This window comes from Hyla sarda, chromosome 9 (genome assembly GCF_029499605.1).
Source record: "Hyla sarda isolate aHylSar1 chromosome 9, aHylSar1.hap1, whole genome shotgun sequence".
Lineage (NCBI taxonomy): Eukaryota > Metazoa > Chordata > Amphibia > Anura > Hylidae > Hyla > Hyla sarda.
The window spans coordinates 31,189,225-31,477,582 of NC_079197.1; the positions used below are offsets into that span (position 1 = coordinate 31,189,225).

The 288,358-nt window shown below is 44.2% G+C and overlaps 1 protein-coding gene and 2 long non-coding RNA genes across 15 annotated transcripts; 1 reads left to right on the plus strand and 2 right to left on the minus strand.

Annotated features, from left to right (window-relative positions):
• Positions 1 to 8,898: 8,898 nt before the first annotated feature.
• On the minus strand, positions 8,899 to 159,500 carry LOC130291184 (uncharacterized). Of its 12 annotated transcripts, none has more exons than XM_056539686.1 (10): positions 159,469 to 159,500; positions 115,018 to 115,067; positions 114,711 to 114,872; positions 109,759 to 109,816; positions 39,191 to 39,408; positions 33,978 to 34,102; positions 29,000 to 29,085; positions 13,913 to 14,080; positions 10,420 to 10,579; positions 8,899 to 9,659 (listed from the first exon to the last, which is right to left on the minus strand). In XM_056539686.1, the coding sequence occupies exons 5-10, from the start codon at positions 39,200 to 39,202 to the stop codon at positions 9,110 to 9,112; spliced, it is 1,101 nt and encodes a 366-aa protein (XP_056395661.1). In that variant the 5' UTR covers positions 39,203 to 39,408; positions 109,759 to 109,816; positions 114,711 to 114,872; positions 115,018 to 115,067; positions 159,469 to 159,500; the 3' UTR covers positions 8,899 to 9,109. The 12 variants fall into 12 exon arrangements, with proteins under 12 accessions (XP_056395661.1, XP_056395660.1, XP_056395662.1 ...); XM_056539685.1 differs by lacking the exon at positions 159,469 to 159,500 and adding an exon at positions 117,888 to 117,939; XM_056539687.1 differs by lacking the exons at positions 109,759 to 109,816; positions 114,711 to 114,872; positions 115,018 to 115,067; positions 159,469 to 159,500 and adding exons at positions 39,546 to 39,671; positions 79,864 to 80,053; positions 100,469 to 100,599.
• A 4,624-nt stretch (positions 159,501 to 164,124) lies between these two features.
• Positions 164,125 to 164,891, minus strand: LOC130291502 (uncharacterized). Its single transcript, XR_008847951.1, has 2 exons — positions 164,465 to 164,891; positions 164,125 to 164,379 (listed from the first exon to the last, which is right to left on the minus strand). It is a non-coding gene; the product is annotated as an uncharacterized LOC130291502 (long non-coding RNA).
• Positions 164,892 to 190,304: 25,413 nt separating this feature from the next.
• Positions 190,305 to 279,185, plus strand: LOC130291354 (uncharacterized). Of its 2 annotated transcripts, none has more exons than XR_008847900.1 (4): positions 190,305 to 190,383; positions 250,681 to 250,775; positions 251,496 to 251,558; positions 278,951 to 279,185. It is a non-coding gene; the product is annotated as an uncharacterized LOC130291354 (long non-coding RNA). The 2 variants fall into 2 exon arrangements; XR_008847901.1 differs by lacking the exon at positions 190,305 to 190,383 and adding an exon at positions 241,196 to 241,222.
• Positions 279,186 to 288,358: the final 9,173 nt, after the last annotated feature.

Sequence of the window (288,358 nt, forward strand, 5' to 3'; positions counted from 1 at the left end):
TGTATCTGTGTACTGGGATCCCTGCACCCACCATCCATATATACAGGTTCAGACAATGTAGTGCCAGCAATGATTCAGATTATCTTCACTTATGGATTGATTGTGGCATTAGTTTTGGTGCAGGTAATTTTAGCTTTAGGGTACGTTCCCACACGGCGTATTTTGCTGCGTATTTGCTGCGTATTTGCTGCGTATTTGGTGCTGCGTATTTTCCTACCCATTGACTTCAACAGAGAAAATAAAATACGCAGCAGCAAATATGCAGCAAATACGCAGCAAATACGCCGTGTGGGAATGTACCCTTAGGGTACATTCCCACACGGCATATTTGCTGCGTATTTGCTGCTGCGTATTTTATTTTCTCTGTTGAAGTCAATGGGTAGGAAAATACGCAGCACCAAATACGCAGCAAATACGCAGCAAAATACGCCGTGTGGGAACGTACCCTTAGGCCCTATTCCTACATCGGAATTCCGTTTCGAATTCTGCATGCAGATTCCGCTGCAGCAGATTGCTGTTGCATTCACCGGGATTCTGCTGCACTGTGCACATGGCAGAATTTCCGTTCCAGATGTTTCCAGCACGGAAATTCTGAATTCCATGTCCACAGGAAAAATTAACCTGTTCATTCTTTCTGCGGACTCCGCCTGGAATGCATAGCTGTCTATGAGCCGCATTGTTGTGCACAGAGATCTTCAGTGCAGACATTCCGTAGTGTGAACATAGCCTTAGTTTTCATGCAGGTGATTTTTGTCCCTGAAGTAATTTCCTTAAAGGGGTACTCATTTGTTTTTCTTTAAATCAGCTGGTGCCAGAAAGTTAAACAGATTTGTAAATTACTTCTATTAAAACATCTTAATCCCTCCAGTACTTATCAGCTGCTGTGTACTACAGAGGAAGTTCTTTCCTTTTTGAATTTCCTTTCTGTCTGACCACAGTGCTCTCTGTGTCGGGAACAGTCCAGAGCAGGAGAGGTTTGCTATGGGGATTTGTTTCTACTCACAGTTCCTAAAATGAACAGAGGTGTCAGCAGAGAGCACTGTGGTCAGACAGAAAGGACAGCCAAAAAGAAAAGAACTTCCTGTGGAGCATACAGCAGCCTGTAAGTACTGGAAGGATAAAGATTTTTTAATAGAAGTAATTTACAAATCTGTTTAACTTTCTGGCACCAGTTGATAAAAAAAACTGTTTTCCAGTGGAGTACCCCTTTAATGAGATTTTCTGTTCAGTGTTTTAGATCTCAGGCAGAGCTGGCTTATTACGTCCCTGCTTACAATGAGTGTAGGCCTGGCAAGCAGTCCTTAGCCAGGCTTCAAAGAGAGTCTGGAAAGCATCAAGTAAATGTGCCTGTAACACACAGGGAGCCCCCTCTGCTAAATGTCACTTCTTGCTTAGAGCAGTATGACAGCATTCACCGCTGGTCCGCCGGGGGCAGCTGCCCTGGACCTGCTAACTAAAAGGCCATTTTCTTACAGGGCTTGTTAAAGAGAGATTTGTCCTGGGCAAAGCTCCGTCATGCTGAGGACATGAATGAAATTAGTGTTCCCAGTCACTTACTATTCAATCTTTCTGCTGCCCTAGGTCTCCCTTCCCACCACAGTAGAGGCTCAGGATACCAGGGCAGGGGCATATGTCCTGGCACTGCCAATCTCCTGTCAATAGCAGCTGACATCTATTCTGCCCTAGCCTTAAGTTCACATGAAAAAGCTGCTGCAGTCACTATAGAGACTTCATATTGATAGGATTTTCCGGCCTGCATGAGGTTCTCATTGTAGTCAGGTGCTTTACGATTTATGCTTGAAGCAGCACATAACACCGCCATGTAGTTTCCCTATCCAGGCTCCCTCTGTACTGGAATCAATAGAGATAATTAGAAAGAACTGCACCAACAGGGAGGTCACATCTGAGATGGAGTAACTTAAAATATACAGAAAGGGGATATTAAAAAATAACATATGTACCTAAGCACATAAGGTACTGTTCAGATGATAAAGAGCTCAGGCATGGTGTGGTGATACAGGAAATTCAATTTATAGGATGAGATCACCCAACATGAGGCATGGGTCTCGTACCTAGAATTTCTAGGTTTAACTGTTAAATAGGTGCTGTCACTGGAAAACCCCTGAGGAAGCTAGATAGTGTGGTGTCCCGGTACCGTATCCTATCCGGTACCTGCGTGTGTGGGTCCCCTTAGCCAGAGTCCCTAGGACCTAGGGGTTCCCATTGTCTAGTTCACCCCTGGTCACCTCTGATCCAGATAGTTATTGCGCTAATAGTTTATTTAGGAAGCATGTACATATGATATCAATGTCTATAAATAGTTAATTACCTGTCTATAGCGTAGCAGGATCTTCGGGTCACGTGGTCAGGTGAACTGTATGGTATTTTTGCTTAAGGACCTTTGGAGGTCCCTGTGACGTAGTCAATCCCATCACACTGTGTAACAGTGAATGACAGATGTTCGGACCAATCAGATTCACCCCGCCCCTGCCCATATAAGGGAGCGGCGGCCATTGTTCGCTCTCTTGTTCCTGGGCTGTCAAACGAGCAGGATCTGTGCAGCTGTCTATCGCAGTGAGTTAGGCCTGAGCCTTGCGGCAACGGCTGATATATTCAGGATCGCGAGTGTATCAATCCCTAAGCACTCTGCAGGATCACCGGACCTTATCTATCCCTAAATCCGGACAGATCTGCCATAATTACCCTAAATTCAGAGACTTTAATTTAATTCAAGGTCCGCAACAATTGTCAGTCATTGAGATATATAGAGACTGTTTGTCTGAGACTGTTATTGTTCATTGGATGTACCGCAATCATCTAAGTAAAGTTCTTCAAGTTAAAGTTTAACTACTTTGTGGATCTTCAGTCCTTTTCTTACATGCACCTATCGTTACTGGGAAGGGCGGCGATAGGCCGGAGAATTACCTCAGCATACTAGCCCTCAGCCTGGCATCATGAACTATAGGGTTAACATTAACCCCTCATTTACCGAAACAATACCCCCACTACCAACACCCCCCAAGAGCTACCACAATAGCAAAACATGTGTTGGGATATTGGTGCAATTGGGTATTTTCCATTATTTATTTTGATACTGTATAATTTTTGTACCTGTCCTTGTACCTTATGCATGGGGCATCCTATAATATATACCATTCTGGTATTTTGTTGCAACTCCTATCTGTTTATGCTGGAGCCATATGTACGCTATGTATTATTCCATGGTTTAGCCACCCCTCTTGTGGTACCCATCATATGGATGTAATTTTACTGCCATTTTATTGTTTATGTTAGATACATTGTTTTTAATTTGATGGATTCAGAAAGATTTATTTAACTTTATTTCTGTTTTCTTTGATTGTTAGAATATTATAGGCAATGAAGTGTGGTATTTAGATGACCATTGGCCCAATTGTATATAAGTCATATATAAGTGGTATATATGTCATAGAGACAAGAGAAAGGTTTTGACTGGTCTGTATCTAGGTGTTCTGACCCTGACCAATCGTGTGTTCTCTCCCACTGTGCCACATGACCAAAACAGACTCCCAATTTAGGTGTAAAAGACCATCTCAGTGGTGTGATCAGAGAGTGGGGAGATAAGATCTCAGCTGCATTCCTCTCTCCCCGCTCGATCTAGCAATAGGTCGGGTGAGGTAAGTATGCATGGTTTTGTTGTTTTATTACTTGGCTAGAGTGGACAGTGGTTCTCAGGAGCATTTCTGACTTTGGAGGACATGTCCTGTCTCACATTACATATACAAGCCTCAGATTTGAATGAGCAAAGTGTAATGCTTAAAGGGGTTCTCCGGCGCTAAGACATCTTATCCCCTATCCAAAGGATAGGGGATAAGATGCCTGATCGCCGGGGTCCCGCCGCTGGGGACCCCCGTGATCTTCCACGCCGCACCTCGTTAGAATCAGTCCCCGGAGCGTGTTCGCTCCAGGTCTGATTACTGGCGATCACGGGGACGGAGCATAATGACATCACGGCTCTGCCCCTGTGTGACGTCATGCTCTGCCCCCTCAATGCAAGCCTCCTCCACCCCCTCAATAGACTTGCATTGAGGGGGCGGAGCGTGACGTCACACGGAGGCGGAGCCATGACGTCACTATGCTCCATCCTCGTGGTCGAGATGGACTCGGCCTGAGGACCTCCAGCGGTTCCGGAAGCCACTAAAGGTGAGTGCATGGTAGATCCCGGGGTTCCCCAGCGACAGGACCCCCGCAATCTGACATCTTATCCCCTATCCTTTGGATAGGGGATAAGATGTCTAGGGGCGGAGGACCCCTTTAATTTCGCCTATGGTGGCACTGCAGGAAAATTATATTCTTCCTGCTTGGATTCTGCACATCAAACAGATGATGGTCCCAACAGAATAACCGTCCTAACAGGTAATGTGGAAAAGAAAAGATAGAGAGCGGATGTTTTGTCTGTGCTGTTCTAAATGAATCAGGCCAATTGCTTTTTTGAATGTCTGTATTAAAATTATACTTAAAAATGATACATCAAACACATACAAAGACAAACCTGGATTGGAATGACAGACGTTTCACGCCGTATGGTGCTCTAGAGCCACGGGCAGATCACACAACTGTCTGAGATGTTCTTGATACGTATCCAAAAAGTAGAAAAAGTGCAGGAAGATACAAACAGCACACGCCCATGGACTGGATTGGAATTACAGCCGTTTCGCGCCATGCGGCGCGAAACGGCTGTAATTCCAATCCAGTCCATGAGCGTTTGCTGTTTTGTATCATCTTGCACTTTTTTTTAACTTTTTGGATACTTATAATAAACAATTCCGTTTTATTCCACACAGAGGGTGAGTGCCATTAACTTATTCTGCTGTCTACCGAGAATTGTTCTGCACTGATTTATTTCATAGAGCGACACCCACGATGTATCTGTGTACTAGGATCCCTGCACCCAACATCCATATACACAGGTTCAGACGATGTAGTGCCAGCAATGATTCACCTTACTTCACTTATGGATTGATTTATGTTGGAGCCATATGTACACTATGTATTATTCCATGATTTAGAATGTTTTTCTTATTTTAGACTGGACTTATCCTTTAAAGGAGTAGTCCAGTGGCGACCCAGTGGTGAACAACTTATCCCCTATCCAAAGGATATAGGGGATAAGTTGCAGATCGGGGGGGGGGGGGGGGGGGGGTCCGACCGCTGGGGCCCCCTGCGATCTCCTATACGGAGCCCCGACAGACCGCGGGAAGGGGGCGTGTCGACCTCCGCACGAAGCGGCGGCCGACACGCCCCCTCAATACAACTCTATGGCAGAGCCGAAGCGCTGCCTTCGGCAATCTCCGGCTCTGCCATAGAGATGTATTGAGGGGGCGTGTCGGCCGCCGCTTCGTGCGGGGGTCGACACCCGCTATCTGGCCGGAGAGCTTGGCCCCCGTACAGAGAGATCGCAGGGGGCCCCAGCGGTCGGACCCCCCGCAATCTCAAACTTATCCCCTATCCTTAGGATAGGGGATAAGTTTTTCACCACTGGACTACTCCTTTAAGTTCCAGTCAAGTACCTTTCCATAAAGGACGAGTAAAATAGGGCAGTTCCTTTGTTGTTGGGGTGTACGAGTCTGGAAACACATAGATAAACAGCAGCTATTGTACCAGATAATTATTTTTCAAACTTAGAAGCCTTCATCTTTGAAGAGACTTTGAAGAGTTATACTTACTTCCTAAGTGACTGCTCGGAGGCGATACATTTACTGCAATATAAACAGTCTGACAGAATTACAAGACGCAGATCAGAGGCGGAGGCCATCTTACTCACCTGCTTTCATTACCCTGTGATTTTGTGATTAATAGGTGTCTAATTTATAGTTACGGTAACATACACAACCCACTATGGGTTCAACAGCTATTGACTTTGACTGGGAGACTGAGCTTCACAACATGTTTCTTCAAGACTAATATGTTGTTCCTTTTAATAGGACTATAGATCACATGTCCATTTTAGTAAATTAAAAAGGGTGATTGTAATATCTAGTCGTCCTTTCATTCTAGGGCTACACAGCCAATTTGGTTGGGAATTAGCAAGTCTAACACATATTGAGCAACCCCCCCAAAAATTGTGGGATTTGTCTGTGATTCGCAGTTGTGTGACTATTTTAGATTAGTTTTTTTTTAACAGGCAAATGACAAAACTGCAGTTAAGTTGGAAGACGATCCCAGTCGCATACAATTTCCAGGGTATGATGGGAGTTGTTTGTAGCAAAAAAAAAAAATGGACTTTTGCCAACAGTTGTGTCACAAATGCATTACATGCCACAACTTGAGTGCATTGGCAATCATTAAAGGAGTACTCCACCCCTAGACATCTTATTCCTTATCCAGAGGATAGTGGATACGATGTCTGATCGCGGTTGTCCGGCCGCTAGAAATTACCCACCTCTGCGAACTCCGTTTTGGCACCCTGGGGTTCCGAACATATATGGCGTGATGTCACGACACGGCCGCCCATAATGTTCAGAACGCCGGATGTCTGCGCGGGGTCCCAGCTGCCAAACCTGCGCGATCAGACATCTTATCCCCTGTCCTTTGGATAGGGTATAAGATGCCTAGGGGATAAGATGTCTAGGGGTGGATTACCAATCAAAGCTTCATACAATTCATACATTTCCAGGAGGAACAGAAAAATGGCACAACACAGTTCTAATTTAAAAAAAAATGCTCCAGAATTGCTATTTCGTGAATAATAGTCATTTTTACTATTTATTCAGTATACCTTGAACAAAACAGTTTTGGTAGAACCAAAATCCCAGTCTGCCGGCTACCGCAATTCCATCTCTTTAGGACTTTTTTTCCCCAACCCAAATACATGATTGTTCTAACCAGTAAACTGCATATGGACAATGACTAACACACAAACTAGGTCCATGACATAGGTATAACTAGAGGCCCAGGCCAAATTTTAGACCTACATTCCCACCGACATTGCTAGGGGACACAGAGAGACATTATGGATCATTATGGGGCAGATTCAGTTGAAGGTTGTGGCAGCAAAGGGCAATTGCTAGGTTGGGAATGGCCAAGAGCCCATTTGGTCCCAGGCCCTCCCAGCCAATGGCCCCATAGCTGCTGTCTGGCCCGCCTCCATTGGAGATATGGCACCGGTTAGTGAAAATTGTGATAGAATATTGGATCATATATCAACTGCTTACTCCAAACCTCTATATGAGCCATCCTGAAAGACAAGGCCTAAACTATAAATATTTTTAATTTACTGTACCAACATTTGTATTGTTATAATTCATGTCATACATGTTCATAATAAATGTTCAGTTGTTTTAGCTTTTGTCTTCACTTTTCATGGAAATATATTATTTAATTGTTATACAAATGTATGAATAAAAATACATTCTAAGTTTTATATATAAATATCCTGAACAATTTCTGTAAAAGCATTTATCTATGAAGGACATTGTCAACCTGATGAAGGGAGATTTCACCCCTGAAACGCGTCATTGGATTTTATTTACTTGTTTACTTGTATATAAAGAACATTCTTCTGTTATCCATATAAACATGGGTTTCCCTTTGGAATTGCAGCGCCTGATACAAGGGTCATTTTGCTACCACATATCAGTTCCGCTACAGGATATTCCTTTACCTCTATATCCCATCTATGCATATGCATTTTAGGCATATTTTGCCTAATATTTTATGAGACCGCTGTGGCATTGGACATCAATAATGCAAGATAACATATATATGGGAAACTATAGCTTTGAGTGGAGTTCACACTTAAATAGATGTTATTTAATTAAACTTTTGACCAGATATAGAGACAGGTTAAAAGTTTTGAGAGGAATTGCTGAATACCTCTCTCCCCATTTCACTGCTTTCCCTGTCTCACGGGAGTAGGTAGATTCTATAGTAAGTCTATGGAGCCTGTCTCCTATAGAATACGAGGAGCCAAGGTTTTCTCCCGATTTTTTTCTAGTTGTTTGGATAGTCTAAACACCCTAGCCCCAATTGGCCAAAACTTTTGACATGTTTCTATGAGATGTTAAAAGTTTTGTCAAATGACAGGAATGCTTAAACCTTAGACACCATCCTGACCATTAAAGGGGTAATATCAACTGGTTCCAGAAAGTTAAACAGATTTGTAAATTACTTCTATTAAAAAATCTTCCAATAATAATCAGCTGCTGAAGTTGAGTTGTTGTTTTCTGTCTGGCAACGGTGCTCTCTGCTGACATCTCTGCTTGTCTCGGGAACTGCACAGAGTAGAAGAGGTTTGCTATGGGGATTTGCTTCTAAACTGGGCAGTTCCCGAGACACGTGTCATCAGAGAGCACTTAGACAGAAAAGAACAACTCACCTTCAGCAGCTCATAAGTACTGAAAGGATTAAGATTTTTTAATAGAAGTAATTTACAAATATGTTTAACTTTCTAGAGCCAGTTGATATATAAACAAAAGTTTTTTCCTGGATAACCTCATTAAGGATTTAGGGCAGTGTTTCCCAACCAGGAATCCTCCAGCTGTTGCAAAACTACAACTCCCAGCATGCCCGGACAGCCTTTGGCTGTCCGGGCATGCTGGAAGTTGTAGTTATGCAACAGCTGGAGCCACCATGGTTGGGAACTAGAGATGAGCGAACTTACAGTAAATTCGATTCGTCACGAACTTCTCGGCTTGGCAGTTGATGACTTTCCTGCATAAATTAGTTCAGCTATCCGGTGCTCCGGTGGGCTGGAAAAGGTGCATACAGTCCTATGAGACTCTTTCCTAGGAATTTATCCACCTTTTCCAGCCCACCAGAGCACCTGAAGGCTGAGCTAATTTACGCAGGAAAAGTCATCAACTGCCGAGCCGAGAAGTTCGTGACGAATCGAATTTACTGTAAGTTCGCTCGTCTCTATTGGGAACCACTGATTTAAGGGTTAAGAATCAACTTCTCCTACTGACTCCCTTTGCAGAGAAAGTGGGGGTCATCATATTCATAGGCAGGTGGGCCTCAAAGCTATGTAAAAATATGTGGGAAGAAAACTAAATGTTATGTTACTGTGTACGGACATTATGTAACCTATGACCTATATCATAGCATTATAGGACTTGGCTATATGGTATTATTAAATATATGTCTGCCGCTTCTCAAAATCTAAAATGTCTGGCTCACTTTGACATCTTGAATTTTGCTCTTCGTTCATTTCGTGCTCCCTTTTGATTGTGAGGAAGGATTCTATCTTGTCCAGACCTCGGCGCTGATGTAACAAGTAGGATCCTTTGGGTTTCTCATCACGTAACCTTAGGGTGCTGACGTTGAGTCCGTACTCTGAGTTTTCCGTTATCTTGTCCGAGTGATAAGAGCCCAGTCTGTAGCCTAAATTACTTACTGGCCTTTGGATGGGATTCCTCATGTTATTGTTCTCGCCTAGTAAGACCCTTTGTCTCGTGTTATCTGTTAGAGACCCCCTATTGAGGGATGCATGTAGAGAATCCCTGCCCCCACAGAACTGGACGGAGAGATTAGCCGTGGAGAGAGCTTCTTTACATGGAACACGTGTCCATTTCTCTGTTACACGTCGGGACGAATGCGGAACCAGGGGCTTTAGTGGCTCAACTTTTACAGCATTTTTGGAAATTTTTGAGTCTTTTTTGTCAGGGGCTTCATTCTTTTTTCTGTAAAATAATGTATTATAGATTAGCAAAATAAATATCTATATAGGAATCATGAACTTTTAAAAAGTGTCACAAGAAATGCCTTAATCCTTCCGCGACTTAAAGCAGAATTTTAGCAAAACTTAGCTTATCCCTTATCCACCGTAATGCACATACTTGACCGACACTGCTTGAAAAAGACAATCAATTGGGACCCTGGATTGGGGTCTAAGGTGGCAAAATCCCTTTAAAGGAGTACTCCTCCCCCAGTCATCTTATCTCCTATCCTAAGGAACCCCCGCCACTGGGCACCCCTGTTATCTCCTGCACGCCACCCTAGCATTCTGAAGTTTTTGTTCCGAACGCAGGGTTCGGGGGCATGGTCGTGACGCCACGACCCCTCCATTCATGTCTATGGGAGGGGGCGTGAGTGCCACCATGCCTCCTCCCATAGACATGAATGGAGGGGTCATGGCGTCACGACCATGCCCCCGAACCCTGCGTTTTGAACAAAAACTTCAGAATGGCGGGGTGGCATGCAGGAGATTCCCAGCGGAGGGACCCCTGCGGTCAGATATCTTATCCCCTATCATTTGTATAGGGGATAAGATGTCTAGGGGCAAAGTACCCCAATTTTCACTTCTAGTGGATGAAGATTTAATCGTATTTTGAATTGTATTTAACTGAATCGTATAAAAGTTATTTTAATGACAGTAGAGCTAAACTCTTTAAGGGAAACCAAAAATAACATTACTGTAGCTCTACGGACTTAGCAACGTACCTGGCTGTGTTTGTTTCCTCCTCTTCATAAGATGCAGTGGGGATATAGAGGTGCAATGTGCTGGACCCAAATTTTTGCACAGGAGATAATGTCTGTAAGTTGAGATGAGATGGAGCTGGCATTGCAGCCTTGTTGTTGTGGACAGTGATGGCGGGCTTACCTGGGAAGAAATGTGGTAGTTCTTCAGTTTAGTCTCTAGTTCAGAAAGCAATGAACCGAACAATAGAATTTGGGGATGATTGTAAGTCTGGTGTTAAGGCTTGTGGGTCCATTTATGTCTACTAAAAGAATACCAGATTACTGAGCTTCTTGTTTCTGTTTCATAGTTCCATAGTAGATATCAAAGGTTAGGCCGTTGTTACATACTGCGCTCCATCGGTTAGCACCGTCTGTGAGCCTAGTAGCCCCGTGTCCCCGGGCACCGGCGGGGCTGGGATTCACATTAGGGACGCGCCCGCATGCGAATCCCGGCCCATCACTTACCCACGTCCACTCCTGCTGCTGCTTCGTCTCAGCCTCGGCGCGCGGAGCTTTGCCGCGCCAGAGCTTTGAAATTTAAAGGGCCAGTGCGCCCATAATTAGTAAGTGCACCTGAACACTACATTATAAATCCCTGCACCTCCCACACATCCCTGAGGGATCTTCAGTGCTCATTGCCTAAGAGAAAGCGTTCCCATTGCCTGTTTTGCCTACCCGTGTTACCAGTCTACGTTTTTTGACTACGAACCTTTGCTGCCTGTCTTGACCTTCTGCTACGTTGACTACGCCTCTGTCTCATCCTCCTGTACCTCGCCTTGCCCAGTAACTGTGGGGTCGAGCCGTATCGCGGGTAGCGACCTGGCGCAGCAAATCCATCCTGCCTTGCGGCGGGCTCTGGTGAAGACCAGCGGCACCTTAGACTCCGCTCCTTGATTCGGTCGGAGTCATCAGCCACACAGGTGGAGGATCCACTACCTGCTCCGCATCCAGGTACGTGACAGCCATCAGGATAGGCCATCAATGTCTCATAGGTGGGGTACCCATACCTGCATCTCTGCCAACCTATTGTTCTACAGAGCCGCCGCTCAAGCATATACACAATAAATGGTGATGGAAGCAGAGGACCTCATTTAATGTGTAGTAGTGGGACTGGGTTACTGCAGTGCAGCGCACATCAAAGTGAAGAGCTGAGGAGACGATATAAGTGTAAAGTCCTGGAGCTAAAGCTCAAAAAGTCCAAGGTTAGAGGCAGGATTTAACTTCTATATACCAGCGCTGAGAGGGTGAGAAAATAGTGGTACTTTTATCATCATGATAAAAGTATCTCTATTTTTTAACCCTCTCAGCTCTGGTATATGTTTATTTATTGATTTTACTAGTACTCTGGTACACATCTATGGTAGACAGGGACCCATAGTATATAGCTGGCAGCAGTAAGGGTATACAAAAATCACATAACTAGTGCAGTTTACACCCACAGACAAGGAAGTGCCAAGATCGTGTAACACTTTATAGGATATCACTTCTGTTTATTATTTGCAAACAATCCTTTCATATGGACAGAATATTAGTACAGTGGTCCCTCAACATACGATGGTAATCCGTTCCAAATGGACCATCGTTTGTTGAAACCATCGTATGTTGAGGGATCCGTGCAATATAAAGTATAGGACAGTGGTCTACAAGCTGCTGACCTCCAGATGTTGCAAAACTACAACACCCTGCATGCCCGGACAGCCGTTGGCTGTCCGGGCATGCTGGGAGTTGTAGTTTTGCAACATCTGGAGGTCCGCAGGTTGAAGACCATTGGTATTGGAGGTTATACTCACGTGTCCCCGCCGCTCCGGACCGTCACCGCTCGTCACCGCTGCCCTGGATGTCGCCTTCCATCGCTGTCGCCGCATCCCCAGGGTGTCCCCGACGCTCCGGCAAGGCCTCTGCTTCCCCGGCATCCTCGCTCTCCGTCGCCGCCATCACGTCGCTAAGCACGCCGGGACGGCGTGCACAGCGACGTGATGACGATGGAGAGCGCAGTCGATGCAGGGGATCCCGAAGAGGACGCGCCGGAGCCCCTAGGACAGGTAAGTGATCGTCAGCGGACCACACGGGGCACCGTAAACCGCTATCCAGTGGCAGCTGAAGCAGTCTGCGCTGCCAGATAGCCGTTTATACGATGGCCCTGACATACAAAAGCATCGTATGTTGATGCTGCCTTCAACATGCGATGACCTCTGAGAGGCCATCGCATGTTGAAATGATCGTATGTCGGGGCCATCATAGGTCGGGGGGTCACTGTATGTGTTTATTTTAGCACTCCCTGCACTGCTTAGTACTACCTTCAAGCCATGGTTGCTATCTAGTATACATTGTTGGGTGGTAACTGTTTTGGCTCTTTTTTTTTTTTTTTTTAAACATTAATTAAACATTTTTTTTCTTTAGTAAGAGGTAAAGGGATATCAGTAAACAGCAGTACCACATATTTGATACTATCTTGTCTGGTTTGGGAGGGGAAGAATTCATTCCTGAGCAGTCCAACTAGACTCTAGTTTCCTACAATTCTATTGGTGCGGCATTCATATTAATAGACATTGCTGGTCCCATCTGGTCAACATCTTTTCATGTGCAGTATTAGGGAATATACGGATATTATATTGGGATATATCCTTATTTGAACCAACTTCTGTTAGGTAGGGCGTGCAGATGGAGCTAAAGTCCTGGCGGATTTTATTTGAATGTGCGCCATGTAGTACTGTGTGTAATTTCTGCACTGCTGTCCCTTTCAAGGAAATAGGACAACCCTGAAGTGCCTCAGACCGCCACTTGTAATAGTACAGCGACTGCAAAAACAAACCAAGGTAAACATTTAAAGGGTACCTCTCATCAAATAAACTTTTGATATATTTTAGATTCATGAATGTTGAATAACTTTCCAATAGCATGTTAATGAAAAATATGCTTCTTTCTATTGTATTTTTCCCGATCAGTCCTGTCAGCAAGCATTTCTGACTCATGCTGGAGTCCTAAACACTCAGAGCTGCCAGCCTGCTTTGTGCACAGCCAAACAGGCTGTGAACAAAGCAGGCTGGCAGCTCTGAGTGTTCTCCTTTGTGAACAAAGCAGACTGGCAGCTCATAGTGTTTAGGACTCCAGCATGAGTCTGAAATGCTTGCTGCCAGGACTGGTAGGGAGACCCCTAGTGGTAATTTCTTCAAAGTGGAAAATTAAATAGAAAGAAGCATATTTTTTAATAACATGCAATTGTAAAGTTATTCTGCATACATTAATCTATAATATATCAAAAGTTTTTTTGATGAGAAGTACCCTTTAAAGGGGTTGTCCCACCTCATTACTTCTGGGTTTTACGGCCGCCTCCTGCCTGTATGTAGCAGCAGGAAGTGGTAGGAAAAGCCGAAAGCAGCCGAAGCAGGAAAGATACAAATTTTGCATAACTCCCTTTGACTTTTAATAGAAGTTGCAAATGCATAAATATTATAAAGACCACAAACCCACCTACCTGTTGTCAAAGGATGAACACCAGCATTGTATGACGGACAGAATTCCCCAATCTCATTTTTTCCGACAGTCACGTGGATCTTTTGGCGGATACTGTACTGTGAGGCAGAGGACGCCCTCTCTTGGTTTTTGGATTTCTCTTGCAGGTTACAGGTTGCACCTTCTACTGCTAAAATGTGAGGTATACAGAGTGAAGTCTCAGAATCCACTACCCCTTACAAAGATGCAGTTGTGTAAGCTTTCTATATGTAGCTGAGCTAGACAAATAGGTGTCAAATCGGTGTTGTATTAGTACACAGAACTGTACTAGTGTAGATTGGGGTCTTTTAGGTCTTCATATTTGCTTTCAACACAAAACAATTGGAGATTTTGAGTTAAAGGGAACCTGTCATGTTGTATGTGATGTATAACATGTTATATGAGCTTGAATAGAGAGACCTGCTCTGTAGAAGTGACTTCCATGCTGGAGGACTCAAGCTGTCCTAGTATTACACCTAGTAATAATGCCTTTCTGGCTGCAGCCTTTACAGTATCTACCATAGTAACCCATTTTTTTCATTGCACTGATGCATCTAAAGTGAAGCAGCTTTGAAAAAATGCTTAAAGGGAAGCTGTCTCATTGTCCATTCTGCAGGCATCATGTTAGAGATCAGTAGGAGCTGAGCAGATTGATATATATTGTTGTTTTATTAGTTTCAGGATAACATGTAATTTATTCATGAAAATCTCTGCTCATTCTGGGCTAAGTAGTCAAGTGGGCGGTCCTACTTAGTGATTGACAGCTCATTGTGTGCACACTTATACATAGATAGCTGTCAATCATTGAATAGGACCACCCACGAAACAACCTAGCTTAGAATGATCAGAGATTTACATTAATAATGACAATTTATCCTGAAACTTTTTCCATAACACTATATATCAATCCACTTGGCTCCTCCTGCTCTATTACATAATGGTAGATAGTCTTATAGACATAAGCTGCTGCCAGATATGCAGTATTACTAGTTGTTATGCTGAAATAGCTTGAGTCCAGAGCAGGAGCCACTTCTAAGGTGTCCAGAACAGGATTATGAACAGACATGGTTTAATGTACGTAATGATTGGGACATAACCATTCCAGGGTACTCTTTATACAGAAGAGACAGAGAGGGCAAGAAAGGAGGAGGAGTGACCCTGTATGTGAAATATAGCATTAAATCTAACCTAATACAAGTTAGTGAGGCAAACATAGAGTCAGTTTGGGTTACGTTGCAGTTTGGTAATAATGAAGTAATTCATGTAGGTGTGATATATAGACCACCTGGCCAAGTTAAAGAATTAGATGATCTACTAGTTGATGAAATAGTTAAAATGACAATGAAAGGAGAAGTTATCATTATGGGAGACTTCAATCTTCCGTTTATAAACTGGAAAACCACAATAGCCAGTTCTGCCAGAAATACAGATATTCTAAATTCCTACTGGGATTATCTCTACAACAAGTGGTAGAGGAGCCAACCCGGAGGGAGGCCATTTTGGATTTGGCATTCACAAATGGGGATTTGGTATATGATGTTATTGTTGGCGAAAACTTGGGATCTAGTGATCACCAGTCAGTGTGGTTTATTATAAGAACAGTGAAGGAGTCACACCACACAAAAACAAAAGTTTTAGATTTTAGAAAAACAGAATTTTCAAAAATGAGATTAGTCATAAATGAATCCCTATCAGACTGGAACGGATTACATGGAGTCCAGGAAAAATGAGACCACTTAAAAGACGCATTATTGAAGGCAACAGAAAATTGCATTAGACTTGTCAGTAAAAGCAGAAAAAGGAAAAGACCACTGTGGTAGACAGCAGAAGTGGCCGAAGTCATAAAAAACGAAAAGCTAGCATTTAGCATTTTAAGACCACCCAGAGAAATGAAGATAGGGAAATCTACAAGATTAGACAGAAAGAGGCCAAGCAAGTTATAAGAACTTCTAAAGCGCAGGCAGAAGAAAAACTAGCTCAGTCTGTGAAAAAAGGAGATACCGTATATACTCAAGTATAAGCCGACCCGAATATAAGCCGAGGCCCCTAATTCAAAATCCCAGGAAAAGTTATTGACTCGAGTATAAGCCTAAGGTGGGAAATACATCATCCCCCTGTCATCATCCAGACCCTCGTCATTAACACCCTCATCATCATCACCACCTGTCATCATCACCCCTTCATCATCCCCTTGTCATCATCCCACACCCCCCCTTCATCATCCTCTTGTCATCATCCCACACCCCCCCTTCATCATCCCCTTGTCATCATCCCGCACCCCCCCTTCATCATCCCCTTGTCATCATCCCAAACCCCCTTCATCATCCCCTTGTCATCATCCCCTTCATCATCCCCTTGTCATCATCCCCACCCCCCTTCATCATCCCCTTGTCATCATCCCACCCCCCCTTCATCATCCCCTTGTCATTATCCCACCCCCCCTTCATCATCCCCTTGTCATCATCCCACACCCCCCCCTTCATCATCACCACATGTCATCAGCCCCCCCCCCTTCATCGTCACCGCTTGTCAATGTCTGATACAGTGGTCTTCAACCTGCGAACCATCGGCCATCGGCTGTCCTGGCTTGCTGGGAGTTGTAGTTTTGAAACCTCTGGAGGTCCGCAGGTTGAAGACTACTGCGGCCTTCGACATCATCCAGCCCCCTCTCACCCCCTTTAGTTCTGAACTCACCTCCGCTAGGTGGGACGTTAGGGTGCGCTGGTCTGGTGCTGAAGGACTGTCCGGTGGGGAGGTCGTCCGGTGGGATAGTGGTTCCGGGCTGCCATCTTCACCGGGGGGCCTCTTCTCCGCGCTTCGGGCCCGGAATAGAGGCGTTGCCTTGACGACGACGCAGAGGGACGTTGGTAATGAACGCACCTCTGCGTCGTCATCAAGGCAACGTGACTATTCCTGGGCCGGGCCCGAAGCGCGGAGAAGAGGCCCCCCTGGTGAAGATGGCAGCCCGGAACCACTATCCCACCGGACGACCTCCCCACCGGACAGTCCTGCAGCACCGGACCAGCGCACCCTAATGTCCCGCCGAGCGGAGGTGAGTACAGAACTAAAGGGGGTGAGAGGCGGGGGGGGGCTGGATGATGTTGAAGGCCGCAGTGGTATTCAACCTGCGGACCTCCAGAGGTTTCAAAACTACAACTCCCAGCAAGCCCAGACAGCCGATGGCTGCCCGGGCTTGCTGGGATTTGTAGTTTTGAAACATCTGGTGGTGCGCAGGTTGAAATCACTGAGGGCGGAGAGTTCACTCGAGTATAAGCTGAGGGGGGTGTTTTCAGCACGAAAAATCGTGCTGAAAAACTCGGCTTATACTCGAGTATATACGGTAAGACATTCTTCGGATATATAAATGAAAAAAGGAAATTAAAACAAGGAATAACTAAATTAAAAACAAAGGAAGGAAGGTATGTAGAAGAGAATAAAGGGCTAGCTGACTGCCTTAATGAATACTTCTGTTCAGTTTTTACAGAAGAAAAAGAAGGAATAGGACCTCCATTAGAGAGGAAAACTAAGGAATCGTCTGATGCATGTATCTTTACAGAGGAAGCGGTTCTATGTTTGCTGTCTAAAGTGAAGACAAATAAGTCACAGCCTGATGGGATACACCCAAAATTATTAAAAGAGCTTAGTGGTGAGCTAGCAAAACCGTTAGTAGATTTATTTAACCAATCACTGGTAACAGGATATCCCGGAAGATAGGAAATTAGCTAATGTCGTGCCCATTCACAAGAAAGGTAGTAAAGAGGAATCAAGCAACTGTAGGCCAGTAAGTCTGACATCAATAGTGGGAAAATTTATGGAAACCCTACTAAAGGATAGGATTGTGGAACATGTAAAATCCCATGGTTTGCAAGATGAAAAACAACATGGGTTTACTTCAGGGAGATCATGTCAAACAAATATTATTGATTGTGGCGTGCTGGAGTGGGATCCATGGCAAATTACATAGTTGATGCAGAGTCTGGTTTTAATCCATAAAGGGCATAAATCACCTATTATTCCTAAATGGTTTGGAATAATGTGCTTTAGCCCCCTTTAGGCATCACATAGTTAGATTCCCCCCTTTAGACAGCACATAGATACCCCCATATTAGGCAGGACATAGTTAGAGCCTCCCTTTAGGCAGCACATAGATACCCCCATATTAGGCAGGACATAGTTAGAGCCTCCCTTTAGGCAGCACATAAGATTCTCCCATATTAGGCAGCACATAGTTAGAGCTCCCCCTTGAGGCAGCACATAGTGGGATTTGAACCCAAGGCCCCAGCACTGCAAGGCAGCTGTGCTAACCTCTGAGCCACCATGCTCCCCTTAGCATACATCTAATATCCACTGTTGCTAAAATGGACAGAGATGTCAGCAGAGAGTACCAGAAAAATTAAGCATGTACACATGCCTGAAAAATTTGGTATTGTTGCAGCCGCTTCAGTAGCAGCGGCCAGAAAAATTGCAGTACCATAACAAGTTCAGCAGCAGAGGCCAGAAAAATTAGGCATGTACACATGGATGAAAAATTGGGTATTGTTGCAGCCGCCAGAAAAATTTCAGCGCCAGAAAAAGTGCAGCAGCAGAGGCCAGAAAAATTAGGCATGTACACCTGGCTGGAAAATTTGGTATTGTCGCAGCTGTAGCAGCGGCCATAAAAATTACAGCACCATAACAAGTGCAGCAGCAGAGGCCAGAAAAATTAGGCATGTATACATGGATGAAAAATTTGGTATTGTCGCAGCCGCTGTAGCAGCGGCCTGAAAAATTTCTGTTTGTTTTGTCAGGCAGAAAGTGCCCTAAAACATTGCAGCTTGAACCCTAGTTGGTGGCAGATAAGTCACGCAAGTCATCCGGCATTCAGAGTTCAAATACAGCAGCGTGTGGACCATTTTTAGCCCAAGGCAGCTCATCTGATCAGGCCTCGTTCAGTCAAATGTATCGCCCAGTGTCAGTCCCTTCGGGATCCATCCCTCATTCATCTTAATAAAGGTGAGGTAATCCAGACTTTTTTGACCAAGGTGACTCCTCTTCTCAGTGACAATACCTCCTGCTGCACTGAAGGTCCTTTCTGACAGGACACTTGAAGCGGGACAGGCCAGAAGTTCGAGCGCAAATTGGGATAGCTCAGGCCACAGGTCAAGCCCGCACACCCAGTAGTCAAGGGGTTCATCGCTCCTCAGAGTGTCGATATCTGCGGTTAAGGCCAGGTAGTCTTCTACCTGTCGGTCAAGTCGTTCTCTGATGGTGGACCCCGAAGGGCTGTGGCAATGCATAGGACTTAAAAAGCTCCGCATGCCCTCCATCAACAGCATGTCTGTAAAGCATCCTATCCTTGCTGGCGTGTTCGTGGGAGGAGGAGGAGGATTACTTTCACCTCTTCCCCTGTTAGATCCCTGTTGTGCTGTGACATGACCCTTATACGCTGTGTACAGCATACTTCTTAATTTATTTTGGACCTGCTTAATCTTTTCCGCCTTGCTGTAATGCGTTAACATGTCAGGCACTTTATGTTTATACCGGGGGTTTAGTAGCGTGGACACCCAGTTCAGGTCGTTCTCCTTCATCCTTTTTATACGAGGGTCCCTCAACAGGCACGACAGCAGGAAAGACCCCATTTGCACAAGGATGGATGCCGAGCTACTCATGTCCCGTTCCTCGTCCTCAGTGATGTCAGGGAAGGTATAATCTTCTTCCCCCCAGCCACGTACAACACCACGGGAACCAGATAGGTGACAAGGAGCACCCTGGGATGCCTGCTGTGGTTGGTCTTCCTCCTCCTCTTCAAAGCCACATTCAACCTCTGACTCCTCTTCCTCACAATCCTCTTCCAGCGTTGCCACAGGTCCAGCATTGATGCTGATAAGGCTGTTTCTGGTGGTGATGGTGTCCACAACTCTTCCTCTTCACGCTCATCTACTGCCTGATCCAGCACTCTTCGCAGGGCACGCTCCAGGAAGAAAACAAATGGTATGATGTCGCTGATGGTGCCTTCGGTGCGACTGACCAGGTTTGTCACCTCCTCAAAAGGACGCATGAGCCTACAGGCATTGTGCATGAGCCTCCAGTAACGTGGCAAAAATATTCCCAGCTCCGCAGATGATGTCCTAGCACCCCGGTCATACAAATATTCATTGACGGCTCTTTCTTGTTGGAGCAGGTGGTCGAACATTAGGAGTGTTGAATTCCAATGTGTTGGGCTGTTGCAAATCAAGCGCCTCACTGGCATGTTGTTTTGCCACTGGATATCTGACAAGTACGCCATGGCCGTGTAGGAATGCCTGAAATGGCAACACACCTTCCAGGACATCCTGTAAGCCTGGGTACTTGAGCACAAAGCGTTGTACAATCAGATTACACACATGTGCCATGCACGGCACGTGTCAACTTGCCCAACCTCAATGCCGCCAACAAATTTGTTTCGTTGTCACAAACCACCTTGCCAATCTCCAGTTGGTGCGGAGTCAGCCACTGGTCCATATGTGCGTTCACGTCCGACAGGAGCGCTGGTGCGGTGTGACTCTCCGCTTTGAGGCAAGTCAACCCCAAGATGGTGTGACACTGCCGTATCCGGGATGTGGAATAGCACCTGGGAAGCTGGGGGGGGGGGGGGGTGCCGGTGATGGGGAGCAAGACGCAGCAGTGGAAGAGGACTTGGCCGAGGATGTTAAGGAAGAGGATGGAGTATGAGGAGTAGAGGAGGTGGCAGCAGGCCTGCTTGCAAGTCGTGGCGGTGTCACCAACTCCTCTGCAGAGCCACGCATTCCATGCTTGCTTGGCAGCCGTCACCACGTTTACCCAATGCGCAGTGTAGGTGATATATCTGCCCTGACCATGCTTTGCAGACCAGGTATCAGTGGTCAGATGGATCCTTGCCCCTACACTGTGTGCCAGACATGCCATAATTTCCTTTTGCACAATGGAGTAAAGGTAGGGGATTGCATTTTGTGCATTAAAATTTAGTCCGGGTACCTTCCACTGAGGTGTCCCAATGGCTACAAATTTTTTAAAGGCCTCAGACTCCACCAGCTTGTATGGTAAAAGCTGGCGGGCTAGCAGTTCCGACAAGCCAGCTGTCAGACACCGGGCTAGGGGGTGACTTTGAGACATTGTCTTCTTGCGCTCAAACATCTCCTTAACATACACCTGACTGAGGGCAGATGAGCAGGAACTGCTCAAGGTGAGAGACGGAAAGGCGGATGGTTGAGAGGGGACAAGGAGGGCAGCAGTGGTTGACCTGGCTGAAGATGCTGGACCAGGAGGAGGATGGCGGCTTTGACTTCGTCCTTCTAGAGGAGGAGAAGGACGGTGCGTCAAGGTTCCCAACGGAAGCTGTAGTAGATTGGGTGTCTTGTGATAGCCAGTCAACTAAGTCCTCAGAACTTTGGGGGTTCAGGGTACGTGGCCTCTGAACACTGGTCATTCTAGGGCCAAAGGGAATCCCAGCACCACGACGGCCCCTGCGGGGTGGCCTTCCTCTGCCTGTCATTTTTTTGTTTAAATTTGCACAACTGTCACACCTAATGTGATTTGCACTAGGGTGACACAATTTGCCCTGCAGGCAAAAAAACTGGCAACTGTGACGTGAACTGACAGTGACGACTGATTTTATTTAACAGCCAAAAAAGGTATTTTTTGATTTATTTGCACAACTGTCACACCTAATGTGATTTGCACTGGTGTGACAATGAGCAAAAAAGCTTGCCAGCGGAGTTCTCCTTTTATGCAGTGGTCCCCAACCAGGGTGCCTCCAGCTGTTACAAAACACACGGACTGATATATTTCAGCCCTTTGAATACTGTAGTAGTTAGTTGCTTTAAAGAAAAGATGCTTGTCAGCGGAGTTCCCCTTTTAAGCAGTGGTCCCCAACCAGGGTGGCTCCAGCTCTTGCAAAACACACTGACTGATATCTTTCAGCCCTTTGAATATTGTAGTAGTTAGTTGCTTGAAGGAACTTAAGTTTGATTCTGGAGTACCCCTTTTAACCAGTGGTTCCCTCCCAACCAGGGTGCCTCCAGCTGTTGCAAGACACACGGACTGATATCTTTCAGCCCTAAAAAGGGCTTTTTTGGGTGCTGTCCTTAAAGCAGATGTTACACTAGTGCTTTAAAAGTAAACTGGACCCTGAATACACCACCTAGCAGCAACCTAGCTATCGCTTTCCCTATACAGCAGGAGCAGCTTCTCTGACCCTCCACTTCCTAAGACTGCAGCATGCTGAATGAGGGTAAAATGGCGTCCGTGCAAGAGGTAGGAGGGTCTAAAAGGGAGGGACTGCTGCTAATTGGCTGTAATGTGTCTGCTGACTCTGACTCACAGGGTCAAAGTTTACTGCAATGTTAAAGTATATGGGGCGGATCGAACTTCACATATGTTGCGAACGTGAACATGCTAAATTCGCTGGGAACTGTTCGCCGGCGAACAATTCGCGACATCTCTACTCTAGAGAAGTGGTTCTTAACCTTGTTGGAGGTACTGAACCCCACCAGTTTCATATGCGCATTCACCAAAACCCTCTTAATTGGAAAAATAAAAAAATTTAAAATTCAAAACATATGAGGTATATATTTAAGTATATATTTATTCATAGGTGCACAAAATGAACAAAACCATTAAGAAGAAAGAACAAGACCATGAAAACATGATTTTCACACAAAAACATAATGAATATTTACTGCAAATCAGTGTGACTTCTGCTGTTGTCTTTCAGAGACCAGTTCAGAAATGTGCAGCTTTACCTTGGCAAGTGCCACTCTCATGTCATTTTCGCAACAATGGCAGTGTTCCCCCACATTAGGCAGACAGTTCCCCCACATTAGGCAGACAGTTCCCCCACATTAGGCAGACAGTTCCCCCACATTAGGCAGACAGTTCCCCCACATAAAGCAGGCAGTGTTCCCCACATTAGACAGGCAGTGTTCCCCCACATTAGGCAGGCAGTGTTCCCCCACATAAAGCAGGCAGTGTTCCCCCACATAAAGCAGTGTTCCCCCACATTAGGCAGGCAGTGTTCCCCCCACATTAGGCAGGCAGTGTTCCCCCACATTAGACAGGCAGTGTTCCCCCACATTAGGCAGGCAGTGTTCCCCCACATAAAGCAGGCAGTGTTCCCCCACAGAAAGCAGGCAGTGTTCCCCCACATTAGGCAGGCAGTGTTCCCCCACATTAGGCAGGCAGTGTTCCCCCACATTAGGCAGGAAGTGTTCCCCCACATTAGGCAGGAAGTGTTCCCCCACATTAGGCAGACAGTTCCCCCACATTAGGCAGACAGTTCCCCCACATTAGGCAGGCAGTGTTCCCCCACATAAAGCAGGCAGTGTTCCCCCACATTAGGCAGGCAGTGTTCCCCCACATAAAGCAGGCAGTGTTCCCCCACATTAGGCAGGCAGTGTTCCCTCACATTAGCAGTGCTGGGAGTTGTAGTTTTGCAACATCTGGAGGTCCACAGGTTGAAGACCACTGATGTAGGTAGTGTTCCCCCGCAGACATACAGCCTCCAGCCATATACAGTGTATGGCTGGAGGCTGTATGCCTGTGTACTGCCCACTTCAGTGCTCCGACCACTGCTCTGGCTATAGCAGTAGGTCTCGGGACCGGTGGTCGGAGCACCGAAGATGACGTGCTGCTGGTCACTTACCAAGCTGGCCAGCGTGCGTCTTCCTCCTTCTCTATCCTCCGGTCCTCAGTGCCTTCATTTCCATGGGGGCATGACGTCCCGGCGTGCGCTTTGTCCCGGCGGCCCTGCGTTTTTAAACTTAACGTGGGGCCGCAGGGAGTAAATAGTGATGGGGGGGGGAATTGCCCCGTCGCTACAGGACGGGCAAACACTGGCTCTGCTTGGGGCCCCAAGCAATTGCTTGGTTTTCCTATCCTGTTGCGACCTCCCCCGCCGAACCCCTGGGACTGGCTCTCCCAACCCCTGGGGTTCGATCGAACCCAGGTTAAGAATCACTGCTCTAGAGAGAGTTCAGAGAAGATACTAAACTAGTACATGGATTGCAGGATAAAACTTACCAGAAAAGATTAAAGGACCTTAACATGTATAGCTTGGAAGAAAGTAGAGACAGAGGGGATATTATAGAGACTTTTAAATACATAAAGGGAATCAACACAGTAAAGAAGGAGAGCATAATGTATTTAAAAGAAGACAAACTACCACAAGAGGACATCCTTTTAAATTAGAGGGGCAAAGGTTTAAAAGTAATATCAGGAGAGAGTAGTGGGTGCATGGAATAGCCTTCCTGCAGAAGTGGTCGCTGCAAATACAGTGAAGGAGTTTAAGCATGCATGGGATAGGCATAAGGCTATCCTTCATATAAGATAGGGCCAGGGACAATTGATGGGATTCAGATTATTGGGCAGACTAGATGGGCCAAATGGTTTTGATCTGCCAAAACATTCTATATGCCAATGTTTCTATGTTTACCTGATGTTTATATTGCAGGGTTTATAAACAGGGATTGTCTTCATGAGACTATCCTTTAAAGTGTACCTGTCATTAGCAAAAACGTTTTATATAATGTAGAAAATAACATTATATGTATATTGTAATATACATTGGTTAAACAATGTGTATATATTTGTCCCTGCAGCTATTGCCTGTGTGTCTCTGTAAAGAGACCAAATACAGGAAGTGTGGGTGGACAAGCGGGGCTCTGTACACTGAGGACAAGCAGGGCCCTGTACATTGATGACAAGCAGGGCTCTGTGCACTGAGGACAAGCAGGGCTCTGTACACAGAGGACAAGCAGGACTCTGTACACTGAAGACAAGCAGGGCTCTGTACACTGAGGACAAGCAGGGCTTTGTACACTGAGGACAAGCGGGGCTCTGTACACTGAGGACAAGCAGGGCTCTGTACACTGAGGACAAGCAGGGCCCTGTACATTGATGACAAGCAGGGCTCTGTGCACTGAGGACAAGCAGGGCTCTGTACACCGAGGACAAGCAGGGCTCTGTACACCGAGGATAAGCAGGGCTCTGTACACCGAGGACAAGCAGGGCTCTGTGCACCGAGGACAAGCAGGGCTCTGTGCACCGAGGACAAGCAGGGCTCTGTACACCGAGGACAAGCAGGGCTCTGTACACTGAGGACAAGCAGGGCTCTGTACACTGAGGACAAGCAGGGCTCTGCACACTGAGGACAAGCAGGGCTCTGCACACTGAGGACAAGCAGGGCTCTGTACACTGAGGACAAGCAGGGCCCTGTACACTGAGGACAAGCAGGGCTCTGTGCACTGAGGACAAGCAGGGCTCTGTGCACTGAGGACAAGCAGGGCTCTGTACACTGAAGACAAACAGGCAATAGCTTCAGGGATAGTGTTGAGCGGCATAGGCCATATTCGAATTCGCGAATATTTGCGAATATATGAACGAATATTCGTCATATATTCGCTAAATTCGCATATTCGCGTTTTATTTTCGTATATGCGAAAAGTCGCGTATGCGAAAATTTGCATATACAAAAATCAGCTCAAGCGAAAATTCGCATATGCGAAAATTAGCATATGCACATTTTCGCATATGCGAAAATTTGCACGCCAGTCTCGCGCAGTAGTATTAGAGCCTTCTTTACACCACACAAGCTGGAAGCAGAGAGGGATGATCACTGTGATGTGTACTGTGATTAAAAATAAATAAAAAATAAATAGAAAAAAAGAATATTTGTAATTACGAATATATAGTGCTATATTCGCGAATATTCGCGAATTCGCGCATATGCGATATTCGCGAATAAAATTCGCATTGCGAATATTCGCGAGCAACACTATTCAGGGACAGCATTTTTTTACTAAATAAACTACACATTTTTTAACCAACGTATATACACATAATGGTATTCTCTACATTATATAATGTTTTTGCAAACGACAGGTACACTTTACTGCCCTTGTGAACATAAAGATGATCATGCCTGCATGCCTATGGAGGTATATAAAGGCTTTATATTGTAGGTTAGGCTTTGTATGAATTGGTGCATGTTTAATTGGATGCCCTAATACAGAGGTATCCCCATAATGCAGTGCTGAAACACCATGTGGTGGCATGTGGAGGGACTTCATGTACTGCCATACAGGCTTTGGGTAGTGGCTTTGCCATTTGCATGAGTCTTTACATTTAGTGCTCATTTTGGGTTATAAGTACTGGGCACACAGATATAGTGTAATGATCCCCTTTCAAGTAGAGACTTTTCACCAATGGTTATAATTTCAAACAACACTAAAGGCTTGTTACCATGAAGGGGGGTGTCTCAGTCTGTAATATAGAGAGGGCTGAGGAAAAACGTTTTAAAGCGTAATGTGACTCTAAAGGGGGGGGGGGTTGATTTCCTGACTGTGGGAAATGTGCCACTCAAAGGCTTTAAGGGATAACCACAATTACTATTAGAGGAAAGTAAAAGTTTTTGTGGGATGAAATGTTTGGTCTCTTTTTCTGGGCCGCGATCCCAAATCTGAACACTAGAGGAAAGATGTTTCCATCAGTCACTGTGAGAAAGTGGAACCGGCTCAAACAGAAGGTTTAACAAAGCGAACACTGAATAAATGTCATCGCCCAAGAGGACTGTGCGCACAGAGCAAACCTACAGGACTGTAATGTATCATGACAGTGGGTGATTGGACGCTCGGGGATGTTTGCTAGTTCATCATCTGGCTTTAATCGTTCCATTCATGGCAATGTAAGTGGTGAGCCACAAGGTTCATTTACTAGGGTAGCAGCTAATGCACTAAACTATTAGAATAACACGACCGATATAAGGATTAGGGAATAATCCTTTAAACAAAAAACAACATTACAGTAACATGAATTATAATAAGCTTATTTGTTCAGGTGTATTGCACTTGTATTTAGTGAGCTCATGACATTGAAGGCATCAGTTCCCCAAAGTCCCAGAAAAGGTTCTCAGAGGTCTATTCAGAGGGCTTTTTTTATATACTTGTAGGCACTTACGTAAAGCGGACCTGCATATAAAATAAGGTCATGTCTGTATAGATCTTCTGACCCTTACATACCTCTCATTAGTTTATTGACCCCTCCAGTGCCGAGATAACAGATGAAAATATATGTAAATGAGGCTTCAGAGTCCACTGGGCGTTCCTCTTAGTTGTTAGAACCCAACACAGTCCGGCCCTTTCACCAGTTTGTCACTACCCGTGCTGGTCTCCTCTTCTCCCGGTAACCCTTGCCACACCCCTGTAATCCATCATCTGAGGGAAACGCCCACTAGGCTCCAAAAGTTATTTTGCATATCTATTTAAATTCAGTTTTCTCGGTCAATTAACTAATGAAAGGTATGTACGGATTCAGGGTCAAAACCCTATACAGCCATGCCCATACTTTATACCCTAAAAACCTGCTGACAGGTGGGTTTTAAGATATTTTGGTACAGATGCCAAACAAGCAGGGGTGGGTCATATTGCCCTTACAGAAGGGACCCGGCTCTCAGTAGGGAGCATGTGCTGCAGACGGCACGTGCTCCAATAATTTCTATGGAAGCGCCAAAGAGACCCGAGTACAGCACTTCGGCATCTCCGATGCTTCCATAGAAATGAATGGAGCATGTGCTGTCTACCGGTAGACGACACGCCCTCCGTTGGGGGTCCCAGCGGTCAGACTCACTGCCATGAGCTACTTATCCCCTATCCTGTGGAGGGAAGTTTTGGCTGGTGCAACTTAGAGCATTAAAAAAAATTATCATACAATATATGGTTAGTAACACAAAACTCTGTTTTTAGCCTAATTGTTTGCAGTCAGGCAAACAGTGGGTTCACCCATCAGCAGAATCCTTTAAGGATTCCAACTAACCCCAGCAACAGGGGGCAGTAGAGAGATCATTCTCTAGACTCACCACAGCAGGTATTGATTGGATTCACAATATCATAGTAATTTAGGTCAATGTTAAAGGGCCACTCCAGTGAAAAGTTATATTCCCCTACAAGTATACGTATGGTGATTTAAAATGCCTTCTCTGCTCTTCCCTCATACCGGATTCTCCGATTTCCCGATGGGGTGCCACTTTCAGTCCCTGTGCTACAAAGCATTACCAGCTGATTCACACTGGGGTTTGTGGGTGGACTCAGGGTCACGTTCTTAATGTAACTTAATAAGACTTGCTGAGTATCTGATTACTCTGAGGTCCCATGTGAACCGCAATGCAGTGGTACCAGAGCTGGCATTCCATTGGAAAAATGGAGTGTCCCATTAAGGAGGGAACCAGAGCAGACATTTACCACCACCATGGTTATGTTTGGATGGTGATATATTATTTTGGCTGGAGTGTTGCTTTAAAGGGGTACTCCGGCCCTGAGACATCTTATCCCCTATTCAAAGGATAGGGGATAAGATGTCTCACCGCGGGGGTCCCGCCGCTGGGGAAGCCCACAATCTTATATTCACCACCCACCTGTTTGAGCTGCACGCCGCGGTGCCATCTCACAAACAGCCGGGTGGCGACCACTGGTCGCCACCAGGCTGTTTGTGAGATGGCACCTCGGCGTGCAGCTCCAACAGGTGGGTGGTGAATACAAGATTGCGGGGGTACCCAGCGGCAGGACCCCCGTGGTGAAACATCTTATCCCCTATCCTTTGCATACGGGATAAGATGTCTCAGGGCCGGAGTACCCCTTTAACTTTTATTATTAAAATCAAGTCTTTGATTTAAACCTAGAAGGAGGAAGAAATAATGCCAAAAACCACAAGGCAAAACAACATGTGGTTTTTGAGAGAATTATAGAGTTTCTGCTATGTATTTTGGTGTGTCTTGTACAGGTGAAACAAGTAGTTTTTAAAAAAGCACTTCTAAAATTGGAATGTTCAAGAGGTCTGTTCATATTGTGTCCATATTGTGTCCAACCTATTCCAAAGTCAGCGAATTAGGCTGCAATACCAGACATGGATCATTGACATGAGCAGCACTATTTACAAGAAATTAGCACCTCAACATAATGGCTTTTACCCTATAAAGACATTTAATGGAAAAAAAATTATATATAAATAAATAAATATATAAATATATATATATATATATATATATATATATATATATATATATATATATATATACACAATCTACCTGCCAGCTCCACATGTTTTTCTTTTTTCAAGACATCTGCCGCTTTTCTTCCATTGTTTGGTGGACCTTTTTGTGGCTGAATATCTCTTCAACAAAAGTAAAACATATGTGTTATTTTCTGCTATTTAATAGTAAACTACCTTCCCATGTTTAAAAAAAAACAGTTTATCCAAATACTATATGGAGTAGAGCATTTTACATGGGACAATTTATGGCCAAAAGGGCTGATTATTGCCCACATGAATGACCTAGCGGTCAGTGTTTGCTCATTTGACAACTGATCGAGTACCCTAAAAAGCGTCTTTAGTGAGCAACACATGTTCCCATGTAAATATTTGATGTGGTGTCGGTAATAATGGATGTCAATGGCTGCACAATCCAGCGATCGTTTCTGTGGCCTGTCACTGACAAGAATTGGGCTAATGGTCTGCCCATGTAAAAGGAGCTCAACTTCCCTTCTAAATGACAGCCAATCCCATTGCAAGATATTTGCAACATTTCTAATACAAAGGGACAAATCTGAAGCCTAGACTGACCAGGTACACAGATGTGGATACTGGAATTAATATTTTTAGAGTACAACAAAAAAGCTACAATGGGATAACTCCAACCATTTTAGCTATCGCCATGATATAAAAGCCCCACACCCTCCTTCCCCTGTTTAGTCTTAATTTATTTTAAAGACCGCTCCCTGTCTGTCTCCAGGTTGGGTGTGGTTCTGCAGCTCAGTTCCATTGAAGTGAAAGGAGCCACAACTTACAATGGCCTCAACATACAATAGTTTCAACATACAATGGTCTTTTCTGGACTGGAATCTGCGAAGCGTGTCAATGGCTGGAAGAACCGACCAATCAGAATGGGCATTTCACTGGTAAAACTCCTGTATTACTGAAGTGCATGCACTGACTGGTGTCTGGTAGCGCCCCCTACAGTACAGGGAGGTATTACATGTTCTGTACTCTTTACCTGTGCCAGGGTTAGCTGTTCCTTTGGACACCAGGTGAGGGTCCATTTTACTATTTTTAGTACATTGCGTGTTCTGTACAGGACCCTGAAGAAGTTTCTGTCCTCTACATAGACCAGTGCTTCCCAAAGAGGGGGCCTCCAGCTGTTGCAAAACTACAACTCCCATCATGCCCGGACAGCCGGAGGCTGTCCGGGCATGCTGGGAGTTGTAGTTTTGCAACAGCTAGAGGCACTCTCTTTGAGAAACACTGAAATAGACAGTGATTACAGCTCCCAGCAGATCTTTCTTACTTTTATATGTAAGAATTTGCTTTATCTATATTAGTTTTCTACTTATTTTTGTTTACTCCTCACTTTTTCCTATTTTTGGATGACATTTTGGGGGCTTCAGAACCAATTACCAGGTTTCCATAGAGTTATGGTCACAACATACAATGGTTTCAACATACAATGGTCGTCCTGGAACCAATTAATATTGTAACTTGAGGGACCACTGTATTTACTGTTGATTTTAAAACTTAGACACACATGTGCGATGTGCGTCTAAGTTTTAAAATCAACAGTTAGGTCTATAACAACATCTAAATCTAATAGTTGTGGACTGCAGCCGCAACATTAGTGTATGTTTATTGTGTTATAGCGTGTAGTTACATGCTCTATCACTACCTTATTGAGATATTATGGATGGGACCTAACTGTTTGAATATTTTAATAACTGGCAATTAATTAAAAGTTACGTTTTATAGAGCGTTAATGCTGTTTAGTGGATGGTAAATTTAGGGTACCAATGATCACTTTGTTATTAATTGTAAATAGTGTTTGGAAATTTACCCTCCATCCATAGGTCCATTTGTGTTGGTATAAGTTGTAATACCACACCCAAAATAGAGACAGACAGGGAGCGGTCTTTGAAAGAAAATAGGCCTGTTTTTCGATTCCTGGATAACCACCTTAAGATAAACATGGTTGTTTCCCTCCAGAAACAGTGCCATCCTAGTCTTTTGGCTGTGTATGGTTTTGCTACTCAGCCCTATTCCCTTCATTGCATTACCAAGGCAATGCCAATAGTCGGTCCTCACCACCATACTGTCACTCCTGGCCAGGGCCGGCGTTGCAATTGCCCAGGGCCCCATCCCCCAGGGGGCCCCCTGAGGGCTGATCAGTGGCGGATCCAGGGGGGGGGGGGGATCCGCCACTGAGAAGCCCACTGGGGGCCCCGTCACATTCAGGACATCCCTGTGTCCCGAAAGATCTTTTCGGACACAAGGATGTCCTGATTACCTTTCTGCGGCCCCACGTTAACTTTAAAAATGCAGGGGCCGCGGGAAGGTAGCGCATGCAGGGATGTCACTGATGTCCGTGCGTGCGCCCATAGAAACAGAGGAGCGGAGCATCGAGGAGGAGGATGCTCGCATGGTAAGTTACCTGCACATCAGCTTGGGTGCTCTGACCACCACTCCTCCGGTCCTGGGACCTACTGCTATGGCCTATAGGTCATGACCCCTGACCGGAGGAGCAGTGGTCGGAGCACTGAAGTGGGGCAGTACACAGGCATACAGCCTCCAGCCATACACTGTATATGGCTGAAGGCTGTATGTTTGTGAGGGAGCTATACTGCACCTAATGTGGGGAACTATACTGCCAACCTAATGTGGGGAACTATACTGCACCTAATGTGGGGGAACTATACTGCACCTAATGTGGGGGAATTATACGGCACCTAATGTGGGGGAACCATCCTGCACCTAATGTGGGGGAACTATACTGCACCTTATGTGGGGAACTATACTGCACCTAATGTGGGGAACTATACTGAACCTAATGTGGGGGAACTATACTGCACCTAATGTGGGGGAACTATACTGCAACTAATGTGGGGGAACTGTACTGCACCTAATGTGGGGGAACCATACTGCACCTAATGTGGGGGAACCATAATGCACCTAATGTGGAGGAACTATTATGCACCTAATGTGGGGGAACTATACTGCACCTAATGTGGGGGAACTATACTACACCTAATGTGGGGGAACTATACTGCACCAAATGTGGGGGAACTATACTGCCAACCTAATGTGGGGGCGAACTATACTGCCATCCTAATGGGGGGAACTATACTGCCAACCTAATGTGGGGGAACTACAACCTAATGTGGGGGAACTACAACCTAATGTGGGGGAACTATACTGCACCTAATGTGGGGAACTATAGTGCACCTAATGTGGGGGAACTATACTGCACCTAATGTGGGGGAACCATAATGCACCTAATGTGGGGGAACTATAATGCACCTAATGTGGGGGAACTATACTGCAATTAATGTGGGGGAACTATACTGCACCTAATGTGGGGGAACTATACTACACCTAATGTGGGGGAATTATACTGCCAACCTAATGTGGGGGGAACTATACTGCCATCCTAATGTGGGGGAACTATACTGCCAACCTAATGTGGGGGAACTACAACCTAATGTGGGGGGACTTATACTGCCAGCCTAATGTGGGGGAACTGTGCTGTCAATCTAATGTGGGGGAACTACAACCAAATGTGGGGAAACTATACTGCCAGCCTAATGTGGGGGAACTATACTGCCAGCCTAATGTGGGGGAACTACAACCTAATGTGGGGGAACGATATTGACAACCTAATGTGGGGGAACTATACTGCAAACCTAATGTGGGGGAACTATACTGCACCTAATGTGGGGGAACCATAATGCACCTAATTTGGGGGAACTATAATGCACCTAATGTGGGGGAACTATACTGAAATTAATGTGGGGGAACTATACTACACCTAATGTGGGGGAACTATACTGCACCTAATGTGGGGGAACTATACTACACCTAATGTGTGGGAACTATACTGCCAACCTAATGTGGGGGGATCTATACTGCCATCCGAATGTGGGGGAACTATACTGCCAACCTAAGGTGGGGGAACTACAACCTAATGTGGGGGGACTTATACTGCCAGCCTAATGTGGGGGAACTGTGCTGTCAATCTAATGTGGGGGAACTACAACCAAATGTGGGGGAACTATACTGCCAGCCTAATGTGGGGGAACTATACTGTCAGCCTAATGTGGGGGAACTACAACCTAATGTGGGGGGATCTATACTGCCAACCTAATGTGGGGGAACTATACTGACAACATAATGTGGGGGGGGGGGAACTATACTGCAAACCTAATGTGGGGGAACTATACTGCAAACCTAATGTGGGGGGAACTGTACAAAAATATAAAATTGTACTATTCTGATCCCTATAACTCTCATTTTTCTGTATATGGGGATGTTTGAGTGTAATTTTTTGCGCTGTGATTTGTAGTTATGTGATTTGTAGATGTTCCATGAAGCTGTTCTTATATGCTTTGTTAAAGCTCTGCTTGACCTTTCTGAACTGTATTGATCCTTCAGTGTATGACCAGAACTGCTGACCTTGAGCCTGAACTGCTTTCCATTACTTTATTGCCTGTATCTTACTCTGCTTCATATTGCCTGCTCAAGACCCATGCCTAAAACAAGACCAGCCTTTACCTGGTCCCTGGCTGCCTTGAACAGATGTGTTTTGGTCCACTGGACCAGTCACTACCCACACCAGGATCACCTATAGGGTAGTGACTTGGCGCCATCTAGCAGATAAATCCAGCTTCTGTATCCTGGAGTGAGATAAATGGTAAAAACCTAGAGGTTACTTAAAATCCTCTCCTGAGTTTGGCCCAAAGTCAAACCAGTTGGGCAGCACAGAGGGTCCACACTAGTTTTTTGTTATGACCAAAGAGAACTCATGGACAAGAGTGGCACTGTTTCTCGAAGAAAATAGCCATGTTTTTCTAATCTCATACAATACATACTGTAGGGCCCCTATTTAGACCTTGAAAAGATTAAACCATACTGAAATTGAGATTTATAATACCTAAAGAGACTTAATAATAGAGTACAAATCCATGATGACAGAGAATCAATGAGGAGTTAAAATCTATACGCTCAATAGTTCCTGCACATACCTAACTTTCTCTTTAATGGGACTCAAATGCGTTGGGGTGCGAGAGGATCCATGACGGTCTGAACTGCTAATCCAGAATATTTTTTCTTTTTGTCGGTTTCCTCTGGGATCGTCATTCCACAACTTCTATTTGTGTTATAGACAGACACAATTGATTAAATTACATCATACAATTTATCATCTTAGTCTATGTGTAACAAGATATTGAAGAATGGAACAAGACATGAAGGATTTACACTGTAAGATTACTAGTGGAAACTTCTGGGATAGTCCTGGGAAAATCCGAACGAACGAGAGCCATACCTATGTGAACCAAAAATTAGCTTTCACATTGTGGGGATTCAGCGAAAACTTGATAAAAAATAGAATCCGCATCTTTAAATCATTACCAGAGAGCAATGAAGATTGTTAGAGCCCTGGGAATATATTGCGGTGGAGCTGCCCTCCTCTGTTTTTTTGAAAGGAGGAAAGAATAACTAAATAACAGTCTTAAAGGGGTACTCCACTGGCCAGCATTCGGGACTAAATGTTCCGAGCGCTGTTTTCGTGCTGAGAGGGTTGGCCACGCCCCTCTGGACATCATGGCCATGCCCCCTTGATGCAAGTCTATGGGAGGGGGAGTACTGTGAAAAATAATGCGAATATTCGTAATTGCGAATATTTAGCACTACAGGGTGGGCCATTTATATGGATACACCTTAATAAAATGGGAATGGTTGGTGATATTAACTTCCTGTTTGTGGCTCATTAGTACATGTGAGGGGGGAAACTTTTCAAGAGGGGTGGTGACCATGGCGGCCATTTTGAAGTTGGCCATTTTGAATCCAACTTTTGTTTTTTCAATAGGAAGAGGGTCATGTGACACATCAAACTTATTGGGAATTTCACAAGAAAAACAATGATGTGCTTGGTTTTAAGTAACTTTATTCTTTCATGAGTTATTTACAATTTTCTGACCACCTATAAAATGTGTTCAATGTGCTGCCCATTGTGTTGGATTGTCAATGCAACTCTCTTCTCCCACTCTTCACACACTGAAAGCAACACCGCAGGAGAAATGCTAGCACAGGCTTCCAGTATCTGTAGTTTCAGGTGCTGCACATCTCGTATCTTCACAGCGTAGACAATTGCCTTCAGATGACCCCAAAGATAAAAGTCTAAGGGGGTCAGATCGGGAGACCTTGGGGGCCATTCAACTGGCCCATGACGACCAATTCACTTTCCAGGAAACTGTTCATCTAGGACTGCTAGGACTGACACTCAATGGGGTGGTGCACCATCTTGCTTACATTATGGGTGTCAGGTCGGAGCATTCCTTGATGAACAGTTTCCTGGAGAGTGGATTGGTCGTCGTGGGCCAGTTGAATGGCCCCCAAGGTCTCCCGATTTGACCCCCTTAGACTTTTATCTTTGGGGTCATCTGAAGGCAATTGTCTATGCTGTGAAGATACGAGATGTGCAGCACATGAAACTACGGATACTGGAAGCCTGTGCTAGCATTTCTCCTGCGGTGTTGCTATCAGTGGGAGAAGAGTGGGAGAAGAGGGTTGCATTGTCAATCCAACACAATGGGCCGCACATTGAACACATTTTATAAGTGGTCAGAAACTTGTAAATAACTCATGAAAGAATAAAGTTACGTTACAACCACATCATTGTTTTTCTTGTGAAATTACCAATAAGTTTGATGTGTCACATGACCCTCTTCCTATTGAAAAAACTAAAGATGGATTCAAAATCGCCGACTTCAAAATGGCCGCCATGGTCACCACCCATCTTGAAAATTTCCCCCCTCACATATACTAATGTGCCACAATCAGGAACTTAATATCACCGACCATTCCCATTTTATTAAGGTGTATCCATATAAATGGCCCACCCTGTATATTCGCAATATTCGCAAATTCGCAAATATGCGATATTCGTGATAAATATTCGCATTGCGAATATTCACGCCCAACACTACTGGTTTTATTGGTAATTTTGGTCTTAGTTTTTGTTAGATATGGTCCCTAACAGTATGATGGTAATATGTATGGTGATAATATTTCTCCTTGTATACTGTGCACGATATAGCAACACGTGTTTCAGTCCGAAGACCTTCCTCCGGGGGTCAGGTCGAAGGTCTTCGGACTGAAACACGTGTTGAGGTGGCGGCATCCTGGGACGTACGGCATTCAGAGAACAGTGTGGTTGGTGTTATTCCTCTGTGGATTGGTATTATCCTCCATTTGGCTAGTCTTGATCTCATTATATCCTGCATTTGCACTTTGACAAAGGACAGATTTCTGTCCGAAACGCGTCCAGTATTGCCCACCGTTGTTGATGCATTGATTTTATATCAATAAACTGAATTTGCAAGATTCTGCTGGATCATCTTTATCCTTCTTCATTACGTTGTGCACCTGATCCAGGCGGATCCGTGCAAAATCTCTGGGGCAGGGGAGCTGACTCACATTTGTGCACATTTGCACTTTTTGTCCCTTATACTTAGTATGTAACTCTGCCCACATTGCAACACTTCGTTATTTATACCATCGCGACCACTTATGTAGGCAGGTTGCATGGGCCCTCCTCTCATGATATAGCTTCATACTACTAGATCCTTTTTCCACAACGTTTATTACATTTTTAGACACTTGTGCTTACTATCTATATATGTGGAGCTATTTACACAAAATTATACGCAAAATGAATAATCTTTATTATTAAAAAATATAACATACAGTAAAATCCATATTAAAAGACAAGGAGGAATGCAACAACAGAAGGTGGCAGCCTAATGTGGATTATTCATTTTGTGTATCATTTTGTGTAAATAGCTCCATTTTTTCTTTGGGTAATTACATTTTGATTGGAGTCTATATTTATAGCCTTATAGGCCTATTTATTGCCCATCCGTTTTTTTTGCGGTACGTTATTTTATACTTTATGGGTAGCCACTACATGTGGCACTATTTAGATAATTATCCATGAATATTCCGCAGGGTGTGTAGCTTTTACGTGTTTGTCCTGTTTGTGTATTAAGTGACGTTGACTACAATGACTAAAATGATTTATAAAGTGCGACTTTTCTTTAAAAAAAGTTTGTTGCAAAGCCCCCAATTTATCGCAAATCTACATCAGCCCAGACCTGGCTTACAAAACTGGCTGTGGAGAGAATTTTAAGAAAGTCCCAATTTTTTTGTTTTGTTCGCAGGGTAAAAAGTCACAGAAAAATCGCAGAGGAGGAATCATACAAAGTAGTGTTCTGAAGTCATTTTTAATTATATTTTGCTTGCGTGCCCCAAATTTATTTTCAAAACACAATTTCTAAAGACTCACAATGATAAATGTACCTCTTTATCAGGGTTTTCCAAATAGTGTGCCTCCAGTTGTTGCAAAACTACAATTCCCAGCATGCCTGGACAGCTGAGGTTCGCAACAGCTGGAGACACACTGTTTTGAAAACCCTGCTTGATATGTTTCGGATAGATATAAACAAATCGGAAGGTTGGGTTAAGAAATTTTTCATTTAAATTAATGTTAAGAAGTGTTGTGCACTTAGGACCTGTGGACAGTTTTCATTGTTAGGGCTTGTTCACATTGCCCTTGTGCTCCGGTAAAGGGAACTCCGTCAGCTAGTCCGTAAGAACGACTGGAGTCGAGCACAGAGAAAAATATTGCACATCCTATTATTTTTCATCGCTCAACTCCTGTAAAATACCAGACACCTGATGGATTCCATTCAAGACAATAGGATTCGTCAGGACCAGTTGTGCTCTGGCCCATTTTGGGTCCTTTTGGCACAAAAAATAGAAGAGCCGAACGGACCCAAAACAGGATAGAGCACAACGACAATATGAACTTAGTCTTATGTATGAAATGGGCTAAATTGTTTATCTGTATATATAAAACTGAATGTGTGTGTATGTTCCTTCCAGCATCACGTCCAAACGGCTAAAGATATTAACATGAAACTTGGCCACATGTTACTTATATGTCAACAACAAACATAGGAAAGGTGATTTGACCCTTACTCACCCCCATTTGCCAGGGGCAGGGTTTTTGTTTCAATACCTGGTACACATATTACGGGTCGTAATATGAGGACGGGATGTGAGGTCGGGATAAGAGGTAGGGACAGGAGGTCGAGATAGGAGGATGGGATATGAGGTCGGGATAGGAGGTCGGGATAGGAGGTTGGTATAGGAGGTCGGGATAGGAGGTCGGGATACGAGGATGGGATACGAAGACGGGATACGAAGACGGGATACGAGGTTGTGAATAGGACGGGATAGGAGGACGGGATGGGAGGACGGGATGGGAGGACGGGATAGAAGGTCGGGATAGGAGGTCGGGATAGGAGGTCGGGATAGGAGGTTGGGACAGGAGGTCGGGACAGGAGGTCGGGACAGGAGGTCGAGATAGGAGGACGGGATATGGGATAGGAGGTCGGGATAGGAGGTCGGGATAGGAGGTCGGGATACAAGGTTGGGATACGAGGATGGGATACAAGGACGGGATACAAGGTTGAGATAGGAGGACGGGATAGGAGGTCGGGATAGGAGGTCGGGATGGGAGGACGGGATAGGAGGATGGGTTAGGAAGTCTGGATAGGAGGTTGAGATAGAAGGACGGGATAGGAGGATGGGATAGGAAGTCGGAATAGTAGGTCGGGATAGGAGGATGGGATAGGAGGTCGGGATAGGAGGTCGGGATAGGAGAACAGGATAGGAGGTCGGGATAGGAGGTCGGGATATGAAGACGAGATATGGGGTTGGGATATGACAATATATGAGGACGGGATATGAAGTCAAAAGCTTCCTCTGTTAATTTTCCCCCACAACAAGGATTAGGAAGGAAAAACCGGGCAACGCCGAGTACTCAGCTATTAATTGATAAAGAAAACTTTGGTATATGACAAGAGTATTGCATTTACAGGAGTCCTGGCTTAAGTTTTTAACACAATCATAGCAGAAGAAGTCAGATCCGACAATCTAAAGGACATACAGCCAATGCTATTTACATTATGTTAACATGTAAAGACATTGAGGTTATTTAGTTTATGGGGAGGGATTACATGTGAAATCTAGTAAGTCGAACAAGTTGGTCTTTTTTGTCAACTTTGTAACTATTATCAAAAAAAAGAGGCAATACATGTTCCCTCCCCGTCTATAGGAAAGCATTACCGCCAACTACCTTTATAGAACGTCCTCTATTATTATGGCTTACCTGTTCTTGCATGACATCTGCTATTGAGCCCTCCGTACCGACATATAGAAATGACAGGTGAATATTGTTTCCAGCCTCAGATATGTTCCAGCCTTTGGCTTTTCTGCATAGCTTTGCTGTCTGTATCTGGAGAGTTGGATTCTGCAGCAATTGTTATTTTGTTGTCACAGTGACAAGCCTGTTGGGCCTGCACCCCGCAGGTACTGTATATCGAAAACCTGATGGGAATTATCACAAAGACTAAACAAAAGGGTAAAGCTTTTCTGCTTGTCCAAAGAAAAACAAACACAGAACTCCGACTGACAAAGCAGGTAAATATTAACCGGACGTATATTTAGTACACATGAGATTCTACCTGGATAATGATCATAGTGACCTAAGAGTATACAGGATGGGGGTCGTATCCACACTGGAGACCTGGAGACACTGCCCTATGTGCAAGTAGCATCATACCCATGGCGTCACCTGGAGAAAAGCTATTCTGGATGAAATGAATTTGATTCAGTAACCCTTAATTACACACACACACACATATATATATATATATATATATATATATATATATATATATATACAGTGAGAAAATAAAGAGATTAATGATGGACATTTTATGTTTCTGTTTTATATTTTGATACTAGCTGAGTACCCGGCGTTGCCCGTTTTTTTCTTCCTTATCCTTGTTGGGGAGGAAAATAAACAAAGGAGGAAGCTTTTGACTTCATATCCCGTCCTCATATATTGTTGTCATATCCCAACCTCATATCCCGTCCTCATATATCAGCCTCATATCCCGTTCTTATATCCCGACCTCATATCCCGTCCTCATATGCGTCCTCATATCCCGACCTCATATCTTGACCTCCTATCCCATCCTCATATCCCATCCTCATATCTCGTCCTCATATCCCGACCTCCTATCCCGTCCTCATATCTCGACCTCATATCCCGACCTCCTATCCTGTCCTAATATTCCGTCCTCATATCTCAACCTCATATCCCATCCACATATCTTGACCTCATATCTCGTCCTCATATCCCAACCTCATATCTCATCATCATATCCCGACCTCCTATCCCGTCCTCATATCTCGACCTCACATCCCGACCTCCTATCCCGTTCTCATATCCCAACCTCCTATCCCGTCCTCATATCTCGACCTCCTATCCCGTCCTCATATCCCGACCTCCTATCCCGTCCTCATATCTCGACCTCATATCCCGACCTCCTATCCTGTCCTCATATCCCGTCCTCATATCCCAACCTCATATCTCATCATCATATCCCGACCTCCTATCCCGTCCTCCCATCTCGACCTCAAATCATTTGCATGGGATTTTAAACAAAAACCCCGACCGTCACAAATGGGGGTAGTTAAGGGTTAAATGAACTATCCTATATTTTCAGTGGACATATAAGTAACATGTGACCAAGTATTATCGAAATATCTCTAGCCGTTTGGAAGTTATGCAGTAACATATATTTCCCATTGACTTGCATGGGACTTTAAACATAAACCCCGCCTCTGGCAAATCGATTTTTTATGTTTTCTATATGAATTTAACAGAAAATAAAATCATGGCCTGCTCCAATGGATGCTGTATTATATTTCCCCCCCCACAATGTCCTGTGCAGGAGGCCTTAGTGTAACGTAACTGTGTTTCCTGAGGGAACGTGAACCTGATTGTAAGCAAAACCTTCAGGTCATCTTAGGACTTGCAGTATCTTTGTGTATATCTGCGAATGATTTTATTAGCTCTTTTAAGTATTCAGCTTATACTTAAGGTTCAGTATTCTTTCATCAGATGTGCCAAGAAGAAAAAGGATAACTGAGTTTCAAAATATTCCCATACAACCACCACATGGTGAGATGCTGCTGGGAAAAGATTTATTTTTGTTCAATGCATTACTAATAATAAGAACCCAGGAATAAGTATTCTCCATTTAAGAATCAGAAGAACAACGGATGTCATTAGTGAGGACAGGATAGGTGCATGTACGGGGACAGGTTGGGTGCCTGTAGGGTATTGTTTGGGATCACTAAGAATGAAATGTATTATTTAAAAACTTATGCTTAACTTATGGCCTTAGAATAAAATATTCCCCACTAATTTTGTTTAGGAATCCTGGTGTTTTCAATTCTTTAAAATTGATAAAATGGGCCTTGTAGGGTCATAACATAGCAGGGCCATTCACTCCTTCACTCATGCGCTCCATTTTTTCCTAAGTTTACATACGGTAATAAGTCCATAGCCCCACAAGTGCTGCGCCATTATTTAGGCTCTACCGCAAAAGTTGTCAAAATTTCATGACATCACTTCCTGCTCTGCAGCCATTGGCCGATCCTGCACCATGCAGACTTCCTGTTTCCCAGCTTCCTGCACGCACTCTGCACATAATACCATATTTTTCGCCCTATAGGATGCACCGGCATATGAGACGCACCTCATTTTAAAGGTGCAAAATCTAGAAAAAAAAGATTCTGAACCCAACAGTGATCTTCAACCTGCGGACCTCCAGATGTTGCAAAACTACAACTCCCAGCATGCCCGGACAGCCGTTGGCTGTCCGGGCATGCTGGGAGTTGTAGTTTTGCAACATCTGGAGGTCCGCAGGTTGAAGACCACTGGTAGGAGGTAGTACTCACGTGCCCCCGCCGCTCCGGACCCGTCACCGCTGCCCTGGATGTCGCTTCATCGCTGTCGCCGCGTCCCCGTGGTGTCCCCGACGCTCCGGACGTCTTCTTCCCCGGGATCCTCGCTCTCAGTTGCCGTCATCACGTCGCTACGCACTCCGCTCCTATTAGATGACGGGACGGCGTGCGCGACGACGTGATGACGTCGAAGGAGAGCACCGGCCATGCAGGGGATCCCGGCCCGGAGCAGACACCGAGGAGGCGGGTAAGGTCCCTCCCGGTGTCCTGTAAGCTGTTCGGGACGCCGCGATTTCACTGCGGCGGTCCTGAACAGCCCCACTGAGCAGCCGGGTTAGTGTCACTTTCGCTTCAGACGCGGCGGTCAGCTTTGATCGCCGCGTCTGAAGGGTTAATACAGAGCATCACAGCGATCGGTGATGTCCTGTATTAGTAGCGGGTCCCAGCCGTTGATGGCCGGATGGAACGACCCGATAGGTTTGTGTATTCGCCGTATAAGACGCACCAACTGGGGAAGAAAAAGTGCGTCTTATACGGCAAAAAATACGGTACTTGTAATCCCGGGAGCTCTCTGCTCCCTCCTAGTTACTCTCTCTGTTTTTGGTCAGAGGCAGCTAAAAGTTTACTTTTTTAACTGTTTAGGTTTATTTGTGGTTACTTTAAAGGAATATGCAACCAGTCAAACATTGGTGTATATGTGATGACATATGGGAGACTCTTTTATTTTCTAGGGCCTCATCATACAATATGAATTCGAGTAGAATACAGACATAGTGCACATCTACAATCTTGTATAATGATCTGATTGCTTCTCAGCACAATATCAAAAACTAACAGGTTGTTAGTATACATTTTTGATCAAAAAGTACAAGCCCACTCGCCACGTCAAGGCCACCTATTTAGAGTGGGTCCCTAACATCCCTAGCATAAAATGGCGTAGCACCGGGCGGCGACCACCACCGCCGCGACACAGGTGCCCACGGGGGGGGGGGGGGGAGCGACCCACTGGCAGAGCGGCCCCAATGCCTCTCAAACCAGTCTATAGGCCGCACCCGCCCGCAGACACAGCGCCACGGCAGCAACGGACGCCGCCCCGCACCACACCAGTGTGAACAAGGTCTAATGGCTCACTTACCTTGCTCTCCCAGTCAGACTGGGAGGCAGCTAGGAGTGAAATGGCCCTAGTGTGGCTAATTACCACCTATATAGGTTTGGGCTGAGGGGGTGGGGAAGAGTGCAGCACATGTTCAAAAAAAAAAAAAAAAAGGGGAAGATAGAAATCACAATATGAATTCGAGTAGAATACAGACATAGCGCACATCTACAATGCTTCAATGCTTCACCATATTATCATGAAATGTGAGGACTCTATCATAACATTTCTGGGAAAAGTCCTTGTAAATCTCTATGAGGTGATTAGTAACCATTTACATCTGCGGTTATGAACGTGATAGATATGTTTTCAATGAAAGCATTCAACAGGCACATTCCTATTATGTCACTTATGGCAGCACACGTGTAAATACCACAACACCTACCTAACGACAATCCCACATATGTCAACCATATCAGATAATGACTGACAGGGACTCTGTGATGGATGTATTTCTTAACGGTAACTAAATAATACATCCTACTAAACAGCATAAAATAGTATCTGATATTCATTCAGCATTTTATTTAGCATTTTATTTAGCATTCTTTTCCCCGTCTTTAGTGAAATGTTTATAAGCAAAGATGTTAACCGTATTGTGCCTTCGTACAGGACTGGATTTCACGATGGTGGAATGTAGGCGAGAAATATAGACACTAATAAGAACTCGATTCATATTAGCAATGGCAAAATTATTGTCACATAACCTGGTCTAAAGAAAGCCGTACACATCTCGCCCAGTCGCCCAAGATACATCAATTCTTAACTTGGAGCAAAGTTGGGAGGCTTCCATACACATTAGATGGCCGGCTGGTCCTACTAAAGACTGTAGACTCAGCAGACACATGTCCAATTGGTATGGGGTCTTTAGAATGGGTTGGTATGTCACCAACTATAGGGGTTCTACTTTTGCCTTCTCCATGTTGTACAGTTATAGATTGTAAAAATAGTATATGCTTCCATATTGTATAGTGCCTAAATACTAATTAGTGTCATACAATAGAGTTGCCTTAATGCCTTAAAGGGGTTGCCGCATAATTAAAGTTTCCATGTCATTTAGAAAAACTTGCAGGGATCTCTGTCTAGCTTCTTCGAATGACTCTTTTATAAGTCCATGGCTACCGCGAGCTTCTCTTTGCTCATTCTGACGATCGGTAAGGGTCTGTTACAACTATTGACTCTGTGACATGTCAAAAGATTTTGTAAATGAAGGTTACACTTGAAGACTTTTGCGACATCCATATATTAGGGAATAACTGTATGATTGGAGGGGGGGATGACTATTGGGACCCTCTGCAATTACGAGAATGGAAACTCAAGTCTCCCATTGGATTGGAGTGATGGCCATGCGTGCTTACTGCCACTCCATTAATTTCTTACTGTATGGCCAAGTACAGTGCCACCACCAATACTGTTATCCACTATGAGACACAATGCAAATGTGGTGTCTGGGGTGTTGCAGGGTCTGGTGGTATTAACCCTGTGGGGGTAAGGTGTTATTAACCCCTGATTTGTTGAGACACCAGGATGTGGTTGTTTTCTGTATATGGCTCTGTGACAACCAACCCAACTTAAACTTCTTTTTAAACAGTCTTTACAAATATACAGTTTCTCTAGAGGCATCCGGGATGCAGGATGCCTTGCAGGCTTGCTTGGACTTGTAGTATTGAGATTAATGCAGGCCACTGTGCTACTAATTGTATGCTTGAGTTGAGTAGTAGTCACTAGAAATTGTAGATAGAGCTTGGTAACTCACATTTTGAAGTGGCTGCTTAGGCTTTGGCCTAGATGAGATGAATTTAGTAGTATATGCTGATTGTGCTTGGCTGAAATCCAGGAGATAAGAGAGTGAGAATAGAGACTACAGCCCCTTATATACTAAGGAGGCTGGACTAAAGCCCATTGGTTGCAAAGCCTGTAGGTCCTGTACCCAGGGAACATCACATGACAGTAGATCACATGACCCAGGAAGGTCCTATACATTTGTACAACTTTATATACAATGAACAATATGCACAATACATTTACAATGCATTTATGGAAGGTGAGCAAGGGGTGAGCCCTGCAGGAGAGCCCTATGGACTGCAGGGACTCTTCCTGAGGGGACTTAGGGAGGGTACAGGACCATGTACTGTACCGGGACATCACACAAACAAATTAATACCACCATATAGTGCTCAAATAACACTGATGAACTAACAACTACACAATTATTATTATGATTAGTGGCGGTGATCTTTATTATATCGGTAGAGTTTAATCCTTATTATCCTTTGCCCACTGAATTACTCAAAGCAGGTGTTGTTTCTCATGTTATTAAAGACGTATGTTCTGGAACAGAATCAAGTGAAATTTACATTTTTATTGCCATTACAAAAGTAGTTGCTCCCTCCATGTATACTGTTATGTTGGCTATTGCACCCAGTCATAGGATTAAAGCATTCCTCAAGCCACAGACGTAATGTTGATTTCCAAGTGTAAAAAGGGATCCGTAAGATCTTGGGCAGTAAAATCCAATCTGTTACTCACATGTGCACTGGGGCTGATATTTACATCACACGCAGAAGAACTGCACATGCTTCAGATCAGACCATCTTGGGAAACGATGAGAAAGTGATGCACACAGACAAGCTCGAACAGGGACATTTTTGTATAAGATTATGTGTCCTAAGAAATATTACATTACGGTTCTTCACCTTACTGCAGGGCATTGCTAGAGTGAGTTGTGGGGATCTGCCACAGCTGTGAACTGCCCAGGGCACCAACATACCACTCTGCATAGGGTATATTTATACAAATTTAGGGTAGCAAACTGAAGCTTAGCCCTTGGTAAGAGAAAGCCTAGCTATAACCTTCTTGTTAACTAAAGCAAGGGTTTGTCCACTTGTGGTGTATAAGCTGTGGACTTTCCACACAGAATTTTTGTGTGGTAGATCGTATACATTAAAGGAGTAGTACAGTGGTGACCCAGTGGTGAACAACTTATCCCCTATCCTAAGGATAGGGGATAAGTTTGAGATCGCAGGGGGTCCGACCGCTGGGGCCCCCTTTGATCTCCTGTACGGAGCCCCGACAGCCCGCGGGATGCAACTGCAACGCCCCCTCAATACAAGTCTATGGCAGAGCCGAAGCGCTATCGGCAATCTTCGGCTCTGCCATAGACACCCGCTATCTGGCCGGAGAGCCTGGCCCCCGTACAGAGAGATCGCAGGGGGCCCCAGCGGTCGGACCCCCCGCAATCTCAAACTTATCCCCTATCCTTAGGATAGGGGATAAGTTTTTCACCACTGGACTACCCCTTTAAGACTGCAATGTAGATGCAATTTGAAACATTGCGCCTCCTGCATGCCATTCACTGAATTCAGCAGAGTATCTTCTGGGGGACACATCTCAGGACCTACTGGACGTATTTTAGTAAGTGACCCCTCGTTGGACTCCGGTTCACCCACATTATAACCCAGTGTATTGGGTTGAGTGTAGATGAACAGGCTGACAGTTTTCCTTTAACCAATTACAGACATATAAAACTCAGAAATAACTGCCGGGGATCCAAAATGGAGCCAATACAACCTGGATTACCACATGTAAAGTGCCCTACAGTACTGCACTATACTGTAGGGAGGTGCTACTAGACAGCAATTCAATGCTTGAACCTTAATAATACTGGTTATACCCCAGTGAAATGGCCACTCTGATTGGTCAGTCTTCCATCCACTGACACGAACCATGGAGCTATACCGTGTTTAGCATTGTATGTTGAGATGGTTTTAAGTTACATTGGTCCAGGAAAGACCATTGAAAATATTGTAGACTGAGGCCATTGTAACTTGAGTCGGACAACTTGAACTTCTGTTTCCCATAAACTAACAATTCTGGAGCTTGTTTTCTTCCAAAATCTGCATTGGGCTGTTCCCCTGTTATTCCTCTTGTAAATGAACTAATATATTGACACCCTTCTGCTTCCAGCTTGCCTTGTTCTACTTTATTGTCCATTGGCATTGTTGGTTGAGTAAATATCCATTTTCAGACCTTTCTCCAACCCTATTCTATAGTGTACAAACTCTGCCATCAGTCTTGTTCAGGTAGGACAATCCTCTCACTGTTTAGTAGATAGGAGACACTACTAAAGCAGATGGTTGTTATTGGTAATAAGAAGTGCTGCCATTAAAGTGAAGTCCAAATGAAAGATTAAATTAAGAAGCTGCAAACAGCAATTCCCAAATGTAATCTCAGAATTCGGCTGGGTTCACACTACGTTTTGGCTAAACAGGGACCGGATCCGGCTGGGGGGAGTGAAAACCGGGCGCTCTCAGCAGGATTCGGCCCCCATCTCATTCATTTGAATGAGCTGACCGGAGTGAGATAGTGACTCCGGTCGGCAAATTTTTTGCCCCATATCTGGTTTTGTTACCGGACCTAAAATAGCGATATACTACGGTTTTAGGTCGGTTAGAAAACTGGATACAGGGCAAAATATAACCTCATTTTTATTTATTTTTTTTAAACTTTATTTATGAATTTTCATATAACACAAACCAGTACAGTTATGCTCCCAAGAAGGGAGCACAAACAACAGAGCAACAGTAAGGTCCTCAATATACAAAGTATAAAACAAGGAATAAGAGACCACCAATACAATCATAATCATAATACACATATCAGAGTGAGATACATCTTGCATACACAATTAGCTAATCTATGACCCTAACTGGGGTCGAACAACTGTCCGTCCACTGGGACAGGGTAGCTATACGGCTATTAGAAGCCCCACACCTCTTCGCTATCAATCCCTCCAACACGAGGTTACTATGAACCTCCGCCAGAATGGCAGGAAGACTCGGCACCTCAGTCGACTTCCACCTCCGAGCAATGTGAGCCCTCACAACTGTCAGAATATGATACAAAATGGTCATATAATGCGGGGGAACTTGTTCTAAGGACAGGAATAGTAGCGCACTCTCTGGGCCCCATGAGAAGGGGCAGTCCACTAGGTTGTCCAATAACTTTTTAATTTTGGTCCAGAGAGGTGCAATCAACGGGCAAGTCCACCACACGTGTAGCAGAGTACCACTTTCCTGGTTACATCGCCAACACACCGGGGAAGTGGTAGGGTATATTTTAGCCAGACGTACCGGCGTGTAGTACCATCGGTATAGGAGCTTCCTGGAAGCCTCGAAATGGCTAACACATTTAGAATACTTTTTGTGCATGTTAAAGACAAAGCTCCACTGCTCAGCCGTGAATCTGCGTGCCAGGTCCTCCTCCCATCTGGACTTAAACGTACTGATCATTTCCCCCTCCACCTCAGTCAAAGCTACATAAGCAAGGGAGATACCCCTAGCAAAGGAGTCCCTGCACAGGAAATGATGTTCATACGCAGTGCGAGGCCGAGAGCTATCCCAAGGGAGGGAACTCAGAAAATGTCTAAGCCTCAAATATTTGTAAAAGTCTTTCTGTGATATAGAGAACATGTGTACAATATCAGTGAAAGGCATCAACCCATTAGCATCGCTAATCAATGCCACAGTGAGGATGCCCGCATCTATCCAGGGCTTAAAATCTATGTCTAAAAGATAATCTCCTATAGCAGCTAAAGGGATATCCTTCACTCTAGGTGGACAAAGACTTTTGATCCGTGCCACCTTACTCCACAACCTGATAGCAGCCGCAATAGTTGAGAAAGGAGAAGAGGGAGCAAAGGTAGGGTTAAAACGCAATGCCCAGAGAAAGTTATTAAAATTAGAGACATTAAGGACAGCAGCTTCAATATCTACCCACAGGGGGGGAACGTCCTGCCACCACCATTTTTTAAGCTGATCGAGTAGAACAGCGTGATAGTACAATTTAAGGTTGGGTACCCCTATACCCCCCTCATGCACAGGACGATACAGTATATTCGCACTAACCCTGGGGTGCTTACCATCCCAAATAAATCGTAAGAGCATTCTTTGTAGTTGTGAGAGGAAGGAGGCGGGCACTATCATCGGCAGGCATCTAAAAAAATATAAAATTTTAGGGAGCAGCATCATCTTAGCAGTGGCAACACGTCCCGCCCATGAGACAGGAAGCTTGGAGAAGTTATCAATTTCCTTGGTAAGCTGGGACCGCACAACAGCAAAATTAGAAGCAATTGTCTTATCAGGCGATGCAGTAAGGACTATGCCCAGGTAAGGAATCTGGTCAATGACCCATTGAAAGGGATATTTAGCTTGTAGCCATCTCTGTTGCTCAGTGGGTATCTGCAATGGTAAGATACACGACTTTGTGGGGTTAAAGGCATCAATAATGTCCATAACTGGGCCTAAAGAGCTTTGGGGGTTGGAGAGACTAATGATAACATCGTCGGCAAACAAGCCAATTCTGTGGTCTACTTTTCCTATTTGAATGCCCGCAATGTCTGGGGAGTCCCTGATGGATTGAGCAAGCGGCTCCATAACTAAGGTAAATATAAGAGGGGATAGGGGGCACCCCTGTCTTGTCCCATTGCTAAGTGAGAAACTATTAGAAAGGGTACCCATCGTGTAAATTCTAGCAGATGGGAGCGTATATAGAGCCATAATGGCGGATTCCAAAGAGTGGGGAAAACCAAACTTACGCAGCACACTCCGCAAATATCCCCAGTGCACCCGGTCGAACGCCTTCTCCGCATCAAGGGACAGCAAGAGAGAAGGCGTCCGATCGGAATGCGCTTTTGTGATGATGTCAAGAAAGCGTCTCGTACCATCCACCGTTTGACGACCCTTGACGAAGCCAACCTGGTCCCTGTGAATTAGGTCCGGCAAAACCCTATTCAACCTAGCAGCTAGCGCCAGGGCGTACAATTTAATATCACTATTTAGGAGAGATATTGGTCTGTAATTTAGGGTAGAGTCCAGTGGCTTACCAGGTTTAGGTATGGTAACGACCAGAGCTTCCAACATCTCTTTAGGGGGCACACCGTTCTCCTTAATATGGTTGAAGGCTCTGGTCAAAAAGGGAGCTACGGAAGGGCCAAATCGCTTATAGAATTCATTTGTAATACCATCAGGACCAGGTGACTTCAAGGGCTTGAGGGAACGCACACATTCAAGAATTTCTTCTGTGGAGAAGGGAGAGCAAAGATCAGATGCCTGGTCCGAGGACAGAGAGGGGAGGGACATAGAGGACAGAAAAGAAGAGATAACTGCTTCATCAGGCTGTGGAGTAGCAATGTCATGTTGAAGATTGTATAATTTGCTATAAAAATCTGCAAAACAATTGGCTATACTTTGAGGGTCAGTAACTATAGAACCATCAGATTTAGTAAGGAAGGGGATTCTCCCCTTATCCTGGCGTTTTTTAAGTTGTTTAGCCAGTATAGAGCCAGATCTATTACCCTGCCAATACCATGTCATTTTGAGCCTTCTCAGTGCCATCTCATAGCTGTGTAAAGAGAGGGAGTGTAGGGTAGCACTAACCTGTGAAATTTCTTCCACTAGTGATGGAGAGTACGAGGCCTTATTGCGCCTATGTAAATCTGCAAGGCGCTGTTGGAGTTCTAGCGTTTTGGTCTGGCGGACCTTCTTGTCATAGGCTGTTTGGCTAATAAAGTGGCCCCTAATTGTAGCCTTAAACGCACACCAAAGCATGGGGTCTGTAACATCACTAGTATCATTAATGCGGAAGTAGGCATCAACCGCCAATTTGGTCGCTTCAGAGTATTCAGGGTTATGGAGTATTAGTGGATTAAGTCTCCAAATATAGGTCGGGCGGGGGCTATGCGATTCTTTAATGGTTACGCTTATGGGGGAATGGTCCGACCATTCTATGGGCATAATTTGGGCCTTTGAAACCAATGATAGGAGAGAGTGGGAGGTAAGGGCGTAATCTATTCTGGTGTATATCTTATGCACATGAGAAAAGAAGGTAAAGTCCCTTTCCGTGGGGTGGGATATACGCCAAACATTATATAGGCCATTTTGGGACACACTAGTGAAGAAACCGGTGGGTTCTTTTTTCAAACTGGGCGAAGTAGAATCTACACTAGGCCACATGGTCATATTAAAATCTCCTAGCAGTAGGCAGTGGCCCCTTCTCAAGGATTCCAATTTGCGCAAGAACGCCCTGAGGAAGGTACACTGTTTCGTATTAGGCGCATACAAGGAGCCTAAGGTATATTGAACATTGTTCAGTAAGCACACAATAATTATAAAACGACCTCTATCATCTATCACAGAGTGTTGGACAGTAACCGTCAGGGTGTTCTTAAATGCAATCGCCACTCCTCCCTTCTTGTGAACAGCATGCACCTGATAGATGTGTGGATATCTCTTATTTTGGAGTCTATGGGCATCTAGGGCTAATAAATGGGATTCTTGTATACAGAGGATGTCGGCCGCCAGGCGTCCAGCCTCCCTCCACACCAGAGACCTTTTATACGGTGAGTTAAGACCACGTACATTCATAGACACAACCTTAATAACCATAATTAAAGTGTACATCAACGCAAAGCAGAACCATTAGCACAGTAAGCTGAAAAGGAGCAGGTACTCCCGTCAAATAGGATACATCTACACCTAGCATCTCGCAAGAGGAGCCTCTCATATCCAATATCAGAGAAAGCAAATGATGGAGGACCAACTGGACAGAAAACAAGTAAACAGAACGAACAACAAAGAACAGATAAAATGAGCAAGCAGTAGTAAAGACCATGTGGTAGGTCTTAATGGGGGTAAGTAAGCACATTCGACTGCAGTTAGGCCAAATGTTTAAACATTCAGGAAAAGTATCCAGAGCACTAAGAGGATAAGTAACCCACAAAATGGGGAAGGGTACTCCAGTCGCAAGCCAGTGAGTCAATTCGGACAGGCCTGTCCAAAGGCAGAGAAACAGTTCATGTCTTGCTTTTTTTCTTGCGGTGGGAAACAACCTTCCATTCCTCAGCTATCTTTGCAGCATGTGGTATGTCCAGGGACCTCTGAGCAGTCAGATCAACAGGTAAGTTCCATTCCGCACACAGTTGCAAAAGGGTCTCCGGGGAAGAGACCACATGTTTGGACCCATTATTGGTGATAATCAATTTCACAGGGAATCCCCATTTATAAGGGATCCCTTTGTCTCTGAGAGCTTTAGTCCCTGCACTGAACTCACGTCTCCTGGCTAGAGTGGCGGCAGATAGATCCGTGTAAAGTTGGAGTCCCGAATACCTATCTGGCAGGGAGGGTGAGGAGCGCGCCACCGACATCAATTGCTCCTTAATATGGTAGAAGTGAAGGCGCAAAATCACATCCCTTGGTGTAGCAGCAGGTAGGGTTTTGGGCTTAGGGAGCCTGTGGACTCTGTCCATTAGCAGATCTAGGGTGGAAGCCTGAGGCAGCAACAATGCAAAGTAATCCGTTAGGAAGCTGTTGAGGTCCTCCGTCTTCACAGACTCCGGCACCCCTCTCACCCTTAAATTGTTGCGGCGAGACCTGTCCTCCATATCCGCTATCTTGAGTTGAAGAGCGGTAACCTCATCCTCCAGGCCATTAGCTAGGTCCACTACTTCATTATGTGAAGAGGTGAGTTCCGCCATTTTGTTTTCAATATGCGATGTGCGGTGTCCAAGAGAGGAGATCTCATGCTGTATATTGGACACGGCTGCCTTAATGTCACCCTGAATGGAGGTATGTAACTCAGCGAGAAGCCCCCTCATAATAGGTTCAGTTAGGGGCGCCGACGAAGAGCTCCCATCAGGGCCTCCTGGGCCTCTAGCATGCTGGGTCCCCACTCCCAGTGACTTAGAAGAGATCGGGGAAAACGGTACCTGCGGGTCCTGCTGCACCGAGGGCGACCAACCTGTCAGGAGAGTCGGAGGAGTTGAAGGAGAAGCCTCCAGGGCGCAGCCCGTCTGAGAGGATGAAGACGCTGATGAGGCGCTTCCAGTAGCCGGAGACGCTGACCCGCACAGAGCCGCGCCATCTTGTGAGGCCTCCGCAGCAGGAAAGAACGCCGTGAGCTTCAGCGGGCTCTTTTTCCCTCGCCTCCGGGTCATCATTAGGGGCCCCGACAGATCAGGTACCGGTGGGCACAATTGCCGTAGCGATATGCTCAGGAACAACGCTGTTTAGCCGCTATTAGGCCTGGGCTGCAGCGGAGCACAAGGTTTATGCGACCGCCGCCATGCACTGCAGGTCACGCCCCCATAACCTCATTTTTTATTCATTGATTAAAGCATTTCTTTATGACATTTGTGCTTAGGTTATTCCCTATCACTTTGAGTCTGGTTTCGTTTATTCCTCTGCATCTTTTCTTCATCACCTTCCCCCACCCGCTCCCTAGTGGTGTCACAGATCTACATCTACCTTGTTACTTTGTTATGCTATTGTTATGATATTCTGCAATCCCTATTGGAATCTAAGTAGAGATGTTGTCTCTTATCTACATATATCTCTTTACACATGTATGTCATATGTTTTACTCATTTGTTACGTGCTCATCATTTTTTTCATTTGATTGTTGGTTTTATTAAAATCCATAGTAAAAATGTATTGGAAAAAAGAATAAACGATTAACACATATTTTTTAAAGCATTCTTACAGCATTTTTTTTCCTATTTTTATTGTACTAGTGACAAAATGACCCAGCAATAAAGGGGTACTCCAGTGGAATTTTTTTTTTTTAAATCAACTGGTGCCAGAAAGTTATACAGATTTGTAATTTGCTTCTATTAAAAAATCTTATTCCTTCCAGTACTTATCAGCTGTTGTATGTTCCAGAGGAGGTTTCCAGGACTTTTTCATTGATGGCCTATCTTTAGGACAGGTTATCAATATCAGATTTCCATCACTCAGCACTGTGAGGATTCATCATGAAACAATATATAGTTACATAGTTCATAAGGTCGAAAAAAGACCAGAGTCCATCAAGTTCAACCTATAACCCTAATAAGTCCCTACTGAGTTGATCCAGAGGAATCAGAATAAACCCCTAGATATACCTTCTGTCCATATAGATCTAGAATCCATAACCTGTAATGTTATTAATCTCCAAAAATGCATCCAGACCCCTTTTAAATTATTTTACAGAGTTCACCATGACCACCTCCTCCGGGAGAGAATTCCACAGTCTCACTGCTCTTACAGTAAAGAATCCCGTCTGTGCTGGTGTAGAAACCTTCTTTCCTCAAGATGTAGAGGATGCCCCCTTGTTATGGATACAGTCCTCGGTATAAATAGATCATGGGAGAGATCTCTGTACTGTCCACTGATATATTTATACATAGTTATTAGGTCTCCCCTAAATAACCCTAATTCTGATAATCTTTCTGGGTACTGTAGTCCTCCCATTCCCCGTATTACCCTGGTTGCCCGTCTTTGAACCCTCTCCAGCTCCACTATATCTTTCTTGTACACTGGTGCCCAGTACTGTACACAGTATTCTATGTGTGGTCTGACTAATGATTTGTACAGCGGTAGAATTATTTCCTTGTCATGGGCATCTATGCCACTATTGATGCCCCCCATGATTTTATTTGCCTTGGCAGCAGCTGCCCGACACTGGTCACTATATATTGTAATATATGATACTTTTTGTACCCTCAAAATTGTAAAGTGCTGCGGAATTTGTCAACACTATTTTATTATTATCATTATTATGTTTATTATTATAAAAAATAATAACAACAATAATAATAATAACAATAATAACAATAACAACAATGATAATAATTCTCCTTATTATTATTTTTCTTAATTTTTTTTTGCATTCATACAACTGAATCTATAAAGATAGCCATTTTCATGGACCTGTAGAAAAGTCCGGCCGGATATGCAGTGCATACATTTGTACAAATAAAACCTGAATAACAATACTAGTAATTTGCAACACATAGGATGGAGATTTATCAAAACCTGTCCAGAGAAAAAAATGCTGAGTTGCCCATAGCAACCAATCAGATCGCTTCTTTCATTTTTCAGAGGCCTTTTCAAAACCGAAAGAAGCGATCTGATTGGTTGCTATGGGCAACTTAGCAACTTTTCCTCTGGACAGGTTTTGATAAATCTCCCCCATAGGGAAGAGATCTGATTGGTTGCTATGGGCAACTCAGCAACCTTTCCTCTGGACAGGTTTTGATAAATCTCCCCCATAGGGAAGAGATCTGATTGGTTGCTATGGGCAACTCAGCAACTTTTCCTCTGGACAGGTTTTGATAAATCTCCCCCATAGGGAAGAGATCTGATTGGTTGCTATGGGCAACTCAGCAACATTTCCTCTGGACAGGTTTTGATAAATCTCCCCCATAGGGAAGAGATCTGATTGGTTGCTATGGGCAGCTCAGCAACTTTTCCTCTGGACAGGTTTTGATAAATCTCCCCCATAGGGAAGAGATCTGATTGGTTGCTATGGGCAACTCAGCAACTTTTCCTCTGGACAGGTTTTGATAAATCTCCCCCATAGGGAAGAGATCTGATAGGGGGAGGGGGAGGTTTATCAAAACCTGTCCAGAGGAAAAGTTGCTGAGTTGCCCATAGCAACCAATCAGATCTCTTTCATTTTTCACAGGCCTTTTCAAAAGTGAAAGAAGCGATCTGATTGGTTGCTATGGGCAACTCAGCAACTTTTCCTCTGGACAGGTTTTGATAAATCTCCCCCATAATTCTTCCCGATCTTTTTTGTAAATGAAATGTATTTCCAGTCACGCATACACACGGCAGAGCGTGAGAATGTCGATGCCTCTATGAAATACCTACAGAGCTGTAACATGTCACGCCATTTTGATGTTGTTTGAGTGATATACAGGGGGGCTGCTTATTCTGGGTCTTGTCAGTCACATGTATGACAGAAGAGGTCATATCATTACCGTACATGGAATGCTACAGATTTCTCTGTGCAGCTGAACACGGGGAAGGAATGCTGTGGTTGCTAACACACTTGTGAGGCGCCGTGCAGCTGAGACACCTGTGTAACATATGTTTCGTATTGCGGCTTATCTCACGCTTTATCTTTTTCTAAATATTTATTTAGTAATGGAATGAAATGGATACTTGCGGTTTGCAGATGGCTACGACCTGATTTAGGATATCTCCACCTCCATACATAATCTCCGATGATGGACTGTGCAGAATTACATTTTTAAATTCCTTTGCCACCAGCTTGTCCAAGAAAAGAGAGTCGGTATGCCAAGGACAGGGGCACAGCTACTGGGATGCAAACGTGATTTTACCCACATTCTGATGCCTGATGGTTCAAAGGCCAGTATGCCTCAGAAGACACCAGTATTGTCATTGGCACATAGGTAGAGGCCCTATTACAGATTGTGCATTGGGCCGGGGAGCTTTAGGTTATGGCATTGCCCAAAGTAGTGCATGACTTAAGATGTAACATATTTTTTTGCCGTATAAGACGCACTTTTTCTTCCCCAAAACTGGAGGATAAAAGTTGGTGCGTCTTATACGGCGAATACACAATAAAACCCTGTCCTATCACGGCGGTCCCCGGGACCCGCATCTAATACAGGACATCACCGATTGCGGTGATGCCCTTTATTAACCCTTCAGACGTGGCGATCAAAGCTGACCGCCACGTCGGAAGGGAAAGTGACACTAACCCGGCTGCATCGGGAGGGACCTTACCTGACTCCTCGGTGTCTGCTCCGTGCCGGGATCCCCTGCATGGCTGGCGCTCTCCTTCGTCGTCATCACGTCGTCGCGCACGCCGTCCCGTCATCCAATAGGAGCGGCGTGCGTAGCGGCGTGATGGTGGCGATGAACAGGGACTTGTAGTTTTGCAACATCTGGAGGTCCGCTGGTTGAAGATCACTGTCCTATAATTTACACTGTATTCTAGATTTTTCTCCTTTAAAATTTGGTGCGTCTTATATGCCGGAGTGTCCTATATGGCGAAAAATATGGTATACTATGGTCCCAGTGTGAAGGTTTGTTGGGAGTTGTCTAAAGAAAAAGGATCTTGGCTCTCTTCTCACTTTGATCTTTTGTTTTCAAGTCTTTGGTATCGGATGATCTTCATGAAAAGCCATCATAGTAGTAGACACCATACTATGCAATGTCATGGGTATTTGTGGGATTTCCATGGTAATTGTAGTCCTTCTTTGTAAGCAGAAATATATCAGTGAAACCATCTACAAACCATGGAATTTCATGCTAATTTGGTCATTGCTGGGTAATTCTTTCAGCATGGCCGCCTTTCATCAGTGGATTGCACTACCGGCTGGGTTCGAACAGCATAATGCCTAAACTGAGTATGTATTTATGAGAGTTAAGCTGGCCATACACATAGGATAGCTGTCTATCCCAACCCCCCTCATAAACATATATACTCTCATTGGTTCAGAGTATATATTCAATAAGGGAGAGTGACATAATATACCACCTCTGGGAATGGCTTATAGTGACATGCCCGATTCTTCCTTCCTTAACTTCAGATATCGGGTACAGGCTGGCTTTCCATAAAGTTAGTTTTGTTGATTGATACCACGAAATTTGTCAATTTTCTCCTGTACAGTGACGCACCCAACTACCGACTGTTTAGAAAACCTTAACATGGTTCCATTCTAGTCAATGTGGCTTTATTGCAGTATAACAAGTGACATCACTGTGCAGGGTAAAAAAGCGCACTGTGTGTCCTTTATATTGAGCATTGCCAGGAACCGTCCCTGCAAATCCAGAAGAGATGACATATTATAGTCAAATTATATTACTACCTATGATGGGAAAACCGATTTTAACAGAGCGATCGGGGGAGCCACAGGAGGGAAGTCAATTAAAAAGAAAAGATGAACACCGGATAACAACCCTTTTACAGCTGGTATTTGAAATGCTGTTCTTAGTTAGTTCCTTCCTTAAAGTGTCCCTGTCATTTAAAAAAACTTTTACCAAGTTTGTATCAGTTGGTTGGGTCTCACCCCCCGGCTTGCATCAATCTACGTACTGCTGCCACACAGTTTACATTGTTGCTGTAGGATGTAAATCACTGAATGCCAGAAAGTAACCGACACTTTTCCTGATCTATGGAGGTCTCAGCACCGAAACCCCGATCCATCAAAACTTTTGACATGTCTCTGTGACATGTCAAAAGTCTTTTGAAACGGCAGGTACATTTTAAAGTGTACAAATCTCTCAGGTGACCCTACATTGGTATATAATATACAAATGTTTCCAGTTCTTTCCATGACAACAAAGTTTCTTTAGGGTCCATTCACACGTACAGTATCGTGCGTATATTTGATACGTAGGATTTGATGCTGCCGATTTCAATGTAAATTAAATGACTGAAAACAGCTTCAAATATGCACAGGTGACTGTACGTGTAAATACATGCTAAGGGTAGGGTCACTTGTGCCATATTTTACTGCGTATTTGCTGCTGCATATCTTCCTACCCATTGAAGTCAATGGGTAGCAAAATCAGCTGCGTATTTTGATACCCATTGACTTCAATGGATAAAAAAATATGCAGCAACAAATACTCAGCAAAATATGCTACATGTTACCCTACCATTAGGGCTCATTCACACGGGTGGATTACCTGTGGACAATCTGCAGCGGATATTGCTACCATTGACTTCAATGAGTCCGAAGGAAAATCTGCAAATCTGCAACTTTTTTTGCTGACCCATTGAAGTCAATGGTAGCAAAATCTGCTGCGGATTTTCCACAGCAAATACGCTGCAGAAATTCTGCAGGTAATCCGGCCATGTGAACGTAACCATAGGATGTATTTACACATAACATGTTTGCTGTGGATTTTATACTGTAGATTTGAGGCTGTGTATATCAATGGAACTAAATGACTGGGCACAGCCTCATATTCGCAGCACACATGCTACGTGTAAATATTCCCTTATTAGGATTTTAGTTTTAAGCCACTGAATTACAAATTCCCAGAGGAATTCATCAGTAAACTAATGGCTGCTGTCTACTGTAACTTGTCAATAAAAAACAGACTACAGACTGCCATAAAACTGCCAATATCTGCTGACAATCTGCAAGACTGTTGTTGATAGCACTAGAACTCCCAGGCATGCTGGGAGTTGTAGCTTTGCAACAGCTGGAGACACATTGTTTGGAAAATACTGCAGTATTTAAGATAGTTAAAAGAAGCTTTAAAATCGTAGTGATCTATGAGTCCATGTCAACACTAGAGGGCGGAGTGAGGCTAATATATTCCATGTGGAGGACCATTACGATCAGCAATCACAAACCAGACACAGACTATAGGATTGGGAAATACTGTAACATCCAGATAGGAAATATTCTTCTGTTATCTTTTCCTTCTCTATAAATACCTGTTTCCTTTCAATCTTTCATCCTACTTTCCAGCAGGTCAGACATGGCAACCCCACACTTCTGCTGTTTTAGATGCAGCTGTTTGCATGTCCGTAACAACAAACTATAGGAAAACTACAGTCTAGTTCAGTGTTTCCCACCCAAGGTGCCTCCAGCTGTTGCAAAGCTACAACTCCCATCAAGTCTGGAGAGCATCAGACATACTTGGAGTTGTAGTTTTGCAACAGCTGAAGAGTCACAGATTGGGAGAATACACAATAGTATCAGTGACCTGAGTGACATCATCTCTGTTGTATTTTCTTTTTTTTCCATCTGGCTCAGGCCCTGTGACTACTTCTTGCAGCTACATCTTTCCTCTGCAGAGTCTGACTCTAAGACATCAAATGCTACTCAGTTTGTCAGCAGATCCTCATCCTCTATATGAAAACAATAATTATAACCATGCCAGGCACTGCGCCCTCTGAATGTAATACTGCCAACACTGTGCCCTCTGAATATAATACTGTCACCCATTGTGCCCCCCGAATATAATACTGCCACCCACTGTAGCCTCTGAATATAACCATGCAAGGCACTACACCCTCTGAATATAACCCTGACAGACACTGCGCATCCATGGCCCCTCACCCCTTTGCATTGATGTATAGTATATGTATGATAGATGTGTGAATGTATGATAGATTTGTGTATGTTTGAAATATGTATGTATAATATATGTGTGTATAGATGTATGATAGATGTATGTATGATAGATGTGTGTATGGATGACAAATGTGTTTATGTATGATAGATGTATGTATGATAGATGTGTGTATGATAGATGTGTATATGTATGATAGGTGTATATGTAGGATAGATGTGTGTATGATAGACATAAACACACACATCTATCATACATACACACAGATCTATACACCAGTCCTATACATGCCATCATATATACATCTATCATACATACACCCATCCATTATACATACACCAGTCATACTGTATATACATCATCATAGATGTTTCTATCATACATACACATCTATCCTACAAACATCTATCATACATACACAAATCATACACACATCTATCATACATAGTGTATACCCCTTCAGAGAGACACTCGTAGGAGCAAGATGCTCTGGCAGTAGGCACATAGGATCACTATATAATATAGGAGGGATGAATGGGCACAGGACAGGTAGTGTAATGTGTGTAAAAATTAGGGAAGAGGGCAGGTTAGGGGGCAGCACCCACCTTTCATGGGAAGAGGACAGCAGAGGCCACAACCCTGATCAGTGATGAGCACTTGGGTGAATATAACGTGTTCTGCTTATACTGTTCCCGCATTTAAAGTTTTTGTATGAGAACATGCAGATGAAGTAAAGTTTTGGAATTGAGAACATGTATACTGTTGCACAAGTGCATTTCTTTTGGATGGATTGACATTGTACTGAGGATCTGTGGAGGCACACCCAAATGTAACTTTACCCTATTCATATGTGTTATAATGATTACAGCCATCTGTGAACCTGGAATGTGGCATGGACCTAAAAACGACAAAATGCTATAAAAACATCCGTTGTTTTGTCTTACTACACATTGTGCCATCAGTGACAATTCATTTGATGTAAATTCTGCCGATGAGAGATTAAATGCTGAATAAAGAAACGTGTCGCAGAACCTCTTTAATGATTGTTACCATTGGCGCAGTCAATGGAATATTGCTGTCATACATATACTAATAGTTTTCTGTATGTTTTTGTCTACTTATTCTTTCTATGTCAAAGAAAAACCGTAAGGGTAAATTCACAGGGGGCAGACTCACTGTAGATTTTACCCGTGGATTTACCCCTTAAAACCCTATGAATGTTTTTATGAAATTATATCTAGATAAAGCTAAAATCTGCTGTATGGTAGATGTTATTAGGCTCAGTCCACACCACTTCCAGCCCAATTTAAGGACAAACTACTAGGTGGGTGTACCAGATTATTAAGCAGAGCACCATTTTCAAGCAATATGGGGAAGAAAAAGGATCTTTTTGCTGCCGAAAAGAGTAAAACAGTTTAATGCCTTGGACAAGGTATGAAAACATTAGATATTTCACGAAAACTTAAGCGTGATCATCGCACTATTAAAACATTTGTGGCTGATTCAGAGCACAGACTGGTTCGTGCAGATAAAGGAACATTGAGGAAGATTTCTGCCAGATCCATGTATTGGATCAAGAGAGCAGCTGCTAAAATACCATTACATAGCAGTAAACAGATTATTGAAGCTGATGGTGCCTCTGGAGTCCCGCGGACATCAAGGTGTCCTCCAGAGTCTTGCAACTGTGCATAAACCTATTCGGCCACCACTGACCAATGCTCACAAGCAGAAACGGCTGCATTGGGCAGAAAAATACATGAAGACTAATTTTCAAACAGTCCTGTTCACTGATGAGTGCCATGCTCCCCTGGATAGTCCAGATGGATGGAGTAGTGGATGGTTGGTGGACAGCCACCCTGTTTGAATAAGGCTGCAATGTCAGCAAGGCAGTGGTGGAGTCAGGTTTTAGTCCGGAATCATGGGAAGAGAACAGGTCAGGCCCTTTAGGGTCCCCAAAGGTATAAAGTTGCTGCAAAGTATACATCAATGGCTACTATTGGGTTAAAAGGAGAGAAAGTCATGGTGTGGCCTTCATCCTCCCCTGACCTCAGTCCTATTGAGAACCTTTGGAGCATCCTTAAGAAAAAGATCTATGAGGGTGGGAGGCAGTTTACATCCAAACAGCAGCTCTGGGAGGCTATTCTGACATCTTGCAAATACATTCAAGCAGAAACTGTCCAAAAACAAGTTCAATGGATGCAAGACTTGTGAAGCTGCTATCAAATAAGGGGTCCTATGTCAAAATGTAACGTGACCTGTTCGTTTAAAACGTTAAAATGTTGTTAAAAGTTTGATTGAAATAGCTTCTGAGTTCAGTAAATAAGCTGCAAACACAACAAATGACAATGTTCAGTTCTTTACAACCTATAAAGAGTTTTGAAACTTACTGTGCATAATAATTTGGAACAGTGCATTGTACATTTTTTATGTTTAAAAAAATCCTGTTATCATTAGGAGGTTATTTACATCAATTATTTGGCTAAATGAGAAAAATATAATTTGCATAATAATTTGAAACAGGGTATATGGGAGAGGTGAATCGCGTCTCTCCCATAGAGATGAATTAAGGGTGTGTGTGTTTCAACCAGCTGACATGTGCATTAGCAGAGCAGAGGCCAAGCCTGGGCCCCATACAGGAGATCGCGGGGGGGGGGTCCACGCGGTCGGACCCCCGCGATCAGACACTTATTCCCTATCTGCAGGACATCTTCTTTAATAGGGTATTCCAGCCATAGACATCTAATCTCCTATCCAAAGGCCGCTGGGACCCCTGCGATCGGCTGTCACGCCCCCTCCCATAGACATGAATGGAGGGGGCGTGGTGTGACGTCACGACTCCAGTCCCAGAAACACAGAGGTTTCCAAAACTGGAGCAGCACAGAATGCCAGGTGCTGCACAGACATTTTATCCTGGATCTTGGTGAAGATTATGCAAATTAAATAAAAAACTAAATAAAATCAATGTGCCAGATTTATCAAAACTCACTTCTTGCCCATAGCAACCAATCACAGCTCAGCTTTCATTTTCTTTTTTTGATTGCTCTGGTAAAATGAAAGATGAGCTCTGAGTGGTTGCTATGGGCAAATCAGGGCAAGTTTGTGTCTGATCTGGGCCAATGTGTTGGAAGATCTGCATCTGAGGATGTTGCTGCAGACTTTGACTTCCTCGCTAAGGTTAATGGGGGAAATTAAAAAGAAATCTGCAGTGTTCCTAACACCAAAATCGATGGACCCCTTTTTTGTACAACAAGAATTTTGTGCAGATTTCTTTTCTGCAGTATGTGGCTGCTACTATAAGGGCTCATTCACACCGGGCGGATTTGATTGTGAAGAAACAGGGTGTTAGTTTTAAAGGGGGGCGCTTCTCCGCAGGATGTCTTTGGCAGATTTTTGGCAACGGACATTCTGCTGCCGAAAAATCTGCCACAGAAAGCCAGCTGCAAGTTTGCCGATGTGTACAAGCCCTAAGGGTAAAGACACACAAGACTGATTTGCTGTGGACAAATTTGCATCAAATCTGTAAAAAACTCTACATAGATTTGGCAAAACACTAACCTTTCTAATATAGCTGTCACGCCCCCTCACATAGGCTTGCATTCAGGGGGCGGAGCATGATGTCACACGGGGCGGGGACGTGACGTCACAATGCTCCGGCCCCCGTGATCGCCAGTAATCAGACCCGGAGCGAACGTGCTCCGGGGACTGATTCTAAGGAAGTGCTGCGTGCAAGATCACTGGGGTCCCCAGTGGCGGGACCCCCGTGATCAGGCATCTTATCCCCTATCATTTGTATAGGGGATAAGATGTCTTAGCGCCAGAGTACCCCTTTAAACAGGTATCGCTTGGTTTGGTTGTCCTTATGCAGCTTCTACATCTGGAAGTTAAAAAGCAGCAGATTAAAGTGCATAGTCTTCAGGGACAGGATCAGGAAGCCGCTCTGCTCGAGATTTCCTGCGTTTGAAGTGTATGATTCCGAGAGCCAGCTTCGTCCCAAATGTCTTTATAAACAAGCGCTTTTCATGTGCGCCTCCTATATCTTATCTGTCATATTGCATAGTGCAGCACAGTTTTCAAATCATGATCAAAAGGATATCCCCATCTCATCTTCTGACCCCTCGACCCCCTCTGGTCTGTTTGCAGCCACTGGAGGTATAAAACCAGGAGGTATAAAGCCAATGCAGATGGGTTACGCAATTTGTGCAACTCCTAATGACTTTAAGGCTAAGTTCACACTGTGGAATTTCTGGGCAGAATTTCTGACGGAGATCGAGCCGGCGGCACTAGGACCATGCGGACTACATTGCCGTCCCCATAGATGGCAATGCATTTCTGAGCTGATCTCCTAAAAGATCCACCCAGAAATGCATTGCAGTCTATGGGGGCGGCAATGCAGTCCACGTGGTCCTAGTGCCGTCGACTCAATCTTCGGCAGAAATTTTGCTCAGAAATTCCACAGTGTGAACCTAGCCTAAGGGTCTATGCACATGGCGGAATTCCACCTCAAAATAAAGCCCAAATTCGGAAGTGTGAATGGGAGTGTGGAATTCCATAGAAGTCTGTGGGCTTTTATTTGAGGTGGAATTCCTCTTGCAAAATTCCGCAAGTGGAAATTCTGCTGTGTAAGGCTAGGTTCACACTACGGAATTTCTAGGCAGAATTTCTGCCAGAGATCAAGGTGGTGGCACTAGGACCGCACGGACTGCATTGCCGACCCCATAGATGTCAATGCATTTCTGAGCAGATCTCCCAAAATATCCACCCAAAAATGCATTGCCGTCTATGGGGACAGCAATGCAGTCCGTGCGGTCTTAGTGCCGCCGGCTAAATTTCCGGCAGAAATTCTGCCAAGAGATTCCGTACTGTGAACCTAGCCTAAATAAACTCTGACTGGAGTTGTGCAAACAACTCCGGTGGCCACAGACGGGCTGGAGGGGCTCGGGAGGTAAAAAAAAAAAAGAGATGGGAATATCCTTTTGACTAGCTTCCCACTCTGTATTTTCATGCGTCTTCCATTTGTCAAAATGTGTCCGTAAGATTGCAGAAAAATTTGGTCTGTATTTGAACATTTTCCATACGTAAGTCTATGGGGAAGTTTGTCTGGGCACACAGTATGCCAAGTGACATGTAGCTGGAAAAAATATGTTCTTTTTTTTACATAATGGGGGAAACACGCACTGCACCATATACTCTTCCCCTTTGGCACTTACCCTTGGTATCCCGGCCTTCTGGCTAGGATCAGGGGAATTTTTATAGATCCGGCCGGATGACCGGGCAGTATATCTGCACTCATCCACTTATTTATTATTTTTGTATGTCACTGTGCAACTTTGCGTGTGTTGTGTGTACACAGGATTTGTCTGGATGCGGTAGCCCTTCTGGGTGTCCCTTCTGGCGGTCTAGGGGGAGGTGTGTGTGGCCATCAGGTTCCTCACCTCCCTGCAACCCCTGGGCATCTTGGCTTCGGTCGAGATGCCATCAGTATACTGCTCCTTGGCTGATACCTTGGTTAACCCTAGGTTGAAGCCAGGTGCCTTTGTGGCCCCTTAGTAGCTTTGGACGAAAAGGGGCATCGAACCTGGATCCTTGCAGGTGCCTTTTGGCCCGGAGGTGAAGGGTCGGTTTGTTGGGGGGCCTCTCTCCTGTGGAGAAGGGCTTAGCGATAGACCGCATCCTTTGTGCACGTTTTTTTTAGTGTGACACGTTTGCACTTGTTCTTGGGTGATAGAGAGCACTCGCCTCGGCTCTTTAAAAAAAAACAAAAAAAACGGGGAAATATTCAAAACTGCCTTTTTTTGTGCAGACTGCAGATTTGGTGAAAAAGTGACGCAAGACACAATTTCAAAAGAATTTTGCTTGTTTGCACCATGACAGACAATTTTTTTTCCAGAAAAAGGGGTGTGGCTTAAATTGAGATAAATTTCCCAAAGGGGTTTTCCCATCTGGTGTTTTGACCTTCATGGCCAGAGGCTTACCTCCACTAGCAGCATGAATAATAAAAGAAAGCAGCTGCACTGCACACTTTTCCACTGATGTTTCTGCCGCAGAAATTGTCTATCATTGTCTATAGTCTCTTATTTCTGCGAAATCCGCTGGGAAATGCTCCTAGTGCTGGCACGTTCTGCTGACACCCGCAGACATTCCACCATGTGAACTTGGCCTTAAGGGATTGAGGTGGTCAGTCTAGGTGGGAGCCGGATGACTGTGGATGCCAGGCGGAGGCTCGAAACGTCACGGTCACGCCTCGCTCGTGATGTCACGGCCACACCCCCTCAATGCAAGTCAATACTGTCAGGATCCGGACTGGTATGCAGCGAGGACACTGGTGGTGGATCCTCTGTGTCAGTGGGGTGATGGCGTGGGCTATACCAGGGGAAAGGAGTCTAAGGGGTTACTGGTTTTCACCAGAGGCCGTCGCAAAGCGGGATGGACTTGCAGTGGCAGGTAACCCCCAGGTCGTTCCACCCGATAGCGACTCAACCTCAGCTGACAGCTGAGACAGGCGCGGTACACAGGGACAAGGCAAGAGCAAGGTCGGACGTAGCAGAAGGTCAGGGCAGGCAGCAAGAGTCGTAGTCAGGGGCAACAGCAGAAGGTCTGGATACACAGGCTTGGGAACACACTAAACGCTTTCACAGGGCACAAGGCAACAAGATCCGGCAAGGACAGGAAGGGGAAGTGGGTTTTTATACAAATGGCACAGGTGCAGGTACTGATTGGGCCAGGCACCAATCAATGGTGCACTGGCCCTTTAAGTCTCAGAGAGCCGGCGCGCGCGCGCCCTAGAGAGCGGGGCTGCGCGCGCCGGGACTGAACAGCCAGAGGACGGGGCAGGTGAGGAGCGCTCCAGGGAGGAGAAGGGACCTGGAGTGCTTGGCGTAACAAATACATTGAGGGGGCCTGGCCATGACATCACGAGTGGGGAGTGACTGTGATGTCCCAAGCCTCCGGAGCTGAACCTGACGCTCTAAACGAACACTGTGCAGCAGGGAGATTGCGGGGGATCCCCAGCAGCGGGAGCACCATGATCAGAAATGTTATCCCCTATCCTTTGGATAGGGGATAAGACATCAAAGGGCGGGGTACACCTTTAGAGTGCGTTCCCACCTGCGCAAAATTTATGGCAGCAGCGGGAAATACACTGCGTATCCCTTGCTCACTATACACACAGGGCTTTCCGGCGGCAGCCCTATGTGTGCAGTGAGTTTTGGAGGCGGGGCCGTGTGCCGGCGTGACTGTGACGCGCGGCTCCGCCTCCAAAACTCATTGCATACATAGGGCTGCCACCGAAAAGCCCTGTGTGTATAGTGAGCAAGGGATACGCAGCATAATTCCCGCTGCTGCCGTAAATTTTGTGCAGCGTGAAATACGCTGCGTATACGCCAGGTGGGAACACACCCTTAAGGCCCTTTTACACGTGGCAAATATCGGCTAAATGAAGGTTCCTAGCATAAAAGGGCCAGCCATCAGCTAATGAACAAGTAAGTGCTTATTCGTCATGGGGGGGGGGGGGGGGGGGTACATTGGTCCTAGCCTATATTACTCTGGCTACCCTTCCCTGAGCTGGAGTTAGGTGAAAGTTTGCAGCTATATATTATAGATTGCCTCTCAGAACCCGCATTTACTTGTGCTATATGTGCTTTTTTGCTATAGTTACAGTGGTCCCTCAACATACGATGGTAATCCGTTCCAAATGGACCATCATTTGTTGAAACCATCGCATGTTGAGGGATCCGTGCAATGTAAAGTATAGGACAGTGGTCTACAACCTGCAGACCTCCAGATGTTGCAAAACTACAACACCCAGCATGCCCGGACAGCCGTTGGCTGTCCGGGCATGCTGGGTGTTGTAGTTTTGCAACATCTGGAGGTCTGCAGGTTGTAGACCACTGTTAGAGGAAGTTGTACTCACCTGTCCCCGCCGCTCCGGATGGTCGCCGCTCGTCACAGCTGCCCTGGATGTCACCTTCCATTGCTGTTGCTGCGTCCCCTGGATGTCCCAGACGCTCCGGCAAGGCCTCTGCTTACCCGGCATCCTCGCTCTCCGTTGCCGCCATCACGTCGCTACGCACGCCGCTCCTATTGGATGACGGGACGGCGTGATGACGACGATGGAGAGCACCGCCGATGCAGGGATCCTGAAGAGGACGCGCCGGAGCCACGAGGACAGGTAAGTGATCGTCAGCGGACCACACGGGCACCGTAAACGGCTATCCAGTGGTAGCTGAAGCAGTCTGCGCTGCCGGATAGCCGTTTATGCGATGGCCCCGACATACAAAAGCATCGTATGTTGATGCTGCCTTCAACATGCGATGGCCTCTGAGAGGCCATCGTATGTTGAAATTATCATATGTCGGGGCCATCGTAGGTCGAGAGGGTCACTGTATCATTGTTTATCCTCCAGGACAAGAGAGAGGTCACTGCTGCTGATTGTTATACCGTATATACTCGAGTATAAGCCGACCCGAGTATAAGCCGAGACCCCTAATTTCAACCCAAAATCCCAGGAAAAGTTATTGACTCGAGTATAAGCCTAGGGTGGGAAATACATCATCCCCCCTGTCATCATCCAGACCCGTCATTAACATCCTCATCATCATCCCCTTTTCATCATCCCACACATCCCCCCTTCATCATCCCCTTGTCATCATCCCACACATCCCCCCTTCATCATCCCCTTGTCATCATCCCACACATCCCCCCTTCATCATCCCTTTGTCATCATCCCACACATCCCCCCTTCATCATCCCCTTGTCATCATCCCACACATCCCCCCTTCATCATCCCCTTGTCATCATCCCACACATCCCCCCTTCATCATCCCACCCCCCCCTTCATCATCCTCTTGTCATCATCCCACACCCCCCCCTTCATCATCCTCTTCTCATCATTCGCCCTCAGTGGTCTTCAACCTGCGGACCTCCAGAGGTTTCAAAACTACAACTCCCAGCAAGCCCGGGCAGCCATCGGCTGTCCGGGCTTGCTGGGAGTTGTAGTTTTGAAACCTCCGGAGGTCCGCAGGTTGAAGACCACTGCGGCCTTCGACATCATCCAGCCCCCTCTCACCCCCTTTAGTTTTGAGTACTCACCTCCGCTCGGCGCTGGTCCGGTCCTGCAGGGCTGTCCGGAGAGGAGGTGGTCCGGTGGCATAGTGGTTCCGGGCTGCTATCTTCACTGGGGGCGCCTCTTCTCCGCGCTTCCGGCCCGGAATAGAGGCGTTGCCTTTACAATGACGCAGAACTACATTGACAATGAACGCACCTCTGTGTCGTTGTCAAGGCAACGTGACTATTCTGAGGCCGGGCCCGAAGCGCTTAGAAGAGGCCTCCCCGGTGAAGATAGCAGCCCGGAACCACTTGCTGGGAGTTGTAGTTTTGAAACCTCTGGAGGTCCGCAGGTTGAAGACCACTGCGGGTGGGGGAGTTCACTCGAGTATAAGCCGAGGGGGTGTTTTCAGCACGAAAAATCGTGCTGAAAAACTCGGCTTATACTCGAGTATATACGGTAATTGATACATTATTACAAACCCTCATTGCTCCGCGTGGGTGTTTATTTTCAGCCACTATACTTTTACTATACTTTTACTGTACGTTTACCTATCATTTATTCTGCAGTCATGTAAGTGAACCGGTGCACTGGAGAACAAACCATATACCGAGTGGACGTTGTTGGGAGGGATAAAACCAAAGCCTCTACCAATTGACCGAAGGGTCATAATGAAACACGTTCTCTAATCCCGGCTCTTAGCCTAGCCAGCTCCTTGTAAGGAGAAATAATTGTAGGCATTATTAAAAGCCCTAAACCTTTTGTATCTTAAGTGCATCCCACACAAATACTGTACTTGTAACCGGACTGAAGGTCTACAGGGGAAATCTTCACTAAGCAATAAGCCTCGGTTACTGTTGTAGAAGACTTGGAATTGTATTAAGTACAGAATCCGGAGGGATTCATCTGATCTAATTTCTTGACATAAAATAAAGCTATTCCATATGGGTTGGGTTCCAAGCGAGCATTACTTTAATCTGTCCGGATTTCTGGTTGGGACTTTATAGTGAATATCCATTGTGAGGGAATAGCATTAGATTTATATATTAAAACAACATCTAAACTTCATTATTCTTGGTAACTTTCATTTATGTGTTTAAAATGATTGTGGGGCATTTACTTAAGGGGGTACTCAGTCCCTAGACATCTTATCCTCTATCCAATGGATAGGGGATATGATGTCTGATCGCGGGGGTCCCGCTGCTGGGACCTCTGCGATTTCTGTGCCGCACCCGGCGTTCATTTAGAGAACACTGGTTGCAAGCGGCAGAGGTCGTGATGTCACAGCCGTGCCCATCGTGATGTCACTCCACGCCCCCTCAATGCAAGTCTATGGGAGGGGGTGTGACAGCCGTCACACCCCCTCCCATAGGCTTGCATTGAGGGGGCATGGTATGACATCACGAGAGGTGTGGCCGCAACGTCACGACCCCTGCTGCCCGCTCCAAGCATTCGGAATAAAATGTTCCAAATGCTGGGGCAGCTGAGTACCCCCTTTAACTGGAGCTGAAGTGTGCACAGTGCGGACTGGAAGAGGAAAGTGATTGGCTTGTAGAACAGTATTGCACCTAAGGCCATGTTCACATGTAGAATTTCCATGCCGATTTCCGCACTGGGATTTGGCACGGAGATTCCGCTGCAGCAGAGTCCCCTTAAATTGAATGGGATTCTGCTGCAATGTGCACATGCTAAAATTTCCGTGCCTGATGTTTCTAGCATGGAAACTTCAATTTTCCGTGTCTACAGAAAGAATTAACACCTTCATTCTTTCTGCGGACTCCGTACAGAATGCATAGCTGTCTATGAGACGGTACATTCCCATGCAATCCTAGCGCCGGCATTAACAATGTCCCGCAGTGTCCGGAATCTCCACACGGAGATTATCCGTGCAGACATTCCGTTGTATGAACATAGCCTAAAAGTGACACTTTGGCCTCGGTGTAAGTATGTTTTGCGGGATCCGAGACAGTAGACATGACAAGACCCAAAAGGCAAAAGCCAGACCAAGACTTTAAGGTCCACCTTTGGGAGTTTTATTAAGAGGTTTATGTGCAAAACCATAGGCTAGGGAGCAACATGTGGTGGCGGATTTGGGATCAAGCCTTGTGGGGGTGTAGGGTAACTAGGGTGTTGCTGTTCAGGATAGTTAAGGGCGCTGTTAACCCTTGTCACTCATGACGCCAGGGTGAGGGTTAAATTCTGTAATTCTTGATAGGCCTATTGCCACCCTTCCTAAGAGCAATAGATGATGCAGAAATAAAGGATTGTCCTCAACCACTGTTAACTGAAAACTTGCAGGAACTTTTACTGAAGAATTTCTGTACATGCAGCAATAGTAACAGTCCAGATAACAGAGTCTCTATAGATATAGCTGAGCAGCGATTGACAGTTGGTTGGGATCAGATAAGCTCAATTTAGCTTCTTAAGAATTATATAGCAGAGATCCGCTGAATTTAAGGGAGTAATTAGGTCCAGTGATCATGCGATGAGTAGTGGGGAATTGCTTAGTCTATCCGCTATGTTAGAGGCCGAGGCCGCAAGGCTTTGGCCTAGTAAATTGTCTTGTAAGCTGCGGAGGTCCTACCTCTTCCAGAGTCAGCAATCCAAGAGAGGGATCAAGATGGCGCAGGTCCCTTATATGGGCAGGGGCCGGCCGTTTTGGATTGGTCCATAACTACTGTCAATCACCGTTACATTGCATTTTGGGTGATCACGTCATGAGAACCACCAAAGGTCCTGTAGCAAAACCATAGAGTTCTGAACCTAATCACGTGACCCGCAGGTCCTGCTATGCTTGAACAGGTAGGCAATTACATATATACATATTTATACTTATACTTATATGAACTTCTATATAGTCATTGACTAACTGAGGGGTGACAAGGGGATAACAACAGAAGAAGGACCCCTTCGTCCTAAGGACTCTGACTATGGGGACCTCTGCAAAGGTAACGTATAAAATACGGTATCGGGACACCACAAACATGTGACCAAAGCATAATCTATCTGATACAATAATATATGCTAATTTTAACCCTTCCATTCTGTATCACCTCAGTGTAGGCCATTAATGCAGTGCAATGCACAAAACAGTTTTGCAAGTAAACATTTGCGTAGTTTACAGAAAGATTTCTCACAGCTCCACAATAACTTCTTAGGGATGGAAGCTGAAACACAGGTACTATATATATATATATATATATATATATATATATATATATATATATATATATATGTATATATAGAGAGAGAGACAACATACACAAGACTGTCTGACAGATGGAGAGCAAGTTAAAGAGGTTATCTAGGATTAGAAAACCGTGCCACGTCTGTCCCCAGGTTGAGTGTAGGATTGTACTTCAGTTTTATTGAAGTGAAAGGAGCCAAGTTGTAATGCCAAACACAACCTGAGGATAGATGTGGCGCTGTTTTTGAAAGAACAAGTGAGATTTTATTATTCGGACATACTGGCACTTTAAATGGGAACGTTTCAGTATCACATTGGAAGTAATCAGAAATGTTTATGTGCAAGTATTAAAAGTTACAATTCAATTGGGTTTAGAGCTATAACTTAGAACCCCCGGTGACACGTATAATGACATTTTACTATCTGATGTAATGACAATATTATGCAAAAAAAATGTAATACTGGTTTGTACATAAGCACCATCTAGATTTAGCTCTTTTTCCAGGTATTTTTAAGGCTGGATTTACACTCAGTGTGTGGGAGATTTATCAAAACCTGTGCAAAGGAAAAGGGAAGCAATTGCCCATAGCAACCAATAAGATCGCTTTTTTCATTTTTACAAAGGCCTCTAGAAGATAAAAGAAGCAATCTGATTGGTTGTTTTGGGCAACTGCTCCCCTTTTTTCTCTGCACAGATTTTGATAAATCTCCCCCAGCATTATTTAGCATTGTTTAAATAATTCCCCCCCCCCCCCAAAAAAAAATGCTGTGGCTTAATGTTGCTTTACTATATTTTTGAAAAAACTATATAAAAAAAAACACATTCTTAATGTGCCACAAGTTATGTATGCCAGTTTTGTGGTGCAAATTGTGCAGAGAAAGTGCACAGCCCTCCAGCATGGCAGATAGTGTTTTTACATTGGACCTGAGGAAGGTGTACGTGAGCACCGAAATGCGCTGTCCATTCTATTGCCTTTAAAAAAAGTTTTGTCCTGTGCAAATGTGCTGGCCAAGATGGCTTGTACTACCAGACAGCAACACTTGTCAATACCCGTTTTTTTACTTTTCCACTCCATTCAGTTCCTTGGTAAATGTTATGGTCTAAATAAATGTTTCTACATTGTAGGTTATTATCCAGTACTGACCGTCACCACTGGTGTTGCCATCTATTCTTTACAAGGGCTGACAATGTGTATTGACTTTCAAGTGGGAGATAAGCAGATTTTATTGGCCCCGATTGAGTTACTTATTAGATTAAATATGTTTTACCTCTCCAAGCAGCGGAGCTCTCACATACCATTGATGTTCAATGAATTGTTAATTAATTCTTACATCACGAGGGACCATGGAAAGTGTCGGCAATAAGATCGGGTTACACAGGCAGCTGGAGTTTGATATTTAAAAAAAAACAAAAAAAAAACATAACCAATATTTCCAGGAAAAGGGAAGCAGACAAGGTCACACTTCCCTTAGGAGGTACCAATGTTTGCACAAGAGTTGACCTGTGAAATGCCAACATTTCAATCAACCTCAAGATACAAGAAAGCCCTGTCATTGACCTTCCATGTACATATGGGTTCCAACAAGAAAAGCATTAAAGGGGTACTCCCGTGGAAAACTTTTTAAATTTTTTTTGTTTTTTATATCAACTGGTGCCAGAAAGTTAAACAGATTTGTAAATCACTTCTATTAAAACATCTTAATCCTTCCAGTACTTTTTAGGGGCTGTATACTAAAGAGATATCCAAAAAAGAAATGCATTTCCTCTGATGTCATGACCACAGTGCTCTCTGCTGACCTCTGCTGTCCATTTTAGGAACTGTCCAGAGCAGGAGAAAATCCTCATAGCAAACATATGCTGCTCTGGACAGTTCCTAAAATGGACAGCAGAGGTCAGCAGAGAGCACTGTGGTCATGACATCAGAGGAAATGCATTTCTTTTTTGGATTTCTCTTTAGTATACAGCCCCTAAAAAGTACTAGAAGGATTAAGATTGTTTTAATAGAAGTGATTTACAAATCTGTTTAACTTTCTGGCACCAGTTGATTTTAAAAAAAAAGTTTTCCACGGGAGCAACCCTTTAACCCCTTAACGACAATGGACGTAAATGTACGTCATGGTGACGTGGTACTTAACGCACCATGACGTACATTTACGCGCCGACATGATCCGCTCCGGTGCTCGCGTCATGCCCGGCAGGCCCCGGCTGCTATCAGCAGCAAGGGACCCGCCGGTAATGGCGGACATCCGCGATCGCGCGGATGTCAGCCATTAACCCCTCCAATGCCGTGATCAATACAGATCACGGCATCTGCAGCATCGCGGTACTTTGAATGGATGATCGGATCGCCCGCAGCGATGCCGCGGGGATCCGATCATCCAGCATGGCGGCTGGAGGTCCCCTCACCTGGCTCCGGCCATCTCCCGGGGTCTTCTGCTCTGATCTGAGATCGAGCAGACCAGAGCAGAAGATCACCGATAATGCTGAGCAGTGCTGTGTCCTATACATAGCACTGCACAGTATTAGCAATCAACTGATTGCAATGAATAGTCCCCTATGGGGACATAAAAAGTGTGAAAAAAAGTAAAAAAATTTAAAATAAAAAAGTTTAAAAAATGTGAAAAATCCCCTCCCCCAATAAAAAGTAAAACGTCCGTTTTTCCCATTTTACTCTCAAAAAAGAGTAAAATAATTAATACACATATTTGGTATTGCCACGTGCGTAAAAGTCTGAACTATTAAAATATATTGTTAATCATCCCGTACGGTGAACGACGTAAACGTAAAAAAAAAAAAAAAAGTCCCAAATTGCTGCTTTTTTGTCACATTTTATTCAAAAAATAATAATTTATAAAAAATTTACAAAAAGGAAAACCTAAGAAAAAGTGATACTGATAAAAACTAAAGATCATGGTGCAAAAAATGAGCCCTCATATCGCCCCATATACGGAAAAATTAGAAAGTTATAGGTAGTCAAAATAGGGCAATCTCAAACATACTAGGACTGTTAAAATGTTTTGAGATTTTTTTAAGCGGTACAATTATAGAAAAGCATATAACACGGGTATGATTTTAATCGTATTGACCCACAGAATAAAGAAAACATGTCATTTTTACCTGAAAGTGCACAGCGTGAAAACAAAACCTTCCAAAATTTGCTAAATTGCGGTTTTCTTTTCAATTTTCCCACATAAATAATATTTGTTTGGTTACGCCGTACATTTTATGGTAACATAAGTGATGTAATTACAAAGTACAATTGGTGACGCAAAAAACAAGCCCTCATATGGGTCTGTGGATGGAAATATATGAGAGTTATGATTTTTAGAAGGCGAGGAGGAAAAAACGAAAATGCAAAAATAAAATTGGTCTGGTTCTTAAGGGGTTAAGGTAAAGTATACCATTTACCTGTCTATGTGAAAATGGATTGAATGCAAGATGAGGTGCAAAGGTCTAGTTCTTATCTACATGGATTTTAAGGTACCAATTGTAGGTTTATCCCAGTTCTAGAACTGTTTATATGATATTCGTTCTATTATGCTTGGTTATGAAATGTAGCTGGTAGGAACAGTTGTTCTATGTGTAGGGTGCTCTGGGACGTGTCAGGGTGTAAGCTTTGAAATCAAACAAATCTTTTATTTGGGGTCATAACCTTTTCTCCAAGTCTGGAATAAGTCACTCCGCACCCACCAAATAAGTTTTAATCTTTGAGAGCTGTTTAGCTGCTTTTCCTGTTGCTTTGACTTCCATATCTACCGCAGTGTCCCAAGTTGTCGTGTGGTTGTGGAAGTCCTGTTCTTAAAGGGGTACTCCACTGCCCAAGCTTTCGGAACATTTTTTTCATGACGTCGCTGTCACGTCTCTTGTGACGTCACACCACGCCCCCTCAATGCAAGTCTATGGGAGGGAGCGTGGCGGCCGCCACGCCCCCTCCCATAGACTTGCATTGAGGGGGCGTGATGTTACGCAACAAGGGGGCATGGCCGTGACGCCATGACCCCCGTCGCCCGCACCCAGCATTCTAAACGAACAACGGGTGCTGCACAGAGATCACGGGGGTCCCAGCTGCAGGACCCACGCGATCAGACATCTTATCCCCTATCCTTTGGATAGAGGATAAGATGTCTAGGGGCGGAGTACCCCTTTAAAGCCTAAATCTGTGTTTGGGGTATGGTAAGTTGACTTTCATAACTTTATCTGTGTATCACACTTCCATTATACTGAGGTGTTATAGACATGCAAGGGTTAAACATTTGCATATTCTATGGCAATATTCTAATTTAAAAAATGATGCATATTATACATATAGCTTAGCAGTATTTTAGCATTTGTTTTGTTTTCAATTGTATTTCAGCCATAACAGAATGCGCCTGTATATTTACAACATCTATAATAGTTGTATGGGATGTGCTGAACAATTTTTATTGTTTTTCGGGTTACATATATGTGTGTGTGTGTGGGCGGGGGGCGGGGGGTGGGGGGGGGGGGCGGTGTATCTGCCTCCATCTTGGCTGTGCACTCTGCCCATTCCACTGGGTGATTTTAAGTAAGGAAAGTAGCTGGTTCTTACATGCCCAGGAATTGTAGGCTTAGTGCTAACTAGAGATGAGCGAACTTACAGTAAATTCGATTCGTCACGAACTTCTCGGCTCGGCGGTTGATGACTTATCCTGCATAAATGAGTTCAGCTTTCAGGTGCTCCCGTGGGCTGGAAAAGGTGGATACAGTCCTAGGAGACTCTTTCCTAGGACTGTATCCACCTTTTCCAGCCCACCGGAGCACCTGAAAGCTGAACTAATTTATGCAGGAAAAGTCATCAACTGCTGAGCCGAGAAGTTCGTGACGAATCGAATTTACTCTAAGTTCGCTCAACTCTAGTACTAACCCAAGAGAGGCAAAATCTAAAATGTGGGGTGGTGATCTATAGGAGGTACACACCTAGTTGTTTTCTCTATAGCAGTATTACAATTTAAAACGTGTAAATTGTTTGTTATTTGTTCAGTTTTTTTTGCAGTAGAGAGGTGGTGGACAGCAGCGATAACTGCGGAGTGGAAAAGTTAAAGGGGTATTCCAGGAAAAAATAACTTTTTTATATATATCAACTGGCTCCAGAAAGTTAAACAGATTTGTAAATTACTTCTATTAAAAAAATCTTAATCCTTTCAGTACTTATGAGCTTCTGAAGTTAAGGTTGTTCTTTTCTGTCTAAGTGCTCTCTGATGACACCTGTCTCGGAAAACGCCCGGTTTAGAAGAGGTTTGCTATGGGGATTTGCTTCTAAACTGGGCGTTTCCCGAGACACGTGTCATCAGAGAGCACTTAGACAGAAAAGAACAACCTTAACTTCAGAAGCTCATAAGTACTGAAAGGATTAAGATTTTTTAATAGACGTCATTTACAAATCTGTTTAACTTTCTGGAGCCAGTTGATATATATAAAAAAGTTTTTTCCTGGAATACCCCTTTAACCTTGGATATCCCATTGACCTATTAGGGTCCATTCATATCACTGTTAGTGATGAGCGGCATAGGCCATTTTCTAATTCGCGATATTTCAGGAATATATGGACGAATATTCGTCCTATATTCGCGAAATTCGCATATTCGCTCTGTTCATTCTCTTTTTTTTTTCCATGTGAAAATTCGTAATGAAATTCACATATATCTTTCACCTAAAAGAAGGGAGGGATCAGTGTCCTCTGACTGGAAGTGCCGATATTCGCGAATATTATCATATTCGCATATATTTGCATACTTCCATATTTGCATAGTTTCATATGCGCATATATTTGCAAAAAAACAAAACAAAAACAAAAAACGTGTATTCGTCATTTCAAATATATATCTATATTCTGAATATTCGCGAAATGGCAAAGTGCTGATAATTCGCGGTAAAAATCAGCATTTCGAATATTTGCGCTCAACACTAGTCACAATTAACTGTCCTATTGATATGTCCATTGATTTTTCTTCTCCCCTTGCGTCCATGTTTCCATCAGGATTCATTGTCTCATTTTTCTGTCCTGTTAAAAAAACAGGCAAAAAAAAAACCCTGACTGGTCTTTTCTTTGTACAATGCAAGTCTATGGCAATAGTTTATATCACTTTAAAGGGGTACTCCGGTGAAAACCTTTTTTCTTTTAAATCAACTGGTGGTAGAAAGTTAAACATATTTGTAAATTACTTCTGTTAAAAAATCTTAATGCTTCCTGTACTTATTAGTTGCTGAATACTACAGAGGAAATTCTTTTCTTTTTGGAATGCTCTCTGATGACATCACGAGCACAGTTCTCTCTGCTGACATTATTATAATAATGCTTTATTTATTGCTGTCCTTAGTGGGATTTGGACCCAAGTCCCCAGCACTGCAAGGCAGCAGTGCTAACCACTGAGACACCATGCTGCCCTTAGCATACATCTGCTATGCATGGTTGCTAAAATGGACAGAGATGTCAGCAGAGAGCACTGTGCTTGTGATGTCATCAGTGTTCCAAAAAGAAAGGGATTTCCTCTGTAGCATTCAGCAGCTAATAAGTACTGGAAGGATTAAGATTTTTTAATAGAAGTAATTTACAAATATGTTTAACTTTCTGCCACCAGTGGATTTAAAAGAAAAAAGGTTTTCACCGGAGTACCCCTTTAATACATTATAGAAAAAAAAAAAAAAAAAAAAAATATATATATATATATATATATATATATATATATATAAACAAAGAACATAAAATCATGTACTTGGCTTCTGAATGGAGTGTCTAGGATGTCTTCCAGAAGCAACATCTGCAATGGCCGGTCTACTTTAATATTGAACTCCAAACAATAATATGTCATTCGCATCTTTTTTTATCAGTGCGCACTTCATTTCTGAGCTCCTGAAACGCGACCGACGATTGTTCACAAGAAAACAGATGTCGATTATTATTTCTTTCATAACTTGCCCGAGTACGATGAGGGGATGAGACTTCAGACATTAAATTTATATATCAGACATTCATCAAAGACTAACAGCAAGGAATGTGAAAACACAGAGCACTCATAGCAAGCGTAGATGACAACCGCAAATATAATTCATCCTGTGCTGGAATAATGGCCCCCGGGAGCCGCTCCTCAGTTCTACAAGGGCTTGAATACTGATCATTAAATAACAAAAAGAATAAAACATTCTAGAATTATGTTCATCATGTGAGTCTTGTAACAGAGGATAGATATGTGGCCCACCCATTATGTGGTTTATATTGGCTACATTTCAATTTGTTAATTCTATCATATACAGTGAAACCTCTTTGAGAAGACCACTTAAAATTGCCTTTGCCGTGTATACTCGAGTATAAGCCGACCCGAATATAAGCCGAGGCCCCTAATTTCACCCCAAAAACCCAGGAAAAGTTATTGACTCGACTATAAGCCTAGGGTGGGAAATACATCATCCCCCCCATGTCATCATCCAGGCCCCCGTCATTAACACCCCCGTCATCATCACCCTGTCATTTTCACCCCCATCATCATCACCCTGTCATCACCCCCCTTCATCATCACCGCCCCCTCTTCATCATCACCGCCTGTCAATCTCTTTCAGTGGTCATCAACCTGCGGACCTCCAGATGTTGCAAAACTACAACTCCCAGCATGCCCGGACAGCCATCGGCTGTCCGGGCATGCTGGGAGTTGTAGTTTTGGAACATCTGGAGGTCTGCAGGTTGAAGACCACTGCGGCCTTCGTCATCATCCAGACCCCCCCCTTTAGTTTTCTACTCACCTCCCCTCGATGGGAAGGAAGGGTGAGCTGGTCCGGGCCATCTATGCTGCAGGGACCGTCCGGTGGGGAGGGTTAGTCGTTCCGGGCTGTCCACTTTCACCGGGAGGCCCCCTCTTCTCCGCTCTGGGCCGGCCCCGGACTAGTGACGTTGCCTTGACGATGATGCACAGGGACCACATGACCTAAGGTCCTGTAAGTAACCTTTATATTATTAAATATTCTAAATATATACAATAAATTACAGATTTAGGAGGCGACTGAGGGTTATCCCACTAAGAGAATCCTAACAGCACGGAGGAACTCTGACTATGTGGACTTACGACCAAAGGTACAGGACCATGTCCAGTACCGGGACACCACATATATATATATATATATATTTTTTTTTTTTTATAATTTTTTTTCCACAGGAACTGAGTAGTCTAAATGACCGAAGTAATACTTTGAATTTGGCACTCAGGGTATGCAAATAACTACTATGTAGGTATCAGGGCAAAGACCAAGTCATAACTAGTCCCGGCTCTGTGCCTGTAATCATGGAAGTTTCTTTGCTGTCAATCACACTTGCAGAGCAGGATTTTCATACCTACACAGGATACCAACATACATATTTGCATACCCCGTGTTCTGTAATAAAAGTGTTATTTCAGGCATTGAGATCACTCAGTTCTTTGCAACAAAAGCATGGTTGGAAACACTACTACTCCTTTAATGCACTGCCCTTGCTTTTACGGCCTCAAGGTTCTCTTAAAGGGGTACTCTGGTGGAAATATTTTTTTATTTTAATCAACTGATGCCAGAAAGTTTAACAGATCTGTAAATGACTTCTATTTAAAAATCTTAATCCTTCCAGTACTTATCAGATGCTGTATGCTCCACAGGAAGGTCTTTTCTTTTTGAATTTCTTTTCTGTCTGACCACAGTGCTCTCACTCTCTGCTGACACCTCTGTCCATGTCAGGAACTGTCCAGAGCAGGAGAGGTTTGCTATGGGGATTTGCTCCTGCTCTGGACAGTTCCTGACGTGGACAGAGGTGTCAGCAGAGAGCACTGTGGTAAGAATGGAAAGAACTACACAACTTTCTCTGTAGTATACAGCAGCTGATAAGTACTGAAAGGATTAAGATTTTTTAATGAAAATTATTTACAAATCTGTTTAAAAATTTTTTTTTTTTTTACACCGGAGTACCCCTTTAAATAGGGAAAATATATTTGTCCATTGAGATATAGTACTTATCAGCTGCTGTATGCTCCACAGGAAGGTCTTTTCTTTTTTAATTTCTTTTCTGTCTGACCACAGTGCTCTCTGCTGACACCTCTGTCCACATCAGGAACTGTCCAGAGCAGGAGAGGTTTCCACCGGAGTACCCCTTTAAATAGGGAAAATATATTTGTCCATTTGAGAGGTAGAGTGTCTTAGAGGGTAGATTGTGGTGGAATCAATCACTCGCTTTCTTATGCTTGATGTTAAAAAGTTAGGGTCTATTCACACGGCTGAATTCTGCCTCAAGTTAAAACCCATAGACTTCTATGGGATTCCGCACTCCCATTCACACTTCTGAATTTCCGCTTGCGGAATCCCATTGAAGTCTATGGTCTTTAATTTGAGGAGGAATTCCGCCGTGTGAATAGACCCTTACAGTGGAACAAAAATCTGCAATCCTTGTCACTTCCAAATGGTGTAATGGCTGCCAAGGAATAGTGACAAAGATTAGTGCTTATTTTATTTGACTGACCTATCCACTTAAACTATCCCCATAAGCTAATAAAAAGGGCTGTATAGAGGCACTGGGTATATAAAACATAATTTTCGCATATGGAATGTGTTTCAACCCCTCCCATCTTTTCTGCTTTGGACAGTTCCTGATATGGATAGAGGTGTCAGCAGAGAGCACTGTGGTTAGACAGAAAAGAAATTCAAAAAGAAAACAACTTCCTGTGGAGCATACAGCAGCTGATAAGTACTGGAAGGATTAAGATTTTTAAATAGAAGAAATTTACAAATCTGTTTAACTTTCTGGCACCAGTTGATTTAGAAAAAAATGTTTTCCACTGAAGTACCCCTTTAACCTCTTAAGGACCATGGACATGTATACATGTCCAATGGCCCTTAACCGGGAATGACGTGGGCTCCTGACTCGAGCCCGCGTCATACTGGCCGGTCCCCAGCTGATTCCTGTAGCTGGGGGCCGGCGCTAATAGCCGACATGCGGCGATGGCCGCGGACGGCTATTAACCCTTTAGATCGCCGCTGTCAAAGTTGACAGCGGCGTCTAAAGGTGCCTGTATTCAGTCCCTGGTGGTCCAGTGGGGTGGATCGCCCCCCCCCCCCCCCCCCCCGCAGCGATCCACTACTGAGGTAGCCTGAGGGCTTACCTCTCCTTCCGTGTCGGCTCCGGCTCTCTGAATGATACAGCCTGGCAGGACCAGGCTTTATCATTCGAGCGCAGAGCACACAGATGAATGGGATTGTATGTAATCCCATTGATCTGTATGAGGAATCAAATGATTCTTCCTAAAATTGTATAGAGGACTAAAAGTGTAAAAAGAAAAAATTCAAAAAAGTTTAAAAACACACACATTAACCCCTTCCTTATTAAAAGTTTAAATCAACCCCTTTTCCCAAATTCCATATAAAAAATATATAAACATAATAAAAATAAACATATATGATATCGCTGCATGCGTAAATGTTCGAACTATAAAAAATATATTGTAAATTAAACCGCATGGTCAATGGCGTATGCGCGAAAAAATAGCGTATTTTTGGTCACTTTTCATACCATAAAAAAAAGGAATAAAATGCGATCAAAAAGTCCGATCAAAACAAAAATTGTATCGTTTAAAACTTCAGATCACAGCGCCAAAAATGAGCCCTCATATCACCCTGTACACGGAAAAATAAAAACGTTTCAGGGGTCAGAAAAGGACAATTTTAAATGTATTAATTTTCATGCAAGTAGTTATGATTTTTTCCAAAAGTACGACAAAATCCAACCTATATAAGTAGGGAATCATTTTAACTGTATGGACCTACAGAATAATGATAAGGTTTCATTTTTACCTAAAAATGTACGGCGTAGAAACGGAAGCCCCCAAAATTTACAAAATGGTGTTTTTTCTTCAATTTTGTCGCACAATGATTTTTTTTCCGTTTCGCCATAGATTTTTGGGTAAAATGACTGAAGTCATTACAAAGTAGAATTGGTGGCGCAAAAAATAAGCCATCATATGGATTTTTAGGTGCAAAATTGAAAGGGTTGTGATCTTTAAAAGGTAAGGAGGAAAAAACGAAAGTGCAAAAACAGAAAAACGCTTGGTCCTTAACCCCTTAAGGACCCTTGACGTACGCGTACGTCATGACACCCTGGTACTTAAGGACCCATGACATACGCGTACGTCATGGAGAATTCCGGCCCCCGCCGCGCACCGGGCAGGGAAATTGGAAAATTGGAAAATTGCTGCTGAACTTTGAAGCCCTCTGATGTCTTCCAAAAGTAAAAACATGTCAACTCGATGATGGAAACATAAAGTAGACATATTGTATATGTGAATCAAAATATAATTTATTTGGAATATTCATTGTCCTTATAAGCAGAAAGCTTCAAAGTAAAAAAAAAATGCTAAATTTTAAATTTTTTCATCAAATTTTGGAATTTTTCACCAAGAAATGATACAAGTATCGACAACATTTTACCACTAACATGAAGTAGAATATGTCACAAAAAAACAATCTCTAAATCAGAATGAAAGGTAAAAGCATCTCAGAGTTATTAATGTTTAAAGTGACAGTGGTCAAATGTGCAAAAAAAGGCCGTGTCCTACAGTGAAAATTGGATGGGTCCTTAAGGGGTTAAAGGGGTATTCCAGGCAAAACCTTTTTTTATATATATCAACTGCCTCCAGAAAGTTAAACAGATTTGTTAATTACTTCTATTAAAAAATCTTAATCCTTCCAATAGTTATTAGCTTCTGAAGTTTTCTGTCTAACTGCTCAATGATGATGTCATCAGAGAGCAGTTAGACAGAAAACAACAACTCCATTTCGGAAGCTAATAACTATTGTAAGGATTAAGATTTTTTAATAGAAGTAATTTACAAATCTGTTTAACTTTCCGGAGCCAGTTGATATATATATAAAAAAAGTTTTGGCCTGGAATACCCCTTTAAGGGGTTAATGGTGTGGGAAGATACTCTATGCTTCTTCCTTATGGTACTTCCAGACCACACAGGTTTTTTCATACTACATTGCACACAATCTGGTCCAGCATATGGATTCACGTTGTATAAGAAACAGGAGCACGTACTATGGTGAGGATAAAGTTTCAACATGCAGAGAAGGCCTTTGTCTTAGGAAGACCTTGGGGCAGTGTTTCCCAACCAGGGTGCCTCCAGCTGTTGCAAAACTACAACTCCCAGCATGCCCGGACAGCCGTTGGCTGTCCGTGCATGCTGGGAGTTGTAGTTTTGCAACAGCTGGAGGCACCCTGGTTGGGAAACACTGCCTTGGGGATATAGTGATGGATGGTCATACTGATATCTACATAGTCGCAGCTAGAGATGAGCAAACTTACAGCAAATTCGATTCGTCACGAACTTCTCGGCTCGGCAGTTGATGACTTTTCCTGCGTAAATTAGTTCAGCTTTCAGGTGCTCCAGTGGGCTGGAAAAGGTGGATACAGTCCTAGGAAAGAGTCTCCTAGGACTGTATCCACCTTTTCCAGCCCACGGGAGCACCTAAAAGCTGAACTAATTTATGCAGGAAAAGTCATCAACTGCCGAGCCGAGAAGTTCGTGACGAATCGAATTTACTGTAAGTTCGCTCATCTCTAGTCGCAGCTTTCCAAACAAAGAAGAATACTCAATTAGATCAGTCGGCGGCTCTGGATGTCATCCTCTAATGTTTTTTGACAGCAAACTGCCAAGGGACTCAATTATTTCCTTGTGCTGCCTACAGGAACAATATTCAGATGGGGAATTACCTGAATATATTTTATTACAGTTTATTACTGTACATCAAAACCAAAATAGACCAGAATGGGCGGATAAAGAACAAAACAAAAGAAGTTTAAATTAGACCCTGAAAAATAATAGATCTAATGTAGATGTTTGTGTGAAACATATAAAAAGTTTATTCAGCAGAGTCTCTCCTAGTCTACGCACTGTCTGGATCTCACTATTACAATACCAAGAATGTGCCATGATCCAATGGAGAACTAACCTTCCAGTACATAAAAGATAGAGTGATAAAAATTCTAGAGTCAAAACCTCATCTCCAGATTTCCTTCGATGGATAACAGTTGTGGTGACCACCGGTGTATATGGCAGGACCACCGGTGTTGTGGTGAGAGAGGTGGAATCTGATGTTATTAACTGTGGGGGTTGGATGGTATGAACTCCTATGTGTTCGTGACGCCAGTGGGGTTAGTAGTGAATAAAGAGTAACATAGTAACATAGTTCATAAGGTTGAAAAAAGACCAGAGTCCATCAAGTTCAACCTATAACCCTAATAAGTCCCTGTTGAGTTGATCAAGAGGAAGGCAAAAAAAAACTAAAAAAAAACTCATACTAGAGGTAAAAATTCCTTCCCGACTCCAAATATGGCATCAGAATAAATCCCTGGATCAACATTCTGTCCCTATAAATCTTATATACATAACCTGTAATGTTATGACTCTCCAAAAATGCATCCAGACCCTTTTTGAACTCTATTACAGAGTTCACCATGACCACCTCACCAGGCAGAGAATTCCACAGTCTCACTGCTCTTACTGTAAAGAATCCCCGTCTGTGCTGGTGTAGAAACCTTCTTTCCTCTAGATGTAGAGGATTCCCCCTTGTTATGGATACAGTCCTGGGTATAAATAGATCATGGGAGAGATCTCTGTACTGTCCACTGATATATTTATACATAGTTATTAGGTCGCCCCTAAGCCTTCTTTTTTCTAAACTAAATAACCCTAATTCTGATAATCTTTCTGGGTACTGTAGTCCTCCCATTCCCCGTATTACTCTGGTTGCCCGTCTTTGAACCCTCTCCACAACCAGTTATGGGTAAATGGAGGCTTTACTGAGTAGAAGACAGATGTATTTATCTTCACAGCTAAGGCCAGAATTCCCAGAGAGGTGGCCAGGACCCAGAGGACCTCGCAGCTTGCTGGCCCAATTCTTGTAATAAACCTGACTTTGTCTTGTAATTAGGCTTGACTTGACTATGTGCAGGACTTGACTAACTTCAGTGATAGCAGACATAGACTTGTAGACTTACTAGAGAGACTTGTAGCTTTTGGGGTACTCAAGATGCTGATCACTTGACTAAGGCCTCTGGTGGTTGCTGCCTCAGCAAAGACTTTGATGTTCCTCTCAGAAGAGTCTGAGGAAAGAGAGAGCTAATTATATACTGAGGGAGCTGGACTAAAGCCCATTGGTCAAGCTGTGGGTCTTAGGTTAAGCTGGTGCTCTCTGGGAGTACATGTTACAACAAATCATGTGGCTGCATAACATAGCATGTGACAGGCTTACTCACAGGTCCTCAGACCTCCACAGGTCCTACATACTATCTATACATACAGATCCTGTCTATGCATTAAAGGGATATACACACCATATAAAACAACAGGGAGACAACAGGGGGAGACCCTGCAGGGGAGCCCCCAGGTCACTGAGGGACTCAACCTGACAGGGCCTTCAGGTAGAATAGGACCATGTACTTGTACTGGGACATTACACAGTCTCAACCCTTCTTTAAAGGGGTACTCCACCCCTAGACATGGCATCCCCTATCCCCATGGCCTGACCCCCACGATCTCCTCCGCGGTACCCCAGTCATCCGGTGCATGCAGCGAACTCTGCTCCATGTCTGATGACTAATGACCACAACCGCCATGCCCACTCTATTCATGTCTATGGGAGGGGGCGTAAAGGCTGTGTACTAGTCGTCATGCCCCCTCCCATAGACATGAATGGAGAGGGCCTGGCCTGATGTCACAAATATAGAAGGCTTCCATGTTTCATCTGACCATATGACATTCTCCCAATCCTCTTCTGGATCATCCAAATGCTCTATTGCAAACTTCAGATGGGCCCGGACATGTACTGGCTTAAGCAGGGGGACACGTCTGACACTGCATGATTTGAGTCCCTTGCGGCGTAGTGTGGAAACTTGTCGTGTTTGGAGGAGAAAGAATGCTGAGTTGCATCCAAAGACCACCATACCTACTGTGAAGCATGGTGGTGGAAAGATCATGTTTTGGGGCTGTTTTTCTGCTAAGGGACCAGGACGACTGATCCGTGTAAAGGAAAGAATGAATGGGGCCATGTATAGTGAGATTTTGAGTGAAAACCTCCTTCCATCAGCAAGAGCATTGAGGATGAAATGTGGCTGGGTCTTTCAGCATGACAGTGATCCCAAAAACACCACACAGGCAACGAAGGAGTGGCTTCCTAAGAAGCATTTCAAGGTCCTGGAGTGGCCCAGCCAGTCTCCAGATCTCAACCCCATAGAAAACCTTTGGAGGGAGTTGAAAGCCTGTGTTGCCCAGTGACAGCCCCAAAATATCACTGCTCTAGAGGAGATCTGCATGGAGGAATGGGCCAAAATACCAGCAACAGTGTGTGAAAACCTTGTGAAGATTTACAGAAAATGTTTGACCTCTGTCATTGCCAACAAAGGGTATATAACAAAGTATTGAGATGAACTTTTGTTATTGACCAAATACTTATTATCCATCATAATTTGCAAATAAATTCTTTAAAAATCAGACTATGTGATTTTATGGATTTATTTTCTCATTATGTCTCTCATAGTTGAGGTATACCTACGATACACCCGTAATAGGCAAAAAAAAAAGTTACCTCACACTCAAAAACAAGTGATCCTGGGACTTGTAGTTGGAGAGAAGGAACTCCAACAGAAAATAGCCATTTCACAAGAAGAAAGCAGCAACATTATGGTGGACTCACAACGTAGTCATTTAGCCCCAAGACAAGCACAGACCCTTCCTAAGTATGTCCTTTACTGTCTAGCAGGTAACTACTAAAGTCCCCTGGTGGATAACACCTTTAACCCCTTCCTGCTATAGGACGTATGCATATGTCCCAGCACCTGACACATTCGCGCATTGGGACGTATGCATAGGTCCTGACGATCTCCTGCTCTTCTGCACGCAGCTCAGGAGTTCGGCGGTGGGACCCGGCTGTTAATCACAGCCAGGGTCCCACCACAGCTGCCGGGGCCACGATCGCGCCGATCCCAGCAGCATTAACCCCATAGATGCCGTGATCAATCCTGATCACAGCATCTATGGTGTTGACAGTGGGAGGGCGCTCCCACCGTTCACCAACGACGGCGCCACAATACGATCATGGGTCACCGTTGGTTGCTATGGCAGCAGGAGGTCAGATGATGACCTCCTGTCTGGCTGCTACGGAAGCCTGTAATATCCAGCCTCTGGCTGGATCGCACAGGCTGTAGTGTGTGCAGCTCATCAGGTCATACTATGCTCCAGTACAAATATATTGCAGAATAGTATAACCTGTAAAAAGTTTAAAAAATAAAATAATAAAAAGGTTCTTCAATAAAAGTATGAAGTGTAAAAAAAATAAATAAAATGCCCCTTTCCCAATAAAAGCCCTGTATTCTCATTAAAAAACTAAAACACAAATCATGTACATACTAGATATTGCCACGTCCATAATGGCGTCCTAAGGCGTTGTCGGGTTGTCCCAGTGCTCGGACCCCAGCAGGGGATGTTATTTTTCACCAGACAACTCCTTTAACCCCTTAAGGACGCAGGACGTAAATGTACGTCCTGGTGAGGTGGTACTTAACGCACCAGGACGTACATTTACGTCCTGTGCATAACCGTGGGCATCGGAGCGATGCCCGTGTCATGCGCGGCTGATCCCGGCTGCTGATTGCAGCCAGGGACCCGCCGGCCATTAACCCCTCAGGTGCCGGGATCAATAAAGATCCCGGCATCTGCGGCAGTGCGCGATTTAAATGAACGATCGGATCGCCCGCAGCGCTGCTGCGGGGATCCGATCATTCAGAACGCCGGACGGAGGTCCCCTCACGTTCCTCCGTCCGGCTCCCGGCGTCTCCTGCTCTGGTCTGTGATCGAGCAGACCAGTGCAGGAGATGACCGATAATACTGATCTGTTCTATGTCCTTTACATAGAACAGATCAGTATTAGCAATCATAGTATTGCTATGAATAGTCCCCTATGGGGACTATTCAAGTGTAAAAAAAATGTAAAAAAATGTAAAAGTAAAAGTAAAAAAAAAGTGAAAAATCCCCTCCCCCAATAAAAAAGTAAAACGTCCGTTTTTTCCTATTTTACCCCCAAAAAGCGTAAAAAACATTTTATAGACATATTTGGTATCGCCGCATGCGTAAATGTCCGAACTATTAAAATAAAATGTTAATCATCCCGTACGGTGAACGGCGTGAACGAAAAAAAAAAAAAGTCCAAAATTCCTACTTTTTTAATACATTTTATTAAAAAAGAAATTATAAAAAAATTATTAAAAGTTTTTTATATGCAAATGTGGCATCAAAAAAAAGTACAGATCATGGCGCAAAAAATGAGCCCCCATACCGCCGCTTATACGGAAAAATAAAAAAGTTAGAGGTCATCAAAATAAAGGGATTATAAACGTACTGTTACGCCGAGCGCTCCGGGTCCCCGCTCCTCCCCGGAGCGCTCGCTACACTCCTCTCACTGCAGCGCTCCGGGCCCGGGGCGCTGCGATACCGCCTCTGGCCGGGATGCGATTCGCGATGCGGGTAGCGCCCGCTCGCGATGCGCACCCCGGCTCCCGTACCTGACTCGCTCTCCGTCAGTTCTGTCCCGGCGCGCGCGGCCCCGCTCCCTAGGGCGCGCGCGCGCCGGGTCTCTGCGATTTAAAGGGCCACTGCGCCGCTGATTGGCGCAGTGGTTCCAATTAGTGTTTACACCTGTGCACTTCCCTATATCACCTCACTTCCCCTTCACTCCCTCGCCGGATCTTGTTGCCTTAGTGCCAGTGAAAGCGTTCCCTTGTGTGTTCCTAGCCTGTGTTCCAGACCTCCTGCCGTTGCCCCTGACTACGATCCTTGCTGCCTGCCCCGACCTTCTGCTACGTCCGACCTTGCTTCTGTCTACTCCCTTGTACCGCGCCTATCTTCAGCAGCCAGAGAGGTTGAGCCGTTGCTAGGGGATACGACCTGGTCACTACCGCCGCAGCAAGACCATCCCGCTTTGCGGCGGGCTCTGGTGAAAACCAGTAGTGACTTAGAACCGATCCTCTAGCACGGTCCACGCCAATCCCTCTCTGGCACAGAGGATCCACTACCTGCCAGCCGGCATCGTGACAGTAGATCCGGCCATGGATCCCGCTGAAGTTCCTCTGCCAGTTGTCGCTGACCTCACCACGGTGGTCGCCCAGCAGTCACAACAGATTGCGCAACAAGGCCAACAGCTGTCTCAACTGACTGTTATGCTACAACAGTTACTACCACAGCTCCAGCAACCATCTCCTCCGCCAGCTCCTGTACCTCCTCCGCAGCGAGTGGCCGCTTCTGGACTACGACTATCCTTGCCGGATAAATTTGATGGGGACTCTAAGCTTTGCCGTGGCTTCCTTTCCCAATGTTCATTACACTTGGAGATGATGTCGGACCAGTTCCCCACTGAAAGGTCTAAGGTGGCTTTCGTAGTCAGCCTGCTGTCTGGAAAAGCCCTGGCTTGGGCCACACCGCTCTGGGACCGCAATGACCCCGTCACTGCCTCTGTACACTCCTTCTTCTCGGAAATTCGAAGTGTCTTTGAGGAACCTGCCCGAGCCTCTTCTGCTGAGACTGCCCTGTTGAACCTGGTCCAGGGTAATTCTTCCGTTGGCGAGTATGCCGTACAATTCCGTACTCTTGCTTCTGAATTATCCTGGAACAATGAGGCCCTCTGCGCGACCTTTAAAAAAGGCCTATCCAGCAACATTAAAGATGTTCTGGCCGCACGAGAAATGCCTGCTAATCTTCATGAACTTATTCACCTAGCCACTCGCATTGACATGCGTTTTTCCGAAAGGCGTCAGGAGCTCCGCCAAGATATGGACTCTGTTCGCACGAGGCGTTTCTTCTCCTCGGCTCCTCTCTCCTCTGGTTCCCTGCAATCTGTTCCTGTGCCTCCCGCCGTGGAGGCTATGCAGGTCGACCGGTCTCGCCTGACATCTCAAGAGAGGACACGACGCCGCATGGAGAACCTCTGCCTGTACTGTGCTAGTACCGAACACTTCCTGAGGGATTGTCCTATCCGCCCTCCCCGCCTGGAAAGACGTACCCTGACTCCGCACAAAGGTGAGACAATCCTTGATGTCCACTCTGCTTCTCCACGTCTTACTGTGCCTGTGCGGATGTCTGCCTCTGCCTTCTCCTTCTCTTCTGTGGCCTTCTTAGACTCTGGATCTGCAGGAAATTTTATTTTGGCCTCTCTCGTCAACAGGTTCAACATCCCAGTGACCAGTCTCACCAGACCCCTTTACATCAATTGTATAAACAATGAAAGATTGGACTGTTCCATACGTTTCCGCACGGAGCCCCTTCTAATGAGCATCGGATCTCATCACGAGAGGATTGAACTTTTGGTCCTCCCCAATTGCACCTCGGAAATTCTCCTTGGACTTCCCTGGCTTCAACTTCATTCCCCAACCCTGGATTGGTCCACTGGGGAGATCAAGAGTTGGGGGCCCTCTTGTTCCAAAGACTGTCTAAAACCGGTTCCCAGTAACCCTTGCCGTAACTCTGTGCTTCCTCCAGTAACCGGTCTCCCTAAGGCCTATATGGACTTCGCGGATGTTTTCTGCAAAAAACAAGCGGAGACTCTACCTCCTCACAGGCCTTATGATTGTCCTATCGACCTCCTCCCGGGCACTACTCCACCCCGGGGCAGAATTTATCCTCTCTCTGCCCCAGAGACTCTTGCCATGTCTGAATACGTCCAGGAGAATCTAAAAAAGGGCTTTATCCGTAAATCCTCCTCTCCTGCCGGAGCCGGATTTTTCTTTGTGTCCAAAAAAGATGGCTCTCTACGTCCTTGCATTGACTACCGCGGACTTAATAAAATCACGGTTAAGAACCGCTACCCCTTACCCCTCATCTCTGAACTCTTTGATCGCCTCCAAGGTGCCCACATCTTTACTAAATTGGACTTAAGAGGCGCCTATAACCTCATCCGCATCAGAGAGGGGGATGAGTGGAAAACAGCATTTAACACCAGAGATGGACACTTTGAGTATCTGGTCATGCCCTTTGGCCTGTGCAACGCCCCTGCTGTCTTCCAAGACTTTGTTAATGAAATTTTTCGTGATCTGTTATACTCCTGTGTTGTTGTATATCTTGATGATATCCTAATTTTTTCGGCCAATCTAGAAGAACACCGCCAGCATGTCCGTATGGTTCTTCAGAGACTTCGTGACAATCAACTCTATGCTAAAATTGAGAAATGTCTGTTTGAATGCCAATCTCTTCCTTTTCTAGGATACTTGGTCTCTGGCCAGGGACTACAAATGGATCCAGATAAACTCTCTGCTGTCTTAGATTGGCCACGCCCCTCCGGACTCCGTGCCATCCAACGTTTTTTGGGGTTCGCCAATTATTACAGGCAATTTATTCCACATTTTTCTACCATTGTGGCTCCTATTGTGGCTTTAACCAAAAAAAATGCCGATCCCAAGTCTTGGCCTCCTCAAGCGGAAGACGCCTTTAAACGACTCAAGTCCGCCTTCTCTTCGGCTCCCGTGCTCTCCAGACCTGACCCATCTAAACCCTTCCTATTGGAGGTTGATGCCTCCTCAGTGGGAGCTGGAGCTGTCCTTCTACAAAAAAACTCTTCCGGGCATGCTGTTACTTGTGGGTTTTTTTCTAGGACCTTCTCTCCGGCGGAGAGGAACTACTCCATCGGGGATCGAGAGCTTCTAGCCATTAAATTAGCACTTGAGGAATGGAGGCATCTGCTGGAGGGATCAAGATTTCCAGTTATTATTTACACCGATCACAAGAACCTCTCATACCTCGAGTCTGCCCAACGGCTGAATCCTCGTCAGGCCAGGTGGTCTCTGTTCTTTGCCCGATTTAATTTTGAAATTCACTTTCGGCCTGCTGATAAGAACATTAGGGCCGATGCTCTCTCTCGTTCCTCAGATGCTTCTGAAATTGAACTCTCTCCTCAACACATCATTCCTCCTGACTGCCTGATTTCCACTTCTCCAGCCTCCATCAGGCAAACTCCACCAGGAAAGACCTTTGTTTCTCCACGCCAACGCCTCGGAATCCTCAAATGGGGTCACTCCTCCCATCTCGCAGGTCATGCGGGCATCAAGAAATCTGTGCAACTCATCTCTCGCTTCTATTGGTGGCCGACTCTAGAGACTGATGTGGTGGACTTTGTGCGAGCCTGCACTATCTGTGCCCGGGATAAGACTCCTCGCCAGAAGCCCGCTGGTTTTCTTCTTCCTCTGCCTGTTCCCGAACAACCTTGGTCTCTGATTGGTATGGATTTTATTACTGACTTACCCCCATCCCATGGCAACACTGTTATTTGGGTGGTCGTTGATCGATTCTCCAAAATGGCACATTTCATCCCTCTTCCTGGTCTTCCTTCAGCGCCTCAGTTGGCTAAACAATTTTTTGTACACATTTTTCGTCTTCACGGGTTGCCTACGCAGATCGTCTCGGATAGAGGCGTCCAATTTGTGTCTAAATTCTGGAGGGCTCTCTGTAAACAACTCAAGATTAAATTAAATTTTTCTTCTGCATACCATCCTCAATCCAATGGACAAGTAGAAAGAATTAACCAGATCTTGGGTGACTATTTACGACATTTTGTTTCCTCCCGCCAGGATGACTGGGCAGATCTTCTACCTTGGGCCGAATTCTCGTATAATTTCAGAATCTCTGAATCTTCCTCCAAATCCCCGTTTTTCGTGGTGTACGGCCGTCACCCTCTTCCCCCCCTCCCTACCCCCTTGCCCTCTGGTCTGCCCGCTGTGGATGAAATTTCTCGTGATCTCTCCATCATATGGAGAGAGACCCAAAATTCTCTCTTACAGGCTTCTTCACGCATGAAGAGATTCGCGGATAAGAAAAGAAGAGCTCCTCCCATTTTTTCCCCTGGAGACAAGGTATGGCTCTCCGCCAAATATGTCCGCTTCCGTGTCCCTAGCTATAAGTTGGGACCACGCTATCTTGGTCCTTTCAAGATTTTGCGCCAGATTAATCCTGTCTCTTACAAACTTCTTCTTCCTCCTTCTCTTCGTATTCCTAATGCCTTTCATGTTTCTCTTCTTAAACCACTTATCATTAACCGTTTCTCTCCCAAATCTGTTTCCCCCACTCCTGTCTCCGGCTCCTCGGACATCTTCTCCGTCAAGGAAATTTTGGCATCTAAAAAGGTCAGAGGGAAAACCTTCTTTTTAGTGGATTGGGAGGGTTGTGGTCCTGAAGAGAGGTCCTGGGAACCTGAGGACAATATCCTGGACAAAAGTCTGGTCCTCAGGTTCTCAGGCTCCAAGAAGAGGGGGAGACCCAAGGGGGGGGGTACTGTTACGCCGAGCGCTCCGGGTCCCCGCTCCTCCCCGGAGCGCTCGCTACACTCCTCTCACTGCAGCGCTCCGGGCCCGGGGCGCTGCGATACCGCCTCTGGCCGGGATGCGATTCGCGATGCGGGTAGCGCCCGCTCGCGATGCGCACCCCGGCTCCCGTACCTGACTCGCTCTCCGTCAGTTCTGTCCCGGCGCGCGCGGCCCCGCTCCCTAGGGCGCGCGCGCGCCGGGTCTCTGCGATTTAAAGGGCCACTGCGCCGCTGATTGGCGCAGTGGTTCCAATTAGTGTTTACACCTGTGCACTTCCCTATATCACCTCACTTCCCCTTCACTCCCTCGCCGGATCTTGTTGCCTTAGTGCCAGTGAAAGCGTTCCCTTGTGTGTTCCTAGCCTGTGTTCCAGACCTCCTGCCGTTGCCCCTGACTACGATCCTTGCTGCCTGCCCCGACCTTCTGCTACGTCCGACCTTGCTTCTGTCTACTCCCTTGTACCGCGCCTATCTTCAGCAGCCAGAGAGGTTGAGCCGTTGCTAGGGGATACGACCTGGTCACTACCGCCGCAGCAAGACCATCCCGCTTTGCGGCGGGCTCTGGTGAAAACCAGTAGTGACTTAGAACCGATCCTCTAGCACGGTCCACGCCAATCCCTCTCTGGCACAGAGGATCCACTACCTGCCAGCCGGCATCGTGACACGTACTAATTTGGTTAAAAAGTTTGTGATTTTTTTTAAGCGCAACAATAATATAAAAGTATATAATAATGGGTATCATTTTAATCGTATTGACCCTCAGAATAAAGAACACATGTCATTTTTACCATAAATTGTACGGCGTGAAAACAAAACCTCCCAAAATTAGCAAAATTGCGTTTTTCGTTTTAATTTCCCCACAAAAATAGTGTTTTTTGGTTGCGCCATACATTTTATGATATAATGAGTTATGTCATTACAAAGGACAACTGGTCGCGCAAAAAACAAGCCCTCATACTAGTCTGTGGATGAAAATATAAAAGAGTTATGATTTTTAGAAGCCGAGGAGGAAAAAATGAAAACGTAAAAATTAAATTGTCTGAGTCCTTAAGGCCAAAATGTCCTTAAAGAGTCCTTAAGGGGTTAAGGGGTTAATCACTTATCGACTATGTTACATTTACATTGCGGTGTTGAACAGAGGATAAATTATGTAAATTGTGTCGCTGAAATGCACGCTAAACGACTACGTGTCCACCTACGCAGACTGTATAGACAACACTACATCAGCTTTCATGAAGTGAATTTTAACATTAGTAAATAGAAAGGATCCATATGCTCAGTGACTTTGGCAGTAGTTATGTCCTCCTGTAGAAACTCTTTAATGTTTTTTTATGGAAGGACATTTGCTCCTTGGTGGTGAGTTTGATGCTATATACATAGAACGCAATAGGATACAAGGGCTCTAGATCGTTTGATGTTTTTTAATTTTTGCAGTAAATATTCAGTTACTACAACTACAAACTACAAAGTATTTGCTGTCACCCATGGATTTTTCCATTATTAATCCCAATTACTGAAGCAACTGTCATCCAGATGTATCCAGATTTCTTTTACTGTAAAACGTTGTGGTGTTCGAAGATTTTCAGAAAAAAAAAACAGGCTGATATTGTAAACATGAATGAGAGAAGTAATAATGTGCATTGCAGAAGTGGAAACTGCTGCACAGTGGCCCTAAAGGTATGAGGTCCCCCATGGGGCATGAGGTCCTCTAGTGTTTCTTTTTTTAGTACAACAAGCTGTTGGTAATATTGTCCATATATCCATTCCCCATGGTGATATTTAGGACATAGTCACAAAAAATCAAATGGCTAATTACTTTACGCCTTGGTGATAAGTTTAGTGGTCGGACACCATGGAAATTAAAGGGGTATTGCAGCCAAAAACATTTTATCCCCTATCCAAAGGATAGGGGATAAGATGTCTGATCGCGTTGGGCCTGCTGCTGAGACACCCCGCAATCTCCCTGCAGCACTTGACTGCGTCTCTAGTTTCAGAAATCTCCGGGTTTCCGGGACTGGGGACGTGAGGTCACGCCACGCCCCCTCCATTCATGTCTATGGGAGGGGGCGTGACGACAGTCACGCCCCCTCGCATAGACATGAATGGAGGAGGCGTGGCGTGACCTCACGTCCCCAGTCCCGGAAACCCGGAGGTTTCCAAAGCTAGAGACGCAGTTCCCGCATAGAATGCAAGTGCTGCAGGGAGATTGCGGGGGGTCTCAGCAGCAGGCCCCCCGCGATCAGACATCTTATCCCCTATCCTTTGGATAGGGATAAAATGTTTTTGCCCGGAATTTCCCTTTAAATCTGTATAAATTAAGAAAAAGTGCAAAAATGACGTTGGAAGCAGGCGCTTAGGAAATCCAGAATCAGACAGCCAAAGCATGAATATGCATACAAAAAAATCGCAGTTACCATGGAAATTAATCAGGGGAGCAGGGACACCTGTCAAAAGCAGCTTCTTGGAAAGTGCACAATGCTGATAGTGAAGCTCACTGTCAGTAGATGTAGCATGCCAGTTGTAAAGTTACAGAGGTACTCCGGTGGATTTTTTTTGCTGACTATTGTCAGAAAGTTATAAAGATTGGTAAATTACTTCTATATAAAAATCTTAATCCTTCCAGTACTTATCAGCCGCTGTATACTACAGAGGAAATTGTGTAGTTCTTTTCAGTCTGACCACAGTGCTCTCTGCTGCCACCTCTGTCTATGTCAGGAACTGTCCAGAGTAGGAGCAAATCCATATAGCAAACCTCTCCTGCTCTTGACAGTTTATGACAAGAAAAGAGGTGTCAGCAGAGAGCACTGTAGTCAGACAGAAAAGAACTACACAACTTCCTCTGTACTATACAGCAGCTAATAAATACTGTTTAACTTCCTGGCACCAGTTGATTAGAAAAAAATGGTTTTCCACCGGAGAACCCCTTTAATGCTGTCTACATCTGTATAGACAGGTCATAAAATCCACATAAATGCCAAGACCCAAGATTTCCCAGTAGAACTTTGCACTGGCAGCCCATATATGCTACGAAAATTTAGCCAAGAAATTCCCCTGTGTGGAATTGAGGTTAATTTTATGCAGAATTTGCAGTAAAAAATAAAAGGGGTATTACAGGAAAAAACTTTTTATATATCAACTGGCTCCAGAATGTTAAATTGATTTGTAAATGACTTCTATTAAAAAATCTTAATCCTTCCAATAATTATCAGCTGCTGAAGTTGAGTTTTTATTTTCTGTCTGGCAACAGTGCTCTCTGATGACATCTCTACTTGTCTCGGGAACTGCACAGAGTAGAAGAGGTTTGCTATGGGGATTTGCCTCTACTCTGGACAGTTCCCGAGACACGTGTCATCAGAGAGCACTTAGAAAGAAAAGAACAACTCAACTTCAGCAGCTCATAAGTATTAAAAGGATTTCGATTTTTTAATAGAAGTAATTTACAAATCTGTTTAACTTTCTGGAGCCAGTTCATATATAAAAAAAAAAGTTTAAAAGTTTTTTCCTGGATAACCCCTTTAACCCCTGCAATTTTAAGTCCAGTTCTTTCAGTGGAATCCAGATCTGTGTTAGAAGCTGCTATGGAATGGTATTCTGCTGCAAGAAGTTCATGGGCCCTTAAAGGGGAAGTCACCTACATCAGTCCCATAATGTCCCCTTTGCAAAGCAACTCTACCCATCTACAGCATGTCCACAACCACATGCCATATATTGACCTGGGATACCAATCATAGCTACCGAGTATGTGTCTCTGTTGCTGTAATGCATTCTTAGTGAGTTGATCAATGGGCACATGGCTTCACCTGTGCATGTGCCCAATACTGCATGGGGCATCATGGGATTTGATGTTTTTATATAGTGCTAAAACATGTCAACCTTCAGGAAGAGAAGGAGCAACGCCACAAATTGGCAAAAAAATGCATATTGTACATCTGCAAACACTATACAACAGCTGTATGATCCCTGTTTTTTTTGGGAGCCCGGAAAACGCCTTTAATATCCTCTCCTCTATTGAACTTTAACAGTAATTAATGTGAAACTGCTTCGGGGGCTTCTTGGAGGATGGCAGTCATTGTCACTACTCAATGAGCCCAAGCGCCACACATTCTACTAATCTCACATGCCTGTGGCTTTGGATACTGTTATTTCAATAAGGACTTTGAGAGCGCAGCCTTCGGATGTCTTGTGTTCCTGGTTTGGAACAATTAAGACGACTTTAGCAGACTTTGAATCATAGGAAGTTTGTCAATCTGCTTCTCATCTCATAGAATGTATGCGGTTTTCAGTGGTCTATATGTTTATACAGAGGAAATTCAGTATTTGTTTTTAATAAAGTTTGCTAACAATAAAAATGCTATGAAATCTTTCAGTATTATGATATAGAGCAAGGGAAGATGAGCAGATCATTGTGGAAAAAGATTGGCTTTTTACATAGGCTGAAGGGAGGCAGGGAACCATCTCGCTGCTCGGTGCTTGTTTGTTTAGCCCTCCTATGGCTCAATGAATTGTAAAGCTGGCTACATATTCCCTATTTACACAGAGAGATGCTGCTGAAGGCTCCACTAAGTGTTATATGTCACCCAGGGCTGAGTTTACAGCATTCACTGATCAGTACTACTCTGTAATGTCCTCCATACTACTCTGCTTCCAGGGGTGTGCTATAGAGATATATGTGGACAAGATCTCTTTTTCTGTGTGTTTAAAGCATATGAAAGACATCAGAGCAGGTAGTCTCAATGGGCTAATCAACATGTGACTATCCACTGCAGTTTTGCATGGAATCAGCATCTAGAAATAACAGGTTACCTTATGTACGATGAAACTACACTGCAGTACAGGCGGGTTTCATGTGGATTTCTCCACTGGTTGGAATGTGCATGTAGAAACCTTGTGTAAGTACACCCTATTATGTATATGGTACATTGTTGATACAATACCTAGTAGTTTTAGTATGCTACTTAATGGGGTACTCCACTGGAAGACTTTTTTTTTAATCAGCTGGTTCTAGAAAGTTAAACAGATTTGTTAAATTGCTTCTATTTAAAAATCTTAATCCTTCCAGTACTTATCAGCTGCTCTATGCTACAGAGGAAGTTCTTTTCTTTTTGAATTTTCTTTCTGTCTGACCACAGTGCTGTCTGCTGACACCTCTGTCCATGTTAGGAACTGTCCAGAGCAGGATAGGTTTGCTATGGGGATTTGCTCCTACTCTGGACAGTTCCTAAAATGGACAGATGTGTCAGCAGAGAGCACTGTGGTCAGACAGAAAGGAAATTCAAAAAGAAAAGAACTTAATGTGATGCATATAACAGCAGATACGGTAAGTACTGGAAGGACTAAGATTTTTTTTTAAATAGAATTTACAAATCGGTTTAACTTTCTGGCACCAATTGATTAAAAAATTTTTTTCCCAGCAGAGTACCCTTTTAAATCATCTGTACGTCATTCTTTACATGGACAGTCTGGGCTTGACCCTAAATAAGGTAAGGATTTGATATATCCGTTAAGAGCTCTCTGTTGTCAGTTTATCTTTGGATAGAGACGAAATGAAAGATGACACAGATGTCATCAATTTCACAGAGGAAACATTTTGCTTCCTTTAGTATTTGTGGAAGAAGTGGCAAGTATTGTGCACATAGCAGCCATGAAAATCGCTAACCTATGTTCTGTGTAATTCCCTATCAAAATGTTAGATTATTAATCTGCTCCAGAAAGAAAAGTACCGTATATACTCGAGTATAAGCCTAGTTTTTCAGCACTATTTTTCCTGCTGAAAACGCCCCCCTTGGCTTATACTCGAGTGAACTGTCAATCCCTTCTCAGTGGTCTTCAAACTGCGGACCTCCAGATGTTGCAAAACTACAACTCCCAGCATGCCCGGACAGCCATCTGCTGTCCGGGCATGCTGGGAGTTGTAGTTTTGAAACCTCTGGAGGTCCGCAGTTTGAAGACCACTGCGGCCTTCGTCATCATCCAGACCCCCCTTTAGTTTTCTACTCACCTCCCCTTGGTGGGAAGGAAGGGTGAGCTGGTCAGGGCGATCTATGCTGCAGGGACCGTCCGGTGGGGAGGGTTAGTCATTCCGGGCTGTCCATTTTCACCGGGAGGCCCTGTTCTCTGCTCCGGGCCGGGCCCCGGACTAGTTATGTTGCCTTGACGACGATGCACAGGGACACGCATGAATGTCCCTGTGCGTCGTCGTCAAGGCAACGTCACTAGTCCGGGGCAGGACCGGAGCGCGGAGAAGAGAGCCTCTTGGTGAAGATGGACAGCCCGGAACTACTAACCCTCCCCACCGGACGGTCCCTGCAGCATTGATGGCCTGGACCAGCTCACCCTTCCTTCTTACCGAGGGGAGGTGAGGAGAAAACTAAAGGGGTGGGGGGTCTGGATGATGACGAAGGCCGCAGTGGTCTTCAACCTGCGGACCTCCAGAGGTTTCAAAACTACAACTCCCAGCATGACGGGGGTCTGGATGATGACGGGGGTCTGGATGATGACATGGGGGGGATGATGTATTTACCACCCTAGGCTTATAGTCGAGTCAATAACTTTTCCTGGGTTTTTGGGAGGAAATTAGGGGCCTCGGCTTATATTTGGGTTGGCTTATACTTGAGTATATACGGTAGTGTTTTCATTCTTTGAAATGAATGAAGTTGATGAAAAGTAGAAAGCTCTAGTTAATATTGATAGCATATTTATATGCATATGGAATGATTTGGATAGGGAGAGCTATTTTGGATTGCAGAGCAATACATTGCAGGGCAACCGTAGGGAATTTGATGAACTAGTTCAATGGCTCCCCAGCTGTTATAACACTAGGTCTGCCAATAATGTGGCAGTTGTAGTTCGCTGCAGGCATCCTCCATTGTATGCATTTTTATGCTGGGGATCGCCCCTAGCAACGGACTGCAAGGTCAGGATCTGCTCCCCCAGTATAAATGCACAACTGCATTTGGGGTTGAGCACCTCCAGCCATTTGAGACCACGTTTTTTGTTGTTGTTTAAATTTATGCTTGGAGGTGTGTAAACTCCATAGTTAATGCGCCTTGAACATTTTCCAGGCAGCATTAAGGTTGCACCTGTGAGGCCATGCACCTATATCAGCCAACTTGGGTGGGGTTTGTAGCCTCTGTCCCCCCTTCCATTGTATGTGTGCTCAGTCACGCTGGAGGTAACTGGGAGCAGGCTGCATGTCGGCCTAGTGCTGCTGTAATTGCCCACTGGCCCCTGGTTTTTGCTTATCACGCACAGGTAGGTTAGCGTTTGGTCCCGTGCCATTTGAGAAACCTTGGCGTTGGTGTGCGGGCTCTGGTGTGTCCTTCATATAAGGATACACTGGCGAATGTCTCAATTTTAACATCAGTGTTGAGGGATTAGCCAATGTCATTGTATACATCTACCACAGTAGTGCACCTAAATTTCTGTATTGTATTATTCTAATTGTTACACATCCACACCGTCTATCTGGTGTAGGATTCTATTGTGGCACTTGTAGTCCACTGCAGGCATCCTCCATTGTATGCATTTTTATGCTGGGGATCGCCCCTAGCAACGGACTACAAGGGCAGGATCTGCTTCCCCAGTATAATGCACAACTACATTTGGGGTTGAGCACCTCCAGCCATTTGAGACCACGTTTTTTGTTGTAGGTCTGCCAATGTGCCAGGAGAGCCAGGCTATCTGCAGGAGACAACTGTTTCAGTTAAAGGGAACCAAACATTAGATTTTACCATATATAATGCTTGGCAACACGTTATATGTGGTAAAATCTTCATCCTCACCATCCCCGTGAGATGTTTTTTGCCCCCAGAAATGGTGAGGATATGAAGATAGAAAGTCTCCCCCACCACCCAGTAAGTAGTCCCCTGGGTGGGGAGCTATACTTACCAGGTCCCGTCACTCTGGTCTTAGTGACGCCCCCTCGGCGTGATTGACGGCCCGCATTACCGCTCTGCTCCATCTGCTTAGGCAGCTGAGCGATGATGCTGGCAGTCAGAGGGCATCACTAAGGCCGGAGAGACAGGACCTGGTATAACTTCATACCCTCACGATCCCTGGGGGCAAAAAAAGGCAGGGTGAGGATGAAGATTTTACCATATTTACAGTTATATATAGCAAAATCTAATGCTTGGTTTCCCTTGCTTTGAAATCAAGAGTTCTGCTGAATAGTAAAACACTACTGTGTTGATCCAGAGGAAGGCAAAAAACTAAAACAAAAACATGAGGCTAATGCCAAATGCCCCATGACAGAGGCGCAATTACAAATACTGTACATAGTGGTTCATTTTACGTCCATCTTGATGGTGTGCAAACTGAATCATCTAAAGTTGTTAGTAAATTATACTAAGAATTCTGGCACTCTGGGTCACGGATAACTGAGGCACACTGTGAACTGGTTTAGTTATAAATATAAAGATAATTTATTATATTCAAATAATGAGACATTGGCATAATGAGACATATCTCATCTTTGGTTCCACAAAGACTCTACTGCGTGCCCTCATCATCTGCCATGCCCTTCTCTGTGGCCCACACACTTGCACCCCTCCAATTCAGCCGTCATCTGCGCTCTCTTCGTGCCTGCTCCTCACACAACCTTCTGTGCATCCCCCATATTTTTGAATGTGTGACTCCAGCACATTGGATTCTCACCCACTGCCAAAACCTTCAAAAGAAACCTGGCAACCCATCTCCCTGTTGCCACTGCAGTACCATATGCACTGCTTCTTTCCTTATCTATTGTCTTCCTCCTCTCACCTTGTAGATTGTAAACCCTTACCGGTAGGGTCCCCATTCTCTTGTACAGTAAATTCTACCAATAGTGGACAATAGCGGTAAAAAAAAGTTTCTGCTATTGGGAGATATCCACTATTGGGGAAAAAGGTTCAGAATCTTTCCAAATGACCGAATACTGTACTGTACTCACTCCAGAGTGTAATTACCTGTAAAACATGATGAAAAGGCAATATTATAAATTGTGCACTGTAATAAGGCTTAAAAAAAAAAAAAAAAAAAAGTACAATTTAATCAGTTAATCAGTTATGTAGGAAAAGTAATGATTTATCATGCTTACACCTTCCCTTTCTCAAATAACATCCACTTTCTCCTTCAGCGTTAATCACTTTTGTGCGCAAGGGGGGGGGGGTTGCATTGGGGAGATGGGTTGTGGGTGGGGGGGCATGGTTGGCCATTGAGCTTTCAGGGTCCCTTCCCCACATCTACCCTCTTTCCTACTGTGCCATGCTTACTGCATCGCCTCTGCTCTCTCTAATGTGGCGGCTGGCTGCCCAACACCCTTTGAGTGGCAGGCAAGGGCATTTTATTGTAGTAGGGTGCAAGGTAGGGCCGTCAGAGCATGATTGTCCGCTATTGGGAAGTCAACGCATCCGCATGGATATATCCACGTCTGCTGTTAGGAGTGTCTGCTATACGGAGCGTGCAAGTACATTGTCTTATGGGATTCTGGGAAACTGTATCCGCTATTCGGAGGTGCCCGCTAAGAGAGATTTTACTGTATTTGTGTATTTCACAAGTTGTACTTAAATGCTGCTTTAAAAAAAATATATATAATCATCATCTTTACGTTGGCCAGCATTGAAATTCCCTGACCAGGATCCACTTTTATTATTTGCATATGCCCGAATAGAAGTTCCCCATGGACTATGTTCACACAAAGTTTTTTCAGCCACTTTTTGCATCAAATCGACTGCTATTTAGGCATTTCATGGTGCAAATAATGCTTAAAAAAACAGCCAATTTTTTACATTATTAAGTTCAATGGAAAAATGTCCGATAATGAACACGTTGGGGAAGATTTATCAAAACCCATGCAAAGGAAAAGTTGCCCATAGCAACCAATCAGCTCGCTTCTTTCATTTTTAACAAGGTCTCTGCAAAATGAAAGAAACAATCTGATTGGTTGCTATGGGCAACTGGGCAACTTTTCCTTTGCACAGGTTTTGATAAATCTCCTCCATTGTATCAAATAATACAATGCACATACCGTAATTGTATATAATAATACAATGGCCTTATTTACTAAGAGTGTTGTGTGGGTTTCTTCGTGGGTTTTAATTCCCTACAATTTATTTTCCACGGTATTTACTAAGGTTTCCCTACATTTTCCACTTTCCCTACACTTTGCTTTTTTTACACATGTTCTGATCTGTCTGGTTTTCCTCAGCTCAAATCCACCACATTTTATGTGGAAACCTTAGTAAATATGTTGTTTTTTTGTGAAAATGTTGGGAACACGCCCCTTTTCGGAGACCACGGACCCTTTCCCCGGTGGTCACGCCCCTTTTTCGGGTTTTCTTAGCAAAATGGAGAGTTTGTCGGGGCTTTTTTCAATTCTGGCGCAGACATAAATTCTGGCGCAGACATAAATTCTGGCGCACAACACAAAACATGTCAGGTTTGCAATAGTAAATGAGGGCCAATGTGCGCATTACTGGACATTTTTTCATTGAACTTAATGTAAAAAATTGGCTGTTTTCATAAGCATTATTTGCACCATGAAACATCCAAATAGCAGTCGATTTGATGGAAAAAGTGGCTGAAAAACTTTGTGTGAACATAGTCTATGAGGTATTTCTATCTGCGCATATGCAAATAATTAAAGGGGTTATCCAAGAAAAAACTTTTTTTTATATATCAACTGGCTCCAGAAAGTTAAATAGATTTGTAAATTACTTCTATTAAAAAAATCTTAATCCTTTCAGTACTTAGAGAATTCAGGTAAGTGAATAAAATATAACTTTTAATATATTCATTAAAATGAGTTAAACATGTATCTGTGAGCAGTGGTGGACCAATTGTAGCATTTGTCCACTCAATAACACAAACCATATACTAACTGTTAATATAGTGCCTGTAATTAACCAAGGTGTATAATACACATGTCCCAACAAACCCGACGCGTTTCCATCCCTCTTTATAGGGGGGCCTTCCTCAGGGGTTAAAGGAATACATATAGGTGAGACCATTTGTCTCCAACACCTGCAAAGAAATGTAGGCAGGGGCTGTTGATACTACACAACCCCTGCTATGGACAATATTGGCACATAAATCAGAGCGCCCCCTTTCTTGTGGGGTAAAAAGCACAGCAATCTCTGTCCGGCCGGATCCTGTGATCTTATTTAGACCTGCAAGAAAGAGGCATACAGAGCCTGTGTCAGCTCTATTTCTACAGCAAATAGCGTCCAGAACCTGGAACGGAAAAATACGTATTGTACTCACAGTTCGCCGCCTCTCTCAGTCCTCGTGCGCACCCGCAGTGGCAGGGAGCCGTACTCGGTTACCGGCTTCTAAACGCACTGGTGAGCGAGTGGCGCTGGCGTCCTATTTATCTTCCGCTTCCGAGCTGGATTACGGAGTCGAGCGGTGACCTCACTTCCGGTTGACGTGCATCACAGGAGGAGTGTACCGAGTCCCGCGATGTAGCCGGGAGGTGTGTCACCGCTCAGGATTAACTCCCTCCATCCCGGTGCGGAGATTAAAGCTATGCTACGGTGAGCTGTACATAGACATGGCTTATAGGCTAACAATACCACACATCTAGAGTAATAGTTATGGCTAAAACAAAAAGCTTCCGTGTTCCTCTGGCTAATAGACGTCAGATACGAACATAGCACGTTTGTCTCAAAAATTACAAAAAATCTTAATCATTTCAGTACTTATGAGCTTCTGAATTTAAGGTTGTTCTTTTCTGTCTAAGTGATCTCTGATGACACGTGTCTCGGGAACCGCCCAGTTTAGAAGAGGTTTGTTTTGGGGATTTGCTTCTAAACTGGGCGGTTCCCGAAACACGTGTCATCAGAGAACACTTAGACAGAAAAGAACAACCTTAACTTCAGAAGCTCATAAGTACTGAAATGATTAAGATTTTTTAATAGAAGTAATTTACAAATCTGTTTAACTTTCTGGAGCCAGTTGATATATACATAAAAAAAAGTTTTTTCCTGGATAACCCCTTTAACCCCTTAAGGACGCAGGACGTAAATGTACGTCCTGGTGAGGTGGTACTTAACGCACCAGGACGTACATTTACGTCCTAAGCATAACCGCGGGCATCGGAGCGATGCCCGTGTCATGCGCGGCTGATCCCGGCTGCTGATCGCAGCCAGGGACCCGCCGGCAATGGCTGACGCCCGCGATCTCACGGGCGTCCGCCATTAACCCCTCAGGTGCCGGGATCAATACAGATCCCGGCATCTGCGGCAGTTCGCGATTAAAATGAACGATCGGATCGCCCGCAGCGCTGCTGCGGGGATCCGATCATTCATAACGCCGCACGGAGGTCCCCTCACCTTCCTCCGTGCGGCTCCCGGCGTCTCCTGCTCTGGTCTGTGATCGAGCAGACCAGAGCAGGAGATGACCGATAATACTGATCTGTTCTATGTCCTATACATAGAACAGATCAGTATTAGCAATCATGGTATTGCTATGAATAGTCCCCTATGGGGACTATTCAAGTGTAAAAAAAAATGTAAAAAAATGTAAAAGTAAAAGTAAAAAAAAAGTGAAAAATCCCCTCCCCCAATAAAAAAGTAAAACGTCCGTTTTTTCCTATTTTACCCCCAAAAAGCGTAAAAAACATTTTTTATAGACATATTTGGTATCGCCGCGTTCGTAAATGTCCGAACTATTAAAATAAAATGTTAATGATCCCGTACGGTGAACGGCGTGAACGAAAAAAAATTTAAAAAGTCCAAAATTCCTACTTTTTTAATACATTTTATTAAAAAAAAAATTATAAAAAATGTATTAAAAGTTTTTTATATACAAATGTGGTATCAAAAAAAAGTACAGATCATGGCGCAAAAAATGAGCCCCCATACCGCCGCTTATACGGAAAAATAAAAAAGTTATAGGTCATCAAAATAAAGGGATTATAAACGTACTAATTTGGTTAAAAAGTTTGTGATTTTTTTTAAGCGCAACAATAATATAAAAGTATATAATAATGGGTATAATTTTAATCGTATTTACCCTCAGAATAAAGAACACATGTCATTTTTACCAGAAATTGTACGGCGTGAAAACAAAACCTTCCAAAATTAGCAAAATTGCGTTTTTCGTTTTAATTTCCCCACAAAAATAGTGTTTTTTGGTTGCGCCATACATTTTATGATATAATGAGTGATGTCATTACAAAGGACAACTGGTCGCGCAAAAAACAAGCCCTCATACTAGTCTGTGGATGAAAATATAAAAGAGTTATGATTTTTAGAAGGCGAGGAGGAAAAAATGAAAACGTAAAAATTAAATTGTCTGAGTCCTTAAGGCCAAAATGGGCTGAGTCCTTAAGGGGTTAAAGGGGATCCTGGTCAGGGAATTTCAATGGTAATCAATGTAAAGATGACTATTAACTTCATTTATTTTGACAGAAAAACAGCCATTTTGATTAAGAGCAGACTGAAAAAAGTGCCTTTTTATGGGGAGAAATACAGGATTAAAAACTGTGTAAAGACATTTATTGCAAATTTTTTCCCTGGTACAGTATTTACTTTAGTTTATGTTCCTACTTTTAGAGACACAATAAGTGTCCAATTGTCCAAGGCTTTAAATGTCAAGGATTTACTAGTTAAATATTTCCCTAAATAACAGAGCTATAGGTATAAGGAGCAGACAAGTATCAGTGTCAACTTAATAAAACCTCTTACAAATATTAGGATAGAAAAACAGGAATAAGGGATGAATTCAACCTACAAACCCATTTGACATTTGACCTTGAGAGGAGAACATTGTTGTATAAACAGATTTTCCCGTTCTTCCACTCATCATCTTTTGTACTGAATATAATAGAGGATTTGAACTGATGAAGTACACAGATTAAAATACCATACATACCAAAAAACGTTCGTCTTAATGTGCCCCCAATTCTCTCTACTCTGGTAGAAAAAGAATTTGCAGAACACATTTTAAAACTGCAGACTTTTTTTTTTTGCCAAAAATTAGGACTTTTTTTGAAATGTAAAATGTGGGCCCAGATAATTTTTTGTGCTAGAAGGTTTCTAGTTGTTTCTCAGAAGGCTGAAGGTGAACTTTTTAGTAAAAAAGTTTAGAATAAAGCACGGGATATGATGAGCAAAGAACAATTTGAAGATATTCTTTAAAGGAGTATTCCGGGCAAAAACATTTTATCCCCCTATCCGAAGGAAGATGTCTGATCGCGGGGGGCCCACTGCTGGGACCCCCCGCGATCTCCCTGCAGCACCCGCATTCTTTGCGCGGACTGCGTCTCTAGTTTCGGAAACCTCCGGGTTTTCCGGGACTGGGGACGTAACGTCACGCCACATCCCCTCCATTCATGTCTATGGGAGGGGGCGTGACGGCCGTCACGCCCCCTCCCATAGACATGAATGGAGGGGGTGTAGCGTGACGTCACATCCCCAGTCCCTGAAACCCAGAGGTTTCTGAAACTAGAGACGCAGTCCGCGCAAAGAATGAGGGTGCTGCAGGGAGATTGCGGGGGGTCCCAACAGTGTACCCCCCCCCCCCCCGCGATCAGACATCTTATCCCCTATCCTTTGGATAGGAGATAAAATGTTTTTGCCCGGAATACCCCTTTAAAGGGATACTTTATTGTTTGTTGCCCAGACATGTGAAAAGTTTTGATCGCTCCAGGTCTCACTCCTGAGATAGGTGTGTGCTGCTGTGAAGTTCCCCTGCTTATAACTAGTGATCGCAGCAGGTCTCAGGAGTGAGACTCAATGCGATCAAAACTTGACTCATGTCTGGGCAACATGTCAAAAGTATTTTTAATGGTGGTAACCTTTTAAAGTGAATACCCACCTTTGGATATTTTTTTTTGCTAAATATAAAACTCTGCTGACTGATTTCTATAAATACATTTTTATATGGTCAAAGCTCTAGAGCCCTGCATAGAAATAGAGGTAATAAAAAAGGGGTTGTCCAGCACTAGAACTATTTTTTAATAGGAGCAATATTGCCATTTCTGTGCAAAAAAAGTGCGACTTTAGAGCATAGACGCTGCTAGCGCACCATAGTATATGACCCCCTTAAAGAGGTTGTCCAGTTAAAGCTATCTTATCCCCTTTCCACATTATTATCCCATATCCAGTGGAAAGGGGGTAAGATAGCTTTCACTGGACAACCTCTTTAAGGTTTTTTTTAAACTTCATTGTAATGGCCTAAAAATGATATTTCTTAATTACATAGACATACATGGGAAGGTAATACTATCACTTTACTCCAGCAATCTGTTGCTTCCAGAAGCAATTGCTCCAACTCTCTCCATGTTTCATAGAAAGTCCTTGTTCTTACCCGGTAATACAAGACAATTTCCTTCTTGAACAGAAGCTGAACCTCTGACCTCTGCCCCCTGTGAAATAAGGACACTTGTGAAGGTCAAAGGGCTCCTGATAAATGTCACTTGCATATTAGGGGCAGATTTACCAGAGAACTATATAAGGCCCAACTGTTGCGACACTTTGTACAATTTTAACCCTTTAAGGACACAGCCCATTTGGGTCTTTAGGACACAGAAAAGCTTAATTTTTTTGCATTTACATTTTTCATCCCCACCCATTACGAGCCATTAAACACTTCTCAGTGTTTGGAACCAACTGTTCCGAATGTGAGAGTAGGCGCTGGGAGCTTGTGACGTCATAGCCTCGACCCCTCAATGCAAGTCTATGGGAGGGGGCGTGATGGCTGTCATGGCCCCTCCTGTAGACTTGCTATGAGGGGGTGGGGCTATGATGTCACGAGCTCCTGGCGCCTGCTCCAGCATTCGGAACAGTTTGTTCCAAACACTGATGAAACGGATAACCCCTTTAATAAAAAATAAAAAAAAAACTCTTGGTGGAAGGCTTTGGGGGATTGTTTTCATGCAGTGTACTTTACGGTAACGCGTCACGCTCCGCCCCTCAATGCAAGCCTACGGGAGGGGGCATGATAGCTATCACGCCCCCTCCCGTCGGCTTGCATTGAGGGGCAGAGCCGGCCGCCGGCCCTGTAGTCACCCGTAATCAGACCCGGAGCGAACATTACAAACTGGGGACTGATTACAAACGGGGTGCCGCGTGCATGATCCCGGGGGTCCCCAGCTGCGGGACTCCCGCGATCAGGCATCTTATCCCCTTTCCTTTGGATAGGGGATAGGATGTGTAAGCACTGGAGAACCCCTTTAAATAGTAAATCTTTTTGTACAAAATGAGAATGCTTAAAGGGGTTATCCAGGAAAAAACTTTTTTTTATATATCAACTGGCTCCAGAAAGTTTAACAGATTTGTAAATTACTATTAAAAAATCTTAATCCTTTCAGTACTTATGAGCTGTTGAAGTTGAGTTGTTCTTTTCTGTCTAAGTCCTCTCTGATGACACCTGTCTCGGGAAACGCCCAGTTTAGAAGCAAATCCCCCGTAGCAAACCTCTTCTACTCTGTGCAGTTCCCAAGACAAGCAGAGATGTCAGCAGAGAGCACTGTTGCCAGACAGAAAACAACAACTCACTTTCAGAAGCTGATAATTATTGAAAGGATTAAGATTTTTTAATAGAAGTAATTTACAAATCTGTTTAACTTTCTGGAGTCAGTTGATATAAACATTTTTTTTTTTCCTGGAATACCCCTTTAAAATTGCCCTACTCTGACCCCTTGAAAGGAGAAGTCTTATGCTAGAAAACGTATCCCCTATCCACAGGTTTTTCGGCATCATATATCTACTTTCTTATTTTTCTTCTACACGGCTGTAAGAGGGCTCATTTTTTTATGCCATGATCTGCAGTTTTTGTCAGTACCACTTTTGCATATATGTGACTTTTTGATAATTTTTTTATTTCATTTTGTTTCTCGGAAGTGCTTTGACCAAAAATAAGCACCTTTTTTTTTTTTTTTCTTTTTTTTTTTTTTACGCTTTAGCTGTTCACCATATGGGATCATTAACATTGTATTTTAATGGTTTAGACATTTTTGCATGTGGGGATACCAAATGCAGTATGTTTGTTTATTTACTTTTTTATATGGGAAATGGGTATGATTTCATTTTTATTGGGGGATGACGTGTATTTTATAAAACTTTTTCCTACTTTTTGTTCATTTTTTAAAGTTTATTTTTAGCAATCTTTTGATTGCTGTTACTGTTAAGTGCTATGCATTGGTATAGCATTGATCATTACAATCAGCAATCTACTTGTATAGTGCCGATAGCAATGAGATTGCTTTTTTAATCATTGACAAGCAATCTGATTGGTTGCTATGGGCAATTGCACCAGTCTTCCTCTACACACTTTATGAGAAATCTCCCCCACATCTTTTTTGAGACCCCACCCTGCCTATGCAGCAAAAAAAATAAATAAAAAAAATGGAGCTTCCAAAAAAAGCTTCCAAAAAAACAGGTAGATTTTATACTAGTGATTATTATCCATGTGAACATGTCCTAACAAATGCCCTAACATATATCTCAACAAATACCCTGCAGAAATAAAAAATCTATTCAGAATAAGCACAAAATTTGACTGATGATGCTGATTTTAAATCTACAGGATGTCACAACAGTGTTGCGGATACAGTGTGGATTTGTTCCAGATTATTTACTCACTTCAACAGGAAGGGCAAAATATGCAAAAAGGCTGGTTTCTCCCAATCGCATAAGGGCTCGTTCACACTACATATTTTCAGAGTGGAATTCTGCTTCAGGTTCTCCTGCGGAAAAATACGGTACAGCAGCCTCCCATTCTTTTCAATAGGTTTCTACTGCACCATTCACACTATGGAATTTCCATGTTGGTCGTTCAGCTGCTGAAATTCTGAACCACAGCCCCCACCGAAAGAATGAACGTGTCCATTCTTTTGACGGAATTAAAGGGGTATTCAGGGTTTATACATGTTATAAGATGTCTGATCGCAGGGGTCCCGCCGCTGGGGACCCCTACGATCTTGGTGCATCCCCCGGCATTCTGTGCCGGGCACTGCTTCCGAGACGGGGATGTGACGTCACGGTCACGTCCCTAGTGACGTCACCCCACGCCCCCTACATTCAGGTCCATGGAAGGGGGCATGTGCATGTATGATAAACATGGCCTGACCGTGGGTGTATTCACCCGAACTTACAGATGTCAGTTTGGACTATCAGACCTGCGATCGTGCCAAAATATGCTCTTCGGTGGGGAGCCTATATATGCAATGAAATGTATTGATGTATTTTGCTGTGGAAATACAGTGAAAACTTTACCCTTTTTTTTCTGTAGCTTGCACCCAATCTGCAAAGGAAAATGCGCAACAAACCTGCACCAAAATCACATGATTTGGTATCGATTTGCTTATGCAGATTTACCTGTGGAACTGCAAATTGGCCAGAAGATCTGGAGTATTTCAGTACCATATGGCTGCACTCACACGCTGGAATGTCCGCACAAAGGACGGCTATGCCTTCCATGCGGAGTCCGCAGATAGAATAAATGTGTTCATTCTATCTGTGGACACGGAATGTAGATTCCCACTGAATTCAACAGGACTCTGCTGCAGCGGAATCTCTGTGCCAAATTTCATTGTGGAATTCGGCATGGAAATTCCAAGGTGTGAACTTGGCCTTAGACTATGTCCGCACTGAAAATTTCTGTAAGAACATTCCACCGACAGCAAACGCCGGCCCCAGCGCTAGGACCACTTGAAAATGCGCCGTCTCATAGACTGCAATGCATTTCTGTGTGGACACAGCAGAAAGAATAGACATGTCTATTCTTTTTGCGGACTCCTGAATCGGAAATTCTGCCGTGTGCACAGCAGAATACCCTTAAAATCAATGGGACTTTGCTGCTGCGGAATCTCCGTGGGGAATTCTAATGGGGAATTCCATTGTGTGAACATACCCTTAAAGGGTAGGGAACCTGTCATCACTTTCATGCTGCCTGAACCATGAGTCATCGTTGCAGTCCCTGGTGGCTTCTTCCCACCCCATAAGACTTGATTAATAAATCTCTTCCTGTTTGGGTATAGGTAGAAATCTACCAGCCAAGGCTGGTGGGACAAGCAGAAGCTACCGAGGACCACCCCAATGACTTCTGGTTCGGGCATCATAAAAAGTCATGATAGATTTCCTATTATTGAGGAACTTGTGAAAAGGTTGCGGTGACTACTTACCAAATACATTTTTTTTTCCCAAAAACATCACCACTCCTGTCCATTGGCTGTGTTTGATATTGAACAATAGCCCCATTCAAGTGGATAGGACTGAGCTCAAATACCAGTCATTACCCATAAACAAATGTGGTCCAACAGTATGTCCCCTTTTCTAAAAAAAAATTTAAAAATCTACTTAGAGTACCTGTCACCAAACTAAACTTTTAATATATAATAATCTTTATGTTATTATAAGACACTTTGCTATTTTCTTGCTGTTAAAATTCTCAACCTTTATATGTTTTTAATGGGAGTGAAAAAAACGGTCACTAGGTGGCTCTGTTCTGTTCCTTGTGCAAGTCAAACAGTTCGTTTGGTCTCCTCCCGGCCTGGCAGGAGACCAAACTCAGGAAGTGTGTGCGGGGCATGGTGAGGCACAGCTCTCACAGGCTTCAGTGATGTCACATCTGCTGAGGAACGCCCACTTTCTCCTGCTGGGAGCTCACACAATGTGAGCAAGGGGAAAGGTATGATACACAGCTTTTTAAAGCTCAGAATTTTTTTTTTAAGGGCAGCAGGGGTGTACTCTCTAACCTATGAACAAACTTTTTACAATAATATTTTAAATTAGACATACAAAACAATTCGTCTATGGTTAGTCTAGCACAGTGGTCTCAAACTGTGACCCTCTACATGTTGCGAAACTTCAAGTCCCAGCATGCCCGGACAGCCAACGGCTGTCCGGGCATACTGGGAGTTGAAGTTTTGCAACATCTGAAGGGCCACAGTTTGAGACCACTGGCCTAGGACATCTGTCTCTGTTGTCACCGCCCATCATCTCAGTTGTCACCAGCCATTATCCCAGTAGGTGCATTGGGCAAAAAATGTCCCGTATGTTTCTAAAGGCTTTTACTGAGTTAGTACCTACACATCAGAAGTCATGTTCTTATATCACAGGGGTAACATTTGCTTTCGGTGGATTTAGGAACATTTTGAAACGTAATGGGAAATGTCTGTCTAAAATCAAAAGGACAGGAGGGGAAATATTATTAATGTGTTTTTTTCCCCCCTGCTAACCATAACAGATATACTAGGAATTGCATCATTGTAATGCGTTGTGTCACTTCCAGAAAAAAAAAAAAGTAAATTAATTCACCTTTAATCTGTGAGAAATCAATCTTATTGCTTTGGTCTGGAATTTGTCTTAAGATTGTGAATATAATAAGTTACGCCCTACAGAGCTGTATATTCAAGAGTTAAGATTTCATCTCTGGGTATTAGGTTGACCATGAAAGAAACCGGATTGTTTTTCTGGTGCCTGGAGGGACAAAATTGATGTAAAAAATAACATATCATTGGGACTTACTTTCCTAATACAGTTGATTCTTGTTTTTTTTTATTTATTATTATTATTATTATTATTTTTTTTTTTTTTTCCATTGGAATACAATGTCCAGGTTTACCTTGGTATCAGTGGAATTCAGAGGCATGGTGTACATTCTTCTTTCTGGGCCTACATGCAGATATTAAAAAGGGTTATTTAGGATTATAAAAACAGAGCTGATTTCTTCCAAAAACAACACCACCTCTGTCATCAGGTTGTGCGTGGTACTGCAACTCGATTCCATTAAAGGGGTACTCCAGTGGAAAACTATTTGTTTCAAATCAACTGGTAATATAAAGGTAAATAGATTTGTAAGTTACTTCTATTAAAAAATCTTAATCCTTCCAGTACTTATCAATTGCTGTATGCTCAAGAGGAAGTTGTGCAGTATTTTCCAGTCTGACCACAGTGCTCTCTGCTGACACCTCTGTCCATGTCAGGAACTGTCCAGAGCAGGAGAGATTTGCTATGGGAATATGCTGCTACTCTGGACAGTTCCTGACATGGACAGAGGTGTCAGCAGAGAGCACTCTGGACAGACAGAAAATAAATTCAAAAAGAAAATAACTTTCTCTGTAGTAAACAGAAGCTGATCAGTACTGGAAGGATTAAGATTTTTTAATAGAAGTAATTTACAAATCTGTTTAACTTTCTGGCACCAGTTGATTTAAAATACATTGTTTTCCCCTGGAGTACCCCTTTAAGCAAAATTCTAAATAAAGGTCAAAATGAAGTGTTCCAAAGGATAAATCATATATCTTAACAGGACATGTGACAAATACATTCATCAAATTAAGTATGTAGTTAGGGAAATTAAGCTAACATTTAATTGTAAAAAGTCTTGGTTAGTAAATATTTATGTAAATAGGAAAAGGAATTAACAGAATCAAAAATTTCCCTTAAAAACATAAAAAATTGGCATATACTAAGTTAGAAAAGCAATCAATGGAAAACAATTTAATTCAGGATAACTATAGTAAAAACTTTCATCAAAATTAACTGCAAAACAAGTAAAAAATAAAAACTAAAAAAAAGGGAAAGAAAGCAAAGATTGGAAAAGAGAGAGAGAGAGCGAGAGAGCGAAACAAACAAAACAAAATAAATTGAAAATCGAAAGTTGGTGACAAAGTAACTGGATTTTCAAAATACCCACACAACTAAAAAAACAACAACTAAACAACCCCTTTAAATAATTACATAATTACATAATTTACCTAGAATAAATAATTGGAAACTGGGGTATAACTGCCATAAGACATCTGAGGAAGAGGCAATATGTATACCTCGAAACGCGTCATGTTATATAGACTTTTTTATAAATAAATATATATTTTTCAAAAAAGAAAACTACGTATTCCAATGAATCGGTGGATTGCGCCTAATATCCTGGGGATTTTTTGCAACCGTCCACATTTCCTTCCCTTGAACAATCTTGGATGGGATTTCGATTCCGAGAAGCTGTAGCACAACTACAAAAGGGATGTATACACAACTTTCAAAGGTGGGCCGAATACCACAAGATACATGTTATCACCTGTTCATACTGTACCATGTGAGACTATTTTCTATGTAGTTTAGTTTGCATTTTTTTTTGGCAACTATTCTGAAGGATAGTAAATGTTTGCATGTTTTAGTTTCACTGGTTTCAGCTTATTAAAGAAAGTATAGAATTTCTTATGTGCCCCCAAAAAAACATGTCCCAGGGCTGTTATCTCTGCTCGATGTGATGTACGGTATGTCATTGCTCATCATTTATCCAGCTGCATCTGGATAGCAAAAATACAATGGTGATGTAATGTTTTAAGAAGGTCACCATGCTGTGTGTTCTGGTATGTGTGTTATAAATGCTTGACTTTAGTTTGCCTAATACATGTCTTGGCTCTATATGACACATCACAAGAGTTACTTTACACTGTGGATTTTCATAAAGCTTCAATTTTTTATGCAAAATATTGACAAAAGTAAGCCCACTTACTGATATAAAGCCTCTCGGGTACTGGAGCCCCAGTGTCATTGCATCCGCTCTAATGGGGGCCATCTCAGGCTGACCACATTATCCTGTCTACATCGTTAACTTAACTAAACACAGCAAGTCAAGACATCCAGTGGTTCATTGCACCTTACTCCCCTATTAAGACTACCACCACTCAGGCTTCCCTTTAGTTAAAAAGGTACTCCAGGATAGGAGATGTGTCTGATCGGGGGGGGGGGGGGGGGGGAGGGGCGGGTAATGTTCCTGTGCATGGACATGCCCACTCTATGCATCTCTATGGGAGCGCTGGAGATACATGAGTACCCCTTTAAGCTCATTTGCATCAGTGCATGAGCAGAAAAATATGTGATGTCATTGAGTAATCATTCTGTTCTTGTAAAATACATCAGCTCTCCATGCTCCGATTTCCTGGTCCGCAGGGGATGGACTTCTCTGCAGCCAATCAGGAAAGGGAGAGAGCAACAACGTGAACCAATGAGCCTGGAGGTGGGTCTCAGACTACCTTCACTAGTCACTCTAGCTATCTGTAGTCACAGATCACAGCTCTAACCTTTCTAACAAAATGTATATAGCACAGGGGTATAGCCATAAGGGGGGTGCAGAGGTAGCAACCACATTGGGGCCCTGGTGCCCAAGGAGGCCCCAAGGCACATCTGCCACAATAGAGATCAGTGTTAGAAATAGTACATGGGGCCTTGTTGCAGATTTTACATTAGTACCCTGGGAGCTACAGGTTCCACCTCTGATATAGCACCAACATATTCCTTGGCACTTTACAATTCTGGTTGCAAAATGACCAAGAAACTGTCAAGGTGAGCAAGGGGGGTCAATAGATCAGAAAAAATAGGCCTAAGAGTCTGATGGCATGGACCTCGAAGAGGTTAATAATAGAGAGGGTAAAGGAGGAATGACCCGGAAGGTGCACTGTGGGGAGAGAAATACGACAACTTCTCTACCTGCTTAGTCTGAGGTCTGGGGGACAGTCGGACTGGACAGTTGTTTTAATGGAAACCTTTCTCTTAAGAAACCTCTGACATATCCTAGGGCAGGGGCAAGAGGTGCCAAGTAATAAAAAACAGGCACAACGCTCGGCTGAATGCTGCTGCCTGTTCACTTTAGGGATTGTGGGGATCTCAGCATTGGGCTCCCAACGATCAAAACTTCTTGAGATGTTGCTAGGACATGTCAGAAGTTTCTTAAAGAGACAGGTACCCTTTAAGTATTTCAGCAATGTGTGGGTGCCACAAACTGTGGTTACACCTGAAAAGAAATGTGTGTAATGGTAAAAACAAGTAAACTTGTTATATATTTGTATATTTTTTTTTTCTGTTCCTCTTTGTAAAATCCACTTTACGTTCTTGTAAACTCTTCAATGGCTCCAGTGGTTCAATTAAGGTCAGGATTAATACATTGTTACTGTACAATGTGATTTAAGGGGGTTGTCTGTCATTTTTTGACTGCTCCCCTGCTGCTACTTTTCCAATGATATCTGGTCATCTCTGCCCACCACTTCCTGGTTTTTGTCCTGAAACAAGGAAGTTCCTGCTCAGGCAGTCCCTCTGACCACTGCAGAGACCCACCTCATCCAGCGATTGTTGTGAAGACAGTGGGCAGAAGGTAGTGGGCAGGAGGGACTGGATATAGTAGATTTTAGTGGTGGAAGTTGAAGCAGGAGAGTACAGATATTTTGTATGCTAGCTTGCCCATGTTTATGTGGTGACCCCCGGTATAAATGGCGGGACCACGGGTGTTGCGGTGTAGGTTGGCGGGATCAGATGTTATTAACCCTGGGGGTTGGATGGTATTAACGCCTATGTGTTCGTGATGCCAGTGTGGTTTTCGGGTTCCAGAACACAACAAGCCCGGATTCTCTGCTATCCCACAGGCTAGTAGTGAATAAAGAGTCCACAACCAGTTATGGGTAAATGGAGGCTTTACTGAGTAGAAGACAGGTGTTATTATCTTCACAGCTAAGGCCAGAATTCACAGAGAGGTGGCCAGGACCCAGAGGACCTTACAGCTTGCTGGACCAATATTCTTGTAATAAACTTGACTTGTAATTAGACTTGACTTGTAATTAGACTTGAATTGACTATGTCCAGGACTTGACTAGTTTCAGTGACAGCAGACATAGACTTGAGACTTACTGGAGAGACGGTAGCTTTGTGGCCTTCCAGATGCTGATCACTTGCCCTGAGTTCTCTGGTAGCCGAGCTCAGTAAGGTAGCTGGTGGTAAGTGCTAAGAGACTGAATAGAAATGGCCGCCCCTTTATATAGTGGGGGCTGGACTAAAGCCCATTGGTCAAGCTGTGGGTCATAGGTTAAGCTGGTGCTCTCTGGGAGTACATGTGACAACAAATCAGGTGACTGCATAACATGTGACAGGCTTACTCACAGGTCCTTGAGACCTCCCACAGGTCCTTTATACTATCTTTACATAGGGATCCTGTCAATGCATTAAAGTGACATAACACCATATAAAACAACAGTGAGACAACAGAGGGAGACCCTGCAGGGGAGGCCCCAGGTCACTGAGGGACTCAAACTGACAGGGCCTACAGGTAGTACAGGACAGTGTACCTGTACTGGGACATCACATTTAAATAATACATAGAAAATAAATGCAATGTTTTAAAAATAGAAAATAAACGCACAGCCCTTTAACACATTTTCTGTGCTAAAATTTTTTGTGTGCATGTAGGCCAAAAAGAATGAATTTGCTTTTATAAGCATAATAAAAGTATTTTATATTCTGATGTTGGGGATCAAAGAAATAGTATTGTCCAATTCTTTACAATTATTATAATCCTAGGGGGCAGTAGCATATTACCCACTGAATGAAATTCCCTAGGTTATTCATTTACCACTGAACAAGCACGTGTCAAACATGAATATACAGAATCCTTTGTACTAAGTATCAAGCCTGGGCCTTAATGTATACTTAATGGAAGTCTTCACTTGGCCCCACCAGATGCAATATTTCTCGGTAATAACCCGCCACTCATAGGAAACCTCATTCATCTTGCGGTGTCATCCTTAAGCGCTGTGCTCTACAAGATGTTTGTCCTGGGTTGTGAAGTACAGGAAGAGTAATGACATTTCACTGAACACAGACAATAGTGTCTTTCCCTACAAGTTCAAAGCATCATGGCTCCTCAAAGTGCCATTATGTCCACTGAGAACTAACAGCTAAGAACAACAGCGACTCTCAATAGCGCCCGAGCAAGTGCACTAAACCAGACCTCTCCATTTTATCTTTAATTAAGGACAGAAATGTCTCCGCCACTTACATGGTCATTGCATTCATTCTTTTCATTCAGACACAGTAATCTATGGCAAGTGAACCCGGAAAAGGTTTTAATGGCATTTGGGGGATTAGCTCTAGTTATACGAGCTCCCTGTAGTCCTTCAGTACCGTACACATTCCTATACGTCTAGTGTGTCTAGGGCACTAGCAACCCTGCACACTCAAGTATCACTTCACGTACCAACTTGTTTCACCAATTTCATCAATATATTACCTATTCCTTTAATGCTACATTACCTTGTTTTCTTCAATAGAACACATAGCTCAGAAGTAACAGGGGATTTTAATTTCCCCCATTTTGAGTCCCTCAGTGTTCTCCTGCAGTGTCTCCCCCTCCCAGTATTGAAGCTAGTGTTACTGTGTATAGTCAGTATAATGTTACGTACTATTTGTATAAAGGACCTTTGGAGGTATCACATGTTATGTTACCCAGAGAGCACCAGTTGACCACCTGACCTGCAGCTTGACCTATGGGCTTCTGACTCAGCCCCATTTTATAAGAGGGTCAGCCATTATAATCTGCCTCTTTCATTATTGACTCTCTTACACCATCACTCCTGCTGAGGACAGCAAAGCACAGACCTCAGATCCAGCATCCAGTACACCTTGAGGCCTCAAGCCTGCATATGTCAGTAAGTCCAGCCATCTTTGTCTACTGTCTCTACCTACAACCAAGTTAAGTTACCAGTCAAGTCAATTATAGTCAAAGTGGCTGCATAGAAGTCTGATCCAAACGTATTTCAACCCCAAGCAAGCTGCAGGGCCCTTTCCGTGTTACTGGCTGACTCTCTGGGATTCTGGCCTAGCTGTAAAGACTGTAACAACTGTCTGACCTCAGTAAAGCCTCAGTTAACCATAAACTGGTTGTAGACTCTTTTTGCCCTGCCTAACCTTGTGATAATGGGGAAATCGTTTGGATGGTTACGGATCCTCAAAAACCACTCTGGCGTCACAAACATTAGGGGTTAATAACACCTTGCCCCAGGGCTATACCATCTGCCCCATCCACCTACACCCTTCACACTTCGTGGTCACACCACAACTTTGGCATCACCACTCAGGTTCACCACACATGGCGCATGAGCCATTCCTGCTAATGGGAGTGCCATAGGTGGCCTGGCACCCATGATTTCCACAAATCTTGATATTTGCTGTATAGCATCATTATTACATTGTATTTATAGCTGATAATTAGATTACTTTATGTATGGAGATGTTATTTGTTCCTTGTATGCTGGTGTTTCATGAGCACTGTATGGTTGTACAGGGGTTGTTTTGTTTTCAAAAGTCTGAAAGGAGCCCTTTTTCTTTAATTTTACAGGTGCAAATCTGATTGTAAAGGGAATCTCATTTTGAGTCAACCCCTGGCAGAAGAAAATAAACCTCTTGAATATCAAGACTCGTTGGGAGGCACTGCGCTGAATAAGAAGATGAAAACACAGAAAACAGTAGACCCACATGGCTTCTTCTATGGGAGAAAAAAATACCAAAGCAAATACAATGTGGATTTCAAATTTTTTTTTTTTCACCGTTTTTTTTTTAACCCTGATTCTTCAATAGATATGCTTGAGTTACATGATGCGTAACATAACTCAATCCTATGACTTGTAATATGTCTATAGTTAAAGCCACTATTGTTGAAAAAAGAAACACCACAAAAAATGCATCTTGGGAGTAAAAAATCAGGGGGGCAGTTTTTTGTGTTTTTTTTTTCAAGTTGTGTGGTATCCCAGTCTTAGACCATGTTCACACAATGGAGTATCTGTTTGGAAGCCTGCTCGGATTTTCCGAGTCCCATCCTAAATACGGCTTTGCTGAAATCTGCTCGGAAATATATGGAGACGGCGCATTTCTGAGTGGTCCTAGCGCCGGCAATTTGCGGACATGAGCAGAAATTCTGCAAAATATCTGTTGTGTGATCATAATCTTAAAGGGGTATTCTAGCCAAAGACATCTTATGCCCTATCTACTGGGACCCCCCGCGATCTCCTTGCAGCACCTGCATTCTATGCAGGGATGCTGATCCAGTCTCGGAAACCTTTCAGTTTCCGAGATGTGATGTCATACCACGCCCCCGCCATTCATGTCTATGGGAGGGGGCTCGACGGCTGTCACAACCCCTCCCATAGACATGAATGGAAGGGGGCGTGGTGTGATGTCACGAGGGGGCGTGGTGTGATATCACACAGAGGTTTCCGAGACTGGAGCAGCAGCTGTGTATAGAATGCAGGTGCTGCACGGAGATCGCAGGGGGATAGGGGATAAGATGTCTTTGGCTGGAATACCCCTTTAAGGTGAAAACACAATCAGATTGCATTGCACTTTGTAACTGTGTCAAATCACTTTCTAATATCAAGTAATGGAAGAAATTCATTGTAGCATTGGAAACTGCTATGCAATTGCAATGCAACCTGATCGTGTGCTTTAACCCTTACTGGTATATCTATTTTAATGCCCTAGAGCGCAGACCTTAGATAATAAATATATGTGCAGGAAATGTCCAACTGCTACAAGATATTGAAAAAAAGTTTTAGCATAAACATACATGGTCAAATTGCCTGCAAATGCATGTTTATGTCTTTCAGACGGGCGCAGGCAGACAGGCTTATCTAGGGGAAAACAATAGCATTTAGCCAGATCATTTCCTGAGAGAGGTTGGGGAGATGAAGGTGGGGGGCTTCAGTCTAACTTCAGCTAACACATGGGAGGTGGGGACCGTAAAGAAACACAAGCCCTGCCGAGTGGAGCCGCCTAAGCCTGTGTGAAACTTTGGGATAAAGTAAATGACAGTAATTGGTTTTATCTTTATTCATTTTCACTGTTAGTTTTAGTAATTGAAAGCAAGTGTTCACTGTGGGCTGCTAAAAAGTCCTATATGCACAGTACATTCCTTAATAATTCCCCCGAGAAAGTTATCATTATGTTATTTATATGTAGTAAAAGAAGTGTAAACATACAGTACATAAAAATGTTATTATACAGATTATACAACCCAGAGTTAAAGGGTAGCTCCCACCATCCTATTTTTATTTTTCTGTCCCTGCCTATTGCCCATCTATCCCTAACCCTCTCCCTGCTTTTAATTTTTATTTTTACTATATTAAAAATGCTTTTTGTCTGCCTGGCAGTGTGCTCACTATCAGGCAGGCTTTCCCAGCAGGCACCACGTCACTGATGCCTGCTGGGGGGACTTCCGCCCTTAGTTCATCTACACAGGGTGCCTCCAGCTGTTTCATCACTACAACTTCCAGCTTGCCCTGACATCTATTGGCTGTCAGGGCATGCTGGGAGTTGTAGTATTGAAACAGCTGGATGCACCATGTGTAGATAAACTATTAGTTACATGCGGCGCTAGCCCGTCCCCTAAAGCCCGTTCCCTACATCACAACACCCCGCCCCCATTACACTTACTGCAGAGTCCGGCAGCGGGCGTGCAGGGACAGTGGCGGCGACGAGGCGGAGGCGGCGGCGGCGATGTGCAGGAGGAGTGGCCTCCCAGCCAGTGCCCAGGGAGCCAATGCGCTCGCTCCCTGCCTGTCTGATTGACAGGCAGGGAGCGAGCGCAGGCTGAATGAAAAAGGACCGATGCCCGGCCGCATCGGTCCTTTTTCAGGCGTGATGTCACGCCAGGCTGCAGCCGGCCACTAGGAGGGAGACCCCTAGTGGCCGGTTTTCAAATGTAAATTAACCAATTTTAATAAAAAAAAAAAATAATAAAAGTATATTAGAGATATGTTGTAGTACATAAGTACTACAACATATCAAAAAATAAAGTTGGTGACAGTGCCCATTTAAAGGCCCTGCACTAGAATGTTTTTTCGCTATAAAAAAATAGATATTCTGGCTTACTTACATGTTCACACGTTGCGGTTGCAGCATGTGGACAAGCAACTACATTTGTTTCTCCAATGGCTACACAATTTTGCTGGTGGTAGAACAAACCTGTACCCATACAGGGGTCCTACAGAAAACCTACAGTACTGCTTCATTCCTCGACACTCCTTTTAACCCCAGCATACCTCCCAACATCTGAATCCCCATTCACAGGACTTTTAAAGGGGTACTCCGGTGGAAACCAATTTTTTTTTCTTCAAATCAACTGGTGCCAGAAAGTTAAACAGATTTGTAAATTACTTCTATTAAAAATTCATAATCCTTCCAGTACTTGTCAGCTGCTGTATACTACAGAGGAAGTTGAGTTGTTCTTTTCTGATCACAGTGCTCTCTGCTGACACCTCTGTCCATGTCAGGAACTGTCCAGAGCAGGAGTGGTTTACTATGGGAATTTGCTCCTATCCAGGACAGTAATTAAAACTTGGAATGATGCTCTAGCTACAGTACTGCACCTCATTTATGTGGATAGACATGAGGTCATAAGGTACCCTACTGATATATTTACAGTAGCCTTAAAGCGTACCCATCAGATCAAACGAAAAAAACATTTTTTCTTATATATCCCTCAGTACCTAATCCTGACCATGTACATCTAATTTTTATGTGTCTAGCACCTTTATTTATTTTTTTATTACACTTTTAATTTAGCTCACTAGTCTGAATTCCTCTCAAAGGGAGAGGCGTGGCCTCACTGTGCAGGTCTCCGCCCCCTCCCTCAGTATGCTGTCTGCTCACATCTCCCCTAGCATTAGCAAAACTACAACTCCCAGCTTGTCCTCACTGACAGTAGCGGGACACAAGCTGACTGTGGGAGGGTTTTTCCTCCAGCTCTGAGCCCTGCACTCACAGCGGTCAATTAAGGAAGTGTGTCCATGACATAGGTGATGAGTCATGGACACAGCAGGACTAGTATGTGTCCAAGCAGGCAGGGGGGGCAGTTGTTTGACTGGCTTTTTCAGTATGAAATACTGAAAATCTCCTAATGAAAGCGATTGCAAAACCTATTCATTATACATGCTTTACAACATACCAAAAGTTTTTGTATCTGACAGTGCCCATTTAAGACTTTTCAGACTAGTGCTTTTTGGATTTTTCTTCATTGCTCTATTGGACCAGATATACAAAAGTTATAGCTACTTCACTACATATTGATTAATGATTAAGTTTTTTAAAATGTTTTATTTTGTGCAGAATTTGATACCTGGGCATTCTTAATCTCTGTTGCCCATACAGTGACGCATGTCTGATGAACCAGGCACTTCATCTTTAAGTTTCCACTTTATCTTATCTTGCACATAATCAAAACCTGCACGGTAGAACTCTTACATATTTTACATATTTTACATATACATTAAGAAGATGAACTGTGTGTCTGGCCAATGGGTTACACAGCCTATCACCCCGGCACGGCATGGAATTCCAAAAAAAACATGATGTGGATAACAGGCACCCATTTATTTTTACATTTTTTCCCCCTTAACCTATATACACATAGGTGCCTTAGTTTGTGAGTAATAGAGAATATGATGTTTAACAGAACCACCAGGCAGAGGATTTGAGGTAATAAAAAATCCATCAGGTCTGTTAAAAGAGATGATCTTGGAAAGAAAACACGCTCGATTTGGGGGAAAATGTGCAATTGCGATTCTAGAGGTGATTGTGATATAATGAAAAAAAATGGTGAAATCCCCCAAATTGTCCAATCTCCCCCATTTCATTTCCATGCCCCCATTTCACATATCCCCCACATTTCATGTCAATCCCCCAATGTCACATCTCCCCATGCCACATCCCCCCCATTTCATGTCCACACCCCCATGTCACCTCCCTTCCCCCATTGTCACATCTCCCCCATTAAAGGGGTACTCCGGTGGAAAACGTTTTTTTTTTTTTTTTAATCAACTAGTGCTAGAAAGTTAAACAGATTCGTAAATTACTTCTATTAAAAAAATCTTAATCCTTTCAGTACTTATTAGCTTCTGAATACTACAGAGGAAATTATTTTCTTTTTGGAACACAGAGCTCTCTGCTGACATCATGACCACAGTGCTCTCTGGTGACACCTCTGTCGATTTTAAGAACTGTCCAGAGTAGGAGAAAATCCCCGTAGAAAACATATGCTGCTCTGAACAGTTCCTAAAATGGACAGAGATGTCAGCAGAGAACACTGTGGTCATGATGTCCGCAGAGAGCACTGTGTTCCAAAAAGAAAACAATTTCCTCTGTAGTATTCAGCAGCTAATAAGTACTGAAAGGATTAAGATTTTTTTATAGAAGTAATTTACAAATCTGTTTAACTTTCTGGCACCAGTTGATTTAAGAAAAAAAAAAAAAAAATTTTAAAAAAAAAAGGTTTTCCAGCGGAGTACCCCTTTAACCCCTTAAGGACCAGGCCATTTTATACCTTAAGGACCGGAGCGTTTTTTGCAATTCTGACCACTGTCACTTTAAACATTAATAACTCTGGAATGCTTTTAGTTATCATTCTGATTCCGAGATTGTTTTTTCGTGACATATTCTACTTTAACTTAGTGGTAAAATTTTATGGTAACTTGCATCCTTTCTTGGTGAAAAATCCCAAAATTTGATGAAAAAAATGAAAATTTTGCATTTTTCTAACTTTGAAGCTCTCTGCTTGTAAGGAAAATGGATATTCAAAAAATATTTTTTTTGGGTTCACATATATGTCTACTTTATGTTTGCATCATAAAATTTATGAGTTTTTACTTTTGGAAGACACCAGAGGGCTTCAAAGTTCAGTAGCAATTTTGAAATTTTTCACAAAATTTTCAAACTCACTATTTTTCAGGGACCAGTTCAGTTTTGAAGTGGATTTGAAGGGTCTTCATATTAGAAATACCCCATAAAAGACCCCATTATAAAAACTACACCCCCTAAAGTATTCAAAAAAACATTCAGTAAGTGTATTAACCCTTTAGGTGTTTCACAGGAATAGCAGCAAAATGAAGGAGAAAATTCAAAATCTTCATTTTTTACACTCGCATGTTCTTGTAGACCCAATTTTTTAATTTTTGCAAGGGGTAAAAAGGAGAAAATTTTTACTGGTATTTGAAACCCAATTTCTCTCGAGTAAGCACCTACCTCATATGTCTATGTTAATTGTTCGGCGGGCGCAGTAGAGGGCTCAGAAGGGAAGGAGCGACAAATGGTTTTTGGGGGGCATGCCGCATTTAGGAAGCCCCTATGGTGCCAGGACAGCAAAAAAAAACACATGGCTACCATTTTGGAAACTAGACCCCTCAGGGAACGTAACAAGGGGTAATGTGAACCTTAATACCCTACAGGTGATTCACGACTTTTGCATATGTAAAAAAAATATATATTTTTTTTACCTAAAATGCTTGGTTTCCCAAAAATTTTACATTTTTAAAAAGGGTAATAGCAGAAAATACCCCCCAAAATTTGAAGCCCAATTTCTCCCGATACAGAAAACACCTCGCATGGGGGTGAAAAGTGCTCTGCTGGTGCACTACAGGTCTCAGAAGAGAAGGAGTCACATTTGGCTTTTTGAAAGCAAATTTTGCTCTGGGGGCATGCCGCATTTAGGAAGCCCCTATGGTGCCAGAACAGCAAAAAAAAAACACATGGCATACCATTTTGGAAACTAGACCCCTCGGGAAATGTAACAAGGGGTAACGTGAACCTTAATGCCCTACAGGTGTTTCACGACTTTTGCATATGTAAAAAAAAAAATTTTTTTTTTTACCTAAAATGCTTGTTTTCCCAAAATGTTTACATTTTTAAAAAGGGTAATAGCGGAAAATACCCCCCAAAATTTGAAGCCCAATTTCTCCCGATTCAGAAAACACCCCATATGGGGGTGAAAAGTGCTCTGCTGGCGCACTACAGGTCTCAGAAGAGAAGGAGTAACATTTGGCTTTTTGAAAGCAAATTTTGCTCTGGGGGCATGCCGCATTTAGGAAGCCCCTATGGTGCCAGAACAGCAAAAAAAAAGAAACATGGCATACCATTTTGGAAACTAGACCCCTCGGGGAACGTAACAAGGGGTAATGTGAACCTTAATACCCTTCAGGTGTTTCACGACTTTTGCATATGTAAAAAAATATATATTTTTTTTACCTAAAATGCTTGGTTTCCCAAAATTTTTACAATTTTAAAAAGGGTAATAGCAGAAAATACCCCCCAAAATTTGAAGCCCAATTTCTCCCGATTCAGAAAACACCCCATATGGGTGTGAAAAGTGCTCTGCTGGCGCACTACAGGTCTCAGAAGAGAAGGAGTCACATTTGGCTTTTTGAAAGCGAATTTTGCTCTGGGGGCATGCCGCATTTAGGAAGCCCCTATGGTGCCAGGACAGCAAAAAAAAAACACATGGCATACCATTTTGGAAACCAGACCCCTCGGGGAACGTAACAAGGGGTAATTTGAACCTTAATACCCTACAGGTGTTTCACGACTTTTGCATATGTAAAAAAATATATATATTTTTTTACCTAAAATGCTTGTTTTCCCAAAAATTTTACATTTTTTTTTACACCCAAAATTTGAAGCCCAATTTCTCCCGAGTACGGCGATACCCCATATGTGGCCCTAAACTGTTGCCTTGAAATACGACAGGGCTCCAAAGTGAGAGCGCCATGCGCATTTGAGGCCTAAATTAGGGACTTGCATAGGGGTGGACATAGGGGTATTCTACGCCAGTGATTCCCAAACAGGGTGCCTCCAGCTGTTGTAAAACTCCCAGCATGCCTGGACAGTCAACGGCTATCTGGCAATACTGGGAGTAGTTGTTTTGCAACAGCTGGAGGCTCCGTTTTGGAAACAGTGGCGTACCAGACGTTTTTCATTTTTATTGGGGAGGGGGGCTGTGTAGGGGTATGTGCATATGTAGTGTTTTTTACTTTTTATTTTATTTTGTGTTAGTGTAGTGTAGTGTTTTTAGAGTACAGTCACACGGGCGGGGGGTTCACAGTAGTTTCTCGCTGGCAGTTTGAGCTGCGGCAGAAATTTTGCCGCACCTCAAACTTGCAGCCGGATACTTACTGTAATCCTCCGCCCATGTGAGTGTACCCTGTACGTTCACATTGGGGGGGAGGGGGGAACATCCAGCTGTTGCAAAACTACAACTCCCAGCATGTACGGTCTATCAGTGCATGCTGGGAGTTGTAGTTTTGCAACAGCTGGAGGCACACTGGTTGTAAAACACCGAGTTTGGTAACAAACTCAGTGTTTTGCAACCAGTGTGCCTTCAGCTGTTGCAAAAGCTACAACCCCCAGCATGTACGGACAGCGGAAGGGCATGCTGGGTGTTGTAGTTATGCAACAGCTGGAGGCATACTACTTTGGCTGGGGATGCTGGGGATTGTAGTTATGCAACAGCTGGAGACACTGGTTTGCTACTTAACTCAGTGTGCCTTCAGCTGTTGCAAAACTACAACTCTCAGCAGTCCCCGACAGCCAACGGGCATGCTGGGAGTTGTGGTGGTCTGCCTCCTGCTGTTGCATAACTACAGCTCCCAGCATGCCCTTGTTGCATGCTGGGAGCTGTTGCTAAGCAACAGCAGGAGGCTGTCACTCACCTCCAACGATCCAGCCGCACAGGTCAGTCCCTCGTCGTCTCCGCCGCCGCCGCTGCTCCTGGGGCCCCGATCCCAACAGGGGCGCCGGGGATCGGGGTCCCCAGCACCCGGGGTGCACGTCCCGCACCCGCTCACGTCCTCCGGAAGAGGGGCGGAGCGGGTTGCGGGAGTGACACCCGCAGCAGGCGCCCTGATTGGTCGGCCGGTAATCCGGCCGACGAATCAGGGCGATCGTGAGGTGGCACCAGTGCCACCTCACCCCTGCTGGCTCTGGCTGATCGGGGCCGTCTCTGACGGCCCCGATCAGCCAATAATTCCGGGTCACCGGGTCACTGGAGACCCGATTGACCCGGAATCCGCCGCAGATCGCTGGACTGAATTGTCCAGCGATCTGCGGCCATCGCTGACATGGGGGGTCATAATGACCCCTCTGGGCGATATGCCCCGATGCCTGCTGAACGATTTCAGCAGGCATCGGGGACCGGCTCCGCTCCAGATGGTTGCGGGGGGCCGGTAAAACACATGATGTTCTCATACGTCATGTGTCCTTAAGGACTCGGAAATGGAGACGTATGAGAACGTCATGTGTCCTTAAGGGGTTAACCTCTTAAGGACCAGGCACGTATGAGTACGTCCCTGCGCCCTGGGTCTTAAGGACCAGGCACGTATGAGTACGTCGGTGGGAATTTCGCATCCCGCCGCGTGCCGGGCGGGTTGCGAAACCGGACACCTGCTGAAATTGTTCAGCAGGTGTCCTAGGCAAACGCCGAGGGGGGTCCCGGGACCCCCACATGTCGTCTATCGCCACAGATTATCCGCAAAATCGCGCGGGTGATCTGCGGTGATTCCGGCCATTCGGGTCAGTGGTGACCCGATGACCCGGAACTAGATGGTGATCGGCGGTGTACGATACACCGCCAATCACCTGCTGTTGCTGGGGAGAGGTGACAATACTGTCACCTACCCAGCAACGCTGCTATTGGCTGGCGATCGTCCAGCCAATAGTAGTGCGGCAGAGGAGGGGTTAACGGTCCCTTCCCACTGCTGCACCCGCTCTCTGTGTTCAGTCAGCGTGTGCAGCAGTGAGGAGAAGACCGGAGCCCCCTCACCAGCTTTAGAATAGGGACAGCGGATTGCAGGGACAGGTAGGGGTTAATAAAGTAAAAAAAAGTAAAAAAAAAAGTTTAAAAAAAAAGTCCCCCCCCCCAACCCCCTAATAGGTCCCCAAGGGTCTGATCCCTGACCCCGGGTCCTATTAGGGGTTGAGGGAGCTGCGTGCGCCATCCGTTTTTTGGCCACAGCTTTTTTCTTTTAATAAAAAAAATCCCCCCCATATCCCCTAATAGGTCCCCCAGGGTCCTATTAGGGTCTGATCCCTTACCCCAGGTCCTATTAGGGGTTCAGGGAGCTGCGTGCGACACCCCTTTTTTTGGGGGGCCGCAGCTTTTACACGTTTTAAAAGCACCAAGCACCAAACACTACATACTTCCCCGCCCCCCGCACACACCCCCTCCCCCCTGCCACTGCCCTCCCCCCCCCGCCACCGTAGAAAAAAGGCAATGGCCCGCCGGGCATTTTCGGCAGCGGAGGCTTACGCTTTTTTAGCCTCTGACTCCAAATCTGCCAGTGAGGACGAGGAAGATCCGACGTTTTTGTGTTCTTCCTCGCCCTCCTCATCATCTAGTAGTGATGATGAGTCCCCTGTACGGCGGCGGAGATGCTGCCAGGCGAGGCCACGCACCCCCCATGAGAGTGACCCAGTGGCCGACACTAGTACGAGTGGCAATGCCACTCGTAATAGGAGTCCGGCCCCCCAGACAAGTGCACCGGAGCCCCCTTCCGGTGACCCTGTCTGGAGCCCCCCATAGGGTTATCAGCCACTGATTCCTGAGTTTGTTGGCGACTCAGGAATCCGGATTGACACGGCTGGCTTCACTGATCTGGACTTTTTAACGTTTTTTTTCATTGACAGCCTGGTCAATCACATGGTGGAGCAAACGAACTGTCACGATTCGGCTAGCTGGATGTGGATCCTCTGTGTCAGCGAGGGATTGGCGTGGACCGTGTCGGTGGACCGGTTCTAAGATGCTACTGGTATTCACCAGAGCCCGCTGCAAAGCGGGATGGTCTTGCTGCGGTGGTAACAACTAGGTCGTATCCACTGGCAACGGCTCAACCTCGCTGACTGCTGAGAAGGCGTGGGACAGAAGGACTAGGCAGAGGCAAGGTCAGACGTAGCAGAAGGTCGGGGCAGGCGGCAAGGTTCGTAGTCAATGTGGATAGCAGAAGATCTGGAAACACAGGCTTTGGACAACACTAAACGCTTTCACTGGCACAAGGCAACAAGATCCGGCAAGGGAGTGCAGGGGAAGTGAGGTATTATAGCCAGGGAGCAGGTGGAAGCTAATTAGGCTGATTGGGCCAGGCACCAATCATTGGTGCACTGGTAATTTAAATCTAAGAGAGCTGGCTCGCGTGCGCCCTAGAGAGCGGAGCCGCGCGCGCCAGCACATGACAGCCGGGGACCGGGACGGGTAAGTGACTTGGGATGCGATTCGTGAGCGGGCGCGTCCCGCTATGCGAATCGCATCCCTGCCGGCAATGTCAGTGCTGCGCTCCCGGTCAGCGCTGCAGAGAGAGAGACGCCGTGAGCGCTCCGGGGAGGAGCAGGGACCCGGAGCGCTCGGTGTAACAGTACCCCCCCCTTAGGTCTCCCCCTCTTTTTCTCTCCTTGTCCCTTCAAAAGAGACGACAACATAGGGGACGCCTCTTCTCTTGAGTCTCCTTCTGAAAAAATAAATTCTGGGTAGCTATACCAGCGGCAGGTAGTTCAGAAGAAGTGGGAATGGGGAGGGTGGGCAGAGGGTTAAGCTTGTCACGGGGCAGAGTGTCACCAGGACGGGGGCTATGAGGAGGCACGGCACAGTCCAGATAGGCCTTGGGGAGGCAGGAGGAGACACTGAGGCCCGACAGACGGGACTGGGAGCCGATGTGAGGCATCTCTTACGGCAAACAGGGCCCCAATTCTTGATCTCCCCGGTGGTCCAGTCAAGGGTGGGAGAATGATGCTGGAGCCATGGAAGACCGAGGAGGACTTCAGAAGTGCAATTGGGAAGGACGAACAATTCAATCTTTTTGTGATGGGGTCCAATGCACATTAAGAGGGGTTCTGTGCGGTAACGCACGGTGCAGTCCAATTTAACTCCGTTGACCGAGGAAATGTAGAGCGGCTTGACGAGACGGGTCACAGGGATGCAGAACTTATTCACCAAAGAGTCCAGAATAAAATTTCCAGAGGCACCAGAGTCCAAGCAGGCCACGGCTGAGAGGAAGGAGTTGGCAGAAGGAGAAATCCGCACGGGCACCGTGAGACGTGAAGAAGCAGATTTCGTACCAAGAGACGCCACACCCACGTGAGCTGGGTGCGTGCGTGCGTTTCCCAGACGTGGAGGGCGAATAGGGCAATCCACCAAGAAGTGTTCGGTACTGGCACAGTACAGACATTAATTGTTATCCCTACGGCGAGTCCTCTCTTCATGGGTCAGGCGAGACCGATCCACTTGCATAGCCTCCTCGGCGGGAGGCACAGGGGTAGATTGCAGAGGATACTGTGAGAGAGGTGCCCAGAGATCAAGGTCTTTTTCCTGGCGGAGCTCCTGGTGTCTCTCAGAAAAACGCATGTCAATGCGGGTGGCCAAATGAATAAGTTCTTGCAGGTTGGCAGGAATCTCTTGTGCGGCCAGCACATCCTTGATGTTACTGGATAGGCCTTTTTTAAAGGTCGCGCAGAGAGCCTCGTTATTCCAAGATAATTCGGAAGCGAAAGTACGAAATCGGATGGCGTACTCGCCTACTGAAGAATTACCCTGGACCAGGTTCAGCAGGGCAGTCTCGGCAGAAGAAGCTCGGGCTGGTTCCTCGAAGACACTACGGATTTCAGCGAAGAAGGACTGGACTGTGGCTGTGGCAGGATCATTGCGGTCCCAGAGTGGTGTGGCCCAAGACAAGGCCTTTCCAGAAAGAAGGCTCACTACGAACGCCACCTTAGACCGTTCTGAAGGAAATTGGTCCGACAACATCTCCCTATGCAGGGAACATTGAGATAAGAATCCACGGCAGAGTCGGGAGTCCCCATCAAACTTGTCCGGCAGGGACAAGCGGAGGCTAGGAGCTGCCACTCGCTGCCGAGGAGGTGCAGGAGCTGGCGGAGGAGATGGTTGCTGCTGTAGCAGAGGCAGAAGTTGCTGTAACGTGGCGGTCAGCTGCGACAGCTGCTGTCCTTGTTGGGCAATTTGCTGCGATTGCTGGGCGACCACCGTGGGAAGGTCAGCGAGACTTGGCAGCGGCACCTCAGCGGGATCCATGGCCGGATCTACTGTCACGATTCGGCTAGCTGGATGTGGATCCTCTGTGTCAGCGAGGGATTGGCGTGGACCGTGTCGGTGGACCGGTTCTAAGATGCTACTGGTATTCACCAGAGCCCGCTGCAAAGCGGGATGGTCTTGCTGCGGTGGTAACAACTAGGTCGTATCCACTGGCAACGGCTCAACCTCGCTGACTGCTGAGAAGGCGTGGGACAGAAGGACTAGGCAGAGGCAAGGTCAGACGTAGCAGAAGGTCGGGGCAGGCGGCAAAGTTCGTAGTCAATGTGGATAGCAGAAGATCTGGAAACACAGGCTTTGGACAAGACTAAACGCTTTCACTGGCACAAGGCAACAAGATCCGGCAAGGAAGTGCAGGGGAAGTGAGGTATTATAGCCAGGGAGCAGGTGGAAGCTAATTAGGCTGATTGGGCCAGGCACCAATCATTGGTGCACTGGCAATTTAAATCTAAGAGAGCTGGCGCGCGCGCGCCCTAGAGAGCGGAGCCGCGCGCGCCAGCACATGACAGCCGGGGACCGGGACGGGTAAGTGACTTGGGATGCGATTCGTGAGCGGGCGCGTCCCGCTATGCGAATCGCATCCCTGCCGGCAATGTCAGTGCAGCGCTCCCGGTCAGCGCTGCAGAGAGAGAGACGCCGTGAGCGCTCCGGGGAGGAGCAGGGACCCGGAGCGCTCGGTGTAACAGTACCCCCCCCTTAGGTCTCCCCCTCTTTTTCTCTCCTTGTCCCTTCAAAAGAGACGACAACATAGGGGACGCCTCTTCTCTTGAGTCTCCTTCTGAAAAAATAAATTCTGGGTAGCTATACCAGCGGCAGGTAGTTCAGAAGAAGTGGGAATGGGGAGGGGGGGCAGAGGGTTAAGCTTGTCACGGGGCAGAGTGTCACCAGGACGGGGGCTATGAGGAGGCACGGCACAGTCCAGATAGGCCTTGGGGAGGCAGGAGGAGACACTGAGGCCCGACAGACGGGACTGGGAGCCGATGTGAGGCATCTCTTACGGCAAACAGGGCCCCAATTCTTGATCTCCCCGGTGGTCCAGTCAAGGGTGGGAGAATGATGCTGGAGCCATGGAAGACCGAGGAGGACTTCAGAAGTGCAATTGGGAAGGACGAACAATTCAATCTTTTTGTGATGGGGTCCAATGCACATTAAGAGGGGTTCTGTGCGGTAACGCACGGTGCAGTCCAATTTAACTCTGTTGACCGAGGAAATGTAGAGCGGCTTGACGAGACGGGTCACAGAACTTATTCACCAAAGAGTCCAGAATAAAATTTCCAGAGGCACCAGAGTCCAAGCAGGCCACGGCTGAGAGGAAAGAGTTGGCAGAAGGAGAAATCCGCACGGGCACCGTGAGACGTGAAGAAGCAGATTTCGTACCAAGAGACGCCACACCCACGTGAGCTGGGTGCGTGCGTGCGTTTCCCAGACGTGGAGGGCGAATAGGTCAATCCACCAAGAAGTGTTCGGTACTGGCACAGTACAGACATAAATTGTTATCCCTACGGCGAGTCCTCTCTTCATGGGTCAGGCGAGACCGATCCACTTGCATAGCCTCCTCGGCGGGAGGCACAGGGGTAGATTGCAGAGGATACTGTGAGAGAGGTGCCCAGAGATCAAGGTCTTTTTCCTGGCGGAGCTCCTGGTGTCTCTCAGAAAAACGCATGTCAATGCGGGTGGCCAAATGAATAAGTTCTTGCAGGTTGGCAGGAATCTCTTGTGCGGCCAGCACATCCTTGATGTTACTGGATAGGCCTTTTTTAAAGGTCGCGCAGAGAGCCTCGTTATTCCAAGATAATTCGGAAGCGAGAGTACGAAATCGGATGGCGTACTCGCCTACTGAAGAATTACCCTGGACCAGGTTCAGCAGGGCAGTCTCGGCAGAAGAAGCTCGGGCTGGTTCCTCGAAGACACTACGGATTTCAGCGAAGAAGGACTGGACTGTGGCTGTGGCAGGATCATTGCGGTCCCAGAGTGGTGTGGCCCAAGACAAGGCCTTTCCAGAAAGAAGGCTCACTACGAACGCCACCTTAGACCGTTCTGAAGGAAATTGGTCCGACAACATCTCCCTATGCAGGGAACATTGAGATAAGAATCCACGGCAGAGTCGGGAGTCCCCATCAAACTTGTCCGGCAGGGACAAGCGGAGGCTAGGAGCTGCCACTCGCTGCCGAGGAGGTGCAGGAGCTGGCGGAGGAGATGGTTGCTGCTGTAGCAGAGGCAGAAGTTGCTGTAACGTGGCGGTCAGCTGCGACAGCTGCTGTCCTTGTTGGGCAATTTGCTGCGATTGCTGGGCGACCACCGTGGGAAGGTCAGCGAGACTTGGCAGCGGCACCTCAGCGGGATCCATGGCCGGATCTACTGTCACGATTCGGCTAGCTGGATGTGGATCCTCTGTGTCAGCGAGGGATTGGCGTGGACCGTGTCGGTGGACCGGTTCTAAGATGCTACTGGTATTCACCAGAGCCCGCTGCAAAGCGGGATGGTCTTGCTGCGGTGGTAGCAACTAGGTCGTATCCACTGGCAACGGCTCAACCTCGCTGACTGCTGAGAAGGCGTGGGACAGAAGGACTAGGCAGAGGCAAGGTCAGACGTAGCAGAAGGTCGGGGCAGGTGGCAAGGTTCGTAGTCAATGTGGATAGCAGAAGATCTGGAAACACAGGCTTTGGACAACACTAAACGCTTTCACTGGCACAAGGCAACAAGATCCGGCAAGGGAGTGCAGGGGAAGTGAGGTATTATAGCCAGGGAGCAGGTGGAAGCTAATTAGGCTGATTGGGCCAGGCACCAATCATTGGTGCACTGGCCCTTTAAATCTTAGAGAGCTGGCGTGCGCGCGCCCTAGAAAGCGGAGCCGCGCGTGCCAGCACATGACAGCCGGGGACTGGGACGGGTAAGTGACTTGGGATGCGATTCGCGAGCGGGCGTGTCCCGCTATGCGAATCGCATCCCCGCCGGCAATGTCAGTGCAGCGCTCCCGGTCAGCGCTGCAGAGAGAGACGCCGTGAGCGCTCCGGGGAGGAGCAGGGACCCGGAGCGCTCGGCGTAACATGAACTTGTATGCCCAGCAGTTCATTGCCCACCACCCCGATTCGCTTTTGGCCAGGCCCAATGAATGGCGCGCCAATGATGCAGCGGAAATTAGGACATTTTGGGGCCTCACACTGCACATGGGCCTGGACAAAAAAAAAAGTGCTTGTCATTACTGGAGCGGGGACGTCCTCTATCAGACCCCGCTTTACAGTATGGCGATGACACGGAGGCGGTTCGAGGCCATTGGGAAATGCCTGCATTATGCAGATAATGCGGCATGTCCGCCCCGAGGTGATCCCGCCCATGACCGGCTTTACAAAGTGAGGCCGTTCATCGATCACTTTAGGGCCAAATTTTTGGAGGCCTACGTACCGCTCAGGGACCTCTCGGTAGATGAGTCTCTCATCAGTTTTAAGGGGAGACTCATCTTCCGCCAGTATATTCCCTCGAAGCGGGTGCTGTATGGCGTGAAGCTCTATAAACTTTGCGAGAGTACCTCCGGGTACACTTGCAAGTTTAGAGTGTATGAGGGACCAGATTACTGTATTGAACCCCCAGAATGTCCCCCCACTCTGGGTGTTAGCGGGAAAATCATTTGGGACCTTATGCACCCATTGCTGGATAAGGGTTACCACGTGTACGTGGACAACTTTTATATCAGCATCCCTCGGTTCAAATCCCTTTCCGCCAGATCCACGTCCGCTTGTGGGACCGTGCGGAAGAACCAGAGAGGCCTCCCTCTAAATTTTGGGGAAAACCCACATTTTAGTGAATTTTTTTTTTTTTTACATATGCAAAAGTCGTGAAACCTCTGTGGGGTATTAAGGCTTACTTTACCCCTTGTTACGTTCCTCAAGGGGTCTAGTTTCCAAAATGGTATATCATGTTTTTTTTTTTTTTTTGCTGTCCTGGCACCATAGGGGCTTCCTAAATGCGACATGTCCCCCCCATTTCAGCAAAGTTTGCAAATGTGACTCCTTCTCTTCTGAGCATTGTAGTACACCCGCAGTGGACTTGACGTCCACTTATGGGGTACCTCCATACTCAGAAGAGATGGGGTTACACATTTTGGGGGTTCTTTCCTGCTATTAACCCTTGCAAAAATGTGAAATTTGGGGGGAAACACACATTTTAGTGAAAAAAAAAATTTTTTTTTTTACATATGCAAAAGTCGTGAAACCCCTGTGGGGTAGTAATGCTCACTTTATTCCTTGTTATGTTCCTAAAGGGATCTAGTTTCCAAAATGGTATGCCAGGGGCTTCCTAAGTGCGACATGCCCCCCAAGCAAAATTTGCTCTCAAAAAGCCAAATATGACTCCTTCTCTTCTGAGCATTGTAGTTCGCTCGTAGTGCACTTCAGGCCAACTAATGGGGTACCTCCATCCTCAGAAGAGATGGGGTTACCCCATTGTCCCCTTGTCGCTCCTTTGCTTCTGAGCCCTCTACTGCGCCCGCCGAACACTTTACATAGACATATGAGGTATGTGCTTACTGGAGAGAAATTGGGCTACAAATACAAGTATACATTTTCTCATTTTACCCCTTGTAAAAATTCAAAAATTGGGTCTACAAGAACATGCAAGTGTATAAAATGAAGATTGTGAATTTTCTCCTTCACTTTGTTGCTATTCCTGTGAAACACCTAAAGGGTTAAAATGCTGACTGTCATTTTGAATACTTTGGGGGGTGCAGTTTTTATAATGGGGTCTTTTATGGGGTATTTCTAATATGAAGACCCTTCAAATCCACTTCAAACCTGAACTGGTCCCTGAAAAATAGTGAGTTTGAAAATTTTGTGAAAAATTGGAAAATTGCTGCTGAAATTTGAAGCCCTCTGGTGTCTTCCAAAAGTAAAAACTTGTAAATTTTATGATGCAAACATAAAGTAGACTTATTGGAAATGTGAATAAAAAAAATGTATTTGGAATATCCATTTTCCTTACAAGCAGAGAGCTTCAAAGTTAGAAAAATGCGAAATTTTAAATTTTTTCATCAAATTTTGGGATTTTTCACCAAGAAAGGATGCAAGTTACCACAAGAATTTACCACCATGTTAAAGTAGAATATGTCACGAAAAACAATCTCTGAATCAGAATGATAACTAAAAGCATTCCTGAGTTATTAATGTTTAAAGTGACAGTGGTCAGATGTGCAAAAAACGCTCTGGTCCTAAGGTGTAAAATGGCCTGGTCCTTAAGGGGTTAATGTTGTGCTGGGGCACAGGAGAAACATAAAAAAAAAAAAAAATGCTTACCTAGCCCAGGTCCCCCGCAGGCCCGCAGCAGATCCCGTTCTCCTCCATGCAGTCCGTTTTCTTATGGGACTTACAGGACCTTTCTGCTCAGCCAATCACAGACCTGACACATGACACTGTTGCGGCCACTGATCGGCTGAGCAGAAAAGGTCCTGGAGCCAGCTGCTTGTCGGGAGCCCAGAAAAGATTCTGGGACTGCACGGAGGAGAATGGGATCTGCGACAGACATACAGGGACTGGTGCTAGGTGCGCATCAGATTTTTCATGTTTCCCAGCACCTTTATTATTACTTATGACAGTATTTCCGAACCAGGGTACCTCCAGCTGTTGCAAAACTACAACTCCCAGCATGCCCGGACAGCCTTCGGCTGTCCGGGCATGCTGGGAGTTGTAGTTTTGCTACAGCTGGCATACCCTAGTTGGAAAACACTGACTTCTGATTTTTGGCGGCGAAGTAAGTTTCCAGGGCCAAAAGACTGGGGAAATCGGAAAGATATTTTTGCTCTTGACTACATTGTTTTTATATTTCACTTAAAGTTGCAGTAGCACCAATTATTTTAAGAAATGCATGGTTGGATACATCTAGACAATGACCCTTCCCTTTTTTTCTTAAACAACTTCAAAATGAGCCAGCTATAATAAGGTGCAAGTCTGCGCAACAGGAATTCAACTTAACCTCATGGCCTGTGTACAGTGTGAAAGCCGCCGGGCCATATGTTTTCTCAGCCACTATAATCCCGTCCCTCGGTGTAATTAGGAAGACGTAGTACCTAGTTTTATGGTGATTTAGCGATTTACACTCTTCGGCAGGGAAGACACCCCGCTGAGTAGAGCAATGACCCGGAAAGCTTTGGGCCTAGTAGAGTTACATGCGATGCTCAGTTAAACCAAGTCTTGGGCACCAGACCAGAAACCAACTAAAGAACAATCACATGGTTTAAATGTGAAATGATTTGGAAAGGCCTTTTCAATATTGTTCAGCTCAAGTACAAATTTGGCTTCCAAAGACGGAGGTTCATTCTTAATTATTTCGGCCTTCATAACAGCTCGGTAGGGGGGCAAACATTAAAATTCCCCTTGTGCAACTCCAGGATAAAATAATAGGTCTGAACTTCCAAAAAAAGACAATAAAATCACAATAAATGTTGGTTTAGTTATATTCATGATCACATTCTATACATTCTGCATTGGAATATAACTACCAGATTTTGTTGTTTGCACACTTAGGAATCCATATGAACTTATATACAGTATATGTGTCAGTTAACACTAACTCCAAATTAGGGATCGACCGATATGGGTTTTTTAGGGCCGATACCAATAATCTGTGGAGGTTAGTCGCGGTGCGGTGGGGGCGGTGCATTATCGGCATATCGGCAAGGTAATTGCCGATACCGATAATGGCCAAAATCGTGATTTTCGGCTGATAATCGGTCGATCCCTACTCCAAATCTATTACTTTCCATCTTTGTATAGATGTAGCCACTGTGAACATAAGCGTGGCAGCACTGTAGGTGCCTCTCAGCACCGGGCAGTTGTGAGTCAGACAAGTGTACACCAATGCATGCAATGTACTGCGTGCATCACTACTCACTACAGTACCTGGCCCAGCATATGTACTGTACAGTGAGGTTCTATGTATATAGTACTGTGTGCATCACCGCTCACTATATTTTGCCGGGCTAGGTGCTCTTGCATCCAGCCCAGCAAATGTGTGTGCAGTCAGTAAGGTGAGCAATGATGCTTTATCCTTCACTGTTTCCTAAATGTTGCTCATGCACCTGGCCCGGGTGAGCAGCGATGCAAACAGTGGTAAAGACATTGTTGTGCGGTGTACAGGAGAAGGGAATGCAGAGCTCAGTTGTTACAGATTCAATTCAAATACATTGTGGAATTAACTTTAAAAACTGTGAAAAAAAAAAACTGTTTGGTTTTGCCTAAAAGTCTTGCCTTTCATATCTTATAGTGTACCTGTCGTTTACAAAAACTTTTTATATAATGTAGAGATAATACCATCATATGTATACTTGTAATATTCATTACAAATGTGTATATTTTTAGGTGAAAAAAAGCTATTTTGTCCGTGTGCAGAGACAAAATACAGGAAATGAGGACAAGCAGGGGTTTGTACACTAAGGACAAGCAGGGCTCTGTGCACTGAGGACAAGCAGGGCTCTGTACACTGAGGACAAGCAGGGCTCTGTACACTGAGGACAAGCAGGGCTCTGTACACTGAGGACAAGCAGGGCTCTGTACACTGAGGACAAGCAGGGCTCTGTTCACTGAGTACAAGTGGGGCTCTGTTCACTGAGGACAAGCGGAGCTCTGTACACTGAGGACAAGCGGGGCTCTGTTCACTGAGGACAAGCAGGGCTCTGTACACTGAGGACAAGAGGGGCCCTGTGCACTGAGGACAAGCGGGGCCCTGTGCACTGAGGACAAGCGGGGCCCTGTGCACTGAGGACAAGCGGGGCCCTGTACACTGAGGACAAGCGGGGCCCTGTACACTGAGGACAAGCGGGGCCCTGTACACTGAGGACAAGCGGGGCCCTGTACACTGAGGACAAGCGGGGCCCTGTACACTGAGGACAAGCGGGGCCCTGTACACTGTGGACAAGCGGGGCGCTGTACACTGAGGACAAGCGGGGCTCTGTACACTGAGGACAAGCGGGGCTCTGTTCACTGAGTACAAGCGGGGCTCTGTTCACTGAGGACAAGCGGGGCTCTGTGCACTGAGGACAAGCGGGGCTCTGTGCACTGAGGACAAGCGGGGCCCTGTGCACTGAGGACAAGCGGGGCCCTGTGCACTGAGGACAAGCGGGGCCCTGTGCACTGAGGACAAGCGGGGCCCTGTGCACTGAGGACAAGCGGGGCCCTGTACACTGAGGACAAGCGGGGCCCTGTACACTGAGGACAAGCGGGGCCCTGTACACTGAGGACAAGCGGGGCTCTGTACACTGAGGAAAAGCAGGGCTCTGTAAACTGAGGACAAGCAGGGCTCTGTACACTGAGGACAAGCAGGGTTCTATGCAGGCCCCCCAGCTTGTCAATCAGCCTTCTGTGTGAACCGGGAGCATGTCACAGAGCCCTGCTTGTCCTTAGTGTACAGTACGCACTCTTTCTGTATTTCATCTCGGCACACAGACAATAGCTGCAGGGACAAGACAGTTTTTTTTACCCCCAAAAAATACCCATTTTTTACCAATGTGTATCACAAATATACATATAATGTTATTATCTACATTATATAAAACGTTTTTGCTAAGGGCAGGCATGCTTTAATGAAACTTGATCTGTAATAGTTGCTATCAGCAAAACTAGACATTTTTGCTTTCACGGTTTTTAGTTATAAGTTTATTTTCTTCTACAATATTAACATAAATTTCAGAAGCAAATCTTAACTAAAATCCACATTATTCAGGTTGGATATTTTGCTTCAGATTTTGATTCAGAAACACTAGGATCATTTTTCTGCTGTGGAAAATCTGCAACATATCTGCCCTGTGTGAACAACAAACATAATCGTTCTGTGATATCCCATTGACTAAGCTTTTTGAATAAAGGACGGCTATCAGCCCGAAGATTTTCTTACACGGTTCATTGACCCCTCTGTTCGTGTGCAGCAGACTGGGAAATACACACCATGTCTACAATTTTTTGCCACATAAGTGTTTAGAATATAGGGCTGCAGCTAACAATTATTTGTAAAATTCATCAGTTGGTCAATTATTGGTTCGATGAATCGATTAATCGGTTTCAAAGAAAACAGGTTTAGTGGACCAGGGATGGGTTAATGGGAAGAAGTCACATCGTGTAGCGTTAACAGGGGGAGAAGAGAGGGGACAGCACCTGAAGGGATAACAGAGGGTAAATCAGAGGAGACAGCACCTAAAAGGTTAACCTAGGAGCCTCGCTCCTAGGAGCAGTTCACAGATCTTAGTGATGGCCGCTCTCCTCCCTGCACCAGGAAGATCTGTCACTGCAGGGAGGGTGGAGAACGGAGCTTCTGGCCAGACAGGGGGGGGGCTCCTGCGATGTCAGGACCAAAGGCTTCTTGTGACCGGAGGGGCCGAGAACAAGGAGGTTGCGTCGGCTTCCAGACAGCACTCCAGGCCCTGGTCTCTGTGTTGGAGGTAGGCCGCAGATGTTGCAGACCAGCAGCATCTTCAAAAAAGCACCCAGAGGCACTGGAGGGTAAGGGGAGACAGAGGGCGACATTTCAGGGCAGACCAAGGGGCTAAAAGTAGTGAAAGTTGTAACAAGAGTAGGCATACTATTTTACTAGGCCACGCCCCCTAACAACCAGTTTATCGATAATGGAAATCGTCAACAACGATTTCCATTATCCATTTTTTTCGATTTATCGTTGCAGCCCTATTACATATGGCATCATGGCACCAAATGTACAGTGTAATGTGCCTTCTCGATAGATTTGGCGTAACAATCTGCCTTTGTCGTGTGCCATGCTTATGAAACTATTGATAAATGGTCCCCTGTGAGTCGCACAATGATGGACAAGGTGGACAGGGAAATCTTGACTGTCCCTTATGGAAGTTCTGTCTCTGAGAGGTTAAAGGGGTACTCCGCCCCGAGACATATTATCTCCTATCTAAAGGATACAGGATAACATGACTGATCGCGGGAGATCTGGCCGCTGGGACCCCTCGTGATCCCCGGGTGCACACAGCCATCACGCCACCTCCCTTAGACATGAATGGAGGGGACGTGGCGTGACATCACAAACACAGAAGTCTCAGGCTTCCATGTTCATGGACGCCACTGCGCTGGCCCGGGGATCGCAGGGGGAGGGTCCCAGCAGCCCTAACCCCCCTGATCAGGCATGGTATCCCCTATCCTTTGTATAGTGGGATAACATGACTAGGGGCGGAGTACCTCTTTAAGTGATTAACTATTTAAACAATCTTATACTGCTTACTGTTACAATTAGTTACTGCTGATACATTGATGGAAAAAAGACTGGAAAATGCAATGTCAGCAGAGTCATTCCAGTATCACACCAGCAGAATGTTGATTTCTAACCGAAACATGTTCTTCCCTGCACAAAGCAATACCTACAGCTGTGATTCCCAATCAGTGTGCCTCCAGCTGTTGCAAAACTACACCTCCAAGCATGCCCGGACAGCCAGAGGCTGTCCGGGCATGCTTGGAGTTGTAGTTTTGCAACTGCTGGAGGTACCCTGGTTGGGAATCACAAATCTACAGGCATGTGATTCTTTATCCATGATTTCTAACATGCATGTTAAATAAATATAGCCCTATAATCTCCGCTTATTTTCCTAGCAGAAGGGCGCAGTGGGCGTTGAATTACGATCACCAAAATTCCAATGCATGGATCAAGTATCTATTATTGTTTTGAGTCACCAGAAGAATCTACTCCTATCAGGGGGCGCGAGATGAAAATTACAGCGACATTCCCTTCGTCCTGGGGCGATTGGGACTTAAGAAGCTGTTCCCGGTAATAAAAACAGCCTTGAACATCAAGCGGTCAGCTTGGGATGATGACCAAGTAACAGCTGGATCTTCCTGCTATACATATTCTAGCGTAAGAGAATTATACCGCAATCTGCACAGAAGTGAATTATTTATCGCCGTCAGCAGGGCCGGTTTTAGGCTTAGCATGGCCCTAGGCAAAATCAAAAGAGGGGCCCCAAAAGTCGTAATAGTGCACTAACCAGATTTGCACATTTTTGGTCACTTCAAATACCATAAAAAATATCTAAAAAAGCTATTGAAAAGTCCCATCAAAACAAAAACGGTACCGATAAAAACTACAAATCACAGCGCAAAAAATGACCTCAGACATCCCCATATACAGAAAAATAAAAGCGTTATAGGGATCAGAATAGTACAATTGTATATTTTTGTATAGTTCCCCCACATTAGGTTGGCAGTATAGTTCCCCCACATTAGGTTGGCAGTATAGTTCCCCCATATTAGGCTGGCAGTATAGTTCCCCCACATTAGGTTGGCAGTATAGTTCCCCCACATTAGGTTGGCAGTATAGTTCCCCCACATTAGGTTGGCAGTATAGTTCCCCCACATTAGGTTGGCAGTATAGTTCCCCCCACATTAAGTTGTAGTTCCCCCACATTAGGTTGGCAGTGTGTTCCCCCACATTAGGTTGTAGTTCCCCCACATTAGGTAGACAGTATAATTCCCCCACATTAGGTTGGCAGTATAGTTCCCCCACATTAAGTTGGCAGTATGTTCCCCCACATTAGGTAGACAGTATAGTTCCCCACATTAGGTAGACAGTATAGTTCCCCCACATTAGGTTGGCAGTATTGATCCCCCACATTAGGTTGGCAGTATAGATCCCCCACATTAGGTTGGCAGTATAGTTCCCCCACATTAGTTTGCAGTTCCCCCTAATTAGGTTGGCAGTATGTTCCCCCATATTAAGTTTGCAGTATAGTCCCCCCCCCCATTAGCTTGGCAGTATAGTTCCCTCCCCCCCCCACATTAGGTTGTAGTTCCCCCACATTAGGTTGGCAGTATAGTTCCCCCACATTAGGTTGTAGTTTCCCCACATTAGGTTGTAGTTCCCCCACATTAGGTACATAGTATAGTTCCCCCACATTAGGTTGGCAGTATAGTTCCCCCACATTAGGTTGGCAGTATGTTCCCCCACACTAGGTAGACAGTATAGCTTCCCCACATTAGGTTGGTATAGATCCCCCACATTAGATTGGAAGTATGTTCCCCCACATTAGGTTGGCAATGTGTTCCCCTACATTAGGTAGGCAGTATGTTCCCCCACATTAGGTAGGCAGTATGTTCCCACACATTAGGTTGCAGTTCTCCCCCATTAGGTTGGCAGTATGTTCCCCCCATTAGGTAGGCAGTATAGTTTCCCCACATTAGGTGGTGCAGTATGTTCCCCCACATTAGGTAGGCAGTATAGTTTCCCCACATTAGGTGCAGTATGTTCCCCCACATTAGGTAGGCAGTATGTTCCCCCACATTAGGTTGCAGTCCCCCCCCCCATTAGGTAGGCAGTATGTTCCCCCACATTAGGTTGCAGTTCCCCCCCCCCCCATTAAGTTGGCAGGATGTTCCCCCACATTAGGTAGGCAGTATAGTTTCCCCACATTAGGTGCAGTATGTTCCCCCACATTAGGCTGGCAGTATAGTTCCCCAACATTAGGTTGGCAGTATGTTCCCCCACATTAGGTTGGCAGCATGTTCCCCCACATTAGGTTTCAGTTCCCCCCCATTAGGTTGGCAGTATGTTCCCACAACATTAGGTTGCAGTTCCCCCCCCCCATTAGGTTGGCAGTATGTTCCCCCACATTAGGTAGGCAGTATAGTTTCCCCACATTAGGTGCAGTATGTTCCCCCACATTGAGTCCTGATTTTGGACTTCTGCCAGGGCCATTTAAATATTTATCTTCAATTTTTTTCTATCATAAAATGATTCGATTGTTAGCATTTTCCCAAAAATGTGTAGAATATGCAAATACATAACATTTTATTACTTATGCCAATACAGTTGAACCCAGAAGTTTACATGCACTTAATAAAAATACACATATGCATGTTTTTCTCACTATCTGACATGAAATTAGACTAAACCTTAGCAGTTTTAGGACAATTAGGATTACCAAAATTATTAAGTAAAAAAAGAGACACTTTTTAAGGCATTTTGTATTACTTTCTTCAAAGTCAAAAGTTTACATACACTAGGATTACAATGCCTTTAAACAATTTTGGACAGCTCATGTGATGATGTCATGTCTTTGAAATCTTCTGGTATATTGGCAACTTCGGAGTTAATTAGAGAAACACCTTTGGATGTATTTTAATGCACACCAGAAACTCACTGCTTTTGTGTGTACAGTGGGGCAAAAAAAGTATTTAGTCAGCAAGCAATTGTGCAAGTTTTCCCACTTAAAAAGATGAGAGAGGCTTGTAATTTTCATCATAGGTATACCTCAACTATTAGAGACAAAATGAGGAAATATAATCCATAAAATCACATGTCTGATTTTTAAAGAATGTATTTGCATATTATGGTGGAAAATACATGTAAGTATTTGGTCACCTACAAACAAGCAAGATTTCTAGCTCCCACAGACCTGTGACTTCTTCTTTAAGAGTCTCCTCTGTCCTCCACTTGTTACCTGTATTAATGACACCTGTTTGAACTTGTTATCAGTATAAAAGACACCTGTCTACAACCTCAAACAGTCACACTCCAAACTCCACTATGGCCAAGACCAAAGAGCTGTCGAAGGACAACAGAAACAAAATTGTAGACCTGCACCTGGCTGGGAAGACTGAATCTGCAATAGGCAAGCAGCTTGTGAAGAAAATCAACTGTGGGAGCAATAAATGGAAGACATACAAGACCACTGATAATTTCCCTTGATCTGGGGCTCCACGCAAGATCTCACCCTGTGGTGTCAAAATGATCACAAGAACAGTGAGGAAAATTCTCAGAACCACACGGGGGGACCTAGTGAATGTCCTGCAGAGAGCTGGGACCAAAGTAACAAAGGCTACCATCAGTAACACACTACGCTGCCAGGTACTCAAATCATGCAGTGCCAGACATGTCCCCCTGCTTAAGCCAGTACATGTCCGGGTCCGTCTGAAGTTTGTTAGAGAGCATTTGGATGATCCAGAAGAGGACTGGGAGAATATGGTCAGATGAAACCAAAGTAGAACTTTTTGGAAAAAACTCAACTGGTTGTGTTTGGAGGAAGATAATTTGCAAATAAATAATTTTAAAATCAGACAATGTGATTTTATGGATTTTTTTTTCTCTCATTCTATCTCTCATAGTTGAGGTGTACATATGATGAGAATTACAGGCCTCTCTCTCATCTTTTTAAGTGGGAGAACTTACACAATTAGTGGCTGACTAAATACTTTTTCCCCACTGTAACATCATGGGAAAGTCTAAAGAAATCAGCCAAGATATAAGGAAGAGAATTGTAGACTTGCACAAGCCTGGATCATCCTTGGGTGCAATTTCCAGATACAGTAACTGCAGTTGCCTCGTTCATCTGTACAAACAATTATACTCAAGTAAAAACAAGATGGGAATGTCCATCATATTGCTTAGGAAGGAGACGAGTTCTGTGTCTCAGAGATGAACGTGCTTTGGTCCGACATGTGCATATCAACCCAAGAACAAAAGCAAAAAACCTTGTGAAGATGCTGGCAGAAGCTGGTAAGATTGTGTCATGATCCACTGTATCAACATGGGCTGAAAGGCCATTCTGTCAGGAAGAAGCCATTACTCCCAAAGAAACATATAAAAGCTAGATTAATGTTTACAAATGCACACAGGAACAAAGACCTATATTTTTGGAGATATGTCCTGTGGTCTGAGGAAACAAAAATTGAACTGTTTGGCCATAATGAACATTGTTACGTTTGGAGGAAAAAGGGAGAAGCTTGGAAGCCTAAGAACACCATCCCAACTGTGAAACACGGGGTGGCAGCATCATGTTGTGGGGTGTTTTGCTGCAGGAGTGACTGGTGCACTTCACAAAATAGATGACATCATGAGAAGATTATGTGGCAATACTGAAGCAACATCTCAAGACATCAGTCAGGAAGCTTGGGTGGAAATGGGTCTTCCAAATGGATTATGACCCGAAGCATCCTGCCAAACTGGTTACAAAGTGGCTTAAGGATAACAAAGTCAATGTTTTGGATTGGCCATCATAAAGCCCCTATCTCAATGCTATTGAAAATGTATGGGCAAAGCTGAAAAGGCAGGTTCGAGCAAGGTGACCTACAAACATGGCTCAGTTACACCAGTTCTGTCCAGAGGAATGGGCCAAAATTCCTACCAACTATTGTGAGAAGCTTGTGGAAGGATATCCAAAACAATTGACCCAAGTCATATAGTTTAAGGGCGAAACTACCAAATACTAATGAAATGTATGTAAATTTTTGACTTTGCAGAAAGTAATAAAAATGCCTTAAAATATAAATAATTTTGGTAATCCTAATTGACCTAAAACGGGATAAGGTTAATTCTGATTTCATGTCAATAGTGAGAAAAACATGCATATGTGTCTTTTTATATAGTGTATGTAAACTTCTGGTTTCAACTGTATATAGATAGTGGCAACACCTTCACCCTTCAAGTGGCATCACCTTCGCCTTCACCACACTTACAAAGCTCCGGATGGAAACATTCTGTCTGGAGCTTCCAAATGCTGTCAGCGCCAACTGAATCAGTCGGCACTCGGACCGCGTGGACATTGCCATCCCCATAGACGGCAATGTCTGCGGAAGGGACTAGGCCTTTCTTTTGGTGGTGGAGTTTTAGCGGCAGGATATCTGTCACTATAGTTCTGTATTGTGTACTACTGTATGCCAGCCATAATAGGGTTGGGAATTTCAGAATTTCAAAAAGGAAGTCTGCTGGGAAATTCCGTAGTGTAAACCCGGCCTTAGTGTTTCAATGAAAAAAGCAAGAGGGATAGTAGAAGATAATTCAGCTCATACATCACATCTGTAAAAGTGTGTCCGTTCAGCAAGAGTGGAGAGAGAAAATGTGCACATAACAGCACCTTAACACAGTGTAAAATAAAATAATATAAAATACAATGGCATTAAAATAGGGTATAAAATGTACCAGATTATTTAAATCTAATAATGTATTCCAACAGTGCACACACTGTATATATATATATATATATATATATATATATACACATATTCACAAACTAACAGGTTGTTATTGCAATCCCACTCTCCATGTCAAGGCCATCTAATCAGAGTAGGTCCCTAAACTAAAACCAACATAGCGCTGGGCAGTGACCACCATTACCTCGACACCAGGAGCACATGGGAAATGACCAACTGGCCACACAGCCCCACTTCTGCCCGACCAAGTTCCTGGCTCTGGGCCACACAGCACCACACAAGTGTGAACCAGCCAACCTGTGAGGAACCTAAAGTCGGGTCCTCTTGTGAAGATTGTTTGTTATATTCATCCTGCATAAAATCTGCAGTAAAGTTATTTCCAGTTTAATACAATTCCGGCTGTGGGCAATCCTTTATTCCTCCCTATCGTTCCTAGGACGGGTGGCGGAATGATATATATACTCAGAGGAACCCTCACCCTGGCAGCACGACAGTTAAGGGTTAATGCTACACCCTTCAACACTGCTCAGCTACACCCCTGTTCACCCTACACCCCCCAAGCTACCACATGTTTATTTGTAATATACATTGGTTAAAACATTTGTATATTTTTGGGTAAAACTTGGATATACTGTACTTAATGCCACTAGGGGTCCAGAACACTATCTTGTCCATGTAGCTATTGCCTGTGTGTCTCTGAGCAGAGATAAACATTGGAAGTGTGGGTGGACCACAAGGCTCTATACACTGAGGACAAGCAGGGCTCTGTACACCGAGAACAAGCAGGGCTCTGTACACTGAGGACAAGCAGGGCTCTGTACACTGAGGACAAGCAGGACTCTGTGCAGTGAGGACAAGCAGGGCTCTGTGCACTGAGGACAAGCATGGCTCTTTGCAGTGAGGACAAGCAGGGCTCTGTACTCTGAGAACAAGCAGGGCTCTGTACACTGAGGACAAGCGGGGCTCTGTGCACTGAGGACAAGCAGGGCTTTTTACACTGAGGACAAGTGGGGCTCTGTGCAGTGAGGACAAGCAGGGCTCTGTGCAGTGAGGACAAGCAGGGCTCTGTGCACTGAGGACAAGCATGGCTCTTTGCAGTGAGGACAAGCAGGGCTCTGTACTCTGAGAACAAGCAGGGCTCTGTACACTGAGGACAAGCGGGGCTCTGTACACTGAGGACAAGCGGGGCTCTGTACACTGAGGACCAGCGGGGCTGTGTACACTGAGGACCAGCAGGGCTCTGTGCACTAAGGACAAGCGGGGCTCTGTACACCGAGAACAAGCAGGGCTCTGTACACTGAGGACAAGCAGGGCTCTGTACACTGAGGACAAGCAGGACTCTGTGCAGTGAGGACAAGCAGGGCTCTGTGCACTGAGGACAAGCATGGCTTTTTACACTGAGGACAAGTGGGGCTCTGTACACTGAGGACAAGCAGGGCTCTGTGCACTGAGGACAAGCAAGGCTCTGTGCACTGGGGACAAGCAAGGCTCTGTGCACTAAGGACAAGCAGGGCTCTGTACACTGAGGACAAGCAGGACTCTGTGCAGTGAGGACAAGCAGGGCTCTGTGCACTGAGGACAAGCATGGCTCTTTGCAGTGAGGACAAGCAGGGCTCTGTACTCTGAGAACAAGCAGGGCTCTGTACACTGAGGACAAGCGGGGCTCTGTACACTGAGGACAAGCGGGGCTCTGTACACTGAGGACCAGCGGGGCTGTGTACACTGAGGACCAGCAGGGCTCTGTGCACTAAGGACAAGCGGGGCTCTGTACACTGAGGACAAGCAGGGCTCTGTGCACTAAGGACAAGTGGCTCTCTGAAGTGAAACTCTGTGACACACCCAATCCTACAGCAAGATGATTGACAAACTAGGAGCATGTAGAGAACCCTGATTGTTATGCCCAGGCTTCCTGAATTTTGTCCTAGTCAAGACAAGACACACAGGCAATATCTGCAATATCTGCAAAGTAGTGTTCTGAGCAGTGTAGGAAGTATAGATCATTTTTTCATGCAAAAATATACACATTTAGCCCATGTATATTACAAACATATATACTGAGATATAATCATTATACAAAAGTTTTTTTTTGCTAATAACAGTGCCCTTTAAACATTAAAGCGTACACATCAGATCCAACAAAAATTGTTTTTTAATATATCACTCAGTACCTAATCCTGACCATGTACATCTAATTTTATGTGTCTACCACCTTTATTTATTTATTTATTACACTTTTAATTTAACTTACTAGTCTGAATTCCTTTCAAAGGGAGGGGGCGTGGCCTCACTGTGCAGGTCTCCGCCTCCTCCCTCAGTATGCTGTCTGCTTACATCTCCCCTAGCATTGGCAAAACTACAACTCCCAGCTTGTCCTCACTGACAGTAGCAGTACACAAGATGACAGTGGGAGGATTTTTCTTCCAGCTGTGAGCCCTGCACTCACAGCTGTCAATCAAGGAAGTGTGTCCATGACATAGGTGATGATGCATGGACACATCAGGACTAGTATATGTCCAAGCAGGCAGGGGAGCAGTTGTTTGACTGGCTTTTTCAGTATGATATACTGAAAATTTTCTAATGAAAGCAATTGCAAAACCTATTGGTTATACATGCTTTACAACATACCAAAAGTTTTTGCATCTGACAGCGCCCATTTAATGTTGAGTTCACACTACGGGTAGTTGGACTGAATCAGTCGGTGCTAGGATCATTCTGACATGTGCATAGATATAGACATCACCATAGATATATTATGTATTTAGATGCATTTTCAAGCAGATTCCACAGAGAATCTTCAGGGAGTACTTCCTTTTCAACCTGTTTTTATTGTAGTTTGTAGTATTTTAATGAACATTGTTATTATTTTTCTTTCGCTCTGTGTTCCAGTGTAACTTGATAGACTTTAATTTTAGTATTTGTTTTCATGCTGGACATTTATTTTGTTCATATGTAGACCCCTTTTTTCGCTTATATACTTTATGGAATTTTAATTTAGTATCTAAAACAGTGGTTTCCAAACAGTGTACCTCCAGCTGTTGCAAAACTACAACTCCCAATATGCCCGGACAGCCAACTGGGTGTTGTAGTTTTGCAACAGCTGGAGGCAAGCTGGTTGGAAAACACTGGTCTAAAACAGGGTCGTTTTTTATTTCTAGTATTGTATCCAGTTGGTGATACAGCCACCAATACTCAGATGTTTGTGAATTACATCATACGTTATAATTGTCGAAATTCAGCAGCCAATTTTTACTTGGTACAGGAGTTGACCGCGGCAGAATTGCTGAGTCTAATATTTTCATATCCATATGACATGAATATTAATCTCAATCAGATTTCTTCAGTCTATCAGTCTTTCCTGTGTTTTAGTGTAAAACCTGCATATTAGTTGGATCCACATTGAGTTGCAAAACTATCTGCGTCTGATATCCAGTTCCATTCATAAGAATGGGGTTATGTTGTTGGAAAGCAAATTAAATCATGCAAGTTTTAGATTGCTGGTTGTCTGACCACTGGGTAATGGGGCCCATAGCAACCAATTACATTCCAGCTTTCCTCTTCAAAAAGCTGTAATCTTATTGGTTGCTGTGGTCAACTGCTTCCCCATTGTCTTGGGAGACTGGTGACTTCTGTATTCGACTAAAATGTGGTTGTTGTATGGGGGGGGGGGGGGCTTACTCTATGGGGGGGATGTTTAGGCTATGTTCACATTGATATGCTGGCGCTAAGACCGCATGGGAATACGCCGTCTCATAGATGGCTATGCATTCAGTTGGGATTCCATAGAAACTAAAAGGGACACTGTGGAGCTCGAAAGGGTGCAGAGACGCGCGACTAAACTAATATGGGGCATGGAACATCTTAGCTATGAGGAGTGATTAAAGGAGTTACAATTGTTTAGTCTTGAGAAGAGACGTTTAAGGGGGGATATGATAAATGTATATAAGTATATTAATGGCCCATATAAAAAATATGGAGAAAAACTGTTCCAGGTTAAACCCCCCCCCCCCCCCCACAAAGGACGAGGCGGCACTCCCTCCATCTGGAGAAGAAAAAGTGTAGTCTCAAGGGGCGACACGCCTTCTTTACCATGAGAACTGTGAACTTATGGAACACTCTACCTCAGGAACTGGTCACAGCAGGAAAAATTAACAGCTTTAAAACAGGATTAGATACATTCCTGGAACAAAATAAGATTAATGCTTATGAAGAAATATAAAATCCCATCCCTTCCCCAATATCACGCCACACCACTACCCTTCAATTCCCTGGTTGAACTTGATGGACGTATGTCTTTTTTCAACCGTACTAACTATGTAACTAATGAACAGGTTCATTCTTTCTGCGAATACGGAATTTGGAATTTCCTTGCAGGAAACGTCTGGCGCGAAAATTCCTCCATGCACACAGTGCAGCAGAATTCTATTGAATTCAATGGGACTCTGCTGCAGCGGAATTACCGTGCAGAATTACAAGCAAAATTCTGCAGGGAAATTCCGAGGTGGGAACATAACCTTACTCTATGTGGGGTCACTTCCTCTATGTGGGGGCACTGTAACTTTGTTATGAGCAGTGTTATTGTATGTGGACACAAAAGGACCCTTGTGATTATTGTGTATGCCCCTGTTTCTGTCATTTTTTCCTTTCTCAAAGTTGTATTGAAGGAAGGTAGAACAGACAGGGCTGTCATTTTTTCCTGCATGGTAGTTTTTTTTATTTTTACTTTGAATAGTCTCCATTTACATATGGATTTGTATTTATACGTTTTAGTATTTTTTTAATTATACATATGGGGACTGACATAAGTTCTAGGAAGACTTCATTTACCTTCTTACTCCATTGCACTGTGATAACCAGTCATGCTGATATGTTGCAGATTCTCTACATTGCCTATAAATGTAGAGTTGTTTAAACTTCAAAAAGCTGGATTTATAGTTTTTTTCATAAACACAGGCATTTTCCATGTGGGTAAGAAAATACAATTTTTTTTAGGGACTAAACAAGTGAATGCAGGTGTGCTGTGCAGTGCTGTTATCATGGTACCATCTGGATGCAACTCTCCAAAACATAAAAGGACATTCTGCTTTTTAGATATTTAATGCTCTTGTCTTTTTAAAAATTTCTTGAGGCCAATAAAAGGAATAATAATAAAATAATAATAATTCCCTTAATGATGAAGACTTAACACGGCGCAATGTATCATAGGCAATAACTGAATTCAGGGGATCACAAGTGTGAGGAATTGCGAGATTTTTGGAAATAAATAAGGGGTTTGGGCTACAAATTTAAAGGGACATTGTCAACTCCCTACCAGGTACTGAGCTGCAGACACCGGCAGATTACACAAATGATACTATTAGCTTGACAGATAGAGTTTTCCTTTTGCACTGCCAAGGCAGAGCAGCATGCCTTGTGCTACAGGATTGAGCTACAGGGCATGGCTTCCAGCACTGAGCCCTGTATGTCAGTTGGTGAAAGTAGGGCAGGTGGGGGAGGGAGGAGGCATGCTGTTGTGACTCAAAAAGTGAACAAAATTGTCAAGCTAAAGGAATAATTTCTATTATCTGCTTGTGACCTGTCAGTGTTCACCGTTTAGTACCTGCTATGGAGCTGACAGATTCCATTTAAAAAGGATCTTCTCTTTTGTCAAGGTTGTGTCATGACCGGGGATGGACAGGGAGAGTGAGCCCTAAACTGACCACAGGAAAACTCTCCCTGCCTACTTGCCCATCCACCCTAAACGGTGGATCAACAACTTGGAGCTGGTCCCCCCCCCCCCCCCCCCCCTGCGCTAAATTACAGTGGCATAAAAACAAATAATAAACATAGTCGGTCACAGGCCAGGAACCTAATGGGAAAACTATAAGACAACCAGATATACCAGATAGAATATAAACTAACAAACAGGGCAGAATATAGTGTATTAACAAACAGTTGATAAACCAGAATCCAGATAAACGGCAGAGATGATAAAATGAACTAGGCTAGGTTTTTTGAAAAGTATACAGTGGAATCCAAGAGATGCAGGGGATGAACGGAAGAACTGAATGCAAAAACACCAAACTAATCAGGAACATAGAACACTTCACACTGGAAAACAAACTGGACACCCACTCTACAAAAGGAATAGACAGCATAATAAAGCCAAATAGACTAGCCAGCGGGCACATTCCACCGTGTGATCAGGATGGGACCTAGTAGGAACAGAAATATAAAACACAAAACTCTTGTTAAAAATGTAAAATGTGGGGAAAAAACTGAATTTATCTGAATTTAATGAAAAGTCATCAAACACCTGTGGGGTGTTAAGACTCACTGGACCCCTTGTTACATTCATACAGTTGTGTAGTTTCCACAATAGTATGCCATGTGGGGTGTTTTTTGCTGTTCTGGCACCATAGGGGCTTCCTAAATGCGACATGCCTCCCAAAACCATTTCAGAAAAATTCACCCTCCAAAATCCCCTTGTTATTCCTTCCCTTCTGAGCCCTCTACTGCGCCCGCCGAACACTTTACATAGACATATGAGGTATTTCCTTACTCGAGAGAAATTGGTTTACAAATTTTGGGGGGATTCAAAGCATGGCTCTACAAGGACATGGGGGGGGGGGTATTTATCAATTGTGTCAGTTGAATGTTTGATTTTACCCTTTTTTTTCTACTTTGTTTATTCGTATCTGGGCCAAATTTATCATTTGGTGCACGACGATAGTAAGTTTGGCGCAAATGGTGGATTCAACAGCACACTGCGCCTTTTACATATTCTAACTTACCATAGTGATTTCTCATGTTTAAAATGTTATGGCGTTGATTTGCGCCTTTAAAAACAGCTTTGGCGCATATATGCGCCAAAAGAGCAATGGCGCAGATAGTAAATACCTTACTAAAGTTGAAATCACACATACCAATGCGTGATTGTAAGCCAGTCATAAAAGAACACAGGGGTTTAAATGCGCAAAGTTTTGGCAAAAAACCACTGCGCCAAAAAATTGCGCCAAATGTACACAAAAAAAAGGAGTAAAAACGTTAGTAAATACCCCCCATGGAGTGTAAAAAATGAAGATTTTGAATTTACTCCTCCACTTTGCTGCTATTCCTGTGAAACACCTAAAGGGTTAACAAACTTTCTGAATGTCAATTTGAATACTTTGAGAGGGTGCAGTTTCTAAAATGGGGTCATTTGTGGGGTATTTCTCACAAAAAAGGCCCCTCAAATCCACTTCAAACTTAACTGGTCTCTGAAAAATTCAGATTTTGAAATTTTTGTGAAAACTTTAAAAATTGCTGCTATAATTTGAAGTCCTCTAATGTGTTCAAAAAGTAAAAACATATCAACTGTATGATGCCGACATAAAGTAGACATCTTGTATTTGTGAATCAATACATAATTTATTTGGAATATCCATTTTCCTTACAATCAGAAAGTTGCAAAGTTAGAAAAATGCAACATTTTCTAAATTTACCACTATATTAAAGTAGAATATGTCATGAAAAAACTATATCAGAAACAGAATAAAAGGTAAAAGCATCTCAGAGTTATTAATGCATAAAGTGACAGTTGTTAGAATTGCAAAAAAGGGCTGAGTCCTTAAAGGGGTATTCCAGGAAAAAACTTTTTGATATATATCAACTGGCTCCAGAAAGTTAAACAGATTTGTAAATTACTTCTATTAAAAAATCTTAATCCTTTCAGTACTTATGAGCTTCTGAAGTTAAGGTTGTTCTTTTCTGTCTAAATCCTCTCTGATGACACCTGTCTCGGGAAACGCCCAGTTTAGAAGAGCTTTGCTATGGGGATTTGCTTCTAAACTGGGCGTTTCCCGAGACAGGTGTCATCAGAGAGGATTTAGACAGAAAAGAACAACCTTAACTTCAGAAGCTCATAAGTACTGAAAGGATTAAGATTTTTTAATAGAAGTAATTTAGTAGTGTTGAGCACAAATATTCGTAATGCAAATTTTTATCGCGAATATCATCAATTCGCGATTTCACAAATATTTAGAATATAGTGCTATATATTCGTAATGATGAATATTCGTTTTTTTTGTTTTTTTTTCACATGTGAATTTTTATGCAAAGTTTCACATGGAAAAAAAGAAGTGAATGAACATAGCGAATATGCAACTTTAGCGAGCATGGGATGAATTATCATCAATATATTCGCAAAATATTGCAAATTCGAATATGGCCCCTGCTGCTCATCACTAGTCATTAGTGTGAACTGTGCCCCAAAACCCCAATCTGTATACAGAGATTTATCCTACCTTAAAGAGGTATTCCAGGATATTTTTTTATTTGACTATGCTACAGGGGCTGTAAAGTTAGTGTAGTTCATAATATTGTGTCTGTGCCTGTGTGTGATGGTGGTCTCACAATTCTTCTGTGATTTTTGCCCCAATATTTATTTTTAAAGGGGTACTCTGCCCCTAGACATCCTATTTCCTATCCAAAGAATAAGGGATAAGATGTCTGATCACAGGGGTGCCACCGCTGGGGAACCTCGCAATCTCTGGGCCGGCAGCAGCGGCGTCCGGAAAATGGAAGCTTGGAGCTTCCCCGTTTGTGACGTCACACCATGCCCCCTCTATTCATGGCTATGGACCCTTGCGATTGAACATCTTATCCCCTATACTTTGGATAGAGGATAAGATTTTTTTGGTGGAGTACCCCTTTAACAGCATACAAAATTACTCATGTCTCGGGATTTCCCAGGTTACAGTGTGTCGAGACCTGACATCACTAGTCAGGTGATCAGAGGGAGTCTGTCCTGCTTCAATGGGTGGAGCGACTGCTGGGTGGGAGAGAGTTCATTTTGCAACAGCTGTATGCCCCCTGATTACAAAACACTGATATGTGGTGTCCCAGTATGGGATATGGTCCTACAGTCCCGTCAGGTTGAGTCCCTATATGTCCCCGGCAAATATACAGCAGTCAACAGGGTCTGTGGCGGATATTCCACAGTGGAAAATCTACTGTGAACAGGCAGCAGAGAGCCCACCCCCATTCAAACTCACTGCGAGAAACATGGTACGAGTTTGAAAACAAATCTGCTCATGTGAAGGCACCCTAAGGGAGAGTTCACACTGTGTATTTTCTGCTGCAGATTTGCTCTGGCAGATTTAGTTACCCATTGAAGTCACTAGACAGCAAAATCTGCAGCATAAATAAGGATGTGTGAACTGACCCTAAGGCTGAGCCTCTTACTTCTACAGAAGCTGCAGAGTTATAGCGGAACTGTATTTCACAAAGTAAAAGTTAAAGTACTACAACTCCCAGTGGGATCCATCTGTGCCCCCATAAGGCTCAAGGTTGGAACAGGCCGTACAGACACATTACAATGGGAGTTATAGTACTGTAGTTGTAGATCCTGAAAAAAAAATATAAAAAATAAAACCTCCTCCTTAATGTTCTTATCAGTCTGCTGCTCTGCCATCTCCCCTCCTTCCCCCTCCTTATCAGTCACAGTGTAAGTGCTTACAGGGGCTGCAGTCACTTAGTGTGGGATCAGGACGGCCAGGAGGTGGTTAATCTTCTCCCTTTGTGCTGAGTGTGCTGAGCTCCTGTGTGTGAGGGAGAAGTCTCCTCCAATCAGAGCTCAGCTGGCAGAGGGAAGGGGCGGAGTTATCTCTCTCCTCTCCATCTCTACATATCACAGCCCAGGGGGCTTAGATAAATACCAGTCATTGAATTGCTGGTATTTTTATATTAACCCCTTGGGGACTGAGCCCATTATGACCTAAGGAAGGGAGCATTTTTTGCAAATCTGACCACTGTCCCTTTAAGCATTAATAACTCTGGGATGCTTTTACTTATAAATTTGATTCTGAGAATGTTTTTTCGTGACATATTCTACTTTATGGTAGTGGTAAATTTTCGTCGATACTTGCATCATTTCTTGGTGAAAAATTAAAAAATTAGATGAAAAATTAGAAAATTTAGCATTTTTCTAACTTTGAAACTCTCTGCTTGTAAGGAAAATAGACATTCCAAATAAATTATATATTGATTCACAAATATAATATGTCTACTTTATATTTGCATCATAAAATTGACATGTTTTTACTTTTGGAAGACATCAGAGGGCTTCAAAGTATAGCCGTATTTTCCAATTTTTCACAAAAATTTTCAAAATCAGAATTTTTCAGGGACCAGTTCAGTTTTGAAGTGGATTTGAAGGGCCTTCAAATTAGAAAGACCCCACAAATGACCCAATTATAAAAACTGCACCCCTCAAAGAATCCAAAATGACATTCAGTAAGTTTGTTAACCCTTTAGGTGTTTCACAGGAATAGCAGCAAAGTGAAGGAGAAAATTCAAAATCTTCAGTTTTTGAATTTTTACAAGTGGTAATAGGAGAAAAAGCCCCCCAAAATATGTAACCCAATTTCTCTCGATTAAGGAAATACCTCATATGTGTATGTCAAGTGTTCGGCTGGTGCAGTAGAGGGCTCAGAAGGGAAGGAGCAACAATGGGATTTTGGAGAGTGAATTTTGCTGAAATGGTTTTTGGGGGGTATGTCACATTTAGAAAGCCCCTATGGTGCCAGAACAGCAGAAAACTCCACATGGCATACTATTTTGGAAACTAAACCCCTCAAGGCACGTAACAAGGGGTCCAGTGAGCCTTAACACCTCACAGGTGTTTGACGACTTTGCGTTAAAATCGGATGTGTAAATGAAAAAAAAAAATTTCACTAAAGTGCAGTTTTTTCCCCAAATTTACTATTTTTACAAAAGGTAACGGGAGAAAATGCCCCGCAAAATTTGTAACCCCATCTCTTCTGAGTATGGAAATACCCCATGTTAGAACGTAAAATGCTCTGCTGGCGCACTACAATTCTCAGAAGAGAAGTAGTGCCATTGAGCTTTTGGAAACAGAATTCGTTTGGAATGGTAGTCAGGGGCCATGTGCTTTTACAAAGCCCCCCGTGGGGCCAGAACAGTGGACCCCCCACATGTGACCCCATTTTGGAAACTACACCCCTCACAGAATTTAATAAGGGGTGCAGTGAGTATTTACACCCCACTGGCGTTTGACAGATCTTTGGAACAGTGGGCTGTGCAAATGAAAAATTAAATTTTTCATTTTCACGGACCACTGTTCCAAAAATCTGTAAGACACCTGTGGGACATAAATGCTCACTGCACCCCTTAATACATTACATGAGAGGTGTAGTTTTCAAAATGGGGTCACATGTGGGGGGGGGATCCATTGTTCTGGCACTATGGGGGCTTTGTAAACACACGTGGCCTTCAATTCCGGACAAATTTTCTCTTCAAAATCCCAATGGCGCTCCTTCTCTTCTGAGCATTGTAGTTCGCCAGCAGAGCACTTTACATCCACATATGGGGTATTTTCTTACTCAGAAGAAATGGGGTTACAAATTTTGTAGGACTTTTTTCCTATTTTCCCTTGTGAAAATGAAAAATTTAGGGTAACACGAGCATTTTAGTGAAAACATTTTTTTCATTTTCCCATCCAAATTTAATGAAAATTCGTCAACCTGTGCGGTATTAAGGCTCACTATACCCCTTGTCACGTTCCGTGAGGGGTGTAGTTTCCAAAATGGGGTCACATGTGGGTATTTATGTTTTTGCGTTTATGTCAGAACCGCTGTAAAATCAGCCACCCCTGTGCAAATCCCCAATTTAGGCCTCAAATGTACATGGTGCGCTCTCACTCCTGAGCCTTGTTGTGCGCCCGCAGAGCATTTTATGCCCACATATGGGGTATTTCTCAGGAGAAATTGTGTTACAAATTTTGGGGGTCTTTTTTTCCTCTTACTGCTTTTGAAAATAAAAAGTATGGGGCAACACCAGCATGTTAGTGTAAAATTTTTTTTTTTTACACTAATAGGCTGGTGTAGCCCCCAACTTTTCCTTTTCATAAGGGGTAAAAGGAGAAAAAGCCCCCAAAATTTGTTGTGCAATTTCTCCTGAGTACGGAAATACCCCATATGTGGCCCTAAACTGTTTCCTTGAAATATGACAGGGCTCTGAAGTGAGAGAGCGCCATGCACAATCGAGGACTAAATTACAGATTGCATAAGGGTGGACATAGGGGTATTCTACGCCAGTGATTCCCAAACAGAGTGCCTCCAGCTGTTGCTAAACTCCCAGCATTGGCTGTCCAGAAATGCTGGGAGTTGTTGTTTTGCAACAGCTGGAGGCTCCGTTTTGGAAACAATGCTGTACAATACGTTTTTCATTTTTATTGGGGGGACAGTGTAAGGGGGTTTACATGTAGTGTTTTACCCTTTATTATTTGTTAGTGTAGTGTAGTGTTTTTAGGGTACATTCGCACTGCTGTGTTATGGTGAGTTTCCCGCTAGGAGTTTGCGCTGCGGCGAAAAATTTGCCGCAGTCCAAACTTGAAGCAGGAAACTTACTGTAAACCTGCCTGTGTGAATGTACCCTGTACTTTTGCAACAGCTGGAGGCACACTGGTTGGAAAACCTTCAGTTAGGTTCTGTTACCTAACTCAGTATTTTCCAACCAGTGTGCCTCCAGCTGTTGCAAAACTACAACTCCCAGCATGTACTGACAGACTGTGCATGCTGGGAGTTGTACTTTTGCAACAGCTGGAGGCACACTGGTTGGAAAACCTTCATTTAGGTTCTGTTACCTAACTCAGTATTTTCCAACCAGTGTGCCTCCAGCTGTTGCAAAACTACAACTCCCAGCATGTACTGATCGCCGAAGGGCATGCTGGGAGATGTAGTTATGCAACAGCTGGAGGTACGCAACTACAACTCCCAGAATGCCGAGACAGCTGTTTGCTGTTTGGGCATGCTGGGATTTAGAGTTTTGCAACATCTGGAGGGCTACAGTTTATAGACCACTTAACAGTGATCTCCAAACTGTGACCCTCAAGATGTTGCAAAACTATAAATCCCAGCATGCCCAGACAGCAAAGAGCTGTTTGGGCATGCTAGGAGTTGTAGTTTTGCAATATCTGGAGGGATACAGTTTAGAGACCACTGTATAGTGGTCTCAAACTACAGTCCTCCAGCTGTTGCAAAACTACATATTCCAGCATGCCCAAACAGGTGTCTGGGCATGCTGGGAGTTGTAGTTTTGCAACATCTGGAGGGCTACAGGTTAGAGACCACTGTAGCCCTCCAGATGTTGCTAGGCAACTTACCGGCTTCCGTAGGATCCAGGGAGCCGTCCTCTTCTGCCACACGACGTTGCCGGCTCGCCGCCCACCGATCACTGTCGCCCACTGCCCCCGGATGGGTAAGTGGACTACGGCGCCGGTCCTCTGTCGTTTCCCCGTTCTGCCCCGCCTATTGTGGGTGGGCAGGACAGGGAAAACGAAAGTTAACCCCCCCCCCCGATCTGCTATTGGTGGTCGCTTCTAGACCACCAATAGAAGGGATAGGAGGGGTGGCACCCCTGCCACCTCTCTCCTATCCCTTCAGGGGGATCGTGGGTGTCTTAGACAACCGCGATCCCCTTTTATTCCAGGTCACCATAGACCTGTAATGACCCGGAATCGGCGCAAATCGCAAGTGTGAATCCACTTGCGATTTGCGCCGATCGCCGTTATGGGTGGGGGGGGGGGTGTCTGATGACCCCCCTGGGCATTTTGCGCGGGCTGCCTGCTGATCGATATCAGCAGTCACCCCGGTCCCCGCCCGGCGCACGGCGGGGACTGAAATTCCCCTATGGATACGCCCTTCGTCCTTAAGTACCAGGAACCAAAGGGCATATGCATACGCCCTGTATCAAAACCCCTGCAGGGTAAAAGTTGATCAGTTGCCCATAGCAACCAATCAGATCGCTTCTTTCATTCTTAACAAGACCTCTGTAAATTAAAATAAGTGATCTGATTGGTTGCTATGGGCAACTGGTCACCTTTTCCTCTCCACAGGTTTTGATCCCTGATTGTCTTCATATCTAGGATGAGAATCTTCTGACACAGGGAGTAGCCGACCATTTCTGGGCATAAGACATCAGAACTTGCTGGGTGCCCTACGGTTGCCTGGACAACTGTCCCCCCCAGCATCAGCCGCCTCTCCCCTCATCACATGGGGCAGATCGGGCAGTTTTGGACACTTCTGTCATCCACATTTTGCTAACATTATTTTTCACACACACAAATAAAATAAATGAGTCAAACAAGTCAAAGAACAGTTTAAACAAAGGGAACTTTATTTATTATTTACAAAAATGTTTGTGTAGGGATTTTATGTAACCTCCATCACTCACAAAGAGCGGACAGTAACTAACTCAGGACAGGAAAAACCTCCAGAGGGGAGGAAACCTGTAGGGAATCCATGGCTACTGTACTGCCCTTCCTCTGGGCATACTAAAGGAGGTTACCTCTAGAATTTGGGCCAATGTGTCCGTGTATGTGCTGCCCCACAGCCTGGAAGGTGTGCATCTAAGATAGGAAAAGAAAAGAGAGATTAGTTACATGTTTATTATAGAAATGCACATGGAACTGGACAAAAAGATGTGATACTTACCAGTCACAGGCGGGTATGAATGTGTATTCCTAGGTTCCTACAGTTTAGGCCCCTCACTGATGACAATGGGGATGACATCACATGTGTGACCTCACGGGAGTTCTATTTGAGTAGTGCAGCTTTCTGATTGGCTGAAAATCAAACAACTAGTAGTGTTGCTTTCTGATTGGCTGGAAATCCAAAAACCTTTTTAACATATTCTGCATGACTGATCTCAGGGATTTTTGTCAATTTTTATTAAAATGGCTCTACTCCCTGTGGGTGCATTATATTTGTTTCTCCTAACCAGACACTCAGTATTTGTAATATCATTTGGTGACCCTAACAGCCTGGGCCCATAGGTTTCTTACACAGATCACTGCGGCTCTGGCAGGCTCAATGGGGGAGATTCATCAAGACCTGTCCAGAGAAAAAGGTACCGAGTTGCCCATAGCAACCAATCAGATCACTTCTTTCATTTTTGAAAGGGCCTCTAAAAAATTTAAGAAGCGATCTGATTGGTTGTTATGGAAAACTCAGCAACTTCTCCTCTGGACAGGTTTTGATAAATCTCTCCCATTGAGCAGCGTTGGCTGCTGGGACGTCTGACGAGTGATGCCCCTGACGTTGCGGTGTGGAGAGGAAGAATATTATTCATCAGATGTCCCGGCAGCCAGCGCTGCTTATTGATTTAAAGTGGTTGTGGCTCCTGCTGCCAGTTCAAGATCAGGCAGCATAGGCCGAGATTGACTTACTGCATCAGTGATCCCCTGTGGCTGTCCAACAGTTGCAAAACTACAACTCCCAGCATGCCCTAACAGACGAAGGCTGTCTGGGTATACTGTGAGTTGTAGTTTTGCAACCGCTGGACAGACATCTGTCGGAAGGGGGAAAAAAAAGATAAAGCAATGTGGGCTCACACTAAACCTGATACATCGGGTTATAGTGTGGGTGTTGGTCTCATGAGCACTTGTGCCTACTGAGCGCTCACGTGGCCAGCGCCCATGAATATTCAAGTCCAGCCAGCGGGCCGCCTCCAGCGTGCAATTCAGCGCAGGAAGAAGCGGGCCTTCAGATGGACACCGCGCCGGACTACAGGTACGCATATTGGTCAAAGAGCTCGCATCGGTTCTCATGTTCATCTGCACTATAACTCTGTGTATTGGGTTTAGTGTGATTGAATGGGTGACCGTTTTCCTTTAATCCCAGTCTAAGCCTAGGAACAGACACAATTTTTGTTTGAGTTTTTTTTAGCCAAAAATAAAAAAAACACCACAAAAAACTGCCCCCTCATTTCTTTTCTCCCAAGATGCCATTGTGGTGTGCCACAGGGTGTGAAGGTGTGAGGTGTATGGGGCAGATGTTATAGCCCAGGGACAGATGTTATTAACCCCTAAATGTTAGTGACGCCAGGGCGTGGCTTTGCCGGTAACCACCCGAACGGTAGCACCACTATTCCTTGGTTAGGCAGGAAAATAAAAGTCCAAGACCAAGATAGGGTTAACGGTAGCTTTAGTGAGGTAGACAGATAGTACAGTCTTTACAGCTAGGCCAGGATCCCAGAGAGGTGACCAGTAACACAGAGGGGACCTTGCAGCTTGCTGGGACTTGCAGTGTTTGGACAGACTTTAACTCAGCCGCGCTGACTATAATAGACTTGACTATAGACTTGACTGAAGATAGTGACAGCAGACATAGACGACTTGACTTACTGACTTGTGGCTGCTGGTTAGGCTTGAGGCCTCCAGATGTGCTGGACACTGAGACATCTGGACTGAACTTGACCTTAGCAGAGAATGTGGTCCTTAACTCAAAGGTCCTTAAAGGTCCTTTATCCATAATACATCTAATATACAGATAACACAATGGGGGAGACACTGCAGGAGAGCCCCTAGGACTGTTACGCCGAGCGCTCCGGGTCCCCGCTCCTCCCCGGAGCGCTCGCTACACTCTCCTCACTGCAGCGCTCCGGTCAGATCCACTGACCCGGGGTGCTGCGATACCGCCTCCAGCCGGGATGCGATTCGCGATGCGGGTAGCGCCCGCTCGCGATGCGCACCCCGGCTCCCGTACCTGACTCGCTCTCCGTCGGTCCTGTCCCGGCGCGCGCGGCCCCGCTCCCTAGGGCGCGCGCGCGCCGGGTCTTTGCGATTTAAAGGGCCACTGCGCCGCTGATTGGCGCAGTGGTTCCAATTAGTGTGATCACCTGTGCACTTCCCTATATCACCTCACTTCCCCTGCACTTCCTTGCCGGATCTTGTTGCCATCGTGCCAGTGAAAGCGTTTCCTTGTGTGTTCCTAGCCTGTGTTCCAGACCTCCTGCCGTTGCCCCTGACTACGATCCCTGCTGCCTGCCCGGACCTTCTGCTACGTCCGACCTTGCTTCTGTCTACTCCCTTGTACCGCGCCTATCTTCAGCAGCCAGAGAGGTTGAGCCGTTGCTAGTGGATACGACCTGGTCACTACCGCCGCAGCAAGACCATCCCGCTTTGCGGCGGGCTCTGGTGAAAACCAGTAGTGACTTAGAACCGATCCACTAGCACGGTCCACGCCAATCCCTCTCTGGCACAGAGGATCCACTACCTGCCAGCCGGCATCGTGACAGTAGATCCGGCCATGGATCCCGCTGAAGTTCCTCTGCCAGTTGTCGCTGACCTCACCACGGTGGTCGCCCAGCAGTCACAACAGATAGCGCAACAAGGCCAACAGCTGTCTCAACTGACCGTTATGCTACAGCAGTTACTACCACAGCTTCAGCAATCATCTCCTCCGCCAGCTCCTGCACCTCCTCCGCAGCGAGTGGCCGCTTCTGGTCTACGACTATCCTTGCCGGATAAATTTGATGGGGACTCTAAGTTTTGCCGTGGCTTTCTTTCCCAATGTTCCCTGCACTTGGAGATGATGTCGGACCAGTTTCCCACTGAAAGGTCTAAGGTGGCTTTTGTAGTCAGCCTTCTGTCTGGAAAAGCCCTGTCTTGGGCCACACCGCTCTGGGACCGCAATGACCCCGTCACTGCCTCTGTACACTCCTTCTTCTCGGAAATTCGAAGTGTCTTTGAGGAACCTGCCCGAGCCTCTTCTGCTGAGACTGCCCTGTTGAACCTGGTCCAGGGTAATTCTTCCGTTGGCGAGTATGCCGTACAATTCCGTACTCTTGCTTCAGAATTATCCTGGAATAATGAGGCCCTCTGCGCGACCTTTAAAAAAGGCCTATCCAGCAACATTAAAGATGTTCTGGCCGCACGAGAAATCCCTGCTAATCTACATGAACTCATTCACCTAGCCACTCGCATTGACATGCGTTTTTCCGAAAGGCGTCAGGAGCTCCGCCAGGATTTGGACTCTGTTCGCACGAGGCGTTTCTTCTCCCCGGCTCCTCTCTCCTCTGGTCCCCTGCAATCTGTTCCTGTGCCTCCCGCCGTGGAGGCTATGCAGGTCGACCGGTCTCGCCTGACACCTCAAGAGAGGACACGACGCCGCATGGAGAATCTCTGCCTGTACTGTGCTAGTACCGAACACTTCCTGAAGGATTGTCCTATCCGTCCTCCTCGCCTGGAAAGACGTACGCTGACTCCGCACAAAGGTGAGACAGTCCTTGATGTCTACTCTGCTTCTCCACGTCTTACTGTGCCTGTGCGGATATCTGCCTCTGCCTTCTCCTTCTCTACCATGGCCTTCTTGGACTCCGGATCTGCAGGAAATTTTATTTTGGCCTCTCTCGTCAACAGGTTCAACATCCCGGTGACCAGTCTCGCCAGACCCCTCTACATCAATTGTGTAAACAATGAAAGATTGGACTGTACCATACGTTTCCGCACGGAGCCCCTTCTAATGTGCATCGGATCTCATCACGAGAAGATTGAACTTTTGGTCCTCCCCAATTGCACTTCTGAAATTCTCCTTGGACTTCCCTGGCTTCAACTTCATTCCCCGACCCTGGATTGGTCCACTGGGGAGATCAAGAGTTGGGGGCCCTCTTGTTCCAAGGACTGCCTAAAACCGGTTCCCAGTAACCCTTGCCGTGACTCTGTGGTTCCTCCTGTAACCGGTCTCCCTAAGGCCTATATGGACTTTGCGGATGTTTTTTGCAAAAAACAAGCTGAGACTCTACCTCCTCACAGGCCTTATGATTGTCCTATCGACCTCCTCCCGGGCACTACTCCACCCCGGGGCAGAATTTATCCTCTGTCCGCCCCAGAGACTCTTGCCATGTCTGAATACGTCCAGGAAAATTTAAAAAAGGGCTTTATCCGTAAATCCTCCTCTCCTGCCGGAGCCGGATTTTTCTTTGTGTCCAAAAAAGATGGCTCTCTACGTCCTTGCATTGACTACCGCGGTCTTAATAAAATCACGGTTAAGAACCGCTACCCCCTACCCCTCATCTCTGAACTCTTTGATCGCCTCCAAGGTGCCCACATCTTTACCAAACTGGACTTAAGAGGTGCTTATAATCTCATCCGCATCAGAGAGGGGGATGAATGGAAAACGGCATTTAACACCAGAGATGGACACTTTGAGTATCTGGTCATGCCCTTTGGCCTGTGCAACGCCCCTGCCGTCTTCCAAGACTTTGTTAATGAAATTTTTCGTGATCTTTTATACTCCTGTGTTGTTGTATATCTGGACGATATCCTGATTTTTTCTGCCAATCTAGAAGAACACCGCCAGCATGTCCGTATGGTTCTTCAGAGACTTCGTGACAATCAACTCTATGCCAAAATAGAGAAATGTCTGTTTGAATGCCAATCTCTTCCTTTCCTAGGATACTTGGTCTCTGGCCAGGGACTACAAATGGATCCAGACAAACTCTCTGCCGTCTTAGATTGGCCACGCCCCTCCGGACTCCGTGCTATCCAACGTTTTTTGGGGTTCGCCAATTATTACAGGCAATTTATTCCACATTTTTCTACCGTTGTGGCTCCTATCGTGGCTTTAACCAAAAAAAATGCCGATCCCAAGTCTTGGCCTCCTCAAGCGGAAGACGCCTTTAAACGGCTCAAGTCTGCCTTTTCTTCGGCTCCCGTGCTCTCCAGACCTGACCCATCTAAACCCTTCCTATTGGAGGTTGATGCCTCCTCAGTGGGAGCTGGAGCTGTCCTTCTACAAAAAAATTCTTCCGGGCATGCTGTTACTTGTGGGTTTTTTTCTAGGACCTTCTCTCCGGCGGAGAGGAACTACTCCATCGGGGATCGAGAGCTTCTAGCCATTAAATTAGCACTTGAGGAATGGAGGCATCTGCTGGAGGGATCAAGATTTCCAGTTATTATTTACACCGATCACAAGAACCTCTCCTACCTCCAGTCTGCCCAACGGCTGAATCCTCGCCAGGCCAGGTGGTCTCTGTTCTTTGCCCGATTTAATTTTGAAATTCACTTTCGGCCTGCCGATAAGAACATTAGGGCCGATGCTCTCTCTCGTTCCTCGGATGCTTCTGAAGTTGAACTCTCTCCGCAACACATCATTCCTCCTGACTGCCTGATTTCCACTTCTCCAGCCTCCATCAGGCAAACTCCTCCAGGAAAGACCTTTGTTTCTCCACGCCAACGCCTCGGAATCCTCAAATGGGGTCACTCCTCTCATCTCGCAGGTCATGCGGGCATCAAGAAATCTGTGCAACTCATCTCTCGCTTCTATTGGTGGCCGACTCTGGAGACGGATGTTGTGGACTTTGTGCGAGCCTGCACTATCTGTGCCCGGGATAAGACTCCTCGCCAGAAGCCCGCTGGTTTTCTTCATCCTCTGCCTGTCCCCGAACAGCCTTGGTCTCTGATTGGTATGGATTTTATTACTGACTTACCCCCTTCCCGTGGCAACACTGTTATTTGGGTGGTCGTTGATCGATTCTCCAAAATGGCACATTTCATCCCTCTTCCTGGTCTTCCTTCAGCGCCTCAGTTGGCTAAACAATTTTTTGTACACATTTTTCGTCTTCACGGGTTGCCTACGCAGATCGTCTCGGATAGAGGCGTTCAATTCGTGTCTAAATTCTGGAGGGCTCTCTGTAAACAACTCAAGATTAAATTAAATTTTTCTTCTGCATATCATCCTCAATCCAATGGACAAGTAGAAAGAATTAACCAGGTCTTGGGTGATTATTTACGACATTTTGTTTCCTCCCGCCAGGATGACTGGGCAGATCTTCTACCATGGGCCGAATTCTCGTATAACTTCAGAGTCTCTGAATCTTCCTCCAAATCCCCATTTTTCGTGGTGTACGGCCGTCACCCTCTTCCCCCCCTCCCTACCCCCTTGCCCTCTGGTCTGCCCGCTGTGGATGAAATTTCTCGTGATCTTTCCATCATATGGAGAGAGACCCAAAATTCTCTCTTACAGGCTTCATCACGCATGAAGAAGTTCGCGGATAAGAAAAGAAGAGCTCCTCCCATTTTTTCCCCTGGAGACAAGGTATGGCTCTCCGCTAAATATGTCCGCTTCCGTGTCCCTAGCTACAAGTTGGGACCACGCTATCTTGGTCCTTTCAAAATTTTGTGCCAGATTAATCCTGTCTCTTACAAACTTCTTCTTCCTCCTTCTCTTCGTATTCCTAATGCCTTTCACGTTTCTCTTCTTAAACCACTTATCATCAACCGTTTCTCTCCCAAATCTGTTCCTCCCACTCCTGTTTCCGGCTCCTCGGACATCTTCTCCGTCAAAGAGATTCTGGCATCCAAAAAGGTCAGAGGGAAAACCTTTTTTTTGGTGGATTGGGAGGAGAGATCCTGGGAACCTGAGGACAATATCCTGGACAAAAGTCTGCTCCTCAGGTTCTCAGGCTCTAAGAAGAGGGGGAGACCCAAGGGGGGGGGTACTGTTACACCGAGCGCTCCGGGTCCCCGCTCCTCCCCGGAGCGCTCGCTACACTCTCCTCACTGCAGCGCTCCGGTCAGATCCACTGACCCGGGGCGCTGCGATACCCCCTCCAGCCGGGATGCGATTCGCGATGCGGGTAGCGCCCGCTCGCGATGCGCACCCCGGCTCCCGTACCTGACTCGCTCTCCGTCGGTCCTGTCCTGGCGCGCGCGGCCCCGCTCCCTAGGGCGCGCGCGCGCCGGGTCTTTGCGATTTAAAGGGCCACTGCGCCGCTGATTGGCGCAGTGGTTCCAATTAGTGTGATCACCTGTGCACTTCCCTATATCACCTCACTTCCCCTGCACTTCCTTGCCGGATCTTGTTGCCATCGTGCCAGTGAAAGCGTTTCCTTGTGTGTTCCTAGCCTGTGTTCCAGACCTCCTGCCGTTGCCCCTGACTACGATCCCTGCTGCCTGCCCCGACCTTCTGCTACGTCCGACCTTGCTTCTGTCTACTCCCTTGTACCGCGCCTATCTTCAGCAGCCAGAGAGGTTGAGCCGTTGCTAGTGGATACGACCTGGTCACTACCGCCGCAGCAAGACCATCCCGCTTTGCGGCGGGCTCTGGTGAAAACCAGTAGTGACTTAGAACCGATCCACTAGCACGGTCCACGCCAATCCCTCTCTGGCACAGAGGATCCACTACCTGCCAGCCGGCATCGTGACAAGGACACAGAGGGACTCAACCTGACAGGGCCTAAGTACTGTATGGGACTATATCCCGTACTGGGATATCACACCATCTTTGTGGCATTTTTGCCAAAAAAACAGGGGGAGATTTATCAAAACCTGTGATGAGGAAAAGTACAGCGTGTGTTGCATTTATGTGGCGGCTTTCCGCTGGCAGAGAACACCCCCTCTGAAAAGACCAAATGACTTCCTCCAGAGCATACCACAGCTGATAAGCACTGAAAATTTCGGTGCACGATCACGGTGGGGAAGGGGGCGGGGTGCTGGGGGGATCACAGCAATGTATTCTTTGGATAGGGGATAACATGTCTAGGGGTGGAGTATCCCTTTAAGGGAATTCACTTACTCCCAGTGCTTCCTCCCACGCGGCTGCACTGCACAATAGAGCAACACAAGAAAGCCAGAGAGTGTGGAGACTACACTATACCAGGCCAGGCACATGCGGAGGAGGAATTAAGCTAATTTCTACTAATTTCATATCCAATCCCCCTCCAGTTAATGTTCAGTCAATGAACATGAAATTTGAGGATTGGCTATATAAAAAAGCTGATTGGACATGAAATACAGGGATTTCACCATTTGTTTATTATATCACAATCGCATATCAAAATCGCAATATTTTCCCCATATCGTGCAACCCTACTCTGGAGTAACCCTTTAATCTTCATTTCAATTACTAACCGAGTGCTTTTCCATCATCACTAAGGTTGGGTATTCTATCATTTTTTTGTATTTGACTATGCTCCAGCGGCTGTAAAGTTAGTGTAGTTCATAATATACCTGTGTTTGATGGTTGATCTCACAATTCTTATGTGATCTTTGTTGCAGTTTTCATTTTCAGCAGCATACAAAATTAGTGTTGTCTCAACTTTTCCCAGGTTGCAGTGCGGCCCGAAACATCACATCACTAGTCAGGTGTTGAAAGGAGCCTGTCTGCTTCAATGGGTGGCGGGACCGCTGGGTGGGAGGGAGATCATTCTTAACACAGGGATGCAGGGAATTGTAGCTCAGCTGTACTTGGGCAGTTACTATTCTCCCACTTTCCAATCCTAAATAGAAACTTTGGGGTATAATAAATTCTATATACCAATTTCCAATGTATTAATTGATGGTCTAGACTCGGGGAGATAGTTTTCATATTCCTAAATACTTTTACCCAGTTACACTTACCGTATTTATCGGCGTATAACACGCATATTTTTGGCTAAAATTTTTTGCCTAAAGTCTATCTGCGTGTTATACGCCGATAAGCCGCTGCAGTTCAATGATTTCAAGCGGGCGCTTTAAATCAATGTGCTGCAGCTGCTTTTGCAGGTCCAGAGACCTGCCGTCGCTGCCGGCTTCTCTGCCCCTCCCTATCCTGGGGTCCAGAGACTGCCGGCGCCACTGCCCCATTACCTCCCCCATCCCCCCCGGTTTTTCTGACCCCACAGAGGCCCCCAGGAAAGGCAGGGGGAGAGAGGCCGTCGCTGCCCGCTTCTCTCCCCCTGCCTTTCCTGGGGTCTAGAGCCCTGCTGCCACCACTTCTCTCCCCCTGGCTATCGGCGCCACTGCCCCATTGCCGGCGCCGTTGTCCCATTGCCTCCCCCATCCACGGTTTTATGATTACCTGTTGCCGGTGTCGGGTCCACGCTGCTTCTGGCTCCGGTCCGCAGTGCTTCTGGTTCCGGTGTGACGTCTATGCGTCGTCGCTATGCGCTGCGAGGCGCAATGACGAGTGACGCGACTGGAGCCAGAAGCATTGTGGACCCGACCCCGGCAACAGGTAATCATAAAACCGGGGATGGGGGAGGCAATGGGCCAGCGGCGCCGATAGCCAGGGGGAGAGAAGCGACACATGCACCCTCATTTTACCAAGGATATTTGGGTAAAAAAATGTTTTTACCCAAATATCCTTGGTAAAATGAGGGTGCGTGTTATAGGCTGGTCCGTGGTTGTCACGATGCCGGCTGGCAGGAGGTGGATCCTCTGTGCCAGAGAGGGATTGGCGTGGACCGTGCTAGTGGACCGGTTCTAAGTCACTACTGGTTTTCACCAGAGCCCGCCGCAAAGCGGGATGGTCTTGCTGCGGCGGTAGTGACCAGGTCGTATCCACTAGCAACGGCTCAACCTCTCTGACTGCTGAAGATAGGCGCGGTACAAGGGAGTAGACAGAAGCAAGGTCGGACGTAGCAGAAGGTCGGGGCAGGCAGCAAGGATCGTAGTCAGGGGCAACGGCAGGAGGTCTGGAACACAGGCTAGGAACACACAAGGAAACGCTTTCACTGGCACAATGGCAACAAGATCCAGCAAGGGAGTGCAGGGGAAGTGAGGTATAAATAGGGAGTGCACAGGTGAACACACTAATTAGAACCACTGCGCCAATCAGCGGCGCAGTGGCCCTTTAAATCGCAGAGACCCGGCGCGCGCGCGCCCTAGGGAGCGGGGCCGCGCGCGCCGGGACAGGACCGACGGAGAGCGAGTCAGGTACGGGAGCCGGGGTGCGCATCGCGAGCGGGCGCCACCCGCATCGCGAATCGCATCCCGGCTGGAGGCGGTATCGCAGCGCACCGGGTCAGTGGATCTGACCGGAGCGCTGCAGTAGCGAGAGTGTAGCGAGCGCTCCGGGGAGGAGCGGGGAACCGGAGCGCTCGGCGTAACAGTACCCCCCCCCTTGGGTCTCCCCCTCTTCTTAGAGCCTGAGAACCTGAGGAGCAGACTTTTGTCTAGGATATTGTCCTCAGGTTCCCAGGATCTCTCTTCAGGACCACAACCCTCCCAATCGACCAAAAAAAAAGTTTTCCCTCTGACCTTCTTGGAGGCCAGTATCTCCTTTACGGAGAAGATGTCCGAGGAGCCGGAAACAGGAGTGGGAGAAACAAGTTTGGGAGAGAAACGGTTGATGATGAGTGGTTTAAGAAGAGAAACGTGAAAGGCATTAGGAATACGAAGAGAAGGAGGAAGAAGAAGTTTGTAAGAGACAGGATTAATCTGGCACAAAATTTTGAAAGGACCAAGATAGCGTGGTCCCAATTTGTAGCTAGGGACACGGAAGCGGACATATTTAGCGGAGAGCCATACCTTGTCTCCAGGAGAAAAAATGGGGGGAGCTCTTCTTTTCTTATCAGCAAACTTCTTCATGCGTGATGAAGCCTGTAAGAGAGAATTTTGGGTCTCTTTCCATATGGTGGAAAGATCACGAGATATTTCATCCACAGCGGGCAAACCAGAGGGCAAGGGAGTAGGGAGGGGGGGAAGAGGGTGACGGCCGTACACCACGAAAAATGGGGATTTGGAGGAAGATTCAGAGACTCTGAAGTTATACGAGAATTCGGCCCATGGTAGAAGATCTGCCCAGTCATCCTGGCGGGAGGAAACAAAATGCCGTAAATAATCACCCAGGACCTGGTTAATCCTTTCTACTTGCCCATTGGATTGAGGATGATATGCAGAAGAAAAGTTTAATTTAATCTTGAGTTGTTTACAGAGAGCCCTCCAGAATTTTGACACGAATTGGACGCCTCTATCCGAGACGATCTGCGTGGGCAACCCGTGAAGACGAAAAATGTGTACAAAAAATTGTTTTGCCAACTGAGGCGCAGAAGGAAGACCAGGAAGAGGGATGAAATGTGCCATCTTGGAGAATCGATCAACGACCACCCAAACAACAGTGTTGCCACGGGATAGGGGTAAGTCTGTAATAAAGTCCATACCAATCAGAGACCAAGGCTGTTCGGGGACAGGCAGAGGATGAAGAAGACCAGCGGGCTTCTGGCGAGGAGTCTTATCCCGGGCACAGACAGTGCAGGCTCGCACAAAATCCACAACATCCGTCTCCAGAGTCGGCCACCAATAGAAACGAGAGATGAGTTGCACGGATTTCTTGATGCCCGCATGACCTGCGAGATGGGAGGAGTGACCCCATTTGAGGATTCCGAGGCGTTGGCGTGGAGAGACGAAGGTCTTCCCTGGAGGAGTTTGCCTGATGGAGGCTGGAGAAGTGGAGATCAGGCAGTCAGGAGGAATGATGTGTTGCGGAGAGAGCTCTACTTCCGAGGCATCCGAGGAACGAGAGAGAGCATCGGCCCTAATGTTCTTATCGGCAGGCCGAAAGTGAATTTCAAAATTAAATCGGGCAAATAACAGAGACCACCTGGCCTGGCGAGGATTCAGCCGTTGGGCAGACTGGAGATAGGAGAGGTTCTTGTGATCGGTGTAAATAATAACTGGAAATCTTGATCCCTCCAGCAGATGCCTCCATTCCTCAAGTGCTAATTTAATGGCTAGTAGCTCTCGATCCCCGATGGAGTAGTTCCTCTCCGCCGGAGAGAAGGTCCTAGAAAAAAAACCACAAGTAACAGCATGCCCGGAAGAATTTTTTTGTAGAAGGACTGCTCCAGCTCCTACTGAGGAGGCATCAACCTCCAATAGGAAGGGTTTAGATGGGTCAGGTCTGGAGAGCACGGGAGCCGAAGAAAAGGCAGACTTGAGCTGTTTAAAGGCGTCTTCCGCTTGAGGAGGCCATGACTTAGGATTGGCATTCTTTTTGGTTAAAGCCACGATAGGAGCCACAATGGTGGAAAAATGTGGAATAAATTGTCTGTAATAATTGGCGAACCCCAAAAAACGTTGGATAGCACGGAGTCCGGAGGGGCGTGGCCAATCTAAGACGGCAGAGAGTTTGTCTGGATCCATTTGTAGTCCCTGGCCAGAGACCAAGTATCCTAGGAAAGGAAGAGATTGACATTCAAACAGACATTTCTCCATTTTGGCATAAAGTTGATTGTCACGAAGTCTCTGAAGAACCATGCGGACATGCTGGCGGTGTTCTTCTAGGTTGGCAGAAAAAATCAGGATATCGTCCAGATATACAACAACACAGGAATATAAGAGATCACGAAAAATTTCATTAACAAAGTCTTGGAAGACGGCAGGGGCGTTGCACAGGCCAAAGGGCATGACCAGATACTCAAAGTGTCCATCTCTAGTGTTAAATGCCGTTTTCCATTCATCCCCCTCTCTGATGCGGATGAGATTATAAGCACCTCTTAAGTCCAGTTTGGTAAAGATGTGGGCACCTTGGAGGCGATCAAAGAGTTCAGAGATGAGAGGTAGGGGGTAGCGGTTCTTTACCGTGATTTTATTAAGACCGCGGTAGTCAATGCAAGGACGTAGGGAGCCATCTTTTTTGGACACAAAGAAAAATCCAGCTCCGGCAGGAGAGGAGGATTTGCGGATAAAGCCCTTTTTTAAATTTTCCTGGATGTACTCAGACATAGCAAGAGTCTCTGGGGCAGAGAGAGGATAAATTCTGCCCCGGGGTGGAGTAGTGCCCGGGAGGAGGTCAATAGGACAGTCATAAGGCCTGTGAGGAGGTAGAGTCTCAGCTTGTTTTTTGCAAAAAACATCCGCAAAGTCCATATAGGCCTTAGGGAGACCGGTTACAGGTGGAACCACAGGGTCACGGCAAGGAGTACTGGGAACCGGTTTAAGGCAGTCCTTGAAACAAGAGGGACCCCAACTCTTGATCTCCCCAGTGGACCAATCCAGGGTTGGGGAATGGTGTTGAAGCCAGGGTAGTCCAAGGAGAATTTCGGAAGTGCAATTGGGGAGGACCAAAAACTAAATTTTCTCGTGATGAGGTCCGATGCACATTAGGAGGGGCTCCGTGCGGAAACGTATGGTACAGTCCAATCTTTCATTGTTAACACAATTGATGTAGAGGGGTCTGGCGAGACTGGTCACCGGGATGTTGAACCTGTTGATGAGAGAGGCCAAAATAAAATTTCCTGCAGATCCGGAATCCAAGAAGGCCATAGTAGAGAAGGAGAAGGTAGAGGCAGATATCCGCACAGGCACAGTAAGACGTGGAGAAGCAGAGTTGACATCAAGGACTGTCTCATCTTTGTGCGGAGTCAGCGTACGTCTTTCCAGGCGGGGAGGACGGATAGGACAATCCTTCAGGAAGTGTTCGGTATCGGCACAGTACAGGCAGAGATTCTCCATGCGGCGTCGTGTCCTCTCTTGAGGTGTCAGGCGAGACCGGTCGACCTGCATAGCCTCCACGGCGGGAGGCACAGGAACGGATTGCAGGGGACCAGAGGAGAGAGGAGCCGGGGAGAAAAAACGCCTCGTGCGAACAAAGTCCATATCCTGGCGGAGCTCCTGACGCCTTTCGGAAAAACGCATGTCAATGCGAGTGGCTAGATGAATGAGTTCATGTAGGTTAGCAGGGATTTCTCGTGCGGCCAGAACATCTTTAATGTTGCTGGATAGGCCTTTTTTAAAGGTCGCGCAGAGGGCCTCATTATTCCAGGATAGTTCTGAAGCAAGAGTACGGAATTGTACGGCGTACTCGCCAACGGAAGAATTACCCTGGAACAGGTTCAACAGGGCAGTCTCAGCAGAAGAGGCTCGGGCAGGTTCCTCAAAGACACTTCGAATTTCCGAGAAGAAGGAGTGTACAGAGGCAGTGACGGGGTCATTGCGGTCCCAGAGCGGTGTGGCCCATGACAGAGCTTTTCCAGACAGAAGGCTGACTACGAAAGCCACCTTAGACCTTTCAGTAGGAAACTGGTCCGACATCATCTCCAAGTGCAGGGAACATTGAGAAAGAAAGCCACGGCAAAATTTAGAGTCCCCATCAAATTTATCCGGCAAGGATAGTCGTAGGCCTGAAACGGCCACTCGCTGCGGAGGAGGTGCAGGAGCTGGCGGAGGAGATGATTGCTGAAGCTGTGGTAGTAGCTGCTGTAGCATCACGGTCAGTTGAGACAGCTGGTGGCCTTGTTGCGCTATCTGTTGTGACTGCTGGGCGACCACCGTGGTGAGGTCGGCGACAACTGGCAGAGGAACTTCAGCGGGATCCATGGCCGGATCTACTGTCACGATGCCGGCTGGCAGGAGGTGGATCCTCTGTGCCAGAGAGGGATTGGCGTGGACCGTGCTAGTGGACCGGTTCTAAGTCACTACTGGTTTTCACCAGAGCCCGCCGCAAAGCGGGATGGTCTTGCTGCGGCGGTAGTGACCAGGTCGTATCCACTAGCAACGGCTCAACCTCTCTGACTGCTGAAGATAGGCGCGGTACAAGGGAGTAGACAGAAGCAAGGTCGGACGTAACAGAAGGTCGGGGCAGGCAGCAAGGATCGTAGTCAGGGGCAACGGCAGGAGGTCTGGAACACAGGCTAGGAACACACAAGGAAACGCTTTCACTGGCACAATGGCAACAAGATCCGGCGAGGGAGTGCAGGGGAAGTGAGGTATAAATAGGGAGTGCACAGGTGAACACACTAATTAGAACCACTGCGCCAATCAGCGGCGCAGTGGCCCTTTAAATCGCAGAGACCCGGCGCGCGCGCACCCTAGGGAGCGGGGCCGCGCGCGCCGGGACAGGACCGACGGAGAGCGAGTCAGGTACGGGAGCCGGGGTGCGCATCGCGAGTGGGCGCCACCCGCATCGCGAATCGCATCCCGGCTGGAGGCGGTATCGCAGCGCACCGGGTCAGTGGATCTGACCGGAGCGCTGCAGTAGCGAGAGTGTAGCGAGCGCTCCGGGGAGGAGCGGGGACCCGGAGCGCTCGGCGTAACAGTGGTATACCCCGATAAATACAGTATTTATCTCACCTATCTCCTGTTGCCACAGTTGAAAACACTTATGTTTTAGGCTCTTTTTATTTTTCCTTCTTACCTGATATATTTTTGCCATTACCTTCCTGCCTATTTTTCCTTCTTCTACGTTCCTTATTATTTCCGTTCCTTTTAATCAGTTTTTTCCTGTCTCTAATTGATCTAATAAAGGCAGTCTTCAAGCTCTCAAATTCTAGCCATAACCCTTTACCCAGTTTGAATTCTTCCCTCACCTCACTCCAACTTTTCATCTTCATATTTCTCCATATATCCTTAATTTTTTTACATCCTCCCTTAAACAAATTATTAATTCCCATTTTGGCCACTTTACTCAAATTTACGTTGTACCAAATTGGTGCAGTTTCTAGTATACCTTCTACTCCTATTTCTTTTTTTACATTTTTCCCATGTCTTACTAATCCCTCTAATCATCTTATTTTTTCTCCATTCCCCCTCGTTTAACTGCCCTGATTCGAGCACCTGAACTATATTTTCATATGTTCCTTTGGTGTTTTCTATGATATTTTGGAACAATCCGAATCTTCTCCATTCCACCAAATAATACATTTGACTCGCTAGAAAATATCCTTGTATATCTGGTAATTTTAATCCTCCCCTCTCTCTTTCTTGACACAAGAAGTCTATTTTTATCGACGTTCTTTTTCTTCCCCATATTAAGGCATTAAACATAGCTATTATTTTACTAAAAATACCTTTTTCGCACCATATCGGTGCATTCCAAATATGTATAGAAACTTAGGCAAAACTATTGATTTAATCATAACTATCCTATCAGCTCTTGATATTTTCACATTACTCCACACTCTAACCTTCCTTTCCATTTTTTGTATTAATGGAATGGTATTGATTTTATGATAATCTCCAATTGACCCTGATATTTGAATGCCCAGACATGTAAAGTTTTCTCCTCTCTCCAATACTTTAAGATCCTCAATAGAGCCTGTTTTCCCTTTGCCAATTGATAACAGTACAGATTTTGCCCAATTTATAAGCAAACCCGCATAAGTCCCGTATTCTCCTATTCTCTAAAGACCTCCTTGGCTATTCCAAGAAAAATAGAATGTGGTCTGCAAATAAGGCTATTGTATCCCCTCTTCCCCTTATACTGAACCCATGTATCTTCTGATCTTCTCTAATCCTGAACGCCAATGGTTCAACTACCAATGCAAATAATAAGGAGGAGAGGGGACATCCCTGCCTAGTGCAACGTGTTAACTCAAATGCTTCTGACATTTTCCCCTTTATATTTACTCTAGCTAGTGGCCCAGAGTATAAGAGTTTGACTACATCTATATATTCTTCCGGAAGACCATTTTTCTCTAATACCCCCCATAGAAATTCCCACTCCACCCTGTCAAACGCCTTGTTGGTGTCGAGAGACAGGATGGAGTGGGTCCCTTCAATACCTTCTATGTGTTGAACATTGGCCAGGGCTCTGTGTACATTATGTTTGGCCATCCTACCCGGTATAAAACCACATTGGTCCTCATGTACGAACTCACCAATTACTTTTTGCAAGCGTGTTGCAAGGGCCCGGGCTAATATCTTTACATCCGTGTTTAACAATGATATCGGACGGTATGACTCCAGATCTATTTTTTCCTTGGGTTTTAGAAGTAAAATTATCTCCACCTCCCTCATTGATTTAGGCAATACTCCTACCCTTAAAGGGGTACTCCGCCCTTAGACATCTTATTCTCTATCCAAAGGATAGGGGATAAGATGTCAGATCGCTGCGGTCCCGCTGCTGGGGAGCCCCAGGATCCCCGCTGCGGCACCCCGCTATCATTACAGCACAGAGCGAGTTCGCAGGGGACGGAGCAGCGTGACATCATGGCTCCACCCCTCGTGACATCACGGCCCGTCCCCTTAATGCAAGTCTATGGCAGGGGGCGTGCCGATGGCCACGCCCCCTCCCATAGACTTGTATTGAAAGGGGCAGAGCCGTGACGTAACGATGCTCTGGCCCCTGTATTGCCCGTCATTACGTGCAGAGCGAACCCGCTCTGTGCTGTAATGATAGCGCAGTGCTGCAGTGGGGATCCCGGGGCTCCCCAGCAGCGGGACCGCGGCGATCTGACATCTTATCCCCTATCCTTTGGATAGGGGATAAGATGTCTAGGGTCGGAGAACCCCTTTAATGAACTATTTATGGGTCTAAGTAATGCTGGCAATAAGTTTTTTTTTTTTATTTCCTATATATTTCGAAAGGGAACCCATCCCCCCCCCCCGGGGATGTGTTCCCCTTAATCCCATTTATCGCCCTAACTAGTTCATCCAAAGTTATTGGTTCACCCATTCCCTCTCTTTGTTGATCTGCTAACCTAGGTATGTTTATATTTTCTAAATAGTTTATTGTATATTCTTTTGTATACTTGGTTTCTGAGGTGTATAATTTTCTATAATATTGTACAAATTCCTCCCTAACCTTCTCCGGTTCCCGAAATATCTCTCCTGTACCACTCCTTATTTCCGATATATAGGATTTTATCTGTTGGTTTTGAATAATGTTCATTAATCTTTTATTCGCTGTTCCTGACTCCAGTATTTTTTGTTGACCTAAAAATTTTAACTTATTTTTACTTTTTTCTCTTAGATATTTATTAAATTTTTCCTGCTTATCCTTCCATATCTCATGTTTTTCCTTGTTTAGTGGGTCTAAAACATAACTGTATTCTGCTTCCTTTATCTCTGATGTAAAATTTTGCTCTTTTTTCCTAAATTCCTTCCTTTTTTTTGGACTTCGCTGCGTCCCAGAACGTCTGATCTGATGCTGTATCCCAATTAAATCGGAAGAATTCCTCCATATGATCCTCTATGCTTTTTATATCTATTAGCTCCAACCAATATGGATTTATCTTTCTCAATCCATTAGTTACTAGTTTTTGCGAGCCAACTATAATATCTAACGGTGTATGGTCTTACACGCAGCTAGTCAAGTATCTTATTTTCTCTATCTTAATACATCCCTCCTTATTTGCAAGACAGATATCAATTCTTGATAAGGTTTGGCACGTTTTGTTCCAGCAGGAGTAAATTCTTTTCCCTTGTTTTTTTATTCTCCACCAATCTAACCCCACCTCTTGGCAATATTTTAATAATGGTGAACCCCTATTTTCCCCTACAATGTGATTAACCCTAAGTCTATCTAATTCTTCCTCCATTACACAATACATATCACCCTGTATAAATATAGGACAATTATTTTTCATTCCATAATACTCAAATATCTCCTCCAAAGCTCTGTGTGAAAAACGTGGTGGGATATACACAAACACCATTATACATATTAAACCTTCTATAATATGTAATATTACGTATCTTCCATATTTATCTATTCTTTTACCAAATAATTCCCATTTTACCTTTTTGTGAATCAATACTGACACTCCTCTCGAATGTGAAGTAAAACATGAGTGATAACTATAAACCCACCAATTCTTTTTCAATACATGTGTTGTTTCATCTGTTAAATGGGTCTCTAATAATCCTACAACACCCGGTATGTGATTTTTTATAACCTCCATAACTGCTATTCTCTTTTACTTATCCCCCAACCCTCTAATGTTCCATGTCAACACCCATGTCCGTGTACCCATCTTAGTTTCTTTAGTTATTTATTACCAAGCTCCTAAAAAGGTAGTAGCAAAAGGAGCAAAAGGTGGAAAGAGGAGACAAATTTCGAGTATGGTGAGAGAGAGAAAGGAGAAAAAAAAAAAAAGAAAGAAAGAAAGAAGCCCCCCCCCTTTTCCTCCCTAATCCCCCCCCCCTTATGACTTGCCCCAAAATTGGCAAGCCTCTTGCCTTGCATGATTCCTGATGGTAAGCCCCGTTTCTATTCTACCAATATATTTTTAAGGCTCTGTTTATCCATCCATTCAGATGCTTCCCTCACTTCATTAAAGTAAAAATTCTGATCATTGTACCTGATGTGCAATCTCGCTGGGAATAGTAGTGAGAATTTTACCCCATTTTGGTGCAATCTTTTTTTAACCTCTTTATATGTAGCTCTTTTCCTCCAGTGTCTCCACTGCATAATCGGGAAAAATCATTATTCGTCTATTTTCATACATTATATCCTTTTTTCCTCTAATTATCTGTAGAAAAATATCCCTATCTCTGGCATTTAACAGCTTTGCAATAATTGCCCTTGGGCACCTTCCCTGTTGGGGAGGCTGGCTGGGTACTCTATGTGCCCTTTTTATATGGAAAAATTAGGAAAGTTTTTGATCTCCACAAAGGGATAGCATCCATTTTTGCAAGAAACTTGCTAAATCATTGCCCTCAACTCCCTCTGGAAGTCCTATAATTCTCATATTGCTCCTTCTGGAGCGGTCTTCTAAATCTGTTGTTTTTGCTTTCAGGGCTTAATTTCCACTTATTATTTTTGCTACCTGATCTTTCACAAGTTGCATTTCATTCTCTACTAAGGAAATCCTCTTTTCCATTTCAGAACACAATCTCTTTGATATTTTTTAAATCATCTTTAATTATAGTCATATCTCCCCCTATGGCTCCTACTTGATTCACCAGGGAGTCTACAGAGGAATGACATTTGTTTATTGCTCCCAAAATGGTCTCCAAGGTGGTATTTAAAGGCTCTGTAGCTGCTTCCTTACCCCCCTCCATTATTGCATCCTCTGTTACATTATATTTCGTTTGCCCTCGATATTTGGGGGTTGTCCCTGGGGAAGCGAGATATTTATCAATTTTTGCTACATTTTTATCTTTAACTGGACTAGTTGATTTTCTGGCCCTGGAACCCATATTGCACTTCTACACTCTTTCCAGCACCTTTCACAGAATACTACAATACCACTCTTGTTATATGAATGCAATTACAGCCTCCTTAACCACTGCTATTTTCCCTCCGTATACTCCCCTGCATCAGCTACCATAATCCACAGTGTTAGTTATACAGTAATGATATAGGAAATGCCAAGGGGCAACTCAGCTCACTCACCACACTGTAATGTAGTCCTGGGCTTCGTGGAGAGAGACCAGTCTGGAGCACGAACACACGGGCCGCTTCCCGTTAATGGCATGCAGAAAGAAGGTGGGAAGTTCAGCTCACTGACCAGAAAAATAAAACGTAACCTTTACTGTGGACGGTTAAAATCCATGAGGACAAAAAAAACTAAATGGTGTATAAAAACATTGCGCAATGTTTTTATACACCATTTAGTTTTTCTTGTCCTCATGGATTTTAACCGTCCACAGTAAAGGTTACGTTTTATTTTTCTGGTCCGTTAGTTATACAGTGCCTGCGCAAAACCTATATTATCCGTCATACAAAGGAAAAGTAAAGGTTTTATATTAACTTCTGTATCAAATATTATCCAGGTTTATGCATTTCTAATATATTAAGTCTCGCAGTTTACATCAAGTTATTGGAATAGTCTCCAGTTTCCAGTCTCTAATTTGGTGTTACTGCAATGCTGATCTCACTCCTTCAGGCTTGGGTTTACCCAAATCCGCTGACCATACCCTCTCGCCTTCAGGCTCAACAGAACACCAGGGCACAGCTTAATGCCGTATTTGTGCAAAATTGCTGTAACAAAAATAAACCGAAAGTTATAATTGGATCAGTCTCACCAATCTGTAGTGGTCTGTAGTGTCCCGAGTCCTACTGCCCGGCTCTCCACTGCTCAGTGTCCTGCCAACATGGGTCCTCTCCGGTCCTTTAGCGAGGCACCAGGGTTTCCCGCACGGGGCCACCGCTTCTGTCTCCGCACACTCCCGGGGTCTTCTCCCACAGCTCCTGACCTCTGCTGCAGCTTGCTTCTCTCCGCTGTGCTTCGCCTCCACGCTGCACCTCCACGCTCCACTCCGCGTCTCTGCGGTCCTACGCCAGCAGCCGTTGGGGGTCACGTGTGGCTGCACGCAACCCTGTCCTCTCCGTTGGTTTCCGCTCCGGAGCCTCCGCACACCGGGTCACTCATCCCCCGGCCTCTCCGGTCCCAGATCACCGGACCCAGCAGGCGTCCCGGGATGAAGGTGTCACCTCCCCTCCACGTACCAAGGAAAGTCCAGGGGTCCCAGCCAACACTCCATAGCCAAGCACCCGGCACCAGGTATCCAGCAGTCCTCGACAGTCACCGGGGTTAGTGTCAGGCCTTAGTGCAGCATAGCCAAGCACGGGGCTTCCACACCAGGAAGAGGAGTTATCTGCTACTTCCTCCCACCATGCTCTCCACATTTTCTATCATTGTACTATTTTTAAATCCCTTCCCGCCCCAGGACGTATTCATACATCCAAGTTGCTAGCTTTTTAGTGCAACTGGAAGTATGCTTACATCCTAGCGATCTCCTGCTCTGCGTGATGCGCTGCAGGAGTTTGACGGCGGGATCCAGCTGTAAATAACAGCCAAGGTCACGCCGCAGATGCCGAGACCAGGATCGCGCCAATCTCGGCAGCATTAACCCCATAGATGCCGTGAACAGTCCTGATCACAGAATCTATGGGGTTGACAGGAGGAAGGGGCTCATCCTATCCACCAACGGTGATCCCGCAATGGGATTGCGGGATCCCGTTGATTGCCATGGCAACAGGAGGCCAGCTGATGGCCTCCTGTCTGCCTAGTATGGCAGCCTGTGAGGTCCAGCCATAGGCTTGATCGCACAGGCTGTTAGTCAGTGTACACTGACAGTTATACTGTGCTGCAGTAAAGATGTACTGCAGCATAGTATAACAGGTAAAAAACGAAAAGTAAAAATAAAATAGTTATAAATAAATTAATAAAGTGTAAAAAAAAATAAAAAAATACCCCTTTTCCAATAAAACCATATATTGTCACCGTAAAAAAAAAAAAAAAAAAAAACAACGCCCAAAACCTATGCATAATAGGTATTGCCACGTCTGTAATGACTTGTAAAATAAATTGATTATTGTATTTATCCCGCACGGTGAACACAGTAAAAAAAAGAGTAAAAAAAAACACCAAAAGGTAGCATGAATCACAAAAAAATGGTGCCAATAAAAAGTACAGCTTCTCTTGCAAAAAATAAACCCTCACACAATGGCCTTGGCCGAAAAATAAAAAAAAGTTATGGCTGTCAGAATATGAAAACACAAAAAATGGAAAAAAAAGGATTTTGTTGAGAAAAGAGAAAAATAATATAAAAAAAGCTATATAAATTGGGTATTGCTATAACCGCACCGACCCAAAGAATTAAAATAACATAATTTTTTACCATACAGGGAATTCCATAAAAAATTTATAAATAAATAAAATGTAAAGAAATGCCAGAACTTTTTCACATTTTTCACAATATTTTGGAGTTTTTCACAAAAAATGCTGCATAAATCAACAAAGATTTACCACTAATATGAAGTACAATATATCATGAAAAAACTATCTCAGAATCGCGTTGCTAAGTAAAAGCATGTCAGAGGTATTACCACTTAAATAGACACAGGACAGATCTGAAAAATTGGGCTTGGTCATTAGGGTAAAAACAGGCAGCGTCCTTAAGGGGTTAAAAGAAGTCACTTTTTTTTTTACAAAATGTGTATGCACCATTTATCGTGGGCAACTCAGCAACTTTTCCTCTGGACAGGTTTTGATAAATCTCCCCCATTATGTTTAAATAGTATGGACATTTCTGTACAGGACAATATTAAATATGTGTTTTTTTATTTAAAAACTAGGAAAAGAGGGATGGTTTTAAAGGGGTATTCCAGGAAAAAACTTTTTTTTTATATATCAACTGGCTCCAGAAAGATAAACAGATTTATAAATTACTTCTATTAAAAAAATCTTAATCCTTCCAATAATTATCAGCTGCTGAAGTTGAGTTGTTCTTTTTTATCTGGCAATAGTGCTCTCTGCTGACATCTCTGCTTGCCTCGGGAACTGCACAGAGTAGAATAGATTTGCTATGGGGATTTGCTTCTACTCTGGACAGTTCCTGAGACACGTGTCATCAGAGAGCACTTAGAAAAGAACAACTCAACTTCAGCAGCTCATAAGTACTGAAAGGATTAAGATTTTTTAATTGATGTAATTTACAAATCTGTTTAACTTTCTGGAGCCAGTGATATATAAAAAAGTTTTTTTCCTGAATAACCCCTTTAAATTTAGTTAGGAGAGGAGCTTTTTATCCTTATACAGAGATGTATCCTACCTTAAAGGGGTATTCCAGGATATTTTTTTTATTTGACTATGCTACAGGGGCTGTAAAGTTAGTGTAGTTCATAATATTGTGTCGGTACCTGTGTGTGACGGTGGTCTCACAATTCTTCTGTGATTTTCGCCCCAATATTTATTTTTAAAGGGGTACTCCGCCCCTAGACAACCTATTCCCTATCCAAAGAATAAGGGATAAGATGTCTGATCACGGGGGTCCACTTCTGGGGAACATCGCGATCTCTGGGCCGGCAGCAGCGGCGTCCGGAAAATGTAAGCTTGAAGCTTCCCCGTTTGTGACGTCACACCACGCCCCCTCCATTCATGGCTATGGACCCCTGCGATTGAACATCTTATCCCCTATACTTTGGATAGGGGATAAGATGTTTTTTTTTGCAGAGTACCCCTTTAACAGCATACAAAATTACTCATGTCTCGGGATTTCCCAGATTACAGTGTGTCGAGACCTGACATCATTAGTCAGGTGATCAGATGGAGTCTGTCCTGCTTCAATGGGTGGAGCGATCGCTGGGTGGGAGAGAGTTCATTTTGCACCAGCTGTATGCACCCTGATTAGAAAACACTGATATGTGGTGTCCCAGTATGGGATATGGTCCTACAGTCACGTCAGGTTGAGTCCCTATATGTCCCCGGCAAATATGTCTGTCTGTGGCAAATATACAGCAGTCAACAGGGTCTGTGGAGGATTTTCCACAGCGGAAATTCTGCTGCCAAAAATCTACTGTGAACCGGCCGCAGAGAGCCCGCCCCCATTCAAACTCACTGCCAGAAACATGGTACGAGTTTGAAAACAAATCTGCTCATGCGAAGGCACCCTAAGGGAGAGTTCACACTGTGTATTTTCTGCTGCAGATTTCCTGTAGCAGATTTAGTTACCCATTGAAGTCACTAGACAGCAAAATCTGCAGCATAAATAAGGATGTGTGAACTGACCCTAAGGCTGAGCCTCTTACTTCTACAGAAGCTGCAGAGTTATAGGGGAACTGTATTTCACAAAGTAAAAGTTAAAGGGGTACTACCGTGCTGACAACGTATCTCCTATCTAAAGGATAGGGGATATGTTGCCTGATCGCACGGGGTCTCGCACGCAGCACCCCGCTCTCATCAGGCCCCGGAGTGAACATCGCTCCGGGTCTGATGACTGCTGATCACGGGGTCGGAGTATCGTGACATCACGGCTCCGCCCCCATGTGACGTCACGCTCCCCCCCTCAATGTAAGTCTATGGCAGGGGGCGAGACAGCTGTCTCGCCCCCTGCCATAGACTTGTATTGAGGGGCGGAGCGTGACGTCACATGGGGCAGAGCTGTGATGTCACGGTCACCGGCCCCGTCATTAGACCCGGAGCGGATGTTCGCTCCGGGGCCTGATGAAAGCGGGGTGTTGCGTGCGAGACCCCGTGCGATCAGGCAACATATCCCCTATCCTTTAGATAGGGGATAAGTTGTCAGCACGGTAGTACCCCTTTCAAGTACTATCACTCCCAGTGTGATCCATCTGTGCCCCCCTAAGGCTCAAGGTTGGAAGAGGCACAGGCCCAACAGACACATTACAATGGGAGTTGTAGTACTGTAGTTGTAGATCCTGAAAAAAAATATAAAAAATAAAACCTCCTCCTTAATGTTCTTATCAGTCTGCTGCTGTGCCATCTCCCCTCCCTCCCCCTCCTTATCAGTCACAGTTTAAGTGCTTACAGGGGCTGCAGTCACTTAGTGTAGGATCAGGGCGGCCAGGAGGTTGTTAAAGGAGTACTCTGGTGCAGGCTACTCCTGCTCCGTCCTGCCCGGGCTGCAAAAAAAAAATGAAAATGAACCATCACTCACCTTCCTGGGTTCCCGCGGAGCGCCACTACAGCTGATCGGTCCTCCGTTCCATCCTCTTCATACTTTCGGGTGTAACGAAGCGTCACATGGCGCTCAGCCTATCGCCAGCCGCCGCAATGTTCTGCCTCGGCCGGCGATAGGCTGAGTGCTATGTGACGTTTCGTTACACACGGAAGTATGAAGCTGATGGACCGGAGGACCGATCAGCTGTAGTGGCACTCCGCGGGAACCCAGGAAGGTGAGTGATGGTTTATTTTCATTTTGTTTGCAGCCCAGGCAGGACGGAGCAGGAATACTCTGCACCAGAGTACTCCTTTAATCTTCTCCCTTTGTGCTGAGTGTGCTGAGCTCCTGTGTGTGAGGGAGAAGTCTCCACCAATCAGAGCTCAGCTGGCAGAGGGAAGGGGCGGGGTTATCTCTCTCCTCTCCATCTCTACATATCACAGCCCAGGGGGCTTAGATAAATACCAGACATTGCATTGCTGGTATTTTTATATTAAACATATCGGCAGGGGGTCTAAAATACCAGCCAGGTGGCCACCCTAAGTGTGTGACATGGTTGTAATAATTATTGGGGAGATTTATCAAAACCTGTGCAGGTGAAAAGTTGATCAGTTGCCCATAGCAACCAAAGTTGATCAGTTATCCATAGCAACCAATCAGATTCCTTCTTTCATTCTTAACAAGACCTCTGAAAAATGAAAGTGATCTGATTGGTTGCTATGGGCAACTGGTCACCTTTTCCTCTCCACAGGTTTTGATCCCTGATTGTCTTCATATCTAGGATGAGAATCTTCTGACACAGTGAGTAGCCGACCATTTCTGGGCATAAAACATCAGAACTTGCTGGGTGCCCTACGGTTGCCTGGACAACTGTACCCCCCAGCATCAGCCGCCTCTCACCTCATCACATGGCGCAGATCGGGCAGCAGTTTTGGACACTTCTGTCATCCACATTTTGATAACACTATTTTTCACACACACAAATAAAATAAATGAGTCGAACAAGTCAAAGAACAGTTTAAACAAAGGGAACTTTATTTATTATTTACAAAAATGTTTGTGTAGGGATTTTATGTAACCTCCATCACTCACAAAGAGCGGACAGTAACTAACTCAGGACAGGAAAAACCTCCAGAGGGGAGGAAACCTGTAGGGAATCCATGGCTACTGTACTGCCCTTCCTCTGGGCATACTAAAGGAGGTTACCTCTAGAATTTGGGCAAAGTGTCAGTGTATGTGCTGCCCCACAGCCTGGAAGGTGTGCATCTAAGAAAGGAAAAGAAAAGAGAGATTAGTTACATGATTATTATAGAAATGCACATGGAACTGGACAAAAAGATGTGATACTTACCAGTCACAGGCGGGTATGAATGTGTATTCCTAGGTTCCTACAGTTTAGACCCCTCACTGATGACAATGGTGTTGACATCACATGTGTGACCTCACGGGAGTTCTATTTGAGTAGTGCTGCTTTCTGATTGGCTGAAAATCAAAAAACATTTTTAAACTTGTCTGCATGACTTATCTCAGGGATTTTTGGCAATTTATATTAAAATGGCTCTACTCCCTATGGGTACATTATATTTGTTTCTCCTAACCAGACACTCAGTGTCAGGCCCAAGGTCTGATTATTAAAATACTATATGTGTATTATAAATTATAACTGTGTGTGATGGATTATCCAAGACATAGGTGAGAGGTCATTCAGGCGGTGTATCCTGTTGTGTATTGCATTTTATTGGGGGTCTGGCTGTTTGTTTGTATCTCCTTTGAAGTCAGAGGCTCTTTTGAAGCAGCAGGATGTAAGGGCACTCTGGTCCCATCATATAATCAACCAGATAAGAGGGCCAGGAACAGAGATGCCCCCCTGGTGGGATCAGAGGGGAGGGGGGAATGGAGTTTCCCTCCCAAGAAAGCAGGTATGATATTTAAAACAATGCTAGACTCAAAGTTGGGTGTTCAATGCTGTGCAACCATCCTAAGTGCAGTGTGTACCATCCTAAGAACAGCTGGAACACACTCTCATGGACTGCTATACCATCATGCTGTAAGAACTTCATTTTTGTTTTCTGAACTTGTCCTGCTAAACTCTTTTATATATTGTTATACATGTATGTCATTTGTTCCTGTATTTTTATATATTTAGCCCTGTGATACCTTTTATCAGATTAAATGTTTAATTAATCAGCTCTGGTCTTTGATCTCTAAATATATGAGCTCACCTTTCTGAAGGCTTCCTGGGACTAGTAGTGGATACCCAGAGGTCTGGCGGCTTTAACCCTTGCACCATCACACTCTCTCTAACGTCTTGGGTGGACCGATAGGGTGTGATCGTGACACTCCCTATTTGTAATATCATTTGGTGGCCCTAACAACATGGGACCATAGGTTTCTTACACAGATCACTGCGGCTCTGGCAGGCTCAATGGGGGAGATTTATCAAGACCTGTCCAGAGAAAAAGGTGCCAAGTTGCCCGCGGCAACCAATCAGATCACTTCTTTCATTTATGAAAGGGCCTCTAAAAAATTTAAGAAGCGATCGGATTGGTTGTTATGGACAACTCAGCAACTTCTCCTCTGGACAGGTTTTGATAAATCTAACCCAATGAGCAGCGCTGGCTGCTGGGACGTCTGACGAGGGATGCCCCTGACGTTGCGGTATGGAGAGGAAGGATATTATTCGTCAGACGTCCCGGCAGCCAGCGCTGCTTATTGATTTAAAGTGGTTGTGGCTCCTGCTGCCAGTTCAAGATCAGGCAGCATAGGCCGAGATTGACTTACTGCATCAGTGATCCCCTGTGGCTGTCCAACAGTTGCAAAACTACAACTCCCAGCATGCCCTAACAGCCGAAGGCTGTCAGGGTATACTGAGAGTTGTAGTTTTGCAACCGCTGGACAGACATCTGTCGGAAGGGGGGAAAAAAAGATAAAGCAATGTGGGCTTTGAAAAAGGGCACACATAAGTTGTGTTTGAACAAAATGGTCACCCGTTCACCCACACTAAACCCAAAACACCGGGTTATAGTGTGGGTGTTGGTTATGTGAGCAGTTGTGCCTACTGAGCGCTCACGTGGCCAGCGCCCATGAATATTCAAGTCCAGCTGGCGGGCCGCCTCCAGCGTGCAATTCAGCGCAGGAAGAAGCGGACCTTCAGAGGGACACCGTGCCGGTCTACAGGTCTCATGTTCACCTGCACTATAACCCTGTGTATCGGGTTTAGTGTGACTGAATGGGTGACCGTTTTGCTTATCCCAGTCTAAGCCTAGGAAGAGACGCAATTTTTGTTTGAGTTTTTTTTTAGCCAAAAAAAAAAAAAACACCACAAAAAACTGCCCCCTCATTTCTTTTCTCCCAAGATGCCATTGTGGTGTGCCACACGGTGTGAAGGTGTGAGGTGTATGGGGCAGATGTTATAGCCCAGGGGCAGATGTTATGAACCCCTAAATGTTAGTGATGCCAGGGTGTGGCTTTCCCGGTAACCACCCGAACGGTAGCACCACTATTCCTTGGTTAGGCAGGGTAATAAAAGTCCAAGACCAAGTTAGGGTTAATGGTAGCTTTAGTGAGGTAGACAGATAGTACAGTCTTTACAGCTAGGCCAGGATCCCAGAGAGGTGACCAGTAACACAGAGGGGACCTTGGAGCTTGCTGGGACTTGCAGTGTCTGGACAGACTTTAACTCAGCCACACTGACTATAATAGACTTGGCTATAGACTTGACTGTGGGTAGTGACAGCAGACATAGACGACTTGACTTACTGGTTAGGCTGCTGGTTAGGCTTGAGGCCTCCAGATGTGCTGGACACTGGCTCTGAGACATCTGGACTGAACTCGACGTTTGCAGAGAATGTGGTCCTTAACTCAAAGGTCCTTAAAGGTCCTTTATCCATAATACATCTAATATACAGATAACACAATGGGGGAGACACTGCAGGAGAGCCCCTAGGACACAGAGGGACTCAACCTGACAGGGCCTAAGTACTGTATGGGACTATATCCTGTCCTGGGACATCACACCATCTTTGTGGCATTTTTGCCAAAAACACAGGGGGAGATTTATCAAAAGAGGAAAAGTACAGTGTGTGTTGCATTTATGTGGCGTTTTTTTGCTGGCAGAGAGCACCCCCTCTGGAAAGACCAAATTACTTCCTCCAGAGAATACAACAGCTGATAAGCACTGGAAAGCTTGAGATGTTTTTTTTAGAGGTTATTATCAAATCTGTTTAACTTTCTGGCACCAGTTAATTTGAAAAAAATCCCTGCGATCTCCAGGCCAGCACAGCGGCGTTTAGGAACATGGAAGCCTGGGATTTCCGTGTTTGTGACGTCACACCATGCCCCCTCCATTCTTGTCTATCGGAGGGGTTGTGATGACTAGTCACGCCCCCTCCCATAGATATGAATGGAAGATGTGTAACGGTGGTGGTCGCCCATCATCTGGAATGGAGCAAAGTTTGGTGCCGCGATCACGGGGGGTCACAGCCATGTATTCTTTGGATAGGGGCTAACATGTCTAGGGGTGGAGTACCCCTTTAAGGGAACTCACTTACTCCCAGTGCTTCCTCCCACAAGGCTGCACTGCACAATCGAGCAACACAACAAAGCCATAGAGTGTGTAGACTACACTATACCAGGTCAGGCACATGCGGAGGAGGAATTAAACTAATTTCTCCCCATTTCAGATCCAATCCCCTCCATTTAGTCAATGAACATGAAATTTGGGAGTTGGCTATATGAAATAAGGGGATTGGACATGAAATACAGGGATTTCACCATTTGTTTATTATATCTCAATTGCATATCAAAATCGCAATTTTTTCTTCCATAATCGCTATACCACATTTTCCCCATATCGTGCAACCCTATTCTGGAGTAACCCTTTAATAGTCATTTAAATTACTAACCTAGTGCTTTTCCATCATCACTAAGGTTGAGTATTCCGGGATTTTTTTTTTTTTGACTATGCTCCAGGGGCTGTAAAGTTTGTGTAGTTCATAATATAGTGTCTGTACCTGTGTTTGATGGTTGATCTCACAATTCTTATGTGATCTTTGTCCCAGTTTTCATTTTCAGCAGCGTACAAAATGAGTGTTGAAAATGAAAGGATCGTCCAGCACTTGGAGTTGCAGTTAAAAGAAACTTTGCTTTATTTAGGAATCTTCAGACAATGTTCACAACAGAGCAAGTCGTCTGACGCGTTTCGCACTTACGTGCTTAATCTTTTTCTACGATTAAGTCTACGATTAAGCACATAAGTTCTTTCTCTGTTGTGAACATTGTCTGAAGATTCCTAAATAAAGCAGTTTCTTTTAACTGCAACTCCAAGTGCTGGACGATCCTTTCACAATCCTTTCACGTCCGTGCACAGGTGTTGCGGCTATTCCAAGTGGTGGTGAGCGGTGTGTGAATTCCATACAAACAAAATGAGTGTTGTCTCAACTTTTCCCAGGTTGCAGTGCGGCCTGAGACATAACATCACTAGTCAGGTGTTGAAAGGAGCCTGTCTGCTTCAATGGGTGGAGGGACCGCTGGGTGGGAGGGAGATCAATCTCCACAGGGCTGCAGGGAATTGTAGCTCAGCTGTACTGCAATGGGTGGGGTGACTAATGTGTAAGAGAAAAAAAAGAGACCTCACATTCACATACAAGGAATCCTGGGACTTGTCGTTGGAGGGTAGGAACTCCAACAGGAAATAAAAACAGCTCACAAAAAGAAACCAGCAACATTATCATGTACTTAAAACACAGTCATTTAGCCCCAAGACAAGCACAGATCCTTCCTAAGCATGTCCATTACTGTCTGGCTGCTAAGTACTAGTATCACCCTATGGTGGATAACCATTTAAACTCTTTGAGTCACAGCCCATTTCAAAGAACCTTGTTTTTTTTTTTTCGCAACCAATTGTAATTTGTAATGACACGTTTTATTTTGTATGTACAGCAAAACAAAATTCTACATTATATTTTGTTTTTTTTTTGGGGGGGGGGAGGGATTGAAAAAAAACAACACAATTTTGCTAATTTTGGGGTTTTCATTTTTACGTAGTGCATTTTACGGTAAAAACTGACATGTTCTCTTTATTCCGTGGGTCAATGATTTAAACAATAGATATGTTTACATTTTCTATTATTGTACTATTTTTAACCCCTTCCCGCCCCAAGACTTATTCATACATCCAAGTTGCTAGCTTGTTAGTGCAACTGTAAGTATGCATACGTACTAGCGATCTCCTGCTCTGCATGATGCGCTGCAGGAATTCGACTGCATACCCAGCTGTCAATTATAGCCAAGGTCCCGCCACAGCTGCCGAGACCGGGATCGCACCGATCTCGGCAGCATTAACACCATAGATGCCGTGATCAGTCCTGATCACGGAATCTATGGGGTTGACAGGAGGAAGGGGCTCATCCTGTCCACCATCGCGGGATCCCATTGGCTGCCATGGCAACAGGAGGCCAGCTGATGGGCTCCTGCCTGCCTAGTATGGCAGCCTGTGAGGTCCAGCCATAGGCTGGATCGCACAGGCTGTTAGTCAGTGTACACTGACAGTTTTACTGTGCTGCAGTAAGGCTAGGTTTCCACTTGGTTTTTTTTCTGGCAGTTTTTGGAAAACTGCCACTGCAGTTTTTGAGCCAAAGACAGAAGTGTATTCAAAAGGAATAGGATGTGTAAAGAAAGGACTTACACTTCTCCTCCCTTATAGATCCACTTCTGACTTTGGCTCAAAAACTGCAGTGGCAGTTTTCCAAAAACTGCCAGAAAAAAAAACAAGTGGAAACCTAGCCTAAAGATGTACTGCAGCATAGTATAACAGGTAAAGAGTGAAAAGTAAAAAAATAAATAAAAAGGTTTTAAATAAATTAATAAAGTGTAAAAAAACATAAATAAATACCCCTTTTCCAATAAAACCATATATTGTCATCCAGAAAAAAACAAAAAAAGCCCAAACCTATACATAATAGGTATTGCCACTTCTGTAATGACTTGTCCAATAAATTCATAATTGTATTTATCCCGCACAGGGAACGCCGTAAAAAAAAAAAAAGTTAAAAAAAAAGCACAAAATGGTCAAAAGGTAGCATGAATCACAAAAAATGGTACCAATAAAAAGTACAGCTTGTCTTGCAAAAAACAAGCCTCCACACAATGGCCTTGGCCGAAAAATAAAAAAAGGTATTGCTGTCAGAACATGAAAACACAAAAAAGGGAAAAAACGTATTTTGTTGAGAAAAGAGAAAAAGAACATAAAAAAGCTATATAAATTGGATATTGCTATAATCGTACCGACCAGAAGAATTAAAATAACACCATTTTTACCATACAGTGAATTCAATAAAAAATTCAAATTTTTAAGAAACACCAGAACTTGTTCACATTTTTCACAATATTTTGGAGTTTTCACAAAAAATGCTGCATAAATCAACAAAGATTTACCACGTACAATATTTAATGAAAAAACTATCGCAGAATCGCGTTGCTAAGTAAAAGCATGTCAGAGGTATTACCACTTAAAGGGGTTCTCCGGTGCTTAGACATCTTATCCCCTATCCAAAGGATAGGGGATAAGATGCCTGATCGAGGGAGTCCCGCCGCTGGGTACCCCCGTGATCTTGCCCGCGGCACCCCGTTTGTAATCAGTCCCCGGAGCTTGTTTGCTCCGGGACTGATTACCGGCGACTACAGGGCAGGCGGCGTGTGACGTCATGCCCCTGCCCCGTGTGATGTCACGCTCCGCCCCTCAATGCAAGCCTGACAGCTATCATGCCCCCTCCTGTAGGCTTGCATTGAGGGGCGGAGCGTGACATCACAGGGGGCGTGACATCACACGCTGCCCGCCCTGTAGTCGCCGGTAATCAGTCCCGGAGCAAACACGCTCCGGGGACTGATTACAAACGGGGTGCCGGAGTACCCCTTTAAAGAGACACAGGACACATTTGAAAAATTGGGCTTGGTCATTAAGGTAAAAACAGGCGGCGTCTTTAAGGGGTTAAAAGAAGTCACTTTTTTTGACAAAATGAGTATGCACCATTCATCGTATGGGATCATAGACATAGGGGGAGATTTATCAAAACCTGTCCAGAGGGAAATTCGATTTGATTGGTTGCCCATAGCAAACTATCAGATCGCTTATTTCATTTTTCAGAAGAGATCTGATTGGTTGCTATGGGCAACTCAGCAAATTTTCCTCTGGACAGGTTTTGATAAATCTCCCCCATTATGTTTACATAGTATGGACATTTCTGTACAGAGCAGGCGCCATCTTCAGCCTTCATGGGCGGGGCCTAGCTGGTTGCTGGGGTTAATCCCGCGGCTGCTGCAGTGAAGGTGCTGGGTGCTTCATCCAGTGCGGCCTCCTGCTGTGTGACTGTGTCCCCTGCCGGGACGAAGTGCGGGGGTGTCCTGCCTGCCGTGGCTGAAATTTCTTGCCTCAATACAGCCCTGCTGTCCGGCTCCTTTCTGCTGTCTGGCATTGAAGGGTGCCCTCCTTGGACTGTCCGGTGCCTTCTTCATTTGTCCCCCTGTTCTCCTCTTGGCCTTGTGAACTGTAAGTACCCTGAGAGGGGCCTGGGAGATTTCTGGGACTTGTGGTGCCTTGCCTACTCCTCACATCACGGGAGTGTGGTGCTTCTGGGACTTTCATACTAGTGACTTTCTACCTGCTCAGCGGGCCCTGCTAGCCATGGGTGGCTCCTGAGGTAAACGCAGACATAGGAAATCTACAAGGACCACTGATGCTTCCAGACCGACCTCTGATGAGGATGCCTCCTCTGATGATGGCTCTGCTCGCTCCTCTCATTCCTGTCGCCCTTCTAAGTGGGATTCTGGGGCTCAGTCCTCCCTTTCTACTAAAGTATCTGTGCACGCAGCGAAAGCGCTGAGCCAATTTTCAAGACCTCCGGACGGACGTGGGAGCGGCTCTCCCGTTTCACATGTATCCCTGCTGGACAGTTCCCCGACTTCTCCACAGAGCATATCATCTGACAGACCTGTTTATGATGCTGCTGCCTTGGATCAGCGATTTTCCAAATTATTCTCTCCCTTTACCTCCTGTCAATCTATCATGGTGATGAAAGTTGATGAACTGCGGCAAGAATTCGTTATTTTGCGCCATGAGACCCAGAAGATCTGTGAGCGCACTGTGGAGGTGGAACGTAGGGTGTCTGCAGTGGAGGACACTCTTCATCCTTTGCCGGACAGGGTGGACTCACTACAGCGCCAGGTGATGGGAGTTCTGGGTCGGTTGGATGATATGGAGATCCGCCTAGTGGACCTTCCTGAGAAAGTGGAGGGGAATGATCCGATGCTTTTCCTTGAAATGTGGCTAAAAGAATTCCTTCCAGTGAACACCTTCTCTCCATACTTCTCCGTTGAAAGAGCGCACAGAGTTCCGGCCAGGCCTCCCCCTCCTGGGGGTCCTCTGCGTCCTTTTCTGGCCATGCTTCTTCATTTCAAAGGTAGAGATGCCGTTCTGCGAGCTGTCTGAATTAAAGGGGAGGTCATTTGTGAAGGGAATAGAGTGTCCTTCTATCCGGACTTCTCCGTGGAGCTCCGAAAGCAGTTTACCGAGGTCCGGTCAAAGCTACGGGCCAAGGGATACCACTATTCCATGCTCTATGCTGCTCGACTGCGAGTGGTAGATGGGACTTTGACTAAATTCTTCACCTCCCCGTTGGACAGACTTCACTGGGTGGATGCAGCACCTCATGTTGGACCTCCGGATGCACCTCCTGTCAGACCTACGGACTGAACTGCCATGGACAGTGTTCCCTCCATACTGTTCTTGGGTTTAGTTAACGTAAGGGAGATAGGTGACTAGGGACCCCCTAAGGTTACGGCTGTCCCTGAGATTTACCTGGGTTATTCTTAGCTACCGGACGATTTACTGTGGGCGGGGTAGTGGGAGTGTTCTATTGCAATAGCGTTTTGCTTGACGCTTTGTGATGCCCCGCAATAGTTGTAGTTTTGGGTATAGGTCTGCACTGTGTTAGGGGATAGTAGTAGCTATGTCCCGTTTAGTGTTGGACAGGGAATTAATGGGATTGTTTTGTTTATGCCTTTGTTTTTCTGTTATGTGTTTGTGACCCGACTGTCTCTTTGTGGTATGTGTGTGGTGTGTATGGTCCTGGTGCTCCGGCCTTTCTCCTTCTTGCCCCCTTTTTCTTTTGCTTCCTGTTGTTACTATATTTGGTAGTTACTAGACCTGGGTACCTTAAAGTTCTTAGCTGCAATGTCCGAGGGCTTAATTCCAAGTTCAAGAGGGCCTTATGTTTAGACTTTGTGAAAGACTTGCAAGAGACTCACATTACGGGCCAGAAGGTACTTGCCCTGAAGAGGGGCATGGATATCACAGGGTTAGGATGCTTCCTATTCTAGTTATGCCGGGGGTGTCTCAGTCTTAGTTACTAAGTTGGTGGTTTCTCAGGTAGCCTGTGATCACTTTGGGAGGTTTGTTATTGTGGTGTCCCGGTACCGCATCCTATACGGTACCTATATGTCTGTGGGTCCCCATAGCCAGAGTCCCTAGGACGTAGGGGTCCACGTTATATAGTCTGCCCTTGTCACCTCTATTCCATATAGTAAATCAGTAGTTTACTCAAGGTTTATGTAAATATAGTGATATACATGTAAATAAATGGTTAATTACCTGCGTGTAGCGTACCAGGACCTGCGGGTCACATGACTAGGTGAACTCTATGGTATTTCTGCTTTAGGACCTTTGGAGGCCCTTATGACGTATGCAATCCCATCATACTGTGTAACAGTGAATGACAGGTATACGGACAAATCAGATTCACCCCGCCCCCTACCCATATAAGGGAGCGGCGGCCATTGTTCTCTCTCTTGTTCCTGGGCTGTCAAACGAGAAGGATCTGCGCAGCTATTATCGCAGTGAGTTAGGCCTGAGCCTTGCGGCAACGGCTGAATCTATTCAGAATCATGAGTGTATCATTCTCAAGCATTTTCCACACCTACGGGGGTTACAGGAGGCCGGCTTTTGGGGTTCTCATGGAGTCAGATTTGTGTTTCACTTGTTTCGGGAGGATCAGGTTTTCCTCTCCTTTGTGGAAATGAGGGACAGATATGATATCCCTGGCAGTGCCTTTTATAGGTATCCAGCTGAGGCATGCGATCCAGGTGCAGTTTGGCTCCCTGACGTTTATCCCTGTGTTTTCTGATGTGGAGATTCTCCTGGGCACTGCATATCTCACCAAACCTCTTACCCAGTCCTATGCCCTTCTCCAAACATTGGGGCCTAGCCCGTTTTCGAATGCTTATCATAAATGGGTGGCCAATATCCCTGAGTGCCAGTGGAAGGAGGTTGAGGGCTCATATTACTCCACTGTGGTGAGTTGTAGGGACATGCTGATTCAGTCACAGTATGTTTTGAGGTTGTATTATACTCCTGCTAAGCTAAAGTGTATTGGGGTGTCTTCGTCAGATCTATGTTTTCGCTGTTCTGCTGAGGTAGGTACCTTTCTCCACACAGTTTGGGACTGTCCTGTTATAGCCTCTTTTTGGAGAGAGGTTTTTGGCAGACAACCTAGAATTTCCTTTCCTGCTTACCCAGGTGGTATGCCTGTTGGGCGTCCTCAATGAGGTGGTATCTGGTGCACATAGACGTATACTGATACGTTTCTTGTTGTTTTGCGCCCGTAAGGTGGTTGTGATGACGTGGAAAGATGTGTCCCCTCCCCCTTTGTCTCGCTGGGTCAATATGGTAAATAAATATGTCTCGTTATACCAAGCTATGTATAAGAGTTGTAAGTGCCCAAGGAAGTTCGTTAAGTTGTGGACTCCTTGGCTTCTACTGGATGTGTCGGCTGACCTTCCATCCGGGGGGTCTCAGTAATTTTATCTTCGCTAGGGGGTTGGGGGGGGGGGCTTGGAGTCATTGGGATGTTTGGTTGTGTGAATGTGTGCTTGTCTGTTAGTGTGGGGCCTCTCTGGACGGTGCTGGAGCTGCTCCTTCCCTATGTGTTTGTCACTCTGCTGTCTTAACCCTGGCATTGTGATGGAGTTGTCTTATGGACCTACAGAGACTCTGGTTGTATGTTGCACTCTGTTGTGCTGTTGGTTTAAATTTTGCAAAATTTAATAAAAAAATACTTTAAAAAAATAATAATATAGATTCATATATTGATACTTGCCCCATATATGAATCTAGATTATATACTGACCCTTGTATTGAATTTATACTATATACTGACCCCATATATGAATTTATACTATATACTGACCCCATATATGAATTTATACTATATACTGACCCCATATATGAATTTATACTGTATATTTTCAGCGGCATTATTGATAAAAAATGTATGCTGCTTATTAGTGGACAATCCCCTCTTGGTAGTCATTAGTAGTGTTGAGCACAAATATTTGTAATGCTAATTTTTTTCGCAAATATCGGCAATTCGCGATTTAGAATATAGTGCTATATATTCGTAATAACGAAAAAATTATGTTGTTGTTTTTTTTTCACATGCAAATTTTTATGCAAATTTCCCTTGCAAATTATCGTTTTTTTTTTACACAAGCAAATTTTTATGCAAATTTTCGCATGGAAAAAAAAGTGAATGAACATAGCGAATATGCGAATTTCGCAAACATAGGACGAATAATCGTCAATATATTCGCAAAATATCGCAAATTCGAATATTGCCCCAGCTGCTCATCACTACTTAACATGATGATTCTCCTGACTTACTTTTGTCTATTTTCTTTCCTTCCTTTTAATTCCCTTCTTGCAGTAATTGTATTATATCGACATTTATGTTGTATTATATAGTCATTCCGCAGCTTTCTCACATTGTCCTAGCTACAGTACATGCCACCCACAATGTTATATGGACCCTGCAAAAATGAGATACAATTCCTTCTTACCAGGTTGTACTGTGCCTAAATACAACATGCTAAATTAAATCCTAATAGAAAATATCCTAATCCCAATTCTTTGGCAATGTCTCATGACATGCTTGACATTCCCTGCATGTTTGTTCATTGCTTGAGAAAAGAATTGCGTGTGAACTAATATTAAAATAACATGTTAGCAAAACTTAACCTTCAATAAGTGGATCTCATGTAGGATCAGTTATATCCTATCCTCTAAATATTTGCGAATTTATGTCCTATTTCCATACATTTAATTTTTTTTTATTCTATGGGAGAGATTTATCAAAACCTGTGCAGAGGAAAAGTTACTGAGTTGCCCATAACAACCAATCAGATCGCTTCTTTCATTTTTGAAAAGGCCTGTGAAAAATGAAAGAAGCGATCTGAGAGAAATGTTCCCCTATAAGTCTTTAAAGAGATATTTTAGACATTAACAAATATCATTGTGATGAGCTTGGGGTGGAGGGTGAACAGGGGTGATGCAGAGTAGTGTTGCAGGGTCTAGCATTAACCCTTGATTGTCGTGACGCCAGGGTGCGGGCTTCCTCTATGCATATATGTCCTACCACCACCCGTCCCAGGAATGATAGGGAGGAATAAAGGATTGTCCACAGCCGGAATTGTAATAAACTTGAAATAACTTTACTGCAGATTTTATGCAGAATGCAATTAACAAACAGTCTTTACAAAAGGACCGGGATTTAGGCTCCTCACAGGTTGGCTGTGACATTGTAGGAAATAAGCTTTGGTTCCTTGCTGTACGCTGTTCCACTGAATTTATATGTATGTTTAGGTTCAGTAGTCACGTAGAATTTGTAGGATGGAGTTGGATTAACTCACGGTTTAGAAAGGTGCTAAAGTGGAAGGCTTCAGGCCTAGATTGTCCTGAAGCCTTTTATTATCCCATGTAAAATTGCAAGAGATTTGTGTAATAATGTAAAAATATTACCTGATATGTGGATTCCTGTGTTATCTTTGCTTTGTAACGCTGTTAACAAAGCACCCCGAAACGCGTTTAGCCTGCATTGTGACCGCCTTTCAATTGAAACAACCACTTACTAAAAAGCCAGTTGCTACTGGTAACAACTATTGCCCTTGGATTTCCTCTACTACCACCTCTTCACCGGTGATCCTGTGTATCACCTGGAACACTCATTACCTGCAGTTTCTGACCACTGACGTCAGACGGCATCTACACGAAGCAAAGCAGCTCATACCATCAGCGCTAACACCTCCGGACTGCAACATCGCACGGTGAACAATAGGTCCAGTGCCGTCTGAACCAGCCGTGCCGGCGCCTGCCAGCGCCCACAGGACAGTGTTACAAAGCAAAGATAACACCGGAATCCACATATTGGGTGATATTTTTACATTATTACACAAATCTCGTGCAGTTTTACATGGGATAATATTCTGGACATTCATAAATCAATTCTGATCAAATTTCTGGACACTGGTTGCCTCATACCGGACTATCAGATGCAATATTGCCGGATTAGCGGTCACACTGCATTTTTTTAAATTTTTAACAGCAAAATTTTATTGCAAATTTATTTTATATGAATTCATTATGTCTCTAACCAATATTTTGTAATTTTTTTCCCCCACAAGGGCCCTGTGAAGGGATATTTTTGCCTTATTTTTTCTATTGCATTTGTTATTCATGTTTTAAATAAACATACAATTTAAATATTTGAAACACGGTCTAAGCCTAAATTTAATATATTATTATATGGTACAAATACTGCCCTTGAGGTATAGGCAGCTCTCTTTTCTCCTCTTCTATAGATTTGTAAATTACTTCTATTAAAAAATCAGCTGCTATATGCTCCAGAGGAATTTGTGTAGTTCTTTTCTGTCTGGCCACAGTGCTCTCTGCTGACACCTCTGTCCCTGTCAAGAAATGTCCAGATTAGAAGCAAATCCCCATTGCAAACCTCTCCTGCTCTGGACTGAGTTGTCAGCAGAGAGCACTGTGGTCAGACAGAAAAAAACAACAACAAAGAACTCAACTTCCTCTGGAATATACAACAGCTGATAAGTACTGGAAGTACTTCAATAAAAGTAGGAAGTGTAAAAAAATAAAAAAAATGCCCCTTTCCCAATAAATTGTACTGTATTGTATTATCACCAAAAGAAGATCAAAAACACAAATCATATACATAACAGGTATTGCCACATCCTTAATGACGTATGCTATAAAACTATAATGTAAATCATCCTGCACGGTGAAAGGCGTAAGAACAGCAACAAAAATGCGCAAAATTTTGGTACAAATAGCGGAATAGAAAAGATCAAAAGGTAGCACGTATTGCAAAAATTATACCAATAAAAAGTACATCTTATCCCACAAAAAATAAGCCCTTACTCAATGGCATCGGACAAAAAATATAAAAGTTATGGCTGTTGGAAAATGAATGGCAGAAAAAGAATGTTGCTCACGAAAGGAAAAAGAACATAGAAAGCTATATAAAATGTGTATTGCCATAATCGTACTGACCCACAGAATAAATATAAAATCACTTTTAGTATACACCATAAAGGAAACATTTTTAAAAAATGCCAGAAATTTTCCAGTTTTCACAATATTTTCGAGTTTTTCACAAAACATGCTGCATGTGTCAACAAAAATGCACCACTTATATAAAGTAAAACATGACACAAAATAACAATCTCAGAATTGCTCAGCTCTGAAAAAGCATTCTAAAGTTATTACCAGTTAAAGAAATAAATGTTAAATAAAAAAAAATAAAAAAAAGAGCCTGTCATTAAGGTAAAAAATGAGTCTGTCCTTATAGTATTAACCCCTTAAGGACCCAGCCCATTTTCACCTTATGGACCCGGCCATTTTTTGCACATCTGACCACTGTCACTTTAAGCATTAATAACTCTGGGATGCATTTACTTTTCATTCTGATTCCGAGATAGTTTTTTTCGTGACATATTCTACTTCATGTTAGTGGTAAACTTTTGTTAATACTTGCATCATTTCTAGGTGAAAAATTCCAAAATTTGATGAAAAAAATTGAAAATGTTGCATTTTTCTAACTTTGAAGCTCTCTGCTTATAGGGAAAACAAACATTCCAAATAAATTATATATTGATTCACAAATACAATATGTCTACTTTATATTTTCATCATAAAGTTGACATGTTTTTACTTTTGGAAGAAATCAGAGGGCTTCAAAGTTCAGCAGCAATTTTCCAATTTTTCACAAACTTTTCTAAATCAGAATTTTTCAGGGACCAGTTAAGTTTTGAAGGGGATTTGGAGGGCCTTCATATTAGAAATACCCCACAAATACCCATTATAAAAACGGCACCCCTCAAAGTATCCAAAATGACATTCAGTAAGTTTGTTAACCCTTTAGATGTTTCACAGGAATAGCAGCAAAGTGAAGGAGAAAATTCAAAATCTTAATTCTTTACACCCGGATGTTCTTGTAGACCCAGTTTTTGAATTTTTACAAGGGGTAATAGGAGAAAAAGCCCCCCATAATTTGTAACCCAATTTCTCTCGAGTAAGGAAATACCTCATATGTGTATGTCAAGTGTTCGGCGGGCGCAGTAGAGGGCTCAGAAGGGAAGGAGCGACAATGGGATTTTGGAGAGTGAATTTTGCTGAAATGGTTTTTGGGGGCATGTCATATTTAAGATGCCCCTATGGTGCTGGAACAGCATAAACCTCCCACATGGCATACCATTTTGGAAACTACACCCCTCAAGGCACGTAACAAGGGGTCCAGTGAACCTTAACACCCCAAAGGTGTTTGACGACTTTTCATTAAAGTCGGATGTGTAAATGAAAAAAAAATTTTTTCACTAAAGTGCATTTTCCCCCCCAAAATTTTAAATTTTCACAAAAGGTAATGAGAGAAAATGCCCCCAAAAATTGGTAACCCCATCTGGAAATACCTCATGTTAGGATGTAAAATGCTCTGCGGGCGAACTGCAATGCTCAGAAGAGAAGGAGACACATTTGTCTTTTGGAAAGAAAATTTAGCTGAAATGGTTTTTGGAGGGCATGTCGCATTTAGGAAGCACCTGTGGTGCCAGAACAGCAAAAATAAAAGCACATGGCATACTATTTTGGAAACTACGCCCCTTAAGAAACGTAACAAGGGGTACAGTGAGCCTTAAACCCTCACAGGTGTTTGACGACTTTTTTTCACTAAAATGCTATTTTTTCCTCACATTTTACATTTTAAGCGGTAATAGGAGAAAATGACCCCCAAAATTTTCTTCTGAGAGTGGAAATACCCCATGTGTGGATGTCAAGTGCTCTGCAGGCGAACTACAATGCTCAGAAGAGGAGAAGCGCTCTTGAGCTTTTGGAAAGAGAATTTGTTTGGAATGAAGTCAGGGTCCTTGTGCGTTTACAAAGTCCCCCGTGGTGCCAGAACAGTGGACTCCCCCACATGTGACTCCATTTTGGAAACTACACCCCTCACAGAATTTTATAAGGGGTAACAAATTTTGGGGGGCTTTTTTTCCCTTGTGAAAATGAAACATTTAGGATAACGCCAGCATTTTAGTGAAATTTATTTTTTCATTTTCCCATCGTACTTTAACGATAATTCGTCAAACACGTGTGAGATGTTAAGGCTCACTATACCCTTTGTTACGTTCCATGAGGGGTGTAATTTCCAAAATGGGGTCACATGTGGGTATTTATTTTTTTGCGTTTATGTCCGAACTGCTGTAAAATCAGTCACCCCTGTGCAAATCACCAATTTAGGCCTCAAATGTACATAATGCGTTCTCACTCCTGAGCCTTGTTGTGCGCCCGCAGAACTTTTTACGCCCACATATGGGGTACTTCCGTACTCAGGAGAAATTGCGGTACAAATTTTGGGGTCTTTTTTTGCTTTTACCGCTTGTGAACATAAAAAAGTATGGGGCAACACCAGCATGTTAGTTAAAAAATGTAAAAATTTTTTACAATAACAGGCTGGTGTAGCTCCCAACAATTTCTTTTCATAAGGGGTAAAAGGAGAAAAAGCCCCCCAAAATTTGTAACACAATTCCTCCCGAGTACGGAAATACCCCATATGTGGCCCTAAACTGTTTCCTTGAAATACGTCAGGGCTCCGAAGGAGAGAGCGCCATGCGCATTTGAGGACTGAATTAGGGATTGCATAGGGGTGGACATAGTGGTATTCTACGCCAATGATTCCCAAACAGGGTGCCTCCAGCTGTTGCTAAACTCCCAGCATGCCTGGACAGTCAGTGGCTGTCTGGAAATGCTGGGAGTTGTTGTTTTGCAACAGCTGGAGGCTCCATTTTGGAAACACTGCCGTAGAATATGTTTTTCATTTTTATTGGGGGGGACCGTGTAAGGGGGTGTATATGTAGTGTTTAACCCTTTAATATGTGTTAGTGTAGTGTAGTGTTTTTAGGGTACATTCGCACTGGCAGGTTACGGTGAGTTTCCCGCTAGGAGTTTGTGTTGCGGCAAAAAATTTGCCGCAGCCCAAACTTGAAGCAGAAAACTTACTGTAAACCTGCCCGTGTGAATGTACCCTGTACATTCACATGGGGGGGCAAACCTCCAGCTGTTTCAAAACTACAACTCTCAGCATGCACTGACAGACCGCGCATGCTGGGAGTTGTACTTTTTCAACAGCTGGAGGCACACTGGTTGGAAAACCTTCAGTTAGGTTCTGTTACCTAACCAGTGTGCCTCCAGCTGTTGCAAAACTACAACTCCCAGCATGTACTGGTCACCGAAGTGCATGCTGGGAGATGTACTGCTGGAGGTACGCAACTACAACTCCCAGCATGCCGAGACAGCTGTTTGCTGTTTGGACATGCTGGGATTTGCAGTTTTGCAACATCAGAAGGGCTACAGTTTAGATACCACTGCACAGTGATCTCCAAACTGTGGCCCTACAGATGTTGCAAAACTACAACTCCTAGCATGCCCAGACAACTATTTGCTGTGTGGGCATGCTAGGAGTTGTAGTTTTGCAAGATCTAGAGGGTTACAGTTTAGAAATCACTGCACAGTGATCTCCAAACTGCAGCCCTCCAGCTGTTGCAAAACTACAAATCCCAACAAACAGCTCAAACAGCTGTCTGGGCATGCTGGGAGTTGTAGTTTAGCAACATCTGGAGGGCTACAGTTTAGAGACCACTGTATAGTGGTCTCAGACTGTAGCCCTCCAGATGTTGCTAGGCAACTCACCGGCTTCTGTAGGATCCAGGGAGCCGCATGGCCATCCTCGTCTTCTGCAGATCCCCGTTGCCGATCGCCGCCCGCTGCCACCATCGATATGTAAGTGGACTTCGGCGCCGGTCCCCTTTGGTTTCCCCGCTCTGGCCCAGCTATTGGTCTTGCTTCTTGGTGGCACCCCTTCCACCTCACTCCTATCCCTTGAGGGGGATCGTGGGTGTCTTGGACAACCGCAATCCCCTTATATTCTGGGTCACCAGGTCACCATAGACACGTATGACCCGGAATCGGTGCAAATCGCAAGTGTGAATTCACCTGCAATTTACGCCGATCGCTGACATGGGGAGGTCTGATGACCCCCCTGGGCATTTGCGCGGGGTGCCTGCTGATCGATATCAGCAGTCAACGTGGTGAGGTCCCCGCCTGGCACGCGGGGAGACAGAAATTCCCTCGGGCGTATGGATACGTCCTGGGTCCTTAAGTACCAGGAAGCCAGGGCGTATCCATACGCCCTTAAGGAGTTAAAGCTAACACTGCCACCAAGACTGGATATATATATATATATATATATATATATATAATTGTAACGGTGCTGGATGTGGAACCACTGACCTGAGTGGCTGATGACTTGGTCCGTATCGGGGAGCGGAGTCTAAGGTGCCGCTGGTCTTCACCAGAGCCCACCGCAAGGCAGAATGGGCTTGCTGTGGCAGGCGACACCCAGGTCGCTACCCCCGACACGGCTCGACCACACAGGTAGCTGGGCAAGGCAAGGTTCCGAAGGACAAGGCAGTAGCGTAATCAAACGTGGCGGAAGGTCAAGGCAGGCAGCAAAGGTGCGGAGTCTATTAACGTAGTGGAAGGTCTGGATAGGCTAACAGGCTGTAAGGGAACACTTAATCTCAGGCTAGGGGCACTGAAGATCCGGCAGGGAAGTGTGGGAGGTGCAGGGACTTTATAATGTAGTGTCAGGTGCAACAGTAATTATGGGCGTACTGGCCCTTTAAATTTCAGAGCTCCAGCGCGTGCACGCCCTAGGAGACGGGGACTCGTGCACCTGAGCTGAGACACAGGAGAGGAGGCGGCAGCGGGACGTGGTGAGTGACGGGCCGGGATTCGTATGCGGGCCCGTCACTGCCTCTATACCAATTCAAACTGTTAAAATAGTACGTTATGTATCCTCACCAGCAAATATTGTAAGACAAAAACAACACAAAAACATACTATATAATGTCAATAAAAACATAACTTGCCCCACAAAAAACAAGCTCATATGGCCATGACTAGAAAAATAATGATGTTATGGCTCTTAGTAGGAGAAGATAAAAAATAATATAGGGAAAAAGTTGCTGCTTCAATTGGATACACTGCCAAGGGGTTAAAAAAGTTTTGTTAAATTCTAGTCTGTAGGAGGTATTACAAAGTTGTTATATATCAAACCTCTTAATATTACAAAGTGGATTTTAAGGGATGCTGTCAATGTGATATTCCCGTGTGGAAATGTGAGAACATTCATGGGGTATGAGATATAACCATCCACATCTGGTGCAGTTTCATTTATGTCAACAGCTTATCTAGTGTCTGTAGATAGTTCTATCATCACTTCATCTGTCTCATCAATGGCATGCTCTTCTAAGTCGTCATGAAGACAGCTCGGTCTTATCTTCAAAAATGCCAAAAGAATAAGACAAATAATATATATATATATATATATATATATATATATATATATGTGTCTATAAAATGATATATGTGTATTCAGATGTCCAGAAATGTCAGATTGCGGAAAAACTTGGCATGTAGTTATGTAAATGGAAGATATGTAATTTATATACGGTACATTAATAGAATAGAATATAGGGCGGGGAGGGGAGAATAGAAGTGCTCCCCTCCCCGCCCCATAAAAAGTCTCTCAGAGGCTACTTTAGGGTAATTTACCTCTTGGTGAGAGATAACTGATTACTGGACATGCCTTTATGATGCACTTGAAGACATTTGCCAGACAGTTGACAGACTTTGAGAAAGGAGCGCAGTATTATATTGAGAGAAGCATGTTGGCTGTTTTGACGAATTGCTCGCCATCTAGGCCGTTTGGACCAAGCTAGTAGGCAGTATTGGGAGCAGTGGTTACATGAGGGCACACACACACAGTGCACAGGCTCAGGACTGCCCAGAGAGACCACCAGTAGAGAGGTTTGTTTGATCCGCCAACAAGTACTAGCAGCTTCCACAGTTCCTTTGTCCACCATCCAGACACAGTTGGCACCTTCATCACACTTCCCTGTTTGTACCTGGATTATTTCCAGGCATTTAGCAGAAGGAAATTTGGTGTCACAGTGCACATTACACGTTCCATCATTGACGGCCAGCCACCATTGCCTTCGTATGCAGTAGTGTTGTGTATAGGAAACCTGGACTGCTACGGACTGAAAATGTACCATCTTCAGCAACGAATCTGGGTTTTGTTTGGGAATCGACAATGGTCATGATTGAGTATAAAGGCCTCTTGGTGATTGCTTCAGTCCTGCCATTGCTGTGAAGCGAGACACTGTTTATGATGTGATGGTCTGGGGGCCATCTCATATTACAGTCTGTAACCCCTAGTAGTGATATGATGGAAACTAGCAGCTTGCACATTACAACACTTCCCTGGTCTGCTTGGTCACCAGATTTATTACCATTTGAGAATATATGGGATCAGCTAGGACGCCATCTGCAGCAACCTACGAGTGACCAACAGACTTAGTCTCAACATCTGTGGGCAAATGTGCCACAATGCCATATGGAATCTGCTTCTATGCCAAACTATATCTAATCTTGTTTACAGGCTAGAGGTGGGTCAAAGGATACTAGAGCCTTCTTTTAACCTTCTTAGAATGCTAATGCCAAGTTGTTGATTTCCTCAGATACTTTTAGGAAGAATACTAAAAGAACAGAGCAATACAGGGTTCTCAGAAAAGATGTTCCAACATTGTTTTACTAAAACTGACTTGTGAAGAGAACGCCCCCCCCCCCCCCTGTCTAATGATTCTTTGAAATCCCCTCCTTTGTATCTTGTCTGCCGCTTTTATTCTATATAGTCTGCTCTCCGATCTCTATGCCTTTTATCACTTCTTCACCATCCACACCTCCCCCCATTCCCTCAGCCCGGCACATCTTGCCTGTCAATCCTCATCGGTTCTCTGCTCTTTTCTAACCTGCTTTCTTCTCTTTCTTCAGGATTGATCTATTTCTGTTCTCTAATTGGGTTTTATGAATAATTGCTTGTCCTCACAACTCCCGGCATGATCTTCCTTATACAATCCGTGAGCTCCTGCTGAGACTTGCAGTTCTAGAACAGCTGGAGAGCCAAAGATTTCCTGCTTTGTCTTGAAGTGGAAGATTGATCTATTCTGTCAATGCTGAGCAACTTCAATGGCAAGTAAAGAAAGTTTTGGCTCTCTACTTTACAACGCCATGGCCTATAAGACTACTTTGTTCTGATCTCAGCTCCATCCATTTTTACTTTATTAATACCCCCCTTCTTGAGATGTAGGGATTTTACTCTTTGGTTTACTATCTGTATTTTTCACTGAAAAGTCATATGACTGGAAACTTTGTTATAAAATGGGATGTGAATGCTGGGCTCGGGTGTGTGATTAGGAACTTTAAAGGGGTTATCCACCATAAGTTGATTTTAGTACTTACCTGCTAGACAGTAATGGACATGCTTAGGATCTGTGCTTGTCTTGGGGCTAAATGGCTATGTTATTAGATTACTATAATGCCGTGGCTATCCTTTTGTGAAATGGCTATTTCCTGTTGGAGTTTCTTCCCTCCAACTACAAGTCCCATGATTCCTTGTTTGTAAGTGTGAGGTTGATTTTCTACCTCCCACACATCAGCCACCACACCCACTGAAACACACCTGTGCTTCCTTCCATGCAATAGACCAGTGTTTTCTAACTAGGTGGCCTCCAGCTGTTGCCAAACTACAATTCTTGCAGAGTGATCTCCCTCCCACCCAGCAGTCCCTCTACCCATTGAAGTAGACAGGCTCCTTTCATTATCTGACTAGTGATGTAATGTCTGCTGGGAAAACCTTAGACCACACTCATTTTGTATGCTGTTAAAAGTAAACATTGGGACAAAAATCACAGAAGATATGGGAGACCAGCCATGACACACAGGTACTGACACTATATTATGAACTACCCCAACTTTACACCCCTTGTTGCACAGTAAAATAAAAATAAAAAATCTTGGAATACTCCTTTAAAATCACATCCCTGAAAATCAATCACTCCCCTCATCTGCATATTTATCCCCCATTTAGCAATAAAGTTTCCACCCATTTAACTATTTAGTGAAAAGTTAAGACAGTCAACCAAATAGTAAATTCCCTTATATCTTGGGTACAGGCTGGCATAGGAAGAATGTTAAAACACTGCTGCATCCAAGGATATATAAAATAAATGTATTTTTTTTTTGTGACCACAGGTCCTCTTTAAAATAATTTTGGTAGCAATACAAAATGAATAATGATTGCAACACCTGCATCTATAATGATTGGCAGTGCGGGTGCAAATAAGTGACTCCATCTTTATAGATTTCAATACAGGTTGTTTTATTCATATTTCTTTTATGGTTAATGTGATGACTGGTTCAGCCACAACCCATAGGGTTAATGTTTTCTAACCAGTGCCATCTCCGGCGCTCAGAATGATAAAGCCTGGCAGGACCAGGCTTTATCAATCGAGCGCAGAGCACACAGATCAATGTGGTTCCATAAACCCACATTGATCTGTTTGAGGACTCAAATGATTCCTCCTGAAAGTCCCCTAAGGGGACTAAAAGTGTAAAAAAAAAAAAGTTTAAAAAAGTTTAAAAACACACACATTAAACCCTTCCTTATTAAAAGTTTAAATCAGCCCCATTTTTCCAAATTCCATAAAAAAATATATAAACATAATAAAAATAAACATTTGTGGTATCGCCACGTGCGTAAATGTCCGAACTATAAAAATATATTGTTAATTAAACCGCACGGTCAATGGGGTACGCGCAAAAAATTCCAGAGTAGCGTATTTTTTGTCACTTTTTATACTATAAAAAAAGGAATAAAAAGCGATCAAAAAGTCAGATCAAAACAAAAGACTTCAGATCACAGCGCAAAAAAATTAGCCCTCATATCACCCCGTACAAAGAAAAATTTAAAAGTTATAGGGGTCAGAAGAGGACAATTTTAAATGTGTTAATTTTCGTGCATGTAGTTATGTTTTTTTCCAGAAGTACGACTGGTACTTTTAATCGTATGGACCTACAGAATAAAGATAAAGTATCATTTTTACCAATAAATGTACTTCGTAGAAACCGGAGCCCCCAAAATTTACAAAATGGTGTTTTTTTCTTAAATTTTGTCGCACAATAATTTTTTTCCTGTTTCGTCGTAGATTTTTGGATAAAATGATTGATGTCATTACAAAGTACGAAAATAAGCCCTCATTTGGATTTTTAGGTGCAAAATTGAAAGGGTTATGATTTTTTAGGAGGAAAAAACAAAAGTGCAAAAATAGAAAAATGCTTGGTCCTTAAGGGGTTAAAAAATCGATTGCTAAAGATGGTTTAAGAAAAATGGGCACTAGGGGTCTCTGCCTCTTTAATTTTGCAAACAAACCTTGGAGCCCAAGTCTTTTTGGTCCTAGCAACTACATGTTTTGGACCATTTTTCTGAGGGGCGGGGGGGGGGGGGGGTACTCCCTGCTGTGCCTCAGTGCAGTGTATAATCCATCTTATACCAATGTGAGCTGTAACCATGTGAGATCCAGACAGCTTGCAGCCTTTTCAGAAGAGAAGCATTTCCATGCACAGTGACTGTTACGCCGAGCGCTCCGGGTCCCTGCTCCTCCCCGGAGCGCTCGCGGCGTTCTCCTCTATGCAGCGCCCCGGTCGGGCCTGCTGACCGGGAGCGCTGCACTGACATTCATGATGGGGATGCGATTCGCATAGCGGGACGCGCCCGCTCGCGAATCGCATCCCAAGCCACTTACCCGTCCCGGTCCCCGGCTATCATGTTCTGGCGCACGCGGCTCCGCTCTCTAGGGCGCGCGCGCGCCAGCTCTCTGAGATTTAAAGGGCCAGTGCACCAATGATTGGTGCCTGGCCCAATCAGCCTAATTAGCTTCCACCTGCTCCCTGGCTATATTACCTCACTTCCCCTGCACTTCCTTGCCGGATCTTGTTGCCTTAGTGCCTTGAGAAAGCTTCTACTGTGTTTACCATTACTGTGTTCCTGACCTCCTGCTCTTACTATTGACTACGAACCTTGCCGCCTGCCCCGACCTTCTGCTACGTCTGACCTTGCTTCTGCCTAGTCCTTCTGTCCCACGGCTTCTCAGCAGTCAGCGAGGTTGAGCCGTTGCCGGTGGATACGACCTGGTTGCTACCGCCGCAGCAAGACCATCCCGCTTTGCGGCGGGCTCTGGTGAAAACCAGTAGCAACCCTAGAACCGGTCCACCGACACGGTCCATGCCAATCCCTCGCTGACACAGAGGATCCACATCCAGCAAGCCGAATCATAACAGTAGATCCGGCAAGGGATCCCGCTGATGTGCCGCTGCCAAGTATCGCTGACATATCCACGGTGGTCGCCCAGCAATCCCGACAGATCGCCCAACAAGCTCACCAGCTGTCGCACATGTCCACCATGTTACAGCAAATTCAGTCGCAGCTACAGCAGCTGCAACAGCAGCTACCATCTCCTCTGCCAGCTCCTGCACCTCCTCCGCAGCGAGTGGCCACTCCTAACCTCCGCTTGTCCCTGCCGGACAAATTTGATGGGGACTCTAGATTCTGCCGTGGTTTCCTGTCACAATGTTCCCTACATTTGGAGATGTTGTCGGACCAATTTCCTACAGAACGGTCGAAGGTGGCTTTCGTGGTTAGTCTCCTGTCTGGGAAGGCTTTGTCATGGGCCACACCACTCTGGGACTGCGATGATCCTGTCACCGCCACTGTACAGTCCTTCTTCTCTGAGGTTCGCAGTGTCTTCGAGGAACCAGCCCGAGCTTCTTCTGCCGAAACTGCCTTGTTAAACCTGGTCCAGGGTAGTTCTTCTGTAGGCGAATACGCCATCCAATTTTGTACCCTCGCCTCTGAATTATCCTGGAACAACGAGGCTCTCTGCGCGACCTTTAAAAAAGGCCTATCCAGTAACATCAAAGATGTGCTGGCCGCACGAGAGATTCCTGCCAACCTGCATGAACTTATCCATTTGGCCACCTGCATTGACATGCATTTTTCTGAAAGACACCAAGAACTCCGCCAGGAAAAAGACCTTAATCCCTGAGCACCTCTCTCACGCTATCCTAGGCTATGCAAGTGGATCGGTCTCGCCTGACTCTTGAAGAGAGGTCTCGCCGTAGGGATAAAAATCTATGTCTGTACTGCTCTAGTACCGAAAATTTCTTGGTGGATTGCCCTATTCGTCCTCCACGTCTGGAAAACGCACGCACGCACCCAGCTCACGTGGGTGTGGCGTCTCTTGGTACGAAGTCTGCTTCTCCATGTCTCACTTTGCCCGTGCGGATTTCTCCTTCTGCCAACTCCTCCTTCTCAGCCGTGGCCGTCTTGGACTCTGGTTCTTCTGGAAATTTTATTCTGGCCTCTTTGCTTGATAGGTACTGCATTCTGGTGACCCGTCTCGTCAAGCCGCTCTACATTTCTTCGATCAACAGAGTGAAGTTGCACTGCACTGTGCGTTACTGCACAGAGCCCCTGCTTATGAACATTGGACTGCATCACGAGAAAATTGAATTTTTGGTCCTGCCCAACTGCACCTCTGAAGTCCTCCTCGGTCTGCCATGGCTCCAGCATCATTCTCCCACCCTTGACTGGACCACCGGGGAGATCAAGAATTGGGGTCCTGCTTGCCGCAAGGAATGCCTCACGTCTGCTCCCAGCCCCGTCTGTCGGGCCTCTGTGTTTCCTCCTGTGACTGGTCTCCCCAAGGCCTATCAGGACTGTGCCGTGCCTCCTCATAGCCCCCGTCCTGGTGACACTCTGCCCTGTGACATGCTTCTCCCTCTGCCCCCCCTCCCCATTCCTTCTGAACTGCCTGCCGCTGGTGTAGCTACCCAGGACTTCTTTTTCCAGAAGGAGACTCAAGAGGCGCCCCCTATTTTCTCGTCTCTTTTGAAGGGACAAGGAGACAAAAAGAGGGGGAGACCTAAGGGGGGGGGGTACTGTTACGCCGAGCGCTCTGGGTCCCTGCTCCTCCCCAGAGCGCTCGCGGCGTTCTCCTGTATGCAGCGCCCCCGTCGGGCCCGCTGACCGGGAGTGCTGCACTGACATTCATGATGGGGATGCGATTCGCATAGCGGGACGTGCCCGCTCGCGAATCGCATCCCAAGCCACTTACCCGTCCCGGTCCCCGGCTATCATGTTCTGGCGCGCGCGGCTCCGCTCTCTAGCAACCCTAAAACCGGTCCACCGACACGGTCCACGCCAATCCCTCGCTGACACAGAGGATCCACATCCAGCTAGCCGAATCATAACAGTGACAAGCAATAAAAGGTGCTAAATTATTATTTATATGCAAAATGGTTTCTCTCTGGTTATTTTATGAACTTATTTCTTGTGTTTTTATCCATATAGGTTCCACATGGCTGCATAAGAGTTATATAGAGCATGCACTTTAGGCACAAAGCTTTGCAAATGTAAAAATGTTTGTGCAGCCCTCATGGCAAGAGAGAGGGAGGGGGGAGGAAAAGAGAAAGTTTATCATGGTTCTAAAGAAATTCTCCTAGCCTTTAGAAGGGCTGCAAGCAGAATGAGCACAGTAATACATAAATTAAAAGGTATTTTAGATATAAAAGCATGCATATTATTATGCATACGTCACAGGGCACATTATTACACTGACATGAGCATTTATTTAAATTTTCATACTAATGAAAGTAATAATTTAAATTGATATCTAAAGAACCTTTAGCCCAACTTAGGAGTAAGGTTCTACCTTGCCACTTACCCCAATAAAAAAATGATCACGTCGCCATGCTCTGTGACATGTGCATAAATCATTGTGCAGAGAAGTGGAAAGGGTGCACTTATTGTGAATGACAAGATACAATCTTGCCTATATGCTGGTCACTGCTGTAAATTTTTTTGTACAGGGCAAGAAGTGACAGCTTATTAGTAGGCTATAATTCGCCATCAGCCCATTCAGGACATTCCTGTGTCCATTTCGGGACACAAGGATGTCCCTGTTACCTTTCTGCGGCCCTGTGTTAACTTTCAAAATGCAGGTAGCGCACGCAGGGACGTCACTGACGTCGGAGCACTGACGTAGTCCAGTACACAGGCATACAGCCTCCAGCCATACACTGTATATGGCTGAAGGCTGTATGTCTGTGGGGGAGCTATACTGCACCTAATGTGGGGGAACTATACTGCACCTAATGTGGGGAACTATACTGCACCCAATGTGGGGGAACTATACTGCACCTAATGTGGGGAACTATACTGCACCTAATGTAGGAAACTATACTGCACCTAATGTGGGGAACTATACTGCACCTAATGTGGGGGAACTATACTGCACCTAATGTGGGGAACTATACTGCACCTAATGTAGGGGACTATACTGCACCTAATGTGGGGAACTATACTGCACCTAATGTGGGGGAACTATACTGCACCTAATGTGAGGGAACTATACTGTACCTAATGTGGGGGAACTATACTGCACCTAATGTGGAGAACTATACTGCCAACCTAATGTGAGGGAACTATACTGCACCTAATGTGGGGGAACTATACTGCACCTAATGTGGGGGAACTATACTGCACCTAATGTGGGGGAACTATACTGCACCTAATGTGGAGAACTATACTGCACCTAATGTGGGGAACTATACTGCACCTAATGTGGGGGAACTATACTGCACCTAATCTGGGGGAAGTATACTGCACCTAATCTGGGGGAACTATACTGTAAACAAACAACAAAAAACGTGGTCTCAAATGGCTGGAGGTGCTCAACCCCAAATGCGGTTGTGCATTTATACTGGGGGAGCAGATCCTGCCCTTGTAGGCCGTTGCTAAGGGCGATCCCCAGCATAAAAATGCATACAATGGAGGATGCCTGCAGCGGACTACAAATGCCACAATAGAATCCTACACCAGATAAACGGTGTGGATGTGTAACAATTAGAATACAATACAGGAATATGAGTGCACTACTGTGGTAGATGTATACAATGACATTGGCTATCCCTCAACACTGATGTTAAAATTGAGACATTCGCCAGTGTATCCTTATATGAAGGACACACCAGAGCCCACACACCAACGCCAAGGTTTCTCAAGATGGTGCGAGACCTACGCTAATCCTACCTGTGCTTGATAAGCAAAACAGGGGCCAGTGGGCAATTACGGCAGCATTCGGTCGACTCACAACTTCCTCCCAGATACCCTCCAGCGTGACTGAGCACACATGCAATGGGGGGAGGGAGGCAAGCTGCAAGCCCCACCTGAGTTGGCTAATATGGGTACTATACTGTACCTAACCTAATGTGGGGAACTATACTGCACCTAATGTGGGGGAACTATGCTGCACCTAATGTGGGGGAACTATACTGCACCTAATGTGGGGGAACTATACTGCACCTAATGTGGGTGGAACAATACTGCCAGCCTGATGTGGGGGAACTATGCGGCCAACCTAATGTGGGGGAACAAACTGCACCTAATGTGGGGGGAACTATACTGCCAGCCTGATGTGGGGGGGGGGGGGGGCGGGCGGGGAGCTATACTGCCAGCCTGATGTGAGGGAAATATACTGCCAATCTAATGTGGGGGAACTATAAACTATCAATTAAACAAAAAAACAAGTTTGGATCATTGAACTCTGTTGTGTTCTTCTTTTAAAACAAAATATGTTAATTAGTTATGGCAACTGTTTGAGTTGTTTTTTTAAACTTAAACCTCAGTATTCTGATTTAATTGCTGTGCTGGCACTTTGAGAGAAAAAAAAGTTGGCGTGCATTACGGTTTGGGCACTCGGGCTCAAAAAGGTTCGCCATCACTATAGATGGTAAGATGGAAAAAAAAATACTATTTCTTATTTAAAAATGCTTAACTTTAAACAACTTAGTTTAAACAATAGGTCATTTTCTGATGTCATTTTCCATAAAATGTTTCCTATTTCTTGTGGCCATGCTGCCATGTAGTTTGGCAGCATTCCAGGAATTTTTTTTTGTGCAGCATAGGCTATTATTAGATAATAATGTAGAGCTTCTTGTGTATGCCTTTTTCTTACCTCTTTTTGCTGATGTGGCAGGCATGGGATAGGCTCCATTTTGTTTTGGAAACGGAGCCGACTTGGAGCATGGGCGGAGCACCGTGATATCATCGCTGCTGTTTGCTAGCAGTGGGACCCATCAAAGAACAGCAGCAGTGATGTCAAGAAGCTCTGCTCATGCTCCAAGTCGGCCCCGGAACAGAAGATACGGCAGAAGATTGCGGGAGAACCAGAGCACAGACCAGAACCAGGTGACCAGGTTGTGCAGGTGAAACTGATGGCAGATTTCCTTTAAGCATTACAGAATGCCCATGTATATTAGTGGGTTGCTGTGCAATGTAGGACAGAGAAATATGCAAAGCAGCTCAATAACATTCCACTGGTCCTGATGACATTCCCTTAGAATCAGAGTACCTACTCACCAGAGTCTGGCAAGCTTACCTGGATAATGCCAAGCTAGAAATCTCTAAAAAAGGAAAGATGTAACTCAAAGTGCAGAGCCTGTTTCAGGGTTTTTGCACCTCATCAGTACAGAGCAGGGTTCATCCATCTTGGCAGTGTGAGAGGCATATCGAGGCACATACGGGGGTGTGTGTTCTCCTTGCAGAGAGCACGAAGTGTGGAGAATTTTAAGCCATTTAGCCCTACACTGAGAACTCTGGGAACACTGCCAAGATAGATCAACCCTGCTCTGTACTGATGAGGGGGCAAAAACCCCAAAACAGGCTGTCTGCAGATTGGGTTAAATCTTTCCTTTTGGAGAGATGTCTAGCTTGTCAGGTAGCCAGACTCTGTAGTGAGTAGATACTCTGATTCTAAGGGATTGTCACCAGGAACGGTGGTATGTTAATGAGCTGCTTTGCATATTTCTTTTCCCAGAGTTCTCAGTGGAGGGATAAATGGCTTAAATTCTACTATACTTTGTGCTCTCTGCAAGGAGAACACACACACCCTGTTACCAAATGCAGGACAGGAAAGGTCCTGCAAAATGAGAGCTTCTCTTTGTAACCTCTTTCCACCCTATCTTAAAGACAAGAATCTGGTATAGAAGACTCCCCACTTTATAGGGGTTTTTAAGCATGATAACCCATATGAAATAAAGGTTTTCCCCAGTTAATATATGTGACTAAAAATATGGGATGTTTCCCAGCAGCCCCATTATTGAACTGTCAGCTCCATATGTTTCCCAGATCTACGTCAGTGACCGTTAGGATTGACAGTCCTGAAATACCAAGAACGAAAAATATAAGTTCTTTGCCTAGAAACATTTCAATTTGATTGACCTGAGAAAAAGCCACCACTTAATACAAAGCACCCATCTGATGTATAACAACCGCATGCTTCACCCCAGACAATACTCCTTGAGTGATAGCTCCTCTCACCATCAATGTGAGGTGCCCCGGCAACTGGGGTCAACATTCAACGTGACTTTTCTCTTTTTTTGGTCTTTTTAACACTGAATGTACACATTGTAGAGACATGGACCTAGTTGTCAATATAAAGGATGGTTCAACAGCAGCTAAAGGCTACAGAGAGAACAGTGGTCTGTGTGGGTTACTGTTCTTGGCAGGGGCTTAATGCTGAATAAATGAACAAGATGTTATTTTATTATTTTAATATGTCATTATTTTCTAGATTAATAAAAGGTTAAGATCAGGGTTTGACAAAATTGTTAAGAATCCAGGAGCCAGCAAAGAAAAAATGATAGGAGCCATGAGGCTGCACGTCACATTATGAAGTGTTATGTGATCAGAAATTACTGTCCTCCTCATCTCTCCCTGTGTCACAGTAATTACTGTCCCCTCATCTCCCCCTTGTGTGTCAGTTGTCTCCCTGTGAATTTCTATATTCAAGTTTTTTACAATAAGAGAAGATTAACCTGTTGGGGACGAAGGGCGTGTGGATGTGCCCATGGGAATTTCGGTTCCTGCCGCGTGCCGGGCAGGGACCGGACCGGGGTGACTGCTGATATCGATATCCTTAAGTTGCCTAGCAACATCTGGAGGGCTACAGTTTGAGACCACTATACAGTAATCTCTAACCTGTATCCCTCCAGATCTTGCAAAACTACAACACCTAGCATGCCCAAACAGCTGTTTGCTGTCTGGGCATGCTGAGATTTGTAGTTTTGCAACATCTGGAGGGTCACAGTTTGGAGATCACTGTGCAGTGGTCTATAAACTGTAGCCCTCCAGATGTTGCAAAACTGCAAATCCCAGCATGCCCAAACAGCAAACAGCTGTCTCGGCATGCTGGGAGTTGTAATTGCGTTCCTCCAGCTGTTGCATAACTACATCTCCCAGCATGCCCTTTGGCGATCAGTACATGCTGGGAGTTGTAGTTTTGCAACAGCTGGAGGCACACTGGTTGGAAAATACTGAGTTAGGTAACAGAACCTAACTTAAGGGTTTCAAACCAGTGTGCCTCAAGCTGTTGCAAAAGTACAACTCCCAGCATGCACGGTCTGTCAGTACATGCTGGGAGTTGTAGTTTTGAAACAGCTTGATGTTTCCCCCCCCCCCCCCCCCCCCATGTGAATGTACAGGGTACATTCACACGGGCAGGTTTACAGTAAGTTTCCTGCTTCAAGTTTGGGCTCCGACAAATTTTTTGCCGCAGCGCAAACTCCTAGTGGGAAACTCACCGTAACACGCCAGTGCGAATGTACCCTAAAAACACTACAATACACTACACTAACAAAATAAAGGGTAAAACACTACATATACACTGTCCCTCCCAATAAAAATGAGAAACGTATTGTATGGCAGTGTTTCCAAAACGGAGCCTCCAGCTGTTGCAAAACAACAACTCCCAGCATTTCTGGACAGCCACTGACTGTCCAGGCATGCTGGGAGTTTAGCAACAGCTGGAGGCACCCTGTTTTGGAATCACTGGCGTAGAATACCCCTATGTCCACCCCTATGCAATCCCTAATGTAGTCCTCAAATGCGCGTGGTGCTTTCTCACTTCGGAGCCCTGTCGTATTTCAAGGAAACAGTTTAGGGCCACATATAGGGTATTTCCGTACTCGGGAGAAATTGCACTACAAATTTTGGGGGGCTTTTTCACCTTTTACCCCTTATGAAAAGGAAAAGTTTGGGGCTACACCAGCCTGTTAGTGTAAAAAAATAAAAATATTTACACTAACATGCTGGTGTTGCTCCGTACTTTATATTTTCACAAGCGGTAAAAGGAAAAAAAGACCCCCAAAATTTGTAATGCAATTTCTCCTGAGTACGGAAATACCCCATATGTGGGCGTAAAATGCTCTGTGGGCGTACAACAAGGCTCAGGAGTGAGAGCGCACCATGTACATTTGAGGCCTAAATTGGTGATTTGCACAGGGTATGCTGATTTTACAGCGGTTCTGACACAAACGCAAAAACATAAATACCCACATGTGACCTCATTTTGGAAATTACACCCCTCACCGAACGTGACAAGGGGTATAGTGAGCCTAAACACCCCACAGGTGTTTGACGAATTTTCATTAAATTTGGATGGGAAAATGAAGAAAATATTTTTTTCCACTAAAATGCTCGTGTTACCCTTAATTTTTCATTTTTACAAGGGAAAATAGGAAAACATTTGTAACCCCATTTCTTCTGAGTAAGAAAATACCTCATATGTGGATGTGAAGGGCTCTGCGGGCGAACTACAATGCTCAGAAGAGAAGGAGCGCCATTGGGATTTTGAAGAGAAAATTTGTCCGGAACTGTGTTTACAAAGCCCCCATAGTGCCAGAACAATGGACCCCCCCCCACATGTGACCCCATTTTGGAAACTACACCCCTCATGTAATGTATTAAGGGGTGCAGTGAGCATTTACGCCCCAACAGGTGTCTGACAGATGTTTGGAACAGTGGTCCGTGAAAATGAAAAATGTAATTTTTCATTTGCACAGCCCACTGTTCCAAAGATCTGTCAAACGCCAGTGGGGTGTAAATACTCACTGCACCCCTTATTAAATTCTGTGAGGGGTGTAGTTTCCAAAATGGGGTCACATGTGGGGGGGTGCATTGTTCTGGCACCGCGGGGGGCTTTGTAAACGCACATAGCCCCTGACTACCATCTTATATTTCCTTCATAAAGACTGTAACACCAAGCAAAAGGCATTATCTATTCCCGTGCTTTCTTCTTTTGGAGGTCCCACACTCCTTTTTTCTTCTCATTGGTGGCAGTACAAGTGTTTGGACCCCCACTAATCACGTAGTTTTCCCCTATCCTGTGAATAGGGGATAACGTTCACTGGGGGGAGTCATAAAAATGTTTGGTCACTTCTCCGCCTTTTCTTAGCTGAAGAACTCTGTTTTCCTGAAAGGCCAGATACCAGAAGTAAACATTAGATGCATACAAATGGAAACTGATCAGTGGCGCAGCATTATCTAGTTACATCCCTGTTATATAATACCTATAGTTTGGAAAACAGCTTAGGCCTGGACAATTGAAAGGCTGTGCCAATCTGTTTTTTACTATTCATCGATCTATATCCTTTTAGATTACAGTATGCTTGAACTATTCAGTCCTGTTATTTTTCTCCTCAATCTTTTTATATGGTTAGTTCAGACATCTTATGTTCTCTTGAGACTGACAAGCTTTATATTTGTATATTTATGATTTTGCTTTCATGACCAGAGGGAACTCCGAGGGAACATTGGAAATACTGTAAAAGTTTAATTGTTGTTTACTCAGTGCTATTGCTGGAAATGTCTGGGTAAATGTAATTCTCATTTCAGCTTCTCATAATAAAGCTGTTAGGAAGTGGTCAATTGTCACTTGCCGCATCGTCACAATAAACACTCTGGCAGAGATGATGGCCTCCGGATGTGCAATTTTTAAGAGCGTTGTCCCATTTACACATCTTTTTTTTACAGCTCTTTAATGTTTAATCATTGTTGTTTCTCCGATCTGGAATGAGGGTCTAGATACTGACAACTTGTGTTTTTCATTGGGATCCATGCAAATGGTGTTGCTGCATACTAGGTGTGATACTCAATGGATGATAGGAGCTGTAATGCAGGCTAGCTGAGAGTAGTAGTCCTTGTTGATCACATGGCTGGGTGGTACAGCTAACCTGAGGGTCCCCTGTGAGCCAAACTATGTTTTTGTCAATGGTGTAGGTAGTTCCCTGTAGTGAGAAGTGCAGGAATAAGAACTCGGGAACTTTGCAGAACCTTCTGTGAAAATCCAAAGAAATCAAAGTCTTTCTTGCGTAGAGTGGAATGCTACTCTTTTTAGAGCAGATAAGTGAATAGTTGGTTATTTAGGCCGGGTTCACATTGAGAATCTCTGACCAGAAAAATTCTGGCTGGAGATTCCGAGTTCTGCCAGTGCTAACTGAAATCAGTAGGCGATAGGACCGTGCGGACATTACCGTCCCTACAGACGGCAGTGTCTGCAATGCGGATTCCGCCAGAACATTGGGCAGGTTCAATGTTCTGACAGAATTTTGCAGTGTGTATGGGTTAACCCCTTAACGATGCAGGACGTAAATGTACATCCTGGTGAGGTGATACTTAACGCACTAGGACGTACATTTAAGACCTGTACATGACCGCGAGCATCGGACCGATGCTCAGGTCATGTGCGGCAGGTCCCGGATGCTATCAACAGCCAGGGACCCGCCGGTAATGATGCACATCAGCGATCGCGCTGATGTGTGCCATTAACCCCTCAGATGCGGTGATCAATACAGGTCACAGCATTTGTGGCAGTGCGGTCACTAAAATGGATGATCGGATGGCCGCAGCGCTGCCGCGGGGAACCAATCATCCAGCATGGCGGCCGAGGTCCCCTCACCTGCCTCCGGCCGTCTCCAGGGGTCTTCTGCTCTGGTCTGAGATTGAGCAGACCAGAGCAGATGATCGATAACACTGATCAGTGCTATGCCCTATGAATAGCACTGAACAGTATTAGCAATCAAGTAATTGCTATAGATAGTCCCCTATGGGGACTATTAACCCCTTAACGATGCAGGACGTATATTTACGTCCTGCGCCGGCTCCCGCGATATGAAGCGGGATCGCGCCGCGATCCCGCATCATATCGCGTCGGTCCCGGCGCTAATCAACGGCCGGGACCCGCGGCTAATACCACACATCGCCGATCGCGGCGATGTGCGGTATTAACCCTTTAGAAGCGGCGGTCAAAGCTGACCGCCGCTTCTAAAGTGAAAGTGAAAGTGACCCGGCTGCTCAGTCGGGCTGTTCGGGACCGCCGCGGTGAAATCGCGGCGTCCCGAACAGCTGATCGGACACCGGGAGGGCTCTTACCTGCCTCCCCGGTGTCTGATCGACGAATGACTGCTCCGTGCCTGAGATCCAGGCAGGAGCAGTCAAGCGCCGATAATGCTGATCACAGGCGTGTTAATGCACGCCAGTGATCAGCATAGGAGATCAGTGTGTGCAGTGTTATAGGTCCCTATGGGACCTATAACACTGCAAAAAAAATGTAAAAAAAAAGTGTTAATAAAGGTCATTTAACCCCTTCCCTAATAAAAGTTTGAATCACCCCCCTTTTCCCATAAAAAAAATAAAACAGTGTAAAAAAAATAAAAAATAAACATATGTGGTATCGCCGCGTGCGTAAATGTCCAAACTATAAAAATATATCATTAATTAAGCCGTACGGTCAATGGCGTACGCGCAAAAAAATTCCAAAGTCCAAAAAAGCGTATTTTGGTCACTTTTTATATCATTAAAAAATGAATAAAAAGTGATCAAAAAGTCTGATCAAAACAAAAATCATACCGATAAAAACTTCAGATCACGGCGCAAAAAATGAGTCCTCATACCACCCCATACGTGGAAAAATAAAAAAGTTATAGGGGTCAGAAGATGACATTTTTAAACGTATAAATTTTCCTGCATGTAGTTATGATTTTTTCCAGAAGTGCGACAAAATCAAACCTATATAAGTAGGGTATCATTTTAACCGTATGGACCTACAGAATAATGATAAGGTGTAATTTTTACCGAAATATGCACTGCGTAGAAACGAAAGCCCCCAAAAGTTGCAAAATGGCGTATTTTTTTCGATTTTGTCGCACAATGATTTTTTTTTCCGTTTCGCCGTGCATTTTTGGGTAAAATGACTAATGTCACTGCAAAGTAGAATTGGCGACGCAAAAAATAAGCCATAATATGGATTTTTAGGTGGAAAATTTAAAGGGTTATGATTTTTAAAAGGTAAGGAGGAAAAAACGAAAGTGCAAAAACGGAAAAACCCTGAGTCCTTAAGGGGTTAAAGTGTAAAAATAAAAGTAAAAAACAGTATTAAAAAAAAGCATAAAAATTTGAAAAATCCCCTCCCCCAATAAAAATGTAAATTGTCCCTTTTTCCCATTTTACCCCAAAAAGTGTGTGCAAATGTGGTAACAATAAAAAGTACAAATCACAGCGCCAAAAATTAGCTCTCACACTGCCACTTATACGGAAAAATAAAAAAGTTATGGGTCAGCAGAATAGAGGGATTTTATACATACTAATTTGGTTAAAAAGTTAGCGATTTTTTTTAAACAGTACAATAATAGAACAAATGAACACCAACATACAACAAAAGAATCATATAAGGATACAAACAGGATAACAATGCCTACTCAATGAGGAAGCACAAATAAAACAGCCTTAATAAGCCGTATAATACCAAAGGCCATTGGCACACACAAAATAACATTATTAGTGGTGGATTTCTCTACTTCTGTCAAATTAATTTTTCTGTTTCACTAGTTTCATGAAATTAATGCAACCCAGACCTTATAAAAGTAAAAATGTTCCTATTGTGGGATAATGTAATTAAACAGCAGGATGTGAAGGATAGGCCTCATCATTACCATTTTATATGTCGCATTAAAGTTATTTAATAAAGCAAACAGTTTATTGTTTTTCTCTTATTCCGTCAGGAGGATAACTGTCAGCCACAGAATCGCAGGATGTCATATATTGTACCTGTGTGTAATATTGCAGGAACTGAAAATACTAAAAAATAAATAAATAGTCATTTTGTTCTGTTCAAATTATTGAAATTCTCTTGGAAAATAAATTTGTTGACCGCATAGAGTCTGATTAGAAAGGCAGGCATATTAGGGTTAAAGGGGTATTCCAGGCAAAAACTTTTTTTTATATATCAACTGGCTCCGGAAAGTTAAACAAATTTGTAAATCACTTCTATTAAAAAATCTTAATCCTTCCAATAGTTATTAGCTTCTGAAGTTGAGTTGTTGATTTCTGTCTAACTGCTCATTGATGACTCACGTCCCGGGAGCTGTGCAGTTCCTATGGGGATATTTTCCCATCATGCACAGCTCCCGGGACGTGACATCATCATAGAGCAGTTGGACAGAAAACTTCAGAAGCTTATAACTATTGGAAGGATTAAGATTTTTTAATAGAAGTAATTTGCAAATCTGTTTAACTTTCTGGAGCCAGTTGATATATATGAAAAAGTTTTTTCCTGGAATACCCCTTTATTTTTTTAAATAGAAGTAATTTACAAATCTTTAAGCCACTAGAAAGGGAGAGAGCACACCGTGCAGCTGAACATGCAGATATACGATACCGCTGGTGTACACTGGCAGCCTCCGGACCCGATAAGTAACAACGCAGCACCTGCGGGGTGCACACACTAGATAAAATATCAAACAATACAATGTAAAGAGGTAGCGTGCACTTACCGCGGATAAACAGCTGCAAGCCCGAGGTCCGGGATCACCACGACATAGACGGAGACGGTAAGGGGCGCTCAGAGGCTACGCCGGCTGTTTCGGACGTAGGAACGTCCTTCCTTGGAGGCCGGAAGAAGGACGTTCCTACGCCCGAAACAGCCGGCGTAGCCTCTGAGCGCCCCTTACCGTCTCAGTCTATGTCGAGTTGATCCCGGACCTCGGGCTTGCAGCTGTTTACCCGCGGTGAGTGCACGCTACCTCTTTACATTGTATAATTTACAAATCTATTTAACTTTCTGGCACAAGTTGATAAAATAAGGTTTTCACGGGAGTACCCCTTTAAGTATGGGCACATAGCATGGTATTGGTGTATATTGGGGTATGTTTACTCCTCAACTTGGATTCTCTGCCTACATCAGTTTCATATGTGACAATGAAGCCATTTAGGAAAATATGCCTATATATTCAACCATATACCGTATTTTTCGCCCTATAGGACGCACCGGCGTAGAAGACGGACCCAATTTATAGGTGCAAAATCTAAAAAAAATAAAGATTCTGAACCCAACAGTGGTCTTCAACCTGCGGACCTCCAGATGTTGCAAAACTACAACTCCCAGCATGCCCGGACAGCCAACTCCAGATGTTGCAAAACTACAACTCCCAGCATGCTGGCTGTCTGGGCATGCTGGGAGTTGTAGTTTTGCAAAATCTGGAGGTCCGCAGGTTGAAGACCACTGGTATAGGAGGTAGTACTCACGTGTCCCCGCCGCTCCGTCACCGCTGCCCTGGATGTCGCTTCATTGCTGTCGCCGCGTCCCCGTGGTGTCCCCGACGCTCCGGACTTCTTCCCTGGAATCCACGCTCTCCGTCATTACGTCGCTATGCACGCCGCTCCTATTGGATGACGTCGTGCGCGACGACGTGATGACGTCGAAGGAGAGCGCAGGGGATCCCGGCAAGGAGAAGACACCGAGGAAGCAGGTAAGGTCCCTCCCGGTGTACTGTAAGCTGTTCGGGACGCCGCGGTGAAATCCCGAACAGCCCGACTAAGCAGCCGGGTTAGTGTTATTTTCGCTTCAGATGCGGCGGTCAGCTTTGATCGCCGCGTATGAAGGGTTAATACAGGGCATCACCGCGTTCGGTGATGTCCTGTATTAGCAGCGGGTCCCGGCCATTGATGGCCGCAGATATTCGCTGTATAAGACGCACCAACTTTCCCCCCCCCAGTTTTGGGGAAGAAAAAGTGTGTCTTATACGGCAAAAAATACGGTAGCAACAGGGGATTTGTTGCTGCAAAACTAGTTAGACTTTAATTGCAGAACTCTAGTAGATATGAGTGACCACTAGAGATGAGCGAACTTACAGTAAATTTGATTCGTCACTAACTTCTCGGCTCGGCAGTTGATGACTTTTCCTGCATAAATTAGTTCAGCTTTCAGGTGCTCCCGTGTGCTTTAAAAGGTGGATACAGTCCTAGGAGACTCTTTCCTAGGACTGTATCCACCTTTTCCAGCCCACCGTAGCACCGGAAAGCTGAACTAATTTATGCAGGAAAAGTCAGCAACTGCCGAGCTGAGAAGTTTGTGACGAATCGAATTTACTGTAAGTTCGCTTATCTCTAGTGACAACCCTTGGAAGAACTGTAATGGGCATTATATTGTTTGTCCCAACTTTCCCAGAAACAGCTATAATTAAAAGGACAATATTTAAATTACATTTTTTCTGGTCATAAGATTTTATCTGTGGGGTCTTAACCAAAAGGCAGGAGCAGAGGATCACTGTGCCCTGTTAAAGGAGTACTACAGCCTTATACAACTTATCCCCTAAACCGCAGGATAGTGGATAAGTGTCTGATCCGGGGGGATCCGAACGTTGAGACCTCCCATGTTCTCCTGAGAGCTCTGCCGTGGCTCTCCCCATGCAGGAGGCATGATGCCGCAGGCGACAAGCCCCCTCCATGTATCTTTATGGGAGAGGTGGAAATGCAGCGTTCATGCATCCCCGCCTCTCCCATAGAGCTGAATGAAGGAGGCTGTCTGTTGACCTCTTGGTGAAGTTGACAATACAAACATTAGCTGAGGGCCCCGTACGGGAGATTGCGGGGGTCCAACCCGCTTTTTCCTGCAGATAGGGCATAAGTTGTCTATGCCTGCAGTGCATTTTAACAATTAGTGGACGGTAGGTCTCATCTCCCAGACCCTGGCGATCAAAACTTATGACATCTATATGACACATAAAAAGGTTTTTTTAAAATATTAGGTATTCTTTTAAAAACCATTGGTGGCTGCCTATTGCACCAGAAGGTATTAGCCTATTCAGCCATTCTGTGTAATAGGGCCCTAAGATGTAGCTGGGCTCCTGGCTTTCCAATACACTAGCCCAAAGCCCTGTATCTAAATCCATTGCCCAGTCTTCTTCAACCCAAGAACCCACTCCCCAGTTCCACCCCAGCTGGAGGTCTTCTATTTACTGGTGTATATTTTTTGCCTGTAACTTTTAGCTATTTACTTTATCCACAGTCGGTGTGTTTTGCTTTTACATAAGTCCCTTACTAAAGATCAGGCATAATCCTTGAGTAGCATAGCGTTCTAAGGTGACGTTTCATGGCTGAGTGCCCCTATTTTTACTTTGTTACATTTTGCTGCACCTTGAGTGAGCACCTTGTTGTAGCGGGGTCAGAAATGCACCAGAGCTCTTGATCTGAACCCACAGCCCAAATCCTCTTATAAGGACGGCTAAGAAGAGAGCCAGGAATTACTCAACACTTGTCCAATATTGCTGGATTATCTTGATACAAAATATTCATTCACACTAGGTCTCTTTGACACAAGGTAATTCGTCTCCCAGAGGGATACCTTATGTCCAGTTATGCTTTTATTATTTTCCCAACAACTTCAAAGCAGAAAGATTATTTCCTGCTGGTTCCTTCAGAAATCACCGTTAATCGCATTACACTCGGGAATTAGGTTGTCCATGATAAGGCCATTTGATCTAGCAGGGCAGCTGACGTGCTGTAGACAGAAGTGTATACAGAGGCAAGGTCAGGCTGTCCTCCATTTATACAGCTGTCATATGTGCCAACCGGGGGCATTGTCACTGAGGGGATATCTCAATTTATTCATTATTCTCAGAGTGTCTTCACATATTTAGGTTTTTTACTTGCAATTATCGAATACAAAGCCAGGAACAGATCCAAAATGGAGGCGATGTATGAGGGAAAAGGTGGGACCTCTTCTCCTGACTTTGCATTCATTAAAGGAGAAATCCGGCAAAAATAAACTTAAGTAGTTGATCGCAGGGGGTCCGACTGCTGGGTCCCGGCGCTCAGTGAGGAATGAGTGCTGCAGACAGCACGCGCTCCATTAATTTATATGGGAGAGCCGAAAAGACCCTTTCGGGCATCATCAGTGCTCTCATAGAAAGGAATGAAGGACGTGCTGTCTACCGGTAGGCGTCATGCGCTCCTCACTGAGAGAGACGTGGTCCTGTTTTGGAGATCGTGGGTGGTCCTAGCGATCGGACCCCCCCTGTGGATAGGAGATAAGTTTACTTTTGCATGAGTTCTCCTTTTGAGTTCTCCTTTGAAGGTTTACTCCACTGGCCAGCGTTCGGAACATTTCTGAACAATGTGTGCGTGCTGTGCTGTCAGGCCACACCCCCTCAATGCAAGTCTATGGGAGGGGCATCACGCCCCCTCCCATAGACTTGCATTGAGGGGGCATGGCCTGACGTCAGAAGGGGGCATGACTGACCCCCGCAGCATGCACTCAGCGTTCAGAGCTACCTGCTGTCAAAAGGGGGGCAGCAGTGAGATGAAATAAATGGCGCTCAGGAGCTGGGTTTACACCATACCCAGCAAGTGCCGGCTGCTTTCTGCAGCTGATACCAGCTAGTGATTAGTGTTGAGCGGCATAGGCCATATTCGAATTCGCGATATTTTGTGAATATATGGACGAATATTCGTCATATATTCGCTAAATTCGCATATTTGTAATATTTGCATTTTATTTTTGCATATGCGAAAATTTGCAAATGCAAACATTTGCATAAACGAAAATTCGCATATGTGAAAATTAGCATATACAAATTTGCACATATGCAAAAATTCGTACGCCAGTCTCACACAGTAGTATTGGAGCCTTCTTTACACCACACAAGCTGGAAGCAGAGAGGGGTGATCACTGTGATGTGTACTGTGAATAAAAAAAAAGAATATTCGTAATTGCGAATATATAGTGCTATATTCGCGAATTGGCGAATAAAATTTGCATTGCTAATATTCGCGAGCAACACTACTATTGATGACCAACATAAGAGATCACTCTGAAGCCGGTTATTCACCTGTTTAAATGGTGCGGCATTTACTCAGTTGTTGACACACATCCCATGTGTCTAAGGGTCGGATCAACACCCGGGGGAACCTAACAGTTGCCAGGCGAGTCCACGTCCTGTAATAGGCTTGTTACCTGCCATCAATCAGCTATCAATAGAACATCAATCTCATAGATCAATGTAAGTCTGCATTCACACTGCGGTTTGATCCTGCTGGTTGAGGGGAAAACCGTGCGCTCCTGTACCCCAGCCGGACCAGCGCCGAACTCCATTGACTTTAATGAGACGACCGAAGTCAAACAGTAACTCCAGTTGGCTCATTTTTGCCAGAAATGAGCCGACCGGAGTCACTATTTCACTCCGGTCGGCTCATTAAAGTAAATGGAGTTTGGCACCACTCCGGCTGGGGTACGGTAGCGCACGATTTTCCCCTCCCCCAGCCGTACGCTCCAACCGCAGTGTGAATGTAGCCTAATGTAGATGCAATCTAATGATCTTAATCCTTCCTGTACTTATTAGCTGCTGAATACTACAGAGGGAATTCTTTTATTTTTGGAATGCGCTCTGATGACATCACGAGCTCAGTTCTCTCTGCTGATGTTATTATAATAATAATAATGCTTTATTTATTGTTGTTCTTAGTGGGATTTGAACCCAAGTCCCCAGCTCTGCAAGGCAGCAGTGCTAACCACTGAGCCACCATGCTGCCCTTATCATACATCTGCTATGCATCTACTATGCATCTGCTATGCATGGTTGCTAAAATGGACAGAGATGTCAGCAGAGAGCACTATGCTCATGATGTCATCAGTGTTCCAAAAAGAAAGGAATTTCCTCTGTAGCATTCAGCAGCTAATAAGTACTAGAAGGATTAAGCTTTTTTAATAGAAGTAATTTACAAATATGTTTAACTTTCTGCCACCAGTTGATTTAAATGAAAAAAGGTTTTCACCGGAGTACTCCTTTAAGCTGTTGAACTTGCAAACAGTGTAACCACTTGGCTTATTGCATTATAAGACTTAGGGTGTATTCACGAATAGTGTTGAGCGGCATAGGCCATATTCGAATTCGCGAATATTCGCGAATATATGGACGAATATTCGTCTTATATTCGCGAATATTCGCATATTCGTTATATTCTCGTTTTATTTTCGCATATGCGAATATTCGCGTATGCGAAAATTAACATATGTGAATATTAGCATATGCAAGATTAACATACGTGAAAATTCGCATATGCGAAATTTAGCATATACGAATTTTCGCATATGCGAATTCTAGCACGCCAGTCTCACACAGTAGTATTACAGCCTTCTTTACACCACACAAGCTGGAAGCAGAGAGGGGTGATCACTGTGATGTGTACTGTGAAGAAAAAAAAAAAAAACGAATATTCGTAATTACGAATATATAGCGCTATATTCGCGAAATTCGCGAATTCGCGAATATGCGATATTCGCGAATAATATTCGAATTGCGAATATTCGCGAGCAACACTATTCACGAACAGTATTCTGCGCAGGTGCTGCAGATTTAATTGAATTCTTACATGGAAATCTGCAGCTTCAAATCCTGAGTATCAAATATGCGCAGGATACTGTACGTGCAAATATACCCTAAAGTTACCTTGAGTTTTTGAGCAAATTTCTGTGTCTGGACTCTTTTTTTCCCCACTGTACTATTCCTCATGCAGGGTGATCAACTCTAGACCCTATTGCTACCCAGAATAAGCCAACATACAAACGCCAAGCAGATGTCTTTGCTTAGACTCTAGCCAGGACCCCAGTGCTACAATGTAAATTTGCTAAGCACTGAGCCAAGATGCTGCACCCATGCTGATATCCCAACTAATAGCTCTTTTATAGTAAGGGTAAAGAATCCACACAAACAAGCAAATATCTAACAGATGAGCATGCCTGGCTAGAAGCCAGCACCCAGGGATCTCCATCATGTGGTATACACCTGCGTCTCAGAATGTTACATGAACAATTGGCAAAGTCCCAAGTTGTGCAGCATCTTCTCTTAGGGTAAGATGAGGAGTGTTAAGTAGGGCTTATACCGGTTGGGCCCCTCCCCTTGGGAATGTATTATCAGCGCAGCGCTGTCCCCACATCGGGGAACTAGTCCTATGTTTACCCGCCAGCATTGTTCGGCTCCCCCCAATTAAGGATCAGCCCAGCGGGGTACTACTCACAGATGTCAAGCACTGCCCTCCTCCTCTTTGTTGGGGGCCGTCGGGCGCTGGAACTCTATACTGTACACCATGGTCTCCAACCTGCAGACCTCCAAGATGTTGCAAAGCTACAACTCCCAGCATGCCCGGACAGCCAACGGCTGTGAGTAGTACCCCGCTGGGCTGATCCTTAATTGGGGAGCAGAACAGCGCTGGCGGGTCACATGATTTGGGGGGGGGGGTGAGAAAATACCGTTATATACTGTGGAACCGCCGTAAGTTAAAAAAATACCGTGATACACATATTTGGTCATACCGCCCAGCCCTAGTGTTAAGAATGGAAACCTGGGTTCATTTAGGCTTACTTGGCTTCATGGGCTCACAGTATTTGCTTTATTGTTGATATATCGCAATGGGGTGAACATTTTTTTTTGCGAATTGAGATATAGATATGGCCCCCCCATTGTGATTACCAGCTGGAGGCACCCTGGTTGGGAAACACTGCCTTAAAGGGATATTCCAGGCAAAACCTTTTTTTTATATATATATCAACTGGCTCCGGAAAGTTAAACAGATTTGTATATTACTTCTATTAAAAAATCTTAATCCTTCCAATAGTTATTAGCTTCTGAAGTTTTCTGTCTAACTGCTCAATTATGATGTCACGTCCCGGGAGCTGTGCATGATGGGAGAATATCCCTATAGGAACTGCACAGCTCCCGGGACGTGAGTCATCAGAGAGCAGTTAGACAGAAAACAACAACTCAACTTCAGAAGCTAATAACTATTGGAAGGATTAAGATTTTTTAATAGAAGTAATTTACAAATCTGTTTAACTTTCCGGAGCCAGTTGATATATAAAAAAAAAGTTTTGGCCTGGAAAACCCCTTTAAGTAATAATAGAGGTGCAGGGGAAACATAACCTTATGCTCACCATAGGTCTGCCACAGATCCCCTTCTCCTCTGTGCAGTCCCGGTATCTTTTCTGTGCTCCTGCCAAGCAGCTAGTTCCAGGACCTTTGCTGCTCAGACAATCATTGGCCGCTCTGGTGTCATGTGTCAGGTCAGTGACTGCCTGAGAAGGAAAGCCCTGTAAGTCACAGAAGACACCTGTTAGCATCAGTTTTTTTATGTTTCCTACGCACCCTGACGCAACATTAATGGGGGATAAGTGCCTTGGGTGGTGGGTTGGATGTGACATATGGGTGTGGACATGAAATGGGGGAGATGTGACATGGGGGAAGTTGTGACAAGGGAGATTGACATGAAGTGGGGGATGTAAAATGGAGGACGTGAAATGAGGGAATAGACGTGAAATGGGGTGATGTGGAATGTAGGAGATGTGAAATTGGAGGTGTGGACATGAAATGGGAGGATAGAAATGAAATGGGGGATGTGAAATGGGGGATGTGAAATGAGGGATGGACATGAAATGGAGGGATAGACGTGAAAATTGAAGGAATGTGAAATTGGGGAATAGAAATCAAATGGGGGAAATTGAACATGAAATTGGGGGATTTCACCATGTGTTCATTATATCGCAATCGCATATAGAAATTGCAATATTTACTGCTATAATCGCAATTGCACATTTTCCCCATATTGTTCAGCCCTGATGGTTACCTTTCCTTTTTTTTTTTTACTGAGCATGGGTTTTCCAAGTCTACTCCAGATGAAAGGTGCTCAAATATCTACAGAGCAAAAAAAACTTGGGTGGAGGTAATTTATTGCAACACCCATAAAATGTATAGGGTTGTGGTGGCACACCAAGGTACCTGGGAAACACTGGCATAGGTTCTGGCTAATAATGAACCCTAGAGGTCCAAGTTTTATTTAACAGTCTACAAATAACCTATTAGATCTTATAGATATGTATTTTGTGTATAATAACATCAAAGATTATGATAATGTTTAAAGTGGACATGCACATATTCTGTGTATATAAAGGAGGGTTCCTCAGACTAATTTCCTCCAGAGGGTCAAAGAAATGCCAGTCTGGTTTTGGGCACAGAAGTATGAGGGTATAACAGAAACTATCTGTGCCTATTAGCATTCCAGAAAATAGTTTCCTTTCTGGAGTAATTCGTTCAACCATCAGCGTGAACATTTCCAAGCTTATAAAGTTGTAATTTTATTGGTACTGTTTTTTTTTATTTGTGGACTTCCTTTCCATAACCTCAGCAGTTAGCAATATTTTCTATTGCTCCTATTCCGATATGGTATGTCTTGTTCTTTTAAATGCAAATCCAATGCGAAAAAAAGCCAATAATTGATGTGTGTCGATGATGACTGTGTGTACTTCTATCTCATTGCTTGCTGAGTACCCGGCGTTGCCCGGTTTTTACTTCCTAATCCTTGTTGGGGAGCAAAATCAACAAAAGGAGGAAGCTTTTGACTTCATATCCCGTCCTCATATATTGTTGTAATATTCCAACCCCATATCCTGACCTCCTATCCCGACCTCATATCCCAACTTCATATCCCAACCTCATATCCCGTCCTCATATGCCGTCCTCATATCCCATCCTCCTATCCTGTCCTCTTATCCAGTCCTCCTATCCCGACCTCATATCCCAACTTCATATCCCGACCTCATATCCCGACCTCATATCCCGTCCTCATATCTCGTCCTCATATCTCGACCTCATATCCCGTCCTCATATCCCGTCCTCAAATCGCGTCCTCATATCCCGTCCTCATATCTCGTCCTCATATCTCGACCTCATATCCCGTCCTCATATCCCGTCCTCAAATCCCGTCCTCATATCCTGTCCTCATATGCGTCCTTATGTCCCATTCTCATATCCTGTCCTCTGGTGGGATTGACTTGTGATGAAGATATTGTAAGCTGAAAATAGGGTTTTTGTTTCAAGTCCCATGCAAATATATGGGACTTCCAGTACCTTACTCCACAAGCTCCGTTCTGCATCTTCTGGTGAATATGGAAGTCGGCTTGCAAGCCACTCCCCATCTTACAAAGACACACCCACTGTTTAAGCCCCACCCCTTTAATTATCTACCCTTTTTGTGTATTGGTCTGGCTTGCAAATCACACCCAGTCCCACAAAGCCATGTCCCCTGCTATTTTCAGCTTACAATATCTTCATCACAAATCAGTCCCACCTGAGGACAGGATATGAAGACGTGACATGATGCCGGGATATGAGGACGGGATATGAGGTCGGGATGTGAGGGAAGCATATGAGGACGGGATATGAGGTTGGGATATGAGGAGGGGACATAAGGACAGGATATGAGGATGGGATATTAGAATGGGACATAAGGACAGGATATGAGGATGGGATATGAGGATGGGACATAAGGACAGGATATGAGGATGGGATATGAGGACGGGATATGAGGACAGGATATGAGGATGGGATATGAGGATGGGACATAAGGACAGGATATGAGGACAGGATATGAGGACGGGATATGAGGATGGGACATAAGGACAGGATATGAGGACAGGATATGAGGACGGGATATGAGGATGGGACATAAGGACAGGATATGAGGATGGGATATGAGGATGGGACATAAGGACAGGATATGAGGACAGGATATGAGGACGGGATATGAGGATGGGACATAAGGACAGGATATGAGGATGGGATATGAGGATGGGATATGAAGATGGGATATGAAGATGGGATATGAGGACAACATATGAGGTCGGAATATGACCACAGGATATGAGATTGGGATATGAGGTTGGGATATGAGGTTGGGATATGAGGATGGGATATGTGGATGGGATATAAAGTTGGGATAGGAGGTCGAGATATGAGAACGGATATGGGGACGGGATATGGGAACGGGATATGACAACAATATATGAGGACGGGATATGAAGTCAAAAGCTTCCTCCTTTGTTGATTTTCCTCCCCAACAAGGATTAAGAAGAAAAAAACAGGAAACGCCGGGTACTCAGCTAGTCTTGTTTTAAAAAACATTTGTGTAAATTAAAACAGATTATAACAAGTGAAAGTAATTCAACAAAATGGATAAAGAGGAAGATTAAAGTTATGTTTACTTATGTTGGCCACAACCTGATGACTAAGAGGTATTGTGACCTGCATGTATCTCCATTGAGAGTTTTATGGTGGAGCAGTATTTAATGCTTCAGTATTTGATATCTTGATTATATTATATTATATACATTTTATACCCTACTTTATTAGTCAATGCTTGGAGGTTGCTTGGTGGGAAGTATGGGAACTGTAAGATTCACCTCAGCCAGGAGTGAAAATGACATAAACCCATTGTACTGTAAAGGTTAACCTTGTTTTAATATTTTTTAAGAAGGAACCCCGAATGCTTTAAAATAATATGTAAGCATTTACTTACCTCTTCTATCCAGCATTGTTCCCTTTTCAGGCTTCTGTTGGCACCCCAGTCTTCCGTCATGTCATTGCTACAGCCAATTAGAGGCCTTGGCAGTCACAGGCTATACTGTTGGCATCAAAGCTAAGTTGTGATGCCCAAAGTATGGCTCTGACCACCGAGGCCGCTGATTAGTCGCATGACCCCTGCAGCTAATCAGTGGTCTCAGCAGTCACAGGCTATGCAATGAGTATCACCGTTCAGTGATGGGAGCCGTAATGCCCAGAGAAAGACCTGTGACCGCTGAGGCAGCTGATTGGCTGTAGCAGTCAGGTGACTACTGTTCCAAAAGAAAGCCCAGAGTGTCGACAGTAGCATGAATGGGCTAACACCACACTTATTTATTGTTTTAAAGCATTCAAGACTCCCCCTATGAAAGCAAAGTCAGCTTTAGATCAGGCTCAGAGCTTAATCCGCAGAGGGTTTCCCGCAGCGGAAATTTCACTTTGGAATTCCGCAATCAGAATTTCTCCAGCTAAAAATCCGCAAGTGGATTATGTTGCTTCACATAAAAGTCACTGAATAAACCACATGTAGATTGTTGTAGAAATTTCACTTGCATAACTTTCCATTTGCTACCAGCAGCTGCAAAAAGACCAGAGGGGACCAAGAAACTTAAATTATGTGATGGGAATTCTCCTTAAAGGGGTACTCTGGTGGAAAACTTTTTTCTTTTTCTTTTAAAGGGGTTGTGCGCTGCCCTGCTTTTCGGAGCTCCGCTTGCAGCGTCCGGAAGTTCATTACTCCGAACGCTGTGTGCGGGCATCCGGTGTTCGTGGCCGCCCCCTCGTGAGGTCACGCCCGGCCCCTCGTGACGTCACGCCCGCCCCCTCAACGAAAGTCTATGGGAAGGGGGCGCGACGTCACGAGGGACCGGGCATGACGTCACGAGGGGCCGGGCGTGACGTCACGAGGGGGCGGGCGTGACGTCACGAGGGGGCGGGCGTGATGTCACGAGGGGGCGGGCGTGACGTCACGAGGGGGTGGCCGCGAACACGGAAGCCCGCACACAGCGTTCGGAGTAATGAACTTCCGGACGCTTCGAGTGGAGCTCCGAAAGGCAGGGCAGCGCACAACCCCTTTAAATCAACTGGTGCCAGAAAGTTAAACAGATTTGTAAATTACTATTATTTAAAAATCTTAATCTTTTCTTAATCTTTGCTGTATACTCCACAGGAAGTTCATTTCTTTTTTAATTTATTTTCTGTCTGACACCTCTGTCCATGTCATGAACTGGCCTGAGCAGGAGCAAACTCCAAACTCCAAGATTACAAAAAGAGAGCTGATTTAAAAAAACAGCACCACACCTTGTGCCAAGATGTAAAACCACACACAACCTGAGGACAGGGGTGGTGCTGCTCTGCTTTTCTATTCCTCGATAAACCTTCTTGCCATCTTAGTTCTCTGTGTAGTTTGTTTAAATGGGCACTGTCATGAAAACAAAAAATTGATATGTTGTAGTACTTAAGTACTACAACATATCTCTAATATAGTTTAATTAAAAAAAGAGATTTTAAAACAGTTTAAAATCACTTTTAAATTCGGCCACTAGGGGTCGCCCTCCTAGTGGCCGAATGCATTCAGCAGTGACATCACTAATGAATTCCGACTCGTTGAAGCCTGGCAACGAGTCGAAATTCAATCACTGCTGTGCTCACTCCCGCCTGTCAATCAGACAGGCAGGAGCGAGCGCTTTGAAGGAAGAGGACGCGCGCAGGCTCGGGGACAAGGTAAAGTATTATGTTCACTGTATTATTTATATGTTCAAGTTTTATGTATACTGTTCACCTATACAGTATGCCTCCAGTTTCCCCACTACAACTCCCAGCATGCCCTGGGAGTTGTAGTGGGGAAGCCTGGAGGGACACTGAATAGGTAAATTGAGGGGGAGTGGGTTGAGCGGAGCGGCGGGGCCGGGGGGGGGGGGGTTAGGGGGTTGCGGGCTGCGCGGTGAGGGGGTACTCTGGGTGATCTAAGGGGGAGGGGGAGTGAGTTGAGCGGCGCAACGGGGCCGGGGGGGGGGGGGAGAGTTGCGGGCTGCTTGGCGGGGAGCGGTATGTGCTCCGGTGTTCACCTATACAGTATGCTTCCAGTTGTTTCCCCACTACAACTCCCAGCATGCCCTGACAGCCAATAGATGTCAGGGCAAGCTGGGAGTTGCAGTGGGGAAACAACTGGAAGCATACTGTATAGGTGAACTACGGGCGGAAGTTCCGGCCCCAGCAGGCATCAGTGATGTGGTGCCTGCTGGGGAAGTCTGCCTGGTAGTGAGCACACTGCCAGGCAGAAAAAAAGCATTTTTAATATGTAAAAAAAATAAAATTAAAGGCAGGGAGGGGGTTAGGGATAGATGGGTAATAGGCAGGGACAAAAAAAAAAAAAGTGATGGTGGGAGCTACCCTTTAAAGTTTAAACTTTACATGTGTTTAAATAGTTGGGTTATCGCTACATTTGATATTGTTTTCATGAATAAGAACAACAGGACTTCCAAATATTGTTCCTTCACAGCTGCCTTTATCTTCATTTTCCTGGTATCAGCAGATTTCCCTGCAAACCTAAACACCAGGCGCACATACACAAGCAGTACCAGGCCGCACAGCTGCCATAACAATAAACAGTACATGGATAGGTGCTACTAATCCTACCGACCCTTGTTTGTTCAACATGGAGGTAGCAAGACTGAGGGTGCAAAGGGCAAGCCTGAAAAACAATGGGGGGATCATATTGCATTTGCAAAGTAGAGATGTTTTCCAGTAACATAAATGTTTGGAAAGGTCTATAATGTAACCAAGACCTAGATTATTCCCATACGCAACAAATGTCTTCAAAAGAAACATATTCTACTAGGTGCTAAAGACCTAGAGGAGTTCTTCACATGTACTCTCCAAAATTATAATAATACCTTATGGTAAAAGACTAAGAAAATGTGTTGAAACTTTTGGATTTTGGCGAATAATGTAAATATTGTAAATGGAAAAGTAAACAAATACAAGCATCAATCCTTAACCCAGTTTCCCAACCAGGGCACCTCTAGCTACAACTTCTAGCCCTTGTCTGTCCAGGCATGCTGGGAGTTGTAGTTTTGCACCACTGGTCTTGTGTTTAATACATATGACTGAAGTTTTTTTTTTTTTAACAACCTATGCATGGAGCGATAGTGTCGGGGATGGATTAATTTGCGGCCTTAATCTGTGAGTGACTACCGCTGTACTAATTTCCAACGTAAGAAAATTCCCACCACGCCAGGTTGGTATGGGTCCTCTCCTCGGTACCCCAGGGAGTAATGTTTATTACAGGAAGTAAATTTGTTTTTTACAAACTGAGAAAAAGGGGAGGGTAAAAGGTAAAATTATGCATCGTTCTGTATGCTGATTGGTCATTTGAGCGTGGCGTAGCATAAATCATTATCTTGCAAGTCCTCTTAGCTTAAGATTTCAACATCTTTCCACAAAGTCCAACGTTTAGACGTCTTGTATCCATAGTCTCCATCTCAAGGCTCTAGTCTTAGCTACAGGCAAAGCGATAAGATGAAATGTTTTGCATTTAGCATTCTGATGTATCTGGGTTAAAGGGTAAGGGAACAGATATTTTTCCAATTTAATATTAATATATATATATTAGTCATTAGAAACATAAGGGTCATCCCTATCAATAGTACAACTGTATCTAAGAAACTATGTAATTTATCTTATTAGACAAAAATGCTTCTTTCTCCTGTTCTCAAGCTACTCCCCCGCATCCTCTCTATTTTAAGACTGCATTCCACTCTAAAAATCAGCTAAATTTTGTCTGCAAGACAAGCTCTGTGTCTGCAAGACAAGCCAATACAATCATTTGAACAAACTTTGCATAGATAGATATGTGGTGGCGGGGTGTGTGGTGCAGGGCAGATGCTGTTACCCTAGGGGAAGATGACATTAACCCCTTGTATATATGATGCCAGGGTGTGGTTTAGCCTAAAACAACCCGAAGGTATACCACTGGATCCTGGGCTGGCACGGGGGCAATAAAGACTCTGACACCAAGTTACGGACAAAGGTAGCTTTACTGAGGGTAGACAGTTGGTAAAGTCTATACAGTTCAGCCAGGGCCCACGTAGGTGACCAGTGATGCAGAGACCTTAAGGGCTTGCTGGGACTTGTAGTAGGACTGGACAATTGAATGCAGACCACACTGACTTGACTTGACTCATAAAGCTGTGACTTTAGCTTACTTGAATTGATGGTGGCTGCAGGACTGGACTTTGAGGTCTCCAACACTCTGGACACACACACTAGGCACGACTGCACTGGACCTCAGCTTAGCAGAAGAGTAGAGCTCAAAGGAAGAGAAGCTAGCTCCACCCAGGGCTTATATGGGGAGACTATCAGGGAACCCATAGGTCACTCTTGGGATCACCTGGCCACTGATACCTGCTGGGTAACAATCACATGGCATAACTCTTAAAGATACAACACATTTTCTAATACAATACACTGTGCAAGGGGCCCTGGGGACACTGAAGGAGGGTGCCTGATAGGGCAGCAAGGGTATGGGGTAACATCTCCCATACTGGGCCACCACAAACTCCCACTCTTAAATACAGTCGTCCTCAATGCCCAGTCCTGGAGGGCGGAGGACTGAAGTGGCCACTGGGGCCTTGTGACAGTTCCTGGGGCATTATACAAAATGTCCTTCACAGGTCTGGATTACGAAAAAAGATAAGGATGAGTCCATGCGGCATGGTGAATGTCCATACATTCTCTTTAAACATATGGGGTTAATTTGTAACTGCTTTCTGAAGACACTCAAGACAACAATATACATATCAATATACATAGATTCACGGATTGGGCTGGCGGAGGCTATTTACCCAATGCCTTTTACTGCTCTTGCCCCTCGGTTCTCAACTCTTCTCCCCAGAACTCAATATACGTTGTTACACTACACGACAGTGTTACCTTTACATTTATCAATTCTGTCACTCTACGTGCATTTTCTAGATATCAGGTGAACCTCTGGCCAGTAGAGTACCCTGTACACGTGGACAAGAGAGAAACATTAGTAACATAACTGTATATATTTAGAACTTGTGGACTGGGACAACAAATAATATTACAGTCCTTTCTTAACTTTTTTGCATATGTGTGGACTACTTTTACCATATGTGAACTGACTATGTGTAGTACATAACTTTACATTATGAATTAATCTTTGTACCTGGCGGGAAATTGTCCCAAACACTTTTTGGCGCAGACTTAAATCGCATCGGCATGCGTTTTTTGCAGACATAATTGGACACAGTTCAGACTAGGGGGGAGGACTTTTGGCATAAGGCACAACCCCGTTTCCTGTTCGTGAGGCCAAAAGTTGTTCTGGTTGGGTGTGTGGTGCATGGCAGATGTTGTCACCCTAGGTGCAGATGGCATTAACCCCTTAAATTCATGACGCCAGGGCTTGGTTTAGCCTAAAACACCTCAAGGTATACCGCTCGATCCTGGGCTAGGCACTGGGGCAATAACAACTCTGACACCAAGTTACGGACAACGGTAGCTTTACTGAAGGTAGACGTTAAAGTCTATTCAGTTCAGTCAGGGCCCAAGGAGGTGACAGGTGATGCAGAGACCTTAAGGGCTTGTTGGGACTTGTAGTGGGACTGGACAATTGAATGCAGACCACGCTGACTTCACAGATGACGACAGGGACTGACTTGACTTATTGGGGGAGATTTATCAAAACCTGTGCAAAGTAAAAGTTTCCCAGTTGCCCATAGCAACCAGTCAGATTGCGTCTTTCATTTTGCAAAGGCCTTGTTAAAAATGAAAAAAGCGAGCTGATTGGTTGCTATGGGCAACTGGGCTACTTTTCCTCTGGACAGATTTTGATAAATCTCCCCCATAAAGCTGTGACTTTAGCTTACTTGAATTGATTGACTGGACCTCAGCAGAAGAGCAGAGCTCAAAGAGAGAAGCTCAACCCAGGGCTTATATGGGGGAGACTAGCAGGGAGCCCATATCACTCTTGGGAACACCTGGTCACTGGTACCTCCTGGGTAACAATCACATGATATAACTCTTATAGCTCTTAAGATACAACACATTTTATCATACAATACACTGCAGAACATATGTACGGGGGGGACAGGTGCAAGGCTCCCTGGGGACACTGAAGGAGGCTGCCTGACGGGGCCGCAAGGGTACGGGGTAACATCTCCCGTACTGGGCCACCACAGATAGTAAAAGTGAATATAATATTATTAGACAAAAATGCTTCTTTCTCCTGTTTTTAGAGAATATCTGCATAGAGACTTATCCCCCATACGCAGGATAGGGCATTAGTGTCTGATCGCTGGGGGTCTGAACGATTGGACCCCCTATGATCTCCTGTATGGGGCCCTGGCTCTACTGCAGCTCTGCCTTGCAGGAGGTGTGTCGGCTGCAATATGACACGCCCCCTCCATGTATTTCTATTCGAGAGGCGGAGATGCAGCATTCATGCATCCCCGCCTCTCCCATAGAGCTGTATGGAGGGAGCGCATTAGCCTCACAGAGCTACGGTAATGCCGGTTCCCCTTACGGGAGATCACGGGGGTCTCAGCAGTCGGACCCCCCCCCCCCCGCGATCAGACACTTATCCCTATCCTGTGGATAGGGGATAAGTGTCCATGGCTGCAGTACTCCTTTAAACTTCTTACCTCTCCTGTGTGACAATATTCCACTCTAAAAATCAGCACAGCTTTGTCCTCTGTCTGCAAGTCAAGCCTATACAAATTCTATGGCAAGGGAGGAGGGAGCTTCACCCACCAGCTTTGGGAGAACTGTAAATTATAGATGAAGCCTGCAGAGCAGAAATCTGCTGAAAAAAAACATACAAATTTTTTAATGGTCAGAAATAGTGCTGCTACTCCAGCAGCTTATCCTGAAAAGTCACCTGAAATGAAAGTTACGCTTTAAGTGTATGCAGCAGTACAATACAGTTTTGGCTACAGGATCCCAACAGGGTCAACCTCCACACCTTGGGTAAAATGTGGGTTGTATAAGCATCACATGACCAACTCTGGCTATATCAGGAGCATAAAGAAAATTTTACACTATAATGATTGCGAGTGCCACAGTGTGTGAATGTAAAATACCACATACAGTATTAATAACACATGAAAACAAAGCAAAAGTGTAGCAGTAACAGCTGCAGAGCAGTAAGACAGTAGTAATCAGAATGTTATGCCTATTACTATGCTTACCATACAAAAATGCCACAATATCAATGGGAAGGGCATATCGTCGACTGCTCATTCTCCGCAAATTCCTAAAATGACACATTAAGGCAGTGTTTCCCAACCAGGGCGCCTCCAGCTGTTGCAAAACTACATCTCCCAGCATGCTCGGACAGCCGAAGGCTGTCCGGGCATGATGGGAGTTGTAGTTTTGCAACAGCAGGAGGCACCCTGGTTCGGAAACACTGCATTAGGGGATGCATTTTAAAATGTCAGACAACCATGACTCTTAATAGGCTATTAAATAGACTAGTAAATTCAAGTAACTCTATAAGGCTGTGCTTACAAAGGCTGTCTGGGCATGCTGGGTGTTGTAGTTTTGCAACAGATGGTGACATACTGGTTGGGAAACAGATATTTATATGGCCATGGATTTTACTTTTGGCGATTCCAAATGGTGAAATCCAAAGCAAACCCCATAGCAAATCCACAGCATAATTGACATGCTGATGCACTTTTTATATGTTATGAATGAGGAAAATTCAAGTAATATGCTTCTTTACAAATCTTCATTATATAACAAAGAAAAGGGCAGCTAAAAATTCCACCACTAGGGGTCCTCACTCCTACCAGGACACCAATGAGTCCATCAGCAGAGCCATGCTTATCCATGAGTCGTGGACAAGAGATGGCTCATGGACAGAGCTGTATGAGTGCACGCACCCCTACCCTCTCTGGGTAGTTAGGATGCGCAGCACAGGAGTCCGAGGGGCAACCCTGCCAGCACAAACCTCAATACCTCAATAACCTTCTCTCTTAGATGGCAAAGAAGGAGCTCACTAGGTGCAACACTTTACCCCCTCCCCCAACCGGGTAGTGACGATGCGCAGCCCGCCAACACTACCACCATTAGTTCCACCTATAATAGGCCCTATCTATCTAGTCTATCTAATATTTATCTGTTGATCTATCTATATATCTTATGTATTAAGGGAAAAAGATATATCCGCACTCACCACCTGGTTCGACTTCAAGGGTTCCTTCATGGGAGCGTCCACGGGATCAGAGCAGAGATAACGCTGTGTGCGCTCAGATGCGATAACCGGCTATTTCGCGCACATCCGCTTCATCCGGCCTCAGTTAGGTTATCGCCTCTGAGCGCACACAGCGTTATCTCTGCTCTGATCCCGTGGACGCTCCCACATAGGAACCCTTGAAGTCGAACCCGGTGGTGAGTGCAGATATATCTTTTTCCCTTAATACACATGATATTATTAGCTATCTTCTCCATTTATCCTAGCACCGCCACCCGGCTAGTTCCCAACTGATTGGCTCAGCTGAGTCTGTTACCTTGCTGGACAGCTATACCGTCAGACTCCTACTTATATGTCTGGGGCAGTCCTCACCTTTTCTACCCACACGTATCTATCTATATATCTATCTATCTATCTATCTCACATCTATCTATTTATCTGTCTCATATCTATCTGTCTATCAAATATCTATCTATCTATTATAACAACAGATAAGATACAGAAGATCGCTCACCACTGTAGCTCAATCCTTTATTGGGGCATGTGAAGCAGGTACAGAAAATGCAGATGCGGGGGCGCCTCCATGGGACAGTCTCCGTTTCGTGCACTAGGTGCACTTCGTCAAGCCAATGCTCACTAAGTGAGCAAGGAGGCGGAAGTTATCATCACACCAACACAGGTGTTGCAATTAGCACGGTCTCACCTTCGTGGAGGAAAGAGGTTAATAAAACTTAAAAATAGCAACAATCATACAAAACTTTATAAGAATGAACTGTAATTGTTTCTGTCATTTAGTCCAAGTGGCCCCAGTGCTTCTAGTTTTGTTATCCACTTTGCTTCGCACTATAAAAGATCCCTTTGTCTGTCACCTCCATTCGGGGTGAATAGTTTTCTGAAAGTCTTCCCTATGTAATAGTATCTGTACGGACATATTAATGCGTAGACTACATATGTTGAACGGCATGTAATCATTTAATTAACCGTGTGTGAATGTCCTTCTAATTTTATGTTGCGGCTTTTGATATTATTAGAACAGTAACTGCAATGTCTGCAAGGAAAATTTCCTTTCGGAGCAGATCGCTCTAACCAGGTATTATTTGATACTTTTTTTGCTTAGAAATGGCATCGCCAATAGTGGAGTTTTTTTCTATGGGTCAGCAGTGGTTTTCTGATAGCGATTTCATGCAACTCAGGGTCTGCTTCAATCATGTGCCATTCTTTCTGATGGCAGATGTTATGACAGAGTTCATGTTTGAGTTTGCAAATGAAAAAGTAAATCTTCTATTATTCCCGTCTTTTTTATTGTAACGTTTGGATCTAAATAGAGTATGTCGGGGTATGGCATTTGCTCTATTGGCTTCTTGTTCAATATGTTCAGGGTCATTTCTTTCTCTTAATCGAATTTTTAATTCTTCTGCTTGTGTGAGGTATGTCTCCTGACAACTATTTATTATTTTAAGTCCAAGAAATTGAGAGTATGGAACACTTTTTTTTATGTGGTGGGGATGGGAGCTGTTGAATTCTAATAATGTGTTGCGTGCTGTACTTTTCTAAATCCTTGTGTGTGGATTTCGTTATCCGCTATCTTTATAGAGACATCAAGAAATTCTAGTGTGTCATCACCAAATACATGTGTGAATAACATGTTCACATTCTTAAAATTAAGAAAATGAACAAATTCTTTAAAGCGCTCCTTACTGCCCTCCCAGACCATGAGTATGTCATCCACATAACAAATAAATAATTTTATGTATCTATTGTATGGGTTTATCAACCTATAGATCCCTATAAATAGGAATCCAAAAAATCCCTAATTTCCCATATATATATTATCTTTATGGTGAACCCACAAGCTTTATTAAGGTAATTGTGCATAAACATATAATGAAGACTCACATGAATTAAAAATTAGCAGAGCGGTAGCTTAGCATTTGAACTAGTATATATCTACTGTGCATCAAGGCCAGTGTACTCCAGCCTATTCTGATTGGCTATACTGAAGTGGAGATGCCCGGCGTGCCTGCAGTACACGCTGAGCTAAATTCTGAGCTACCGCTTTGCTTTCTATTAAAATTGAGTCCCTACTCTGCCCCCCTCGACATGTTTCGCTGCCTCTGCAGCTTTATCAAGAGGTAGCGGGCATATGAGCGCGGGCGTTCTCTGAGTTATATTTATAGATTACCTTGATGTTCATTTGATATCCTGGCAGCCTATCGCAAGGTGCCTCAATCACTATTCGCATCATGATTGGACAAGGCTATGATTGGCACCTCTGATGAACCATTCAAAGGTGAGAAGATATCTGCCAATCGTATACGGGTGTCCACTTTGCTTCTCGGATTGGTTAGGAGACAAGTCCATCATATGCGCATTCTCATCTGCGCAGTGGAAGAGATCTCGAGATTACGGACCTGCGCGATCTCGTCTGCGCTGGTACTTCGTTCCGTTTGCCGGTATTAGGTCTCAATGCGCCTGCGTATCTCAGTATCTACGTCATCTGCGCGAATTTAGTATGCGCAAGAACTTAGTTTTTGGGGGCATTTTGTCTATTAGATGTTCTTCATTATAGGTATTGGTGATTAGTAGGAATCCAGATTCTTATGTAATGTCAATTAGGATTTCTAAGATGTAATCTGTTTTGTTCATCATATATAAACAAAAAGGACTTCTCTTGATCTCTTGTGTAATACATCAAGTATGTATTTAGAAGTGCTTTTTGGTGATCTTATTAGATCTTGAATATATTTAGTACATTTTATATTGACTTATAAGAGTAGTAATTTTATGAGAAGGTCTTTATGAAAAAAGGATATTGTCATTTTTGCCTATATGGTACTACATGGTTGTCCCTCTGATATTAAATTATAGGAGGTTCCTACTGCTTATTCTTTCATGTTATCCACCCTACTAAATATTAATTATTATAAATTAATATCATATTGTTAAACTTTTCGTCTTATAGCCCGTTGTCATCGTGATCCCCCACCACCGAGGGCCATCCCCCAACCAGCGAACACACCGCACTCATGTCCACCACATCCTGTTCCAGTAACCATGGTAAGTATTCATTTACAATGTGTAATTTTATTTTAATTATTATTTATTATTTTGATTCCTCATTTATTTATAGTTGTGAATAGAGGCTGATTTCAGGCTTGCCTTACTGATAATTATTATTGGTAATCATTTCATAGGTTTTAAGGTAAGTCTCGTTATCTGAACATATTGGTTATAATTAGTATATTTTTTATAAAAAAAAGAATAAAGAACTTTTTACAATTGATGGCTGGTCATAGAAAGGCTGTAAAGGTAAAACCCTCGTTAATACCCCGAGGGCTCAATGCTTTCAGTCTGTGTATCCACATTGCTTCCATTTTTAGTAGTAATTTGTCAATATTGCCCCCTCTTGGGCCCAACTTGGGTTTTTGGATGCCACAGAATTTTAATTCTGTCACATCTCCTTCGTGTATATCCTTTATATGTCTGGCTAATGGGGTATCTTTGCCTGTTCTTATTGTGCTCATATGCTGTGATATCCTTCGCCTGAGCTGTTGACTAGTTTTGCCCACGTAAATCTTGGGGCAGCTGCACTCAGCCAAGTATATGACTCCTTCCGTTTGACAATTAATAAACTCTCTGATCTCAAAATTACGCCCGTCTACAGGATTTGTAAACTCTTTTTTCTTTGGTAGAAATCTGCAAAAAGTACATGACCCACATCGATAGGATCCCTTGGATCTATGTTCTAACCATGTGGTCTCTCTCTTTTCTGTATAGTGGCTTCTTACCAATTGCTCCCTAATGTTGCGTCCCCGACGATAGGTGACACTGGGATACGGGGTAAGTACCTCTTTTAAATCTGAATCGGCCAATAATATTGGCCAATATGTTTTCAATATCCTCATTACTTGTTGGTTATTCTGATCAAAGGTTCCTATACAACGGACCAACCTTTGGTCCTGTACTTGTATCTTTTCTTTTAATAGTTCTGATCTCGGGGTTGATCTTGCCCTAGCGAAGGCCCTGTGTAGGACCTTCTTGGGGTAACCCCTTGTCACAAACCGTTGATACAACAAATTGCATTCTAACAGGAATGCCTCCTCACTTGAGCAATTCCTTCTTGCTCTCAAATACTGGCCTATAGGAATGCCAGCTTTCAATGGTCGGGGATGATGGCTTCCCCAATGTAGGAAACTATTAGTGGAAGTCTCCTTTCTATAAATTTTAGTTTGTATGCTGCCTCCAGGTTCGAGAGAGATTTCCAAATCTAAAAAATTCAATGTGTTAGGGTGAATATCTGAAGTGAAGTGCATTCCGATTACATTGTGATTGAGTGCCCTGACAAATTCATTAAAGTGGGTGACAGTGCTGCCCCAAAAAATCAAAATGTCGTCAATATAACGACCCCAAAATAAAATGTGCTGTGTGTATTCCCTATAGGTGTCCGAAAATACCACCGTCTCCTCCCACCAACCTAAGAATAAATTTGCAAAATTCGGTGCACATGCAGTGCCCATAGCTGTGCCTTTTGTCTGTAAATAAAAGTGCCCATCAAAAGTGAAATAATTGTGTGTAAGTAAGAATGACAATAGTGAGATAACAAACTTATTGTGACTAGTGAATTGTGTTCCCCTAGTGCACAAAAAGTGTTCAACCGCCTCGAGTCAGAATTGATGCTGTATATTCGTGTAGAGTGCTTCTACATCCAAACTAGCTATGTGTGTATTAGGCGGAAAGAAAATCTCCTCGAGCCTGGAGACAGCATCTCTTGTGTCCTTAATGTGGGAGGGCAAGGAAGCAACAAAGGGAGCAAGTATCTGATCAACGTACAGGCTAATGCCCTCGGTCAAATTTTCATTGCCCGAGACTATGGGTCGTCCGGGCATGGGGTCTTTTTGTTTGTGCAACTTTCGTAAAGCATAAAAAGTTGCCAATGTTGGTTTGTAATTCATCATCACTTTAAACTCTTGATCTGAAATCATTTTATCTTCTTTAGCTTTCATCAGAAGGTCTTTCAACTCTGTAACATACTGTTTTGTCGGATTAGTAGGCAAGCGTTTATAGGTATCTTTGTCTTTCAATAGTCTAAAGACCATAGCTTTATAGTCTTCCTTAGACATAATAACAAGGTTACCCCCCTTATCTGAGGGCTTAATTTCTATTCTGTCATTATCTTGCAGTTGTTGAAGTGCATCCCTTTCTCTTTTTGTTAAGTTATTATTGTATGATTTTGATGTTAATCCTGCTAGTTCATCACTGACCATTCTTACAAAAGTGTCAATATTACTATATTGACTGAACGTAGGGGTAAGTTGTGATTTTGGCTTTAGGGACGAGAAAGGTGGAGACACAGGAGTTCTATTCCCAGTGTCATTCTCATCGAGGAGATCTATCAGGTCTGTAACCACTTGTTCGTCTTGTCTCTGTGTAGAGTTCCCATCCCGGGCTCTATGTTTGTGCATTTTATGTAGAGCAAGCTTTCTCGCGAACAGATTGATGTCTTTTACCCAATCAAAGGAGTTGTACTTTGGAGTGGGGGTGAATGACAAACCCCTCTTCAATACCTCTAGTTGGTCTGGTGTTAAAACTATGTTCGTAAGGTTACAAATCTGCATCTCTTGATCTTTAATCCTTAACGCGGATGTGGTGGGTTCTGCAAATACCCCCACTTCTCTCTGTCCCTGAGCTGTATCCCCCCACCTAAAAAATGGGGTGTGGGATCCTGATTTACGTGGGCAAAACTAGTCAACAGCTCAGGCGAAGGATATCACAGCATATGAGCACAATAAGAACAGGCAAAGATACCCCATTAGCCAGACATATAAGGGATATACACCAAGGAGATGTGACAGAATTAAATTTCTGTGGCATCCAAAAACCCAAGTTGGGCCCAAGAGGGGGCAATATTGACAAATTACTACTAAAAATGGAAGCAATGTGGATACACAGACTGAAAGCATTGAGCCCTCGGGGTATTAACGAGGGTTTTACATTTACAGCCTTTCTATGACCAGCCATCAATTGTAAAAAGTTCTTTATTCTTTTTTTTATAAAAAATATACTAATTATAACCAATATGTTCAGATAACGAGACTTACCTTAAAACCTATGAAATGATTACCAATAATAATTATCAGTAAGGCAAGCCTGAAATCAGCCTCTATTCACAACTATAAATAAATGAGGAATCAAAATAATAAATAATAATTAAAATAAAATTACACATTGTAAATGAATACTTACCATGGTTACTGGAACAGGATGTGGTGGACATGAGTGCGGTGTGTTCGCTGGTTGAGGGATGGCCCTCGGTGGTGGGGGATCACGATGACAACGGGCTATAAGACGAAAAGTTTAACAATATGATATTAATTTATAATAATTAATATTTAGTAGGGTGGATAACATGAAAGAATAAGCAGTAGGAACCTCCTATAATTTAATATCAGAGGGACAACCATGTAGTACCATATAGGCAAAAATGACAATATCCTTTTTTCATAAAGACCTTCTCATAAAATTACTACTCTTATAAGTCAATATAAAATGTACTAAATATATTCAAGATCTAATAAGATCACCAAAAAGCACTTCTAAATACATACTTGATGTATTACACAAGAGATCAAGAGAAGTCCTTTTTGTTTATATATGATGAACAAAACAGATTACATCTTAGAAATCCTAATTGACATTACATAAGAATCTGGATTCCTACTAATCACCAATACCTATAATGAAGAACATCTAATAGACAAAATGCCCCCAAAAACTAAGTTCTTGCGCATACTAAATTCGCGCAGATGACGTAGATACCGAGATACGCAGGCCCATTGAGACCTAATACCGGCAAACGGAACGAAGTACCAGCGCAGACGAGATCGCGCAGGTCCGTAATCTCGAGATCTCTTCCACTGCGCAGATGAGAATGCGCATATGATGGACTTGTCTCCTAACCAATCCGAGAAGCAAAGTGGACACCCGTATACAATTGGCAGATATCTTCTCACCTTTGAATGGTTCATCAGAGGTGCCAATCATAGCCTTGTCCAATCATGATGCGAATAGTGATTGAGGCACCTTGCGATAGGCTGCCAGGATATCAAATGAACATCAAGGTAATCTATAAATATAACTCAGAGAACGCCCGCGCTCATATGCCCGCTACCTCTTGATAAAGCTGCAGAGGCAGCGAAACATGTCGAGGGGGGCAGAGTAGGGACTCAATTTTAATAGAAAGCAAAGCGGTAGCTCAGAATTTAGCTCAGCGTGTACTGCAGGCACGCCGGGCATCTCCACTTCAGTATAGCCAATCAGAATAGGCTGGAGTACACTGGCCTTGATGCACAGTAGATATATACTAGTTCAAATGCTAAGCTACCGCTCTGCTAATTTTTAATTCATGTGAGTCTTCATTATATGTTTATGCACAATTACCTTAATAAAGCTTGTGGGTTCACCATAAAGATAATATATATATGGGAAATTAGGGATTTTTTGGATTCCTATTTATAGGGATCTATAGGTTGATAAATTAATTTAACCCTCCATATATTGGTCCGATAAGTGAAGATATTGTATGGGTTTGCCTCTAACAAAACATAATTTCTCTCGAAAATCGACAGTAAGAGATTGGCATAAGTGCAGGAGACCGGCATGCCCATCGCAGTGCCGGTCTCCTGCCTATACCAATCTCCATCAAACTGAAACTCATTGTGGGAGAGGATGAAGGATAGGGAATCACATATGAATGATGTAAAATTCTCTGATCTCCCGGAGCTCATGGATAGCCCGCACACCCGCATCCCTAGGGATGCGGGTATATAAGCTCTCAACGTTAATTGACGCAAGATGATAATCATCACTCCAAGTGAAGTCACTAAGTCGGGTAAAAAAATCAGAGGTATCTCTAACGTATGTGGGCATGGATGTTAGCATGGGTTTTAGGAGCCATTCAAGATACTAGGAGAGAGGTTCAGTCACAGAGCCGATCTCCACCACGATAGGGTGGCTGGCGGTCGGCTCTGCGACTTGTGATTTTTTGGTAGAAAATACCATTTAGGATATTTTGGGTGTTCTACGATTAGACGTTCAGCTGTTTTTTTGGAAAGTGTGCCTTTTTCAGTATGGGATCTAAGGACGGATCTAAGTTTTGTGACAGTGTTGTGTGTAGGATTACTGAGTAGATGGGTATACACTGCTTTATTATGCAGCTGTCTAGCTGCTTCTGAATTGTAGCAATCAATATCGAGTACCACTACACTGCCTCCTTTATCAGCCCTGCATATTTTGAGATCTTTTCATGTGTTCAGCCATGTAAGTGCTCTTTCTTCTTTTGGAGAGAGATTGCTTCTAGTAGTGGGGTATATTAGGGACTTTACCTCCCTACAAACCGCTTCCCTAAACAGATCGAGTGAACTACCTGGTGCCAAGGGAGGGGAGAACCAAGAAGGCTTCCCACCTGTAAAAGGAATCTCAATATCTTTATCCGAAAGGCTGATATCCGGTAAATCTTGGAATGAATTGGCTAACATATGAACCAGGGTTATTTCCTCTTCTGAAAATGTACTAACCACGCTAAAACCCAATGGACCAATATTTACAGGAGTCACTCCTTCTATTTGCTCTTTAGATACTTTATTTCATGATTTTTTTTGGAGAAAAATTTAGTAAGGTTCATCTTACGAATCGATTTGTATAGATCGATTTCGAATTGGGTATAATCAAACGGATCACAAAGTCCAAAGTTGAGTCCCTTTGATAAAAGTGTGATACAATCTTCAGATAAATCGACATTCGTAAGGTTAATAACGTTATTCAATGTTTCTCTTGTCTCCATGTGACTTCCTTTCTTTTCCTAATTTTGTTCTTCCATGTTTCTCCTGCGTTTCTTCCTCCCTTGCCTTGTGTGTTTCCTAAAGGGACTTGACCTGAGAGTTGTAATTGATTCAGAGATTTCCGGGTGTTATCGTCTGAGCAACTAGTTTCAGATTCTGTGGTTCAGAATTCAGATGGTGTGCGTCTTTGATTATGTCTCCTATATGCTCGTTATTGCTACACTTGTGGTGGTGTGATGATAACTTCCGCCCCCTTGCTCACTCAGTGAGCGTTGGCTTGACGAAGTGCACCTAGTGCACGAAACGGAGACCATCCCATGGAGGCGCCCCCGCATCTGCATTTTCTGTACCTGCTTCACATGCCCCAATAAAGGACTTGAGCTACAGTGGTGAGTGCGATCTTCTGTATCTTCTCTGTTGTTATATTTGCTAGTTACTTGGATTGGATCTGCACCTCCACGCTCACTCATTAGTGCTCACTCCCACTCCTGCATTTGTCCACTGAAGTTATCTACTTTAAGCGACGTGAAGTGCCAGACTACTGCCTCTATTTTGTGATTCATCTACCTATCTATCAATCTATTTATCTATCTTTCTATCTCATATTTATCTATCCATCTATCTCATATCTATCTGTCTTATATCTATCTATCTATCTCATATCTATCTATCTCATATCTATCTATCTATCTATCTATCTATCTATCTATCTATCTATCTATCTATCTATCTATCTAGACAGCAAAACAAATTTGTACAGCAGCGCCCAACCAAGTTGCAGTTGGTGCAAGCAGCAGCAAAGTCCCCAGTCAAGGCAGGTTTTATTTTATTTTGGTACGATTTTAACTTTATTCCACTTTATTCTTTTATTCATTCTACTTTATTCTCTATATTTATTTTTATACTTACCTTTAAGCTATATTACATCCTTTGGACTCAATACACACTTTTATTGCGGTTCTCATTGAACCGCCCTCAGAGTCACCTCTGCTGGACATGCGCAGTATGTGCATTTGTTCCAGCATGGCCCGTACTGTTTACACAGCGATGCGCAGGGTCGGAAGTGCGCGCGGACACGTGACGCGATGGAGGGGAATCATGTGACTTGGCGTGTCACGTGACCGCGTGCACGGACTTCCATGCCGCATCGGGAGTTACACTGTACTTTTGAATACTACACCATAGGGTGAGTGCAACTGAACCATCCCGCCTCCTGTAGAGTCATTAATTATGCAACATATGTTTGATTCTAATTATGTAATCATTGCAATAAGGTATTTTCGGCTGTAAAATGTAACCTTTGTAAAGTTTTTAATAATTTTTAATCAGCACTGTCCACTGATGCACTTTACTATTATAGTGGCAGTTTATGGCCTATATCTTATAGCACTATATATGGTGTATACCTCTTAATTGTTTGATTGTATGTTTAATTGAATTGTTTGTGCATTTGCATATATATACCATTCATGTGATCACTGTTTGTTGCTTGAAAAAGGCTGCTTGAAACGTTGCTTGCTGTATTGATATGGAATAAACACCTTTTGAGATCTTCATAATCCTGAATGCTGCAGCTCTTTCTTGGATATCTATCTATCTATTTATCCATCTATCTATCTGTCTCATATCTATCTATATATCTATCAATCAAATATCTATCTATCTCATATCTATCTAATATCTATTTATCTCATATCTATCTATCTATCTATCTATCTAGAGGAAAGAAAAGCGGGCAGCACAACCGGGTTACCTGTGGTGCTAGCTGGTTGGCTTGGACCCAAGTCCCAAAAGTATATGTAGAAAAACAGCAGCACTCCAGGATATAAGTGAATAATGTGTGGCTTTATTCACCAAAACATCAGAGGTTGCGACGTTTCAGCCTTCTCACAACCTCTGATGTTTTGGTGAATAAAGCCACACATTATTCACTTATATCCTGGAGTGCTGCTGTTTTTCTACATATCTATCTATCTGTCTTCTATCTATCTATCTCATATCTATCTATCTATCTATCTATCCATCCATCTATCTATCTATCTGTCTCATATATATCTATCTATCATCTATGTATCTCATATCTATCTATCAATCAAATATCTATCTATCTCATATCTATCTAATATCTATTTATCTCATATCTATCTATCTCATATCTATCTAATATCTATCTATCATCTCATATATATCTATCATCTATCTATCTATCTATCTATCTATTGATCTATCATCTATTTATCTATTATCATGTTTTTTATGTTTCTAATCTTTTATATTACATTGTATAATAATCCATATTTTCAGTAACCTGTTTACATGCCCCATATCATATATATTCTTTTTACAGCCAATTTGAATCCATTTATTACAAATTTTCCATGCATTTCTCATCTGGGTCTGTATTTTTTTACCTGCTGTGCTATAGCCTTGGGACATAACATGTGAGCGTCATAGAAGAATGAATTTGTGGGAATGGCTGGATACCACTAACCTCTGTCATATACAATTTGATCCTAATTGGCACAAGGGAGTCTGCATTTTGTTTTACTTCTATACTTCATAACCTTGAAGCGGTGGTCCCTGGTGGCTTCAGTATTATATAGCCCAGACTGATTTAGCTGGAATTCCCTGACACCCTGGGATTTCTCACTATAACCGTAATTATTGGTTCATCAATGTCGGTATAATGGGAGTTGTTCTTAGACTCGGCTGAGAGATAGGGAAGGGCTGGCTTGTGGTATAATGTTACAGGAACAAATGATCATGAAAAATGCACCATGAAAAAGCGGCGCAATTAACATTTCTTAAATGCCCGAACCTGGAACGATGCAATAGAGACCATGTTATGGAACATAAAACATCTTTAAAAAAGAAATTTAGAAACTCCCATTAGAAGTGAAAGAATGGATAGAATTTTGGCAACAGAAAAAAACTTAACGGGGATCTTATATTGTCATCTACAGTTGTGGCCCTGATCATGTTGGGTGCAAAAACGACACCATTTAGAACTAAATGGACAAATATAATATCTGTTTCCATGAAGCAATTACTGGCACAACCCAAGCGAGGACGTAGGATGATCACATTATCTGACTTGCCTATTTGTAAATTGTATGGGGTGTAACTGTATATTCTGTCTTCCAGGAACTTTATCCTTTTGTTAATAGTTCCTTGCCCTTTAAATGAACTTTTTGCATTCGGTAGGCGTCTTGATTATACGTTTATACTATAAGTTATATAAACGTTTATGCTATAAGTAACATAAAAAATGCGTTTCGGGGTCATACCGAATGCTTTCTCAAGCATGTGAATCTGCACATTCCTGAAAAATGGTTCGGTATGACCCCGAAACGCGTTGTAAGTGCTACTACATGTATACTCTTTTACTAATACAAGAATAAAGACAAACAGAACTGAAGAAGCACATAACTGAATTACGTTATTTCATCTGTCTAATTTATTACGATGATACTTTTAGTTATTCTGCATTATACGGTGTATGTACTGTACATAGATGACTACTAGATGGTGGCCTGAGCGGGTTAGGGTATAAATACTTTCCTGGAGCTGATGTTGTCAAACTTCTGAAATCTCCTTTTTACTTTTTAACCAAGTGTCAAGGAGGCAGGGCTGACTGCTCAAGTGCCAAAATTCCTATGCTGCTGCTATAGGACGCTTCCAGTACATCCCCTGAGATTGTTACTTTTGGGCTGCAGAGATTGCCCGGGAATCTTAAATATTCTGCCGTTGGACAAACATCATGATAAAATATGATTTACCTGTCCTTGGATCATTTCGATCTGTCAAAAAATCATTGTGTAATAGGGGATCTGCGGTCAACAGCTGAGTGCAGCAAAGGGCCTCAGGAGGCATCAGCGATTGTTCGTGCGGCCCTCCCTTCCCAGCGCTCAAGCCATATAAAGGCACTGTAAACAATCCGATTTAGGAGATTGGAGCTCATTTTCTATGGAGCATCGGAGTATGTTGTGTCTTTGGAAACACTACTTCATTCTGTTGCTATTCTTTATTCCTATATTGGAACAAATCTAAAATGATTTCTTTGATTATCACAAAGGGGTACTCTGGTGGAATATATATATATATATATATATATATATATATATATATATATATATTTTTTTTTTTTTTAATCAGCTGGTGCTAGAAAGTTAAACAGATTTGTAAATGACTTCTATTAAAAAAATCTTAATCCTTCCAGTATACTACAGAGGAAGTTGTGAAGTTCTTTCCAGTCTGACCACAGTGCTCTCTGCTGACACCTCTGTCCATATCAAGAACTGTCCAGAGCAGGAGAGGTTTGCTATGGGGATTTTCTTCTACCCTGGACAGTTCCTGCCATGGACAGAGGTGTCAGCAGAGAGCACTGTGGTCAAACTGGAAAGAACTATTCAACTTTCGGTAGAGCATACAGCAGCCGATAAGTACTGGAAGGATGAATATTTTTTAAAAATAAGTAATCTCCAAATTTGTTTAACTTTCTTATTTTCTTGATCTGAAAAAAAAATAAATACTAATTCCCACCAGAGTACCCCTTTAAGTCCATTGCAAAGGTTGAACCTAGTTTCAACAGGCTGATATTATTTATATGATGCAAAACATCTGTTGTAAAAAGTTCTGACTGTGTTGTGTCATCTGACTCTCTGAGGACTATCAATATACCAAGGTGAACAATATTAATCATGGTCCTATATTTGTCCTGACTTATGAGTACTCTTTTCCTAATCCTTTTTGTGTAAGGTAGAGAAGTCACATTTCCATGGGTGGTCTATATGCGAACAAAGCAGCTGAACTGATAAGTTATAACAGTCACCAAAATGGAAAACTGGCCCTAGAGCAGTGTTCTCAAACTGTGGCCCTCCAGATGTTGCACAACTTTGACTCCCAGCATGCCTGGACAGCCAGCGGCTGTCCGGGCATGCTGGGAGTTGAAGTTTTCCAACATCTGGAGGGCCTTAGTTTGAGAACACTGCCCAAGAGAAAACTGTATCCAGATCAGTTGCCCTAAAAGTAGTTGATTATTACTTTCTTAAAGGGGTACTCTGCTGAAAACATCTTATCCCCTTTCCAAAGGTTAGGGGATAAGATGTTAGATTGCAGGGGTCCCGCCGCTGGGGCACCCTTTGACTGGTGATGCCAGCCACCGCACCCCCTCCATTCATATCTATGGGAGGAGGCGTGATGGCTATGTACTAGCTGTCTTGCCCCCTTTTATAGACATGAATGGAGGGGGCGTGGTGTGACGTCACGAACGCGGAAGCTGCACACGTTCCGTTTTCGGGATGCTGCCACTGCCGGCCCAGAGATCGCGGGGTTCCCCAGCGGTGGGACCCCTTCCAATCTAACATGTTATCCTTTATCCTTTGCATAGGGGATAAGATGTTTAGAACGGAGTACCCCTTTATACATTAGACACATTCTAGACAGTGATCTTGTAGTACTTTAAACCTCTGTTGGCCCTCAGAACCACACCACTTCATCATGGAATAGATTCTGCTAGGTGTAGAAATTGGTCTGCAGGAATACCGGTCCATTTGGACAGGATCGTTCTTCTTGAAATGGTCCGGACATGCATTGAACAGCCCGTTGTACCTCGTCCTAGAAATGCTCCATAAAATTATGATCTTGGGACTGTGAAGGCCAGAAAAGAAAGAAAAACTCCCTATCATGATCCTAGAACCAATTCCTGACTATACCACCTATGTGGCCTAGTGGTACTGCCCAAACGCCACTCCAAAATGTATTAAAAGGGTACTCCACTGGAAAACATTTTTTTTTATTAAATAGTGCCAAAATGTTAAACAAATTTGTAAATGACTTCCACTTAAAAATCTTACTTCCAGTACTTATCAGCTGCTGTATGCTCCAGAGGAAGTTTTTTTTTCTTTTTGAATTTCCTTTCTGTCTGACCACAGTGCTCTCTGCTGACACCTCTGTCCATTTTAGGAACTGTGTAGGAGCAAATCCCTTAGAGCAAACCTATACTGCTCTGGGCAGTTCCTAAAATGGACAGAGGTGTCAGCAGAGAGCACTGTGGTCAGACAGAAAGGAAATTCAAAAAGAAAAAACTTCCTGTGGAGCATACAGCAGCTTATAAGTACTGGAAGAATTAAGATTTTTAAATAGAAGTAATTTACAAATCTGTTTAACTTTATGGCTACCAGAAATACCTTTAATACCTTTTGGATGAGCGTTTGGGCAGTACCACTACGCCACATAGGTGGTATAGTCATGAATTGGTTCTAGGACCAAAAAAATATTTGGACCAAAAGTTTTGACTGTACATAGAGCCTTGTCAGGGAATCTAGGTGCCAGGAGACCCTCATAGAATGGGATGCCATGTTTCAGGAATTTTTGAACAGGCAGTCTTGTTCATCATCAACAAAAGAAAATCTGGCCTACTGAAAAGCAAAAAACAAATAGCTCAACTATTTGATGAAATCAAACCGCATAAAGAGAATATTGAAATAATTAACCTATCTAGGAATATAAAAAGGAGAGTCAGACAAAAGGAGGATGAAATCATCCCAAAAAAAAGAACGTAAACTGACAAGGGACTCTATGACTAACCCAACACCCTAAAAGCATAATAATCATTTACCAAGCATGAAAGACTTATAGACTATTGATGAGGTCACAGATGGTCATAATACTTCTTTTGAATCCCAAAATGAGGATATAGAATTATTTCTCCTGACTATCCAAGACCCCATAACCCAACAAAATGATAGCAGCCATAACATACCACTTTCCTCCAACATTATTATAATGAAAAATCCAGGGAGGCAACCCCTGAGGAAATCATTGAACAACCGACAGATATAGAATATAACATACATGTAGAAAAGTATTTTTCACTACTACAAATTCCGGAAGCAAGATCATCTAAGGAAATAAATCCGGGCATAGTAAAAATGGAGAACGATATAGGGCTCCGGACAACAAAAAACCACAACACCAAATATGAAAAAGGTAGTGAAAAAAACCATGAAACAAACAGGAAAAAAATGTTACAAAAGAGGCAAAAGAGGGGAGAAATTCGCCAAAAAAAAGAATCAACACAGGAAGGTAAATGGTGAGAGTGATCCGTCATAACAACAAAAAATGTATAATCTTAGTAAATACCATCCCACAAAATACGAGGAAAATGTAATAAAAAAAGGCCTAAAATTTGCTCAATCCTGTTCACTAAATAAGTTTGAAACATTCATTGGCCTAAAGAGATTCATGCGAAACCTCACTTTGAAAAAAAACTTTATAAAAAATCCGGTATTACATACAAACCCTCGCACATCAGAGTTTAAACACACATCTCTAAAAAAACGTTCCAACTTCATCCCATACTAAGAATACTCAGAGTCCATGTATTCGTTTGAAAATAATAACACAAGACCTAAGAAAACTGAAAATTAATACTAGAGACCAGAAAAATAATTTAACAAAGGTTGAACAAGCAGCTATCAAAACCCTACAGATTAAAGGGGTTCTCCGGTGCTTAGACATCTTATCCCCTATCCAAAGGATAGGGGATAAGATGCATGATTGTGGGAGTCCCGCCGCTGGGGACCCCCGGATCTTGCACGCGGCACCCTGTTTGTAATCAGTCCCCGGAGCGAACTGATTACCGATGACCACAAGGCCGGCGGCGTGTGATGTCACGCCTCCGCCCCTGTGTGACGTCACGCTCCTCCCCTTAATGCAAGCCTACGGGAGGGGGCGTGATAGCTGTCACGCCCCCTTCTGTAGGCTTGCATTGAGGGGCGGAGCGTGACATCACACGACATCCTTTGGATAGGGGATAATATGTCTAAAGTACCGGAGAACCCCTTTAACAACAGTGTCGTGATCCGCCCTGCGGATAAAGGGGGGAGCATTGTCATTCTAGACTCAGAGATGTACCATAATGAATGTCTACGTCTATTGGGGGACACTAAAACATACGAAAAACTTTAAAAAAGACCCCACCGCCATATATAAAAACAAATTGACAACCCTCATACCTCATAAGGAAAGGCACAGATATGGGTGTACTAAACAAACAAGAAGCGGAGTTCATCATCACTAAAGAACCTAAGATACCCACCTTCTACCAGCTGCCAAAAACCCATAAAGATATTGAAAACCCCTCTGGAAGACCTATTATCTCTGGGATAGCCAACTTGTTGACATATATTGACATTCAATTACAACCCTGTGTTGAAAAGAACCCTACCTATCTTAAGGATACCACTCATATTTTAAAAACTATTAGAGGGTATCACCTGGAAAGAAGGATTTATTATTGGTACACTGAACATTACCTCCCTTTATACCATTATCGAAGATGAAAAGGGAGACAGGCAGCTGAATTCTTTTTAAAAAAGGAGGGTAATATACCTGAAGTACAGGTGCATTTTTATAGGCGAGTGCATTTCTTTTATATTGGAACACAACTATTTTAAATACAAGGAGATTTTTATATTCAGAAGTGGGGTACCGCAATGGGGACCAGGTTTGCGCCCAGCTATTCAAACCTATATGTGGCCCTCTGGGAACAAGCAGCTATACACCCCGGGGGCCATCTGGATGCAGATCTGGTCCTCTGACGAAGGTTCATAGATGACATTGTTTTTATTTGGCAAGGGTGGAACCTAGTCAAATTACACTTTTAGAGGACATTAATAAAAATTATTATTTTATAAATTTTATGGCCCACTATAGCCAGACATTGGTTAATTTTTTGGAACTTAACATTAGCATCTTTAATGTTAAAATCACTACCAGTACCTAACAGAAAAAACAGATAGCAATAGCTACATAGATACAGATAGCCGTCATTTGCCCATCTGGTTGCAAAACATCCCACAAAGTCAATTCCTCAGACTAAGGAGAAATTGCTCTGGACCAATATGATAAAGAAGCCTGCACCAAGGGTTACGAGGAAGAACACCTGACTAAAATACACAATGTAGTTCGGAAAATTGATAGAAACACCATTCTACATAAAGAAAAGGAACCAAAAAAGCAGGGAAACGAAAATGAGAATAACACTATGTTAAAAATACCCATTATCACTAAATTCAACAAACACAGCTTCCTCTTCCAAATAATAGTAAAAATAAAAAACACTGGGGTATATTACAAAATGACAAGATTATAAGAGAATATGTACCACCGGTTCCATCCTTTGTATTTATGAAAACCAAAATATTGGCAACCTCATAGCCCCCACCATCAGGAGAAATAAAACTATTAACCCCTTAAGGACTCAGGGTTTTTCAGTTTTTGCACTTTCGTTTTTTCCTCCTTACCTTTTAAAAATCATAACCCTTTCAATTTTCCACCTAAAAATCCATATTATGGCTTATTTTTTGAGTCACCAATTCTACTTTGCAGTGACGTTAGTCATTTTACCCAAAAATTTACGACGAAAAAAAAACGGGAAAAAAAATCATTGTGCGACAAAATCGAAGAAAAAACGCCATTTTGTAACTTTTGGGGGCTTCCTCTTCTACGCAGTGCAGATTTCGGTATAAATGACACCTTATCTTTATTCTGTAGGTCCATACGGTTAAAATGATACCCTACTTATATAGGTTTGATTTTGTCGTACTTCTGGAAAAAATCATGACTACATGTAGGAAAATGTATACGTTTAAAAATGTCATTTTCTGACCCCTATAACTTTTTTATTTTTCCAGGTACAGAGTGGTATGAGGACTCATTTTTTGCGCCGTGATCTGAAGTTTTTACCGATAGGATTTTTGTTTTGATCGGACTTTTTGATCACTTTTTATAAATTTTTTAATGGTATAAAAAGTGACTAAAAATATGCTTTTTTGGACTTTGGAATTTTTTCTGCGTGTACGCCATTGACCGTGCGGTTTAATTAATGATATATTTTTATAGTTCGGACATTTACGCACGCGACGATACCACATGTTTTTTATTTTATTTACACTGTTTTATTTTTTTCATGGGAAAAAGGGGGTGATTCAAACTTTTCTTAGGGAAGGGGTTAAATGACCTTTATTAACACGTTTTTTTTACTTTTTTTTGCAGTGTTATAGGTCACATAGGGACCTATAACACTGCACACACTGATCTTTTACACAGATCACAGGCGTGTATTAACACGCCTGTGATCAGTGTTATCGGCGCTTGACTGCTCCTGCCTGGATCTCAGGCACGGAGCAGTCATTCGTCGATCGGACACCGAGGAGGCAGGTAAGGGTCCTCCCGGTGTCCTGTAAGCTGTTTGGGATGCCGCGATTTCACTGTGGCGGTCCCGAACAGCCCGACTGAGCAGCCGGGATAGTTTCACTTTCACTTCAGACGCGGCGGTCAGCTTTGATCACCGCGTCTGAAGGGTTAATACAGGGCATCACCGCGATCGATGATGTCCTGTATTAGCCACGGGTCCCGGCCGTTGATAGCCGCCAGGACCGACCCGATATGACGCGGGGACACCGCGTGACCCCGTGGCATATCGCGGGACCTGGCGGAGGACATAAATATACGTCCCGCGTTGTTAAGGAGTTTTTAAAAATGTTTTTTTTCCCTGGCAAACAATGCAGGGCCTGCATGGCAACCCAAAATATGACTCCCACCATGTCCATCACAAATACTAGACATAATGAAAAAACTGAATATAAAATCAAAAGTCATATTAATTGCACCACCTGTGGAGTCATTTATGCTATACGCTGCCCATGCAAAAAATGATATGTGGGCCATGACTGGAGGATGAAAACACGACTGGCAGAACACATAAAAAGGATATGAGGGACATCCACTATCCCTCCATTACAAAGAAAGACATTAAAAAAAATTTAGGGGAACCTGCTTTTTTGGAATAGAAAACATTATTCCCCATTGGAGGGGAGGGAACTTCATATCCCAGATGTCTAGAGCCAAGTCAAAATGGAGTTTTAATTTGAATACAGTGATTCCACACGGGCTCAATGCAGAATTTGAGATTTTTCGCTTTTTATAAAAATTTGTTCTTTTCACATACCCACTAAAATACAAATATAATAAAATATTGGCAGGAATAATTGTTCGTTGTATATATTGGATCCACTCAGAATGACATTGGATTTAACACATTATAAAGAGCAATACTACCAGGCAGGGAGACAAGGAGAACGTCTCACGAGTGTATATGAGGTAAATAGGAGGCAAAATACCCCATCCCCGACTAAGGAGACCATTGTATTGTCTCTGAAATGCGTTGGAGTGCTTTTTGGGCCTTACTGAACCCTGTTGTGACGTCACTGCATATGTCGGAACCACCAGGCATACTCTAAAAGCCGGAAATCCCATGGTTAAGACGCCACCGGCCGTGATTCTGTGAATCTCGGGTCCAGTGCAAGCTCTGAGAACTCACCTGGATCCTAGGAAACACAGAACTGGACACGCCACTTCAGATTTAAAGGGGTACTCCGGTGAAAACATTTTTTCTTTTAAATCAACTGGTGGCAGAAAGTTAAACACATTTGTAAATTACTTCTATTAAAAAATCTTCCTGTACTTATTAGCTGCTGAATACTACAGAGGAAATTATTTTCTTTTTGGAATGCTCTATGATGACATCATGACCACAGTTCTATTTGCTGACGTTATTATAATAACGCTTTATTTATTTTTGTCCTTAGTGGGATTTGAACCCAAGTCCCCAGCACTGCAAGGCAGCAGTGCTAACCACTGAGCCACCATGCTGCCCTTAGCATACATCTGCTATGCATCTGGTTGCTAAAATGGACAGAGATGTCAGCAGAGAGCCCCTCCCATAGGCTTGCATTGAGGGGCAGAGCGTGACGTCACACGGGGGCGGGGCGTGATGACACATGCTGCCGGCCCTGCGGTCGACCGTAATCAGACCCGGAGCGAACACGCTCCGGGGACTGATTACAAACGGGGTGCCACGTGCATGATCACGGGCGTCCACAGCTGCGGGATTCCCGCGATCAGGCATCTTATCCCCTATCCTTTGGATAGGGGATAAGATGTGTAAGCACCGGAGTACCCCTTTAAGTTGTTCGTCAGGACAAAATCTAGGACCATGATCCTCTGAGTTCAACATATTATAGGATATATTTAGAATGAACTACTGAGAATTAATTTTTGACTTCTACTGGATAAAATACAAAATGAGAAGAAAACAATAAATCAATAAAACAAGACATTAAGTAACAAAACAAAGGACTCAGACATGACATTTCTCTCAGACCTCATAAGGTTTGTGGGCATATTTAAGAGCATTGTACAGTATCTGCAAATTAAAAAATGTAACATCTACAGACGTAGACTTCACATCCGCTTCTCCTCTAGACACATTTAATTATTTTATCACCGCTAGTGGGTAATATTTCTATTTTAATATGCTCCAGTACAATCTTCCATTGTCTTTTCACTCTACCAACTTATAAGCTTCATAAAATGAAATGTACCCATTTATAGTTCAGTCATTCATTCCACACATACATACTTTTTTGTTATCAGGATGTTATTTTTTTTTATTATTAAATTTTTTTGCATTTATGAATAGCTTTAAAGAAACTCTGCCCCGAAAAAAAAATCCAGGGGTGAAAGATTGCTCTTTGGTCAAATAAAGTTCTGCTGTTTAAAGGAGAATAGGCCTGGACGTGACATCTGATGGTGCATGCAGATCGAAAAACTTCTGTATGCTGTTAAAGGGTACTCCGGTGGAAAAAAAAATTCTTAGATCAACTGGCTCCAGAAAGTTAAACAGATTTGTAAATTACTTCTATTAAAAAATCTTAATCCTTCCAGTACTTATCAGCTACTGTATGCCCTGGAGGAAGTTGAGTTGTTGTTTTCTTTCTGACCACAGTGCTCTCTGCTGCCACCTCTGTCCACTCTGTCAGGAACTGTCCAGAGTAGGAGCAAATCCCCATAGCAAACCTATCCTGCTTTGGTCAGTTCGTGACATGGACAGAGGTGTCAGCAGAGAGCACTGTGGTTACACAGAACTTCCTCTGTAGTATACAGCAGCTGATAAGTACTGGAATGATTAAGATATGACATTTTTTTTTTTCCACCAGAGTACCCTTTAAGTAAGTCAGATGAATTTAGAGGTACAGAAGGTCCCATAGGATTTTGTGGATACCCTAGTATAATTTACAGACTGTATGGAGCTGGGATGCACATGAGCAATGGGTAACTTGTTTAGCTGCTTCACATCTTGATCAGAAGCTCATGAGATCTTACCGGATCGTTCAGATGTCATACGGATCAAAAAATTGTTTGGGGGCACTTAGATACCAGATAAAATGATGACTTTTGAGGGGTACTACAGACAGTCTGGATGGCACAATATCCTTAGATGGTCAATCTCAGGTTGGATTTACTCCAAGTTGGTTGTCTATTGTCAACATAAATGCCAAGAAAATGTTCTTTAACGGCAAAAGATATACCAAAAGGTCCTACTGAAAGTAAACACAAATTTCAGTCTTAACATACTCTAGATGACACTTCACCTTTAACATGACTACTATTAGGTTACTAGGGGTTAAAGGGGACGTCTGTTTTTGTCATAGGGACATTTTTAGGAAATCATGGACAGAAAAGGAACAACTAATAGCTTTCATTGTATATAATTGAATATTTGACTGGAAAGAGACGTAAGAAATGTAATTTATAAGACTAAAAAGGCTATAGGTCAAGTAGTGAACAATTTGAACCCTGATCTAGCAGATCAGCCCTCGTTTAACATGTCTTCTACATGGCTTAATGATTATGCAGTCAGGGCCTTCAGTCACAACATTGTGAATCGCACATCCCCTATTTACACAGGGAGATATATGGCCGACCAACAATGATTTTAAAGACTGCAGAATCCTAGAGATCTGCTGATAAACAAGCGATTGCAAGGTCCTTAAAAGCATTGTTGGTTGGCCAACAACATGGGTGACTTGTTTTTGTTGTGACCTTACATGGTAAAGTGAATGGTTAACTAGTAGTAAAAAGTATGTAAAAAGATAAAATTTAGACATAGGTGCATGCTAAGTGTCCAAAGTATAGGGGATAACATGTCTGATCGCAGGGGTCCAGCCGTTGGGGACCACCGCGATCTCTGTCGCTGCACCCCTGTCATCCGGTGCACAGAGCCAACTCCGCTCCGTACAAGATGACTGGTGACCACAGCCGACACGTCTCCTCCATTCATGTCTCTGGGAGGAGGTGTGAAGGCTTTGTACTAGCCGTCACGCGCACTTCCATAGACATGAATGGTGGGGGCGTGGCGTGACACCAGCTTGGAGATCAAACAAATTATCCCCAATCCTTTGGATAGGGGATAACATGCCTAGGGGTGGAGTACACCTTTAAAGGGGTACTCCGGTGGTTAGACATCTTATCTCCTATCCAAAGGATAGGGGATAAGAAGCCTGATCGCGGGGGTCCCGCCGCTGGGGACCCCCATAATCTTGCATGCAGCACCCCGTTAAAATCAGTCCCCGGAGCAAGTTCGCTCCGGGTCTGATTACTGGCGATCATGGGGGCCGGAGCATTGTGACATCACGGCTCTGCCCCTGTGTGACATCATGCTCCGCCCCCTCAATGCAAGCCTAGGCTTGCATTGAGGGGGCGGAGCGTGACATCACACTGGGGTGACATCACAATGCTGCCACACCCCCTCCCATAGGCTTGCATTGAGGGGGTGGCGGAGCAGGACGTCACACGGGGGCGGACCCGTGACATCACAATGCTCCGGCCCCCGTGATCGCCAGTAATCAGACCCGGAGCGAACATGCACCGTGGACTGATTTTAACAGGGTGCTGCGTGCAAGATCACGGGGGTCCCCATCGGTGGTACCCCCGCGATCAGGCATCTTATCCCCTATCCTTTGGATGGGGGATAAGATGTCTAAGCGCCAGAGTACCCCTTTAATGCTTTCCTTAGAGAGTGAGCAAGTTGTGTACAGATAGTCTGTTGTACAGATGATATAGATCGCACAGAGAGTATATAAAGTCTTGTTAGCCTTCTATACCTCCAAACAACATTTGCAACATTTTCAGAATACAACCAAGCAGAACTCAAAGGAAAATAATGGGCATAGTGCTCATAGTTTACTGCTACCTCTTTCTTATACCAATCAATGGGGTCTTGGACTCCCACGGATCAAAAGTTTGTGAAAGTGATGGTTGCTAACCGTCCACATGATGTCAAGGAAAAAGGATTCATTGGCCGCCTTCTTCCATTGCTCCAGGTCCATTTCTGATGCTCTCACCTTCACTCCTCTTGTTTATCTGGGGCACCTATGTTGTCTTCTCTTGGACCACTTTTACTATGTACTACCCATTGCATGTTATTATCCTCAGGAATCAATCCGAATCCACTTTATAAATTGCTGTCTTGCTATTGTCTAAGCTACTGAATCTCCTGGGAAATCCAGTTATCCATGGTTGAAGCAAATGTGAGTAATGGTGCAGGCATGTACCCTAATGACTTTACTTAAACAACAGACCTTGTGGGAAATGTCAGTGCACGGTTTTATATAGGATGAGCTATGCTTTCGCCTCACGCACTTCTAACGGCAGAAGGGTCACATCACATTTCACTTTCCCAGAAACTAGAGAGGATTTTTGTTTTTTAATTCTTCAGATGCAGACGCAAGCTTTTATAAGGCAAATATTCCCCGGGGTCCTAAAGTTTATAAAGAGAAGGGCAAGAAATATACAATAAAAAGAAAGGCACAGCTGTGCCTGAAAAGTAACACAAAATAGTTATAGTTATATGTACACGTAAAAGCCTAATCGGTAGGTTTGCAGAAAACCTATTCCATGTACCTCTGTTTATGGATTATGTAACTTTACTACTCATCTTAAAGTTATGTGTTCTGTAGCTCCTGGTGGCTCTGCAGAGATACTTAAATTGTGGTGGCGTCTGTTGGCCAGAAATCAATAGAATGTAGATTTGGTCACTGTCCCTTGACCTTCTGTTTCTTTAGCAAATGTACTGAAATAATTAATCTAATCTTTAAATGCTCTCTTAGCTTATGGCAGTGTAAAATTTATTTGCAAATGTTAGAGTTCCCTAGCTCATAAGTTCTGAAGTCCTTCCTGACATCTGAATAGAGGCCAATAATGAAATACAGAAATCAGAGAGAGAGAAAGGCCCTTGTACAGCTCTATCCTTTTTCAAAGGAAGAAATCCCCCTTTGGGGGTGATAGTAGACTGTATCCATGCAGCATGGGCTTGAAATAGAGATTTCAGAACAGTAACAGTTAGAGGTTACATGGGGCTTGTCTAGATGTAGGCCTAACAAACAACTGGAGCTAGCTAAAGAACATATGGGTCTGGTGAAACCCAGGACCTAAACTCTCTAGAACTGGTTTCTGTACATCTCTTTCCCCAGGAGAGGAGGGATGGACTTGGGACTGACTCCTGCAATTGTTGAAAAATCATTGTTCAGCTGCACAATAAATTGTAATGCATGTGTAAACATAAACCCTTAGCACTGTGGTTACCTTTGTGTATGCATAAAATAGCAATAAAATACAGAGAATATATAACAAGAATAATTAGGTCTTAAAGAGTGGAAAACAAATGTTTTCAAATCAACTGGTGCCAGAAAGGTATACAGATGTGTTAATTACTTCTATGTAAAAGTCTTAATTCTTCCAGTACTTATCAGCTGCTGTATGTGCCAGAGGAAGTTGTGTAGTTCTTTCCAATATGACCATAGTGCTCTCTACTGGCACCTCTGTTCATGTCAGAGGTGAAAGTCCCCATAGCAAACCTCTCCTGCTCTGGACAGTTCCTGACATGGACAGAGGTGTAGCAGCATGTCTATGGGAGAGGTGGAGACATAGGAACACTGCGTTTCTGCCTCTCCCATAGAGATGAATGGAGGGGGTGTGTTTGTACCAGCTGACCTGCTGTGTGCGAAACGTCACACACAGCAGCTCAGTCGGGGCCAAGTTGGGGCCCCTTACGGGAGATTGCGGTCGGACCCCCGTGTTCAGACATTTATAAATTTCTTAGCACTGACCAACCTTTTAGTGTGTACATGTATATCGGCCTCCTGAATTTTTATAACAAATAAAGTCAGGGGAGAGAAGGATAGGGCAATAGGATTTCAACATGCTTACAGTAGATCTTTTTGTTTTGAAAAGAAGCTTTATACAAAATGTCTCTATACTTGACAAAAGGTTATAAAATAAATTCTGAATAAAGGCCAACAATGCAAATTATAACAAAAATAAACAAACTTTGTACATGCCTGCCCGCCTACGATGCCTACTTGGGTTAGACTATTGTTCTTTTTACATCATTATGGCCACAAATATGGTTATAATTACCCACAACCCTATCTGTCCCCATTTTACTCTTCCCACAAATTGACCGTAAAATGTCTTACAGCAGTCGGCAGGTCACCAACCACAAAGAGCACTCCGAGTTACTTTGCCTAGTTAATGAGCGTAAAGATTTACATTCTCTCACATAGTTCCGTAATAAAATTTAGAGGGCTAAATTATGTTTACGCATGGACTATATGTCCGCATTGTGAAAATTATCCTATAAAAAAAAAATATATATATATATATATTGGTCTTATAGAAGTCTATGGTGCAATTATAAATTTTGCTATACATGTACACATACACATGTACACATACATACATATATATATGTTATGCGTTCCGGGGCTGGGATTCGCATCATGGGACGCGCCTCCCTGCTCTGGCGCGTGTCCCCGTCCACTGGGGCTTTCGCTCCGGAGCTCTGAGATTTAAGTGTGCCCATTAATTAACACCTGTGGCTCACTTAATAAATTCCTCCACCTCCCACACTTCCCTGCCAGATTTTTATTGCCCTAGTGCCTAAGAGAGATCATTCCTGAGTATTGCCTTGTCGTGTATCATACCCTTTGTTCTGTGATCTGACCTTGCTCCCTTGCCACCTGCCTACTGACCACCTGCAATGTTCCTGACCGCCTGCCCTGACCTTTTGCTATCCTGACCACAAGTTATCTTATCCTTCCTGTTCCTCGAATTTCCTCAGCCGCCTGTGTGGTCGAACCGTGCCTGGGTGCCACCTGGTGCAGCAAGTCCATCCCGCTTTGCGGCGGGCTCTTGTGAAAACCAGCAGCACCTTAGACCCTGCTCACTGGTACGGTCCGTGTCATCAGCCACACAGGTCCTGCGGATCCACTACCACCAGAGTTCCTGTAAACTGAAACGTGAGTGTTACTATATATATATATATATATATATATATATATATTTTTTTATATATATATATATATATATATATATTTTTTTTTTTACTATAATTCAGTTTCTCTCCTTTAAGTGGCATAAAATGATAGAATGACAACCAATAAGTATGACATAAAGACAAGTCTAGATGGAGTCCTCTGTTGTACTGAGGGTGGCATTGTATCATCAGATAGACATGCCAACTGTTAGACAGCTAACCCATGATAGTGGTAAAGGTTAATAAGCCGTAGGCACATACTATAAATAGCTCCCTTCATATCTTCATCAATGAAGACACAATTTAGAAGCAGCTTGTGCCGTGTATGACACATTGTCTGGCTTTCCATCCCTTGTGCCCATGTCTGTATGTGTAAAGTCATTGACATTTGTAGCGGTTGCTGGGGATTGTCATCAGGGTTAAGCTTGGTGACAGGAGTCAGTATTTCTGCCTCTATATACAGACGGTATATAATCTCGCATAAAAAAATTTCTGCAAACACAGTCTAGACACTGATGCACCCTTACATTTTATATCCTTCTGGTTAGCAATATAAAATAGTAAAAACAATGTCTACAGCCATAAGACGAGAATATGGGCTGCTAGGCATAAAACCATTAAGTTTCAGTGAGTATCAAGAAATAATGGACTGTATATATATATATATATATATATATATATATATATAGATATATATAGATATATATATATATATATATATATATATATATATATATAGATTTATATATATATATGTTGTCCAATAGAAAAATAAAAATGTTATGTGTCTGCCGATTTCCAGAGGCGGATCAGGTTTTCTCAAACCATGTGTGTTTTCTTGATATAGGGTATATAAGGTTAAGATGTATACCTTCTCCTTGCCATGACTAAGGACTAGTTAGTCCGAAACGCGTCAGTGTTGAGGAGTTTTTATCTGCACTGGGTGTTTTTGTTTGGATTTTAATATGGACTAATTAAATTTAGGACCTTTAATAATTTTTTCATGAATACCTTATGATTTTCCGGGGAGCTGGAACCCTTTTCTCTTCCATTGCTATATCGAGGATAACAGCCCAACCTTCTCCTTGCTCCTGGATACCAATGACAAAGTGCTCGTCCAATAACTAACGTGTTACAAGCGGTGAGCTGGCTATATCTCTTTTTGACTTTATTCACGATCTAAAACAGTCACATGTGGAATATGCAGTTTCGAAGAGACGCTGGGAGGCAGAGGATGTCACTAGAAAATGGCTGACACTGGGGAATTCTGGCCTAGAGTCACAGTATTTCTAACCTTGTTTTGTTAGGGATTAGCACAAGTGTAGATTTACAGTTTACTATGTGCTTTCCAAGAGGGAGCAGTTGGTGCCAACACTGTACGACCCTATTGTAAGTCACTTTATCCTCTTTTGTTCACAAATGAGCCACGTGCCGCTGACAGTATCGGAGTTCTCCATTGGAATGCACAGTCATGTACAAATTGTTGTTACATACTAGAGGGTCTGCTTTTAATTCCAGCTTTGAATACCAAATAAAAATAATATAAGTAACTTTTTTTTTTTTTTTAGGACCTTTCATAAAGTCAAACTTCTTTCAGATGTTTCTGCTACATGTTTACACAAGTGCATAGTTGCCTACGAGTTGGTCTCATTGACACTTGGTTGGATACGGCTCGGCGTGTCTTTAGAATTAGAGATCTTTTGACGTGCTGAGAGATACAGATGACTTGTTTTAGAATTCGGCAGAGCATCTTGTGTTGTCTCAAGGCTGTTCTGCCACATTTCATCCCAGTACCTAAAGATAATCTGTCAGCAACTCAGCATTCCCAACAAACATCTTTTTTTTTTTTTTTTAAAGTAAATTCTTGTATTCTACATGAAGTAATAGTTCTGCAACTTATATCCTTAAAGGGGTACTCCACCCCTAGACATCTTATCCCCTATCCAAAGGACAGGGTATAAGATGTCTGGACCCCCACGATCTCTGTGCAGCATCTGGCGACAATTTAGAATGGTGGGTGTGGGCGGTTGTGGTTGTGAGGTCACGGACACGCCCCTTGTGATATCATGCCATGCCCTTTCAATGAAAGTCTATGGGAGGGGGCGTGACGGGCACCATGCTCCCTCCCATAGACTTGCATTGAGGGGGCATGGCATGAAATCACAAAGGGACATGTCCGTGACCTCATGACCCCCACTGCCGGCACCAAGCGTTCTAAATAAAATGTTCTGAACGCTGGAGAGGCGGAGTGCCCCTTTATGACTCGCTAGGCTGCAAAACTAGTCTTTATCTATAGCAGCCCCTCTTCTCTGGGTCCTAATATTGATCCTTATACTCAGTAGCTCTCAGGTCTTGTAGAATTTAGAAATAATAAGAGAGAATGCCAAATGAGAATAATAAGAGTGAATGTCAGAATGAAGTAGTAGCACATGCAGGACAATTGAGAAGCTACACACAAAGGAGCAGAAACAGGCAAGGGCCACATGTTGTTAAAGGGGTACTCCAATGGAAAACATTATTTTTTTTTAAATCAACTGGTGCCAGAAAGTTAAACAGATTTGTAAATGACTTCTATTTAAAAATCTTTATTCTTTCAGTACTTACCAGCTGCTGCATACTCCACAGGAAGTTCTTTTCTTTTGGAATTTCCTTTCTGTCTGACCCCAGTGCTCTCTGCTGACACCTCTGTCCAATTTAGGATCTGTCCAGAGCAAGAGAGGTTTGCTATGGGGATTTGCTTGTACTCTGGACAGTTCCTGACATGGACAGAGGTGTCAGCAGAGAGCACTGTGGTCAGAAAGGAAATTAAAAAAGGAAAGGACTTCCTCTATAGTATATAGCAGCTGATAAGCAGTGGAAGGATTAAGATCTTTAAATAGAAGTAATTTACAAATCCGTTTAACTTTCTGGCACCAGTTGATTAAAAAAAAAATTTCCCAGTGGAGTACCCCTTTAAACTAACTTAAACATATAGAAAACACTCAAATAAAAAGCATAATAGAGGCAAACATAAGCTAGTAGGAGACCAAGAGTAACAAACCAGGTGCTGGCTATCACCAAACAGTGCAATTACACTGGATGGCTAGAGCAATATCACAATATCACCTGAACGGAGTAGAATGGTTCCTTGAATAAACTTGGTAGGCACAGACCACAACAAGAGCGAGACAACAACTAAAATCTGGCATGGATACATTCCTCCAGACAAAACCCTAAAGCTACTATTAGCAACTAATAAAATCAAAACACAAGAGATAATCATGTGAAGGGTGTTGATCCACCAGCTGTGCCATTCCTCTGTTATTCCACTTTAGAAACTTAGAATAAAGTGCGAACTGGCTGTTAAGGGGGCTAGTGACACCTAGTTGGAAATTAAAGGGGTACTCCGGTGAAAACCTTTTTTCATTTAAATCAACTGGTGCCAGAAAGTTAAACATATTTGTAAATTACTTCTATAAAAAAAATCTTAATCTTTCCAGTACTTATTAGCTGCTGAATGCTACAGAGGAAATTCTTTCTTTTTGGAACACTGATGACATCACGAGCACAGTGCTCTCTGCTGAAATCTCTGTCCATTTTAGCGACCATGCATAGCAGATGTATGCTAAGGGCAGCATGGTGGCCCAGTGGTTAGCACTGTGGCCTTGCAGCCCTGGGACCTTGGGTTCAAATCCCACTAAGGACAACAATAAATAAAGTGTTATTATTATTATAATAACGTCAGCAGAGAGAACTGTGCTCGTGATGTCATCAGAGAGAATTCCAAAAAGAAAAGAATTTCCTCTGTAGTATTCAGCAGCTAATAAGTACAGGAAGGATTAAGATTTTTTTAATAGAAGTAATTTACAAATCTGTTTAACTTTCTGGCACCAGTTGATTTAAAAGAAAAAAGTTTTTCCCCGGAGTACCCCTTTAAAGTATAAATTGACATTAAGAATAACAGGTCATAACACAGAAATGTAAGAAAAGATACTCCAGAAATGTTATTGTTACTGCACGGAGAATACTAGACAAGAAATGTCAGGAGTGGTGACAGGTCCCCTTTAACTATTAGGACAAATAACATATTTTTCCTATGTATGGCAATCGCTATTTTGTAGTCTTTGCCTTTTAAACTATATTTTTTTCTGTTATTATTATTATAATAATTTATTGTTATATTTTATATATAGACAAGAGTCTGTATGTGGAGAAAACTATGACCTATGGAGTAGAACATGTACGGGCCTTCCACAGGATCTCCGCAGAAGCGAAAACCATAGTTGAGAAGTAAGGTCCAGGACTATCTTCAATAAATCTAATTTCTTTATTGAAAATTAAAAAATGTAAAATCACAATGATGTGTACTGTGTAAATAAAAAGTGATCATCCCTCCCTGCTTCCAGCTTGTGGTCCAAAAAAGGCGAATGTGCGAATAAGCGGAAATTGGCAAATATCAGCATTTCCAGAGGACACTGATCCCTCCCTTCTTTTAGTACCCCTTTAAAGTATAAATTGACATTAAGAATAACAGGTCATAACACAGAAATGTAAGAAAAGATACTCCAGAAATGTTATTGTTACTGCACGGAGAATACTAGACAAGAAATGTCAGGAGTGGTGACAGGTCCCCTTTAACTATTAGGACAAATAACATATTTTTCCTATGTATGGCAATCGCTATTTTGTAGTCTTTGCCTTTTAAACTATATTTTTTTCTGTTATTATTATTATTATAATTTATTGTTATATTATATATATAGACAAGAGTCTGTATGTGGAGAAAACTATGACCTATGGAGTAGAACATGTACGGGCCTTCCACAGGATCTCCGCAGAAGCGAAAACCATAGTTGAGAAGTAAGGTCCAGGACTATCTTCAATAAATCTAATTTCTTTATTGAAAATTAAAAAATGTAAAATCACAATGATGTGTACTGTGTAAATAAAAAGTGATCATCCCTCCCTGCTTCCAGCTTGTGGTCCAAAAAAGGCGAATGTGCGAATAAGCGGAAATTGGCAAATATCAGCATTTCCAGAGGACACTGATCCCTCCCTTCTTTTAGCTTGTGAGCCAATGAGAAGGATGCAAATACAGCTGTCAGAGGTTAGAAACATCCCTAGCAACCAATAGGAAAGTAGTTAGTTGAAAGATATAATCGTGCATGCACATTTTGCGAATTTCATTACAAATTTCGCATGAAACAAAAAGTGAATGAATATGCAAAATTTGCAAATATACGACGAATATTAATCCATATATATTCAAAAAATATTGTGAATTCAAATATGACCTATGCCGCACATTACTAGTGGGAACTTACTAGTGGGAACTTACTAGTCACGCCCCGCCCATCAATGCAAGCCTATGGGAGGGGGCATGACAGCTGTCACGCCCCCTCCCATAGGCTTGCATTGAGGGGCGGAGCGTGACATCACACGGGGGTGGAGGCGTGACGTCCCACGCCGCCAGCCCTGTGGTCGCCGGTAATCAGACCCGGAGCAAACATGCTCCGGGGACTGATTTTAACTGGGGTGCAAGATCCTTTGGATAGGGGATAAGATGTCTAAGCGCCAGAGTACCCCTTTAAAAATTTGATTATTTGACAGGCACCATGACTTTTCGGTGCAGGGCCGCCATTAAAGACGTCCAAACTGCTAGTTTACTGTTGGTGTGAAAAAAGAGTTCTGGCTGGAAGCAGATACGACAAGTGATGGATCAGATGAATTGGTTAAAGTCAACAGTAGTTGAAAGAACACGGCGCTCAGTTGTGACATGAAGAGATAAAGAGGACTCCAACACATGTTTAAAGGTTTACTCTAGGATTCTTTTATTTGACTATGCTACAGGGGCTGTAAAGTTAGTGTAGTTCATAATATAGTGTCTGTACCTGTGTGTGATGGTTGATCTCACAATTCTTCTGTGATCTCTACCCCAATGTTTCTTTTTAACAGCATACAAAATTTGTGTTGTCTCAGGTTTTCCCAGGTTTCAGTGCACCCTGAGACATTACATCACTAGTCAGGTGATGAAAGGTATCCTGTCAGCTTCAATTGGTGGAGTGACCACTGGGTATGAGGGAGATCATTCTGCAGGGAACTGCAGTTTTGCAACAGCTGGAGGCGCCCTGGTTAGAAAACACTGGTCTATTGCATGGAAGGGAGCTCAGTAGTGCTTCAGTGGGTGGGATGGCTGATGTATGGGAGGGAGAAAAGTGACTTCACACTTACAAACAAGGACTCATGGGACTTTGGAAGGAGGAAACTCCATTGGAAAAAAGCCATTTCACAAAAAGACAGCCACAGCATTATGGTTATCTCAGAACATAGCCATTTAGCCCCAAGACACACATGGATCCTTCATAAGCATGTCCATTACTGTGTGGCAGGTAAGTACTAAAATCACCTTATGGTGGATAACACCTTTAACTCTATGGGCCCTAAAACTTTGGCAAGCCACATTAGGTGGCACTGCAAACAGGCCCAACTTGTTAAAAGTTTACTCAGTATTAATGAAATCAAAATAAACATGGAATGTAAATACCCATTTTATTATATTGTCTTCTAGGAATAGATGTGGGTGTATGTGTGGGTGGGTGTATTGGCACATGTGGATGCAATGACCCATACATTCAACAACTTGATGCTCCCTTTCCAGCAGCATGTGTTTCTGCTCTAAACTGAAGATACAGCTACTGTGTACAACTATATACAGATACACTGGTTATGTTCCTCTCCCACTGACTGCCTTACTGAAGCCTTCTCAATAACAGTTTCACAATAAACATTGCAGGAACACAACAATCTATGATCCCGTCATCATGGTTTCACTTCACAAGACAATGCTGACCACAAACAGTGTTTCCATAGAACGAGAGGGTTATTTCTAGCCTAATAGGGACCAACACAGTAATCGTTCCTATAGTTCATTCCACTGTGGAATATTTCATCTGTAGAAGCCCAGCCCTGCCGGGAAGTCTCGTCTTGTCTTGGAGAACAGGATGCTTTTTGAAATAATAAGCAAATTATTTATATAATGAAAAGTTCTGAATGTTCTGAGACTGTTTGGGTGTTTCTAATATGATTCCCTACTAGTTGGGGCCTTCAGAATATGATAAGTCCTTGTTTGTTTACGTAATAATGTAAAATGTCTTTATCTTTTGACTTGCTTTGTTCTGCAGTTCCATCTTACAAAACACATTTAAAGGGGTATTCCTGCTTTATACATCTTATCCCCTATCCTAATGTGGGGAAACTATGCTACTTAATGTGGGGAAACTATGCTACCTAATGTGGGGAAACTATGCTGCCTATCTAATGTGGGGAAACTATGCTACCTAATGTGGGGGAAACTATGCTGCCTATCTTATATGGAGAAACTATGCTACCTAATGTGGGGAAACTATGCTGCCTATCTAATGTGGGGAAACTATGCTACCTAATGTGGGGAAACTATGCTGCCTATCTAATGTGGGGAAACTATGCTACCTAATGTGGGGAAACTATGCTGCCTATCTAATGTGGGGAAACTATGCTACCTAATGTGGGGAAACTATGCTACCTAATGTGGGGAAATTATGCTGCCTATCTAATATGGGGAATCTATGCTACCTAATGTGGGGAAACTATTCTGACTATCTAATGTGGGGAAACTATGCTGCCTTTTATCTAAGAGCCGAGAAACGTGCTCTTGAATCACCCAGAATGCAAGAAAAAGTGCAAAAACCTGTTACACTAAAAAAAAAAACGTGCAAAAGGAAGAGACCCCCAAATAAACCTTTCCCTTCGCCTCCGGACCAAAATGTACCTGCGAGGTTCCAGGTTCGATGTTCCTTTTGGCCAAAGCTACTAAGATACAGAGATTTAAATTTGTCTAAAATATTAGCGATAGAAACTTATTCAGAACAACTTACAATCTAAAATGGTGAATGTCTGTCTTGATATGCAGGATAGCATGCACACATAGTGCGGATTAACCCAACATACCCTGCTGCTTCAGCAGTAGCACAAGGGGCACTTACTGACAGGTCGGCTTTGTTGGTAAGAACTTTCAGATGCTTCCTCAAAGTCAAAGACCTGAACAAGTAATAGAAACCCGAGTCGGGCAGGAATGATCTTTTAGGCACCAGGATTCATTAGTTCAGCTGTCTGACTCATGAAACCTATTGTTTTTTTCTCTTGCATGCATGAGTTGATCTCTGAAGCATGCTTTGATAGCAAATCATCACAATAATCTTAAAGCAAACCTAAAGAGATGGCAGCGTCTGGAAATAACTGAGATGATCTTGGGTCTTGTTGTGGCTTTTATTTTAATTTCCTTTTTTTCGTGCACTTTCTTGGTCATCAACATCTTTTGGCAACCAATGCATATGTTTGTTCTGTGTTCGGATTATAAGTTTACTACACACTTCTTGTAATAACAATCCTCTAGAAGGGATGGTTCTAAAATAATACTCGCAATGAATTATTGCCAATCCTGGGGACAACAACAGGATTAATACATCCCCATTTAAACGCGATATGTCCAGATCATACTCATGGCCACCAAACTGAAAAGTTGCATTTATTCCACCTTGTTTTATTATGTTAAGTGAAGCCACATGAGCTGCTGACTGTGTGTAGCCAAAACCATGTCCTCATGTGGTGGACAATAGTTGCTCAATTTACCATTGGCCACCTCATGGTTTGGACTCCCCCATGTTATCACAATGAAAACAAATCTTTTTATTCCTGAACCTGTCCCCCCAGATGGCCAAGGCCACCACAGCTCAAGCAAAACCAAATTTTTCAAAACTCCTTCAAAAACCCATCTGTCCGCCCAAGGACCAACACACCAACTCCCCTGACAAAAAACTCCAAAACCAACCCCCCCCCCTGCAGCATCAGTATACAATTCAAAATCTGCTACATACCCCACTTTCTCAATCATCTAAGACCTCCCATTATACTGATCCAAAAAAAGCCCACACACCAAGATCATCCCGTAATTCCCTTGACAACCTGACAAAATGATGCGGAGAAGCCACCCCCGCTGTAGCCCTAGACAACTTCCTACAAAAAAATTCTCCCCTTGGGCATGATCTGACAAGCAAAGTTAAGTTTTCCCAGCAGAGACTGAAGGGCCCGCAACCTAATCTTCTTGCTCTGACAAGCCACCTGCACCTCCTCCCGCAAACCCACCAACTTATCCCCAGGCAATCTATACTCCATCAAGACCAAATCAATTTCAATGCCCAAAAAACTAAGAACAATACTAGGACCTTCTGTCTTGTCTGGCACCAAGGGGACCCCAAAATGCCTAGCCACTGACTCCAAAGTGTGCAAAAGGACTGAACACCCATTAGAACCCGGTTGGCCGATACACAAAAATCATCCAAATAATGGATGAGCGACTTCCAGCCGGTTACGTCGCGGACCACCCATTCTAAAAAAGTACTGAAACATTCAAAATATGCGCAGCAAATAGAACAACCCATGGGCAAACACCTATCTACAAAATAACCTCCATCCCAAAACATCCCAACTAATGCATACAATCCGGATGAACAGGCAAAAGGCGGAAAGTCGATTCTATGTCCGTTTTTGCCATACCATAGGCCCCTGTACCATAGGACCGGATCCAACAAATTGCAGCACAGGGGCGTCACTAGGTCAAATCATTCGGGGCCCCTGCCCCGAATGCTAAGCCGATGTGCCCCCGAATCTCAGCTGTCAGCTAACATGCACAGGGCCGTTTGCCTTTTTTTTTCTTAATTTACTCACTACATTCCTGCCTATAGACATAATAGGGTCATTGATCAGCCAGCCCTGATAGTGCCAGTATACACCCCATTGGTGGCAGTGGCATTCATTTATCATAAACCTGGGGCTGTACCTGGGGGCTGGATGACAGACAGTGGAGCGCGGAAGTCTGACATAAGGATCGGGGCTGGCTATCAGTGGAGCGCGGAAGTGTGACATAAGGATCGGGGCTGGCTATCAGTGGAGTGCGGACGTCTGATGAGGTCCCCCTGTCTTGGATGCTGCCTGCTGTGCTCTGCTCCTCATGTTGAAGGTACGGCCCCAGGTTAATGACAAATGAATGCCACTGCTGCGGCGGCTTGTGGGAGGAGACTTGCCATATGTAGGCACACTGGAACACGCCAGCCTGCCCCCAGATTCTGGCGCCTGCCGAGGAAGAGCAACATGCCGCAAACCTACCCCTGGGCCCACCAGCGCCAACAGCAACTGTGGCATGCAGGACACCAGGTCTCCAGGCATCACACATGAGGACACCAGGTATCTCACTGCCGAAGCCAGCAGCACTGTAGCTGGTGTCACAACCTTCTTTCTAACTGACTGTAACCTCTTAGCCAGTGTTCCACAACATGTGTGCCTGCAGGTGTAGCAAAACTACAACTCCCAGCATGCCCAGAAAGCCAAAGGCTGTCTGGCATGCTGGGAGTTGCATTTTTTCTAAGTCTGGAAGCATTCTGGTTGGGGAACACTGTCTTAGAAGATACAGATTGAGTAAATATGGTGAGGTCACTGTGTACATACATTACATTACTTATCCTGTACTGATCCTGTGTTATATCCTGTAGATCTTTTATTAAAAAATATAAAACATTACAAAAAGAACGAACATCACCATAACAATAATACAAACAACATACACCTGTATAATATATACAATAATGAGTCCATATTAGTCCAAAAATGTCCAACCAAGTATCTTCTGGTCCAGCCTCATTCTCACCAAACACACCGCTATAATAACAACAACTACTAAACACTCTACAATAATAATAATACTTACAGTAATAATAATAACAACAATAATAACTAAAAACTGGTCCGGTTGCATTTCACCACCCAAAATAATAAATATGTGTCAAACCACCAACAAACACCGCAAACAGAAAAACAGAATATACAATTTTTTTTTTATTATTTTTTTTTTGGCCCTGAGCTGGTCCCGCATCCCATGCCCCCAGTACATGATAACAGACGTCCATGAACCAGTCCAGGATTTTACTTATTTATTTTTTTAAATAAAAAGTCCCACACAGAATCCCCCCTCCCCCCATCTACCCACCACCCAACCTAACACTAAACCCCAACACAACACAACCCCTAGAAAAAAAAATACAATATATATACATATATACACATATACATAAATGTACAAACAAAACAAATATATACAAAATAATACAAACTATACAAACCAAACAACAAACAACAATAAGGCTTTTCAATCACACAAACCCCTAAAGCTCAAGTTCAGTGCCTGCAAGCCCTATATCACCATATATCTACAGCACAAAACAAAAAGACTCATGTGCCAGCATCAGCCCACCACCAGGGGGAGACGACAGGCTAAGGCACTTTAAAGGCAGAGCCCCTCCACAGACGAGAGGCCCTGCCAGCACCCAGCCTCTCGTACTCCAGAGAACGCACCTTCACCAGGTCACCAAGAATGTTCCTAACCACCTCACCCACAGGGAGGATTTTACGCTGCGTCGACACTAAACACCGTGCGTTCCACGTGTAATACCTGACCACTGAGCTGACTACGAATAAAGTGCACCGGTCCCAGCCTCCAAGGTTTCTGAATGCCCCATAGGCCCATTCCGCATAGGAGAGACTGGCCAGCCGAGGCCAACCAATGGAAGCGCCCACCCTGTTATAAACCTCTGTGTTAAAGGGACAATGAAGCAGAAAATGCTCCATGCTTTCCAGCATGCCTCCACACTCCTCGCGGGGACATCCCCGGTCATCAGAGCTCCTGCACTTCAGATTGTCCCTCACACACAGTTTCCCATGGAAGCAGCGCCAAGTCAAGTCCCAAAACTTCAAGGGGATCCTGATAGAATTCAAAAGCTCTAAACCCACCTCCAGATCCCGACTTGGGCAGTCCTTGAGCGCCAATGGCCTCTGGAAATGAGAAGACAGGACCCTCTTGTCAAGGAATTTCCTCGACAGAGTCCTAATCTCCCACATCCCCAGACCCCACCGACGAATAACCTTCAGAACCGGGGTAGCGTAAGCCGGGAGATGCCCGTGTGGTGTGCGAAGATCCTTCACTTGCCCTCCTGTCTCCCATTCCTGGAAGAAAGGCCGAAACCATCCCCTACAGGAGGATACCCACAGAGGAGCCCTCTCTGACCAGAGGTTTGCTATATTGGTCTTAAGAAAGGTATTCACTAGGAATACCACGGGGTTGACCATACACAACCCCCCTAGTCTCCTTGTACGGTAAGTAACCTCCCTCTTCACTAGGTTCAGTCTATTCCCCCATAACATTTGGAAGAACACACTGTAGACCCGGGTCCAAAGAGGCTCTGGCAACATGCATACACTGCCCAGATATATCAGCAAAGGGAGCAGGAAAGTTTTCATCAGGTTAACCCTTTCCCGGAGGGTCAAAGACCAACCCTTCCACTGATCCACCTTCTGAGCGGCGATCTTAAGCCTGCTGTCCCAGTTTTGTTTGGGGTAATCCCCGTGACCAAATTCGATGCCGAGGACTTTTGCGGATTCCTGGGGCTCTGGAAGGGCGTCCGGGAGGTTAAAATCAGGATCTCCCCCTCCCAGCCAGAGACTCTCACACTTATCCTGATTGATCTTGGACCCGGATACCTCCGAGTAGCGGTCCACCTCTGACATCACCCATCTGCCCTCCTCTTGTGAGGAGACAAACACGGTGATATCATCAGCGTACGCTACCGCCCTCAGAGCCGAATCCGGCACCGCCAGGTCCATTCTCACCCCCGCCAACGGTCCACAACCAATCCTTCTAAGGAAAGGATCGATTGCAAACACGTACAGCAAAGGGCTCAAAGGACAACCCTGACGGACACCAGACCCAACCTCAAAAGAGCGGCCAATCCAACCATTCACAAGCGGGAAACTCTCTGCCCCTACATACAAGGTCTTAAGCCAATCAACAAAACCCCCTGGCAGGCCATATCTCAGAAGGACAGACCAGAGGTACTCATGGTTAACCCGATCAAACGCTTTTGCCTGATCCAAGGACAGCAAGTACCCCTTCCAGTGGCCAGCCCTACCCTGCTCCACAGCCTCTCGGACACTGAGCACAGCACTAAATGTACTGCGGCCCGGAACAGAGCAATGCTGAGACCCCGAAAGGAGCCGGGGTGCAAACTCCACCAGCCGGTTAAACAGCACTTTTGCCAGAATCTTTCTGTCCGCATTGAGAAGTGCTATGGGACGCCAATTCTCAATGTGGGACGGGTCTTTACCCTTTGACAGGATGATCAGCGCTGACCTCCTCATTGACTTTGGCAAAGTGCCCGAGGATAGACACTCATTAAAAACCGCAGTCAAGAGGGGAACCAAAGGGTCCTTAAAGGTCTTATAGAACTCAGATGTTAAGCCATCCGGACCGGGTGACTTCTTGAGGGCAAGCCCATCAATAGCCATCCTGACTTCCTCTTCCCGGATCATCTCTGTCAAAACGTCAAGAGAGGGGTCTACTCCTGGTTCAGGGATGGTTTCAGCCAAGAAAGCTGATACCTTATCTCGATCTAGATCCTTCCTTCCCAAGAGGTGCGAGTAGAAGGATCTGACGACCTCCAGGATCCCTGATCTGGACC

Excerpts from the sequence above, each read along its gene's own strand:
- LOC130291184 (XM_056539686.1), bottom strand. Across the intron at positions 10,580-13,912 it reads TGTTCATCCTTTGACAACAG|GTAAGCCCGCCATCACTGTC; the intron begins GTAGGTGGGTTT and ends ATTTCTTCCCAG. Across the intron at positions 9,660-10,419 it reads GAGGAAACAAACACAGCCAG|AAAAAAGAATGAAGCCCCTG; the intron begins GTACGTTGCTAA and ends ATTATTTTACAG.